Genomic DNA, 288,358 nt, shown 5'->3' on the forward strand with positions numbered 1-288,358 from the left:
TGCGAGTCAAGATGAGATTGACCACTCCAAGTAAAATTGAAGATGATACATCATTGTGTTTCAATTCAGTAAAACTTTAATCAAAATAGTCCTAGTGAGGAGTCATAGAATTTTTGAGATTGAGACACAATGTGGACCACTCTTCTTGGGTTGACAGTTTAACCCAAAGTCATCCTTGAGCATCAAGTGTCAAAGGAATGAATTATACGGTAACTATATCCACATGGGTTCTAGAATGTTGCTAGGCATACATTTGGCCTATCCGGATGTTGGATCCCATTGCTAGATGGTTACATCGATTAGTACAAAAATTATTCTTGTGCTATCGACTTAGTTTCGAACCTATGGGGTCACACACATAGAAGTATCTATTTGATCAAATGGCTGATCGATGATTATGAATCATTGAAGGGTTTAATTATCAATTTGATTGATGATTAATCCTATGTAAATATTATAATAAATTATTTATTAATGATTAGTAAATTAAAAAAATAATTAATTGATAATATGATTATTAATTGGCTCAATTTGATTGAGCAATGAGGATTAGATTAGTTCTAATTGAATTGGATTCAATTAGATTGGCTTAGGATTAATTGGATGCCGCCCTATTGAATAATAGGATTTATTCCAATTGATCTCAAGGATGCATGAATTTAAAATTATTCTAAATTGAATATAATTCAATTAGTTTTATATAGACTTGGATTGGATCTAACCCTATGAAATAATAGGCTTGATTGGATCAAGCCCTAATATCAAATGAAGCACCTGATCTCCATTTAGAATCAATCCCTAGATCAATGGAGTTTTTTAATCTAACTAATTCTCAATTGGATTGGGGCCTAATTAGTTTTATAATTGGATTAAGATCCAATTAGTTAGTTTGTTATAACTAATTCCTAAATTGATTAGAATTGGATCCAAGGGTTAGTTAGAGTTGGAACAGGATCATGAGTCCTATGTGGAATAGGACTTAACCAACTAAAACACCCCATGTGATATATTCTCCACGCCCCAGTTTTTATCATGAGAATTCCTCACGCCCCATAGCCACACCTCCTCTCTTCCTCCCATGGAAAACAAAGAGGCATCCCTTCTCCCTTTCTTTTCTGGTCACCCAAAAATAAGGAGGAGGCATCCAAGAGTTGGAGGCCCCAAGATCCCTCTCGCAACATCCATTTTCTCCTCTTCTTCTTGGTATGTTTTCTTGATCTATTCTTACTAATTCTTGTGCAACAAAAGGAGGCTTCTCTATTGGTTATACAATAAAAAATTTAAGAAGAAAAGTTCTTCCCAAGGAGAGAGAGAGATAAAGGAAAAAGAAGGATCTTTTTTCTTGCATGCAGCCTTGAAGAAGAAGGAGTTCTTCTTTCAGATTTTTTTTTATTTTTTTAAGATAAAAATAAGATTAGATTTAATTTTTAATATATAATTTATAGAAAAAATATAAAAAAAATCTGATTTGAGTTTGGAGATTCTTGAAGTTTTAGATCAAGGAAGAAGATGGATCTTCTTTCTTGTGCATAGCTTCGAAGAAGGAGTTTTTTTTTAGAATTTTTTTTTTAATTTTTTTCTAAGATAAAAATCAAATTAGATTTAATTTTTAATATGAGAATTTGGAGAAGAAATATAAAAAAAATCTGGTTGGGTGTTTGGGGCTTCCTTAAGTTCTAAATCAAGAAGAAAAAGGGAGAAGAAGAGAGAAGAACGGTTCTTCTCTTGGATCCCCCTTTTGAGTTTTTTTAGATCTCAAGATTTTACATAATTTTTAGCATGAAAAATTAGATTAGATCTGATTTTCATCATGAAGAATTAGAGAAGAAAAATTTTTCTCAAAGGCATGAAAGAAAGAGAGAACGGTTCTCTCTATGCGTGAAAATTGAGAAGAAAGGATTCTTCTCTTGATCTCTATTGTAGAGATCAGATGCATGGATTCAGGAAGAAAAAGGAGAGGGTCTCCTTATTCTTTAATTTTATCATGTTCCTCTCAGATCATCCAAAAGATGGTGTCCTTGCGAGCTAGCACTCTTGGAGAGATCAATCAGCACAAGGACTTTGTGTGGATACCTGTAGAGATCGGACGCGTGTGCGACTGTCATGCATCATCAAGAACCATCTTCATGAATTTTGGATGAGGTGATCTACTACCTATGCTCAGATATGAGATTTTGATATCAATTAATTTTTAGATATAATTCAGATATGATCTAATTATACTTAGATATATTCTGTACTTGCTGAATTTTAGATTTAGATGTGTATACATGCATATTAGTTCACGTCATAGATCTTGTATAGTGATTTAGATTTGATCTATACATGCATTATAGATTAAATTATTTAATCTATATATATTTTGGTGTAAAATTTTTGAAAATGCATGTGCATCACCCACCATGCTTCCCAGCAAATGGTATCAGAGCAAGATTTATTATGACATGAACATATATGCAGTAGAGTTGAAATCTAGATTTAGCAATGCATGAGATGTGTTATGATTTGATTTTAGATATGATCTAATGTAAAATTAGATCTAATACAATTAAGATTTGATCTAAATTTTTACATATATGATATATAAATAAGATTAGATATTCTGAGTAGCAAAGTACTCGGATTAGGTAATCACCAGGCTGTCTGGTCATAGGAGCAAGTAGGGTTACATGACCCTCTCTTTCCATTGAATGGGGTACTCTTCATGGTGTGTAGGGGTGCGCCACTATGAGGTCTCATGAAGAAAAAAGTGAAAAGAAAAAATTACTTTCTTGCAAAATCTTAGATCTTGAAATTCTAGGTGTTATTGTATGTGATACAAGTTGCGAAGAAACTAGTTACATCTAATCTTGATTAATCAAAATTGCTTTGATTGAAAATCATAAAAATTTAGATTTGATCTAAAATATTTTATGATTTAATGTAAAAAGCTTACATAAGAAATTATTTCATAACCTTAACCCATGTTGATGCTATACTTAATTAAGAATTTAAAAATATATTTTAGATCTAGAATTGTGATTAAAGATTTAATGATATTGCATAAAATATGGGGCATAGGTTAGCTCAAATCAGGTCTTTTTAATTGGATTAGATCTAAGGTTAGAATCAAAAACTTAATGGACTAAAAAGAGTAGTTGATCCAATCTAACCAATAGTTAATTTAAATTAGATTAAGGATACTCTAGATCAAAAATAATAGTTGTTGTTGATCGAGTCCATATCTTTGATCAAACCAAATGGACCTTGATTTAGGCTCAAAGATTGAGCCTGAGTCATTAGGCTAATTAGATCGTCAGGTGACTCGAGTTGACCCATGTTGTTAAGGTTAATCAGTATGACTGATTTAGGTACCCTAGATCGACTTGTCTCTAATCTTCTCATGACTTGATAAAGTCAGTGGGAGGATCTACGACATGTCGGTTGGATCCACTAGTCACTAATCCTTCTCATGACTTAGTGAAGTCAGTGGGAGGATTATGACTTGTAGGTCGACTAATGTCCTTTAAGATATATTAATCAAATCTTCTAAATTATTAGGTCCATAAAATGAGCTAGTTATGGGGATGACTAGATCATAGCCTCCCATTAAGGTGCGTGATAATGAGTTCAATATTCTAAATAGGCATTGGAGGTGCCACAGACCTGGTGTCTATTACGTATTGAAATTATCATCCATTATATAACCATCTTATTATACCTTCAAATCAATGCTCAGGTTGGTTAAGCCACACTCGGGCCTGGACATCCATTTTGTTGGATGCACTTGATGTTGTCATGTTAATGGTTGGACCTAATCAGGATTTTCAGTGGAGGCACCACACGTCTACTGAAGGAATGCCTGGGGCAAAATCTGATTGCTAGAAATTGTTTGGAGAAATAATTGATTGTGAACCTACCCATGGATGCACTAGGGTTGGCCGAACCACACTCGGACCTAAATGTAGTCCGTGTGGATTCTAGCACCCACTAAGGAATTAAAGTAATTCCTCAGATTGGAGGTAGAGGCTACCAATTCATATAAAATAGTGAGAGAACCTTTAGACTAAAGTTCAAATCTTTAGGCTTAAAATAATTCATATACTAATAGGTTAATTATTCTCTTTTCAAAAATAGTAGAAAAATAGTCGCTCTCTTCACTGCTAGATAGTGAAAATGTTATCAGACCTAACTTTGATAGCCAATATCGAAAGTTGAATATAATTTTTGAGAGAATTAATCAAGAAGTCTCAGGCTAACTTAAATAGGCTTAAAAGAAAAATCAGCAAATTATTGCTGGTCAAGATGTTATGTGATAACTCCTTGAAGTTTCTCTATTTGTAATCCTACTATCAGGGTATAGGATACTGACAGTATAAATCATATTTGTAAATAGTTACAAAAGACTTCAGGATAGTATAAGGTTTACAAATGGTAAGAGAGTCCTGAATGTAAGATATGGAAGTCTGTTCCAGTCTTAACATTAGAAATCATTGAGCTTATTCTCAATCCTAAAGATGTCATTTTAAGTGATTGTCACTATTGTCCAATCTTATTGATGGTGTCAATAAGTATAATTATTGTAATATCATTATGAATGATACTACAATAATGAGTAGAAATTAAAAATGATATAAACTCATTACTATAGCCTGTTAGTGTAAAGTATACATCTAACTAGCATCCTAGATTAGATAATATCATCGAAGCCTGCTTTTGGTATAGTTGACTTATTCATCTTTTATTGGAAAGGATGAATGAGCCAGTGATGTTCTGAGTTTGATACATATTGATGTATTTGCACTCATGAATATAAGTGCCAGAAGAGGGCTTTACTACTTCATTAAATCTCTGACGACCTATCTTAACATGGGTGCGTCTTGTTTATGAAACATAAATTCGAATCAATTAAAATGTTCAAATGATTCTGTAATGAGGTAGGACAATGAATTGCAAAGAGTATTAGAATTTATCGGTTTGACTGATGAAGTGAATAACTTTACAGTAAGTTTTGACATGTCTTGGAGAAAATTAAATTCTTTCTTAATAGACCTCTCCTGAGATATCACTATTTAAAAAAATATCTGAAAAGGAGAATTGAATCTTATTAGACATGGTTCGGTTCATTATGGAGTTTGCTGGTCTGCATGAGGTCATATTTTAGAGACTACTTGATATGTGCTCAAGAATATTTTGAGTAAATCGATCACCAAAATTTCACATGAGATATAGACTTGGATAACTCGATACTCTCTTATCTTAGGGTTTGGGGTGTTGAATTTGTGTGAAATATTCACAAATCGATTAGCTTGGATTTTGATTTGATAAATATTATTTAAGGATATTTCTTCTACCTTTTTAATGGGTATGAGATGTTCATGAATCTTAAGGTATTTTTTTTGAAAAAGAAGTTTCTTCGTGAAGGAACTGAGGCCATTAAGAGCAAGCTTGATGAAGCTTGATAGGTAGAAGAACCAACTCTGACACAAACCAACAGAACTGAAGTTGATTAGATCAAATCTGAAACCCGATGTAAAGGCATCCTTGAATAGATATATTAGAGTACCGTATCAGTTGAACAGATACTTTGGTTTCTAGATTCGAGATAGAGATTTGATCTCCCATATGGATGCAATACAGGGATCTAACATTGAGAAGTAGCTTGGAGCCATTAAATCTGAAATGAAGTCCATAAAAATCAACGATGTATGGACATTCATTGGTTCATCTGCAGGGGTAAGATCCATAAGGTGTGAGTGGATTTGAAATGGATAAGAGGCACAGATGGAAAGGTGGATACCTATTAATTTTGTTTGATTGCCAAATGATTTCACCAAAATTATAGTGTTGACTATGACGAGATGATTTTCTTGTGGCAATCCTCAAGTCCATTCAGATTGAATCAAGCTTCTCAGAGTTAGAATATATATTTTGAATATATGGCTTCATTAAGAATGAAGTAGAATTCTGTATATACAAATGGACTAATAGTTCTATAAAATCATTCTTTGTACTATTTGAATGAAATTTTTTTAATCGAAAATGACATCCCTACATTACAGAGAATAAAAGCTTGGTTATCATCTCTATTCTCTATAAAAATTTGGAAGGTTATGAGAATCATCCTTAAATATTTATGAAATACTAAGGACCAATGGCTCGTTTATGAAGAATCTGACTTCAAACCTGTGGAATATTGATTCTAGTTTTTAGTCAGATGGGAATGACAAAGTTATGTCAAATTATGTTTTTATCCGAAAAAGATGAGCGACATGTTGGAAAAGTTCTATGCAATAGTTAGTAGCCAATTTTATTTGCGATATGGAGTTCTTTGCAGCATTGGATGCTGGTAAAGAAGTTGTTTGGTTATGGAAGTTCATTAGCGAGCTTGGAGAGGCACTCTCCATTGATGGTCCAGTTCTTCTGTATTAACAGCACTATTGGAGCCATAGCTTAAGCTGAAGAACTGATGTTCCATCTGTGAACCAAACACTTTCTGCATTGTAATCACTTTGTTCGATAAGATCAAAATAAAGTCGACCTCAGAAAGATCGATTGAAAGGAGAACTTGACCAACCTATTGACTATAGCAATCAGATCTAATGAGTTCGATGATCTAAAATGAAAGATGGGTATTTGATACCAATCTGATTGGCTTTAGTCTAAATGGGAGTTGTTGGAAAATATGTCCTAAAGCCAATCATCAAGGTTATAGATGATTGTGCTTTATATAAGTATATAAATTATAAAATAATAAATATTATCTGATAGATTCATCATAAGGAATACATCTTCCAAAATAAAACTCATATGTTTGAAGGAACCAGATCTAGGGTTTCAGGGTTAGATCTTGAAACTTTTTCAAGATCAGGCAGTGGAAGACTAAAATAAATTAAAATTTATCTTATAAAATCAGAGAATCTCTAGATCTAAGATCCTATTACATGATTATTACATAGCATTAAATCAAAAATTAAAATATAAAGAGCAAGAACTACATGTTGATCATATCAACATGTTTCTATACTACATCTAATATATGTAAAATATAAAAGATCAGATCTATTACCTTGCAAGTTTGATATTCTAACTTTATTGATCCGAGCTTGAGGATAATATTGCAAGCCACACATACATCCGACCTCTAGGAGTCATCCACACGAGCCCACAAATCATGATCAAAAGTTTTGATCCAGGAAATCAGCACAGTATGCTAGTACTGTGCTGATCCTTCTTCGATGGTCGATCAGATGCCTCCTTCTTTTTGATTTGGACTCTTCAAAAGATAAAAAGTAGGAGGAGTTTTAGATGTGAGACACTCTTAGAAAACTCACAGAAGGAGGAAAAGAAGAGATGAACTCAGCAACCCTAGAAGAAGACCCTCTTCTTCTTCTCTTTGCTTAACCTAGACACTTGGTTTTGTGTCTATTATACCTTCATGCTCCAACATTCTTTCTCTCTAATTTTCATAGGCCCCAAAGGACTCTAAATATTCTATAATCCACAAAAATCTCAAGAAAATATTCATCTTAAATAAAAAGATATGAAGAATCCTTGTCTAGGTCAAATACCTAGTTAAGAAAAATCCAAACGGGACAAGACAAGGGGTGCCCAACTCTTGGGCACCCCCTCCTTCTTTCTCTGCCATGAACTATTAGCAAAGGGTGCACAATATGTACCAAAAAATCCATGAAAATCTTAAAAAAAATCTGAATAAAATCAGTGCCATAAGCAAAGAGTTTTGGTTTCCTAAAATTCTATCTCATAGAATTTGAAATCCAAATAAATTCCTACTTTGACTTGGTCCACAACCACATTTCATGTAAGAGAGAAAGAGTGAAAAGCTTTGGGCATATGTGAAGGCCTGGGAGAGAAGGTTTTGTCACACAAAATAAGAGAAAGTGGGCGTGGGGGGCTAAGGTGGCGCAAGGTGGAATCCTAGTCTTACTAGGATTCAATCTATGACTTGTTCTAATTTGGTTTCTCAAACCAAATCAAATCAAAACCAAATTAACCCAATTAAAATAGATCTTAACCCAATTAAGAATATAATTTAATCAGATTAAATTAGACTTAAATTTAATTTAATTTTTTAATCGAATTAGAAATTAGGTTAACCCAAGTCCTAATTGAACTAGGACTAGTTTTTTCTTACACTTGGTTTATCCAATAAACCAATTGGACTTGATCCAATCAAGCCCAAACCAAACCTAATTAAATTATATTTAATTAAACTTAATCACAACCCATTGGCTTAATCAAATTAAGCCAATTAGCAATCAAATTACTAATCGATCCTCCTGCAACACTTGCGCTAGGTTAATATCAATCGTATTGATCGTTTAACCCTAGAATGATTCTTAATCGTTGATCAACCATCTGATCGGATCATGAACTCTAATGTATATGACCTCATAGGTCTGAACCTAAGCTGGTAGTATAAAAATAAATTTTTATACCAATCATAGAGACCATCTAATAATGGTATCCAACGGTCGGATAGGTCGAATGTGTAGAACAACATCCTTAGAATCCATGTGGATATAGTTTTCATATAATTCATCCCCTTGACCAAAATACTCATAGGATACCTCAGAGTTTAACTATCAACTCTGATCAGGTTATCCACATTATATTTTAAAATATCAAATCCATCTGATGAATTATCCTGGCCAAGATTTTGCTAAATTAAAATACAGCGACTCATTCTTCTCCAACTCTTAAAGTGGTCAATCCCATCTTGATCACACTCTAACTTTGCAAGTACTTGATTGTGCCCAGAAGTCTTCCGTCATTGAATTAGAAATTCAGTTAGTCCAGTACCAAAGCATAGTGAGTTGCTTGCAAGTCATTGAGGTGATCTCAGATCTAAGGGATACTTATATCTATGTCCCATCAGAGACATTCTCGACAGCAGAATACTCTAGAGTTGGTCATGTTCAATAATGATGTATCTTTATATCTCATCTGTATGCCATACCAGTGTCTCCACACTCCTTGGTTAAGGAGACAACCAAGCCATATGGCCTACAGCGACCTATGCTCGATAGAAGCTGTCGTCCTTATTAACAGCCTATCATTTGGTCATGAACAGTTTTAAGAACTAATCGATAAATCCTCTCTTTATCGAACCTAAATAGTTCTAAGGACTTCATCATAACAATGGAGTTCATTAGAAGATGAAAACTTATGACAAAATACCAAAAATATATTTTATTTATTAACAAATTAATTACAATACAAGGTTACTCAACCGTCAACAGGTTGACGATTAGCTTTTGGGACATATTTTCCAACAACTTCCACTTGTCCTAAAGCCACTCGGCATAGTATCTAACACCCATCTTTGACTTGTGATTGTCGAACTTCTTTATCGTCAGGACTTTAGTGAAGGGGTCGGTCAAGTTCTTCTTTTCATCGATCTTCTGAAGGTCGACATCACCTCGATCCATGATCTCCCAGATCAGGTGGAAGCGGCACAAAATATGCTTCATCCGCTAGTGTGCTTTGGATTCCTTCACCTGAGCAATGGCACCAGTGCTGTCGCAATAGAGCAAGATCGGACCATTGAGGGAGGGTGCTACTCCGAGCTCAGTGATGAATTTTCTCAGCCACACAGCTTTCTTCGCGGCATCCGATGCTGCAATGTACTCCACCTCACAAACAAAGTCTGCCACAATATGCTGCTTGGAACTCTTCCAGTAGATGGCTTCCCCATTCAGAGTAAAAATATAATCCGACACGCTTCTGCTGTCATCATAATCAAATTGAAAGCTGGAGTCTGTGAACCCCACAAGTTTTAGATCTGACTCGTCATAAACTAACCATTGGTCCTCAGTATTTCTCAAATACTTAAGGATGGCTTTAACCATTTTCTAGTGATTTTCTCTAGGATCAGATTGGTATCTACTCACTACTCCTAGTGAGTATGCCACATCTAGCTTTGTACATGTCATGGTGTACATGATAGATCCCACGGCTGAGGCATATGAGACTCTACTCATACGCTCTCTCTCTTCAGGAGTTGTCGGATAATCCTTTTTAGAGAGAGAAATTTTATGGCCTATCGATAGATAGCCCTTCTTGAAATTCTCCATGCTGAACCTCTTCAGCACAGTATCTATGTACATGGACTGGGATAACCCAAGCATCCTTTTAGATCTATCCCTATAGATCTTCATCCCTAGGATGTAGGATGCTTCACCCAAGTCCTTCATGGAGAACTGCGATGACAACCAAACTTTTATTCCCTGTAGTGCAGGGATGTCATTTTTGATTAAGAGAATGTCATCTACGTACAGGATAAGGAATAACATAACTGAACCATTTACCCATTTATAGATGCAGGGCTCTTCTCCGTTCTTAATGAAGTCATATGTTTTGATCACCTTATCAAAACACATGTTCCAACTTCGAGAAACTTGCTTCAATCCATAAATGGATTTTTAAAGCTTGCACACCTTGGACCCATCCATGGATGTAAACCCCTCAGGTTGTATCATATACACCTCTTCGATCAGCTCTCCATTCAGGAAAGCTATCTTTACATCCATCTGCCAGATCTCATAATCCAGATGGGCAGCTATTGCAAGTATTATCCGAATAGATTTGAGCATTGCCACAGGAGAGAAGTTTCGTTATAGTCAATATCATAATGTTGACAATACCCTTTGACAACCAGATGGGCTTTATAGGTCTCCACCTTTCCGTCTGCGCCCCTCTTCCTTTTGAAGACCCATTTACACCCAATGGATTTAACCCCTTCAGGTGGGTCAACCAATGTCCATACATCGTTGACCTTCATGGACTCTATTTTGGATTTTATGACTTCAAGTCATTTCTCAAAGTCAGGTCTCTGTATTGTATCTATATAGGTGATCGGATCCTCATCGTTCTCATCGAGTTGGATGGGATCACCGTCTCAGACAAAGAAATCGTAGTATCTATTCGACTGACGTGATACTCTATCGGATCGCTTAATGTTGCAGGTACATTGGGCTCTAGATCTGATCTAATCAAATCTGACTCAGGTTCAACTATTGGTGTCGGTTATTCTACCTATTGAACTTTATCAAGTTCAATCTTAAAGACAACGATTCCTTCACCAAAGAACTCTTTTTCTAAAAAGATTACCTTAAGGCTGATGAACATCTTTTGTTCATCAGCATGGTAGAAAAAATATCTTTTGATCTCTTTGGGGTACCCTATGAATGTGCATTTGTCAGATCTAGGTCCAAGTTTATCTGTAACTAACTATTTGACATAGGTCGGGCACCCCCAGACCGTAAGGTGTGAAAGTGCTGGTTTATGCCCTGTCCATATCTCATATGGAGTCTTAATTATAGACTTACTTGGAACCCTACTTAACAGATAACAGGCCGATTCGAGTGCATATCCCCAGAAGGATATCGACAAGCAGGCAAAACCAATCATGGATCGGACCATGTCTAACAGAGTCTGATTTCTCCTTTCAGACACACCATTATGCTGTGGTGTTCCTGGAGGAGTCCATTGGGAGAGAATCTCATTCTCTCTTAGATATATAAGAAACTCACCAAAAAGGTATTCCCCTCCTCGATCAAACCGAAGAGTTTTAATACTCTTTTCAGTTTGTTTTTCTACTTCACTTCCGACTTATATTTCATCAGATAGACATATCCATATCTGGATAGATCATCCGTAAAAGTGAAGTAGAAATATCCACCTCTAGCACTTGTGCTCATGGGCCCGCATACATCAGTATGTACTAGGCTCAAGAGCTCAGTAGCTCTTCCATCTTTTTCAGTAAAAGGTAACTTGATCATTTTACCAAGGATACAGAACTCACAGGTTGAAAGTGATTCACAATCACTTACTTCGAGGATTTTCTCTTGAGTCGACCTGTTTATCCTGTTCTTGTTTATATGACCTAGCCTACAGTGCCATAAGTAGATATCTGATACACTATCTAATCTAGGATGCTTGCCAGTAGAATAGACTACGTTAACAGGTTGTGATAACATATACACACCATTGTTCAGATGTCCACAAAAAATAGTAACACCATTCATAATGATATCATAAACTTATTTCTTTATTGAAATTTTATAATCATTGTTGGTCAGAAGGCCTACAAAAATAATATTTAAAAAAAAACTGAGATAGAAATGATAATCATTAAGAATAATGGTATGAAACTCAAATACAAGTTTCAAGATTTCTAATGCTAGAACTGGAACTGGTCTTCCATCTCCAACATTCAGGAACCTCTCGCGTGCTCGAATCTCCTACTAACCTGCAACCCCTGCAACGAATTGCAAATATGGTAAGGGCTACTGGCAACCAATACCTAGTTAGTTATATGACAAATAGAGAAATTGCAAGGAGTTATCATATAAATACCTTGCCCAGCAACAGCTTGCTTCTTTCTCTCCCTGTTTGGATCTAAGGCGGCAATGTACTGAGGATAGTTCCTCTTCCAGTGCCTCTACTTCTTGCAAAAGAAGCATTCAGCTTGACTCTTATCGGGCTTGATCTTTTTGGTCTAGCCCTGCACTGATGTCCCAGCCTGAACTTGTACCTTCTTCACTTTCTTCTTCTTGTTCTTCTTCTCTTTCTCAAAGGGTCGAGAACCAGAAGACGAACCTCTCACTAAGTTCACCGACTCCTTGTGGAGTTGGTGATCTTTTTCAAAGTTCTGAAGCAACCCCAATAACCTGTGGTAGTTTACTTCAGGCTTTGTCATTCTATAATGAGTGAGGAATGGGAGATAAGACTTGGACAGCGAGTTCAGTATTGCATCTTTCCTAAGCTACTCATGCAAGAAAAAGCCGAGCTTGCTTAAACGCTCCATCAGTTCGATCATGTACAATACATGATTAGTGACAGAGGCACCATCCCGTATTTTGACGTTGAAGATGGCATAACTAGTCTTGTGCCTCCACATCATCGGGTATACTAAAGGCATCCTCCAACACTTCAAGCATGTCCTTTGGCTGAGCCATCTTAAATCTGTAACTGAACTCGTTGCTCATGGTAGCCAACATGATGCAGCACACCGTGGTTCGATCATTGAGTCACTTCTGATCAGTATCTCTGACTATTCCACGTGCATTGGCAGCTGGCTCCTTAGGAGCAAGATCTATTATTACATATAGGATCCGTTCATACTCGAGGACTATCTTCAACTTTCGGTACCAGCTACAGAAGTTGGGTCCCATCAAAATTTTATTGTCCAACAATGATCGGAGCGATAGGAAAGTGACCATATCTATACAAAGAAAAATCATAACCTAATTAGTAATTGATTCATTAAACCTAAAGATTTGGACTTTAATCAAAAAGTTTCTCTCACTATTTTATTTGAATTGGTAGCCTCTATCTCCAATTCGAGGAATTACCATAATTTCTTAGTGGATACTAGAATCCACTTAGACTGCACACAAGCCCAACTTTGGTTGGCCAACCCATGTACATCTAGGGGTAGGTTCATAATCAATTATTTCTCTAAATAATTTTTAGTAATTTTAATTTTGCCCCAGTCCCTAATCAGTAGGCTTTGTCCTCCACTGAAAAGGTCTGGTTAGGTCCAACCATTAACATGACCATACTTGGCCCATCTAGGCAATGAATGATTAGACCCAACTTTGGTTGGCTAACCTAACCACTATTTAGAAAGATGCAGTCAAAAAATCATATTATGAATGATAATTTCACCAGTCGATAAGCACCAGACTTTTGGGCCTCCAATGATTATCCAACTGATGGACCCATTATCATCTACTTAATGGGAGGCTATGATCTAGTTATCACCATAACTATTTCATTTTAAGGACCTAATAATTTTAGAAAATTTAATTGATTTAGAGGAGAAGATCAAATAAACCAGCTTATCATGATCCTCCCACTAGCTTCACCAAGTCAGCTTAAGGGAGACCATTAAAAGGGTTGGTCTAGGAGCACCTAAATCAGTCACACTGATTTACCTAGCTGACATGGGTCAGCTCGAATAGTCAAGTGATCTGATCAAAATATAATTTCATCAAGAGGCCAGGTAAGATCGATCGGTGGGAGGGTCTGCCAAATCTTGCCTTAGACACCATCAGAAATGGCCAGGTAAGTGGGCTGCCAATTAAAAACTACTGGTCTGATTTACCTTAAATACCAACTGGTTTAATTAGTTTCGATTAGATCAACCTAACAGTTTGTGCTACACTGCTTAGCCAAGAATCAAGTCTATTTGATTCTCGTTAAAGACATGGACTTGACCAACTACAACTATTGTAATTGATCTAGAGAATCCTTGACCTAATCTAAGACAACAATTGATTAGATTTAGTCAATTCTCTAATTAAGTCCATCTTTAATCTAACCTTAGGTCTAACCCAATTAATGGACCTAATTCTCACTAATCCATTAACTCAATGTATTATGGTTTGTGTCTTAGGTTCTTCAATTCACAATCCTAGAACCTAATCAAACAACTTCTTAATTCTTAATTAAGTTTTGGGCTGAGGGTTGGGGTTCGGCTTTTGAAAAATAATTTTCATATTTATAAAATATTTTTACAACATGGTTCTTACCAATCAAGTTGCATGTTTGATTCATAATCAAAATGCTAGTGAAATAAGTATGAAACTACTTTAGATCTAATCTAAATAGGTTCATGTAATTGAAATAATTTCAACATTAAACTGCGTAAATTTTTCAGACAAATATATGATGGTCGAGCCGGCTCTTCATTGAAGTCGAGCTGGCTCAACGATGTTTCACCCGAGCATCAGTTTTGTCTGCCTGAGAGAGCTGGCTCGAATCAGCATCGAGCCGGCTCGATTAATCCCCAAGCCAGCTCAGTTGTGTGCCCGAGCCGGCCCAACTAGTTTCAACAGAACTGTTAATGGTTCTTTGCATGAAAATTATTAACAAAGAGATTTTATTTTAGATTTAAATATTTTTTAAATCTAATAAATCATAAATTTAATCTAGATCACATCTAACAAATTTATGATTAAAGATAGATCTACACAAACTAGGACAACCTTTGCACTGTAAGGGATAAACCTTACAGCAGGACAACCTACAGTTTGTGATTGATCTAAAAATTTTAATTTTAGATTTAACAATCAGATTATAAATTAGATCTAATTTAAAAAATAATCTGAGCATATATAAATAATCATGTAATAAACAACCTAGGCTCTGATACCAATTGAAGGAACCAGATCTAGGGTTTCAGGATTAGATCTTGAAATTTTTTCAAGATCAGGCAGCAAAAGACTAAAATAAATAAAAATTTATCTTATAAAATTAGAAAATTCCTAGATCTAAAATTCTATTACATAATTATTATATAGTATTAAATTAAAAATTAAAATATAAAGAGCAAGAACTATATGTTGATCAAATCAACATGTTTCTATACTACATCTAATGTATGTAAAATATAATAGATTAGATCTAATTCCTTGCAAGTTAGATGTTCTAACTTTGCTGATCTAGGCTTGAGGATGATGTTGTGAGCCACACATGCATCTGACCTCTAAGAGTCATCCACACGAGCCCATGAATCACGATCAGAAGTTCTGATCCAGAAAATCAGCACAGTATGCTAGTACTGTGCTGATCCTTCTTCGATGGTCGTTCAGATACCTCCTTCTTTCTGATTTGGACTCTTTCAAAGATGAAAAGTAAGAGAAAGAGTTTTAGATATTACATACTCTCAGAAAACTCATAGATGGAGGAAGGAAAGGGATGAACTCAGCAACCCTAGAAGAAGACCCTCTTCTTCTTCTCTTTGCTTAACCCAAACACTTGATTTTGTGTCTATTATATCTCCATGCCCCAACACTCTTTCTCCTTAATTTTCACATGTCCCAAAGGACTCTCAATGCTATATAATTCATAAAAATTTTAAGAAGAAATTTATCTTAAATAAAGAGATATGAAGAATCTTTATCTAGGTCAAATACCTAGTCAAGAAAAATCCAAACGGAGCAAGACAAGGGGTGCCCAACTCTTAGGTGCCCCCTCCTTCTTTTTCTGCCATGGATTACTAGCAAAGGGTGCACAATATATGCTATAAAAGTTACAAAAATCTCAAAAAAAATCAGAATAAAATTAGTACCATAAGGAAAGAGTTTTGGTTTCCTAAAATTCTATCTCACAGAATTTGAAATCCAAACAAATTCCTACTTTGACTTGGTCTACAACCACATTCCATACAAGAGAGAAAGAGTGGAAAGCTTTGGGCATGCGTGAAGGCCTGGGAGAGAAGGTTTTATCATACAAAATAAGAGAGAGTGGGTGTGGGGGCTAAGGTGGCGCAAGGTGGAATACTAGTTTTACTAGGATTCAATCTATGACTAGTTCAAATTTGGTTTCTCAAACCAAATCAAATCAAAACTAAATCAACTAAATTAAGAATCTAATTTAATCAAATTAAATTAGATTTAAATCTGACATAATATTTTAATCGAATTAGAAATTAGGTTGACCCAAGTCCTAATTGAACTAGGACTAGTTTTTTCTTGCACTTGGTTTATCTAATAAACTAATTAGACTTGATCCAATCAAGCTCAAACTAAATCTAATTAAATTATATTCAATTAGACTTAATCTCAACCCATTGGTTTAATCAAATTAAGTCAATTAGCAATCAAATTGCTAATCGATCCTCCTGCAATACTTGTACTAGGTTAAATGTAAATCATATTGATCGTTTAACCCTGAACAATTCTTAATCGTTGATCAACCATCCAATCAGATCAAGAACTCTAATGTATGTGACCTCATAGGTCCGAACCTAAGTTGGTAGCTGATGCGATCGCGATGATGTCGTTAGGACACCATGATTATCAATCAAATTTTGACTTCAATAAAAATTAAAAATATATAGAAAGTAGTGAGTCGGGTCGAATCCATAGAGAAGGTAGGATTTTGACTTGAAATCTTTAATTTTATAAAAAAAAATAAAATTTTAGAAAAAGTAATTTAAGTCAAAAAATAAAAAATAAAAATATAAAAAATAAATCAAGTACTAAGATCTACTAACTAGATCCTAACATCTACTTGCAATAAAAATAAATAATAGAAATTTAAAAAAAATATATAAAATAAATCAGATACTAAGATCTACTAACTATATCCTAGCATCTATTTATAAAAAAAATAAATAATAAAAATTTAAAAAGTATAAAAATAAATTAGTACTAAGATCTACTAATTAGATCCTGGCATCTACATGCAAAAAATAAAAGATAGGAATTAAAGTGCAGGAAACTAAATTTTGCATTAATTGAAATTAAAATTCAAGTACAAAGAATTTAAAAGAAATAATAAAATTATATAAAAATAAAACTATAACAAGGATCTGAAGTTGATCAGTCAAACCTCATCGGGAAGATGGTTGATGACCTCTCCATCTTCCATTGTACTCCATAGAGCGAACCGATTTCTCTCCTTCTTTTCTTTGGGTCCCTAAAGTTATTTTATTTTATTTTTTTTTCTATATTTTTTACTCAATTTTTTTGCTCCCAAAGCTTATTCTCGAACCTCCTATTTATAGATAAATTTTTCATAATTTTTTGGTAGGAAAAGGAGTCCTAAAACCCTTAGAAATCGTATTAATCTCCTTAGAAATATTTCTGGCCGTCGGATGGAGCTTGAACCGCCCAGATCTGATCAAAAATAATAGTTTTAATCCTTATGAAAGTTGGATCAAATGTCAACCATTGGATTTAGATTCTGATGAAGTTCTGACTGTCAAATCATGCAATTTAAATCCTTAACACAGTCGGGAGCGTTCTCAGCCATCCGATCACTTGATGGATTGCTTCTGGACTGTCGGATCGTACAAAAACCCCTCTCTCACTGTGAGCTGTGCCTATGGACCATGTGAAGTTTTTTGTGGACCACACCCTGGCTCTGTGGACTGACCGACCGGTCCATCGTACATCGAAGGCTATTTTTTTTATTTTTTAGGATATTTTGGCTCCATTTTTGCTCTGATTTTTTGCCTGAAAAATAAAAAAAAATATGTATTAAATTATTTAAAAATTTCTTTCATTTTGGTGCTTAAATTACTCAATTAAATTAACATCTATTTTTTTATAAATATATCTAATTTCATATTTTTTTCAAAATCACTTATTTTTTAAGAAAATTTAATAAATTTAATAAATTAGGATTTTTAAGAAGATGTTAGTACCACAAATTATAAAAAATACCTTCAATAAATATAAAAATATATTACTTATCAGTAGCATAAGAATAAATTTTTGTACCAATCGAAGTGACCATCTAGCAATGGTACCCGACGACCGGATAAGTCGAATGTGTAGAACAACATCCTTAGAACCCATGCGGATATAGTTTCCATATAATTCATCATCTTGACCAAAATACTGATAGGACATCTCAGAGTTCAACTGTTAATTCTGATCAGGTTGTCCACATTGTATTTCAAAATATCAAATCCATATGATGGATTATTCTTGTCAAGGTTTTGCTAAATTGAAATACAACGACTCATTCTTCACCAACTCTTGGAGTGGTCAATCCCATCTTGATCACACTCTGACTTTGCAAGTATTTGACTGTGCCCAGAAACCTTCCATCACTGAATGAGAAATTCAGTTAGTCCAGTACCAAAGTACAGTGAGTTGCTTGTAAGTCATTGAGGCGATCTCAGGTCTAAGAGACACTTATACCTATATCCCATCATGGATATTTTCGACAGCAGAATGCTTTGGAGTTGGTCACGTTTAATGATGATGTATCCTTAGATCTCACCTATATGCCATACTAGTGTCTCCACACTCCTTGGTTAAGAGGACAACCAACCTATATGGCCTACAGCGACCTATGCTCGATAGAAGCTGTCATCCTTATTAATAGTCTATCATTTGGTTGTGAATAATTTTAAGGACTAATCGATAAATCCTCTCTTTATCGAACCTAAATAGTCCTAAGGACTTCATCACAACAACAGAGTTTATTAGAAGATGAAAACTTATGATAAAAATACCAAAAGTAAATTTTATTTATTAACAAATTAATTACAATACAAGATTGCTCAACCATCAATAGATTGATGATTGACTTTCGGAACATATTTTTCAACAACTCCCACTTGTCCTAAAGCCACTCGGCACAGTATTTAATACCCATCTTCGACTTGTGATTGTCGAACTCTTTTATCGTCAGGGCTTTAGTGAAGGGGTCGATCAGGTTCTCCTTTCCATCGATCTTCTGAAGGTTGATGTCTCCTCGATCCACGATCTCCTAAATCAGGTGGAAGCGGTACAAAATGTGCTTCGTTCTCTGGTGTGCTTTGGGTTCCTTCTCCTGAGCAATGGCACCAGTGCTGTCGTAATAGAGCAGGATCGGACCATCAAGGGAGGATGCTACTCTGAGCTCAGTAAAGAGTTTTCTCAGCCACACAGCTTCTTTCGTGACATCCGATGCTGCGATGTACTCTGCCTCACAAACAGAGTCTGCCATAGTATGCTGTTTGAAACTCTTCCAGTAGATGGCTCCACCATTCAGAGTAAAGATATAACCCAACACGCTTCTACTATCATCGTGGTCAGATTGAAAGCTGGAGTCTATGAATCCCATAAGTTTCAGATCTGACTCGCCATAAACCAACCATTGATCCTTAGTATTTCTCAAATACTTAAGGATGGCTTTAACCACTTTCCAGTGGTTTTCTTCAGGATCAGATTAGTATCTACTCACTCACTACTCCTAGTGAGTATGCCATATCTGGCCTTGTACATGTCATGACGTACATGATAGATCCCACAGTCGAAGCATATGGGACTCTACTCATACGCTCTCTCTTTTCAGGAGTTGTCGGACAATCCTTCTTAGAGTGAAAATTTCATAGTCTATCAGTAGATAGCCCTTCTTGGAATTCTCCATACTGAACCTCTTTAGCACTGTGTTTATGTACGTGGACTGGGATAACCCAAGCATCCTTTTAGATCTATCCTTATAGATTTTCATCCCTAGGATGTTAGATGCTTCACCCAAGTCCTTAATGGAGAACTGCGATGACAATCAAATTTTTATTCCTTGTAGTGCGGGGATGTCATTCCCGATTAAGAGAATATCATCCACGTACAGGATAAGGAATACTACAACTAGACCATTTGCTCATTTATAGATGCAGGGCTCTTCTCTGTTCTTAACGAAGTCATATATTTTGATCACCTTATTAAAATGCATGTTCCAACTCCGAGAAACTTGCTTCAATCCATAAATAGATCTCTGAAGCATGCACACCTTGGACTCATCTGTGGATGTAAACCTCTTAGATTGTATCATATACACCTCTTCGGCTAGCTCTCCATTCAGGAAAGCTGTCTTTACATCCATCTGTCAGATCTCATAATCCAGATGGGTAGCTATTGCAAGCATTATCCGAATGTATTTGAGCATTACTGCGGGGGAGAACATCTCATTATAGTGAATACCATAATGTTGACGATACCCCTTGGCAACCAGACGGGCTTTATAGGTCTCCACCTTTTCGTCTGCGCCCTTCTTCCTTTTGAAGACCCATTTACACTCAATGGGTTTAATCCCTTCAGGTGGGTCAACCAATGTCCATACATCATTGACCTTCATGGACTCCATTTTGGATTTTATGGCTTCAAGCCATTTCTCAGAATCAGATCTCTACATTGCATCCATATAGGTGATCGGATCCTCATCATTCTCATCGAGTTCGATGGGATCACCATCCCAGACCAAAAAATCATAGTATCTATCCGACTGACATGGTACTCTACCAGATCGCCTTAATGTTGCAGGTATATTAGGCTTCGGATCTGATCTAATCAAATCTGACTCAGGTTCAGCTATTGGTGTCGGTTCTTTTATTTATTGAACTTCATCAAGTTCAACCTTAGAGGCAATGGTTCCTTCACCAAAGAACTCTTTTTCTAAAAAAGTTGCCTTAAGGCTGACAAACACCTTTTGTTCATCAGCATGGTAGAAAAAATATCCTTTGGTCTATTTGGGGTACCCTATAAATGTGCATTTGTCAGACCTAGATCCAAGTTTATCCGTAACTAACCATTTGACATATGTCAGACACTCCCAAACCCTAAGGTGTGAAAGTGCTGGCTTACGCCCTATCCATATCTCATATAGAGTCTTAATTACAGACTTACTTGGAACCCTATTTAACAGATAACAGGCTGATTCAAGTGTATATCCCTAGAAGGATATCGGCAAGCAGGCAAAATCCATCATGGATCAGATCATGTCTAACAGAGTTCGATTTTTCTTTTTAGACACACTATTATGCTGTGGTGTTCCTGGAGGAATCCATTGGAAGAGAATCCCATTCTCTCCTAGATATGTGAGAAACTCACCAGAAAGATATTTTCCTCCTCAATCAGACCGAAGAGTTTTAATACTCTTCTCAGTTTATTTTTCTACTTCACTTCTGACTTATGTTTCATCAGATAGATATATCCATATCTGGATAGATCATCCGTGAAAGTGATGAAGTAGAAAAATCTACCTCTAGCACTTGTGCTCATGGGCCCACATAGCTCAGTAGCTCTCTCATCTTTTTCAGTAAAAGATGACTTGGTCATTTTACCAAGAAGACAGGACTCACAGGTTGGAAGTGATTTACAATCACTGACTTAGAGGATTCCTCTTGAGTCGACCTGTTTATCCTGTTCTTGTTTATATGACCTAGCCTATAGTTTCATAAGTAGATATCTGATACACTATCTAATCTAGGGTGCTTGCCAGTAGAATAGACTACATTAACAGGTTGTGATAACATATACACACCATTATTCAGATGTCCACAAAAAATAGTAACACCATTCATAATGATATTACAAACTTATTTCTTTATTGAAATTTCATAATCATTTTTGGCCAGAAGGCCTACAGAAATAATATTTAAAAAGAAACTGGGACAGAAATGACAATGATTAAGAACAACGGTATGGGACTCAAATACAAGTTTCAAGATTCCTAATGCTAGAACTGGAACTGATCTTCCATCTCTAACGTTCAAGAACCTCTCACCTTGCTCGAATCTCCTACTGACCTGCAACCCCTACAACGAATTATAAATATGGTAAGGGCTATCGGTATCCAATACCCAGTCAGTTATATCACAAATATAAAAATTGTAAGGAGTTATCTTATAAATACCTTGCCCAGCAATAGCTTGCTTCTTTCTCTGCCTGTTTGGATCAAGGGAGGCAATGTACTGAGGACAGTTCCTCTTTCAGTGCCCCCACTTCTTGCAAAAGAAGCATTCAGCTTGACTCTTATCGGACTTGATCTTTCTGGTCTGGCCCTGCACTGATGTCCCAGCCTGAACTTGCACCTTTTTCACTTTTTTCTTTTTGTTCTTCTTTCCTTTCTCAAAGGGTCAAGAACCAGAAGATGAACCTCCCACTAAGTTCATCGACTCCTTGTGGAGTTGGTGATCCTTCTCAAAGTTCTGAAGCAACCCTAGTAACACATGGTAGTATACTTCAGGCTTTGTCATTCTATAATGAGTGAGGAATGGGAGATAAGACTTGGGCAGTGAGTTCAGTATTGTATCTTTCTTAAGCTGCTCATGCAAGAAAAGTCGAGCTTGCTTAAACGCTCCATCAGCTCGATCATGTATAATACATGATCAGTGATAGAGGCACCATCCCACATTTTGGCGTTGAAGATGGCACAACTAGTCTTGTGCCTCTCCACGTCATCGAGTATACCAAAGGCATCCTCCAACACTTGAAGCATGTCTTTTGGCTGAGTCATCTCAAATCTACGACTGAACTCGTTGCTTATGGCAGCCAGCATGATGCAGCGCATTGTGGTCCGATCACTAAACCACTTCTGATAAGTGTCTCTGACTGTTCTACGTGCATTGACAGTTGGCTTCTCAGGTGCAGGATCCGTTATTATATATAGGATCCGTTCATGCTCCAGGACTCTCTTCAACTTTTGGTATCAGCTACCGAATTTGGGTCCCACCAAAATTTCATTATCCAACAATGATCAGAGCGATAGGGAAGTGGCCATATCGCATAAAGAAAAACTATAACCTAATTAGTAATTGATTCATTAAACCTAAAGATTTAGACTTTAATCAAAAAGTTTCTTCTGCTATTTTATTCGAATTGGTAGCCTCTACCTCCAATTGGAGGAATTATCCTAATTTCTTAGTGGATACTAGAATCCACTTAGACTACACACAAGCCCAACTTTGGTTGGCCAACCCATATACATCTAAGGGTAGGTTCATAACTAATTATTTTTCTAAATAATTTTTAGTAATTTTAATTTTGCCCCAGTTCTTAATCAGTAGGCTTTGGCCTCCACTGAAAAGGTCTGGTTAGATCCAACCATTAACATGACCATACTTGGCCCATCTAGCCAATGAATGATTAGGCCCAACTTTGATTGGCTAACCTAACCACCATTTAAAAAGATGCAGTCAAGAAATCATATATATGAATGACAATTCCATCAGTCGATAAGCACCAGACCTTTGAGTCTCCAATGATTATCCAACTGATGGACCCATTATCATCCACTTAATGAGAGGCTATGATCTAGTTATCACCATAACTATTTCATTTTAAGAACCTAATAATTTTAGAAGATTTAATTGATTTAGAAGAGGAGGTCAGATGAACCAGCTTATCATGATCCTCCCACTGGCTTCACCAAGTCAGCTTAAGGGAGACCATTTAAAGGGCTGGTCTAAGAGCACCTAAATTAGTCACACTGATTTACCTAGCTGATATGGGTTAGCTCGAATAGTCAAGTGATCCAATCAAAATATAATTTCACGAAGAGGCCAGGTAAGATCGATCGGTGGGAGGGTCTGCCAAAGCTTGCCTTAGACACCATCAGAAATGGCCAGATAGGCGGGCTGTCAATTAAAAACCATTGATCTGATTTACCTTAGACACCAACTGGTTTAATTAGTTTCGATTAGATTAACCTAACAGTTCGTGCTAGACCACTTAGTCAAGAATCAAGTTCATTTGGTTCTCGTTAAAGACATGGACTTGACCAACTACAACTATTGTAATTGATCTAGAGAATCCTTGACCTAATCTAAGACAACAATTGATTAGATTTAGTCAATTCTCTAATTAAGTCCATCTTTAATCTAACCTTAAGTCTAACCCAATTAATGGACCTAATTCTCACTAACCCATTAACCCAATGTGTTATGGTTTGTGTCTTAGGTTCTTCAATTCATAATCCTAGAACCTAATCAAACAACTTCTTAATTCTTAATTAAGTTTTGGGCTGGGGGTTGGGGTTCGGCTTTTCAAAAATAATTTTCATATTTGTAAAATATTTTTACAACATGATCCTTACCAACCAAGTTGCATATTTGATTCATAATCAAAATGCAAGTGAAATAAGTATGAAACTATTTTAGATCTAATCTAAATAGGTTCATATAATTGAAATAATTTCAACATTAAACTACACAAATTTTTTAGATAAATATATGATGGTCGAGCCGGCTCTTCATTGAAGTTGAGCTGGCTCGATGATGTTTCACCCGAGCATCAGTTTTGTCTGCCTGAGAGAGCCGGCTCGAATCAGCATCGAGCCGGCTCAATTAATCCTCAAGCCAGCTCAGCTGTGTGCCCGAGCCGGCCCGACTGGTTGAAGAAACCAGATCTAGGGTTTCAGGGTTAGATCTTGAAACTTTTTCAAGATCATACAGCGGAAGACTAAAATAAATCAAAATTTATTTTTTAAAATTAGAGAATCCCTAGATCTAAGATCTTATTACATGATTATTACATAGCATTAAATCAAAAATTAAAATATATAAATATAGCATGAACTACATGTTGATCATATCAACATGTTTCTATACCACATCTAATGTATGTATTAAACAATAGATCAGATCTATTACCTTGCAAGTTAGATGCTCTAACCTCGCTGATCCGGGCTTAAGGATGATGTTGCAAGCCGCACACGCATCCGGCCTCTAGGAGTCATCCACACGAGCCCACGAATCTCGATCAGAAGTCCTGCTTCAGGAAATCAGCACAGTATGCCAGTACTGTGTTGATCCTTCTTTGATGGTTGATCAGGTGCCTCCTTCTTCATGATTTAGACTCTTCCAAAGATGGAAAGTAAAAGGAGGAGTTTTATATCTGAGACACTCTCAGAAAACTCAAGATGGAGGGAGGAAAGATATGAAAACAAATAACCCTAGAAGAAGACCCTCTTCTTCTTCACGTTTTTCTCTCTAGACACCCTAACTTGCGTCTTTTATATCTCCATGATCCAAAGGTCTTTCTCTCTGATTTTTGGATGAAACAAAGGTCTCTCAAATATCTATCTTCTTTAGAAAGTTCATGAAGAAACTTGTTTTATACAGAAAGATATGATAGAGTCCTTGTCTAGGTCAAATACCTAGTCAAGGCTTATCCAAACATGGCAAGTTAAGGGGCGCCCAACTCTTGAGAACCTCCTCCATATTTTCATACATGGATCACTAGCAAAGGGTGTATAATGTATACCCTAAAAGCTATAAAAATTTCAAAAAAAATTTGGATAAATTCGGTGCAAAATTGAAAGAGTTTTGGATTTCTAAAACTCTATCTCATAGAATTCGAAATCCAAACTTATTCCTTTTTTATTTGATCCAAACCACCTTCCATGTAAGAAAGAAGAGAGGAGACCTTTTGTGAACATGGGAGAGACCTGGGAGAGGGCTTTTGTCACACAAAATAAGTGGAGATTGACGTTGAATAAGAGAGAGGGCGTGGGGAAGGCTTATATGGCGCAAGGTGGAATCCTAGTCTTACTAGGATTCTATCTTATGACTTATTTTAATTTGATTTCCCAAACCAAATCAAACCAAAATTAGATCAACCTAATTAAAATAGGTCTTAACCCAATTAATAACTTAATTTAATCAGATTAAATTAGATTTAAATTAGATTTAATTTTCTAATCAAATTAGAAATTAGATTGACCCAAGTCCTAGTTGAACTAGGACTAGTTTTTTCTTGCACTTAGCTTATCCAATAAATCAATTGGACTTGATCCAATCAAGCCCAAACTAAATCTAATTAAATCATATTTAATTGGACTTAATCTCAACCCATTGGCTTAATCAAATTAAATCAATTAGCAATCAAATTGCTAATCGATCCTCCTGCAACACTTACACTGGGTTAAATGTCAATCGTATTGATCATTTAACCCTAGAACGATTCTTAATCGTTGATCAACCATCCGATCGGATCATGAACTCTAATGTGTGTGACCTCATAGGTCCAAACCTAAGCTGATAGTACAAAAATAAATTTTTGTACCAATCGAAGTGATCATCTAGCAATGGTACCCGACGACCGGATAGGTCGAATGTATAGAACAACATCCTTAGAACCCATGTGGATATAGTTTTCATATAATTCATCCCCTTGACCAAAATAATCATAGGACACCCCAGAGTTCAACTGTCAACTCTGATCAGGTTGTCCACATTGTATTTCAAAATATCAAATCCATCTGATGGATTACCCTAGCCAAGATTTTGCTAAATTGAAATACAGTGACTCATTCTTCTCCAACTCTTGGAGTGGTCAATCCCATCTCGATCACACTCTGACTTCGCAAGTACTTGACTGTGCCCAGAAGCCTTCCATCCCTGAATTAGAAATTTAGTTAGTCCAGTACCAAAGCACAGTGAGTTGCTTGCAAGTCACTGAGGCGATCTCAAGTCTAAGGGACACTTATACCTATATCCCATCAAAGACATTCTCGACAGCAGAATACTCTGGAGTTGGTCATGTTCAATGATGATGTACCCTTACATCTCACCTGTATGCCATACCAGTGTCTCCACACTCTTTGGTTAAGAGGACAATCAACCCATATGGCCTACAGCGACCTATGCTCGATAGAAGCTGTCGTCCTTATTAACAGCTTATCATTTGGTCGTGAACAGTTTTAAGGACTAATCGATAAATCCTCTTTTTATCGAACTTAAATAGTCCTAAGGACTTCATCATAACAACGGAGTTCATTAGAAGATAAAAGCTTATGATGAAGATGTCAAATATATTTTATTTATTAACAAATCAATTACAATACTTGGTTGCTCAACCATCAACAGCTTGATGATTGGCTTTTTGGGACACATTTTCCAACACTGGTTTCAGCAGAACTGTCAATGGTTCTTTGCATGGGAATTATTAATAAAAAGATTTTATTTTAGAGTTAAACACCATTTAAATCTAATAAATCATAAATTTAATCTAAATCACATCTAACAAATTTATGATTAAAGATAGATCTACACGAGGTAGGACAACTTTTGCACTGTAAGGGGTAAACCTTATAGCAGGATAACCTACAGTTCGTGATTGATCTAAAAATTTTAATTTCAGATTTAACAATCAAATTATAAATTAGATCTAATCTAAGAAATAATCTAAGCATGTATAAATAATCATGTAATAAACAATCTAGGCTCTGATACCAATTGAAAAAACCAGATCTAGGATTTCAGGATTAGATCTTGAAACTTTTTCAAGATCAGGTAGCGGAAGACTAAAATAAATCAAAATTTATCTTATAAAATCAAAAAATCCTTAGACCTAAGAATATATTACATAATTATTACATGGCATTAAATCAAAAATTAAAATATAAAGAGCAAGAGCTACATGTTGATCATATCAACATGTTTCTATACTACATCTAATGTATGTAAAATATAATAGATCAGATATATTACCTTGCAAGTCAGACATTTTAACTTTGCTGATCCGAGCTTGAGGATGATGTTGAGAGCTGCACATACATCAAATTTTTAGGAGTCATCGACACGAGCCCACGAATCATGATCAGAAGTCCTGATCCAGGAAATCAGCACAGTATGCTAGTACTGTGCTGATCCTTCTTCGATGGTCGATCAGATGCCTCCTTCTTTTTGATTTAGATTCTTCCAAAGATGAGAAATAGGAGAAAGAGTTTTAGATATGAGACACTCTCAGAAAACTCACAGATGGAGGAAGGGAAGAGATGAACTCGGCAACCATAGAAGAAGACCCTCTTCTTCTTCTTTTTGCTTAACCCAGACACTTGGTTTTGTGTCTATTATATCTCCACACCCCAATAGTCTTTCTCTCTGATTTTCACACACCCCAAAGTTATCTCAATTTTATATAATCTAGAAAAATCTCAAGAAGAAATTCTTCTTAAATAAAGAGATATAAGGAATCCTTGTCTAGGTCAAATACCCAGTCAAGAAAAATCCAAACGGGGCAAGACAAGGGGTACCCAACTCTTGGGCACCCCCTTCTTCTTTTTCTACCATGGAATACTAGAAAAGGGCACACAATATGTGCCATAAAAGCCACAAAAATTTCAAAAAAAATTTGGATAAAATCAGTGCCATAAGGAAAGAGTTTTGGTTTCCTTAAATTCTATGTCATGGAATTTGAAATCCAAACAAATTCCTACTTTGACTTGGTTCACAACCACATTCCATATAAGAGAGAAAGAGTGGAAAGCTTTGGACATGTGTGAAGGCCTAGGAGAGAAGGTTTTGTCACACAAAATAAGTGAGAGTGGGCTTGGGGGGCTAATGTGGTACAAGGTGGAATCCTAGTCTTACTAGGATTCAATCTATGACTTGTTCAAATTTGGTTTCTCAAACCAAATCAAACCAAAACTAAATCAACCTAATTAAAATAGATCTTAACCCAATTAAAAATCTAGTTTAATCAAATTAAATTAGATTTAAATTTAATTTAATTTTTTAATCGAATTAAAAATTAGGTTGACCCAAGTCCTAATTGAACTAGGACTAGTTTATCCTTGCACTTGGTTTATCCAATAAACCAATTGGACTTGATCCAATCAAGCCCAAACCAAATCTAATTAAATCATATTCAATTAGACTTAATCTCAGCCCATTGATTTAATCAAATTAAGCTAATTAGCAATCAAATTGCTAATCGATCCTCCTGCAATACTTGCACTAGGTTAAATATCAATCGTATTGATCGTTTAACCCTAGAATGATTCTTAATCGTTGATCAACCATCCGATCAGATCGTAAACTCTAATGTGTGTGATCTCGTAGATTTGAACTTAAGCTGGTAGTATAAGAATAAATTTTTATACCAATCGAAGTGATCATCTAGCAATGATACCCGACGGCTGGATAGATCGAATGTGTAGAACAACATCCTTAGAATCCATATGGATATAGTTTTCATATAATTTATCCTCTTGACCAAAATGCTTATAGGGCACCTCAGAGTTTAACTATCAACTCTGATCAGGTTATCCATATTGTATTTCAAAATATCAAATCCATCTGATGGATTACCCTGGCCAAAGTTTTGCTAAATTGAAATACAGCGATTCATTCTTCTCCAACTCTTGGAGTGGTCAATCCCATCTTGATCACACTCTGACTTTGAAGTACTTGACTATGCCCAGAAGCCTTCCATCACTGAATTAAAAATTTAGTTAGTCCAGTACCAAAGCACAGTGAGTTGCTTGCAAGTCACTAAGGCGATCTTAGGTCTAAGGGATACTTATACCTATATCCCATCAGAAATATTCTCGATAGTAGAATGCTCTGTAGTTGGTCATGTTCAATGATGATGTACCCTTATATCTCATCTGTATGTCATACTAGTATCTTCACACTTTTTGATTACGAGGACAACCAACCCATATGGCCTACAGTGACCTATGCTCGATAGAAGCTGTCGTCCTTATTAACAACCTATCATTTGGTCATAAATAGTTTTAAGGACTAATCGATAAATTCTCTCTTTATCGAATCTAAATAGTCCTAAGGACTTCATCACAACAATGGAGTTCATTAGAAAATGAAAACTTATGATGAAAATATCAAAAATATATTTTATTTATTAACAAATCAATTACAATACAAGGTTGCTCAACCGTCAACAGGTTGATGATTGGCTTTTGAGACATATTTCTCAATAATGTTATAATGAAGTCCTTAGAACTACTACCAAAATGATAAAGGAAGATTTATCATCTGGTTCTTAAATCCTGCTCGTGATCAAATGATACAAGTATCACAAGGATGATAATTGTATCGAGTATAGGTCGTTGTATGCTATATTAGTTGGTTGTTCTCTTAACCAAGATGTGTGGTGACACGAGTATGACATACGGGTGATATATTGGAGTATATTTTATTGAGCGTGACCACTTCTGAAGCACTCTACTGTCAAGGGTTGCTCTGATGGGATATGGATATATGTGTCCCTCGGACCTGAGGCTGTCTTGGTGACTTGCAAGCAACTCATAGTGCTTTGGTGTCGGACTATCCAAATTTTTAATTTGATGACAGAAAGTTTTTAGGTATAGTCAAGTACTTGTCAAGTCTGAGTGCGAGTCAAGATGGGATTGACTGCTCCAAGTAAAATTAAAGATGATGCATCATTGTGTTTCAATTCAGCAAAACTTTAGTCAAAGTAGTCATAGTGAGGAGTCACAAAATTTTTGAGATTGAGACACAATGTGTATCACTCTTCTTAGGTTGATAGTTTAACTCAAAGTCATCCTTGAGCATCAAGTGTCAAAGGGATGAATTATACGGTAACTATATCCACATGGGTTATAGAGTATTGCTAGGCATACATTCGACCTATCCGGACGTCGGATCTCATTGTTAGATGGTTACATCAATTAAGACAAGAATTATTCTTGTGTTACTGACTTAGGTTTGAATCTATGGGGTCACATATATAGAAGTACCAGTCTGATCAAATGGCTGATCGATGATTATGAATTGTTGAAGGATTTAATCATCAATTTAATTGATGATTAATCCTATGTAAATATTATAATAAATTATTTACTAATGGTTAGTAAATTAAAAAAATAATTAATTGATAATATGATTATTAATTGACTCAATTTGATTGAGCAATAGAGATTGGATTAGATCTAATTGAATTGGATTCAATTAGATTGGCTTTGGATTAATTGGATGCAGCCCTATTGAATAATAAGACTTATTCCAATTGATCTCAGGGATGTATGAATTTAAAATTATTCTAAATTAAATATAATTTAATTAGTTTTATATAGGCTTGGATTGGATCTAACCCTATAGAATAATAGGTTTGATTGGATCAAGTCCTAATATCAAATGAAGCACCTGATCTCCATTTAGAATCAATCCCTGGATCAATGGAATTTTTTAATCTAACTAATTCTCAATTACATTGGAGCCTAATTGGTTTTATAATTGAACTAGGATCCAATTAGTTAGTTTATTATAACTAATTTCTAAATTGGTTAGGATTAGATCTAAGGGTTAGTTAGAGTTGGAACAGAATCTTGAGTCTTATGTGGAATAGGACTTAACCAACTAAAATAGATATATTCTCCATGCCCTACTTTTCACCGTGAGAATTCCACATGCCCCATAGGATGCCATGCCTCCTCTCTTCCTCCCATGGAAAACAAAGAGACATCCCTTCTCCCCTTCTTTTCTGGTCGCCCAAAAACAAGGAGGGGGCGTCCAAGAGTTGGACGCCCCAAGATCCCTCTCACAACATCCATTTTCTCCTCTTCTTCTTGGTATGTTTTATTAATCTATTCTTGCTGATCTTTGGGCATCAAAAGAAGACTTCTCTGCTGGTTATACAGTAAAAAATTAGAGAAGAAAAGTTCTTCCCAAAGAGAGAAAGATCAAGGAAGAAGAAGGATCTTCTTTCTTGCGTGCAACCTTGAAAAAATAAGAGTTTTTCTTTCAAATTTTTTTTATTTTTTTAAAATAAAAATTAAATTAGATATAATTTTTAACATAAGATTTAGAGGAGAAATATCAAAAAAAATTTGATTTAAATTTGGAGATTCTTGAAGTTTTAGATCAAGGAAGAAGATGGATCTTCTTTCTTACGCTCAGCCTTGAAGAAGAAGGAGTTCTTCTTCTAGATTTTTTTTATTTTTTTTAAGATAAAAATTAGATTAGATCTAATTTTTAATATAAAAATTTAGAAAAAAAATACTAAAAAAAATCTGGTTGGGCATTTGGGGCTTTCTTGAATTTTAGATCAAGAAGAAAATGGGAGAAGAAGAGAGAAGATTGGTTCTTCTCTTGGATCCCTCTTTTGGATTTTTCTAGATCTCAAAATTTTATATGATTTTTAGTATGAAAAATTAGATTAGATCTGATTTTCATCATGAAGAATCAGGAAAAAAAAAAGTTCTTCTCAAAGGTGTGAAAGAAAGAGAGAAAGATTTTCTCTTATGCATGAAAATTGAGAAGAAAGGGTTCTTCTCTTGATCTCTGTTGTAGAGATTAGATACATGGATTCAGAAAGAAAAAAGAGAGGGTCTTCTTATTTTTCAATTTTATCATGTTTCTCTCAGATTAGCCAAAGGATGGTGTCCTTACGAGCTAGCACTTTCGGAGAGATCGATCAGCATAAGGGCTTTGTGTGGATACCTGTAGAGGCCAGATGCGTGTGCGGCTGTCAAACATCATCAAGAACCATCTTCATGAATTTCGGATGAGATGTCTACTACCCGTGCTCAGGTATGAGATTTTGATTTCAATTAATTTTTAGATGTAATTTAGATATGAATTAGATATGATCTAATTACACTTAGATATATTCTGTACTTGCTGAATTTTAGATTTTAGATGTGTATACATGCATATTAGTTCATGTCATAGATTCTGTATGATGATTTAGATTTGATCTATACATATATTATAGATTAAATTATTTAATCTATATATATTTCACTGTAAAATTTTTGAAAATGTATGCACATCACCCACCATGCTTCCTAGCACTCATCTCCATCTCCTCCAATAATGCCCCTAAGGGCCTAACTCAACATCTTAAAACACGAACCAAGTCTAAGCAATACTTGAACTTAATAGTGGTAAGTAGCTTGGTCATTATATCTGCTGGATTATTTGCCATAGGAATCTTTTTTAATACAATAATCTCTTGTGATACAACATCCTGAATAAAGTGTTATCTAATATCAATATATTTGATTCTTTCATGATACATCTAATTTTGGTCTGATGTATGACACTCTGATGGTCACAATAAACAGTAGTCATATCCTATTGTAAGCCAAGATCAACAACCAAACCTCACAACCTAATGGCCTCCTTTATTGCTTCTACCACTATCATATACTCTGCCTCTATAGTGCACAAAGCAATAGTAGATTGTAAAGTCATTTTCCAACTGATGACACAACCTGAGAGAGTGAAGAGATAGCTTGTCAGAGACCTCCTTTTATTCAAATCACCTATATAATTAGAGTTTGTATAACCAACAACACTGTTACAAATATCTAAACTTTGATCATATACCAAACCAATATCTGTAGTGTCTCTCAAATGACGTAAGATCCATTTCACAACCTGTCTATGGATCTTTTTTGGATGCCCCATGTACCTACTAGTGTCATCGATGGCTTGCAAGATATCTGGACGTATGCAAATCATGACATACATGATCCTCTCAACTGCACTAACATATAAAATACATGATATATATTCCTCCTCATCTGACTATGGAGACAAAGAAGCTGAAGGTCTGAAGTGTGCTGCAAATGGAGTACTCATTGCCTTGCAATCCTGCATACCAAAATGCTTAAGCACTTTCATAATATAATTTTTCATGATAAAAATAATTTGTCTGTGCATCAATTTTAGTGAATCTCCATATCTAAAATCTTCTTTGCTGCACCCAAGACCCTCATCTTAAATTCACTGCTAAGCTAAGTTTTTAATTTCTTAATCTCACACATATTTTTCTACAATAAGCATATCAACACAGAGCAATAAATAAATAAATAAACTATTTAGATGTCTCCTGCGATAAACATAACTATCATAGTCACTCTAAGACTAACCATGCCTAAGCATAAATACATCAAACCACTTATATTGCTGCCTTAGAGATTGCTTCAAACCATACCATGATTTTCTCAATAAGCAAACATGGTCCTCCTTATCCGAAATAACAAATCTCTCTGACTGCTATATATAGATCTATTTCTTAAGCTCACCATAAAAGAAAGCTATCTTGACATCAAGTTGCTTCAGCTCTAAATCAAACAACACAATAATAGTAAGCAATACACAAATAGAGTTATATATGTTTCATAATAAGAGAGAAAAACTTCATTAAATTCTATACCTTTCCTCTAACTGCAGCCTTTTGCAACAAGTGTGCTTTGAACCTTGTTGCTTCAATATTTGAGATTCCTTATTTCTTTTAAAGATCCATTTACACTCAACAATCTTTTAGGCAATATCTGATTTTTGTAAAATGACTCAATCTCCTCACTCTTAACATTAGACCACTATGCAGACTCACTGCTAATAATGGCCTCATGATAACTTACAAAATCTTGAACCTCAGTAGACTTTATCCAAAATAATGCAAAAAAGATCATATCTACATATCCATATCTTTGAGAGGGTCTAATCTACCTCCTCGAACTATTAGTGGCTATGGTGTACTGCTACTCCTATAAAGTATCTCTTTTTTTAACAATCTCAAACTCATCACCTTGAATTGACTGAACTAAAATATCATCCTATGATGGATGAACTGAAGGTCTAACCTCAAGCTCCACCTGTTCATCAACATCATGATCTTTATCTATAGCAACTAACTCTTTTCTCGAACGAAGCACAGCTTAGTCATCAAAGATAATATCTCTAATGACTTTGAATTTTTGAGAACCAGGCTTAACACATCATAATCTATAGCTTTTCATCCTAGACTGATGACCAATTAAGATACTGTTAGGAAATCTGGTTGCATGCATCATAAAAATTTAAACATAGTGGAAAGAAGATAAATTAAAACTATTTTTGTTCAAGCATGCACGCATGAGATTGCATCTCAAAACATCAAGATCCCTCATAGTTTAAGATTAAGATAAAAATAAAATAGAGAGGAAGATCAAATCATTACCTTGCATGGATAGATCTTCACCATGATTTGATGATCCATGGATGTCTTAAAGATTTCTTTGAAGCCGCATATGTATCCGACCTCTATAGATATCCACACAAGACTAATCTGATTAGAAGATCCTAATCTCATCAGGATGTTAGCTCTCTTATAGAGATCGCTCCTTGGATGTTGAATCTTTTTTCTTCTTAAGAGAAGAATAGAGAAACTAGAGGAGGAGGAGGATGGGAAGGAGAGACATGTAGGCTAGAACATCCAACTCTTGGATGTGTCAAGAAGAAAGAGGAGGGTTGAAACTTAGAACGTCCAATACTTTGGATGTGCAAGAGAAAGAGGAAGAGAAGGGAGGCGTCCCAAACTATTTCAGCACCCCACCTTTTTTTTTCAGATTTTATGTGCCTCAAGTCTTTTCTTGCCGTGCCTCTCTCTTTTTCATGGTAACAACCAAGAGGAGGCACCCACACCTAAATCCCAATGCTAATCCTAATCCTATTAGGGTTTAGTTGAGAGTCTTAATAGAGGACTTTCTTTAAGGGGCACCTCTCTTATTTCTTGTGCCAACTAGCTCACACACACCCCCTTTCTTTTCACACTGTTCACCCTCTTATCTAATAAGAGGAGGTGCTACCAATAAGCCATGATGATTCCATGAGGCGTGAGATGTAGAGGAGAGTCCTTTTGCATGTAAATCACCTTTACAGATAGTCCAATGTAGTTTTAATTCTTAATAAGTCAACTACTTATTGAGTCTAAATCTTTTAGACTTATGAAATTCAATTTGAGTCAAACTCAATGTTGGGAATAGTGTCCCAAAGCCAATCGTCAGTCTGTTGACGGTTGTGCTCATTTTTATATTTGTACATGAATTATGAATTAATAAAAATTATTTTGGTATTTTTTATCATAAAATATTTCATCTTCTAATGAACTCCTATGTTGTGGTGAAGTCCTTAAGACTATTTAGACTCGACAAAGAAGGATTTGTCGTTTAGTCCTTAAATCTGTTCGCAATCAAATGATACATTGTTACTAAGGACGACAATGTTTATCAAGCATAGGTCGTTGTGTGCCATATAGGTTGGTTGTCCTCTTAACCAATAAGTGTAGAGACACTGGTATGGCATACAGGTGAGATGTAAGGGTACATCTGCACTGAACGTGATCGACTCTGGAGCTATTTCTGCTGTCAAGATTTACTCCGATGGAATATGGGTATAAATATCCCTCCGACCTGAGACCACCACGGTGACTTGCAAGCAACTCACTGCACTTAGGCACTGGACTACCTGAATTTTTAATTCAGTGACGGAAGGCTGCTGGGTGTAGTCAAGTACTTGACTTGTCGGTGCGTGTGTCAAGATGAGATTAACCACTCCAGTTTAGGAGCTATGTACAGTCATATTTCAATTTAGCAAAACCTTGGTCAGGGTAGTCCTTGTGAGGAGTCACAGGACTATTTGAGTTGAGCATGACTCAGATGATCTGATCAGGGTTGACAGTTTAGCCCTGAGTCGTCCTAAACACAAGGGTCAAAAGGATGAATTATACAGTAATCATATTCATGTAGGTTCTGAGTGTTGCGATTGTGACTCTTCGACCTATCCAAACGTCGGATACCATTGCTAGATGGTCACTTCGATTAGTACAGAAATTGGTTCCTATGCTACTGGCTTAGGTTCAAACCTGCGGGGTCACACACATTAGAGGTTCCTATATGATCTGATGGCTGATGTAGAATCCTACATGTTTGGAACTCGATGATCGAGAATCAAGATTCTCTGATCACGAGTTTCACACATTAAGGGTACCGGGGTCAAGAGTCTCACTGGTTGGGACTTTTCGATCAGGGTTACATATCGATGAATTCTGATGCCTGATTGCCCATCGGATTTAAACTCAGTATTTATGAGAGATTTAATTAGTGATTTGATCACTAATTAACTCAATTTGATTGAGTAATTATTTTTGGATCAAGTCCAATTGAATTGGATTCTGTTGAGTTTGACCCGATTAGGTTAAGAGTTGACCTAATCGTCAAGATGGTTTGGTCTCTGATTTGATCAGGGGTTGGGCTTAGTCAATTTATGATTTGATTAGGATTTTATTGAGCCTAATTAAGTCTAATTAAGTTGGGTTTAAATTAGTCTAATTGGACCTAACTTATTTGGTTCAATTAGGTTGGTTTAAATAATTAAACCACCTTGACCCAATCTCCATGCGCCACCTCACTTCCATTGCACCCATTTGAATTCATGAGAAGGAACTTCTCATGAATTTTTTTCTCATGCCAAGCCTTCTCCACACCCCACTTTAATGTGCCATATGAATGGATAAGGATGATTGGTTGGCCATTCAAATTCAAAATAAAATTTGAATTTGAATGGGCAATCAATCTTTGCGCCTTATCCCTTTTTTTTTACGCCCCATTTATTATATGAGAAAAGATTTCTCATGAAATCACTCCATGCACAATTTAAGCATCACCTCATACCTTTAGTGGATAAGGGATGAGTTGGTATCCATTTGAATTCAAAATTTGATTTGAATTCAAATGTGCAATTACTCATCTTTATCATTTCTTTTGGATAAGACGTTTGACGTTGTTATAAAAGGAGGAGGAGTGGGACGTGCAAGAAGAAAATTTTTGGAGAAAAATTATGGGGCATGAGAAGTCTTGTGCATGAGAAGGAAGTCCATATCCTTCCAAGAGAAAAAGAAAGAAAAGAAAGAAAAGTGGGTGCAAGGTTTTCGATGAGTTCCCTAGAGTTTTAGCCTGGGGTTCGGGAAGTGAGAAAGTGAGCTACGAGTGTCGTGAGCCCATAAAATCTCAGAAAGATCTTCAACATCCTCTCAAGCACATCTGTTAACAATCTGGAGCATCTAAAAAATCGACAGATATCGATCGAAGGAGTTCGATCAGCATCGGCCGTCAAAAGGACTCTACAATGAGCTAGCACTCGTGAGGAGTCGATCAGACTGGGAGCTTCGTGTGGATGATCCACAAAGATTAGACATGCTATATGACTGCATCATGATGATCAAACTCTTCCGACGGTGATCAGATTACGGCGATCTACTACCCGCACAAAGGTATTGTGTTCTGAACACATTACAATAAAGTATTTATTGTTCAAATTTGAATTTCAAATTTAAATGCATGCATGCTATATATCATATTTAGATCCTAGTGTAGGATAAATTTATGTTAATTAATTAGATTATTTAATATTTTCCTTATAAAATCATGATTTTAAAAAAGTTTTAAAATTATCATTTTATCCCTGCACTGAACTTCCTCACAAATGGTATGAGAGCGGGTTCTTAGATATGATATATATATTTGCATACGTAGATTAAGTTATCATCTAAAAGTTTAAATTTAAAATTTAAAATTCAAAAATTTGAAATTTGAATTTTGAAAGTTGTTCAAAAATCAAAATTCAAAAATTTGAAATTCAAAATTTAAAATTTGAATTTTGAAATTTGAAATTTAAAATTCAAAATTCAAAAATTTGAAATTTAAAATTTAAAATTTAAAATTTATTTGAAATTTCAAATTAAAATTCAAAATTTAAAATTTAAAATTTGAAATTCAAAATTTAAAATTCAAAATTTTGAAATTTGAAATTTGAAATTTGAAATTTGTTTGAAATTTGAAATTCAAAATTTAAAATTTGAAAATTGAAATTTAAATTTTGAAATTGGTATATTTAGATATACTTGATCCAAGTAGCAAGTCATCGAATTGGGTTGGTTGCCATGGCCATCCGGTCATAGGAGAAAAGTAGGGTTTAAAGGCCCTCTCCTCTCATTCGATGGGGTCTCCTATGGCGGTAGGGGTGCCGCTGCAATTATATCTCATGCAGATGAAGCAGTGAAAGAAATTAATTGTAAAGGTTCAATTGTGAAATTTATCATGAATGTGTTAGATTAGATCTAAAGGAATATTCATGATTTATTTTGATTGAGTTATTTTCTGTTATGTAATTAGCAATAGGATTGCTATTTATGAAATGTGCTGATCTATTTGTGAAATGAGTCAACATATTTGGTGAACAAAAAATAAAACTTTTTAAATTTAAAAATTATTTTCAAAATGCCAAACCCTGACCCATCTGCCCAAATACTTAATTAAAAAAATTAAGTATTGTCTAGTAGGTCTAGAATTGTGAATTAAGACCTAAGACAATTGCATAAACTTGTGGGTCAATAGGTTAGATGGATTAGATCCATAATTGGGTTAGACCTAAGGTTAGCTTAAAGAAATAGACTAAATTAGAGTAATTGGTCAAATCTAATCAAAAGTTGAATTAGATTAGGTCAAGGATACTCTAGACTCAACTCCAATAGTTGTAGTTGAATGGGTCCATATCTTTAACTAGACCAAGATAGACTTAATTCATGGCTATACGGTGGAACCCTATTTACTAAGTTGATCAAATTAAAACTAATGAACCGATTGGTGTCTAAGGTAAGTTTGGCAGTTTGACCAGTGGTTTCTAAGCGGGAGCTACTCGCAGTGATTTGATCTCTGACGAGTTAATGGCTTATCCCCACCACTGATCTCATTTACCTGGCCAACCTGGTGAATTAAGTTTTGATTAGATCACTTGGTGATTAGGGCTCACCCATGTCATTAGGTAAATTAGTTTGACTGATTTAGGTGCTCCTAATGCCAGCTTTAATTAAATCCTTTTTAATCTGACTTGATGAAGTCAGTGGGAGGATTGAAATTGGCTGGATATTTTCTTCTCATCTATCCTTTAATAAAATCCTCAAAAAAAATTATTAGGTCCCTAAAAATGATTAAGTTATATTGATAACTAAGTCATAGCCTCCCATTGAGTGAGTGATAATGAGTCCATTAGTTTAATAATCATTGGAGGCCCAAAGGCCTGGTGCTTATTGACTAATGAAATTATCATTCATAATATGATAATTTGGTTTGAGTCTTTCTGATGGTGATCAGGTTGGCCGGTCAAAGTCGGGCCTGATCATTTATTGGTCCGATTCACCAAATCAAATCATGTTAATGGTTGGACCTAACCAGATCTTTTCAGTGGAGGCCAAAGCCTACTGATTAGGTTCTGGGGCAAAATCAATTACTAGAAGTTGTTTAGAGAAACAACTGGTTATGAACCTATCCATAGATGCACATGGGTTGACCAACCAAAGTTGGGCTCGTGTGTAGTCTGTGTGGATTCTAGTACCCACTAAGGAATTAAAGTAATTCTTCGAATTGGAGGTTGAGGCTACCAGTTCGTAAAAATACTGGGAGAAACTTTAGACTAAAGTTCAACTCTTTAGTATTTATAATTTATGTACTAATAGAGGTCTGGTTTTTCTTTATGCAGCTATGGCCACTACCCTATCCCTCCGGTCATTATTAGATAATGACAAGCTTATGGGACCTAATTTTGATAGCTAGTATCGAAAATTAAAAATCATCCTTGAGCATGAGTAGATCCTTTATGTAGTAATGGATCCGGCACCTGAGAAGCCAGCCCCAATCTTTAGAGGGATGGTCTGAGACACTTATCAGAAGTGGTTCAATGATCGCACCACCGTTCGGTGCATTATGCTGGCGGTAATGAATGATGAGTTCAGTCGCAGGTTCGAGAACGCCCAGCCACAAGAGATGCTTCAAATGTTGAATGACTCCTTTGGCACGTCTGACGATGTTGAAAGGAACAAAACTAGTTGTGTCATTTTTAATACTCGGATGAGGGATGGAGCCTCAGTCACTGATCATGTACTGTACATGATCGAAATGATTGAGCGCCTAAGTAAACTGGGCTTTCCCTTGCACGAGCAGCTCGGTAAGGATGCGATCCTTAATTCATTGCCCAAGTCCTTCCTCTCCTTTCTTACTCATTTTCGGATGACAAAGACTGCAGTGAACTACCACGGCTTGTTGGGATTGCTGCAGAACTTTGAGAAGGATCACCAGCTCCATAAGGAGTCGGTGAATGTAGTGGGAGGGTCTTCTTCTGGTCATCGACCCTTTAAGAAAGGAAAGAAGAAGAACAACAAGAAGAAGAATAAGAAGGTGCAGCTGCATGCTGGAACGTCTGCACAGGGTCAGACCAAGAAATGCAAGCTCCACCAGAGCCAGGCGGAGTGCTTCTTTTGCAAGAAGTAGGGGCACTGAAAGAGGAACTGTCCTCTATACATTGCCTCCCTGGACCCGAACAGGTCGAAGAAGAAGTAAGGTACTTATATGATAACACCTTGCAACTTTTTCATTTGTGATACTACTGCTGGGTATTGGATACCGGAAGCCCTTATCATATTTGCAATTTGATGCAGGGTCTGCAGGTCAGTAGGAGATTTAATGAAGGTGATAGATTCCTGAACGTTGGAGATGGAAGCAAAGTTTCAGTTCTAGCATTAGGAATCATGAATCTTGTAATCAATTCTTGAAATATAATTTTGAGTGAATATCACTATTGTCCAAGCTTTTTATTAAATATTATTTCTGTAGGCCTTTTGACCATGAACGGTTATCAATTTTTAATAAATAAAAATATTTACAATATCATTTTGAATGATGTTACAATGTTTGTTGGATAACTTAATAATGAAATTTACTTTCTATCACAATCTGTTAATGTGGTTCAAACCTTCGGGAAATGCCCTAGAATAGATAATAAGTCAGAAGTCTACCTTCAGCATTGTAGGCTAGGTCATATCAATAAGAACAAGATAAACAGGTTGGCTCAAGAAGGAATTCTTGAAGTAGGTGATTGTGAATCACTTCCAACCTGTGAGTCTATCTTCTTAGTAAAATGACCAAATCACCTTTTACTGGAAAAGGTGAGCGAGCCAGTGAACTCTTGGGTTTGGTACATTCTGATGTATGTGGACCCATGAGCTCAAGTGCAAGAGGTGGATATTTCTACTTCATAACCTTCACAGATGACCTATCGAGGTATGGGTATGTCTATTTAATGAAGCATAAATCAGAGTCGTTTGAAATGTTCAAACTATTTCGAAATGAGGTAGAAAAACAAACTGGAAAGTGTATTAAAACTCTTCGATCTGATCGAGGAGGTGAATACCTTTCTAATGATTTTCTGACATATCTTGGGAAGAATGAGATTCTCTCTCAGTGGACTCCTCCTGGAACACCACAACATAATGGTGTATTTGAAAGGAGGAATCGGACCTTGTTGGACATGGTTCGATCCATGATGGGGTTTGCTGGTCTGCCAATCTTCCTCTGGGGATATGCGCTCAAATTGGCTTGTTACCTTCTAAATAGAGTTTCGAGTAAGTCTGTAACCAAAATACCATATGAGATATGGATAGGACGTAAGCCAGTACTCTCCACCTTAGGGTTTGGGGATGTCCGGCTTATGTTAAACGTTTAATTACGGACAAGCTTGGACCTAGGTCTGACAAGTGTAATTTTATAGGGTACCCAAAAGAGACCAAAGGTTATTACTTCTACCTAGCTGATGAGTAAAAAGTGTTTGTCAACCTTAAGGCAATCTTTTTGAAAAAGGAGTTCCTTGGTGAAGGGACTGTTGCCTCTGAGATTGAACTTGACGAAGTTCGGTAGGTGGAAAAATCGACACAAATTGCTGAACCTGAATCGGATTTGGTTAGATCAGATCCGAAGCCCATTGTTCAAGCACCCTTAAGACGATCAGGTAGAGTACCACGTCAACCGGACAGATACTATGGTTTCTTGGTTCGGGACGGCGATCCTATCGAACTTGATGAAAACGATGAGGATCCGATCACCTACATGGATACAATGTAGAGATCCGACTCTGAGAAATGGCTGGAGGCCATGAAATCCAAAATGGAGTCTATGAAGGTCAACGATGTGTGGACATTGGTTGACCCATCCGAAGGAGTAAAACCCATAGGGTGTAAGTGGGTCTTCAAGAGGAAGAGAGGTGCAGACGGAAAGGTGGAAACCTATAAAGCTCATCTGGTTGCCAAGGGATATCGTCAACGTTATGGTATAGACTATGACGAGATATTTTCTCCTGTGGCAATGCTCAAATCCATTCAGATTATGCTTGCGATAGCTGCCCATCTGGACTACGAAATCTGGCAGATGGATGTGAAGATAGCTTTTCTAAATGGAGAGCTGGATGAAGAGGTGTATATGATACAACCTGAAGGATTCACATCCACAGATGAGTCTAAGGTGTGCAGGCTACAGAGGTCCATTTATGGACTTAAGCAGGCATCACGGAGTTGGAACATACATTTGGATAAGACGATGAAGACGTATGGCTTCGTTAAGAATGGAGAAGAGCCATGCATTTATAAGTGGGCTAATGGTCCAGTAGTAGTATTTCTTGTATTATATGTGGATGACATTCTCTTAATCGGGAATGATGTCCCTGCATTACAGAGAATAAAGAATTGGCTGTCGTCACAGTTCTCCATGAAGGATCTGGGAGGCTTCCTACATCCTAGGGATAAGGATCTATAGGGATAGATCTTAAAGGTTGCTTGGTTTATCTCAGTCCACGTACAGTGATACTATGCTGAAGAGGTTCAGCATGGAGAATTTCAAGAAAGGCTACCTTCCGATAGGCCATGAAATTTCTCTCTCAAAGAGAGATTGTCCGACAACACCTTAAGAGAGAGAGCGTATGGGTAGGATTCCATATGCTTCGACAGTAGGATCTATCATGTACGCCATGACATGTACATGACCAGATGTGGCATACTCACTAGCGGTAGTGAGTAGATACCAATCTGATCCAGAGGAGAATCACTGGAAGGTTGTTAAAACCATCCTGAAGTATTTGAGAAATACTAAGGACCAGTGGCTTGTTTATGGTGAGTCAGACTTGAGACTTATAGGGTTTACAGACTCTAATTTTTAGTCTAATCACGATGACAGCAAAAGTGTGTCGGGATTTATTTTTACCCTTAATGGTGGGGCTATCTGCTGAAAAAGTTCCAAGCAGCACATAGTGGCTGATTCAGTTTGCGAGGCAGAGTATGTCATTGCATCAGATGCTGCCAAAGAAGCAGTGTGGCTGAGAAAATTCATCATCGAGCTCAGAGTAGTACCCTCCCTTGTTGGTCCAGTTCTGCTCTACTGTGACAGCTTTGGAGCCATTGCTCAGGCGGTGGAACCAAAGGCACACTAGCGGACGAAGCATATTCTGTGCCGCTACCATCTCATTAGAGAAATTATGGATCGAGGTGACGTCAATCTTCAGAAGATCGACGGGAAGGAGAACCTGGTTGACCCATTCACTAAAGCCATTGCGGTGAAGGAGTTCGACAACTACTAGTCGAAGATGGGTATTAGATACTGCACCGATTAGCTTTAGGCCAAGTGGGAGATTATTGAGAATAGTGTCCCAAAGCCAATCGTCAGCCTGTTGATGGTTGTGCTCATTTTTGTATTTGTACATGAATTATGAATTAATAAAAATTATTTTGATATTTTTCATCACAAAATATTTCATCTTCTAATGAACTCCTATGTTGTGGTGAAGTCCTTAGGACAATTTAGACTCGACAAAGGAGGATTTATCATTTAGTCCTTAAATCTGTTCGCGACCAAATGATACGTTGTTACCAAGGATGATAATGTTTATCAAGCATAGGTCGTTGTGTGCCATATAGGTTGGTTGTCCTCTTAATCAATGAGTGTGGAGACACTGGTATGGCATACAGGTGAGATGTAAGGGTACATCTGTACTGAACGTGACCGACTCTGGAGCTATTTCTGCTATCAAGATTTGCTCCAATAGAATATGGGTATAAATATCTCTCTGATCTGAGACCACCACGGTGACTTGCAAGCAACTCACTGCACTTAGGCACTGGACTACCTGAATTTTTAATTCAGTGATGAAAGGCTGCTGGGTGTAGTCAAGTACTTGACTTGTCGGTGCGTGTGTCAAGATGGGATTGACCACTCCAGTTTAGGAGCTGTGTACAGTCGTATTTCAATTTAGCAAAATCTTGGCCAGGGTAGTCCTTGTGAGGAGTCACAGGATTGTTTGAGTTGAGCACGATTCGGATGATCTGATCAGGGTTGACAGTTTAACCCTGAGTCATCCTCAACACAGGGGTCAAAAGGATGAATTATACAGTAACCATATTTATGTAGGTTTTGAGTGTTGCGATTGTGACTCTTCGACCTATCTGGATGTCGGGTACCATTGCTAGATGGTCACTTCGATTAGTACAGGAATTGGTTCCTGTGCTACCGACTTAGGTTCGAATCTGCGGGGTCACACACATTAGAGGTTCCTATCTGATCTGATGGCTGATGTAGAATCCTACATGTTTGGGACTCGATGATCGAGAATCAAGATTCTCTGATCATGAGTTCCACACATTATGGGTATCGGGGTCAAGAGTCTCACTGGTTGGGACTTTTCGATTAGGGTTACATATCGATGAATTCTGATACCCGATTGCCCATCGAATTTGGACTCAGTATTTATGAGAGGTTTAATTAGTAATTTGATCACTAATTAATTTAATTTGATTAAGTAATTATTTTTAGATCATGTCCAATTGAATTGGATTCAGTTGGGTTTGACTCGATTAGGTTAAGAGTTGACCTAATCGTCAAGATGGTTTGGTCCCCGATTTGATCAAGGGTTGGGCTTAGTCAATTCCTGATTTGATTAGGATTTTATTGAGCCTAATTAAGTTAATTAAGTTGGGTTTAAATTAGTCTAATTGGACCTAACTTATTTGGTTCAATTAGGTTGGTTTAAATAATTAAACCACCTTGACCCAATCTCCATGCGCCACCTCACTTCATTGCACCCATTTGAATTCATGAGAAGGAACTTCTCATGAATTTTTTTCTCACGCCAAGCCCTCTCCATGCCCCACTTTAATGTGCCATATGAATGGATAAGGATGATTGGTTGGCCATTCAAATTCAAAATAAAGTTTGAATTTGAATGGGCAATCAATCTTTGCGCCTTATCCCTTTTTTTTATGCCCCATTTATTACATGAGAAAAAGTTTCTCATGAAATCACTCCATGCACAATTTAAGCCTCGCCTCACGCCTTTAGTGGATAAGGGATGAGTTGGTGTCCATTTGAATTCAAAATTTAATTTGAATTCAAATGTGCAATTACTCATCTTTATCCTTTCTTTTGGATAAGACGTTTGACGTTGTTATAAAAGGAGGAGAAGAGTGGGGCATGCAAGAAGAAGATTTTTGGAGAAAAATTCTAGGGCGTGAGAAGTCTTGTGCATGAGAAGAAAGTCCATATCCTTCCAAGAGAAAAAGAAAGAAAAGAAAGAAAAGTGGGTGTAAGATTTTCGGTGAGTTTCCTAGAGTTTTAGCTTGAGGTTCGAAAAGTGAGAAAATGAGCTACGAGTGTCGTGAGCCCATAAAATCTCAGAGAGATCTTCAACATCCTCTCAAGTATATCTGTTGATGATCCAGAGTATCCGAAGAATCGACAGACATCGATCGAAGGAGTTCGATCAGCATTGATCGTCAAAAGGGCTCTACAACGAGCTAGCACTCGTGAGGAGTCGATCAGATCGAAAGCTTCGTGTAGACGATCTGCAAAGGCCAGACACGCTGTGTGGCTATATCACAACAATCAGACTCTTTCGACGGTGATCAAATTGTGGCGATCTACTACCTGCACAAAGGTATTGTGTTCTGAACACATTACAATAAAGTGTTTATTGTTCAAATTTGAATTTCAAATTTAAATGCATGCATGCTATATATCATATTTAGATCCTAGTGTAGAGTAAATTTATGTTAATTAATTAGATTAATTAATATTTTTCTGCTGTAAAATCATGATTTTGAAAAAGTTTTAAAATTATCATTTTACCCCTACACTGAATTTTCCCACACTCAGACCATATCCAATCAAATTAAATCCAAATTTAATTTGACTAGAACTCAACCCCAATTATTTGATCAAATCAAATAATATAGTAATAATTATAAATATATCCTTCTATAACTCACTAACTATTAGCGAGTCCTCTCATATAACTTTTACACATCAATCCAATCATCAATCATATTGATAATTGAATCTTTCTATGATTCAAAATCATAATTCAACTATCCGATCAGTCAGGACCTCTTATGTGTGTGATCTCTGAAGTTCTATTCTATTTGGTTATGAGATATATTGTGATCTTTATAACAAATATTATTGAAACTCTTTTCAATGAATTATAATAATTTCAACTCATCAAATAAAAATTATTGATCATCAAAATAATTCTCTTTAGTCTCACAATCCACTAGTGGTGCCTAACAGGATATAGTGGCGACCCAGTAGAATGGAAGAAATAAATCTCTTAGGTGTAGTTATCATGTAATATAGTTCATTTATCATGAGTTCTGACAAAATAGAGATTATGAAAAATTCATCAAATCCCATCATCTATCATATATAAGATTTATTCAACTTAAGTTCATACTGTAAAATTTTATAGAAATCTTTTTTCATTATTCACACTATCATGGTCATGATCTTCAGAACTTAGTCTCATAAATCACATATGACTACTCCTTATTTATCAAGATCGATAGATCTCATCTAGGATACATCCTACTCCTACAATGAACCTACTATAACCAATCTATACCGTAAGGATCTGAATGGTTAGAGATCAAATATATGTATAGTTAAACTATAGCAACCCCATTGTGAATAGCCAAGACATCACAAGTCAAAGAGTTAGTCATACGACTACAGCATTGAGAAAGTCATTGACGAGAGAGTAGATATCTAATGGACTTCTCATGTTGATCATGCTTGGTACCCTTATTCTCTAGCGAGCACCTACACTCTCGCTCAAGTATCCCCATACTGTAGACTTGAGACTCATCTATTTGAAGGAAAGTAATTCATACACCAATCTTACTGGATCAATCACCATCCCCATAACGATCCATCAATCAAGAGCAATTCAGAAATTAATCATCAATGACATATGACTTAAATTTTTAACTCTTGAGAATATGTATCATTATCTTATTAATTTTTTGAATGATTCATAGACACATACACAATATGAATGAAAATAAACTTTTTAATATTATTAATAAATAATAAGATCAAGTATAAAATTATATTCTAGAAAGAATAAATGTGTCAGTCTGATTGACTTGTAGGGCATACATCTAACAATCTTCCATTTATACTAAAGCCAATCTATCATATACCTAATCTCCATCTTCTCAAGATATGCTTTGGTCCTCAGTTGGTTAGGTGGTTTAGTCAGTGAATCTACCACATTATCCATGGGATCTACTCTTTACTCCTTGAAGTATTTTTTCTCGAGATAATCGTGAATAATATAAAATCATCACTCTATGTACTAGGACTCTTGGTGAGATTTGGGCTCCTTAGCTAGAACTATGGCACCATTGTTGTTGTAGTACAGTGCTATAGCATCTGATGGCATTATACTAAGTTTCGTAATAAACCTATTGTACCAGATCACCTCCTTAGCAGTCTCAGAAGCATTCATTTACTCAGCTTCCATGATGAAATCTATAATGATCGATTATTTGGAACTCTTTCAATCATCGAATCTTCATTGTATAAGAAAACACATCCTGATGTAGACCATCTATCATCAACATTAGACATAAAGTTTGAATCTGTGAATCCTTATACCATCAATTCTTTTCTTCTCCAAAGATTATGAACATATCCTATGTCCTCAAGTACTAAAGAATACTTTTTCATAGCTATCCAGTGCTCTTAGCCTGGATTCGATCAATATATGCTTGTGATACTCACAGCAAAGGCTATATCAGGTTATGTACACAGCATAGCATATATGAGGCTCCCTATAGCCAAGCATAGGGGTCTAGCTCATGTGCTGAATCTCTTCAGCACCTCCTCTATTTATATTTTCTATGAGAGACCCAACATCCTTTTAGATCTATCTTATAGACCTTTATTTTCAGAATAGAGAATGCTTCTCCAAGATCTTTCATAGAGAATTTCTTAGATAATAATATTTTAACCGAGTCAGCAGGGAATATCATTTCCAATCAAGGGGAAGTCATCCTCATATAATTTAAAGAATGTGACAGCACTCTGACTGATTTTCTTATAAACACAGGTTTCTCTTCATTCTTGATGAAATCAAACAATTTGATCACGTTGTTGAAATGAGTGTTTCAACTCCAAAATACTTACTTTAGTCCATTGCAGCTTGCACATCCATCTACTAGATCTCATCATGGTATGCCACAATCGCAAGTAGTATTCGGATGGATTTTGGCATAGTCATAGGTGAAAAAATTTTCTAATAGTCAGTCCCTTTGCATTGACTATAACCCTTTGCCATGAGCCTTATCTTATAAGTCTCTACTATCCATCGAAACCTATCTTCCTTTTGTAGATCCATTTGCATCTAATAGGTACTGTACCTACTTGTGGATCTATTAAGGTCTAGACTTGGTTGGAATGCATTGAGTTGACTTTTGACTTCATGGTTTCAAACTACTTCTTAGAGTCAATGTCTGACATCATCTCATTGTAGATTGTTGAGATCATCTCTATGTTTCCTATCTCCTATGAGAAATATTTTCTTTATGCCCTCTGTCAAAATACATAAGTATCTTTCAGTAGGATGAAAGATTCTACTAGATCTATGAGGTAGAGGAGGTACTACATGTACTAGCTCGATATTAATAGATTTTATAGGTTTTATAACTCGTTGCTCTTTAGACTCTCTCTTCGAGCTCAATTTTCTTCCCACTACCTACATCCTAGATAAACTATTTTTTCAAGAATATAGCATGTCGGCTCACAATCATATTATGATCCTCTGAAAAGTAAAAGTAGTATCCCAAAGACTCTTTAGGATACCTAATAAAATGAGCTCTCATAGACCTACCTCTAACTTATCCACCTATTATCGCTTGACATGGGCCGAACACCCCTAAATCTTGAAAAAATTAAGACTTAGTTTCTTACCATACCACATCTCATATGGCATGGTAGGAACTGACTTCAAGAAAACTCTATTCAGTATGTAAATTACAAAAAATAAAGTATGTCCTCAAAAAAATAAAGAAAGATCAGTGAAGCTCATCATAAATCAGACCATATCTAAAAGAGTCCTATTCTTCCTCTCTAACATCCTATTGAGTTGATGTTGCTCCTAGATTGATTTTGATGATTACAAAGCAGATTGAAGGGATACAAATATTTTAAATTGAAAAAGTCTTTATGCTCTTCAGGGGCAAAATCATAATTTTACTAAAATCCTGATTTGATAGTATCATTTGGTAGAACAAATGATTTGTAATCTATTGATGAAAATTTCATTATTTTTGGACTTATATTTTTGAAGTTATGAAGGTTTGAAGTGCATGAGTCGACTTATGAGTCAACTCATGGCACAATGAGCTGATTGGCATGCAAAAATTTCCCTTGGCACGCTGGATTTTTGGCTTGGCACGACCTGTGAGTCGACTCATGAGTCGACCCACAAGGCATGAGTCGACCTCTGCTGATTTGGGCCAAAAAAATCTAGAAACCAAATCTCTGGTCTTTGCAACAGAGGTCGACTCATGAGTCGACCCCTGAAGCATGAGTCGACTCATGAGTCGACCCCTGCGACAGAAATCATCCGCAACGGCTAGTTTTTTGCCCGTTTTAATTGCCTTTTATGCTCCCTAAAAATGCTCTAACGGCTCTTTTTTACCTAATATATTTTCTCTTGTTTCTTAATGCTATAAAAGGTTTCAAAAGGTGAAAATACATGAGAAATACAGAGATCCAAAATATACACGAGGAGATCAACGAAATACACAAAAGAAAAAGAGAGGGGATCCACAATCCACACGAGAGAGACAAGAAATCTACAATATACACGAGAGATTGTGAAAGAGAAAAGCAAGAGTGTTCAAAAGGACATTCAAGAGCATTCAAAGAGAGGGTTTTTTAAGCCAACTGATCAACCTTGATCAAGAGCTCTTTCAAAGCCTTCAAGAAGTCTTCAATCAAGTTCATCTTCTTCTCAAGCGTTCATCCACCTTGAGAAAATCCAAAAGGAGATTCTTCATTTGAGTAAAATATTTTTATTGTTATATTCGCTCATTTAAGGAGCTATTCTTGTACTTATTTATGCTCTAAACTGTCTTACTCTTTGTGAGTAATTGTTCTTATTTTTGGAGGATTTCCAAAACAAGGGAAGGTTGATCCGAATCTGAAATCGGAGTGTTTTGGGTTAGCTTGTACCCGAGAAACAAGTGGACTAGCTTGGGATAGCTAGTGTCAGAGTTTCCGACGTTTGTATTCGGGTTGAATACAAGTATAGTGGATTAGAATTTCCAAGTAGGAGTTTGGGGAGTGGGTGTAGGTGCAAGGTTGGCACCGAACCACTATAAATCTTTGTGTTTGTGGTGTGCTTTATTGTTTCTCTTTATTTCTTTATTATATCCTTGCATTCTTGCTTTAGGTAATTAATCTTGATTTAAAGTCTTTCTTCTCATTCATCAAGCTTTTAACAAATACTTTTCATAAGTAATTAGTTGAGCTTAAAATTTTTAAAAACCCAATTCACCCCCCCCCTCTTGGGTTGCATAGCTGGGCAACAAGTGGTATCAGAGCACGGTGCTCTAGCCCTTCTTTGATCTAACAATCAAAGAGCTAAAGATCTATGGCAACCCATGTCGGTACTTCTCTAGCCGAGGGGCAATCTACAAACCGACCTCCACTTTTCAATGGGTCTAATTACACCTATTGGAAAGCTTGGATGAAGATATTCATACAAGCACTCGACTATGATATGTGGAGTATCATAGTGAACGGTCCTCACACACCCACCAAGATTATAGATGGTGAGGAGTCAACCAAATCCGAGAAAGAATGGGATGAGGTTGATAAGAAATTGGCACAATTAAACGCTAAAGCTATGAATGTTCTTTATTGTGCACTTGATGCAAATGAATTTAATCGCATTTCTACTTGTGCATCTGCTAAAAAAATATGGGATAGGTTAGAAGTAACCCATGAGGGAACAAATCAAGTAAAAGAGTCTAAAATAAACATGCTTGTGCATAAATATGAATTGTTTAAAATGGAGCATGATGAGTCCATAACTGCTATGTTTACTCGTTTTACTGATATAATTAATGGTTTGAAGAGTCTTGGCAAATCTTATACTAACAGTGAGCTTGTAAGGAAGATTCTCAGGTCATTGCCAAGAACTTGGGAAGCCAAGGTGACTGCCATCCAAGAAGCAAAGGACTTGAACACTCTACCTCTAGAAGAGCTTCTTGGATCCTTGATGACTCATGAACTTAACATGAAGCAACATCAAGAGGATGAAGTCAAAAAGAAAAGAACCATTGCCCTCAAATCCACAGCTTCGCCTGATGATGAAACGGATGACACTGAAGATGAAGAACAGGATGAAGAGATGGCACTCATCACCCGGAGATTTAAGAAGTTTCTAAGAAAAAGGAAACAGGGGATGAGAAAGAAGTTCACAAAAGAAGAACAAAGCAAAGAGAAAGAGAAAGATCAACCCCTTATATGCTACGAGTGCAAGAAGCCGGGACATTTCAGATCTGAATGTCCACAACTGAAGAAAGGTTCCAAAAAGTTCAAAAAGAAAGCAATGATGGCGACTTGGAGTGCGAGTGATGACTCAAGCTCCGATGAGGAAACCTCAACAGAACAAGCCAACCTGTGCCTTATGGCACACAAAAATGAGGTAACTTCTGAATCCACTAGTGAATTTACTTTTGAAGAATTGCATGAAGCATTCTATAATTTAATTGATGAATTAAAGAAACTAGGGATGAAAAATAAAGAACTGAAATTGGAAAATCAGTCCTTAGTGAAACAAGCTGAAAATCTTTCAATTGAAAAATCCACCTTGATTCAAGAAAATCAAAGCTTAAAGAATGAAATTAACAAGCTGAAACCTATAGTAGATAAGTTCACCTTAAGTTCAAACAAACTAAATATGATTCTTGATAATCAAAAAGTTGTATATGATAAGGCTGGACTTGGCTATAACCCCTTGAAGAAACAAAAATTTCTGAAGAATATTTATGTAAATTATTCAAGTAACAAGTCTACAAATATTACTTATTTCAAATGTGGTAGAATAGGACATAAATCATACACATGCCTTATTAACAAATATGCAAACACAACTATAAAGAAAATATGAGTTCCAAAAGGAACCATTTTGACTAACCTAAAAGGACCCAAGAAAGCTTGGGTACCTAAAACAGAAACTTGACCTTTGCTTGCAGGTGTGTCTAGCATCCCAAGGAGGAAACAGGAAATGGTATCTTAACAGTGGATGCTCGAGATACATGACTGGTGATGAATCACAATTCATCACGCTTGATGCTAAGGATGGAGGGATGGTCACCTTTGGAGATAATGGCAAAGGAAAGATCATCGGGATAGGTAACATTGGCATCACTCCCTCTAAATACATTGAAAATATTTTGTTAGTTAAAGGTTTAAAGCATAACCTACTTAGCATTAGTCAATTTTGTGATAAAGGGTATAAAGTTGTTTTTGAATCATCTATTTGCATTGTGACTAGTCCTATTAACGATGGCATTAAATTTATAGGACATAGGCATGGCAATGTTTATATGGTAGATTTGAATGATTTAGCCAAATTAGACATGCAATGCCTAGTATCCTTGAATGCTAAAGTTAATGAGACTAGTTGGCTGTGGCATCGTAGACTTGCACATATTAGCATGCATTCTCTTTCAAAATTAATTAAGAAAGAATTAGTTCTTGGTTTGCCAAAATAGAATTTTGAAAAGGATAGAATTTGTGATGCATGCCAATAGGTAAACAAACTAGAGTTTCATTTAAATCCAAAAATACTGTTTCAACTTCTAGACCTTTAGAGCTCTTGCATATGGACTTATTTGGACCAACTAGAACCACTAGTCTAGGAGGAAAATGATATGGCTTTGTAATTATAGATGATTACTCTCATTTTACTTGGGTTTTCTTTTTGGCACACAAAGATGAAACTTTTTATATTTTCACTAAATTTCACCGAAAAGTCACTAATGAAAAAGGGTTTTCAATTCAAAATATTAGAAGTGATCATGGAACTGAATTTGAAAATCAAGATTTTGAAAATTTTTGTGATGAAAATGGAATTGGCCATAACTTCTCTGCTCCTAGGACACCCCAACAGAATGGGGTAGTTGAAAGGAAAAACAGAACCTTAGAAGAAATGGCCCGTACCATGCTTTGTGAAAGCAACCTTCCAAGATATTTTTGGACGGAAGCAATTAACACAGCATGTTACATTTTAAATCGTGCTTTGATTAGACAATTTTTAAAGAAAACTCCCTATGAACTTTGGAAAGGAAGAAAACCAAATATTGCATATTTTCATATTTTTGGTTGCCGATATTTTGTATTAAATAATGGCAAAGAAAAACTTGGTAAATTTGATGCAAAATCAGATGAAGCAATCTTTCTAGGTTACTCCTCCACTAGTAAAGCATTTAGAGTTTTCAACAAAAGAACTTTAGTAGTTGAGGAGTCCATACATGTTGTTTTTTATGAATCTAACGATCTTCCTTCAAGGAAGAATGAGGGTGTTGATGATGCAGATCCACTAATAGAAGGTATGAAGGAGATCACTCTGAAAGATTCAGCAACTCCAGAAGACAAGGATCAAGAAGACAAACAAGATGAGAGAGGTGAAGAAATTCAAGAACAACCTCAAGGTACAAATGACCTATCCAAGGAATGGAGGTTTGTTCACAACCACCCTAAGGAGTTAATTATTGGTGATCCTATGCATGGGGTAAAAACCCGTTCTTCACTTAGAGATGTAGTTAATCATTGTGCTTTTGTATCTCATCTTGAACCTAAAACTTTTGAAGAAGCTGAAAATGATCATAATTGGATTAATGCAATGCAAGAGAAACTTAATCAATTTGAAAGAAATAATGTTTGGACCTTAGTATCAAGACCTAAAAATTATTCAATAATTGGCACAAAATGGGTCTTTAGAAACAAATTAGATGAGCATGGTAATGTAATTAGAAATAAAGTAAGACTGGTTGCTAAGGGATATAATCAAGAAGAAGGAATTGATTTTGATGAAACCTTTGCACCTGTTGCTAGATTAGAAGCTATTAGACTTCTACTTGCATATGCTTGCTTTATGAAATTCAAATTATTTCAAATGGATGTTAAAAGTGCATTTTTAAATGGATATATTGCTGAAGAAGTATATGTAGAACAACTCCCTGGATCTGAAAATCATGCTTTTCCTAATCATGTCTTTAGATTAAATAAAGCTTTATATGGATTAAAACAAGCACCTAGAGCATGGTATGATAGGCTAAGCAAATTTCTACTAAATAATAGTTTTTCAAGAGGTAATGTAGATACAACCCTCTTTATTAAAAGAAATCAAAATGATATGCTAGTTATACAAATTTATGTTGATGACATAATTTTTGGGTCTACTAATGAATCCCTTTGTCAAGACTTTGCTAAGCTTATGCAGGGGGAGTTCGAGATGAGCATGATGGGAGAACTCACCTTCTTCCTCGGACTCCAAATCAAACAATCAAAAGAGGGAATCTGAAGAAAGAACTGAGGAGAGAGCTGAAGAGAGAGCTGAAGACAGAACTGTAGACAGAGCTGAAGAAGAAGATCCATCATCTCCTGTCCATGACTTCAGGGCAGCATCACCAAATATCCAGTTCATTCCTGATACGGAGGCTGGCCCTTCAGAGTTTACTAGGATGCCCACACCAGTGTATCAGCCAGAGAGCAGAGCACCTCAATCAGAGTTCAGACTGGCTGACGATCAGATCGAGCAGATATCACAGCGTGTGGCCTCTTTGCTATCTAGTCAGTGGAGCAGTACTACTTTTGCACCAGGAGCCACTTCTTCTGATCAGACCATGACTCCCCACATATCCACTGTGTTTCAGATGATATCAGATCAGTCCATCCGGATTCAGCAGCTTGAGGACACCGTCTGGAGACTGACTGGCAGAGTTCTTGACTTGCAGGGGCAAGTCCTTGCTTTGGCCCATCCTCAGCCACAGGAGTCCACTATTGAGGTCACAGACCTCACTGCAGAGGCTGGCAGGCTCAGAGGAGCACTGGAGGGTGGATATGAGTTACTGAGGAAAGAGATCCGAGGATCGAGTGAGCATGCATCCACTCAGTTCACTGCTCTACTTCAGTCTGTTTCCAGAGCACTGAATGTACTTGATTCCATCAGACTCACCCTTTCTGTTCAGTCCTTAGCCTCTCAGCGTTCTCAGCCACCCAGTTCATCTTGCTCTCCTGCTCATGCCAGAGGCAGACGGGGTAGAGGATGCATTTCTGATCCATCAGCTTCTCATCCCATATCTGATGACTCCGATCCATGACTTCTCATGATCATTACTAGATCCTAGGTGTTAGTGTCTTGTTCTAGGATCTGTATTTTGGGGCCATGTATTGACAAATTGGCTGGTTGACTTTTATATTAAGAACTATGTATTGAAATAATTATGGTTTTATGGTATCATCTTTTACTTATATTTCTATCTTTTGTAATGATGACGATCATATTTTGGTTATATATATTCTCCTTGTTGAAATATTGTCTTCTCTTTGTTGTTGTTTGCTGTTAATAATTGCTGTATTAAGGGGGAGCAAACATCTGTGATAAACCCTAAAGGGGGAGAAATTAAAGAATGTTTCAGAAAAAGGAGGAGTTAACCATGTTTGATGATGTCAAAAAGGGGGAGAAATTAAACAAATTAAAGAAAAAGCATTAAAGAAAAGAAAAAGCAACCATCCATCAAAAGCAAAACCATAAATTATGAGCAATTAAAAAGCAACCCATCAAAAGCAAAACTACAAATTATGAGAAATTAATGAATGAATTTAAAGAAAAATATCAAAAGTACAATGCTAAGTACAATGCAAATAAGTAACTTTTAAATTACTTCTTTACATATGCTCTGATTTGCTTTAAAAATTTAAATATGCTCTGATATACTTCAAAATTCCAACTTGCTCTGATACATCTTTTGAAATTTTATTTACCTTGATACATCTTAAGAAATTTAACTTACTCTGATACATCTTAAAATTTTTTTTAACTTGCTCTGATACATTATAAAATTTGCTCTGATACATTGTAAAATTTTCTCTGATACATTGTAAAATTTTTTTTGAAAACATTGTAAAATTATTTTTCTTGCTCTGATACATTGCAAAATTTATTTTTCTCTTACTCTGATAACAAAAACAAGTTTTCTGCTCTAACACCAAAATCACATAATCCAATGAGCATATCTTCAAATCTTTAAAGAAAATGGACAAACTATTTTTGCATATGACCATTTACATCACATGCCAAAAGAATCATATTTTTTTTCAAGCATATACACCTATAATGCATTCTTTTGAAATTAATACATTCACATAAATGCTTTTGTTCAAGTGTTTTGTCATCATCAAAAAGGGGGAGATTGTTGCTCCTAGATTAATTTTGATGATTACAAAGCAGATTGAAGGGATACAAATATTTTAAATTGAAAAAGTCTTTATGCTCTTCAGGGGCAAAATCATAATTTTACTAAAATCCTGATTTGATAGTATCATTTGGTAGAACAAATGATTTGTAATCTATTGGTGAAAATTTCATTATTTTTGGACTTATATTTTTGAAGTTATGAAGGTTTGAAGTGCATGAGTCGACTCATGAGTCAACTCATGGCACAATGAGCTGATTGGCACGCAAAAATTTCCCTTGGCACGCTGGATTTTTGGCTTGGCACGACCTGTGAGTCGACTCATGAGTCGACCCACAAGGTATGAGTCGACTCATGAGTCGACCTCTGCTGATTTGGGCCAAAAAAATCCAGAAACCAAATCTCTGGTCTTTGCAACAGAGGTCGACTCATGAGTCGACCCCTGAAGCATGAGTCGACTCATGAGTCGACCCCTGCGACGGAAATCGTCCGCAATGGCTAGTTTTTTGCCCATTTTAATTGCCTTTTATGCTCCCTAAAAATGCTCTAACGGCTCTTTTTCTACCTAATATATTTTCTCTTGTTTCTTAATGCTATAAAAGGTTTCAAAAGGTGAAAATACATGAGAAATACAGAGATCCAAAATATACACGAGGAGATCAACGAAATACACAAAAGAAAAAGAGAGGGGATCCACAATCCACACGAGAGAGACAAGAAATCTACAATATACACGAGAGATTGTGAAAGAGAAAAGCAAGAGTGTTCAAAAGGGCATTCAAGAGCATTCAAAGAGAGGGTTTTTCAAGCCAACTGATCAACCTTGATCAAGAGCTCTTTCAAAGCCTTCAAGAAGTCTTCAATCAAGTTCATCTTCTTCTCAAGCGTTCATCCACCTTGAGAAAATCCAAAAGGGGATTCTTCATTTGAGTAAAGTATTTTTATTGTTATATTCGCTCATTTAAGGAGCTATTCTTGTACTTATTTATGCTCTAAACTGTCTTACTCTTTGTGAGTAATTGTTCTTGTTTTTGGAGGATTTTCAAAACAAGGGAAGGTTGATCCGAACCTGAAATCGGAGTGTTTTGGGTTGGCTTGTACCCGGAAAATAAGTGGACTAGCTTGGGATAGCTGGTGTCGGAGTTTCCGACGTTTGTATTCGGGTTGAATACAAGTATAGTGGATTAGAATTCCCAAGTAGGAGCTTGGGGAGTGGATGTAGGTGCAAGGTTGGCACCGAACCACTATAAATCCTTGTGTTTGTGGTGTGCTTTATTGTTTCTCTTTATTTCTTTATTATATCCTTGCATTCTTGCTTTAGGTAATTAATCTTGATTTAAAGTCTTTCTTGTCATTCATCAAGCTTTTAACAAATACTTTTCATAAGTAATTAGTTGAGCTTAAAATTTTTAAAAACCCAATTCACCCCCCCCTCTTGGGTTGCATAGCTGGGCAACAGTTGAGGTGTACTAGGAGGAGTCCATTGTTAGACTATACATTTTTTTTGAGATAGTTTAAAATTTTTTACTAAGATATATACCTCTTTAATCTGATCGAAAAATCTTAAAGAATTTTTAATTTATTTTTTTCTCATATCTAAATTTTTTAAATTTTTTAAAGACTTCAGATTTGTATCTTACACATATACCCATACCATTAATAGTCATCGGTAAAGATAATAAAGTAAAGATAATCACTCCTGATCTACATATCAATAGGCTACACACTTCAGTATGTATCAGGATAAGTATCTCAGTGGTCCTCTCTTCATGTCCTATAAATGATAGTTTGGCCACCTTTTCTTGAAGACAGGATTTACAAACTAGATATGACATATGAGCGAAGAAGCTTGTCTTTCTCCAATCTATTTATCCTATGCTCTCCAATATGATGAAGCCTAAGGTGCCACATATACTTCTAGTTTATCTCACCTTTAGATCTCTTAGATCTTACAGTACTCACTATCTACTCAGATATGTTCACACATATTTCTATATGTAAATGATAAAGACTATTAATTATAAAATCACATACAATCAATTTATTTTTAAAATAAATCATACAGTAGTCTTTATCAAGTATAATCATCCTATGTTAATATTGAAACATAAATCAATTTTTTTACTAGTAGCAGGTACATAATAATAATTTTTAAGTATCAAACTAAATCTAGATAGTAATCATAGAGAATAGATGCCCACGGCCATAACAACAACTCTTACTCTATTGCCAATCTGAAGGGTCACTTTGTTAGATGTATATCCTAGAAGCCAATCAGGCCGATATATTAATTCTTTCTAGGACATAATTTTGTACTTGATCAAATTAATTAGAATAGTTAATTCTATTCATGTAGTGTATGTGTCCATGAATCATCTAGAGAATTAATAAGATGATAACATATATTTTCAAGAGTTGAGAATTTAAGGTATGTGTCTTTGATAGTTAATTCTCAAATTACTCTCGATCGAAGAATCATCATGGAGATGGTGATTGTTTTGATCAGATTGGTGCATGGATTACTTCTCTTAGAGTAGATGAGTCTTGAGTCTACAGTATAGGGATACTAGAGTGAGAGTGCAGGTGATTGTTAGAGAATAATGATATCCAATGTGACCAACACAAGAAGTCACTGGGATATCTACTCATTCATCAGTGATATTCTCGATGCTATAGTGGTGTGACTAGTTTTTAGACTTACGGTACCTCGACTGTTCATAATGAGGTTGTTGTAGTTTGATTACACCATAACTCAGTCTCCTAGCTATACAGAGTCTTAAGGTGTATATAAGTTACAGTAGATTCATTGTAGGAATAAAATGTGCACCTAGATAGGATCTATCGACCTTAGTAGTTAAGGAATAGTCCTATATGATTTATGAGATTGAGTTCAGAAGATCTTGGCCAGAGCAGTGTAAATGATGGAAAGGAGTTTCCATCAAGTTCATGAATGAACCCAAGTCAAATAAATCTTACATAAGACAGACGATGGAATTTGATGAGTTTTTCATAACCTCCATCTTATCGAAACTCATGATAGAATAACTGAATTATACGAAAACTACACCTAGAGATTTCTTTTTCTATTCTACTAGATTGCTACTACATGCTACTAGGCATCACTGGATTGAAACCTAAATCTAATAGGACTCAAACCAATTTTTGACTTGGACTAGGACTAGATCCTTATTCAAAAGGCCAAACCTAATAGCCTCAATGCCCCACCTAAGAAAGAGGGACACCCCATATGTTTTCATGTTGAGTTTCTTTTTGGTGTGGAGAAAATTAAAGGTGGTGCCTAGTTTTTAGATGGTGTGGGTGGCAACTAAGAAGAGGACTTCTACTCTATCTCAACTTATCCCTAACCTTAAGTTGTTAGGTTTAAATATTGGATAAGAAGGGGTGCCTCCCTAGAGTATTAGATAGAGATTGGCATGAGATATGAGGGCATTATACCTGAACATATGGGCATGATCAAGGATGGCATGCAACTTGTTGGTCGAGTGGAAGATTTTCCATGTGAAAAGAGTGAATAGGTGGGATGCCCTCTTCTGCTATCTCTTCTTTCTTATAACCAAAGGTTGGTTTTTAGAGGTAACTCCTTATCTCTCTTTTTGTCCAAAAGTTGGACATATCCACTTCTCCCTCTCCTCAAAGATATCTAAGAGTTGGATATGAATAAAATCAAATTTGATCTAATTCTTCTCTCTTTATTGGTCTATGAGATGGACACAAAAAGGTTCTCCTCTCCTTTTTCTAGACCTAGTTTAAGGGTTGGCCAAGAAGGAAGAAGAAAGAGATTTGATCTCTTATCTTCTTCCATAGATCTTCATATTTTCTCTTGAGAAGAGAAAAGAGAAAAAGAAATCAGATGTGTCTGATTTTGCCCTCCTCTTTTAGATCTATTTGATTCTCTTGAGAGGAGGATCAAAAGATCAAACTAATTCGACAATCTAAGGAGCGATCTCTGCAAGGGAGCTAGCACCTTGGTGAGATCGAGACCTCCTAATCAAATCAGTCTCGATGGATACCTGTGAAGGTCGGATACTTTTGCTGCTATGACGGGACCTCAAAGATATTGATGGATCATTGGATCATGATGAAGATCTATCCACGCTCAGATCTTACTTCATAAAATTTTAATCTTGTAATTAATGATAATATCTGATTTATTTTGAGATGTGATCTCTTTATGCATGCTAGTTAGATTAGATTTAATTATTGATCTGAATTTTTAAGTCATTCTAATATAAGGTTGTCCTGACATAATGGTTAAAAGTTATGCTGAATGGTTATCCTAGAATGATGTTGAAAATTCAGATATGAAATTTTTATTCTTCTGCGATCTCTGTTAGATTAAATTTTCAAAAATTCTGCATGCATACTTGTCGTCATATGATGTCGACATCCAATAGTGGTATTAGAGCCTTCTCATTAATGCAAGGTTAAGATCTAGATTTTAGATCTAAAAGTTATTTTCAAATCTAAAAATTTGAATTTTGATTAATCATGAAGATTATTTCAAATCTAAAAAATTAATTTCTAGATCTAAAATTAAGAATGTTCATGATCGAAAAGATGAAATTCATGATCTAAAAATTTATTTTTAGATCTAAAATCTGAATGATTGAAATTCATATGATGGATTTTAAAATCTAAAAATTATTTTTAGATCTAAAATTTTGATTGATTTTTATTCATGCAATTGCTTTCGAGATTTGAAAATTATTTTTAGATCTAAAAATTTAATTTCTTATGATTGTAAATATGAAATTAATGATGACTAAAAGTCATGTAATGTCTTGATTAATCAAAAATTTTTAGATTTCAATTTTATCTTAATGTTCATGCATCTAAAATTTTGAATCTAATTTTTATGTGGTGAAAATTTTAATAGATCTGAATTTATCTTTATTATATATTCATACATGAAATATTGTTTATAGATAGAGATCTATCTTGATATGATCAATGATAGTATAGATGTATTCAAATTAGAGTAATTTGATTGAAAATAAGATAAAATTAGTTGAGTCAATTTAAGTTCATCCTGACATAAGGTTGTCCTGATATAATGAGTATCGTTATATTGTAAGATTGTCTTAGGATAAAAATAGATTGATCAAATACCATAAGAAATTTAAGCATGAACATAATGGATTATATGATAATGATGAGAATTATGAGATAATCATAAGGACTATATAATAGTCATGCACGTATTTTCATGGATACATTTAGTGATCATTTTGAATCACTACAAATCTTTGGAGTAGGGTTGTATCATTAATGCACAATTATTTGGTTAGCAATTTGCAATCTATGGTGACATAAACCAATTGGGCTAGACCAATTTGAGCTTGTTGATCGATTAGTGTCTAAAGCGAGAGATAGAATGGTGGTTACTTAATTAGGACCATTGCTTATACACAAGAGCCTCCCACCAATCTTGAACTTACCTATCCAATTTGATCGATTAAGTTTCTTATTAGGTGTCGAGATTTGAGTTCACCACACATGTTGCAGTTGCACCTTGATTCGATCTTGGTGAACCAAGTTTTGATCTCTCTAGTAGATCCATGTTAATTATGGATTTATATCAGATGTAAATAAATAATTCAAATTAAAGAGACTTAAATTAAATCTCCTTGCATATATTAAGTCTAGCGGTCTTCCACCATTGTAGATGTGTGGATCTTTTCTGGTGTTGTTTATTCTTGGCTAGATATAGTAGTTCAATTGTCCCAGAAAAGATGCAACCACTTTATAGGCATGAGATGCTATAAGGTGAAGATGGGGTTGGACCCAATAACAATCAGGTGAGGATTCTAATGATGGCTTCACTTATGCTAGAATGGTGGGTCTGACTTAACTAAAGAATAAAGCCAATAATTGTCAGGTAAGGCTTTAGGACTTAGAGACCAAAGTTTGCTACAACATGCTTAGAGAAGTATTGGACAAGAGTTGTCCACTCATTGATGGATATATTGTCAATAACTGTCAGGTGAGTGGATGTGCAAATTGGTGGAACCACAGTACCCATTGAAAATCTTAGTCATGAAGAGTTTCTATCTTTCTACCTAAGAAGTGTAAGGGATTCAAGAAAATAATGGGAGCTAATTTATTTTAAAAGTCCCTAGAACAAGTTTAAAATCAAGTATATAATTTAACTAGAATCTTTACTCCTTGATAAAATTAAAAATTAGCTTTCAATCCTCACAAATTTAGAACCAATTGACTAATCGATCTAGTTATAAAGGCTAGCTAAAGAATCTAAAATGGTTTTAAGTTTTAAAAACTTGAGCTAATCAGGATATTGTTGGAAAATATATCCCAAAATCAATCATTAGATGATTATGCTTATTTTGTAAAATTTATATGAATTTATATTAATAAAAATTATTTGGTATTTTTTATTACAAATTATCCATCTTTGAACTCCTATATTGTAATGAAGTTTTTGGGACTATAATTAATCGACAAAGAAGGATTTGTCGTTAAGTCCTTAAAAATATTCGCAACCAAATGATATGCTATTACAAGGATGATAGTGATATCAAGTATAGATCGTTGTGCACCATATGAGTTGGTTGTCTTCTTAATCAAGGAGTGTGGAGATATTGTTATGATGTGCAGATGGAATGTAAGGGTATATTCGCATCAAACATGATCATATGTCGGGTACTCTACTGTTAAGAGTAGCTCGAGAAGGGTATGGGTATAAGTGTCTCTCAGACTTGAGACCACCACGATGACTTGTAAGCAACTCACTATATTTTAGTACTGGACCATCTGAGTTTCTAATTCAGTGATGAAAAGATACTGGGTGCAGTCAAGTACTTAACAAGTCGGTGTGTGAGTCAAGATGGAATTGACCCCTCTGAATTAGTAGGAGATACGCATCAGTATATTTCAATTTAATAAAATCTTAGCCAGGATAATCCATGTGATGGATTTAAAAAGTTGAAATACAATGTGGTCAACTTAATTAGTGTTGACAGTTAAATCCTAGGTCACCTTAAGCATTTGGATCAAAGGGATGAATTATACGATAATCATACGCTAGTAGATTCTAGAAGGTTGCTTTGTAATACTTTGACCTATCCGATCGTCAGGTCATCATTACTAGATAGTTATATCGATTAGTATAGAAGGTTGTTCCTATGCTATCGGTTTAGGTTCGAACCTATAAGGTCACATGTATTAAAAGATTTGATCAGATCAGATGGCTGAAGAGTCCAATTGGATTGTGACTCTGGTCAGGAGTCCTACTGGGACTGAAACTCTAGAGTAGAGTCCCACTGAGATTGAGACTCTACTATTTGTGAAGAATTTATTAGTAATTAGATTACTAATTGACTCAATTTGATTGAGTAAAGAGCTTTGGATCAAGTCTAATTGAATGAGATTCACTTCGACTCAGATTAGGTTTGATATGATCAATCCTAATTACAAGAAAAATCTGATCCTGATTCGATCAAGGTTTAGACTTGACTAATTCTTAATTGGGTTAGAAATTTGATGAGATGTCTGAGTTTCTAATTGGATTAAGTTCATTTTCATCAGTGGGTTCAATCCAAATTTGATTTAGATTAGAATCAGAATTAGAAATGAAGAGTCCTTGTCAACTTGGACTCTATCCTTATCTCTTGCGCCACTCCTGAGCCCGTTCCAATTTTTCCATGCCTAATTTGATTTGGGTTGTGATTTTTGACATCATGATAGAGGGTCCAATAAGAGTAGGTAGAAATATTTGATGAGTCATAATTTTATCTCCTACCTAATTCAAATGCGATCCGAATTAAAGATAAGATGCAAACTAGGAAAGGGATTTTTCATACATAGAATATTGTTGGCACCATATTATTATTATTTTTTTCTTGAAGAATCCTTTAGTGTGTGAGACTTTAAAATTATTTTTCACATATTAATAATTTTTTTGAAATTTTTTGGGATGCCAAAAGGTGGTTTTGGTGTGGACTACTGGTGCCCTTTCTTGTGAAAACCCTAATTCCCAATCTATAAAAAGGGATCCTCTCTCTTGGATGTCCAATGATCAATTTTCTTGCTGGTTTTTATTTTTAGAGCCTCTTCTCCTCCTTTTCTCTTCCTTCTCTAGATCCTCTCTTGCTTTGGAATATCCAAGTTGCTTAAAGAAGAAGGAAGAAATCAACTGTCAAAGTTGTTTGCAGGCTAGCCCCTCCAAGTCCCTGATCTGTGCTAGTCTTCGTGTGGATTTTTTTATAGAGGCCAGATGACTTTGTGTGACTGTGAGTGATCTAAAAAATACCCTCTCCAAGTGTTGGACTAGAGAAGATCAAAATTCAATTGGTTTGGTAATCATTTCTAACCTATTTTGATCACATCGTTAGATCTTATTGTTAGATCTAGGATTTCAGCATCGATGAGATCGATGTGTGTTTTTATTTTCAGATATAAAGTGCATCATATTTCATATTTTCTTCATGGTATGGTAGTATAAATTAGATCTTATACATGTAATTTAGATTAAATAGTTTAATCTTATTCTTTCACTGCACAAAAATTTTGAAATTACATGCATAGCACTACCTACGTTTCCTTCCATTGGTATCAGAGCCATGGTTGTTTTGATATGAATTATTATACCTTTAGATCTAATTTTTTATTGTTAGATCTAATTATTTATGATTTAGAGTAGATTTAAATATATTTATTTTTAGATCTAATTATTATTTATTTAGATTAGATGCTCTAAGTAGCAAAGTACTCGAATTGGATAATCATTAGGCTGTCTGATCATAGAAGCAAGTAGAGTTTCATGATCCTCTCTTCTCATTCAATGGGATGCTCTTCATGACATGTAGGGATGCCACTGTGAGGTCTGATGATGAAGAAATTGAAAAGAAAAAATTTACTTTCTTGCAAAATCCTAGATCTTGGAATCCTAGGTGTTATCATATATGATGCAATTTGCGAAGAAGTTAGTTACATCTAATCTTGTTTAATCAAAATTATTTTGATTTAAAATCATAAAAATTTAGATTTGATCTAAAAAATTTTATGATTTAATATAAAAATTTTATATATGAAAATTATTTTCAAAACCTTAATCATGTTGATGCAAAACTTAATTAAAAATTAAGTATTAAACTCAATAGATCTGGAATTCTGATTTAGATCTAATGACATTGCATAAAACATGGGGCATGAGTTAGCTCAAATCAGGTCCTTTTCTTTAATTGGGTTAGACCTAAGGTTAGAATCAAAAAATTGATTGACCTTGTAGAAAAATTGATTAAGTCTAACAAAATATTGAATTAGATTAATCAGAGTTTCTCTAATACAATAGTTGTAGATGGTCAAGTCCATGTCTTTGATTAGATCAAATGGACCTTAATTGTGGCTCAGTGGTTGAACCTAAATCATTAAGTTGGTCAAATCAAAATTAGTTAACCAATTGGTGTCTAAGGTAAGTTTGGCATTTCGACCAATGGTTTTTAATTGGGAGCAGCTTACCTGTTCATTTTGATGGTGTCTAAGGCAAGCTTGGCAGACCCTCCCACCGATCTTATTTACCTGGCCAATTTGGTGAATTAAATTTTGATTAGATCACTAAATGATTTGAGTTAGCCCATGCCATTAAGGTTGATCAATGTGACTGATCTAGGTGCTATTTCAAATAGCATGACCCTGACCCAATTCAGTGACTTGGTGAAGTCAGTGGAAGGATTATAGTCTACTGATTGATCTCTTTTTTTTTTCTTCTCAAAATCAAAATTAAATCTTCTAAATTATTAGGTCTCTTAAATGAGCTGGTTATGGTGATAACTGAATCATAGCCTCCTATTAAGTTGAATGATAATGGGTCCATTAGTATGATGATCATTGGAGGCCCAAAGATCTAGTGCTCATCAGTTATTGAAATTATCATTCATTATATGATGACTTAGTCGAGTCTCTCTGTCAGGTGGTTAGGTTAGCTGACCAAAGTCAGGCCTAATCATTTGATAGTTAGATTTGTAAGTATGATCATATTAACGGTTGAACCTAACCAGAGATTTGCAGAGAAGACCAAAGTCAACAAAAAAGTTATCTGGGGTTAAATCAACTAATAAAAATTATTTGATAAAATAATTGGTTAATGAACCTATTCATGGATGCACATGGGTGAGCTGGTTAAAGTCAGACTTGTATGCAGTCTGTGTGGATTCTAGTACCCACTAAAGAATTAAAGTAATTCTTCGAATTGGAGGTAGAGACTACCGATTCGTATAAAATAGCAGAAGAACCTTTAGACTAAAGTCCATGTCTTTAGGCTTAATAAATTCATATACTAATTAGGTTTTGATTTTTTCTTGTGTGTGTAGATATGGCCTCAAATTTATTGCTCCGATCACTGTTGGATAGTGAAAAGTTAATGGGACCTAATTTTGATAACTGGTATCGAAAGTTAAAGATCATCCTGAAGCACGAGCGGATCCTGTATGTGATTACAGATCCGATACCTGAGGAGCCTACTCCCAATGCCTGAGGCATGGTCTGAGATACTTATTTGAAGTGACTCAACGACCTCACCATGATTCGTTGCATCATACGGGCCTCCATGAACGATGAGTTCAGCCAAAAATTTGAAGAGGCTCAGCTAGAGAAAATGCTCCAAGTATTGTGAGAGTCCTTTGGTACTTCCGATGATATTGAGTGGCATAAGACTAGTTACACCATTTTCAATGCTTGGATGAGGGAGGGTGCATCTATCACCGATCATATATTGTACATGATGGAACAGATCGAGAAACTGAGCAAGCTCGACTTTCTTTTGCATGAATAGCTGGGGAAGGATGTGATCCTGAACTCCCTATCCAAATCCTACCTAACATTTCTCAGTCATTTTAGAATGACAAAGCCTGTAGTCAACTATCATGGTTTGTTAAAATTGCTACAGACTTTTGAGAAAGATCACCAGCTCCACAATGAGACAGTGAATTTAGTGGGGGGATCTTCTTCGGATGGGCGTCGTCCCTTTAAGAAAGGAAAAAAGAAAAAGAATAAAAATGTGCAAAGTGCTGGGAGTCAGACCCAAAAGCCTAAGTACAAGATTGATTAGAGTCAGATAAAGTACTTCTTTTGTAAGAAGCAGGATCACTAGAAGATGAATTATCCTCAGTATAAAGCTTTTCTTGATCCGAACAGGCAAAAGAAGAAGAAGCAATTGGTTGCCGGACAAGGTACTTATGTGATAATACCTTGTAACTTCTCTCTTTTTGATACAATGACTTATTGGATACTAAAAATCCCATTAATATTTGCAATTCATTGTAGGGTCTTTAGGTCAGTGAGAGTTTTGAGATGGTAAGAGATTCCTAAACGTTGGAGATGGAAGATCAGTTCCAATTCTAGCTTTAGGAATCATCAAGCTTGTATTCGAATCTCATTCTATTGTTCTAAATGAATGTCATTACTATCTTAATTTTCTTTTAAATATTATTTTTATAGACCTCTTGGCTAATTCAAATTATGAAATATCAATAAAAAAAAATTATGATATCATTTTAAATGGTGTTACAATTTTGTGTAGATAGTTGAACAATTGGAATCTATATTGTATCTAGGCCTAATATAATGTACATGTCAAATAAGTGCTCTAGGATTATCGATGTCACGGATGCCTACCTTTGGCATTGTAGGCTAGGTCATGTCAACAAGAACAGGATGAACAGGTTAGCTCAAGAAGGGATTCTTATAAAGATGATTATGAATCGTTACCTACATATGAGTCTTGTTTACCTGAAAAGATGATCAAGTCATCTTTTATTGAAAAAGGTGAATGAGCCAGCCAGTGATGTTTTGGATCTAGTACATACTGATGTATGTGGACCCATGAGTACAAGTGCCAGAAGAGGATATTACTATTTCATTATATTCACAGATGACCTATCGAGGTATGGATACATCTACTTGATGAAACACAAGTCTGAATCATTTGAAATGTTCAAACATTTTTGTTATGAAGTAGAGAAACAAACTGGAAAGAGTATTAAAACTCTTTGATCAGATCAAGGAGGTGAATATCTCTTTAGTGAATTTTTGATATACCTTGAGGAGAATGGAATTCTCTCTCAATGAATGCCTCTTGGAACGCCATATTATAATGGTGTGTCAGAAAGGAGGAATCGAATCTTATTGGATATGGTTCGATCCATGATGGACTTTTCTACTCTGTCGATATTCTTTTAGGGATATACACTCGAGTCGGCTTGTTATATGCTTAATAAGATTTCTAGTAAGTCTGTAAGTAAAACACCATATGAGATATGAACTAGACGTAAGCCAGCGCTCACTCATCTTAGGGTTTGGAGATGTCCGGTTTATGTCAAATATTTGAAAACGGACAAACTAGGAGCCAAATCTGATAGATGCAATTTTATTGGGTATTCTAAAGAAATCAAGGGGTATTACTTCTACTTTGCTGATGAACAAAAGATGTTTGTCAGTCTTAGGGCAGTCTTTTCAGAAAAAAAATACCTTTGGGAGGAGATTAATACTTCTAATATTGAACTCGAGGAAGTTCAACATGTAGAACCGACACAATCTAGTGAACCCACAGAATCGAATTTGATGAGAGCAAATCCAAAATTTATTATAGAGGCATCATTAAGGAGATCCAATAGAGTATCGTATCAACCTGACAGATACTACGATTTTTGGATTCGAGATGGGAATCTTATTGAACTCGATGAGAACAATAAGGACCCGATCACCTATATAGATGCAATATAGAGGTCTGACTTTGATAAATGGCTTGAAGTCATAAAATTTGAAATGGAGTCTATGAAGGTCAATGATGTATGGACAGTAGTTGATATTGGGAATAGTGTCCCAAGCCAATCGTCAGCTTGTTGACGGTTGTGCTCTTTTTTGTATTAGTATATGAATTATAAATTAATAAAAATTATTTTAGTATTTTTCATCACAAATTATTTCATCTTCTAATGAACTCCTGTGTTGTGGTGAAGTCCTTAGGACTATTTAGACTTGACAAAGGAGGATTTGTCGTTTAGTCCTTAAACCTGTTCATGACCAAATGATACATTGTTATCAAGGATAACAATATTTATCAAGCATAGGTCGTTGTGTGCCATATGGGTTGGTTGTCCTCTTAATCAAGGAGTGTGGAGACACTGGTATGGCATACAGGTGAGATGTAAGGGTACATCTACACTGAACGTGACCGACTCCGGAGCCTTTTCTGCTGTCAAGATTTGCTCTGATGGGATATGGGTAAACTATCCCTCCGACCTGAGACCGTCACGGTGACTTGCAAGCAACTCACTGCACTTAGGCACTGGACTACCTGAATTTTTAATTTAGTGACAGAAGGCTGCTAGGTGTAGTCAAGTACTTGACTTGTCGGTGCATGTGTCAAGATGGGATTGACCACTCCAGTTCAAGAGCTGTGTATAGTCATGTTTCAATTTAGCAAAACCTTGACCAAGGTAGTCCTAGTGAGGAGTCACAGGACAGATTGAGTTGAGCATGATTCGGATGATCTGATCAGGGTTGACAGTTTAACCCTGAGTCATCCTAAACATAGGGGTCAAAAGGATGAATTATACAGTAACCATATTCACATAGGTTCGGAGTGTTGTGATTGCGACTATTCGACCTATCCGAACATCGGGTAACATTGCTAGATGATCACTTCGATTAGTACAGAAATTGATTTCTGTGCTACTAGCTTAGGATCGAATCTGCGGGGTCACACACATTAGAGGTTCTTATCTGATCTGATGGCTGGTGAAGAGTCCTAAGTGTCTGAGTTTTTGTGATCAAGAATCAAGATTCTTTGATCATGAGTTTCACACATTTTGGGTATCGGGATCAAAAGTCCCACTGGTTTGGGACTTTTCGATCAGGGTTTCATATCGATGAATTCTGATGCCCGATTGCCCATCAAATTTGGATTCAATATTTATGAGAGGTTTAATTAGTGATTTGATCACTAATTAACTCAATTTGATGGAATAATTTTTTTTAGATCAAGTCCAATTGAATTGGATTCAGTTGGGTTTGACCCGATTAGGTTAAGTGTTGACCTAATCGCTAAGGTATTTTGGTCCCTGATCTGATCAGGGGTTGGGCTTAGTTAATTCTTGATTTGATTAAAATTTTATTGAGTCTAAATAAGCCTAATTAAGTTAGATTTAACTTAGTCTAATTGTGCTTAACCTATTTTGATTAGGTTGGTTCAATTATGATCAAACCACCTTTTGAATTCAACTCCCTGCACCACCTCACTTCTCTGCACCCATTTGAATTCACGAGAAGCAACTTCTCATGAATTTTCTCTCACACAGAAGGCATCCCAAACCCACCCTTGTGCACCAATTATCTGGATAAAAATAAGTTAGTTGGCCATTCAAATTCAAAGGATGTTTGAATTTGAATGGGAAACCAACTAATCCATGCGCCACCCACCTTATCTTGTGCGCCCCTTGCTTTACATGAGAAAGTGTTTCTTGTGTAAACTCTCTATGCACAAAGAAGCCACACCTCCTCTCTTCTCACACCCAAAGTGGATAAGGATGAGTTGGTTTTCATTTGAATTCAAATTTGAATTCAAATTTGATTTGAATTCAAGTGTGCAACCACTTATCTTTATCCTTTCACGCGGATAAGACACGTCTTGCACTATTTTAAAAGAGAAAGGAAGGTGGGGTGAGTGTAGAAATTTTTTGAGAGAGAATAGTAGGTGTGAGGAAGCCTTGTGCATGAGTAGGAAGTTCAAAAACTTTCGAGAGAAAAAGAAAAAAAAGAAACAAGAGTGGGCGCAGGGTTTTCAGTGAGTAACCTAGGGTTTTTGCTTGGGGTTCGAAAAGTGAGAAGGTGAGCTACGAGTGTCGTGAGCCCACCAAATTTTAGGGAGAGCTTCATCAACCTCTCTACCATCTTTGCTGATGATCCAGAGCATCTGAGGAGTCAGCAAACATCGATCGAAGGAGTTCGATCAGCATCAGCCATCGAAAGGGCTCTACAACGAACTAGCATTCGTGAGGAGCCGATCAGATCGGGAGCTTCGTGTGGATAATCCGTAGAGGTCAGACATACTATGTGGCTATATTACAATGATCAGACCTTCCAGATGATGATCAGATGGTGGTGATCGACTACCCGCACAAAGGTAATATGTTCTGAACACATAACAGTAAATTGTTTACTGTAGAAGTTTGAATTTCAAATTTAAATGCATGCTATATATATCATAATTAGATCCTTATATAAGGTTTATATATATTAATTAATTAAATTAATTAATAATTTTCACTATAAAATAATAATTTTGAAAAAGTTTTAAAATTATCGTTTTACCCCTGTTCTAAAATTTACTTCAAATGGTATCAGAGTAGGTTCTAAAATATGATATATATTTGCATGCATAGATTAAGTTATAATCTAAAAGTTTAAATTTGAAATTTAAAATTCAAAATTTGAAATTTGAGTTTTGAAATTTGTTCGAAATTCAAAATTCAAAAATTTGAAATTCAAAATTTGAAATTTAAATTTTAAAATTTGAAATTTAAAATTCAAAATTTAAAATTCAAAATTTAAAATTTAAAAATTTAAAATTTAAAATTTGTTTGAAATTTAAAATTCAAAATTTAAAATTTAAAATTTGAAATTTAAAATTTAAATTTTGAAATTGGTATATTTAGATATACTTGATCCAAGAAGCAAGTAGTCTAATTGGGTTGGTTGCCATGGTCATCTGATCATAGGAGAAAAGAAGGGTTTAAAGGCCCTCTCCTTCCATTCGATGGGGTCTCCTATGGTGGTAGGGGTGCCGATGCAATTATATCCCATGAAGATGAAGCAGCGAAAGGACTTAATTGTAAAGGTTCAATTATAAAATTTATCATGAATGTGTTAGATTAGATCTAAAGAAATATTCATGATTTATTTTGATTGAGTTATTTTCTGTTATGTAATTAGCAATAGGATTGCTGTTTATGAAATATGCTGATCCGTTTGTGAAATAAGTCAACACATTTGGTGAACAGAAAATAAAACCTTTCAAATTTGAAAATTATTTTTGAAATGCCAAACCCTGACCCATCAGCTCAAATATTTAATTAAAAGAATTAAGTGTTGGAAATAGTGTCCCAAAGCCAATCGTCAGTCTGTTGACGGTTGTGCTCATTTTTGTATATGTACATGAATTATGAATTAATAAAAATTATTTTGATATTTTTCATCACAAAATATTTCATCTTCTAATGAACTCCTATGTTGTGGTGAAGTCCTTAGGACTATTTAGACTCAACAAAGGAGTATTTGTCGTTTAGTCCTTAAATCTGTTTATGACCAAATGATACGTTGTTACCAAGGACGACAACGTTTATCAAGCATAGGTCGTTGTGTACCATATAGGTTGGTTGTCCTCTTAACCAATGAGTGTGAAGACACTGGTATGGCATATAGGTGAGATATAAGGGTACATCTGCACTGAACGTGACCGACTCTGGAGCTATTTTTGCTGTCAAGATTTACTCCGATGGAATATGGGTATAAATATCCCTCCGACCTGAGACCGCCACGGTGACTTGCAAGCAACTCACTACACTTAGGCACTGGACTACCTAAATTTTTAATTCAGAGATGGAAGGCTACTGGGTGTAGTCAAGTACTTGACTTGTCGATGCGTGTGTCAAGATGGGATTGACCACTCCAGTTTAGGAGCTATGTATAGTCATGTTTCAATTTAGCAAAACCTTGGCCAGGATAGTCCTTGTGAGGAGTCACAGGACTGTTTGAGTTGAGCACGATTCGGATGATCTGATCAGGGTTGATAGTTTAACCCTGAGTCATCTTAAACACAGGGGTCAAAAGGATGAATTATACAATAACCATATTCATGTAGGTTCTGAGTGTTGCGATTGTGACTTTTTGACCTATCCGGACGTCGGATACCATTGCTAGATGGTCACTTCGATTAGTACAGGAATTGGTTCCTGTGCTACCGGCTTAGGTTCGAACCTGCGGAGTCACACACATTAGAGGTTCCTATCTGATCTGATGGCTGATGTAGAATCCTACATGTTTGGGACTCAGTGATCGAGAATCAGAATTCTCTGATCATGAGTTCCACACATTATGGGTACCGGGGTCAAGAGTCCCACTGGTTGGGACTTTTCGATCAGGATTACATATCGATGAATTCTGATGCCCGATTATCCATCAAATTTAGACTCAGTATTTATGAAAGATTTAATTTATGATTTGATCACTAATTAACTCAATTTGATTGAGTAATTATTTTTGGATCAAGTCCAATTGAATTGGATTCAGTTGGGTTTGACCCGATTAGATTTAGAGTTGACCTAATCGTCAAGATGGTTTGGTCCTTGATTTGATCAGGGGTTGGGCTTAGTCAATTTCTGATTTGATTAAGATTTTATTGAGTCTAATTAAGTTGGATTTAAATTAGTCTAATTGGACCTAACTTATTTGGTTCAATTAGGTTGGTTTAAATAATTAAACCATCTTGACCCAATCTCCATGCGCCACCTCACTTCCATTGCACCCATTTGAATTCATGAGAAGGAACTTCTCGTGAATTTTTTCCACATGCCAAGCCCTCTCCACGCCCCACTTTAATGTGCCATATGAATGGATAAGGATGATTGGTTGGCCATTCAAATTCAAAATAAAGTTTGAATTTGAATGGGCAATCAATCTTTGCGCCTTATCCCTTTTTTTACGTCCCATATATTACATGAGAAAAGATTTCTCATAAAATCACTCCATGCACAATTTAAGCTACGCCTCATGCCTTTAGTGGATAAGGGATGAGTTGGTGTCCATTTGAATTCAAAATTTGATTTGAATTCAAATGTGCAATTACTCATCTTTATCCTTTCTTTTGGATAAGATGTTTGACATTGTTATAAAAGGAGGAGAAGAGTGGGGCGTGCAAGAAGAAGATTTTTGAAAAAAAATTTTGGGACGTGAGAAGTCTTGTGCGTGAGAAGGAAGTCCATATCCTTTCAACAGAAAAAGAAAGAAAAGAAAGAAAAGTGGGTGCAAGGTTTCCGGTGAGTTCCCTAGAGTTTTAGCCTGGGATTCGAAAAGTGAGAAAGTGAGCTACGAGTGTCGTAAGCCCACAAAATCTCAGAGAGATCTTCAACATCCTCTCAAGCATATCTGTTGATGATTCGAAGTATCCAAAGAATCGACAGACATCGATCGAAGGAGTTCGATCAGCATCGACCGTCAAAAGGGCTTTACAACGAGCTAGCACTCGTGAGGAGTCGATCAGACTGAGAGCTTCGTGTGGATGATCCACAGAGGCCAGACACACTGTGTAGCTACATTGCGATGATCAGACTCTCCCGATGGTGATCAGATTACAGCGATCTACTACCCGCATAAAGATATTGTGTTCTGAACACATTACAATAAAATATTTATTGTTTAAATTTGAATTTCAAATTTAAATGCATGTATGCTATATATTATATTCAGATCTTAGTGTAGGATAAATTTATATTAATTAATTAGATTAATTAATATTTTTTCACTATAAAATCATGATTTTGAAAAAGTTTTAAAATTACCATTTTACCCCTATACTGAATTTCCCCACAAATGGTATCAGAGCGGGTTCTTAGATATGATATATATATTTGCATGCGTAGATTAAATTATAATCTGAAAGTTAAAATTTAAAATTCAAAATTTAAAAATTTAAAATTCAAAATTTGAAATTTAAAATTTAAAATTTAGTTGAAATTTCAAATTTGAAATTCAAAATTTAAAATTCAAAATTTGAAATTCAAAATTTGAAATTCAAAAATTTGAAATTTGAAATTTGTTTGAAATTTGAAATTCAAAATTTAAAATTTAAAATTTGAAATTTGAAATATAAATTTTGAAATTGGTATATTTAGATATACTTGATCCAAGTATCAAGTAATCGAATTGGGTTGGTTGCCATGGCCGTCCGATCATAGGAGAAAAGTAGGGTTTAAAGGCCCTCTCCTCCCATTCGATGGGGTCTCCTATGGCGGTAGGGGTGCCGTTGTAATTATATCCCATGCAGATGAAGCAGCAAAAGGAATTAATTGTAAAGGTTCAATTATGAAATTTATCATGAATGTGTTAGATTAGATCTAAAGGAATATTCATGATTTATTTTGATTGAGTTATTTTCTGTTATGTAATTAGCAATAGAATTGCTATTTATGAAATGTGCTGATCTATTTGTGAAATGAGTCAACATATTTGGTGAACAAAAAATAAAACCTTTCAAATTAGAAAATTATTTTCAAAATACCAAACCCTGACCCATCAGCCCAAATACTTAATTAAAAAAATTAAGTATTGTCTAGTAGGTCTAGAATTATGAATTAAGACCTAAGACAATTGCATAAACTTGTGGGTCAATGGGTTAGATGGATTAGGTCTATAATTGGGTTAGACCTAAGGTTAGCTTAAAGAAATGGACTAAATGAGAGGAATTGGTCAAATCTAATCAAAAGCTGAATTAGATTAGGTCAAGGATACTCTAGACTCAACTCTAATAGTTGTAGTTGAATGGGTCCATATCTTTAACTAGACCAAGATGGACTTAATTCATGGCTATGCGGTGGAACCCTATTTGCTAAGTTGATCAAATTAAAACTAATGAACCGGTTGGTGTCTAAGGTAAGTTTGGCAGTTTGACCAGTGGTTTTTAAGCGGGAGCTACTCGCAGTGACTTGATCTCTGACGAGTTAATGGCTTATCCCCACCACTGATCTCACTTACCTGGCCAACCTGGTGAATTAGGTTTTGATTAGATCACTTGGTGATTAGGGCTCACCCATGTCATTAGGTAAATCAGTTTGACTGATTTAGGTGCTCCTAATGCCAGCTTAATTAAATCCTTTTTAATCTGACTTGGTGAAGTTAGTGGGAGGATTGAAATTGGTTGGATATTTTCTTCTCATCTATCCTTTAATAAAATCCTCAAAAATTATTAGGTCCCTAAAAATGATTAACTTATATTGATAACTAAGTCGTAGCCTCCCATTAAGTGAGTGATAATGAGTCCATTAGTTTAATAATCATTGGAGGCCCAAAGGCCTGGTGCTTATTGACTAATGAAATTATCATTCATAATATGATAATTTGGTTTGAGTCTTTCTGATGGTGATCAGGTTAGCTGGCCAAAGTCGGGCCTGATCATTTATTGGTCTGATTCACCAAATCAAATCATGTTAATGGTTGGACTTAACCAGATCTTTTTAGTGGAGGCCAAAGCCTACTGATTAGGTTCTGGGGCAAAATCAATTACTAAAAGTTGTTTAGAGAAACAACTGGTTATGAACCTACCCATAGATGCACATGGGTTGACCAACCAAAGTTGGGCTCGTGTGTAGTCTGTGTGGATTCTAGTACCCACTAAGAAATTAAAGTAATTCCTCGAATTGGAGGTTGAGGCTACCAGTTCATAAAAATACTGAAAGAAACTTTAGACTAAAGTCCAAGTCTTTAGTATTTGTAATTTATGTACTAATAGAGGTCTGGTTTTTCTTTATGCAGCTATGGCCACTACTCTATCCCTCCGGTCATTATTAGATAATGACAAGCTCAAGGGATCTAATTTCGATAGCTGGTATCGAAAATTAAAAATCATCTTTGAGCATGAGCGGATCCTTTATGTAGTAACGGATCCGGCATCTGAGGAGCCAGCCCCGAACGTTAGAGGGACGGTCCGAGACACTTATCAGAAGTGGTTCAACGACCGCACCATCGTTCAGTGCATTATGCTGGCGGCAATGAATGATGAGTTCGGCCACAGGTTCGAGAATGCCCAGCCTTAGGAGATGCTTCAAATGTTGAACGACTCCTTTGGCATGCCTGACGATGTTGAAAGGCACAAAACTAGTTGTGCCATTTTCAATGCTCGGATGAGGGATGGGGCCTCAGTCACCGATCATGTACTGTACATGATCGAAATGATTGAGCACCTAAGTAAACTAGGTTTTCCCCTGCACGTGTAGCTCGGTAAGGATGCGATCCTTAATTCTCTACCCAAGTTCTTCCTTCCCTTCCTTACTCATTTTCGAATGACAAAGCCTGCAGTGAACTACCATGGCTTGTTGGGGTTGCTGCAGAACTTTGAGAAGGATCACCAGCTCTATAAGGAGTCAGTGAATGTTGTGGGAGGGTCTTCTTCTGGTCATCGACCCTTTAAGAAAGAGAAGAAGAAGAACAAGAAGAAGAAGAATAAGAAGGTGCAGCTGCATGCTGGGATGTCTGCACAGGGTCAGACCAAGAAATGCAAGCCCGACCAGAGCCAGATGGAGTGCTTCTTTTGCAAGAAGCAGGGGCACTAGAAGAGGAACTGTCCCCTATACATTGCCTCCCTGAAGCCAAACAGGCCAAAGAAGAAGCAAGGTACTTATATGATAACACCTTACAACTTTTTCATTTGTGATACTACTACCTGGGTGTTGGATACCGGAAGCCCTTATCATATTTGCAATTTGATGCAGGGTCTGTAGGTCAGTAGGAGATTTGATGAAGGCGATAGATTCCTAAACGTTGGAGATGGAAGCAATGTTTCAGTTCTAGCATTAGGAATCATGAACCTTGTAATCAATTCTCGAAATATAATTCTGAGTGAATGTCACTATTGTCCAAGCTTTTTATTAAATATTATTTCTGTAGGCTTTTTGGCCATGAACGGTTTTCAATTTTTAATAAAAAAAAATGTTTGCAATATCATTTTGAATGGTGTTACAATATTTGTTGGATAACTTAGTAATGGAATTTACTTTCTATCACAACCTGTTAATGTGGTTCAAACCTTCGGTAAACACCCTAGAATAGATAATGTGTCAGAAGTCTACCTTTGGCACTGTAGGCTAGGTCATATCAATAAGAATAGGATAAACAGGTTGTCTCAAGAAGGAATTTTTGAAGTAGGTTATTGTGAATCACTTCCAACCTGTGAGTCCTATCTTCTTGGTAAAATGATCAAATCACCTTTTACTGGAAAAGGTGAGTGAGCCAGTGAACTCTTGGGTTTGGTACATTCTGATGTATGTGGACCCATGAGCTCAAGTGCAAGAGGTGGATATTTCTACTTCATAACCTTCACAAACGACCTATCGAGGTATAGGTATGTTTATTTAATGAAGCATAAATCGGAGTCATTTGAAATGTTCAAACTATTTTGAAATGAGGTAGAAAAATAAACTGGAAAGTGTATTAAAACTCTTCGATCTTATCGAGGAGGTGAATACCTTTTCAATGATTTTCTGACATATCTTGGGGAGAATGAGATTCTCTCTCAATGGACTCCTCCTGGAACGCCACAACATAATGTGTATCTGAAAGGAGGAATCAGACCTTATTGGACATGATTCAATCCATGATGGGGTTTGCTGGTCTGCCGATCTCCCTCTGGGGATATGCGCTCGAATCGGCTTGTTACCTTCTAAATAGAGTTTCGAGTAAGACTATAACCAAAACGCCATATGAGATATGGATAGGACGTAAGCCAGTACTCTTGCACCTTAGGGTTTGGGGGTGTCCGACTTATGTTAAATATTTAATTACGGACAAGCTTGGACCTAGGTCTGACAAGTGTAATTTTATAGGATACCCAAAAGAGACCAAAGGGTATTACTTCTACCTAACTGATGAGCAAAAAGTGTTTGTCAGCCTTAAGGCAATCTTTTTGGAAAAAGAGTTCCTTGGTGAAGGGACTGTTGCCTCTAAGATCAAACTTGATGAAGTTCTACAGGTGGAAAAACCAACACAAGTTGCTGAACCTGAACTGGATTTGGTTAGATCAGATCCGGAGCCCATCGTTCAAGCACCCTTAAGGTGATCTGGTAGAGTACCACGTCAACCGGACAGATACTATGGTTTCTTGGTCCGAGACGGCGATCCTATCGAACTTGATGAAAATGATGAGGATCCGATCACCTACATGGATGCAATGCAGAGACCCGACTCTAAGAAATGGCTGGAGGCCATGAAATCTGAAATGCAGTCCATGAAGGTCAATGACGTGTGGACATTGGTTGACCCACCCGAAGGAGTAAAATCGATAGGGTGTAAGTGGGTCTTCAAGAGGAAGAGAGGCGCAGACGGAAAGGTGGAAACCTATAAAGCCCATCTGGTTGCCAAGAGATATCATCAATGTTATGGTATAGACTATGACGAGTTGTTTTCTCCTATGGCAATGCTCAAATCCATTCGGATTATGCTTGCGATAGCTGCCCATCTGGACTATAAAATCTGGCAGATGGATGTGAAGATAGCTTTCCTAAACGGAGAGCTAGATGAAGAGATGTATATGATACAACCTGAAGGATTCACATCCACAAATGAGTCTAAGATGTGCAGGCTACAGAAGTCCATTTATGGACTTAAGCAGGCATCACGGAGTTGGAACATACGTTTTGATAAGACGATCAAGACGTATGGCTTTGTTAAGAACGGAGAAGAGCCATGCATTTATAAGTGGGCTAATGGTCCAGTAGTAGTATTTTTTGTATTGTATGTGGATGACATTCTCTTAATCGGGAATGATGTCCCTACATTACAGGGAATAAAGATTTGGCTATTATCACAGTTCTCCATGAAGGATCTGGGAGAAGCTTTCTACGTCCTACGGATGAGGATCTATAGGGATAGATCTAAAAGGTTGCTTGATTTATCTCAGTCCACGTACATTGATACTATGCTGAAGAGGTTCAGCATGGAGAATTTCAAGAAAGGCTATCTTCCGATAGGCCATGAAATTTCTTTCTCAAAGAGAGATTATCCGACAACACCTCAAGAGAGAGAGTGTATGGGTAGGATTCTATATGCTTCGACAGTGGGATCTATCATGTATGCCATGATATGTACATGATCAGATGTGGCATACTCACTAGGGGTAGTGAGTAGATACCAATTTGATCCAGGGGAGAATCACTGGAAGGTTGTTAAAACCATCCTGAAATATTTAAGAAATACTAAGGACCAGTGGCTTGTTTATGGTGAATCGGACTTAAGACTTATAGGGTTTACAGACTCTAGTTTTGAATATGATCACGATGACAGCAAAAGGATGTCAGGATTTATTTTTACCCTTAATGGTGGGGCTATCTGCTGGAAAAGTTCCAAGTAGCACACAGTGGCTGATTCAGTTTGTGAGGCGGAGTATGTCGCCGCATCAGATGCTGTCAAAGAAGCGGTGTGGCTAAGAAAATTCATCATCGAGCTCGGAGTAGCACCCTCCCTTGTTGGTCCAGTTCTGCTCTACTGTGACAGCTCTGGAGTCATTGCTCAGGCGAAGGAACCAAAGGCACACCAACGGATGAAGCATATTCTGCGCCACTACCATCTCATCCAAAAAATTATGGATCGAGGTGACGTCGATCTTCAGAAGATCGACGGAAAGGAGAACCTGACTGACCCATTCACTAAAGCCATTGCAGTGAAGGATTTCGACAACTACAAGTCGAAGATGTGTATTAGATACTGCACCGATTGGCTTTAGGCCAAGTGAAAGATTGTTGGGAATAGTGTTCCAAAGCCAATCGTCAGCCTGTTGATGGTTGTGCTCATTTTTGTATATGTACATGAATTATGAATTAATAAAAATTATTTTAACATTTTTTATCACAAAATATTTCATCTTCTAATGAACTCCTATGTTGTGGTGAAGTCCTTAGAACTATTTAGACTTGACAAAGGAGGATTTGCCGTTTAGTCCTTAAATCTGTTCGTGATCAAATGATATGTTGTTACCAAGGACAATAACGTTTATCAAGCATAGGTCGTTGTGTTCCATATAGGTTGGTTGTCCTCTTAACCAATGAGTGTGGAGACACTGGTATGGTATACAGGTGAGATGTAAGGGTACATCTGCACTGAACATGACCGACTCCAGAGCTGTTTCTGCTGTCAAGATTTGCTCCAATGAAATATGGGTATAAATATCCCTCCGACCTGAGACCGCCACGGTGACTTGCAAGCAACTCACTGCACTTAGGCACTAGACTACCTGAATTTTTAATTCAGTGACAGAAGGCTGCTAGGTGTAGTCAAGTACTTGACTTGTCGGTGCGTGTGTCAAAATGGGATTGACCACTCCAGTTTAGGAGCTGTGTACAGTCGTATTTCAATTTAGCAAAACTTTGGCCAGGGTAGTCCTTGTGAGGAGTCACAGGACTGTTTGAGTTGAGCACGATTCGGATGATCTGATCAGGGTTGACAGTTTAACCCTGAGTCATCCTAAACACAGGGGTCAAAAGGATGAATTATATAGTAATCATATTCATGTAGGTTCTGAGTGTTGTGATTGTGACTCTTCGATCTATCCGGACATCGGGTACCATTGCTAGATGGTCACTTCGATTAGTACAGGAATTGGTTCCTGTGCTACCAGCTTAGGTTCATACCTGCGGGGTCACACACATTAGAGGTTCCTATCTGATCTGATGGCTGATGTAGAATCCTACATGTTTGGGACTCAGTGATCGAGAATCAGGATTCTCTGATCACGAGTTCCACACATTATGGGTACCGGGGTCAAGAGTCCCACTGGTTGGGACTTTTCAATCAGGATTACATATCGATGAATTCTGATGCCCGATTGCCCATCGGATTTGGACTCAGTATTTATGAGAGGTTTAATTAGTGATTTGATCGCTAATTAACTCAATTTGATTGAGTAATTATTTTTGGATCAAGTCCAATTGAATTGGATTCAGTTGGGTTTGACCCGATTAGGTTAAGAGTTGACCTAATCGTCAAGATGGTTTGGTCCCTGATTTGATCAGGGGTTGGGCTTAGTCAATTCTTGATTTGATTAGGATTTTATTGAGCCTAATTAAGCCTAATTAAGTTGGGTTTAAATTAGTCTAATTGGACCTAACTTATTTGGTTCAATTAGGTTGGTTTAAATAATTAAACCACCTTGACCCAATCTCCATGCGCCACCTCACTTCCATTGCACCTATTTGAATTCATGAGAAGAAACTTCTCATGAATTTTTTCCTCACGCCAAGCCCTCTCCACACCCCACTTTAATGTGCCATATGAATGGATAAGGATGATTGGTTGGCCATTCAAATTCAAAATAAAGTTTGAATTTGAATGGGCAATCAATCTTTGCGCCTTATCCCTTTTTTTACGCTCCATTTATTACATAAGAAAAGGTTTCTCATAAAATCACTCCATGCATAATTTAAGCCATGCCTCACATTTTTAGTGGTTAAGGGATGAGTTGGTGTCCATTTGAATTCAAAATTTGATTTGAATTCAAATGTGCAATTACTCATCTTTATCCTTTCTTCTAGATAAGATGTTTGACATTGTTATAAAAGGAGGAGAAGAGTGGGGCATGCAAGAAGAAGATTTTTGAAAAAAAATTTTGGGGCGTGAGAAGTCTTGTGCATGAGAAGGAAGTCCATATTTTTCCAAGAGAAAAAGAAAGAAAAGAAAGAAAAGTGGGTGCAAGATTTTCGGTGAGTTTCCTGGAGTTTTAGCTTGGGGTTCGGGAAGTGAGAAAGTGAGCTACGAGTATTGTGAGCCCACAAAATCTCAGGGAGATCTTCAACATCCTCTCAAACATGTCTGTTGATGATCTGGAGTATCCAAAGAATCGACAGACATCGATCGAAGGAGTTCGATCAGCATCGACCGTCAAAAGAGCTCTACAATGAGCTAGCACTCGTGAGGAATCGATCTGACCGAGAGCTTCGTGTGGATGATCCACAAAGGCCAGACACACTGTGTGGCTACATCATGATGATCAGACTCTCTCGATGGTGATCAGATTTGGTGATCTACTACCCGCACAAAGGTATTGTGTTCTGAACACATTACAATAAAGTGTTTATTGTTCAAATTCGAATTTCAAATTTAAATACATGCATGCTATATATCATATTCAGATTCTAGTGTAGGATAAATTCATGTTAATTAATTAGATTAATTAATATTTTTTCACTGTAAAATCATGATTTTGAAAAAGTTTTAAAATTACCATTTTACCCCTGCACTAAATTTTTCCACAGTAAGTGGGTCTTCAAGAGGAAGAGGGGCGCAGACAGAAAGGTGAAAACCTATAAAACCCATCTGGTTGCCAAGGGATATCGTCAACATTATGGTATAGACTATGACGAGATATTTTCTCCTGTGGCAATGCTCAAATCCATTCAGATTATGCTTGCGATAGCTGCCCATCTGGACTATGAAATCTGGCAGATGGATGTGAAGACAGCTTTCCTAAATAGAAAGCTGGATGAAGAGATGTATATGATACAACCTAAAGGGTTCATATCCACAAATGAGTCTAAGGTGTGTAGGCTACAGAGGTTCATTTATGGACTTAAGCAGGCATCCCGGAGTTGGAACATATATTTTGATAGGACGATCAAGATGTATGGCTTCGTTAAGAATGGAAAAGAGCCCTGCATTTATAAGTGGGCTAATGATCCAGTAGTAGTATTTCTTGTATTGTATGTGGATGATATTCTCTTAATCGAAAATGATGTCCCTGTATTACAAGGAATAAAGATTTGGCTGTCATCACAGTTCTCCATGAAGGATCTGGGAGAAGCTTCCTACATCCTAGGGATGAGGATCTATAGGGATAGATCTAAAAGGTTGCTTGGCTTATCCCAGTCCACGTACATTGATACTATACTGAAGAGGTTCAGCATGGAGAATTTCAGGAAAGGCTATCTACCGATAGACTATGGAATTTCTCTCTCGAAGAGGGATTGTCTGACAATACCTCAAGAGAGAGAGCGTATGGGTAGAATTCCATATGCTTCGGTAGTGGGATCTATCATGTATGCCATGACATGTACACGACCAGATGTGGCATACTCACTAGGGGTAGTGAGTAGATACCAATCTGATCCAGGGAGAATCACTGGAAGGTTGTTAAAACCATCCTAAAGTATTTAAGAAATACTAAGGACCAGTGGTTTGTTTATGGTGAATTGAACTTGAGACTTATAGGGTTTACAGACTCTAGTATCCAGTCTGATCATGATGACATCAAGAGTATGTCGAGATTTATTTTTACCCTTAATGGTAGGGCTGTATGCTGGAAGAGTTCAAAGCAGCACACAGTAGCTGATTCAGTTTGCGAGGCAGAGTATGTCGTTGCATCAGATGCTGCCAAAGAAGCAGTGTGGCTAAAAAAATTCATCACCGAGCTCGGAGTAGCACCCTCCCTTATTGGTCCAGTTCTACTCTACTGTGATAGCTCTGGAGCCATTGCTCAGGCGAAGGAACCAAAGGCACACCAGCGGATGAAGCATATTCTGCACCGCTACCATCTCATTTGGGAAATCGTGGATCGAGGTGACATCGACCTTCAGAAGATCGATAGGAAGGAGAACCTGGCCGACCCATTCACTGAAGCTATTGCGGTGAAGGAGTTTGATGACTTCAAGTCAAAGATGGGTATTAGATACTGCATCGATTGACTTTAGGCCAAGTGGGAGATTGTTGAAAATAGTGTCCCAAAGCCAATCGTTAGTCTATTGACGGTTGTGCTCTTTCTTGTATTAGTAGATGAATTATAAATTAATAAAAGTTATTTTGGTATTTTTCATCACAAATTGTTTCATCTTCTAATTAACTCCTGTGTTGTGGTGAAGTCCTTAGGACTATTTAGACTCGACAAAAGAGGATTTATCGTTTAGTCCTTAAACCTGTTCATGATCAAATGATACGTTGCTACTAAGGACAACAACGTTTATCAAGCATAGGTCATTGTGTGCCATATGAGTTGGTTGTCCTCCTAACCAAGGAGTGTGGAGACACTGGTATGGCATACAAGTGAGATGTAAGGGTACATCTGCACTGAACGTGACCGACTCCGGAGCCTTTTCTACTGTCAAGATTTGCTCTGATGGGATATGAGTATAACTGTTCCTCCAACCTGAGACCGCCACGGTGACTTGCAAGCAACTCACTGCACTTAGGCACTGGACTACCAGAATTTCTAATTCAGTGATGGAAGGCTGCTGAGTGTAGTCAAGTACTTGACTTGTCGGTGCGTGTGTCAAGATGGGATTGACCACTCCAGTTCTAGAGCTGTGCACAGTCGTGTTTCAATTTAGCAAAATCTTGGCCAGGGTAGTCCTAGTGAGGAGTCACAGGACTGTTTGAGTTGAGCACGATTCGGATGATCTGATTAGGGTTGATAGTTTAACCCTGAGTCATCCTAAACACAGTGGTCAAAAGGATGAATTATACAGTAATCATATTCACGTAGGTTCTGAGTGTTGCGATTGCGACTATTCGACCTATCCAAACATCGGGTACCATTGCTAGATGGTCACTTCAATTAGTATAGGAATTGGTTCCTGTGCTACCGGCTTAGGATCGAACCTGCGGGGTCACACACATTAGAGGTTCCTATCTGATCTGATGGCTGGTGAAGAGTCCTAAGTGTCTGAGATTCTATGATCGAGAATCAAGATTCTCAGATCATGAGTTCCACACATTTTGGGTACCGGGGTCAAAAGTCCTACTGGTTTGAGACTTTTCGATCAGGGTTTCATATCAATGAATTCTGATGCCCGATTGCCCATCGAATTTGGACTCAATATTTATGAGAGGTTTAATTAGTGATTTAATCATTAATTAACTTAATTTGATTGAGTAATTATTTTTGGATCAAGTCTAATTTAATTGGATTCAGTTGGGTTTGACCCGATTAGGTTAAGTGTTGACCTAATCGCTAAGGTGTTTTGGTCCCTAATCTGATCAAGGGTTGGGCTTAGTCAATTCTTGATTTGATTAAGATTTTATTGAGTCTAAATAAGCTTAATTAAGTTAGGTTTAACTTAGTCTAATTGTGCTTAACCTATTTTGATTAGGTTGGTTCAATTATGATCAAACCACCTTTTGAATTCAACTCCCTGCGCCACCTCACTTCTCTATGCCCATTTGAATTCACGAGAAGCAACTTCTCATGATTTTTCTCCCACACAGAAGGCATCCCATGCCCACCCTTGTGTGCCAATTATCTAGATAAAAATAAGTTAGTTGGCCATTCAAATTCAAAGGAAGTTTGAATTTGAATGGGCAACCAACTAATCCATGCGCCACCCACCTTATCTTGTGCGCCCCTTGCTTTACACGAGAAAGAGTTTCTCATGTAAACTCTCCATGCACAAATAAGCCACACCTCCTCTCTTCTCACATCCAGAGTGGATAAGGATTAGTTGGTTTGCATTTGAATTCAAATTTGATTTGAATTCAAGTGTGCAACCACTTATCTTTATCCTTTCACGCGGATAAGACACGTCTTGCACTGTTTTAAAAGAGAAAGGGAGGTGGGGCATGCATAGAAATTTTTTGAGAGAGAATAGTGGGTGTGAGGAAGCCTTGTGCATGAGTAGGAATTCAAAAACTTCCGAGAGAAAAAGAAAGAAAAGAAACAAGAGTGAGTGCAGGGTTTTCAGTGAGTAACCTAGGGTTTTTGCCTGGGGTTCGAAAAGTGAGAAGGTGAGCTACGTGTGCTGTGAGCCCACCAAACTTTAGGGAGAGCTTCATCAATCTCTCTACCATCTTTACTGGTGATCCAAAGCATCCGAGGAGTCAACAGACATCGATTGAAGGAGTTCGATCAGCATTGGCCGTCGAAAGGGCTCTACAATGAACTAGCATTTGTGAGGAGCCGATCAGATCGGAAGCTTCATGTGGATGATCCATGGAGGTTAGACACATTGTATGATTATGTTGCAATGATCAGACCTTTCAGACAATGATCAGATTGCGACGATCAACTACCCGCACAAAGGTAATGTGTTCTGAACACATAACAATAAATTGTTTACTATAGAAGTTTGAATTTCAAATTTAAATGCATGCTATGTATATATCATATTTAGATCCTTGTATAGGATTTATATATATTAATCAATTAGATTAATTAATAATTTCCACTATAAAATAGTAATTTAAAAAAAAAATTAAAATTATCATTTTACCCCTGCACTGAAATTCACTTCAAACCTACCTGAAGGGGTTAAACCCATAGGGTGTAAATGGATCTTCTAAAGGAAGAGGGACACAGACAGAAAGATGGAGACTTATAAAGTTCATTTGGTTGTCAAAGATTATCTCAGCGTTATGGTATTGACTATGACGAGATATTTTTTCTTGTGGCAATGCTCAAATTCATTCGGATTATGCTTGCGATAGCGGTATACATGGACTATGAAATCTGATAAATAGATATGAAAAGTCTAAATGAAGAACTGTAAGAAGAGGTATATATGATACAACCTGAGGATTTCACATGTACAGATGAGTCCAAGGTAGGCAAGCTTCAGAGATCCATCTATGGATTGAAGCAAGCATCCAGGAGTTGGAACATGCATTTCGATAAATTTATCAAAATGTATAGCTTCGTTAGGAATGGAGAAATATCTTGCATTTATAAATGGGTAAATAATTCTATGGTTGTATTCCTCATTCTATATATGGATGACATTCTCTTAATCGAGAATAACATCCCTGCATTATAAGGAATAAAAGTCTGGTTATCATCTCAATTCTTTATAAAGGACTTGAAAGAAGCATCCTACATCCTTGGGATGAAGATCTATAGAGATAGATTGAAAAAATTGCTTGGATTGTTTTAGTCCACGTACATTGACACTGTGCTGAAGTGGTTCAACATGGAGAATTCCAAGAAAGGCTGCTTTTCGATAGGTCAAAAAAATTTTCTCTCAAAGAAAGATTGTCCAACAACTCTTCAAGAGAGAGAGCGTATGTGTAGAGTTCTATATGCTTCAGTAGTGGATTCTATAATATACGCCATGACATGTATGAGATTAGATGTGGCATACTCATTAGAAGCAGTGAGCAAATACTAGTTTGATCTAGGAGAGAACTATTGAAAAGTCGTAAAGACCATCCTTAAGTATTTGAGAAATACTAAGGTTCAGTGGCTCATATATGGTGAAACTGACTCGAAGCTAGTCGAGTTCATCGACTCTAACTTTTAGTCAGATCATGATGATAGCAAGAGTATGTCAAGTTATATTTTTATCCTGAATGGTGGAGTAATCTACTGAAAGAGTTCTAAGCAGCACACTATGGCTGATTTTTTTATGAAGTAGAGTATATCATAGCATCCGATGCTATGAAGAAAGCTGTATGGATATGAAAGTTCATCGGTGAGCTCAAAGTGGCACCCTCCATTGATTGCCCTATCTTGTTATACTGCGATAATATTGGAGCCATTACTCAAGCTAAAGAGCTGAAGTCCCATTAACGCACCAAGCATATTCTGCACCGCTGCTACCTAATTCATGAGATTATGGATCAAGGTGACATCGACCTTCAGAAGATCGATGGAAAGGAGAACCTGATTGATCCATTTACTAAAACTTTCAGGATCAAGAAGTTCAATGATTATAAATCAAAGATGGATATACGATACTGTACCGATTGGCTTTAGTCCAAGTGGGAGTTGTTGGAAAATATGTCCCAAAATCAATCGTTAGACGATTGTGCTCATTTTATAAAATATATATGAATTTATATTAATAAAAATTATTTGATATTTTTTATTATAAATTATTCATCTTTGAACTCCTATGTTGTAATGAAGCCCTTAGGATTATAATTAATCGACAAAAGAGGATTTGTCATTAAGTCCTTAAAAATATTTGCCACCAAATGATATGCTATTATAAGGATGATAGAAATATCAAGTGTAGATTATTGCATGCCATATGAGTTGGTAGTTCTCTTAACTAAGAACTGTGGAGATACTGTTATGGCATGTAGATGGGATGTAGGAGTACATTCGTATGGAACGTTATCATGTATCGGGCACTCTGCTATCAAGAGTAGCTCGAGAAGGGTATGGGTATAAGTATCCCTCAGACCTGAGACCACCATGGTGACTTTTAAGTAACTCACTATATTTTAATATCAAACCATCTAAATTTTTAATTCAGTGACAGAAGGATACTGGGTGCAGTCAAGTACTTAACAAGTTGGTGTGTGAGTCAAGATGGAATTGATCTCTTTGAATTAGTAGGAGATATGTATCAGTGTATTTCAATTTAGTAAAACCTTGATCAGGATAATCTATGTGATGGATTTGAAAGGTTGAAATACAGTGTGGTCGACTTAATTAAGGTTAACATTTAAACCCTAGGTCATCTTGAACATTTGGATCAAAGGGATGAATTATACGATAACCATATGCTAGTAGGTTCTAGAAGGTTGCTTTTTAATACTTCGACCTATCCAATCGTCGGGTCACCATTGCTAAATGGTTACATCGATTAGTATAAGAAGTTGTTCCTATGCTACCGACTTAGGTTCGAATCTATGGGGTCACACGTATTAGAAGATTTGGTCAGATCAGATGGCTGAAGAGTCCAATTAGATTGTGACTCTGGTGAGGAGTCCTACTAGGACTGGGACTCTGGAACAGAGTCCTACTGAGATTGAGACTCTACTATTTATGAAGAATTTATTAGTAATTAGATTACTAATTAACTCAATTTGATTGAGTAAAGAGCTTTGGATCAAGTTTAATTGAATGAGATTCAGTTCGACTCAGATTGGGTTTGATATGATCAATCCTGATTACAAGAGAAATTTGATCTTGATTTGATCAGGGTTTGGACTCAGCTAATTTCTAATTAGATTAGAAATTTGATGAGATATCTAAGTTTCTAATTGGATTAGATTTATTTCTATTGGTGGATTCAATCCAAATTTGATTTGGATTAGAATCAAAATTGAAAATGAAGAGTCCTTGTCAACTTAGACTCTATCCTTATCTCTTGCACCACTCCTGAACCCATACCAATTTCTCCATGCCTAATTGGATTTGGGTTGTAATTTTTGGTATCATCATAAAGGGTCTAATAAGAGTGGGTGGCAATATTTGATGAGTCATAATCTTATCTCCTACCTAATTCAAATGCGATCCAAATTAGAGATAAGATGCAAACTAGAAAAGAAAATTTTCATTCATAAAATGTTGTTGGTGTCATATTTTTTTTTTCTTTTTTTTTTCTTGGAGAATCCTTTAGTGTGTGAGACTTTAGAATCCTTCTCCATATCTTAATAATTTTTTTATAATTTTTTGAGATGCCAAAAGGTGGTTTTAGTGTGGACTATTGGTGCCCTTCCTTGTAAAAACTCTAATTCCTAATCTATAAAAAGGGGTCCTCTCTCTTGGACATCCAATGATCAATTCTCTTACTGGTTTTTATTTTCAGAGCCTCTTCTCCTCCTCCTTTCTTCCTCATCTAGATCCTCTTTTGCTTTGGAGTGTCCAAGTTGCTTGAAGAAAAAGAAAGAAACCAGTTGTCAAAGTTGCTTGCAAGCTAGCACCTCCAAGTCTTTGATCTGCGTCAGTCTTCATATAGATTTTTTTGTAGAGGTCAGATGATTTTGTGTGGCTACGAATGATCTGAGGAACACCCTCTCCAAGTGTTGGATTAGAGAAGATCAAAATCCAATTAGTTTGGTAATCATCTTTAACCTATTTTGATCATACCATTTGATCTAATAGTTAGATCTAGGATTTCAGTATCGATGAGATCGATGTGTGTTTTTATTTTTAGATCTAAAGTGTATCATATTTTATATTTTTTTATGGCATGGTAGTCTATATTAGATCTTATGCATGTGATTTAGATTAAATAGTTTAATCTTATTTTTTGCTGCATAAATATTTTAAAATTATATGCATAGCACTACCTACGTTTCCTTCAGATATCCCTATGTTATCAAACTGTCTGACATTGACCAAAGGATAATTAGTCCATAATTATTGTTTGATAATGATTAAGGACTTGGATGAGCTTTAGAAGCTCAGTACATCCAAGCACAAAGAATTGCGAATGGATTTGATTCTACAATCCCTTACTAATTCATATAAAAGTTTATAGTAAATTACCACATGAATAAAATTGATTGCACCTTGGTTGAGTTGGTGACAAAATTGATGAGACCATGAAGAGTTTAAGGAGAAGGATTCCTGTATATCTGGAGAATCTAAAGAAAAAGATAAGGGACATACCTTCAGAAGGTATATTGGATCTACTCGATATTTTTATCTGAGCAGACTATGCGTACCGTAGGATCTAAGTGATCTAGTGATGAGATAAATATAGTATATATGATATATCAGATTTGATCATATTGGAGAGGATAGAATAAATAAATTAAAAAAATATGAGCTTCTCGACTCATCGACTCTCGAGTCGTTTCTGATTTATGGATTCTACCTTCAAGGAAAGATATCCAAACCATCCATTATGGGACATGGGGTGAGGACCACTAATATACTTGTCCTGATATATTCTGATGTATGCAGCCTATTTGATGAGCTGGGCAAGGGGTGATTCTCTTTACTTCATTACTTATATTGGTGACTATTCACAGTATGGATAAATATGTAAGACATAAATTTGAAATCTTCAAAAATTCAAAGAATTCAAATATGTAGTAAAGAAATAAATAAAAAAACTCTTAAAATTTTTTGATGAGATCGAGGAGGTGTATGCCTTAGTGGGAGTTTCTAATCTATCTTAAGAAAATAGTATAGTCTCATAATGGACTCTTCTTGGTGCACCTCAATTTGATGGGGTGTCGAGAGCAGGAATAGGACTCTATTTGATATAGTCCGATTCATGATGTGCATCACTGATCTTCTCTTATTTTTTTTAGAGATATGCTTTACTTAATAAATAAGAGTTCCCTCTATGTCTTTTCTATCATGTCGTATGAGATGTGGCATGTTTAGGATGTTTAGCCCATATCAAGTTTTGACATATGGACCAAGTTAGAGGTTAGGTCTATAAGACTCATTTTTCTAGTATCCTAAAGAGTTTTAGGAATACTAATTTTTTTTTAGAAGATTACGATGTGATTGTAACCTACATACTATGCTCTTGAAAAATAGTTTATCCAAGATGGAAATGGTAGGAGAAAAACTGAGCTCAAAGAAAATTTTTTTTTAGAGCAATGAGTTATAAAACCTATTCATATTGAGCCAGTACATGTAATCTCTTCTTCAGTTCATAATCTCCTATCCTACTGAAAGATACTTAGGTATTTTGACAAAGCACATAGAGAAAATATTCCTCGAAGGAGATAAGGAACATGAATTTGATATGATTAGATGTTCCATGAGGGAAACATGTGTTTATAAAGGTTAGTGAGAGTATTATCACAATCCTCATATTGTATGTGGATGACATCCTCTTGATTAGGAAAGTTGTTCCTATACTGACATTGGTTTAAAATTTGATTGTCTAAACAAATTTTTTATAAAGGATCTCGAGAAGCGTCTAATAAAGATTTATGAGATGGATCTAGGTCTATGAGATAGACCAAGGGGATGTTAAATCTTTCACAAAATATGTGCATAGAAGAGGTGCTGAAAGTGTTCAGCATGGATAACTCCAATAAGAATTTCTATCCTTTAGGCATGAGATTGATCTCTTCAAGAAGATATGTTTCAACATAATTAAGGAGACACAACATATGAGCTAGATCCCTTATGCTTTGGCTAAAGGAAGCCTCATGTATGCCATACTATGTATATCACCTGATATAGTCCTTCCTATGAGTGTCACGAGCAAATATCGATTGCATCTAGGCTGAGAGTGCTGAATAGCTATGAAGAATATTTCCAAGTGCTTGAGAAGCACTTAGGATATGTTCATAGTCTTTGGGAGGAGAAGAAAAATTGAGGATAAAAAGACTTATAATTTAGACTTTATGTCTGATATTGATGGTAGAGAGTCTTGTTAGGATTTAATGCCTCGAGATTCAGCCCATATTGAGCCCACAGCAAAGTTCGTGGCAAAAAATGGAGTCCAACGAGACCAAGATCACCTGAAATGGAGCTCGGATGGAGGAGATACGAGCTTTTGAAATCGGCATGAGATTCGAGGTGATGGAGGACCACCGGCGACCGACGGCAGGTGGCAGCGGTGCGGCCACAGGCGGTGGCGCGCAGGACCGCAACCTAGGCCCGTGCGGGATGTGCGACCCATGCGGGTGGGCGGCCCAGGCGGGCGCGCGGGCCAGGCGGGCGCACGGCCCAGCCGGGCGTGCGGCCCAGGCGCGTGCAGGCCCGCACGTGGGAGCGGGCCGGCCCAGGCCCAGTGGCCTACTGACCCTTTGCCTCGGTCCACCATGGACCGGGCGGTCCACCATGGACCGGGCGGTCCACGGCTGGGCCTGTGGACCGCGTGGGTGTTTCTCATGCATTTCTCACGGTCCATGATACTATTCTGTGGACCAGAGCGCAATCTGAGGGCGTGGGTGGCTCTCGGTCTTGATCCAACGATCCAGGGGTTATCTGGCTTTGTTTAGGACTCCTAATCCATCTCTAATCAAGTTTTAAGCCCTTTAAATATGGCTGATCGGTAATAGAGAGGATGTGTGGTTGATTTTTTTGCGCCGTATGAGAACCCAGAGAAGAGAGACGCAGAAGCGTTGCTGTGAGAGGAGCAGAGCTCCTGGACAGCGGTCGCCAGGCACTTCAGGGGTTCAGGAGGGTCTTCAAGAGAGAGAGAGAGCTTTTGTAAGGGAAACTTCTAGTGAGAGAGAATTGGGTGTACAAGAGTTGAGGGTAAGGTCTCCTCTTATAAAATTTTCTTTTTCATAGTGAAGTTTGCATGTCCCGTGGAGGCGAGCCCTTTTGTGGCTGATCCACGTATTTTGATTGTTTTTCTTTTCTTTTGTTTCTTCTTTCTTCCTGCTGCATCACGTGGTACTGAAAGGATCATGGGAGGTGGTATCCTGGCCAGACATCTACCCAACAAGTGGTATCAGAGCAAGGTGGTATAAGGATGCAGATTGCAGCGGTGGTGAGCAAGACTGAAGATGGAGAAGACAGGAACAATCAAGATGGAGATCAACAAGTTCGATGGTAAGAGCAATTTCTCCTTGTGGCAAGCAAGGGTGAAAGATGTGCTCATCCAACAGGGGTTGATCAAAACTCTCTTGTGCGATGAGAAGCCGACCACCATAGAGGTGCGGGATTGAAAATGGCTACAGATGCAGGCGGTGAGTACCATCTACATGTACCTGGCGATGAGGTGGTGATTCATGTGCTGAGCGAGACTTCCCCGATGGTGCTGTGGTCGAAGCTCGAGGAGTTGTACATCGTGAAGTCTTTCACCAACACTCTTTTTCTCTGGAGGTAGTTTTACCAACTGTGGATGACTGAGGGACAGAGCGTGCAGGAGCATCTAAGCCACTTCCAAAAGATCCTCACCGACCTTCTCAGCATTGGCAAGAAGTTGAGGAGAAGACCAGGGTGCTGGTTTTGCTAGCGTCGCTTCCCCCTTTATACGAGTCCTTGGTGACTGCTCTTCTAGTGGAGAAGAGCACTATCAAGATGGACGAGGTCACCGCGGTTATACTCCAGAATGAGGTTCTCAAGAGGGAGAACCCAGCTTTGAGCTCAGGTGGCGGTAGCTCAGCTTTGGTGGCTTTTGGAGGAGCAGGAGGTGGTAGAGAGAGCGACAGGAGATCGCAACGAGGGTAGTCCAAGTCCAGGAGGGACTTGAGCAAAACTAGGTGTTACCGGTGTGAGGAGTTGGGGCATCTAGCCAGAGATTGCCCTCAACTTAAAAATCGGACGGTGGCTGCTGTAGCGACGGCCGGCAGTGATTTAAATGGAGATGTCCTGGAGATATCTGATGAGGTATCTACTTCTTCCCAGCAGTGGATATTAGATTCTGCATGCCTCTATCATGTATGTTGTAGAGAAGAGCAGCTTGACTCCCTAGAGAATAGTGAAGGCACTGTATATCTGCCGGATGGATCGAGCTGTGCGATCAGAGGCATTGGGACGGTTAGCTGGAGGACACATGACGGTGCAGTGAGGAGATTGGGGGAGGTCCGATACATACCCAATTTCAAGCAGAATCTTATCTCACTTAGTAGACTGGATTCGAGAGGCTACAGGATGGTAGCTGGTGGAGGAATCCTGAGGGTGCTACACGGCAATAGGATTGTGCTGGAGGGGAAGAAAGGAAGCAGAGGATATTATTATCTGGCGGGGAGCCCATGCGAGGTGGAGCTTTGGGAGCCAGGTGGAGCCCAGAGTGAGGTGGAGCTCCAGGAGGCGGATCGGGCATGAGACAGGAGACTCGGGAGGATGAGAGGCGACGTCGCAAGGTGAGATTCCTATTGCCACAGGACGATGCCCCGAGCAGGTCTCAGGTCAGGAGGAGCACAGCATACGATGGAGATGAGATCGAGCAGCCTGGCTCGACTCCCATGTTTGTCCATCCATGATCAGCAGGTGATTGCCCCAGAGCATGGGGGCGAGGAGATCCAGAAGCTCTCAGAGTTTGGAAGAGGCCGAATATCGAGTCGAGGTGGAGATTGTTAAGATTTGACACCTCGAGATTCAACCCACATTGAGCCCACAGTGGGGTTCATGATGAAAAACAAAGTCCAACGAGACCAAGATCACCTGAAACGAAGCTCGGATGGAGGAGATACGAGCTTTTGAAGTCGGCACGAGATTCAAGGCGGTGGAGGACCACCGACGAGCGGCGGTGGGCGGCAGCGGTGCGGCCGTAGGCGGCGGTGTACGGGACTGCGACCCAGGCCCGTGCGGGATGCACGACCCACGCGGGTGGGCGGCGCAGGCGGGCGCGCGGCCCAAGCGCGCACAGGCCCACGCACGGGGGCGGGCCAGCCCAGGCCCAGCGACCTGCTGACCCTTTGCCCCGATCCATCGTGGACCGGGTGGTCTACGGCTGGGTCTGTGGACCGCGTGGACATTTTTCATGCATTTCTCACGGTCCACGGCACTATTCCATGGACCAGAGCGTGATCTGAGGGTGTGGGTGGCTCCCGATCTTGATCCGATGGTCCAGGGGTTATCTGGCTTTGTTTAGGACGCTTAATCCATCTCTAATCAAGTTTTAAGCCCTTTAAATAGGGCTGATCAGTAACAGAGAGGATGTGTGGTTGGTTTTTTTGTGCCGTACGAGAACCCAGAGAAGAGAGAGGCGGAAGCGTTGCTGTGAGAGAAGGAGCAGGGCTCTTGGACAGCGGTCACCAGGCACTTCAGAGGTTCAGGGGGTCTTCAAGAGAGAGAGAGCTTTTGTAAGGAAAACTTCTGGTGAGAGAGAATTGGGTGTACAAGGGTTGAGGGTGAGGTCTGCTCTTGTAAAATTTTCTTTTTCATAGTGAAGTTTGCATGCCCCATGGAGGCGAGCCCTTTTGTGGCTGATCCACATATTTTGATTATTTTTCTTTTCTTTTATTTTTTCTTTCTTTCTGCTGCATCGTGTGGTACTGAAAAGATCTTGAGAGGTGGTGTCCTGGCCAGACATCCACCCAACAAGTCTATATTATGATGTATTTTCTTAAGCAATGGAATTCGATAAATTGGAACAGTTCCTAATAGCCGATCATTGTAAATTTTAGAAGCCGAGTATGTCATTGCTTATGAGGTAGCTAAGAAAGTATTTTGATTTGTTGCAGAACTAGATGTAATGTCATGAGATGGCATAATACTATTTTTCGACAGTGATGGCGCCGTAGCTTTAGCTAAGGAGCCAAGGTCTCACCAGAGTTCTTAGTATATAAGAGCGATGATCTGCGACTATTTTGAGAAGTAAGACTTCAAGAATCAGTGTAGATCACACAAAAATATGACGGACCCACTGACTAAATGATTTAGCCAGTCAGGACTAAAGTACATCTTGAGAAGATGGTACTTAGATTTATGGCAGATTGGCTTTAGTGCAAGTGGGAGATGTTAGATGTATGCCCTAGAAGTCAATCAGACCGACACATTGATTCTTTCTAGAACATAATTTTATACTTGATCAAATTAATTAGTGTAATTAATTTTATTTATGTAGTGTATATGTCCATAAATCATCCAGAGAATTAATAAAATGATGATACATATTCTCAATAGTTAAAAATTTGAGGCATATGTCATTGATGGTCAATTCTCAAATTACTTCCGATCGAAGGATCATCACGAGAACAGTGATTGTTTCAGTAAGATTGGTGCATGGATCACTTTCCTTAGGATAGACGAGTCTTGAGTTTATAGCGTGGGGATACTGAAGTGAGAGTGCAGGTGGTTGTTAGAGAATAATGGTACTGAATGTGACCAATACGAGAAGTCACTTGGATGTCTATTTACTCGTCAGTGACATTCTCGATGCTGTAGTAGTGTGACTAATTCTTAGACCTACGGTGTCTCAACTATTCATAATGAGATTACTGTAGTTTGACTGCACCATACTCGATCTTCTAGCCATACGGAGCTTTGAGGTGTATGTTGGTTACAGTAGGTTCATTGTAGGAATAGGATGTGCACCTAAATGGGATCTATCGATCTTAGTAGTTAAGGAGTAGTCCTATGTGATTTATGAGATTGAGTTTGAAAGATCTTGGCTAGGATAGTGTGAATGATAGAAAAGAATTTTCATTAGATTTCATGAATGACGTTAACTCAAGTCAAATAAATCTTACATATAACAGATGATGGGCTTTGACGAGTTTTTCATAACCTCTATTTTGTCAGGACTCATGATAGAAGAACTAAATCATATGGTAACTAAACCTAGAGGTTCATTCTTTCATTCTACTAGATTGCCACTACATGTTGCTAGACGTCACCGGTAGATTGTGGGATCAACGAAAATTATTTTGATGGTCAATAATTCTCGATTGATGTGTTGAAATTATTTCAATCTATTGAAAAGAGTTTCAATAATATTTTGATGGAGATCAAAATACTTCTCATTACCAGATAGAATAGAACCTATGAGGTCACACATAAAAGAGATTTTGATTGATCAGACTATCGAATCATAATTTTGAATTGCAAATCGTAAATGATTTTAATTATCAATTTGATTGATAATTGGACTAAAATATAAAAATTACATAAGGGACTTGCTAAGAGTTAATAAGTTATAGGAGGACTAAATTATAATTATTCTATATTATTTGATTTGATCAAATATTAGGATTGAGTCCTAGTCAAATTAAATCAAATTTAATTTGATTAGATTTGATTTGAGTTTGACTCAAACTATGTTTCGTAAATCTAATGGGATTAGACTTAAGTGTTTGACATAATGTCAAAACCTAAATCTAATAGGACTCAAACTAATTTTTGACTTGGACTAGGATTAGATCCTGATCCAAATGGCCAACCTAATAGCCCCAATGCCCCACCTAAGAAAGAGGGATGCCCCATATGTTTTCACATTGAGTTTCTTTTTGGCATGGAGAAAATTAAAGGTGGCACCTAGTCTTTAGGAGGTGTGGGCGGCAACTAAGAAGAGGACTTCTACTCTATCTCAACTTATCCCTAACCCTAAGTTGTTAGGCTTAAATAGTGGATAAGAAGAGGCGCCTCCTTAGAGGATTTGATAGAGATTTGCGTGAGAGATGAGGGTTTTGTAGATCAACATGTGGGCATGATCAAGGATGGCGTGCAACTTGTTAGCCGAGTGGAAGATTTTCAATATGAAAAGAGTGAATAGGTGGGACGCTGCCTTCTCCTATCTCTTCTTTCTTATAACCAAAGGTTGGTTGTTAGAGGTAACTCCCTTGTTGCCCAGCTATGCAACCCAAGAGGGGGGGGGGTGAATTGAATTTTTGAAATTTTAAAGTTAATTTAGAACCACAAGGATTAAGTAATAATAAGCAAGTTATATGTAGTAAGTGATTTAAGCAAAGTGTAGAAATGAGATGCAAGAATGCAAGAAAGATAAAGAGATTTAGAAAGAGAGCAAGTAAGTATACCACAAATAATCAAAGTTTATAGTGGTTCAGTGCCAACCTTGCACCTACATCCACTCTCCAAGCTCCTACTTGAAAATTTAAATTCACTAAAATGTATTCAACAAGAGTACAATGTCGGTACCTCCGACTCTAGCTATCCCAAGCTAGAACACTTATTTTTCGAATACAAGCCAATCCAATACAATCCGATTCAAGGTTCGGATCAACCTAACCAAATTTTGGAACTCTTTCAAAACGAAAGATCAAGACAAAAATAGAGTATAAGAGTTAATGACAAAGCAATACAAGTTTAGCTCCTTTAATGAGCAAATAAAACTTTAAGTACACTTTACACAACAAAGAAGAAGCTTTTCTGATGTTTTTCAAGATTGTTGAAGACTTGAATGAGCACTTGAGGGATTAGTGAACTTGAAATGAAAGCTTCTTTTGCTTGAAGAGGGCTTTTTGCTTAGGACTGAAATGAATGCTTGAAAATCTTATTTTTTTCTTCCTTCAAGTATATTTATATCTTCAATAGATGCTAGAGAAAGATCTGGGCAAGTTTAGAGCCATTGGAGAGATTTAAATGAGCATTAAATATGGTTAAAATGAGTTGAAAAACTAACCATTATGGAGATTTTCCATCGCAGGGGTCGAATCAGAATTTGATAAAATTATAATTTTATCTCTGAAATATAATAAATCTTTTTTCAAACCAAAATCATTAGTAACCCTCTCAAATATTTTGTAATCATCAAAATCAATTCATGGAGCAACAATCTCTCCCTTTTTGATGATGACAAAATACTTGAGCAAAAGCAAAATATAACATATATAAAGCATTGATTAAGAATTTTAAATTTATGAAGATGCATCACTTAAATATTATAGCCAATTATTTGAATGAAATACATCATGAGTAGTTTGAAGATTAGTTTGAAAATTGCTTATAAGATTATTTTCTTGATACATTTTGCTTATTGCTCGATTTTATTTCACTACTCCCCTTTTTTGACAACATCAATTAAGATCTTAAGGGGATTTTAAAGAAAAATTAAAATCTCTACTCCCACTCACTATAGCAATCATAAAGGACATGTCAATTTGCTCATATAGAAGATATTACCATTCATAATATTTCATAGCACATATATGACGTATTTTTCATATCACATAATTAAGACAATTCAATTGATGTCATTCATAAAAATCAATCCAAATGACATTCATAGAAGTTAAAAGCATATATCTAAAATATGACTAAAGAGTTATCAGATACATAAGTGTCACAAAACATAAGAGTCAAGTTAAAATACATAGGCTATGCAAAAGTCATGGGTAACAAAAAATACACCTTTCCATGAGTCAATCAGCCAACAAATACAAAGGCCATAAGTTAGATCCTAGATATAAAAGACTAACTATGCTAGATCTAATAAATATCATGGCTAGGGGCATCAGAATCAGAGATATGATGAGGAGTCACAGGATCAAAGCCACGAGCACGTCCTCGACCATGTCTGCCTCAAGCACGGATAGAAGTACTGGCACGAGCAGAAGGGTGAGAAGGTCCTGGAGCCTGGAAAGATATGGACTCTACTAGGAGAACAAGTCTGATGGTGTCCAATTGTTCCAAAGCTTTCAACATAGACTGCATCAAGGTACCAATCTGAGTAGAGACAGCCTCACTGGAGTCCCTGATCTTTCTTTTCAAAAAATCAAAGCCACTCTGCAAAATGCCTCGAAGCCTAGCTACCTCTGCAGATAGGTTGGAGACCTCCGTGATGTTCTCATGCGGCTGGGGATGGGCTAAGGCTAATATCTGTCTCTGCAAATCTAAAACTCTACCCGTCAGTCTCAGAATATATCCCTCAAGCACCTCAAGTCGTGCAGACTGAGCTATAAGCATCTGAAAGATAGTAGAGATATGAGGGATCATAGTTTGGTCTGAAACAGCCTGAGATATCATCCTCTGAGTAAAACCTGAGGTGGCAAACTGCTGGGATAAAATGGAAGCAACATGCTGGGACATCAACTCAATCTGATCATCTGTAAGTCTGATCTCTGAAAGATCTACTCTACTCTCTGACTGTGGTACAGAAGCATCCCTCCTCACTGACTCTGAGGGACCAATCTCATGATCAGACTCGAACTGAATATCAAAAGATGCTCTATGATTACGAGGTGAAGAAGGTCCCTTCTCCTCTGCTCTCACCTCAACACCCTTCAACCAACCGCCATCAGTCTTTGAAAAATCCATGCAGTGCAGTGTGTGACAGTTGATGGTGCCAGAACGTGATAATCTGGTGACTGTCTCTCCCTCAAAATAGACTCCGAACCTCCTAAAGACGAGGGTGAGTGCCATACCATAAGGCAGGTGAGCCTTAGACCTATTTAGAGTCTCTCTCATAGCCTCAAACATTAGAGCAAGAAGGTTCAAGGGGGTCTCATGATCACATGGTACATGATGCATATATCCCTACCAAATAAGAGGTCATGTCTGCCACTCTTAGGGATAAAAGTTTGGTCACCATGTAATGCAAAAGTCTTATCTCTACTGAAAGTATCCTTGCTTCTAATTTATTTAAATTTTCAATAAATACTCTCCCTAAAATAATACTTAATCCCTCTTATTTGATTGGGAGCTTCATATGAGTATAATCTTCACAAGGCAAGTACAAGATTTGTCCCAAAAGCAATGGATCAAGAACAATGTTAACACCTTTCACTGAAGACTTTACTGTTCCATTATAGTAACTTAAATTTAAATAGAATTTTCTGACCAAATCAACATAAGTATTTTCTTTCAATAGATAGTAAAACTCTCATCCTTGACTTTTAATTTTTGATCCAATTGAAAACCCCTCTTTTTCAAAAAACTTAAAATCTATGTTCTTTTCGGGTTCTACTTTTCGATTGGAGAGAGGTACCTTGCTTGGACTGAGTGGAGACTGTGAAGAAGCTGGAGCAGGATCTGGAACTGGGGTTGGAGCAGGAGAGGGCTTGACTGCCATTCTTTTTCTGCGCACTTCCTCTCTAACCCACGAGCAGACATTCTTCTCTGTAGTAGCTTCAATTTGGGAGCCATTTCGGATAAGAGAGACTTGCAAACAGCTTAAGAGACCTAATGAGAGGTAGAGTGAAAAGGATTTTAGAGAAAAAATAAATATTTTGGAGAGATAGACTGTCGATTTGGAGAAGAGGGTTTGAAGCTAGGGTAAGCTTAATTTTCCCAAACGAAGAAGAAAAAGAAAGAGGATTTAGTTCCTAAAAGGATGATTTGAAGGGGGAAACATGGTGGGAAGAGGGATTTTAAGAAAATTTTTGCGGTTGAGAGAGTGGAGAGGGAGGAGATATTTGTTCGGTGGGATGAGGAAGACGAAAGGCAAAGGGTTGGCTCCTTTACAAATGGAGATTTTTCAATAAAATAGAGCACCCGATGGGTTTTAGTGAAAAATACAAGTTTACCCTAGGGTCGACCCTGGGGGTCGACTCATGACTAGGAAAAAAAAAAAAATGATGGAAAAATTTCAAAAAAATTTGAAACTTGAGGGAAGGGTGTCTATTTAAGAGATTGATCATATGAAGGATAGTTTTGAGCTTTTAAGAAAGAGAGATGAGAATTGAGCTCAAAAAATTTGGTTCAATAAATTTTTGGCAAAAAAAAACTTGAAATCAGAAAGATACTTAAGTTGATAGATCAAGGATTCTTAGTTCTCTCCTAATTTCACAAAATCTATTTTCACTTAAGACCTTGGTAAAGATGTCCGCCAATTATTTTTCAGTACAAACATAATCAAGAATTATATCATAGTTTTTGATATGTTCTCTTATGAAATGATGTCTAATTTCAATATGCTTTGATCTAGAATGCTGAATTAGATTTTTAGTTAGATTAATAGCACTAGTGTTATCACATCTTATGGGAGTTTCATTGAGTTTGATGCCAAAGTCCTCAAGTTGTTGCTCAATCCACAAGATTTGAGCACAGTAACTTTCGGCTACAATATATTCGACCTCGATCGTGGATAGTGCCACCAAATTTTACTTCTTGCTAAACTAAGAGATTAAGTTAACTCCTAAAAATTGACAAGTTCCACTAGTACTTTTTCTATCTAATCTATATCCAGCAAAATCGGCATCTGAATATCCTATTAAGTCAATTGATGAGTCTTTAGAATATCATAATCTTAGAGTTTATGTACTTTTCAAATATTTAAGAATTCTTTTAACTGTATTTAAATATGATTCTTTTAAATTTGATTAAAAGCGAGTATATAGATAAACACTAAACATAATATCTAGTCTACTAGTAGTTAAATACAATAAGGAACCAATTATGCCTATATAAAGTTTTGAGTCTATATTTTTATCTCTTTCATTCTTGTCAAGCTTACATGATGGGCTCATGGGGGTACCTAATGCTTTGGAGCCCTCCATTCCAAATCTTTTGAGTAGTTCTTTTGTGTACTTACTTTGGATGATGGAGATCCCTTCCTTTGTTTGTTTGATTTGGAGTCCGAGGAATAATGTAAGTTCTCCCATCATGCTTATCTCGAACTCTCCTTGCATGAGCTTAGTAAAATTTTGACAAAGAGTTTCATTAGTAGACCCAAATATAATGTCATCAACGTATATTTGTATAACTAAGATATCATTATGATTTTTTTTAATGAAAAGGGTTGTATCTATATTTTCTCTTGAAAAATTATTATTAAGCAAGAATTTACTCAACCTTTCATACCAAGCCCTAGGTGCTTATTTTAAACCATATAATGCTTTGTTTAATTTAAAAATATGATTAGAAAAAGCATGATTTTTAAAATCAGAGGGTTATTCTACATATATTTTTTCAGCAATATAACCATTTAGAAAAGTACTTTTGATATCCATTTGGAATAACTTAAAATTCATAAAGCATGCATATGCAGTAAAAGTCTAATTGCTTCTAATCTAGCAACAGATGCAAAGTCTCATCAAAATCAATTCTCTCTTCTTGATTATAAGCCTTTGCAACTAATCTTGCTTTATTCCTAATTACATTTTCATGTTCATCCAATTTATTCCTATATACCCATTTTGTGCCAATTAAATAATCAAGAATAAGGTTCAGGATGAAAAATAAAATCCAACGAGATCAAGATCAGTCCAAATGGAGTCTAGATGGAGGAGATACGTGCGAGGAAGTAGGCCGTGAGTAGCTAGTATGGCCCACGGGCCATCGGAGGGACTCACGAGCCAGTGCAGGCCGACGGCTGCATGGGTCAGCCAAGGCACGTGTGGGCATGCATGGTCTGGCCACGGGCGTGTGACCTAGTGTGCGGCTTTGACCCAGCGGGCATGCATGGGGGAGAGGGCCGTGTGACACGATCCCCTATGGATCGATGGTCCACGATGCAGATGGCACGTCCACACATGATTGAGCATGATCTGACGATCGAAATTAGTGCTAGTGAAAATCTGACAGCCCAAATTGATCTCGAGTTTGATCAGGAGCTTGGGACGCCTGATTGCATGATTGGATGGCTCTGGTTCGAGCCAATCATGATCAGATAGTCCAGAAGGGTTCTAGGATTTGATTTGAGCTCGATATCCTAAAAAAATATAGTTTTAATGATTTTGAAGCCTATATAGCTTCGATTGATGAACCATTTGTTATGTTGGGATAGCTGGTGACGTCCTGATCATACAGAGAGACTTATTGAGAGGTTTTTGAGAGCTTTTGTGAGGGTTTTAGAGCTTCTTGTTGAGAGATCTTTGTACAAATTTGAGTGGTGAGTTCTTCTTATATTTATTTGATTTTCTTTCTCTCATAGTGAAGCTTGCACATCTTGTGGAGGTAGGCTTGAGGCCAATCCACATTATCTTAATTTATTTATAGTATTTTTTCTCTCTCTTTCTTCTTTCTTCCTAACCCAAAAAGTGGATCAAAGCACAACAATTGGCATCAGAGCTTGGTTACCATGGACAAGTGGTACCAGACGATCCAGGCAAAGGTGGTGTTGATTGAGATTGGAGATGGAGAAGACAAGCACAATCAAGGTGGAGATCAATCAATTCGATGGGAAGAGCAATTTATTCTTATGGCAAGTGAGAGTGAAAGATGTGCTCATCCAACATGGATTGATCGATGCTCTCTTGTATGAGAAGAAACTGACCACCATTGAGAAGAAGACTTGAGAGCGGCTACAGATGCAGATGGTGAGTACCATCCACTTGTACCTGATAGATGAGATGGTAATTCATGTACTTGGCAAGAATTTTTCGATGGTGCTGTGGTCGAAACTCGAAGAATTGTACATGGTAAAATCTCTTAATAATCTCTGGAGGTAGTTCTACCAACTATGGATGGACGAGGGATAGAGCGTAAAGGAGCATCTCAGTCACTTTCAAAAAATTCTCATCAATCTTCTCAATATAGGTGAGAAGGTTGAGGAGAAGACTAGGATGTTCGTCATGCTAGAATCGCTTCCCCCTTGGTATGAGTTCTTGATGACTACTCTTCTAGTAGGGAAGAGCACCATCAAGATGGACGAGGTCATTGTGGTGATTCTCCAGAACGAGAATCTCAAGCGAGAGAACTAGGTTGCAAGCTCAGATGGTGGTAGCTCAGTTTGGGCATTTCTAAATGAGTAGGTGGCAGCAAACGAAGCAGCAGAGGATTATGAGGAGGATGATCCAGGTCCAAGATGAGGGATCCCAGTAAGATCAGGTGCTATCGGTGTGATAAATTGGGGCATCATGTTAGAAATTATCTCCAACTCAGAGATTGGATGACGACTACTATGGTGATGGCTAGTAGCAAGTCAAAAGATGATGTTCTAGTGATACCTAATGAGGTATCTATCTATTCTCAGAAGTGGGTTTAGATTCTGTATGCATTCATCATGTATATTATAGAGAGGAGTTGTTTGACTCTCTAGAGAGCAGTGAGGGCACTATTTATCTATCGGATGGATCGAGCCATGCGATCAGAGGCATCGAAATAGTCAGCTGGAGGACATATGATGGTACATTAAGGAGATTGGGTGAAGTCCGATACATATCCAATTTCAGATGGAATCTTATCTCATTGAGCAGGTTGGAATTAAACAGCTACAGGTGGGTAGCTGGTGATGGAATCCTGAAGGTCATGCATGGCGATAAGATGATATTGGAAGAGAAGAAGATCAGAGGAGTACATTGCTACCTGATAGGGAGCCTAGTGTAAGGTGGAGCTTCAGGAGCCAGGGGGAGTCCAGAGTGAGGTGGAGCTCCAAGCAGAGGTGGATCGGGCACAAGATAGGATACTCAAGAGGATAAGAGGTGACATCACAGAGTGAAGTTTCTATTGCTGCAGGCGGCTTCTTCGAGTAGGTCTTTGATCAGAGTGGACATAGCCCATGATGGAGGTGGGATCGAGCGGCCTAGCTTGACTCCTATATTTTTCCATCCATAAGATAGTAGGCGTGCCCTAGGGCATGGAGGCGAGACAGATCACAGGCTCTCAGAGATAATTAAAGGCCGAACATTGAGTCGATGTGGAGATTGTTGAGGAAAATATTCCAAGATTCGATCCACAATAAGTCCAAAATAAGGTTCAGGATGAAAAATGAAATCCAATAAGATCAATATTAATCCAAACGAAGTTCAGACAGTAGAGATACGTGTGAGGAAGTAGGTTGGGAGCAGTTGGTATGGCCCATGGGCCGTCAGAGGGACCCACAGGCTGGTGCAGGCCTGTGGCTACATGGGCCAGCCTAGGCATGCACGGGCCGGTTGCGGGCGCATGTTGGCCGGTCAAGGGCGCATGGCCCAGCACGGGTGAACGCAGGCGCGGCATGCATGGGTTGGCCCAGTAGGCTTGCATGGGGTTGAGGGCCATGTGATGCGGTCCACCATGTACCATGGTCCACGATGTAGATGGCACGATCGATGCACGATTGAGCACGATCCAACGGTCAAAATCAGCATCCGTGAAAATCTAACGGCCCAGATTGATCCCGAGTTTGATTAGGAGCCTAGGATGCCTGATTATGCAATCGGATGGCTCTGATTTGTGCCATCATGATTGGATGGTCCAGAAGGATTTTAGGATTTGATTTGAACTCGGTATCCTAGGAAAACACAATTTTGGTGATTCTAAAGCTTATATGCTTCAATTGACAAGCTGTTTATTGCGTTGGGATAGCTGGTGACGTCCTGGTCATGCAGAGAGGCTTCTTGAGAGGTTGTAGAGAGCTTTTGTAAAGATTTTGGTGCTTCTTATTGAGAGATCTTTGTACAAGAGTTGAGTGATGAGTTCCTCTTGTATTTGTTTGATTTTCTCTCTCATAATGAAGCTTGCACGTCTCATGGAGGTAGGCTTAAGCCAATCCATGTTATCTTGATTTGTTTGTGATATTTCTTTTTCTTTTTATTTTTTCTTTCTATCCCAACAAGTGGTATCAAAGCATAATATGATGAGTCTCGAGTCTACAGTGTAGGAACACTGGAGCGAAAGTATAGATGGATGTTAGAGAACAACGGTACCGAGCATGATGAATACGAAAAGTCATTTGGATGTCTACTATTTCATCAGTGATTTTTTTGATGTTGTAGTTGTTGGATTTTAAGTATTTTGCATGCAGATTTCAAAATAGTTTTGAATACAAGCAGTGGAAGACAAGATTAATTCAAATTTAATCCTAAGTATGCATAGATCTAAATCAAATACCTATGGATATAGTTCACATGATGATAAATAAGATATTAAGCATCTGATTTTAGAGAATAAAAATTAATTTATGATCGAGTCATATATCTGAATTGCCGAACTCCTTCTCGAATTCAGATCTGAGGATGCCTTCAAGTTCTATTGTAGTCGCGCACATGCCCGACCTCTATAGATATTCACATGAGGTCTAATCTGATCAAAGAGACTTTGTTCTCCCCAAGGTGCTAGCTTCCTTGCAAAGAATACTTCTTTGATGGTTGAATAGGATCTTCTTCAATCTCTAAGATAATCTCAAGAAGGAAGAAGATAGGAGGAAGAAGACATAAGAGAGGAAGAACCCTTCTCTCTTCCCTTGCTCTCTATGACTTCACGCCTAAAAGGAATCATGCCCAATCTTTTCCATGCCCCAAAGCATTTATTTTATGCATGAGATCTGATCCCAACTTCTGGTTTCTAATGTCCCATGACCCCTCCTTAAATAGGCCTCCAATTGGTTGGTTTAGACTAGGTTTGAAAGACCATAATTTAACCAAACTACGAATCCTATTTTGGTTCGAAACCAAACCAAATTTAATTCCAAATTAAATCAGATCTTAAAAAAGGAAACAAGGGATGCATGAGGGCTTTTTGGTGTGGAGTTTTGTTGCACAAAAATAAGGGACATGCTCCTTTTAGGTGATCTCCTTTTGGTGCATGAAAGAGAATCCCTATCCAACTGGGATTCCTATTAGGGGCTGTTTTAAATGCAGTTTGATCCTAGCTAATTCTTGATCCAAATCCTAACTAACTTAGGAATTAGTTATAACCAATTAGCTAATTAGGTCTTTGTCCAATTAATCCAATTAGGTCCTAATCCAATTAGGGAATCAATTGAATCAAATCCTCATCAAACTAAGGATTGATTTCTTAGATATAAAATTATCTCATAATCCAATAGGGCTTGATCCAATCAAACTTAAATTAAATTAAATTAAATCTAATTTAGTTAGATTTAATTCTAACTCCATTGCTCAATCAGATTGAGGCCTATTGCAATCTTATTGTAAATTAAATCTTTCAAAAATTTACTAATCCTTAGTGAATTGAATATTGTAACTATTACATTGAATTAATCATCAATCAAATTGATAATTAAATCTTATTATAATTTATAATTATAATTCAACTATTTGATCAGTCAAAAAATTTCTTTTATATGTGATATCATAGGTTTTTATTCTGTCTGATAGTGAGATATACCATGATCTCCATTATAGTATCATTAAATCTCCTTTTGATAGATTAGAACACTTCTAACTCACACTCATCAAGAATCATTGATCCAAAATGATTCTAGTGAGTTCTCATAATCTACTTATGATGCCCAGCAGCATGTGATAGCAATCCAGTAGAATAAAAAATAGAATTTCTAGGTGTAGTTACCATATAATTTAGTTCCTCTATCGTGAGTTCCGACAAGATGGAGGTTATGAAAACTCATCAAACCCCTTCATATATCATATAAAAAATTTAATTAGCTTAAATTCAGATGTGGGACTCATGAAAACTCCTTTCTATCCATTATCTTGCTATGGCCATAGACTTATAGACTTAGCTTCTCAAATCTCATAGGAATACTTTTTATCTATTAAGGTCAATAAATCTCTTCTAAGTGTGCACCCTACTACTATAGTGAATCTACTGCAGCCAATGTTGAAAATTATATCCCAAAGTCAATCGTTAGCCTGATGATGCTTGTGCTCATTTGTACTTATATATGAATTATTTAATAATAATTTTTTTTTTGATATTTTTCATCACAAATATTTACATCTTTAACTAGGTTGTAATGAAGTCCTTAGAACCAATTTAAATAGAAGATTTAGTCCTTAAACTTGTTCATGATCAAATGATATTTTATTACTAAGATGATAACAATATCAAGTATAGGTCATTGTGTGCCATATGGGTTGGTTGTTCTCTTAACCAAAGAGTGCAGAGACATTGGTATGGTATGTAATAGAATATAGGAGTACATTCATACCGAACGTGACCAACTACGGAGCACTCTATAGTCAAGAGTAGCTCGCCAAAGGTATGGGTATAAGTGTTCCTCCGATCTGAGATCATCACAGTGACTTGCAAGCAACTCACTATACTTTGATGCCAGACTACCTGAATTTTTAATTAGTAATGAAAGATTTTTGGATGCAGTCAAGTACTTATCAAGTCAGTATGTAAGTTAAGATGGATTAATCCCTTCGAATAAGTAGGAGTTAATGCATTAGTGTATTTTAATTTAGTAAATTCTTGACTAGGATAATCCATGTGATGGATTTGAAAGGTTGAAATATAATATGATCAACTATTACAGGGTTAATAGTTAAATCCTAGGTCACCTTGAGTATTAGGATTAAAGGAATAAATTATATGGTAACCATACGCTAGTAGATTCTTGAATATTGATTTGCAATCATTCGATCTATCCAGACATCAGATCTTATTGCTAGATGGTTACATCGATTAGTTCAAAAAATTATTTCTGTACTATCAGCTTAGGTTCAAACCTATGGCATCACACTCAAAAGAAGTTACTAACTGATCACATGGCTTATCAATGATTGAGAATCATTCTAAGATTTAATCATCAATTCGATTGATGGTTAGCCTTATGTAAAAGTTACAATCTATTATAGGAGGATTAATTAGTAATTAGACTATTGATAAGCTTAATTTGATTGAGCAAAGTAATTTGGCTCAAGTCTAATTGAATTGGATTCAATTAAGATGACCTAATTATCTAGGGCAAATGGTTCCTGATTTGATCAGGATTTTGGCTTAATTAAATTTTGATTTGATTAGAATTTAATTATATTTGAGACCTAATTGGATTGAATTTAGATTGATCTAATTAGTTTAACCTAATTTGATTAGGTTGGAGACTTATTGGATGAAACCCTAGAGTCCAAAATAAGTTGGACTTTTCTTTACCACCGACCACCCTTGTGCGCATCCCCTTCCCAATGCCAAATTTAGATTGATGTGATGAATCTCCACCCTAAAAAATCTTATCGCCCACTCTTGATAGGGATCAAGATTTTGGATTAATTGGTTGATTCAATCAAATTCAAATCTATTTTGAATTCAAAGTATAGATGAGAAATCTATTCTCATCCAAACACCTCCACACCACATCTATATAAACTTCTAATTTTTGTGGGACAAAAATTAGAATATAGAGATCATTGAGGCTAGGATTTTGGGGTGTGAGGTCTTGGGTTGGGCGGCCATCATTGGCTTGTAAGCATAGAGGAGTTTCTTCTCCTTTTGGGTGAGCGTCCTAAAAATTTGTTCTAAGATTTTTGGGATAAGCAAAAATCAAAGAGAAGAGAGTTCTCCTCCCTCTGTACCAGTGCCAGTTCCTCCATAAGTTTCTTCTCCTGATTCAGAGGAGTTCGGGATGTCTGAAGACAAAAGATATATCAGCCATCAGAAGTCATTATGTGAGCTAGCACTTCTAGGATGATAGATCAGCGCAAGACTTTGAGTGGATTACCTGTAAAGGTCGGACATCTTGTGAAGCTAAAAGCAAACTTCAAGTTCACAAATTTTATATGCAGAATCCTTCTACCCATGCAAAGGTATCGAGTTCTGAATTTGATTGATGTATACATTAGATCTATGATCATATATTTGATATGTCATATGTACAGATTTTATTTTTAGATCATGTTCATGTATTATATCATGTTATATATCCTAGGATAGGTGCTAAGATTAGATCTTAAGCATATAGTATAGATTAAATTATTTAATCTAATTTTTTGCTACATAAAAAAAATTTAAAATACATGCTATGCACCTATTAGTTTTTCTACAATGGTATCAGAGCCTAGGTTCTATTATAATATATATATGTATGCATATAGCATTAAAATTTTGATTTTGATTGTAGCGTGATATAATTATGATAAGATCTAGCAAGATCTAGATTAGATCTAAATTTTTCATATGTGATATGATTAGATTAGAAGCATATTAGCCAAGTAATTGGATTGAGCATTTTTGGCCATCACATCATAAGAGAAAGTAGGGTTTTGTGACCCTCTCCTTCCATTCCATGGGGATCTCTTATGGTATGTAGGGGTGCTATTTCCTCATGAAGATGAAATGTGAAATATTCAAAACTTATTTTTCTGTAAAACCCTAGTTTTTGAAACCCTAGGTTTTGGTTGTATGTGATACAAAATGGATGAAAAATAAAATATCTAATTTAAAGAATTAAAAATTATTTTAATCAATAGAAATAAAATTTGAAATCATAAAAGGTTTGGATATGATCTAAAAACTAGTTTATGGTTAATTTTATTTCAGATTGTGAAAAGTTTTCATATGTTGAAACTCTAAAAAATCTGCTGGCACATGAATTGAGCTGACTCAGTTATAAAGTAGGTCGACCCAATCCCCTGGGGTAGTTGGCTCAGTGCTGACTGAGTCGACCCAGTTGCACGAGCCCGAACAGTAATAGCTACTATTCACCTACAGTTAGCTGACCAAGTATCATACTTGGTCGACCCACTGTTGTTAGCTGACTTAGTCTAAAACTGAGCCAACCCAATTTTTAGAGATGAAAATTTTGCATGAATTCGAGTAAAAATTTACAAAACTGAAGTTATTTTAAAATTTAACCTAAACAGATGTTAAATTGAGACTTAATTGAGAATTAAGTAAAGAACTAATTGGATCTAGAATTGTGAATTAAAGATGTAATGACACTTTCATAAAATATGAGGATGACATGGGTTTGCTTGATCAGATTCTCTTAATTGGATTAGACCTAAGGTTAGAATCAAATAAAATATGGACTAATTAGAGAAATTGATTAAATCTAACTAAAAGTTGAATTAGATTAAATCATGATTTTTCTAGAACCATTACAATAGTTGTAGTTGGTCAAAGTCCATGTCTTTGATTAGACTAATATGGATCTCGATCATGGCTCAGTGGTAGAGCCTGAGTCTTTAGGCAAATCAAATTGAATCTGATGAACCAATTGATGTCTAAGGTAAGTTTGGCAGTTTTGATTGGTGGTCTTTAATTGAGAGCTACTTGCATAGATTGAGTCTATAGTGAGTTAGTGGCATATCTCTCTCATCGATCTTACTTACTTGATCAATATGATCAATCAGCTTTTGATTTAGTTGCTCATTGACTCATGCTGAACCCATGCTACATAGGTTAATTAGTATGACTGATTTAGGTACCAGGATTGGCTTGAATCTAGTCTTCCATGATCTGACTTGATAAAGTCAATGGGAGAATTATGATTAACTGGTCAAGTTCAATTTTTTTTCTTCAATATCTCAATGAAATCCTCTAAATTATTAAGTCCATAAAATGAGCTAGTTATGAGGATGACCAGATTATAGCTGAAGTGAAATTTTAGTGCAGAGGTAAAATGGTAATTTTAAAACTTTTTTAAAATCATTATTTTACAGTGAAAATTATTAATTAATCTAATTAATTAATATATATTTACCCTACATTAGGATCTAAATATGATATATAGCATGCATGCATTTAAATTTAAAATTCAAATTTGAACAGTAAATAATTTACTGTTATGTGTTCAGAACACAATACCTTTGTGCGGATAGTCGATCGTCATAATCTGATCACCATCGGGAGGATCTGATTATTACAATACAGCCACATAGTGTGTCTAGCCTCTGCGGATCATCCACACGAAGCTCCCGATCTGATCGGCTCCTCACGAGTGCTAGCTCGTTGTAGAGCCCTTTCGATGGTCGATGCTGATCGAACTCCTTCGATCGATGTCTGTCGATTTCTCAGATGCTCTGGATCATCAGCAAACATGCTTGAGAGGTTGATGATATTCTCTCTTAAATTTGGTGGGCTCACGACACTCATAGCTCACTTTCTCACTTCCCGAACCCCAGGCTGAAACCCTAAGGTGCTCACAGAAGACCCTACGCCCACTCTCTTTCTTTCTTTCCTCTCAGAATGTTTTGAACTTTTCAAAAATATACAGAAACCTTCCTCACACCCTCTTTTCTTTTTCAGATCAGATTATCTGCATGCCCCACCTTTCTCCTCTTTTTAAAACAATGCAAGACGTGTCTTATCCGCATGAGAGGATAAAGATAAGTGGTTGTATATTTGAATTCAAATCGAATTTGAATTCAAATGCAAACCAACTCATCCCTATCCACTTGGGCATGAGAAGAGAAGGGGCATGGCTTCACTTGTGTATGAAGAAAATTCATGAGAAACACTTTCTCGTGTATGATAAGTGGCGCACAAGATGGATAAGCATGAAGGTGCAAGGGATAAGTTATCCATTCAAATTCAAACACCCTTTGAATTTGAATGGCTAACAAATCAAGTTTATCCAAAAATTGGAGCACAAGAGTGGGCGTGAGATGCCTTCTGTGTGAGAGAAAATTTATGAGAAGTTGCTTCTCGTGAATTCAAATGGGCACTGAAGAAGTGAGGTGGCGCAGGAAGAAAAGTCAAGGTGGTTTGAACCTAATTGAGCCAACCTAATTAAAATAGGTTAAGCACAATTAGACTAAATTAAACCCAACTTAATTAGGCTTAATTAGACTTAATAAAATTCTAATCAAATTAGGAATTGACTAAGCCAACCCCTGATCAAATCAGGGACCAAACCACTTCGACGATTAGGTCAACACTTAACCTAATCGGGTCAAACCCAACTGAATCCAATTCAATTAGACTTGATCCAAAAATAATTACTCAATTAAATTGAGTTAATTAGTGATCAAATTACTAATTAAGTCTTTCATAAATACTGAGTCCAAATCTGATGGACAATCGGGTATCAAAGTCCATCGATATGAAACCATGATCAAATAGTCCCAAACCAGTGAGACTCTTGACTCCGGTACCCAAAATGTGTGGGACTCATGATCAGAGAATCCTGATTCTCGATCACAGAGTCCTAAACACGTAGGACTCATTGTCCACAAATATTAGAACTCTTTATCAGCCATCAGATCAGATAGGAACCTCTAATGTGTGTGACCCCGCAGGTTCGAACCTAAGCTGGTAGCACAGGAACCAATTCCTATACTAATCGAAGTGACCATCTAGCAATGGTACCCGACATCTAGATAGATTGAATAGTCACAATCGCAACACTCAGAACCAACGTGAATATGGTTACTGTATAATTCATCTTTCTTGACCCCTGTGTTTAGGATGACTCAGGGTTAAACTGTCAACCCTGATTAGATCATCCGAATCGTGCTCAACTCAAACAGTCCTGTGACTCCTCACTAGGACTATCCTGACCAAATTTTTCTAAATTGAAACACGACTGTACACAGCTCCTGAACTGGAGTGGTCAATTCATTCTTGACACACGCACTGACAAGTCAAGTACTTGACTACACCCAGCATCCTTCCGTCACTGAATTAGAAATTCAGATAGTCCAGTGCCTAAGTGCAGTGAGTTACTTGCAAGTCATCGTGACGGTCTCAGGTCGGAGGGACAGTTATACCCATATCCCATCGGAGCAAATCTTGACAGCAAAAATAGCTCCGGAGTCGGTCATGTTCAGTGCAGATGTACCCTTACATCTCACCTGTATGCCATACTAGTGTCTCCACACTCCTTGATTAAGAGGACAACCAACTTATATAGCACACAACGACCTATGCTTGATAAACATTGTTGTCCTTGGTAACAATGTATCATTTGGTCGCAAACAGGTTTAAGGACTAAATGACAAATCCTCCTTTGTCGAGTCTAAATAGTCCTAAGAACTTTACCACAACACAGGAGTTCATTAGAAGATGAAACAATTTGTGATGAAAATGCCAAAATAACTTTTGTTTATTTATAATTTATATACTAATACAAAAAGAGCACAACCATCAACAGGCTGATGTTTGGCTTTAGGACACTATTTCCAACAATCTCCCACTTGGCCTAAAGTCAATCGGTGCAGTATCTAATACCCATCTTCAACTTGAAGTCATCGAACTCCTTCACCGCAATGGCTTTAGTGAACGGGTCGGCCAGGTTCTCCTTTCTGTCGATCTTCTGAAGGTCGACATCACCTCGATCCACGATTTTTCAGATGAGATGGTAGCGATGCAGAATATGCTTCGTTCGCTGGTGTACCTTCGGTTCCTTTGCCTGAGCAATGGACCAGAGCTATCACAGTAGAGCAAAACTGGACCAATAAGGGAGGGTGCTACTCTGAGCTCGATGATGAATTTTCTCAGCCACACCACTTCTTTGGCAGCATCTGATGCAGTGACATACTCTGCCTCGCAAACTGAATCAGCCACAGTGTGCTGCTTGAAACTTTTCCAGCAGATAGCCCCACCATTAAGGGTAAAAATAAATCCCGACACACTCTTGCTGTCATCATGATCAGACTGGAAACTAGAATCTGTAAACCCTATAAGTCTCAAGTCTGATTCACCATAAACAAGCCACTGGTCCTTAGTATTTCTTAAATACTTCAGGATGGTTTTAACAACCTTCCAGTGATTCTCCCCTAGATCAGATTGGTATCTACTCACTACCCCTAGTGAGTATGCCACATCTGGTCATGTACATGTCATGACGTACATGATAGATCCCACTGCCGAAGCATATGGAATTCTATCCATACGCTCTCTCTCTTGAGATGTTGTCGGATAATCTCTCTTTGAGAGAGAAATTTTATGGCCTATCGGTAGATAGCCTTTCTTGGAATTCTCCATGCTGAACCTTTTCAACATAGTATCAATGTACGTGGACTGGGATAAGCTAAGCAACCTTTTAGATCTATCCCTATAGATCCTCATCCCTAGAATGTAGGAAGCTTCTCCCAGATCCTTCATGGAGAATTGTGAGGACAGCCAAATCTTTATTCCCTGTAATGCAGGGACATCATTTTCGATTAAGAGAATGTCATCCAAATACAATACAAGAAATACCACTACTGGACCATTGGCCCACTTAAAAATTCAGGGCTCTTCTCCGTTCTTAACGAAGCCATACGTCTTGATCGTCTTATCAAAACATATGTTCCAACTTCGGGATGCCTGCTTAAGTCCATAAATAGACCTCTGTAGCCTGCACACCTTAGACTCATCTGTGGATGTGAACCCTTCAGGTTGTATCATATATACCTCTTCATCCAGCTCTCCATTTAGGAAAGTTATCTTCACATCCATCTGTCAGATTTTATAGTCCAGATGGGCAGCTATCGTAAGCATAATCCGAATGGATTTGAGCATTGCCACAGGAGAAAATGTCTCGACATAGTCTATACCATAACGTTGACGATATCTCTTGGCAACCAGACGAGCTTTATAGGTTTCCACCTTTCTGTCTGTGCCCCTCTTCCTCTTGAAGACCCACTTACACCCTATGGGTTTTACTCCTTCGGGTGGGTCAACCAATGTCCACACATCGTTGACCTTCATGGACTCCATTTCGGATTTCATGGCCTCTAGCCATTTCTCAGAGTCAGGTCTCTGCATTGCATCCATGTAGGTGATCGGATCCTTATCATTTTCATCAAGTTCGACAGGATCGCCATCCCAGACCAAGAAACCATAGTATCTATCCAGTTGACGTGGTACTCTATCAGATCGCCTTAAGGGTGCAGGAACAATGGGCTCCGGATCTGATCTAACCAAATCCGGTTCAGGTTCAGCTACTTGTGTCAATTTTTCCACCTGCCGAGCTTCCTCAAGTCCGACCTTAGAGGCAACAGTCCCTTCACCAAGGAACTCCTTTTCCAAAAAGATTGCCTTAAGGCTGACAAACACCTTTTGCTCATCAGCTAGGTAGAAATAATATTCTTTGGTCTCTTTTGGGTATCCTATAAAATTACACTTGTCAGACCTAGGTCCAAGCTTGTCCGTAATTAAATGTTTAACATAAGCCGGACACCCCCAAACCCTAAGGTGCGAGAGTACTGGCTTACGTTCTATCCATATCTCATATGGCATTTTGGTTACAGACTTACTCGAAACCCTATTTAGAAGGTAACAAGCCGATTCGAGCGCATATCCCTAGAGGGAGATCGGCAGACCAGCAAATCCCATCATGGATCGAACCATGTCCAACAAGGTCCGATTCCTCCTTTCAGATACACCATTATGCTGTGGTGTTCTAGAAGGAGTCCACTGAGAGAGAATCCCATTCTCCCCAAGACATGTCAGAAACTCATTGAAAGGTATTCACCTCCTCGATCAGATCGAAGAGTTTTAATACACTTTCTAGTTTATTTTTCTACCTCATTTCAGAATAGTTTGAACATTTCAAACGACTCCGACTTATGCTTCATTAAGTAGACATACCCATACCTCGATAGGTCATTTATGAAGGTTATGAAGTAGAAATATTCACCTCTTGCACTTGAGCTCATGGATCCACATACATCAGAATGTACCAGATCTAAGAGTTCACTGGCTCTCTCACCTTTTTCAGTAAAAGATGACTTGGTCATCTTCTCAAGAAGACAGGACTCACAGGTTGGAAGTGATTCACAATCACCAACTTCAAGAATTCCTTCTTGAGCCAACCTGTTTATCTTGTTCTTATTGATATGACCTAGCCTACAGTGCCAAAGGTAGACTTCTGACACATTATCTATTCTAGAACATTTATCGGAGGTTTGAACCACATTAACAGGCTATGATAGTAAGTATATTCCATTATTTAGTTATCCAACAAACATTGTAACACCATTCAAAATGATATTGCAAATATTTTTTTTTATTAAAAATTCATAACCGTACATGGCCAAAAGGCCTATAGAAATAATATTTAATAAAAAGCTTAGACAATAGTGACATTCACTCAGAATTACATTACGAGAATTGATTACAAGATTCATGATTCCTAAAGCTAGAACTAGAACTTTGCTTCCATCTCCAATGTTCAGGAACCTTCGTCGTCATCAAATCTCCTACTGACCTGCAGACCCTGCATCGAATTGCAAATATGATAAGGGCTTCCAGTATCCAATACCCAAGCAGTAGTATCACAAATGAAAAAGTTGCAAGGTATTATCATATAATTACCTTGCTTCTTCTTCGGCCTGTTCGGATCCAGGGAGGCAATGTATAGAGGACAGTTCCTCTTCCAGTGCCCCTGCTTCTTGCAAAAGAAGTACTCCGCCTGGCTCTAGTCGGGCTTGTGCTTCTTGGTCTAACCCTGTGCAGACTTCCCAGCATGCGACTGCACCTTCTTATTCTTCTTCTTCTTGTTCTTCTTCCCTTTCTTAAAGGGTCGATGACCAGAGGAAGACCCTCCCATAACATTCACTGACTCCTTATGGAGCTGGTGGTCCTTCTCAAAGTTCTGCAGCAACCCCAACAAGCCATGGTAGTTCACTGCAGGCTTTGTCATTCGAAAATGAGTAAGGAAGGGGAGGAAGGACTTGGGCAAAGAATTAAGGATCGCATCCTTACCGAGCTGCTCATTCAAGGAAAAACCCAGTTTACTTAGGCGCTCAATCATTTCGATCATGTACAGTACATGATCGATGACTAAGGCCCCATCCCTCATCCGAGCATTGAAAATGGCACAACTAGTTTTGTGCCTTTCAACATCATCAGGCGTGCCAAAGGAGTCGTTCAACATTTGAAGCATCTCCTACGGCTGGGCGTTCTCGAACCTATGGCTAAACTCATCATTCATTGCCACCAGCATTATGCATCGAACGGTGGTGCGATCGTTGAGCCACTTCTGGTAAGTGTCTCGGACTGTCCCTCTAGCATTCGGAGCTGGCTCCTCGGGTGCCGGATCCGTTACTACATAAAGGATCCGCTCATGCTCAAGGATGATTTTTAATTTTTGATACCAGCTATCGAAATTAAGTCCCATGAGCTTGTCATTATCTAATAATGACCGGAGCGACAGGGTAGTGGCCATAGCTGCATAAAGGAAAATCAGACCTCTATTAGTATATAAATTATTAATACTAAAGACTTGAACTTTAGTCTAAAGTTTCTCCCAATATTTTTATGAACTGGTAGCCTCAACCTCCAATTCGAAGAATTACTTTAATTCCTTAGTGGGTACTAGAATCCACACAGACTACACACGAGCCCAACTTTGGTTGGTCAACCCACGTGCATCTATGGGTAGGTTCATAACCAGTTATTTCTTTAAACAACTTCTAGTAATTAATTTTACCTCAGAACCTAATCAGTAGGCTTTGGCCTCCACTAAAAAGATCTGGTTAGGTCCAACCATTAACATGACTTGATATGGTGAATCGGACCAATAAATAATCAGGCCCGACTTTGGCCGGCCAACCTGACCACCATCAAAAAGACTCAATCAAATTATCATACTATGAATGATAATTCCATTAGTCAATAAGCACCAGGCCTTTGAGCCTCCAATGATTATTAAACTAATGGACTCATTATCACTCACTTAATGGGAGGCTATGACTTAGTTATCACTATAACTTAATCATTTTAGAGACCTAATAATTTTTGAGGATTTTATTAAAAGATAGAAGAGAAGAAATTAACCAGCCAATTTCAATCCTCCCACTGACTTTACCAAGTCAGATTAAAAAAGATTTAATTAAAGCCGATATTAGGAGCACCTAAATCAGTCACACTGATTTACCTAATGACATGGGTGAGCCCTAATCATCAAGTGATCTAATCAAAACCTAACTCACCAGGTTGGCCAGGTAAGTGAGATCAGTGGTGGGGATATGCCATTAACTCGTTAGAGATCGAATCAATGCGAGTAGCTCCCACTTAAGAACCGCTGGTCAAACTATCGAACTTACCTTAGACACCAACTGGTTCATTAGTTTTAATTTGATCAACTTAGTAAATAGGATTCCACCGCATAGCCATGAATTAAGTCCATCTTGGTCTAGTTAAAGACATGGACCCATTCAACTACAACTATTGGAGTTGAGTCTAGAGTGTCCTTGACCTAATCTAATTCAACTTTTGATTAGATTTGACCAATTACTATAATTTAATCTATTTCTTTAAGCTAACCTTAGATCTAACCCAATTATGGACCTAATCCATCTAACCCATTGACCCACAAGTTTATGCAATTGTCTTAGGTCTTAATTCACAATTCTAGACCAACTAGACAACACTTAATTCTTTTAATTAAGTATTTGGGCTGATGGGTCAGGATTTGGTATTTGAAAATAATTTTCAAATTTGAAAGGTTTTATTTTCTGTTCACCAAATATGTTGACTCATTTCATAAATAGATCAACATATTTCATAAATAGCAATCCTATTGCTAATTACATAACAGAAATAACTCAATCAAAATAAATCATGAACATTTTTTTAGATCTAATCTCACACATTCATGATAAATTTTATAATGAAACCTTTATAATTAAGTCCTTTCACTACTTCATCTGCATGGGATATAATTATAGTGGCACCCCTACTGCCATATGAGAACCCCATCGAATGGGAGGAGAGGACCTTTAAACCCTACTTTTCTCCTATGACCGGACGACCATGGCAAACAACCCAATTAGATTACTTGCTACTTGGATCAAGTATATCTAAATATATCAATTTTAAAATTTAAATTTTAAATTTCAAATTTCAAATTTTAAATTTTGAATTTCAAATTTCAAATAAATTTCAAATTTCAAATTTTTGAATTTCAAATTTTAAATTTCAAATTTGAAATTTCAACCAAATTTTAAATTTTAAATTTTAAATTTTAAATTTTAAAATTTTAAATTTTGAATTTTAAATTTTAAAATTTAAATTTTAAATTTTTGAATTTCAAATTTTTAAATTTTAAATTTCGAACAACTTTCAAAATTCAAATTTTAAATTTTGAATTTCAAATTTTAAATTTAAACTTTTAGATTACAACTTAATTTATGCATGCAAATACATATATCATATCTTAGAACTTGCTCTGATACCATTTGAAGTGAAATTTTAGTGCAAGGGTAAAATGATAATTTTAAAACTTTTTCAAAATCACTATTTTACAGCAAAAATTATTAATTAATCTAATTAATTAATATATATTTATCCTATATTAAGATCTAAATATGATATATAGCATGCATGCATTTAAATTTGAAATTCAAATTTGAATAGTAAATAATTTACTGTTGTGTGTTCAGAACACAATACCTTTGTGTGGATAGTCGATCACCACAATCTGATCATCATCGAGAGGATCTAATCATCGTAACATAGCCACACAGTATGTCTGGCCTCTGTGGATTATCCACACGAAGCTTTTGATCTGATCGGCTCCTCACGAGTGCTAGCTCGTTGTAGAGCCCTTTTGACGGCTGATGCTGATCAAACTCCTTCGACGATGTTTGTCGATTCTTCAAATGCTTCAGACCATCAGCAAATATGCTTGAGAGGTTGATGATGCTCTCCTTGAATTTGGTGGGCTCACGACACTCATAGCTCACTTTCTCACTTCCCGAACCCCGGGCTGAAACCCTAGGGTGCTCACAGAAGACCTTGCGCCCACTCTCTTTCTTTCTTTCCTCTCGAAATATTTTGAACTTTTAAAAAATATGCAGAAACCTTCCTCACACCCTCTTTTCTTTTTTAGATCAGACTATCCACACGCCCCACCTTTTTGTTCTTTTTAAAACAACGCAAGACGTGTCTTATCCGCGTGAGAGGATAAAGATAAGTGGTTGCACATTTAAATTCAAATCAAATTTGAATTCAAATGCAAACCAACTCATCCCTATCCACTTGGGCATGAGAAGAGAAGGGGCATGGCTTCATTTGTGCATGGAGAAAATTCATGAGAAACTCTTTCTCATATGATAAGTGGCGCACAAGATGGATAAGCATGAAGACGCAAGGGATAAGTTATCCATTCAAATTCAAACACCCTTTGAATTTGAATGGCTAACAAATCAAGTTTATCCAAAAATTGGTGCACAAGAGTGGGCATGAGATTCCTTCTACATGAGAGAAAATTCATGAGAAGTTGCTTCTCATGAATTCAAATGGGTGCTGAAGAAGTGAGGTGGCGCAGGGAGAAAAGTCAAGGTGGTTTGAACGTAATTGAGCCAATCTAATTAAAATAAGTTAAGCACAATTAGACTAAATTAAATCCAACTTAATTATGCTTAATTAGGCTCAATAAAATTCTAATCAAATCAGGAGTTGACTAAACCTAACCCCTGATCAAATCAGGGATCAAACCACTTCGACGATTAGGTCAACACTTAACCTAATCGGGTCAAACCCAACTGAATCCAATTCAATTGAGCTTGATCCAAAAATAATTATTCAATCAAATTGAGTTAATTAGTGATCAAATTATTAATTAAACCTCTCATAAATACTGAGTCCAAATTCGATGGACAATCGGGTATCAAAGTCCATCGATATGAAACCTTGATCGAAGAGTCCCAAACCAGTAGGCTCTTGACCCCGGTACCCAAAATGTGTGGGACTCATGATCAGAGAATCCTAATTCTCGATCACAGAGTCTCAGACATATAGGACTCATAGTCTATGAATATTAAGATTCTTCATCAGCCATCAGATCAGATAGGAATCTCTAATGTGTGTGACCCCGCAGGTTCGAACCTAAGCCGGTAGCACAGGAACCAATTTCTGTGCTAATCGAAGTGACCATCTAGTAATGGTACCCGACATCAGGATAGGTCGAATAGTCACAATCGCAACACTCAGAACCTACGTGAATATGGTTACTGTATAACTCATCCCTTTTGACCCCTGTGTTTAGGATGACTCAGGGTTAAACTGTCAACCCTGATAGATCATCCGAATCGTGCTCAACTCAAACAGTCCTGTGACTCCTCACTAGGACTATCCTGGTCAAAGTTTTTCTAAATTGAAATATGACTGTACACAGCTCCTGAACTAGAGTGATCAATCTCTTCTTGACATACGCACCGACAAGTCAAGTACTTGACTACACCCAGCATCCTTCCGTCACTGAATTAGAAATTTAGGTAGTCCAGTGCCTAAGTGCAGTGAGTTGCTTGCAAGTCACCATGGCGGTCTCAGGTTGGAGGGATAATTATACGCATATCCCATCAGAGCAAATCTTGACAGCAGAAATAGCTCCGAAGTCAGTCACGTGCAGTGCAGATGTACCCTTACATCTCACCTGTATGCCATATCAGTGTCTCCACACTCCTTGGTTAAGAAGACAACCAACTTATATGGCATACAACGATTATGCTTGATAAACATTGTTGTCCTTGGTAATAATGTATCATTTGGTCACGAACAGGTTTAAGGACTAAACGATAAATCCTCCTTTGTCAGTCACGTGCAGTGCAGATGTACCCTTACATCTCACCTGTATGCCATATCAGTGTCTCCACACTCCTTGGTTAAGAGGACAACCAACTTATATGGCATACAACGACCTATGCTTGATAAATGTTGTTGTCCTTGGTAATAATGTATCATTTGGTCACGAACAGGTTTAAGGACTAAACGATAAATCCTCCTTTGTCGAGTCTAAATAGTCCTAAGGACTTCACCACAACACAGGAGTTCATTAAAAGATGAAATAATTTATGATAAAAATATCAAAATAATTTTTATTTATTTATAATTTATATACTAATGCAAAAAGAGTACAACCATCAACAGGCTGACGATTGGCTTTAGGACACTATTTTCAATAATAGCCTCCCATTAAGTTAGGTGATAATGGATCCATTAGTTGGATGATTATTGGATGGCCCAAAGGCCTGGTGCTCATCTACTATTAAAATTATCATTCATAATATGATGTCTCAATCGAGTCTTTTTTATGGGTGGTCAGGATGATCGATCAAAGTCAGATCTGATTATTTATTAGTTAGATTTTTGAGTATGATCATGTTAATGATTGGACCTAACCAGATCTTTCAGTAGAGGCCAAAGCCTACTGTTAGAAATCTGGAGCAAATTTAATTGCTAAAAATTATTTGGTGAAACAATTGATTAAGAACCTACCCATAGATGCACATGGGTGAGCCGACCAAAATCAGACTTATGTACAATCTGTGTGGATTCCAGCACCCGCTAAGGAATTAGGATAATTGCTCAAATTGGAGGTAGAGGATTTCAATTCATACAAAATAGTGAGAGAATCTTTAGATTAAAGTCCATGTCTTTAGGCTTAATTAATTTATATACTAATTAGGTTTATGATATTTCTTTCATGCAGTTATGGCCACCAACTTATCACTCCGATCACTATTGGATAGTGATAACTTGATGGGATCCAATTTTGATAGCTGGTGTCAAAAAATGAAGATAGTCCTGAAGCATGAGCAGATCTTGTATGTGCCGATAAATCTGGCACCTGAGGAGCCCGCTCCTAATGCTCGTAGTGTGGTTCGAGATACTTACTTGAAGTAGCTCAATGATCCCACCACGATGCATTGTATTATGGGGGTAGCCATGAATGACGAGTTCAGTCGTAAATTTGAGAAAGCTGAGCTAGAAGACATGCTCAAGGTATTGAATGAGTCTTTTGAAACCCCTGATGATATTAAACGGCACAAGACCAATTGTGTCATTTTCAACACTTGGATAAGGGAGGGCGCATCGATCATCGATCACATATTGTACATGATTGAACAGATCGAGCGTCTGAGCAAGCTCAACTTTTTCTTGCATGAGTAATTTGAAAAAAATGCGATTCTAAATTTTCTACCAAAGTTCTATCTACCATTTCTTAGTCATTGCTGAATGATGAAGCATATAGTGAATTACCACAATTTGTTGGGGTTACTGCAAACTTTTGAGCAGGATCACCAGCTCCACAAGGAGATGGTGAATGTAGTGGGAGGATCTTATCTGGACTGGCATTGTCTCTTTAAGAAAGGGAAGAAGAAAAAGAATAAAAAGGTGCCATGCTGGGGGTCAGACCAAGAAGTCTAAGTTCAAGTCTGATCAGAGTCAGACAGAATGCTTCTACTATAAAAAAATAGGATCATTAGAAGAGGAACTATCCTCAATACATAGATTTTCTTGACCCGAATAGGCCAAAGAAGAAGAAACAATCGGTTGCTGGGCAAGATAATTATATGATAACACCTTACAACTTCTCTATTTGTGATACAATAATTTGGGTATTAGATACTGGTAGTCCTATTAACATTTGCAATTCATTATAGAGACTTCAGGTCAGTTGAAGATTTGAAGATGGTGAGAGATTTCTGAACATTAGAGATGGAAGATCAGTTCCAGTTCTAGCTTTAGAAATCATCAAACTTGTTTTCAATTCTCATATCATTGTTCTTAGTGATTGTCATTTTTGTCCTAATTTTTTATTGAATGTAATTTCTATAGATCTTCTGGCCAAAGAAAATTATGAGATTTCAATAAAAAAATTTTTGTGATATCATTTTGAATGGTGTTACTATAATGCATGAATAATTGAACAATGAAATTTATGTTGCATCGTGGCCTAGTGTAATGTACACATTGAGAAAATGCCATAGGATAGATGATGTCTCGGATTGCTATCTTTGTTATTGTAGGCTAGATCATATTAATAAGAGCAGGATGAACAAGTTAATCCCAGAGGGAACCCTTTAGGATAATGATTATGAATCATTGCCAACCTGTGAGTCATGTCTACTTGAAAAGATGACCAAGTCATCTTTTACTGAAAAAGATGATAAGCCAATGAAATTCTAGGTCTTGTACATACTGATGTATGTGGACCTATGAGTACAAGTGTCAGAGATAGATATCACTACTTTATTATATTCACAGATGATCTATCTAAGTATGGGTATATCTACTTGATAAAATACAAGTCTGAATCATTTGAAATATTCAAACGGTTCCATAATGAGAGAGAGAAATAAATTGGAAAGAGCATTAAAACTCTTCGATCTGATCGAGGGGGTGAATATTTTTTCAGTGAGTTTCTGACACATCTAGAAGAGAATGAGATTCTCTCTTAATGGATCCCTCCTGGAATGCCACAGCACAATGACGTCTCAAAAAGGAGGAATCAAATCCTGTTTGACATAGTTCGATCCATGATGGATTTTTTAAGTCTATCGATCTCTTTTTGGGGTTATGCACTTGAGTTAGCTTGCTATATACTTAATAAAATTTTGAATAAATCTGTAAATAAAATACCATATGAGATATGGACTGGGTATAAATCAGCACTCTCATACCTTAGGATTTGGGAGTGTCCGGCTTACGTCAGACATTTGAAAACAGACAAACTCAAACCTAGGTCTGAGAAGTGTATCTTCATAAGGTACTCAAAAGAAACTAAGGGATATTACTTCTATCTTATTGATGAATAGAAAGTGTTCGTTAGCAATAAAGCATATAAAAATTTCTTAGTGAAGTAATTAGTGCCTCTAAAGTCGAGCTTGATGAAGTTCAATGCGTAGAAGAACTGACACAATCTAGTGAATCCATAGAATAGGATTTGATTGGATCAAACCCGAAGCTTGTTGTAGATGCACCATTAAGGAGATCTGATAGAGTATCACGTCAATAGGATAGATCTATTATTTGTTGGTTTGGGATGGGAATCCTATTGAACTCAATGAAAATAATGAGACTTCGATCACCTATATGGATGCAATACAGAGATCTAACTCCAATAAATGGTTTGAAGCCATGAAATCTGAAATGAAGTCCATGAAGGTCAATGATGTATGGACATTAGTTGACCTACCTAAAGAGGTAAAATTCATAGGGTGTAAGTAGATCTTCAAGAGGAAAAGAGACGCAGACAGAAAGGTGAAGATCTATAAAGCCCATCTAGTTACCAAGGGGTATCATCAACATTATGATATTAACTATGATGAAATTTTTTTCTCTATAGCAATACTCAAGTCCATTCGGATTATGCTTGCAATAGCAGCACATCTCAACTATAAAATCTGATAAATGAATATGAAAATAGCTTTCCTAAATGGTGACCTAAAAGAAGATGTGTATATGATACAATCTGAAGATTTCACATCCACAGATGAGTCTAAGGTATGCAAGCTTTAGAGATCTATTTATGGATTAAAGCAAGCAAGCAGGAGTTAGAACATGCATTTTGATAAAGTGATTAGAAGTATGGCTTCATTAGGAATGGAGAAGAACCCTGTATCTGAAAGAAGAGTACCCTACAAGTCAATCACATGTATGTTGTGATGAAATTTTTTTAATAAATTTTTAACTCATGTAATGATATTTATTATTTGATAATAAAATGAGGCATTGATTCATTATTTTAGCTGCATCTTATTATATCTAAGATTATGATGAACCTCAAAAATTAAGATAATGGTTTTAGGAGACATGAATGGGTCATGTTAGTAAGACCTAAAATTTTAAAATTTTAATCTTAAATATTTTTTATTATGGCAGCATTGAGATGGAAATCAGTATTCCAAAAAGACTGGCACATCCGATGTATGCTCGATGGAGAGGATGGTTGATCTCACTAGCCACTTGTGTAGGGACACTAATACAAGGATGTGCATGCTCATTTGGATATGAGTCTACTGAATTGACTCGATGACAGAGAACATCTTATGGAAGCCTTACTTGCATAATAAAGATAGTTCTTTAAGCAAGAGTTGTGCAAGTGATCCTTAGACCTGAGATCACCATAGAATCTTATGCATATGAACCCATATTTTGGTTCATACCTAGGCATGGCATTAAGACATGTACAAGATATTCTGGATATGGTAGAGTGTGTATAAAGGTTATGAGTTGGTCAATATGAAATCGATCACTCCTAGTAAGAGGAGATCGTATCCTGTGAATTTTCATCGCTAAATGACTCGAAAAAAATCTTATGGCTAAAAGAAGGATGGAGATTAGAAAGAGTTTTTAATACTTCATTATCAAAGTTATCATTGATTGATAGAGAATCAATATGAATATACGTTTGAGTTTGACATTATTCCATACTCATAAATATATTCAGGATGCAGGGATGATCGAAGGATTGAATTACATGATAACTTATCACTAAAGGATATATTTGATATTTTCATCAAATTTTATATTTTTTGAATAGTCATGATACATTAATAGATATCAATCTTGACTTGTAGGTTGGATCAAATTAAAGAGTTTAATTCGACTTTAATTCAATCACCAATTAAAAAAGATTCTAATTGTTGAACTCGGGTTAGCTCGATTGGACCTAAATCGGTTAGATTGAAGTTTAATCAAATTAGATCAACTTGCATCTGGATCTACTACTGGCTAGATGTGAAACTCAATGGGTCACACACATAAAAAAATTAGCCAAGGGCCCTTTTGATAAGGTTGATTAAAATTTTGGATCCAATAAGAGTTTCTGGTAAGTATGCTAGCACGTGTGGAAACCTTAGCCCCTTAGGAGATCAATTTGGTCTCAATCCTTACTAATTTGCTAACCCAATTTGATGTGTATTTGGGTTAGGTGGTGCCACCTAGAGGCAGTCCAAAGAGAGGTGCCTCAACTCATCTTAATGCCAAAAACCAAGAGTTTTTTTTGTTAAGGACTCTTGGCACAAATGTAAGAAGAGCTCATGCACTCTTTGGTTTTGGCATGCAGAAGGATCTAACTCATATGGCAATAGATCAGAACCTTAACCACCTTGCATGCTTTTTATAGTATGAAGAATCCTTTGGATTGGGCATGGAAATTCTCCTGGAACCATGCTGCGCGCGTGAGAAGTTTTTGGATGCATGAAGAGATGCGAAGACTCCTTCAATTTTAAGGAGTCTTAGGTGACACTACTATCTGATATTTTCCCTGATAAGGATCAGATTTAAATGTTGATTCCATGTGATAAGTATGGAAAATTATTAGGTAATGGAGCAGTGCTTTTGACACCCTTTTATTGGGCATGCGTGCATGCGATAGTGGAAGGACTCTCGCATCTCTTCGTGTTGAGAGTCCTTTTGTTATTTAAATTCCTATCCAAATAGGTGTCCCTTGCTAATTACCTTCTCATTTGAATCAAGGAATACATGGCAAAGTTTCACATAAATCTGGAAGCAAAAGAGATGCCAATTGCATCTCTTTCTGGGCACACGCATGTGATAGGGAAGTACTTGATGTATCACACGTTGATGAGTCTTTCTGTTTGAAGACTCTTAAATAAGTGAGATGAGAACTTGATATGGCTTTCCAGATAAGCCGTGTCTTCTCTATTGGTGCCCCTTCTGTTGCTATAAATAGGGGGTGGCAGATGAATTGATCATTCAATTCTTACATCCCTTATCCACTCCCTTTCTCCCTCTCTTACAACTCTAGGTTTTAGGACAAAGACTTGTTCTTTTAAGACAAGCCTACTCCTAATAGCTCTATGGGTTTAAGAGGTTCAGAAGAAGGTGGTCAGATCTAATGGGTAGTTCTGAGAGGTTCAAACTCAGGTCTGAAGGAAGGTCTGATCGACTGATCGCTAGTCAAGTTCTAAGAGCTAAAACTCTTGAAGCAAGATGAAGAAGGAGCGCTGTTCTTGGGCCGATTTTTATGTGGATCATCGTTGGAGGGTAAACACTTGAGCATCTAGTAGAAGCTCTACCAAAATTAGGATTAGTGCTATAGGTATTCTTCTTATTTTAAGTTTAATTTAATTATGCTTTGATTGTTATAGTCAAGGATTCTTGGGCATTAGGGTTTTAGTGCGTCAGATGTTTTGAATGAAAATTTAAACACCTAATCCTTCTACTGTAGGAATCAGATCTAGGGTTTCAGGGTTAGATCTTGAAACTTTTTTAAGATCATACAGCAGAAGACTAAAATAAATTAAAATTTATTTTTTAAAATCAAAAAATCCATAGATCTAAGATCCTATTACATGATTATTACATAACATTAAATTAGAAATTAAAAAATATATATATATACAGCATGAACTACATATTGATCATATCAACATGTTTCTATACTACATCTAATGTATGTATTAAACAATAGATCAGATCTATTATCTTGCAGGTTAGATGTTCTAACCTTGCTGATCTGGGCTTGAGGATGATGTTGCAAGCCGCACACATGTCCGGCCTCTAGGAGTCATCCACATGAGTCCACGAATCTCAATCAGAAGTCCTGCTTCAGGAAATCAGCACAGTATGCTAGTACTGCGCTGATCCTTCTTTGATGGTTGATCAGGTGCCTCCTTCTTCTTGATTTGGACTCTTCCAAAGATGGAAAGTAAAAGGAGGAGTTTCAGATTTGAGACGCTCTTAGAAAACTCAAGATGGAGGGAGGAAAGATATGAAAACAAAAAACCCTAAAAGAAGACCCTCTTCTTCTTCACATTTTTTTCTCTAGACACCCTAACTTGCATCTTTTATATATCCACGACCCAAAGGTTTTTCTCTCTGATTTATGGAAGACACAAAGGTCTCTCAAACCTCTATCTGCTCATAAAATTTCATAAAGAAACTCATTTTATACAGAGAGATATAATAGAGTCTTTATCTAGGTCAAATACCTAGTCAAGGCTTATCCAAACATGGCAAGTTCAGGGGCGCCCAACTCTTGAGCACCTCCTCCATATTTTTATACATGGATCACTAGAAAAGGATGCACAATATGTACCCTAAAATCCACAAAAATTCTAAAAAAAATTTGGATAAATTCAGTGCAAAATTGAAAGAGTTTTGGATTTCTAAAACTCTATCTCATAGAATTCGAAATCCAAACTTATTCCTTTTTGATTTGATCCAAACCACCTTCCATGTATGAAAGAAGAGAAGAAACCTTTTGTGAACATGGGAGAGACCTGGGAGAGGGCTTTTGTCACACAAAATAAGTGGAGATTGGCGTTGAATAAGAGAGAGGGCATGGGGAAGGCTTATGTGGCGCAAGGTGGAATCCTAGTCTTACTAGGATTCTATCTTATGTCTTGTTTTAATTTGGTTTCCCAAACTAAATCAAACCAAAATTAGATCAACCTAATTAAAATAGGTCTTAACCCAATTAAGAACCTAATTTAATCAGATTAAATTAGATTTAAATCTTATTTAATTTTCTAATCAAATTAGAAATTAGATTGACCCAAGTCCTAGTTGAACTAGGATTAGTTTTTTCTTGCACTTGGCTTATCCAATAAACCAATTGGACTTGATCCAATCAAGCCCAAAATAAATCTAATTAAATCATATTTAATTAGACTTAATCTCAGCCCATTGGCTTAATCAAATTAAGCCAATTAGCAATCGAATTGCTAATCGATCCTCCTGCAATACTTGCACTGGGTTAAATGTCAATCGTATTGATCATTTAACCCTAGAACGATTCTTAATCATTGATCAACCATCCGATCAGATCATGAACTCTAATGTGTGTGACTTCATAGGTCCGAATCTAAGCCGATAGCACAGAAATAAATTTTTATACCAATCGAAGTGACCATCTAGCAATGGTACCTGACGACCGGATAGGTTGAATGTGTAGAACAACATCCTTAGAACCCATGCGGATATAGTTTTCATATAATTCATCCCCTTGACCAAAATGATCATAGGATACCCCAGAGTTTAACTGTTAACTCTGATCAGGTTGTCCACATTGTATTTCAAAATATCAAATCCATCTGATGGATTACCCTGGCCAAGATTTTGCTAAATTGAAATACAGCGACTCATTCTTCTCCAACTCTTGGAGTGGCCAATCCCATCTCGATCACACTCTGACTTTGCAAGTACTTGACTGTGCCTAGAAGCCTTCCATCTCTGAATTAGAAATTCAGTTAGTCCAGTACCAAAGCACAGTGAGTTGCTTGCAAGTCACTGAGGCGATCTCAAGTCTAAGGGACACTTATACCTATATCCCATCAGAGACATTCTCGACAGCAGAATGCTCTGGAGTTGGTCACGTTCAATGATGATGTACCCTTACATCTCACCTGTATGCCATACCAGTATCTCCACACTCCTTGGTTAAGAGGACAACCAACCCATATGGCCTACAGCGACCTATGCTCGATAGAAGCTATCGTCCTTATTAACAGCTTATCATTTGGTCGTGAACAGTTTTAAGGACTAATCGATAAATCTTCTCTTTATCGAACTTAAATAGTCCTAAGGACTTCATCATAACAACGGAGTTCATTAGAAGATGAAAGCTTATGATGAAGATGCCAAATATATTTTATTTATTAACAAATCAATTACAATACTTGGTTGCTCAACCGTCAACAGCTTGACGATTGGCTTTTGGGACATATTTCTCAACAACTCTCACTTGTCCTAAAGCCACTCGGCACAGTATCTAATACCCATCTTCGACTTGTGGTTATCGAACTCCTTTATCGCCAGGGCTTTAGTGAAGGGGTCGGCCAGGTTCTCCTTTCCATCGATCTTCTGAAGGTCGACATCACCTCGATCCATGATCTCCCGGACTAGGTGGAAGCGGTGCAAGATGTGCTCTGTCCGCTGATGTGCTTTGGGTTCCTTCACCTGAGCTATGGCACCAGTGCTGTCGCAGTAGAGCAGAACCGGACCATCGAGGGAGGGTGCTACTCTGAGCTCATTGATGAATTTCCTCAGCCACACAGCTTCCTTCGCGGCATCTGATGCTGCGATGTACTCCGCTTCACAAACAGAGTCTGCCACAGTATGCTGCTTGAAACTCTTCCAGCATATGGCTCTACCATTCAGAGTAAAGATATAACCCGACACGCTCCTACTGTCATCATGGTCAGATTGAAAGCTAGAGTCTGTGAACCCCACAAGTTTCAGATCTGACTCGCCATAAACCAACCTTTGGTCCTTAGTATTTCTCAAATACTTAAGGATGGCTTTAACCATTTTTCAGTGATTTTCTCCAGAATCAGATTGGTATCTACTCACTACTCCTAGTGAGTATACCACATCTGGTCTTGTACATGTCATGGCGTACATGATAGATCCCACGACTGAAGCATATGGGACTCTACTTATATGCTCTCTCTCTTCAGGAGTTGTCGGACAATCCTTCTTAGAGAAAGAAATTCCTTGGCCTATCGGTAGATAGCCCTTCTTGGAATTCTCCATGCTGAACCTCTTCAGCACAGTGTCATGTACATGGACTGGGATAACCCAAGCATCCTTTTAGATCTATCCCTATAGATCTTCATCCCTAGGATGTAGGATGCTTCACCCAAGTCCTTCATGGAGAACTGTGATGACAACCAAACTTTTATTCCCTGTAGTGCGGGGATGTCATTCTCGATTAAGAGAATGTCATCCACATACAAGACAAAGAATACCACAACTGGACCATTTGCCCATTTATAGATGCAGGGCTCTTCTCCATTCTTAATGAAGCCATACGTTTTGATCATCTTATCAAAACACATGTTCCAACTCCGAGAAGCTTGCTTCAATCCATAAATGGATCTCTGAAGCTTGCATACCTTGGACTCATCTGTGGATATAAACCCCTCAGGTTGTATCATATACACCTCTTCGATCAGCTCTCCATTCAGAAAAGCTGTCTTTACATCCATCTGCCAGATCTCATAATCCAGATGGATAGCTATTGCAAGTATTATCCGAATGGATTTGAGTATTGCCACAAGAGAAAACATCTCGTTATAGTCAATACCATAACGTTGACGATACTCCTTGGCAACCAGAGGGGCTTTATAGGTCTCCACCTTTTCGTCTGCGCCCCTCTTCCTTTTGAAGACCCATTTACACCCAATGGGTTTAACCCCTTCAGGTGGGTCAACCAATGTCCATACATCGTTGACCTTCATGGACTCCATTTCGAATTTCATGGCTTCAAGCCATTTTTCGGAATCAAGTCTCTGCATTGCATCCATATAGGTGATCGGATCCTCATTATTCTCATCAAGTTCGATGGGATCACCGTCCCGGACTAAGAAACCATAGTATCTGTCCGGTTGATGCGGTACTCTACTGGATCGCCTTAATAGTGCAGGTATATTGGGCTCCGGATCTGATCTAATCATATCCGACTCAAGTTTAGCTATTGGTGTCGGTCCTTCTACCTGTTGAACTTCATCAAGTTCAACCTTAGAGGCAACGGTTCCTTCACCAAGGAACTCCTTTTCTAAAAAGATTGCCTTAAGGCTGACGAACACCTTTTGTTTATCAGCGTGGTAGAAAAAATATCCTTTTGTCTCTTTGGGGTACTTTATGAATGAGCATTTGTCAGACCTAAGTCCAAGTTTGTCTGTGACTAATCGTTTGACATAGGTCGTGCACCCCCAGACCCTAAGGTGTAAAAGTACTGGCTTACGTCCCGTCCATATCTCATATGGAGTCTTAATTACAGACTTACTTAGAACTTTATTTAACAGATAACAGACCGATTCGAGTGCATATCCCCAGAAAGATATCAGCAAGCTAGCAAAAACCCATCATGGATCGGACCATGTCTAACAGAGTCTGATTCCTCCTTTCAAACACACCATTATGCTGTGGTGTTCCTGGAGGAGTCCATTGTGAGAGAATCCCATTCTCTCTTAGATATGTGAGAAACTCACTAGAAAGGTATTCTCCTCCTCGATTAGATCGAAAAGTTTTAATACTCTTCCTAGTTTGTTTTTCTACTTCACTTCGAAATCGTTTGAACATTTCAAATGAATCCGACTTATGTTTCATCAGATAGACATATCCATATCGGGATAGGTCATCCGTAAAAATTATGAAGTAGAAATATCCACCTCTAGCACTGGTGCTCATGGGCCCGCATACATCAGTATGTACTAGGCCCAAGAGCTTAGTAGCTCTCTCACCTTTTCTAGTAAAAGGTGACTTGGTCATTTTACCAAGAAAACAGGACTCACAGGTTGGAAGTGATTCACAATCACTGACTTCGAGGATTTTCTCTTGACTCAACCTGTTTATTCTGTTCTTGTTTATATGACCTAGCCTCTAATGCCATAAGTAGATATCTGACACACTATCTAATCTAGGGTGCTTGCCAGTAGAATAGACTCTTATCGGGCTTGATCTTTCTGGTCTGGCTCTACACTGATGTCCCAGCTTGAACTTGCACCTTCTTCACTTTCTTCTTCTTGTTCTTCTTCCCTTTCTTAAAAGGTCGAGAACCAGAAGACGAACCTCCCACTAAGTTCATCGACTCCTTGTGAAGTTGGTGATTCTTCTCAAAGTTCTGAAGCAATCCTAGTAACCCGTGGTAGTTCTCTTCAGGCTTTGTCATTCTATAATGAGTGAGGAATGGGAGATAAGACTTGGGCAGTGAGTTCAGTATTGCATCTTTCCCAAGCTACTCATGCAAGGGAAAGCCAAGCTTGCTCAATCGTTCCATCAGCTCGATCATGTATAATACATGATCAGTGATAGAGGCATCATCCCGCATTTTGGCGTTGAAGATGGCACAACTAGTCTTGTGCCTCTCTACGTCATCGGGTGTGCCAAAGGCATCCTCCAACACTTGAAGCATGTCCTTTGGCTGAGTCATCTCGAATCTGCGACTGAACTCATCGCTCATGGCAGCCAGCATGATACAGCGCACTGTGGTCCGGTCACTGAGCCACTTCTGGTAAGTGTCTCTGACTGTTCCACGTGCATTGACAGCTGGCTCCTCAGGTGCAGGATCCATTATCACAAATAGGATCCGTTCATGCTCCAGGACTATCTTCAACTTTCAATACCAGCTACCGAAGTTGGGTCCCACCAACTTATCATTGTCCAACAATGATCGGAACGATAGGGAAGTGGCCATATTTGCACAAAGGAAAACCATAACCTAATTAGTAATTGATTCATTAAACCTAAGGATTTGGACTTTAATCAAAAGGTTTCTCCCACTATTTTATTCGAATTGGTAGCCTCTACCTCCAACTCGAGAAATTACTCTAATTCCTTAGCGGGTACTAGAATCCACTTAGACTGCACACAAGCCCAACTTTGGTTGGTCAACCCATGTACATCTAAGGGTAGGTTCATAACCAATTGTTTCTCTAAATAATTTCTAGTAATTTTAATTTTTGCCCCAGAAACCTAATCAGTAGGCTTTGGCCTCCACTGTAAGGATCCAGTTAGGTCCAACCATTAACATGATCATACTTGGTGTATCTAACCAACGAATGATTAAGCCCAACTTTGGTTGGCTCACCTAACCACCATTAGAGAGACACTTCCAAGTCATCATATGATGAGTGATAATTCCATTAGTCAACAAGCACCAGGCCTTTGGGTCTGCAATGATTATTGAGTTAATGGACTCATTATCAAACACCTTAATGGGAGGCTATGACTCAGTTATCTCCATAACTTTGTCATTTTAAGGACCTAATAATTTTAGAGGATTTAAATAATTTAGAGGATGAAGTCAGATGAACTAGCTTATCATGATCCTCCCACTGACTTCACCAAGTCAGCTTAAGGGAGACCAGGGCTGGTCTAGGAGCACCTAAATCAGTCACACTGATTTACCTAGCTGATATGGGTCAGCTCGAATGTCAAGTGATCCGATCAAAATATAATTTCACCAAGAGGCCAGGTAAGTTTGATCAGTGGGAGGGTCTGCCAAAGCTTGCCTTAGACACCATCAGAAATGGCCAGGTAAGCGGGCTCCCAATTAAAAACCACCGGTCTGGTTTACCTTAGACACCAATTGGTTTAATTAGTTTTGATTAGATCAACCTAACAGTTCGTGTTAGACCGCTTAGCCAAGAATCAAGTCCATTTGGTTCTCATTAAAGACATGGACTTGACCAACTACAACTATTGTAATTGATCTAGAGAATCCTTGACCTAATCTAAGACAATAATTGATTAGATTTAGTCAATTCTCTAATTAAGTCCATCTTTAATCTAACCATAGGTCTAACCCAATTAATGGACCTAATTCCCACTAACCCATTAACCCAATGTGTTATGATTTGTGTCTTAGGTTCTTCAATTCACAATCCTAGAACCTAATCAAACAACTTCTTAATTCTTAATTAAGTTTTGGGCTGAGGGTTGGGTTCGGCTTTTCAAAAAATAATTTTCATATTTGTAAAAAATTTTATAATATGATTTTACCAACCATATTGTATGTTTGATTCATAATCAAGATACAAGTGAAATAAACATGAAACTACTTTAGATCTAATCTAAACAGGTTCATGTAATTGAAATAATTTCAACTTTAAACAATTTCTTTGCACAAAAATTATTAACAAAGAGATTTTATTTCAGATTTAAACATCTTTTAAATCTAATAAATTATAAATTTAATCTAGATCATATCTAACAAATTTATGATTAAAGATAGATCTACACAAACTAGGATAACCTTTGCACTGTAAGGGATAAACCTTACAGCAGGACAACCTTGCAGTTTGTGATTGATGTAAAATTTTAATTTTAATTTTAATAATAAGATTTTAAATTAGATCTAATCTAAGAAATAATCTAAGCATATATAAATAATCATGTAATAAAGAATCTAGGCTCTGATACCAATTGTTGGAATCAGATCTAGGGTTTCAGGGTTAGATCTTGAAACTTTTTCAAGATCATACAGCGGAAGACTAAAATAAATCAAAATTTATTTTTTAAAATCAAAAAATCTCTAGATCTAAGATTCTATTATATGATTATTACATAGAATTAAATTAAAAATTAAAATATATATATATATATACAGCATGAACTACATGTTGATCATATCAACATGTTTCTATACTACATCTAATGTATGTATTAAACAATAGATCAGATCTATTACCTTGCAGGTTAGATGTTCTAACCTCACTGATCCGGGCTTGAGGATGATGTTGCAAGCTGCACACACGTCCGGCCTCTAGGAGTCATCCACACGAGCCCACGAATCTCGATCAGAAGTCCTGCTTCAGGAAATCAGCACAGTATGCTAGTACTGCGCTGATCCTTCTTTGATGGTTGATCAGGTACCTCCTTCTTCTTGATTTGGACTCTTCCAAAGATAGAAAGTAAAAGGAGGAGTTTCAAATCTGAGACGCTCTCAGAAAACTCAAGATGGAGGGAGGAAAGATATGAAAACAAAAAACCCTAGAAGAAGACCCTCTTCTTCTTCACATTTTTCTCTCTAGACACCCTAACTTACATCTTTTATATCTCCATGAACCAAAGGTTTTTCTCTTTGATTTTTAGATGGAACAATGGTCTCTCCAATCTATATCTTCTCATAAAATTTTATAAAGAAACTCATTTCATACAGAGAGATATGATAGAGTCCTTGTCTAGGTCAAATACCTAGTCAAGGCTTATCCAAACATGGCAAGTTAAGAGGCGCCCAACTCTTGAGCACCTCCTCCATATTTTCATGCATGGATCACTAGAAAAGATGCACAATGTGTACCCTAAAATTTATAAAAATTCTAAAAAAAATTTGGATAAATTCGGTGCAAAATTGAAAGAGTTTTGGATTTCTAAAACTCTATCTCATAGAATTCAAAATCCAAACTTATTCCTTTTTGATTTGATCCAAACCACCTTCCATGTAAGAAAGAAGAGAGGAAACCTTTTGTGAACATGGGAGAGACCTGGGAGAGGGCTTTTGTCACACAAAATAAGTGGAGATTGGCATTGAATAAGAGAGAGGGCGTGGGGAAGGCTTATGTGGCGCAAGGTGGAATCCTAGTCTTACTAGGATTCTATCTTATGTCTTGTTTTAATTTGGTTTCCCAAACCAAATCAAACCAAAATTAGATCAACCTAATTAAAATAGGTGTTAACCCAATTAAGAACCTAATTTAATCAGATTAAATTAGATTTAAATCTGATTTAATTTTCTAATCAAATTAGAAATTAGATTGACCCAAGTCCTAGTTGAACTAGGACTAGTTTTTTCTTGCACTTGGCTTATCCAATAGACCAATTGGACTTGATCCAATCAAGTCCAAAATAAATCTAATTAAATTATATTTAATTAGACTTAATCTCAGCCCATTGGCTTAATCAAATTAAGCCAATTAGCAATCGAATTGCTAATCGATCCTCCTGCAATACTTGCACTGGGTTAAATGTCAATCGTATTGATCATTTAACCCTAGAACGATTCTTAATCATTGATCAACCATCCGATCGGATCATGAACTCTAATGTGTGTGACCTCATAGGTCCGAACCTAAGTTGGTAGCACAAAAATAAATTTCTGTACCAATCGAAGTGACCATCTAGCAATGGTACCCGACGATCGGATAGGTCGAATGTGTAGAACAACATCCTTAGAACCCATGCGGATATAGTTTTCATATAATTCATCTCCTTGACCAAAATGATCATAGGACACCCCAGAGTTTAACTGTCAACTTTGATCAGGTTGTCCACATTGTATTTCAAAATATCAAATCCATCTGATGGATTATCCTGGCCAAGGTTTTGCTAAATTGAAATACATTGACTCATTCTTCTCCAACTCTTGGAGTGGTCAATCCCATCTCGATCACACTCTGACTTCGCAAGTACTTGACTGTGCCCAGAAGCCTTCCATCCTTGAATTAGAAATTCAGTTAGTCCAGTATCAAAGCACAGTGAGTTGCTTGCAAGTCACTGAGGCGATCTCAAGTCTAAGGGACACTTATACCTATATCCCATCAGAGACATTCTCGATAGCAGAATGCTCTGGAGTTGGTCACGTTCAATGATGATGTACCCTTACATCTCACCTGTATGCCATACCAGTGTCTCCACACTCCTTGGTTAAGAGGACAACCAACCCATATGGCCTACAGCGACCTATGCTCGATAGAAGCTATCGTCCTTATTAACAGCTTATCATTTGGTCGTGAACAGTTTTAAGGACTAATCGATAAATCCTCTCTTTATCAAATTTAAATAGTCCTAAGGACTTCATCATAACAACGGAGTTCATTAGAAGATGAAAGCTTATGATGAAGATGTCAAATATATTTTATTTATTAACAAATCAAATACAATACTTGGTTGCTCAACCGTCAACAGCTTGACGATTGGCTTTTGGGACATATTTCCCAACATCTACTACACCACCAAAATTTAAAAGTAGTATCAGAGCCTACCTTGATTTATATAATCAAAGGTTAGAATATTATCTTGATTGTGATCATGCTTGGGTTTTTGGTTTGGTTCAAGTCGGGTCAATGGTTGAACCCAATTGAACATCCAAACCCTAGTATGTCTTAGAGATATGTTTTAGATACATAATATTATATTTAAATGCATGATGTATGGATTCTATATGCATATGTAGATATAAATTTTTTTTTAGTAGTCTAGTACTCGAATTGGGGTTCATCATCAGGCCATCCGGTCATAAGAGCAAGTAGGGTTCAAAAATCCTCTCTTCCCATTCTATGGGGTACTCTTATGGCGTGTAGGGGCGCGACTGTGATGTCTTAAGAAAAAGAATCACAATAAGAGTATTTTATGTTGATGCATGCTATTAGTACTTCATGCATATGATATGCTTAAATTGCTATGTTATAATCATATTGTATGATTATGATTTCATATCTTAAAGATATGATTAGATATCATGATTAGTTGTTATGTTTATGAAGATACAACTATAATAGTAAATCATTATGATTGGTTTAAATTAGGATGTGCATGAGATCATTAAAGCCCTTATAAAAATCATATTAAGTCATAGTGTTGTGAACCAGTACCTGAACAATTTCTTGAATCGATTAATCAATTGATATCTAAGGAGTATTTCAAGTATGGTGGTTCTTTAATTAGTTCCGTTTGCTGATCTGATCAATTTATTGGTGTCTAAGAAAAGCAATGAGGGGATCCCCACCAATCTTAATACTTTTTTGATCAATTAGATTAATTCAAATCTTGAATGAAGGTTGCTCAGTGTTTTGAACACTACATGTGCTTTCCTTCATGCCTAGTCAATACCTTGTCAAAGATTATAGTAGGTTTGTTGTGATATCCGCAAGACTTGATATGGGATGGATGTAGGGTTGTCTTGGTGCATATTAGATACTTTATGGTATATTTTGGATATGTTGCTTTATTGTGATATCCACAAGGATAGTATTCTTTTGATATGGCTGTATGGAAATGAAGGATCTGACTTAACTAGAAAACATTATAGTTTGTTGTGATATCCACAAGGCTTTGTATATTTTTAGAGGTAAGGATTATATTGAGAATTGCATGAGATACAATTGGATAGATTTTCTTATCTTTGAACTCATTGAGATTTGTTGTGATATCCACAAGGCTTTATTGAGGAATTGGGTCTTAACCCTACCAAGAAAAAAATTTAGGATTTTCTCATCCACCATAGAGAGGGCTATAGTATCTAATAAAATAGTGAGAGATATAACTAGTCGAAAGATCTCATCTAGTTATACATGTCAAATACAAGTGGTCTATTTATATTATTATTTTTTATTTATGTAGATTTCATTCCAAATTATGGCTTCTTTATTTTTGTTGCATAACATCATAGATGATAATAAGTTGATCGATCCAAACTATGTGGATTGGTTGAGAAACTTAAAAATTAGATTCATACCAGAGAAGATATCCACTTTGATATTATTTGTACATTTTATGGTAAATTTGGAAATGAGAAGAATAATTGCAAGAATTATATTGCAAGATTGAAGCAGGGTGAGAGTATAGCATCAAAAGGTGTGTGCATGATACAGACCTATTTTTTATTGAGTGCATTAGACTCTGATACTTGGGTATTAGATATCATTTATGGATCGTATATATGTAATTCATTATAGCGACTATAGAATATTAAAAGTCTGAAAAGAGGTGACCTTGAGCTTTATGGTGCAAGTGGAGAGTCCATTAGCGCAGAGGCTGTGGGAACCTGTATGCTTGATTTATCTTTGAATAAAATTTTAAAATTAAAAGACTATTGTTACATACCAAAGGTCATTAAAAATATTATTCCTATACCTTTGTTATTAAAATAAGGTTATGAAATAAGGCTAATGGGAAATGGATGCTTCATTTTTTTTTCTAATGAATTTTATGGCAATGGTTATATTGATAATAATCTTTTAATTCTTACACTCAATAAAAATATTTTTTATGTTGAAAGTAATATGAAAAAAAAGAAAGAAGATATGAATATTACATATCTCTAGTATTGCCACCTTGGTCATATTAGTGAGACTAGAATAAATAAGTTATACAAAGAAGAATTCTTTGACCCGTATGATTATGAATCATTAAGAACTTATAAATTTTGTCTCATGGATAAGATGACCAAGACTCCATTCTCTGGACATGGAGAGAGGGCAAAGGAGCTGTTAGCCCTAGTACATTTAGATATATATGGGTCGATGATAACTCAGGCTAGAGGAGGATACTCTTATTTTATCACCTTTAAGGATGATCTATCAAGATTCGGATATGTGTATCTTATGAAATATAAATTTGAAGCCTTTGATAAGTTCATAGAGTATCAAAGTATGGTTGAGAAACAAACTAAAAAAAATATCAAAGTTCTTCGATCTGATCAAGGAGAAAAATACTTATCCAATGAATTTCTTGATCATCTAAAGGATAAAGATATTCTTTCTGAATAGATCCCTCCTTATACACCACAGCTAAATGATACAGTAGAAAGGAGGAATCACACTTTGATGGATATGGTGCAGTCCATGATGTGCTTCATTGATCTCTCAATATCATTCTGGAGATATGTCCTAGGGACTGCTGTATATATTTTAAATAGGATGCCTTCAAAGTCTATTGTAAGTACTCCATATGAAATATGAAAGGAAAGAAAGTCTAATCTTAAATATTTTAAGATTTGGGGCTGTCCTGCTTATGTCAGAAATATTTTTGGACATAAGCTTAGTGCTAGATCAGACAAATATAGGTTTGTAGGATATTCTAAAGAAACTAATGGATACTACTTCTACCATCCTACTGAACAAAAGGTATTTGTTAGTAGGCATGCCACTTTCTTGAAAAATGAATTCATTCAAGAAGGAAATAGTAGAAAAAATATTGAACTTATGAAAGTTCAGAATCTACAAATCAATCCAGAAATATCTATGGTTGAACCACAAGAAGATCCTCAACCAAAAGTATCCAAGGATGAGATACATCCACAATACACATCTCCTCTTCAAAGGTCAGATAGAGTGTGTCAAGCACCTCTGAGATATGATTTTATCATTGAGAGCAATAATTCGATCAACATCATTCAAGATGATGATCCACTGATCTATTCGGAAGCTATCACGAGTAGAGACTTAGATAGATTGTTGGAAGCCATGAAATTAAAGATGGACTCGATGTATACCAACCAAGTATGGACCTTGGTTGATGCGCCTGAGGGTGTAACCCCAATAGGATGCAAGTAGATCTTTAAGAAGAAGATCAGAGTAGATGGTCAAGTAGAAACCTACAAAGCTAAGTTGGTGGCAAAGTGTTTCAGATAAAGGTAAGAAATTGACTATGATGAAACCTTCTCACAAGTGGCTATACTCAAGTCTATCTGAATTTTACTTGCTATAGCTGTATATTACGACTATAAAATTTGATAGATGGATGTCAAGACCACTTTTCTCAATGGTAATCTTGAGGAAGAGATCTATATGACTTAGTCAGAGAAATTTATCTCAAGTGGGAGGGCAAATCAAGTATGCAAGTTAAAAAAATCTATCTATAGATTGAAGCAGGCTTTGAGGGGCTAGAACATCTAATTTGATATGACAATCAAAGAGTTTGGCTTTATCAAAAATAAGAATGAACCATGTGTGTATAAGAAGACAAGTGGGAGTGCTATTATCTTCTTGATTCTATATGTCGATGATATACTACTCATTGGGAATGATATCTCAATATTACAATCAGTCAAGACTTGGCTATCAAATAATTTTTTCATAAAAGACTTGAGTGAAGCATCCTATATACTGGGTATAAAGATCTACAGAGATAGATCTAAGAGGATGCTAGGCTTATCCCAATCATGGTACATAGATCTCGTGTTAAAGAGATTTAATATGAAGGCAAGTAAGAGAGATTACCTACCTGCAAGTCATGGTATATGTCTCTCCAAGAAAATGTATCCTAAGACACAAGAGGAGAGGAAAAGGATGAATGAAGTCTCTTATGCTTCGACTGTGGGATCAATTATGTATTCCATGCTATATACGAGGCCTGATGTAGCCTATGCTTTAGACATAGCTAGCAGATTTCAAACTGATCTAGGAGAGGATCATTGAAAAGCTGTGAAAAGTATTTTAAAATATATAAGAAGGACTAAAGATATTTTTCTCATATGTGAAGGAGGATCAGAGTTGAAACTAGAGGGATATAAAGATTCTAGTTTTCAATCTATCCCCGATGATAGCAAGTCGATTTCAGGATATGTGTTTATCCTAAATGATGGAGTAGTGAGTTGGAAGAGTTTCAAGCAGCAGATAGTAGGTGACTCAACCACTGAGGCAGAGTACATCACTGCTAGTTAAGTTGCTAAGGAAGCTGTCTGGATGAAGAAGTTCATCATAGAATTAGGAGTCGTTCCTGAGATTGAAGGACCAATGCCACTCTATTGTTATAACACTGAGGCCATTATTCAAGCTAAAGAACCTAGGTCTTATCAAAGATCCAAGCACATCCTCAGATGCTTCCACCTTGTTTGAGAAATTATTGAGCGACAAGAAGTTATCCTTGAACGAGTAGACACTAAGAATAATATAGCAAATCCATTCACTAAGACCTTACCACAGTAGCTATTTGATGGAACTTTTCTTTGTATGGGATTGAAATATAAAGGCGATTAGATTTAGTGCAAGTGGGAGATTAAAAGAAGAGTGCCCTACAAGCCAATCGTATGTATGTTGTGATAAAACTTTACTTTGTAATTTTGTAACTTATGTAATGATATTTATTATTTGATAATAAAATGAGGTATTAATTTATCATTTTAGTTACATCTTATTATATCTAAGATTATGATGAACTCCAAAAATTAGGATAATAATTTTAGGAGATATGAATGGGTCATACCAGTGAGACTTAAAATTCAAAAATTTTAATCTTAAATATTTCTGATCGTGGGAGTATTGAGTTGGAGATTGGTGTTCTGAAAAGACTGGCACATCCTATGTGTTGGTGCAAAAATCCGCTTGTGCCGGAGAAGCTGGAGTCGGGGAAGTCGCGGTCGCCGCCGGGACCTGCAAGGGAAGTCTAAACCGGAGGTGGGGTTGCTCCGGCAAGACCCTCCGATGCTCAAGTCAGTTCTCTGCCTCAACAAGAATGGAGTGCTCGAACAGAGAATTTAGCAGAGTTTTTGAGATAAGAAATGAGCTTATAGAATAACGTATCTGGGTCCCCCTTTTATAGACGGAGGAGGCAACGGATTGATGGCGACGTTTGTAACCGTCTGGCAGTAGGCTGCCCAGGGTCAGGCGGAGTTTGTTGCGAAGAGTAGTGGAACGGACCCGTGGCTATCGCTGGGGCGTGCCACGTGGAGTCTGCCGCGTGAAGTGGGGCGGCGTTTGTCGTCGTGACTTGCCAGTGGATGGGAGAATCGCGTGGTATCTGTTGCAGGAGGTGGAGCAGGATCACGGCCATTTATCGTGGCCTGTCAGGTAGTAATGGAGCCGCGTGGGATCCGTCGTAGGGAGTGGAGCAGTGCTGCGATCGTTACTGCGGCCTGTCAGGGAGTGGTGGAGCTGTGCGGAATCCGCCGCAGGAAGTGTAGCAGAATCGTGGCCGTGATTGTGGCCTGGGAGTGCAGATCTGTCGGCTGAAGTTCGGCAGTGGTCGGAGTCTGCCCCCACATAGGGGTCCGGGCGGAGTCCTCCTGGCGGTTGGGGTGGTGGGTGGAGCCCGGCTCCCGTGGGAGTCTGGGTGGAATCCCCTGTAATCAAAATTAGATGCCAAGTCCGGCTCCCGTAGGAGTCCGGACAAGGCCTACCGGCAGCTGATGTTGAGGATGGAGCCCGGCTCCCACAGGAGTCCGAGCGGAGTCCGCTTGTGGTTGAAGTTGTCGGCGGAGTCCGGCTCCCGTAGGAGTCCGGACGAAGTCTGTCTGCAGCCATTGGAGTCGAGGACGAAGCCCGGCTCCCATAGGAGTCCGGGCGGAGTCTCCTGCAATTATAGTCAAAGGGGAGGTCCGGCTCCCGTAGGAGTCCGGACGAGGCTTACCAGCGGTTGATGTTGAGGATGGAGCCCGGCTCCCATAGGAGTCCGGGCGGAGTCTACTTGCGGTTGAAGTTGTCGGCGGAGTTCGGCTCCCGTGGGAGTCCGGACGAAGTTGGCTTGTAGCTGTTGGAGTTGAGGACGAAGCCCGGCTCCCGTAGGAGTCCGGGCGGAGTCTTCCTGCAATTAAAGTCAAAGGCGAAGTCCGGCTCCCGTAGGAGTCCGGACGAGGCTTACCAGCGGTTGATGTTGAAGATGGAGCCCGGCTCCCGTAGGAGTCCGGGCGGAGTCTACTTGCGGTTGAAGTTGTCGGCGGAGTCCGGCTCCCGTAGGAGTCCGGACGAAGTCGGCTTGTAGCTGTTGGAGTTGAGGACGAAGCCCGGCTCCCGTAGGAGTCTGGGCGGAGTCTTCCTACAATTAAAGTCAAAGGCGAAGTCCGGCTCCCATAGGAGTCCGGACGAGGCTTACCAGCGGTTGATGTTGAGGACGGAGCCTGGCTCCCGTAGGAGTCCGGGCGGAGTCTACTTGCGGTTGAAGTTGTCGGTGGAGTCCGGCTCCCGTAGGAGTCCGGACGAAGTCGGCTTGTAGCTGTTGGTGTTGAAAATGAAGCCCGGCTCCCGTAGGAGTCTGGGCGGAGTCTGCTCGCTGTTGAAATTGTCGGTGACGGAGCCCGACTCCCGTAGGAGTCCGGGCGGAGTTGTCATGTAGTCGATTCCGCTGAAGACTTCGGCTGTGAGTATTTTATACCCAACACCAGTCCCCCTACTTCCGAGTTTGAATTTCAAACGAAGGAAGTACAGAGAGAGAGATGGGCACAGCCGAAACCGTCCCTTCGAATCCTGCGCACTGCCGCCCCCAGATATTTTGGCATTAAATGTGCGCACGTCAGAGCCCATTTTTCGGTGAAGGCGACATGAAGAGTCTTTTCGGAACCTCCATCGGAATGCGATCCCAAGCATCGTGCTACGGAAATTCGTGAACGGTCAACCCTCGATAGAGGTGAGGGGGACATGCGGGACACGTGGCACGCACCAGTTGGCCCAAGAACACCCGCCGCCATAACTGTGCTAGGATCCGTCGGCTATTTAAACCCCCTAATCTCCCTTTGTAGCTTCATCCTGTCGATAGGACGGTACCTTTCTTTCGCCAGAGAGCCTAGTTACTCAGCTACTTCCCTCGCACCAGTCCTTGTCTTCTTCAGCCCCCCACTTCTTCTCTGAGGGTCCCTACACCATGTCTTCTACCCCGGAGGCCCTCCGTGAAGGGATGTCTAGGGCCCGGAGGAAGGCGAGGAGGAGAACAGTGGCCGATGAGGATCCCCGCCATTTCAAAGGAGGCTCAAGGAAGAATTTTTTCAACAACAGGGGTTTAATAATGGGGGCCGTCGGTAAGGTTATTCTGCCCGAGAATTTCGGGGTAGCAAGGCGGGGTGATACCGGTCAAGAGGGCAGAGCTGTCGTCACAAGCTGTGGCGGGATCCTTGATGCCGTCGGGGCCGAGGGACCAGAAGCGGTCGGCGTCGACGGTGGGGCAGTGGAACTTGTTGCGAGGACGGTGGAAGTAGCGCATGCCGACCTTGCCGAAATATTTTGGGTGGCGGCTGTCGCGGAGCATTCGGAGGTGGAGCATATCCTTGACATCACCAATGCCTCCAATGTGACTCCGGCTCTTCTTGAAACAGGTCTTCGTCACTGCTGCCGTTGCCTTTACCGCCCCCGGGCACCTATCCCACCCTTTTCCTCCTAGGGTTGGGACTTCAGAGATGGAGCGAAGCGAGACGGGACGAGAGTCGATAGGTCCGTTACACGCACTGGAGAACACAGCGGAGAAGGACAGAGATGGGAAGAGGAGTTTGTAGCTCGAAGCGGCCTCCGGTATATCCTTTCCAAGCCGTGCTCGCGAGGCTTGCGATGATGTATATCTCTTTTTTTTTTTTTTTTCGACCCACCGGGTCTTGTAACGTATATCTTATTAAATGAAGAGGAAATTTTGTTTCCTTGCCTGAACCTTGCATCGAGTAGTTGTCTATCGAACTTCTTCATTTTCCTTTTGTCTTTTTCACATTGTCTTAAGGTCATCAACGACCTCTTTTATTCGTGTAGGGTTGTTATTTGCCAAGCTCCTTTTCGACTTTTACGTCGTTCGAAAATATTCGGTTGTCATTCTGCCAATGACTGCAGGTTCGCTTGGGGCCATTCGGGTCCGGGGTCCCTCCCAGGGCATGAATTCGGGGATCCGAGCCTCTCGGGCGCTGTTTGTTTTCCAATCGTCACTGTTGCAATCCATTGTCTTCCTTTTTCGCTTGGAGTTTTTTCTCCGCTGAAGTCGAAGCTAAGTTCGGCTCTCGTGGGAGTCCGGACGAAGTCAGCTTGTAGCTGTTGGAGTTGAGGATGAAGCCCGGCTCCCGTAGGAGTCCGGGCAGAGTTTTCCTGCAATTAAAGTCAAAGGCGAAGTCCGGCTCCCGTAGGAGTCCGGACGAGGCTTACCAGTGGTTGATGTTGAGGACGGAGCCCGGCTCCCATAGGAGTCCGGGCGGAGTCTACTTGCGGTTGAAGTTATCGGCGGAGTTCGGCTCCCGTGGGAGTCCGGATGAAGTCGGCTTGTAGCTGTTGGAGTTGAGGACGAAGCTGGCTCCCGTAGGAGTCCGGGTGGAGTCTTCCTACAATTAAAGTCAAAGGCGAAGTCCGGCTCCCGTAGGAGTCCGGACGAGGCTTACCAGCGGTTGATGTTGAGGACGGAGCCTGGCTCCCGTAGGAGTCCGGGCGGAGTCTACTTGCGGTTGAAGTTATCGGCGGAGTCCGGATGAAGTCAGCTTGTAGCTGTTGGAGTTGAGGACGAAGCCCGACTCCCGTAGGAGTCCGGGCAGAGTCTTCCTGCAATTAAAGTCAAAGGCGAAGTCTGGCTCCCGTAGGAGTCCGGACGAGGCTTACCAGCGGTTGATGTTGAGGACGGAGCCCGACTCCCGTAGGAGTCCGGGCGGAGTCTACTTGCGGTTGAAGTTGTCGGCGGAGTCCGGCTCCTGTAGGAGTCCGGACGAAGTCGGCTTGTAGCTGTTGGAGTTGAGGACGAAGCCCGACTCCCGTAGGAGTCCGGGTGGAGTCTTCCTGCAATTAAAGTCAAAGGCGAAGTCTGGCTCCCGTAGGAGTCCGGACGAGGCTTACCAGTGGTTGATGTTGAGGACGGAGTCTGGCTCCCATAGGAGTCCGGGCGGAGTCTACTTGCGGTTGAAGTTGTCGGTGGAGTTCGGCTCCCGTGGGAGTCCGGACGAAGTCGGCTTGTAGCTGTTGGAGTTGAGGACGAAGCCCGGCTCCCGTAGGAGTCCGGGCGGAGTCTTCCTGCAATTAAAGTCAAAGGCGAAGTCCGGCTCCCGTAGGAGTCCGGACGAGGCTTACCAGTGATTGATGTTGAGGACGGAGCCCGGCTCCCGTAGGAGTCCAGGCGGAGTCTACTTGCGGTTGAAGTTATCGGCGGAGTCCGGCTCCTGTAGGAGTCCGGGTTGGGTTGTCCTGTAGTTGATGTCGGCGATGGAGCCCGGCTCCCGTAGGAGTCCGGCTGGGTTTACTACCGGTCGGAGTTGCTTAAGCTAGGGCAAGGTTTTCCTCCTGGGGGGCGCATATGGGCGTTGCAGGGCCTCTCCCCTTATCCGGTCTAAAAGAATCGGGCCTTCTACTTTGTTCATGTCAGGACGAGGTCCTCCTCCTGCTCCTGACATGGCTGCGGGGGCACATAAGGGCATTGTAAGGCCTCTCCCCTTATCTGGTCTAAAAGGAACCGGGCCTTCGACTTTGCTCAAGTTAGGGCGAGGCTCTCCTCCTGTCCCTAACAGGGCTGTGGGGGCACATACGGGCGTTGTAAGGCCTCTCCCCCCATCCGGTCTAAAAGGAATCGGACCTTCAACTTTGCTCAAGTTAGGACGAGGTTCTCCTCCTGTCCCTAACAGGGCTGTGGGGGCACATACGGGCATTGTAAGGCCTCTCCCCCCATCCGGTCTAAAAGGAACGGGCCTTCGACTTTGCTCAAGTTAGGGCGAGGTTCTCCTCCTGTCCCTAACAGGGCTGTGGGGGCACATATGGGCGTTGTAAGGCCTCTCCCCCTATCCGATCTAAAAGGAACCGGACCTTCGACTTTATAAGGTTGCAATTGTCGGTGACGGAGCCCGGCTCCCGTAGGAGTCCGGACAAGGCTTACCGACAGCTGATGCTGAGGACGGAGCCCGGCTCCCATAGGAGTCCGGGCGGAGTCCACTTGCGGTTGAAGTTGCCGGTGGAGTCCGGCTCCCGTAGGAGTCCGGACGAAGTCTGTCTGCAGCCGTTGGAGTCGAGGACGAAGCTCGACTCCCGTAGGAGTCCGGGCGGAGTCTCCCTGCAATTAAAGTCAAAGGAGAGGTCCGACTCCGTAGGAGTCCGGACGAGGCTTACCAGCGGTTGATATTGAGGACGGAGCCTAGCTCCCGTAGGAGTCCGGGCGGAGTCTACTTGCGACGGACCTCTCCGATCCCCTGGTTGGTGGGGAACTTCAATTTCAAATGGTAGGTTGAAACGACAGCTCTGAGGGCATTGAGGTCGGGTCAGCCAAGGATTGCATTGTAGGCAGATGGCGCCTTTACCACTAGGAAATTCACCAGAGCCCTGGACTGCTTTGGATACTGACCCGCGGTCACAGTCAAAGCTATCATTCCCTCTGTCGGAACGGCGTCACTGGTAAATCCTATAAAGGAGGAGCAAATCGGTCTTAGATGACCGCCAAGAGTGGGCATTCTTGAAAAGGCATCGTAGAACAAGATGTCGGCTGAGCTCCCGTTGTCGACGAGAATGCGACGGACGTCGTAATTCGCTATGTTCAAGGAAACTACGACCGCGTCGTTATGAGGGAATTGGACTCCCTGGTTGTCTTCTTCGACGAAAATTATGGGTTCTTCAACTTTTTGCCGCTTGGGGGATGCAGCTGGTATGTTGGTTGCCTTCTGCCGGGATTCCCCCGAGATGACATTGACGGAATCCGACAGGGGCCGGTCATCCGACCAATCCTTATCGGCGACCATAGCTGGAGGCAGTTGTGCAAAGGCCTCGTGAGAAGGCATCAGATGAGGGAAGGAGGAGTGGATGCCGAAAAAGATGGCCGGAAGTGGATCCGTTGAGTGCTCCTTTAAGAACAAGGGTACTGCGAAGGTTCAGGCCCTTCCTCTAGCGCCAATCCTGTTGGTGCAAAAATCCGCTTGCACCGGAGAAGCTGGAGTCGGGGAAGTCGCTATCGCCGTCGGGACCTTCAAGGGAAGTCTAAACTGGAGGTGGGGTTGCTCCGGCAAGACCCTCCGATGCTCAAGTCAGTTCTCTGCCTCAACAAGAATGGAGTGCTCGAACGGAGAATTTAGCAGAGTTTTTGAGATAAGAAATGAGCTTATAGAATAACGTATCTGGGTCCCCCTTTTATAGGCGGAGGAGGCAACGGATTGATGGCGACGTTTGTAACCGTCTGGCAGTGGGCTGCCCAGGGTCAGACGGAGTTTGTTGCGAAGAGTAGTGGAACGGACCCGTGGCTATCGCTGGGGCGTGCCACGTGGAGTCTGCCGCGTGAAGTGGGGCGGCGTTTGTCGTCGTGACTTGCCAGTGGATAGGAGAATCGCGTGGTATCCGTTGCAGGAGGTGGAGCAGGATCGCAGCCGTTTATCGTGGCCTGTCAATAGTAATGGAGCCACGTGGGATCCGTCGTAGGGAGTGGAGCAGTGTTGCGATCGTTACTGCGGCCTGTCAGGGAGTGGTGGAGCTGCGCGGAATCTGCCGCAGGAAGTGTAGCAGAATCGTGGCCGTGATTGTGGCCTGGGAGTGCAGATCTATCGGCTGAAGTTCGGCAGTGGTCGGAGTCTGCCCCCACATAGGGGTCCGGGCGGAGTCCTCCTTGTGGTTGGGGTGGTGGGTGGAGGCCGGCTCCCGTGGGAGTCTGGGTGGAATCCCCTGTAATCAAAATTAGATGCCAAGTCCGGCTCCCGTAGGAGTCCGGACAAGGCTTACCGGCAGCTGATGTTGAGGATGGAGTCCGGCTCCCATAGGAGTCCGGGCGGAGTCCGCTTGCGGTTGAAGTTATCGACGGAGTCCGGCTCCCATAGGAGTCCGGACGAAGTCTGTCTGCAGCCGTTGGAGTCGAGGACGAAGCCTGGCTCCCGTAGGAGTCCGGGCGGAGTCTCCTGCAATTATAGTCAAAGGGGAGGTCCGGCTCCCGTAGGAGTCCGGACGAGGCTTACCAGCGGTTGATGTTGAGGACGGAGCCCGGCTCCCATAGGAGTTCGGGTGGAGTCTACTTGTGGTTGAAGTTGTCGGTGGAGTTCGGCTCCCGTGGGACTCCGGACGAAGTCGGCTTGTAGCTGTTGGAGTTGAGGATGAAGCCCGACTCCCGTAGGAGTCCGGGCGGAGTCTTCCTGCAATTAAAGTCAAAGGCGAAGTCCGGCTCCCGTAGGAGTCCGGACGAGGCTTACCAGCGGTTGATGTTGAGGACGGAGCCCGGCTCCCGTAGGAGTCCGGGCGGAGTCTACTTGCGGTTGAAGTTGTCGGCGGAGTCCGGCTCCCGTAGGAGTCCGGACGAAGTCGGCTTGTAGCTGTTGGAGTTGAGGATGAAGTCCGACTCCCGTAGGAGTCCGAGCGGAGTCTTCCTGCAATTAAAGTCAAAGGCGAAGTCCGGCTCCCGTAGGAGTCCGGACGAGGCTTACCAGCGGTTGATGTTGAGGATGGAGCCCAGCTCCCGTAGGAGTCCGGGTGGAGTCTACTTGCGGTTGAAGTTGTCGGCGGAGTCCGGCTCCCGTAGGAGTCCGGACGAAGTCGGCTTGTAGCTGTTGGAGTTGAGGACGAAGCCCGGCTCCCGTAGGAGTCCGGGCGGAGTCTGCTCGCTGTTGAAATTGTCAGTGACGGAGCCCGGCTCCCGTAGGAGTCCGGGCGGAGTTGTCATGTAGTCGATTCCGCTGAGGACTTCGGCTGTGAGTATTTTATACCCAACACTATATATGCTCGATGGAGAGGGTGGTTGATCTCACTAGCCACTTATGTAGGGACACTAACATAAGGATGTGGGCATTCATTTGGATATGAGTCCACTAAATTGACTCGATGATAAGAAACATCTTATGGAAGCTTTACTTGCATGTCAAAGATGGTTCTCTAGGTGGGAGTTGTGCAAATGATCCTTAGACCTAAGATCACCATAGAATCTTATGCACATGAACCCATATTTTGGTTCATACTCGGGTATAGCATTAAGACATGTACGGAATGTTCTAGATATGGTGGGGTGTGTATGAAGGTTATGAGCCAGTCAACATGAAATCGATCACTCTTAATAAGAGGAGATCGCATCCTGTGAATTCTTATCTCTAGATGACTCAAAAAAAATTTTTTGATCAAAAGCAAGATGAAGATTAAAAATAATTTCTAATACTTCATCATCAAAATCATCATTGATTGATAGAGAATCAATATGAATATAAGCTTGAGTTTGACATTATTTCATACTCATAACATATTCGGGATGCAGGGATGATCGAAGGATTTAATTACATGATAACATACCACTGAAGGATATATTTGATATTTTTATCAAATTTTACATCTTTTAAATAGTCATGATAAATTGTTAGATATCAATCTTGACTTGTAGGTTAGATCGAATTAAAAACTTTAATTCAATCACCAATTAGAAAGGATCTAATTGTTGAACTCGGGTTAGTTCGATTGGACCTAAATCAATTAGTTTAGAGTCTAATAAAATTAGATCAACTTGCACCTGGACCTACTACTGGCTAAATGTAGAACCCAATGGGTTACATATATAAAAAAATTAGCTAAGTACTCTTTTGATAAGGTTGATTAGAATTTTGAATTCAATCAGCATTCCCGATAAGCATGCTAGCACATGTGAAAACCCTAGCCCCTTGGGAGATCAATTTGGTCTCAATTTTTGATAATTTGCTAACATAATTTGATGTGTATTTAGGTTAGCTCATGCCACCTGGAGGCATTTGAAAGAGAGGCACCTCAACTCACCTTAATGCCAAAAACCAAGAGTCCTTTTTGTTAAGGACTCTTGGTGCAAATTTAAGAAAAGTGCATGTGCTCTTTGGTTTTGGCATGCAGAAAAACCAAGAGTCCTCCTGCTTTTTCTCTCTGACTTATATGGCAATAGATCAGAACCTTAACCACCTTGCACATTTTTTATAGTATGAAAAATCCTTTAGATTGGGCATGGAAATTCTCCTGGAACCATGCCGCATGCGTGAGAAGTTTTTGGATGCATGAAAAGATACGAAGACTCCTTCTATTTTAAGAAGTCTTAGGTGATACTATTATTTGATATTTTTTTTGAAAAAGATCAAATTTAAATGTTGATTTTGTATGATAACTATGAAAATTTATCAGGTAGTAGAGCATTGCTTTTGATGCCCTTTTACTAGGCGTGCGCACGTGTGATAGAGGAAGGACTTGCGCATCTCTCCATGTTGAGAGTCTTACTGTTATTTAAATTTCTATCCAAATAGGGTGTCTCTTGCTAATTACCTTCCCATTTGAATCAGGGAATACATGACAAAGTTTCACGTAAATCTGGAAGCAGAAGAGATGCCAATTGCATCTCTTTCTGGGTGTGTGCGTGAGAGGGAAGTACTTGATGTATCACACCTTAATGAGTCCTTCTGTTTGAAGACTATTAGATAAGTGATATGAGGACCTGATATAGCTTTCTGGATAAGTGGTGTCTTCTCTATTGGTTCCCCCTCTGTTGCTATAAATAGGGGGCGGCAGATAAATTGATCATTCAATTCCTACATCCCTTATCCACTCCCTCTCTCCCTCTCTTACAACTCTAAGGTTTAGGACAAAGGCTTGTTCTTTTAAGACAAACCTATTTTTAATAGCTCTAAGGGTTTAAGAGGTCTAGAAGAAGGTGGTCAGGTCCAATGGATAGTTTTGAGAGGTTCAGACTTAGGTTTGGAAGAAAATCTGATCGACTGATGGCTAGTTGAGTTCTAGGAGCTAGAACTCTTGAAGCAAGGTGAAGAGAAGTGCTGTCCCTGGTTCGATTTTCATGTGGATCATCGTTGGAGGGCGAACACTTGGATACCTAGTAGAAGCTCTATCAAATTTAGATTAGCACTATAGGTATTCTTCTTATTTTAAGTTTAATTTAATTATACTTTGTTTGTTATAGTCAAGGGTTCTTGGGTATTAGGGTTTTGGTACGTCAGGTGTTTTGAATGAAAATTTTAAACATCTAGCCTTTCCTCTACGTCACCATAACTCAAAAATCTACAAATGGGTTAACAATTCTGTGGTAGTATTTCTTATTCTGTATGTGGATGATATTCTCTTAATCGGGAATGACGTCTCCATATTGCAGGGAATAAAGGTTTGGCTATCGTTTCAATTTTTCATGAAGGACTTGAGAGAAGCATCCTACATCCTGGGGATGAAGTTCTATTGAGATAGATCAAAAAAGATACTCAGATTATCTCAGTCCACATACATCGACATCGTGCTAAAATGGTTTAGTATGAAAAATTTCAAGAAAGACTATCTTCCAATGGGCCATGAAATTATACTCTTAAAGAAGGATTGTCTAAGAGAGGGAACGTATGAGTAGAATTTTATATGCTTCGACAGTAGATTTTATAATATACACTATGATATGTACAAAATTAGATGTGGCATACTTACTAGGGTTAGTGAGCAGATTTCAGTCTAATCCAGGAGAGAACCACTGGAAGGTTGTAAAAATCATCCTTAAGTATTTGAGAAATACTAAGAACTAGTAGCTCATTTATGGAGAATCTGATTTGAAACTTATGGAGTTTACAGACTCCAGCTTTCAGTCAGACCATGACGACAATAAGAGTGTGTCAGATTTTGTGTTTACCCTAAACAGTGGAGTATCTGCTAAAAAAATTTCAAGCAGCACACTATGGCCGACTCAGTGTACGAGGTAAAATACATCGCGACATCCGATGCTGTGAAAGAAGCTGTATGGTGGTGAAAGTTTATCGATGAGCTCAGAGTGGCACCCTCCCTAGATGGTTTGGTCCTATTATACTGCGATAGCACTAGTGCTATTGATCAAGCAAAGGAACCGAAGTCTCATTAGTGCACCAAGCACATACTGTACCGCTACCACTTGGTCTGAAAGATTATAGATTGAGATGATGTCGAGCTTCAGAAGATCAATGAAAAAGAGAATCTGACCGATCCATTTACTGAAGTCCTCAGTGTCAAGAAGTTTGAAGACAATAAAATAAAGATGGGTTTATGATACTGTACTGATTGGTTTTTGTCCAAGTGAGAGTTGTTGGAAATTATATCTCAAAGCCAATCGTCAGTCTGATGATGGTTGTGCTCATTTGTACTTGTATATGAATTATTTAATAATAAAAATTATTTAATATTTTTTATCATAAATATTTGCGTCTTTAATATGAACTCCTGGGTTGTGATGAAATCCTTAGGACTAATTTAAATAGAAGATTTAGTCCTTAAACTTGTTCGTGATCAAATGATATGTTATTACTAGAATGATAACAATATCAGGTGTAGGTCATTGTATGCCATATGAGTTGGTTGTCCTCTTAACTAAGGAGTGTAGAGATACTGGTATGGCATGCAGTGGAATATAGGAGTATATTTATACCAAATGTGACCAACTGCGGAGCACTCTAAGCACTCTACTGTCAAAAGTAGCTCATGAAGGGTATGGATATAAGTGTCCCTCCGACCTGAGATCACCATGGTGACTTACAAGCAACTCATTGTACTTTGATGCTGGACTATCCTAAATTTTTAATTCAGTAACAAAAAATTTTTGTGTGCAGTCAAGTACTTGTCAAGTCGATGCGTGAGTCAAGATGGGATTGATCTCTCTGAATACGTAAGAGTTAATGCATCAGTGTATTTTAATTTAGTAAAATTTTGATCAAGATAATCCATGTGATGGCTTTGAAAGGTTGAAATACAATGTGATTTACTATTTCAGGATTGATATTTAAATCCTAGGTCATCTTAAGCATTAGGGTTAAAAGGATGAATTATACGGTAACCATATGTTAGTAGGTTCTTGAATATTGCTTTGCAATTATTCAGCTTATCTGAACATCGGGTCTCATTGCTAGATGGCTATATCAATTAGTTCAAGAAGTTATTCTTATGCTACTGGCTTAGGTTCGAACCTATGGGATCACACTCAAAAGAAGTTACTAACTAACCATATGGCTGATCAACGATAGAGAATCATTCTAAGATTTAATCATCAATTTGATTGATGGTTAGCCTTATACAAAAGTTACAATCTATTATTGAAGGATTAATTAGTAATTAGATTATGATTAGCTTAATTTGATTGAGCAAAGTAATTTGGTTCAAGTGTAATTGAATTGAATTCAATTAAGATAACCTAATTGTTAAGGATGAATGATTCCTGATTTGATCAGGATTTGAGCTTAATTAAATTTTCATTTGATTAGGATTTAATTATTTTTGGGACCTAATTAGATTGGATTCAGATTGATCTAATTGGTTTAACCTAATTTGATTAGGTTGGAGACTTATTGGATGAAATCTTAGAGTCCAAAATAAATTGGACTCTTCACTACCACCAACCACCCTTATGCGCATGCCCTTCCCAATGCCAAATTTAGATTGGCATGATGGATCTCCTGTTGGGAGGCATAGGGGTTTCATACATACATTTCAAAAATTTTATAGTGAAAGAATATTAGATTAAACTATTTAATCTATAAATGCATGTGTAAGATCTAATCTTAAAACTTTTGCAAATAGATCTATGATATGAATTTATATGCATAAAAATTTGAATTTAAAATAAAAAGTATGTGAAACAAAAATCAGTATTCAGTAATAGATCTAATCTACTACTATTAGGATTCTGAATCCAATACCTAAGCATTGGTAGTCAAACTCCATGATTGATAATATGGATTTGAAAGTCTTTTCTGATCACTCATAGTCACACATGCGTCTAGCCTCTACAGATTGTCCACACGAAGCCCTCGGACTGATCAGCCCTCTGTGGGAGTGCTAGCTCGTGCAGTCGACTTCTGATGGTAGATTTGATTTGATTTTCTTCTTCGATCACCTCAGACCTTTTTGATATCGAAGATAAATTAGAGGAAGATGCTGGATGGTGGAGAAAAATTAGATGAAGACTCTCTTCTCTTTTGATTTTTCTCTCACTCAAAAACTCTAGAACAGTTCTAGGTCTCTCATTCGAGAGGAGATCGATCTCCTCCTTTGCACATGCCAAGATGGTATGAACGCACCCCAAACCTCATACCCCAAGAAGGATATTTGGCCCCTTTTTTCTTTTGATATCTCATGGTAAAAATCTTAGAGTCATTGGCACACAAAAATCAAGCATTTTTATGGTTACCAGCATCATCAGATTAGATAGGATAAGAGCCAGAGTTTGTTGCAATTCAAATCATTTTGAATTTCAATTTAACTCTAATATTTTCTCATCCTTATCTGACTTAAAGAGAGACCTACTAGAGAATTTTGGTGTGAAAAACATATGGGTGCTCTTCCTTTTTGTCGCACAAATCAGGGTCTTTCACAAGGTGCCGACATGTGGGAGGATAAGGATAAAGTATTAGGTTTAAATTCAAACCTTTTGAATCCAACTTAAAACAAACCTAATCCAATCCAAAGAGGGTGACAAAAAGCATGTTAGCTTCTAATTTTTTCATGCACAAACTAATTTTATGCAATGAGAAAAGGCATGGGTCTTTCTGGGTGGTGCAAGGGAGAGAATCCCATTCATTTGAGACTCTAGGGTTTAGCCAATTGGGTTTCTATCAAATCCAATTCAATTAAATTTAAATAAAATATAATAAATTTAATCTAATTAGACTCTCATAATCTTAATTAAATCTTAGTAAATTATTTGAGCCATAGATCCGATTAAATCAGGATCAATTCTTCCTTACCGATTAGGTCATCTCATAACCTAATCAGACTTAACCTGATTGAATCCAATTCAATGAGACTTGATCTAGACTTTAATACTCAATCAAATTAAGCTAATTAGTGATCTAATCACTAACTAATCCTTCATTAATGATAGAGTTCCAATCTAGTGGGACTCTTCACCAGAGTCCCAGTCCAGTGGGACTCTTTAGTAGAGTCTCCGTTTAGTGAGACTCTTTAGATTAGCCATTTGATCAGAGAAAAACTTCTAATATGTGTGACTCTATAGGTTCAAACCTAAACTAGTAGCACAAAAATAGATTTTTGTATCAATCGAAATAACTATCTAGTAATGGTACCTGATATCCGTATAGGCCGAATGTATGCAAAGCAACACTCAAGAACCTACTTGGATATAGTTATCGTATAATTCATCCCTTTGACCTTTGATTCTAGGATGACTTAGAGTTTAAACTATCAACTCTTGACAGTACATCATTATGTGTCTCAACCTAATAAATCTTGTGACTTCCTACAAAAACTGTTTTGGCCAAGATCTTACTAAATTGAAATATAAAGCATTCTCTCCAATCCTTTGGAGTGGTCAATTCCATCTTGACTCACTCACCGACTTCACAAATATTTGACTGTGCCTAGAAACCTTCCGATCCTGAATTAGAAATTCAGATAATCTAGCACCAAAGCATAGTGAGTTACTTACAAGTCACAGTGGTAATCTCAGGTTGGAGGGATACTTATACTCATATCCCTTCGGGGAGACTCTTGATAGTAGAGTGCTCCGGAGTAGGTTATGTTCAGTGAAATATACTCCTATATTTCATCTGCATGCCATACTAGCGTCTCCACATTCCTTGCTTAAGCGGACAACCAACTTATATGGCACCCAATGACCTACACTTAATATGTCTATCACCCTAGTAATAGCATATGATTTAGTCATAAACTTATTTAAGGATTAAATGATAAATCCTCTTTTATAGATTTAAAATAGTCCTAAAGATTTTCATCATAACACAGAAGTTCGATATAGAAGATGTACAAGCTTATGATGAAAATTATCAAATAAATATTTTATTAATCAATTTATATACAATTATATCAATTAGCATAATCGTTAACAGACTAACGATTGGCTTTAGGATATATTTTTCAACAACTCTCGCTTGTACTAAAGCCAATTGGTACAGTATCGTATACCCATCTTCATTTTGTGATCTTTGAACTCTTTTATTGTAAGGGCTTTAGTGAATGGGTGGGTCAAGTTCTCCTTTTCGTCAATCTTCTGAAGGTCGGTATCACCTCGATCTATGATCCCTCAAATAAGATGATAGCGATGTAGAATATGCTTCGTTCACTGATGTGCCTTCAGCTCCTTTGCCTGAGCTATGGCTTCAGTACTGTCGCAATAAAGCAGAACTGGACCATCGATGGAGGGTGTTACTCCAAGCTCGATGATAAACTTCCTCAACTACATAGCTTCCTTTGCAGCATCGGATGCCACGATATATTTCGCCTCGCATACTGAATCGACTATGGTGTACTGCTTGAAATTTTTTCAGTAGATAGCCCCACCATTTAGGATAAAGATATATCCTGACATACTTTTGCTATCATCATAATTTGATTAAAAATTGAAATTAGTGTATCCTGTGAGTTTCATGTCACATTCTCCATAAACGAGCCACTTGTCCTTAGTATTTCTCAAATACTTAAGGATGATTTTTGCAACCTTCCAATGGTTCTCATCTGGATCTAATTGGTATTTGCTCACTACTTTTAGTGAGTATGCCACATCCGATCTTGTACATATCATGACGTACATTATAGAACCCACTACTGAGGTATATGAAATTCTACTCATACACTCTCTCTCTTGAGAGGTTGTCAGATAATTTTTTTTCGAGAGAGAAATTTTATGGCCTATCGAAAGATAGCCTTTCTTGAAATTCTCCATGCTAAACTATTTCAATATGGTATCTATGTACGTAGATTAGAAGAGTCCGAGCAGCCTCTTAGATCTATCCCTATAGACCCTTATCCCTAGGATGTAGGTTGCTTCTCCTAGATCCTTTATAGAGAACTGTGACGACAGCCATACTTTTATTTCTTGTAATGTAGGGACATCATTTTTGATTAAGAGAATATCATCCACATATAAAATAAAAAATATAATTACGAAACCATTAGCACACTTATATATGCAGGATTCATCTCCGTTCTTAATAAAGCCATAAGTTCTGATCACCTTATTAAAATGTATGTTCCAACTCCTGGATGCCTGCTTCAATCCATAAATGGATCTCTGAAGCTTGCACATCTTGGACTCATCTGTGGATGTGAACCCTTCAGATTGTATCATACACACCTCTTCGTTTAGCTCTCCATTTAGAAAAGTTGTCTTCACATCTATTTGCTAGACTTCATAGTCCAGGTATACCGCTATCGCAAGCATAATCCGAATAAACTTGAGCATTACCATAGAAGATAACGTCTCATCATAGTCAACACCATAATGTTGACGATACCCCTTGGCAACCAGATGAGCTTTATAGGTCTCTACCTTTCCGTCTGCATACCTTTTCTTTTTGAAGATCTACTTACACCCTTTGAATTTTTTTTCTTTCAAGTGGATCAACCAATGTGCACACATTGTTGATCTTCATGGACTCTATTTTGAATTTCATGGCTTCTAGCCATTTTTCAGAGTCGGACCTCTACGTTGCATCCATATAGGTGACTGGATCTTCATTGTTCTCATTGAGCTCAACAGGATCTCCAACCCAGATCAAAAAATTTAAGTATCTATCTAGCTGACATGGTACTCTATCGGATCGCCCTAAGGATATTTGCATATTGGGCTTCAGGTTTGATTTTATCAAATTCGATTTAGATTCAGTCACTGGTGTTGGTTCTTCTACTTGTCGAACTTCATCAAGCTCGACTTTAGAGGCACTTATTTATTCATTAAATAATTTTTCCAAAAAATGTGCCTTACTACTGACAAATACCTTTTATTCAATAGGGAGGTAAAAGTAATATCTCCTCATTTCTTTGGGGTACCCTACAAAATTATACTTATCGGATCTAGATCCAAGCTTATCGGTTTGTAATCATTTGACATAAGTCGGACACCCCCAGACCTTAAGGTAAGTGAGACTCGGCCTACGCCCTGACCATATCTCATATGATATTTTACTATCTGACTTGCTCGAAATATTATTGAGCACAAAACAAGCTGTCTCAAGTGCAGATCACCAAAAAGAGATCGGCAGACTTGCAAACCCCATCATGGACTGAACCATATCCAACAAGGATCGATTCCTCTTTTCTGAAATACATTATGCTGTGGTGTCCCTGGTGGAGTTCGTTGTGAGAGAATCTCATTCTCTCCAAGATATATCAAAAATTCACTGGAAAGGTATTCACTCCCTCAATCAGACTGAAGAGTCTTATACTTTTTTCAGTTTGTTTCTCTACTTCATTACGAAATCATTTGAATATTTTAAATGATTCGGACTTGTGTTTCATCAAGTTGACATACCTATACGTAGATAGATCATCTGTGAATGTAATGAAATAGCTATACCCTCTTCTGACACTAATGTTCATAGATCCATATACATCACTATGTATTAGACCTAAAACTTTACTAGCTTGTTCACCTTTTCTAGTAAAAGGTGACTTAGTCATCTTTCCAAGAAGATAAGACTCACAGATCGGCAATGATTCACAATCATTGATATTGAGGATACCCTCTTGTGCTAACCTATTTATCCTGCTCTTGTTAATATGATCGAGCCTGCAATGCTAATGGTAGGTATCTGTGATATTATTTAACTTTGGACGTTTAGTTGGAGTGTACATTACACTCACAGGCTGTGACAAAATATAAATGTCATTTCTTAATTATCCTCACATTATTGTAATATCATTCATAATAATATCACAATAATCATTCTTTATTGATAAATCTTCCACTTGAAGAGACTGACTTGCGGCATAAGTACTAGACTTTGATAAAGGAATGGGGAGGCAGAGATATTTCATACTTGAATGGTAATCATAAAAAGATAAGAAAATCCTGCTATCAGAAAGTGCCTATTAAAGAAGAGGGACTCGATTAGAGGACTCATACAAGACTTATTCCAGACCTATCCCTTTGCATGCTTCTAAGGCTCATCTCTTCGATTGCTTTCTAGCTTGCTTGACTCTCGATCCCCTCTTTGCTTTCTGGCATATTCTACTGAGCTACCCCTTTCCACTCTAGCGAAAGGGCAGCTAAGTATCAAAAGATAGGAATAGAATAGCTGATCTTGACTCCTCTAGGTGCTCTACCTCTTCTTGTCTTGAAGGGAATTCACACACTGGATGAAGGCATTTCAGATCAAAAACTAATAACTAATTTTTGGCTAAACCTCGTGTTCCAACCAAGTCTTACAACCAATCGTATCGTCCTGATCACTGATCAACGGGATTAGATCCCGGGTACAGAAAAGACCCTGAGTAGCTTAGCTAAAGGCATCTTTCCACCTTTTCTTCTCTCTTCGATTTCAAACCTTGTAACTAAGGGCTCAGTCAGTCTGAAAGGATATGGCTCCTAGTGGTTCTGTTGTCAGGAAAGAGCCAAGAAGAAAGCCAGACCGGCATTATGCTTCTTTATTAGATGAGGAAGTCGATACAATCAAAAAGAAAGTGCTGGAAGGTATATTTTTTCTTTCTCCTTTTACAGTAGCTTTCTTGGATAGAGGAGAAAATGATGGAAAACTTTTTGTGATGGATCTTCCCTGAACCTTGTGAGGTCTTGGTCCTGGATGCGCTTTCTGCCTTCAAACAAACTATAACCATTTTTGGCCAAAAGGCCAACAGAGATTATATTCATCAAGAAAGATAGACAATAGTGACAATAACTTAAAATGACACTGTTGGGTATAAAATACCCACAGCCGAAGTCCTCAGCGGAATCAACTACATGACAACTCCGCCCGGACTCCTACGGGAGCCGGGCTCCGTCACTGATAATTTCAACAGCGAGTAGACTCCGCCCGGACTCCTACGGGAGCCGGGCTCCGTCCTCAGCAGAAACAGCTACAAGCAGACTTCATCCGGACTCCTACGGGAGCCGGACTCCGCCAACAAGGTCAACCACAAGCGGACTCCGCTCGGACTCCTACGGGAGCTGGGCTCCGTCCTCAACTCCAACCGCTGGTAAGCCCCTGTCCGGACTCCTACGGGAGCCAGACTTCTCCTTTGACTTTGATTGCAGAGAGACTCCACCCGGACTCCTACGGGAGCCGGGCTTCATCCTCAACTCCAACAGCTGCAAGCAGACTCTGTCCGGACTCCTACGGGAGCCGAACTCCGTCAACAACGTCAACCGCAAGCGGACTCCGCCTGGACTCCTACGGGAGCCGGGCTCCGTCCTCAACTCCAACCACTGGTAAGCCCCTGTCCGGACTCCTACGGGAGCCGGACCTCTCCTTTGACTTTAATTGTAGAGAGACTCCACCCAGACTCCTACGGGAGTCGGGCTTCGTCCTCAACTCTAACAGCTGCAAGCAGACTCCGTCCGGACTCCTACGGGAGCCAGACTCCGCCAACAACGTCAACCGCAAGCGGACTCCGCCCGGACTCCTACGGGAGCTGGGCTCCGTCCTCAACTCCAACCACTGGTAAGCCCCTGTCCGGACTCCGACCGCTGCCGAACTTCAGCCAGCAGATCTGCACTCCCAGGCCACAATCACGGCCACGATCCTGCTCCACTTCCTGCGGTGGATTCCGTGCAGCTCTATCACCCCTGTTGCCCAGCTATGCAACCCAAGAGGGGGGGTGAATTGGGTTTCTAAAAATTTTAAGCCCAACTGATTACTTATGAAGAACAAAACAAAGACTTTAATTCAATATTAATTACCTAAAGCAGGAATGCAAAAATATAATAAAGAAATAAAGTGAAGCGATAAAGCACACCACAAACACAAGAATTTATAGTGGTTCGGTGCTAACCTTGCACCTACATCCACTCCCCAAGATCCTACTTGAGAATTTCAATCCACTATACTTTGTATTCAACCCGAATACAAAACGTCGGAAACTCCGACACTAGCTATCTCAAGCTAGATCACTTATTTCCCGGGTACAAGTAAACCCAAAATACTCTGATTTCAGGTTCGGATCAACCTTTCCTTGTTTTGGAAATCCTCCAAAAACAAGAACAATTACTTACAAGAGTAAGAGAATTTAAAGCACAAATTAATACAATAACAGCTCCTTAAATGAGCGAATATAACAATAAAAACTTTACTCAAATGAAGAAACCCTTTTTGAATTTTCTCAAGATGGATGAACGCTTGAACGAATGCTTAAGAAGAGGTTGATCGTTGATTGAAGATCTCTTGAAAGCTTTGAAAGATCTCTTGATCAAGATTGAACAATAGGCTTGAAAGATCCTTTCTTTGAATGCTCTTGCTTTTCTCTTTCACAATCTCTCTTGTATATTGTGGATCCTCTCTCTTTTTCTTTTTGGATATTTCGTTGATCTCAGACTTTTTCGTGCAGATTTCGGATCCTCTCTATTCTCTTTGATCTCACGTTTGATCTCTATTTAATCTGCAATTTCTTTCACCATTTTAAGCATTTTACAGCATTAGAAGCAAGAGAAAATAATTTAGGCAGATAAAGAGCCGTTAGAGCAATTTTAGGAAGCATAAAAGGCAATTAAAACGGGCAAAAAAATAGCCGTTGCTGACATTTTCCGTCGCAGGGATCGACTCATGAGTCGACTCATGCATCAGGAGTCGACTCATGAGTCGACTTTTGTTGCATTTACCAGAGAATGCGTTTCTGGAAATTCTTGGCTCAAATCAGCAGGGTCGACTCATGAGTCGACTCATGCCTTGTGGGTCGACTCATGAGTCGACTCACAGGTCGTGCCAAGCCAGAAAACTAGCGTGCCAAAGAGAATTTTTGCATGCCAATCAGCTCACAGTGCCATGAGTTGACTCATGAGTCGACTCATGCACTTCAAACCTTCATAACTTCAAAAATATAAGTCCAAAAAAATGAAATTTTCACCAATAGTTTTTAAATCATTTGTTTTATCAAATGATACTATCAAATCAGAATTTTAGTGAAATTATGATTTTAAAATTATTTGTACCCCTTCAATCTGCTTTGTAATCATCAAAATTAATCTAGGAACAACAATCTCCCCCTTTTTGATGATGACAAAATATTTGAACAAAAATATTTATGTGAATGCATTAATTTCAAAAGAATACATTATAGGTGTATATGCTTGAAAAGAGTACGATTCTTTTGGCATGTAATATAAATAGTCATATGCAAAAATAATTTATCCATTTGCTTAAGGGTTTGAAGATATGCTCATTTGATTATGTGATTTTGGTGTTAGAGCAGAAAACTTTTTTTGTTATCAGATTGAGCTCTATTTTGAAAATTCCATTCTCATTTGATTTTAGTTTTAGCATCAGAGCAAAAAAAAAATACTTATGTGCTTAAAAAAATTATGTGTGCCAAAGTATGTTTAAGAGTTGATTTTGAGCTTAAGTGTATTAACTCATTTTGAGCTTAAGATATATCAGAGCAAGAGAAAAGAAATAAATTTTGCAATGTATCAGAGCAAGAAAAATAATTTTTACAATGTTATCAGAAAAGATTTTACAATGTATCAGAGTAAATGTTATAATATATCAGAAAAAATTCCACACTGTATCAGAGCAAATGTTATAATATATCAGAGAAAATTTCACACTATATCAGATTAAATTTTATTATGTATCAGAGCAAGTTAAAAGAAATTTTAGGGTGTATCAGAATAAATCAAATTTCTTAAGATGTATCAAGGTAAATTTCAAAAGATATATCAGAGCAAGTTTGAATTTTGAAATATATCAGAGCATATAAAAAATTACTTATTTGCATTGTACTTATGATTTTGCTTTTGATGGATGGCTTTTTGTTTAATTTCTGTCTGATATCAAATTTCTCAAATTTTTGTTTAATTTCTCTCCCTTTTTGATTAATTTATCAAATTTTTGTTTAATTTCTCCAATATTTGTTTAATCTTCCAATTCTTGTTTTTGTTTAATTTCTCCAATATTTGTTTAATCTTCCAATTCTTGTTTTTGTTTAATTTCTCCAATTTTTGTTTAATTTTAATTTTTGTTTTTGTTTAATTTCTCCCCCTTTTTGACATCATCAAACATGGTTAACTCTTCCTTTTTCAGAAACATTCTTTAATTTCTTCCCCTTTAGAGTTTTTCACAGATGTTTGCTCCCCCTTAATATAGCAATTATCAACAGCAAACAACAACAAAGAGAAGACAATATTTCAACAAGAAGAAAATATATAACCAAAATATGATCGATATCATTACAAAAAGGTAAAAATATAAGTAAAAGATGATTCCATTAAAATCATAATTGTTTCAATACATAGTTCATATTATAAAAATCAACCAGCTAATTGTCAATACATGGCCCCAAGGTACAGATCCTAGAACAAGATACTAACTCCTAGGACCTAGTAATGATCAAGACAAATCATGGATCGGAGTCATCAGATATGGTATGAGAAGCTGATGGATCAGAAGTGCGTCCTCTACCCCGTCTGCCTCTGGCATGAGCAGGAGAACGAGATGAACTGGGAGGCTGAGAACGCTGAGATGCTAAGGACTGAACAGAAAGGGTGAGTCTGATAGAATCAAGTACGTTCAGTGCTCTGAAAACAGATTGAAGTAGAGCAGTGAACTGAGTGATAGCATGCTCACTCGATCCTCGGATCTCTTTCCTCAGTAGCTCATATCCACCTTCTAGTGCTCCTCTGAGTCTGCCAGCCTCTGCAGTGAGGTCTGTGACCTCAATAGTTGACTCCTGTGGCTTGGGATGGGCCAAAGCAAGGACTTGCCCCTGCAAGTCAAGAACTCTGCCAGTCAGTCTCCAGACTGTGTCCTCAAGCTGCTGTATCCTGATGGACTGATCTGAAATCATCTGAAATACAGTGGAGATGTGGGGAGTAATGGTCTGATCAGAAGAGGTGGCTCCAGGTGCAAAAGAAGTACTACCCCACTGACTAGACAGCAAAGAAGACACACGCTGTGAAATATGCTCGATCTGATCGTCAGCCAGTCTGAACTCTGAATGAGGTGCTCTGCTCTCTGGCTGATACACTGGTGTGGGCATCCTAGTAAACTCTGAAGGGCCAGCCTCTGTATCAGGAAAGAACTGGGTATCTGGTGATGCTGCCCTGAAGTCATGTACAGGAGAAGATGGACCTTCTTCTTCTACTCTGCCTTCAGTTCTGTCCTCAGCTCTTATTTCAGCTTTATCCTCAGCTCTTTCTTCAGAGCCCTTGATCCAACCACCATCAGTCTTTGTAATTCCCATTCGGTGCAGGCTGTGTTGGTTGAAAGTGTCCACATGTGAGAGCTTGGTAGGTGCCTCCCCCTCACAGCTAACTCCAAACCTCCTAAATACTCTAGTAAGGGCCATACCATAAGGCAAGTGTGCCTTGGATCTGTTCAAAGTTTCTCTCATGGCCTCTATCATAAGTGCAGGGAGGTTTAGGGGGGTCTGAGTGATGACATGAAACATGACACATACATCTCTGCTGGAAAGTAAGTCATGTCTACCACTCCTAGGAAAGAAGAGCTTTGTTACCATCTGATGCAGGACCCTCATCTCAATGGACAAAATCTTTGCTTCCAATTTGTTTAAACTTCCTGAATAGGTTTCTCCTAAGATAATTCTGATCCCCTCTTCTTTTACTGGGTGTTCCATATATGAGTATCCTTCACTAGGCAACTGAAGTATTTCTCCCAATATCCTAGAATCCAAGCATATATCAATTCCCTTGACAGTTGAAGTCACTGACCCACTTCCATAATGTAGGTTCTGGTAGAATTCTCTAACTAGGTCAACATAGGTGACTTCCTTAAGGGAGCAGTAGAGTTCCCATCCTTGGTTTTTAATTTTACTTGCAAAAGTAAAACCTTCTTTCTCAAAGAACCGAAAATCTATATTTTTCCCGGTTTCTACTTTTCTATCAGAAAGAGGATTTACACTGGGGCTTATGGAGGATTGAGAGGGACCTTGAGCAGGTACTGAAACTGGAGTGGGAGCAGTTGAAGACTGAGCATGCCTTTTCTTTCGAACAATTTTTTCAGGCTCACGGATTGATTTTCTTCTTTGGGGAAGCTTCATCTTTGAAGCCATATCCACTATAGTAGCAGGCAAGGAGACTTGAATTCAGTGGAGGAGGGATCACAAGAGAGAAAGGAGGGATTTTGGTGGAGAAAAGAAGTGGATTTTGGAAGATTGGTGAAGTGCTAGGGCACGTTCCAACCGCGCCAAGCAATGCGAGAAAGCCCGAAAAGTTCCTTTCTAAGGTGACGATTTTTGGTGGAGTGGAGGAGGGAGAATTGTCTCGAAATTAATCCTTGGATTTGGAGCAAAAAGAGTTGGAGAAGATGGCTTTTGGAAGAAGGACGATGGGAAGATGAGTCGTCTCACAAACAGTAACCCTTATAAAAACAATGAACCCGTTGAAAGTTGGTGGGATTTACAAGTTTGCCATTGAGTCGACTCATGGGGGTCGACTCATGAAGTTTAGAAATTCAGAAAAAATGCAAATAAATTTCAAAAAATTCAAAATTTTGGGTGGAGGAATTTTGCTTAATGATAAGTTTTTAGAATGATAAATTTGAGCTTTTGGGACCAGGATAGTTGTTGAAAATTGGGCTCTAAGAATATTTGATATCAATTAAGAGAAGTTTAGGCATATGGATCTAGAATTCTTAGATTTCTCCTAATTTCACAGAATCTATCCTCACTAAGGGCCTTTGTAAAGATATCAGCTAATTGATTTTCAGTGCAAACATATTCAAAAATTACATTTTTGTTTTGAACATGTTCTCTTATGAAATGATGTCTTATTTCAATATGTTTAGATCTTGAGTGTTGAATTAGATTTTTAGATAGATTTATGGCACTTGTGTTGTCACATCTTATTGGTGTTTCATTAAGTTTGATTCCAAAATCTTCGAGTTGTTGCTTAATCCATAAGATTTGAGCACAACAACTTTCGGCTGCAATGTATTCGGCCTCAGCCGTAGACAGTGCCACCGAATTTTATTTCTTGCTAAACCATGAGATTAGGTTAACTCCAAGAAATTGGCAAGTTCCACTTGTGCTTTTTCTATCTAATTTACATCCAGCAAAATCAGCATCTGAATATCCTAATAAATTAATTTGTGAGTCCTTAGAGTATCATAACCCTAGAGTTTGAGTACCATTTAAGTATCTAAGGATTCTTTTAACAGCATTCAAATGAGATTCCTTAGGATTAGATTGATATCTAGCACATAAACAAATACTAAACATGATATCAGGCCTGCTTGCAGTTAAATATAGTAATGAACCAATTATACCTCTATAGTATTTTAAGTCTACGCTTTTACCTTCATCATCCTTGTCAAGCTTACATGAGGGACTCATTGGTGTGCCAATTGGTTTGCAGTTCTCCATTCCAAATCTTTTGAGTAGTTCCTTGGTGTACTTGCTTTGGGTGATGGAGATTCCCTCTTTTGATTGTTTGATTTGGAGTCCGAGGAAGAAGGTGAGTTCTCCCATCATGCTCATTTCGAACTCTCCTTGCATAAGCTTAGCAAAGTCTTGACAAAGGGATTCATTAGTAGACCCAAAAACTATGTCATCAACATAAATTTGTATAATTAGCATATCATTTTGATTTCTTTTAATAAAAAGGGTTGTATCTACATTACCTCTTGTAAAACCATTATTTAGTAAAAATTTACTTAGCCTTTCATACCATGCTCTAGGTGCTTGTTTTAATCCATATAAAGCTTTATTTAATCTAAAGACATGATTAAGAAAAGCATGATTTTCAAATCCACGGGGTTGTTCTACATATACTTCTTCAGAGATATATCCATTTAAAAATACACTTTTAACATCCATTTGAAATAATTTGAATTTCATAAAGCAAGCATATGCAAGTAGAAGTCTAATAGCTTCTAATCTAGCAACAGGTGCAAAGGTTTCATCAAAATCAATTTCTTCTTCTTGATTATATCCCTTAGCAACCAGTCTTGCTTTATTTCTAATTACATTTTCATGCTCATCTAATTTGTTTCTAAAGACCCATTTTGTGCCAATTATTGAATAATCTTTAGGTCTTGTCACTAAGGTCCAAACATTATTTCTTTCAAATTGATTAAGTTCTTCTTGCATAGCATTAATCCAGTTATGATCATTTTCAGCTTCTTCAAAAGTTTTAGGTTCAAGTTGAGATACAAAAGCACAATGATTAAGTACATCTCTAAGTGAAGAACGTGTTTTTACCCCATGCATAGGATCACCGATAATTAACTCCTTAGGGTGGTTGTGAACATACCTCCATTCCTTGGGTAGGTCATTTGTACCTTGAGGTTGTTCTTGAATTTCTTCACTTCTCTCATCTTGTTTATCTTCTTGATCCTTGTCTTCTGGAGTTGCTGAGTCTTTCAGAGTGATCTCCTTCATACCTTCTGTTGGGTATAAAATACCCACAGCCGGAACCCACGGCGGAACCGCCATCAGCAAGTGCAGCTCCGCCCGGACTCCTACGGGAGCCGGGCTCCACCGCTATCAGCAAGTGCAGCTCCGCCCGGACTCCTACGGGAGCCGGGCTCCACCGCCATCAGCAAGTGCAGCTCCGCCCGGACTCCTACGGGAGCCGGGCTCCACCGCCATCAGCAAGTGCAGCTCCGCCCGGACTCCTACGGGAGCCGGGCTCCACCGCTATCAGCAAGTGCAGCTCAGCCCGGACTCCTACGGGAGCCGGGCTCCACCGTCATCAGCAAGTACAGCTCCACCCGGACTCCTACGGGAGCCGAGCTCCACTGTCGACATCAGCGCAGCTCCGCCCGGACTCCCACAGGAGCCGGACTCCGCTCTCAGTATCAGCGGCTGGTAAGCTCAATCTGGACTCCTATCAGAGCCGGATTTCACCCTTAACTTTGTTTGCAGTGCAGCTCAGCCCGGACTCCTACGGGAGCCGGGCTCCACCGCCATCAGCAAGTGCAGCTCCGCCCGGACTCCTACGGGAGCCGGGCTCCACCGCCATCAGCAAGTGCAGCTCTGCCCGGACTCCTACGGGAGCCGGGCTCCACCGCTATCAGCAAGTGCAGCTCAGCCCGGACTCCTACGGGAGCCGGGCTCCACCGCCATCAGCAAGTACAGCTCCGCCCAGACTCCTACGGGAGCCGAGCTCCACTGTCGACATCAGCGCAGCTCCGCCCGGACTCCCGCGGGAGCCGGACTCCGCTCTCAGTATCAGCGGCTGGTAAGCTCAATCTGGACTCCTATCAGAGCCGGATTTCACCCTTAACTTTGTTTGCAGTGCAGCTCAGCCCGGACTCCTACGGGAGTCGGGCTCCACCGCCATCAGCAAGTGCAGCTCCGCCCGGACTCCTACGGGAGCCGGGCTCCACCGCCATCAGCAAGACAGCTCCGCCCGGACTCCTACGGGAGCCGAGCTCCACTGTCGACATCAGCGCAGTTCCGCCCGGACTCCCACGGGAGCCGGCTCCGCTCTCGGTATCAACTGCTGCTCCGTCAGGACTCCTACAGAAACCAGGCTCCGGCCGTTACCGAGCTCCAATCGACAGATCCGCGCCTCCTGACAGGCCCTCAAAATGGCCACGACCCTGCTCCACTTCCTGTGGCGGACTCCACGCAGTACCATCATTCCCTGACAAGCCGCAGTGGCCATAGCCGCCCTGCTCCACTTCCTGTGGCGGACTCCGCACAGCTCCACTATCCCCTGGCAAGCCACAGTGACCGCCACGAACCTGCTCCACCTCCTGCGACGGATACCATGCGATTCTCTTGACAACGGACGCTGCTCCACCCCTCGTAACAGACTCCACGTGGCGGGTCGAGGTGATGCCCACGTATCTGCTCCATTATATTTTGCAATCAATTCCCCTGACCATGGGCGGCCCACTACCAGGCGGTTACAAACGTCGCCATCAGTCCGTTGCCTCCCCCGCCTATAAAAGGGGGACTCAGATACGTTATTCTTTAAGCTCTTTTTCCTTATCTCAAAACTCTGCTAAACTCTCCATTCGAGCACTCCATTCTTGTTGAGGCAGAGAACTGACTTGAGCGTCGGAGGGTCTTGCCGGAGCAACCCCACCTCCGGTTTAGACTTCCCTTGCAGGTCCCGACGGCGACCGCGGCTTCCTCAACTCCAGCTTCTCCGGCGCAGGCGGATTTTTGCACCAACAGGATTGGCGCTAGAGGAAGGGGCCTGTGTCTTCGCAGCACCCTTGTTCTTGAAGGAGCGCTCAACGGAGCCGTCTCCGGCCATCTCTCCGTCATCTACTCCTAATCCTCCCCCACGAGATCGACACCCGATGCCTCCGCGCAGGGCATCCACCGGCGGTCCATGGCCTCCGCGCCAGATCTCAGGCTCCGGCCTCCCCTCCCGTTTCTCAGCCAGCTCCTCCTCCCCCTCCGGCGACGGCGGTCGGCGCGGAGCAGTTTGACTTGCTGGCACAGCAGGTCAAAGGCCTCGTCGAGGCCGTACAGGCCATGCAGCAGCAGCCGCCGCAGGCGTCGGCGCATCCGGAAGGGGCATCTCCGGAATGCCAGAACCCGGCGGTGGGGCAGGCCACCTGGGCCAGCCGCCCCGTCCTTCCCGGGAAGGCGAATCCAAGGGTGGAGAGCCCTCAATCGGACCACGACTCCACCCCTGGGAGATCCCTGCCCCCGTTCTGCCAAAGGACCCTCGAGACTCGAAGTCGAGAGGATTTCCTGGACCGGAGGCTCCAAGAGATGAACCGGTGGATCGAAGAACTCCGCCATGCGCCTCCCACTTACGGTGAGGATATCTGTACTGACCCTCCCTTCTCCCAAATGATTATGCAGGAACCGATCCCGCCGAATTTCAAGCTTCCTCAGTTCGAAAGCTACGACGGGACGTCGGACCCGGTCGATCATCTGGAGGCCTTTCGAACGATGATGCTGCTCCACGGTGCTCCTGACGCCATCTTGTGCCGGGCTTTCCCGTCTACCTTGAAGGGAGCAGCAAGAAACTGGTACTCAGCTCTGAAGCCGGGTACCGTATTCTCCTTTGACCAAATGAGCCATCAATTCGTGGCCCATTTTGTCAGCAGCCGACGTCCCCGAAAAGGTTCGGAGTCCCTCATCAACATCAAGCAGAGGGAAGGGGAGTCCATACGGGCCTACATCAACCGCTTCAACATCGCGGCATTGGAAGTCCGGAACTTGGACCAGTCGGTTGCCATGGCCGCCCTGAAAGGCGGCCTTCAGAAGAATGATCTCTTATACTCCCTGGAGAAGAAGTACCCCAGGGATTTCGCTGATCTGCTGGCTCGGGCTGAAGGATACGCCCAAGCTGAAGAGGCCTTCAGAATGAAAGATGAAGAGACTACGAGGGAGCGCCAGGCGGGAAATTCTGGTAAGCTCGCAGTTGAGAAGAGGCCAAAGGAAGCCCGGCCTCGCTCCCGATCCCCTCCTGGGCATAAGCGCGCCTATACTCCCCCGGGCACGCAGGCGAGGAGCCCGGACAACAGGTTTCGACGGGGTTCCCCTCCAGGGAAGTTCCGCAGCTACGTCCCCCTCAACGCCTCGAAGGCCCAGGTACTGATGGAGGTCAGGGAGCTGCTTCCTAGGCCAGAGAGGATGCGCACGCACCCCGGGAAGTGCAACCCCAACAAGTTCTGCCTCTACCACCGGACCACGATCACGACACCGAAGAGTGTATCCAGCTCCAGGACGAGATCGAGGAACTCATCCGGCGAGGTCGGCTTGACAGATTCATCCGCCGCCGGCCTAAGGGTAGAGGAGACCGGCCAAGAGCCCTCCCACCGCCCGAACCGCAGAAAAGGGAGGAGCAGCCCGGGGACCAGCCTCCTATCGGGACCATCGACTCCATCGCCGGAGGGCCTCAAGGAGGAGCGGGAGAACTGTAAATGTATTGCTTACTATTTCGTTTTGAATCTACTTTTCTTTCTAGCTAACGCGCTCCTCCTACTTAACGCGGATGTATTATGACTGGATATGACCCCTCCAAAAACAACGGCCATGTCGGGAACAGGAGGAGAACCTCGTCCTGACATGAGCAAAGTCAAAGGCCCGGTTCTTTTAGATCGGATGGGGGGAGAGGCCCTACAACGCCCTAATGTGCCCCCACAGCCCTGTTAGAGACAGGAGGAGAACCTCGCCCTAACTTGAGCAAAGTCGAAGGCCCGGTTCTTTTAGACCGGATGGGGGGAGAGGCCCTACAAAGTCCTAATGTGCCCCCACAGCCCTATTAGGGACAGGAGGAGAACCTTGCCCTAACTTGAGCAAAGTCGAAGGCCCGGTTCTTTTAGACCGGATGGGGGGAGAGGCCTTACAACGCCCTAATGTGCCCCCACAGCCCTGTTAGGGACAGGAGGAGAACCTCGCCCTAACTTGAGCAAAGTCGAAGGCCCAATTCTTTTAGACCGGATGGGGGGAGAGGCCTTGCAACGCCCTAATGTGCCCCCACAGCCATGTCAGGAACAGGAGGAGAACCTCGTCCTGACATGAGCAAAGTTGAAGACCCGGTTCTTTTAGACCGGAGGGGGGAGAGGCCTTACAGCGCCCTAACGCGCCCCCACAAGCTAGGCTGATAACGAGAACCTCGTGCCAGCTCAAGCAAAATGGAAGACCCGGACTCCTACGAGAGCCGGGTTCCGCCACCAAGGTAAGCTTCGCCCGGACTCCTACGGGAGCCGGGTTCTGCCACCAAGGTAAGCTTTGCCCGGACTCCTACGGGAGCCGGGTTCCGCCGCCAGGAAAGCTTCGCCCGGACTCCTACGGGAGCCGGGTTCCGCCACCAAGGTAAGCTTCGCCCGGACTCCTATGGGAGCCGGGTTCCGCCGCCAGGAAAGCTTCGCCCGGACTCCTACGGGAGCCGGGTTCCGCCGCCAGGAAAGCTTCGCCCGGACTCCTACGGGAGCCGGGTTCCATCGCCAGGAAAGCTTCGCCCGGACTCCTACGGGAGCCGGGTTCCGCCGCCAGGAAAGCTTCGCCCGGACTCCTACGGGAGCCGGGTTCAGCCGCCAGGAAAACTTCGCCCAGACTCCTACGGAAGCCGGGTTCAGCCGCCAAGAAAGACTTCGCCCGGGCTCCCAAGAAAGCCGGGTTCCATCCGCTACTTCGCCAGCAAGGGTTAAGAATGGTGGCGAGGCTTGGCCATATGACGAGATCGGATGGAAGGGAAGAGCCCCTTCCCACGACGACCTCTAAGCCAAACAGGCCAAACGACGAGAAAGGGTCAACGAACGACAATATTGGTGCAACGCGCGGACAAGGTAACACAAAGTGCTTTTTCCTCATTTCCGATATATGTACTACAGGGCCAAGACGGCCAGAGAAAGAGGGACAAAACGACAAGAGAAAAAGGGGCAGCTACAAAAAGGGGGTGACTACAAAAGAACTCTAAGGAGGTCCTGCTCCCTCTAACCTAGGGTGATCACCTCCATCCCTCGACCAGGACTGCCTCAGGCTCTCCACCGTTTCCTCTAGTTCTTCCTTCTTTTGCAGCATATCCTGGAGCGCCTGACGAAGTCGCCGGCTCTCAGCCTCCGCTTCCCGATGCCACTTCCGCAAAACTTCGGACTCCGCCTCTGCGTCCGCGACGGCCTTCCGCTCAAGCCCCAGTTGGATTTTTACTTGTTGGAGCTCGGCTGTCTTCTCCCCAAGGGAGACAGAAATTCCTTCGACGGTGCCTCTCAAGGCTTGGAGCTCTTCGGCATCTTGGGCGTTAGCAAGCTGCACCCTAGTAACCAACTGCCCCTGGAGACGAACAACCTCGTCCGCCGCCCGACGGAATCTCCCTTTGTACTCCTCTACCTGCCGTCGCCAGCTGGCCCGCTGCACATCGTGGCTCACCTCAGCATCTTGAAGCTGCGTCTGGAGGTCGGAAACTTTTTGTGACCATATCTGCTCGTCCCGCGCTGTGAGCCGGGATGAGTTCCCTTCCAGTTGGCCGATCCTCCTCTTCGCAGCTGACAGCTCCACCTTAAGGGCGCTGATCCTGGCTTCTTGAGCCCAAGTTCGGTCGCTGGCGCTCTTCGTGCATTCCTCGAGCTCCTTTGCGAAGTTCGCCTTCCTCCGGCTGTAGTCCATGATTGCTTTCACTTGGAGACTCCTGAAGTGGGCGGCCTCAGCGGCGGCCTCGGAATAGCATTTTTTCGACTTACGGAGCTCGTCCTCCGACTTTTTCAACTTCTTCGACAGGTGAAGGACCTCCTTTTTTAGCTGTTGGATAGTTGACTTCAGCGGGATACCCAGGGGCAAGGGGAGTGCTTCGGCGGGACACTGCCATCGGAAGAAGCAAACGTCAAAGACCAACTTATTACAAGAAGAAAGGCAGAAAAGAAGGAGCGGGGGGAAGGAAAGGCCATCCAATAAGAAATTCAACTTTATTGATTAATTTTGAAGACAAGCGGAAAGGAAATATGGCGACAAAAGAAAGATACAAGATCGGAGGTCTCAGACCTCGGGGGCAGGGGGTGGAGAGCTCGGCACGGGGGGCGCGACTGCGGCAACAGCAGACGAAGGGGCGGCCTCGTCGTCAGACTCCTCCAAAAAACCGAGATCAAGGTCGGGGTATCTGCTGGCCACCCTCTCTCGACAGAGCTCGAACCCCTTGGTGAACGCCTCCAGGCCGAACTGGACGTTCAGCTCCCTCATCTCCGCGGAGGCCTTGAACTCCTCCACCGCAAGGGTCCTGGCCTTCGAGACCAGAACCGGAGTTTGCTCGGCCAGATGGGCGACCTCGGCCTCCGCCTTCCTTGCCGACTCCTCCAAGCTTCGCCTCTCCTCCTCCCGGACTCGTCTTTCCTCTTCCCGGTCTTGTCTCTCTCTCTCCAGGGCCTCCCGGAGGGCGGCCACCTCGGCCGTCTTCGCTTGAAGACGAGCAACCTCGTCTTGGCAGCGCTCCTCCGCCCGAAGAAGATCCCTTCTCATGCGGCCCGACACCTCGACATAGGCGAAGAGCTGGTGCCCGATCTGCAGGGACAGATAGAGAATCACAACGAAGACCGAGCAACTGTGCCAGTAAAAATCCGCTTACCTCAAGAAAGGACCCCAAGGTGTCCCAGGCCCGCTGCTCGGGATCGGCACGGTCAATCCTCTCCACGACATCGGACAGAATGCAACCATCGAGCAGCCGACGGATCAGAGCCTTGTCGTTGAAGGGGTTCTCCGATCCCCCCTCGGAGCAGACGGACTCATCTGCAGCGGTTCGGTGACTGCTCGGCCGGTGGGCCACCGATTTTCTCCTCCTCCCCGCGGCGGGCGCCTCCACGGGGCGGACCTCCGGAATGGGGACCCCGTCGGCGGGCTCCTTGAGGGAGCCCGGGGGGCCGCTGGCTCGGCATCCGAAGGAATGTCGATTACCGGGGTCGCCTGGGCGGGGGCAGCCAAGCTCGTCTCCTCCACCCTGGCCCTCTTCGCCGAGCCAGAGGTCGTCGCGCCCTTCCTTTTCTGGGCTCTCATGGCCTTGGCGAGCATCCGTGTGGCTTCGGCGTCCATTGCTAAAAAAAAAAAAAAAAAAAAAAGAAAAGGAAAAGAAGAAGGAAAAAGCGGCATCGATCAGTCCAGAGTCAAAAAAAAAAAAAAAAAAAAAAGAGAAGAAGAAAGGAAAAAGAGAAAGAGAAAAGAGGAGAGAAAGAAAGAGAGAGAAGAAGAAGACAAGAAAAGGAAAGATATATACTTGCTGGATCCTGAGGGCTCAGGCCGATGTTGAAAAGAAGCTGCTCCCTCAGTAGGTTCGGAAGGGAAGGAGCGGGGTAACTCAGGAGCTTCTGGGCGGCCTGAAGGTCATCCTCTCCCAGGCTAGGAGCCCGGCGGACGGAATCCCTCAGAGACCCCCAAGGGGGCAGGCCCAGTTCCAGGGTCGGACAGTAAATGAAGAGAAATTTCCCCTTCCAGTTGTGAATCGAAGAAGGGGCGCCCTTCAGCAACCCCTTTTTACCGAACTGGGGGGAGAAGTACCACCAGTCCTTCGCTGAAGGATGGCGTTTGAAGGTGTAGAAATGTCTGAACAGGGAGAGGGAAGGCTGGACCTCGGCTATGTGAGAGAGAGAGAGAAATCCTATCAAAAACCTAAAGGAATTCGGGGCGACAGAGGCAAGAGAAATGTCTAAGAAACGAAAGAAGGCGGCAACAAAAGCAGGAAGCGGAAGCCGGAGTCCGGCACGGAATGCCTCCTGGTACAAACAAAAGCGACCAAGAGGGGGAGCGCTGGCCCGGTCAGAGGGGCCAGGAAGCTCCAGGTCGTACTCTGAAGGGACCCCGTACCGAGCCCTTATCAGGAGAAGTTCGTCCGGAGTCGACGAACAAGGAATGGCGCCCGATGCAAAAACCGGGCGAGGCCCTGCTCCGAATGCGGGTTCATCCGCAGAGACAGGGGCCTGGGGGTTTGAAGCAGAAGAACTCCCAGAACTTGCGGGGGCAGAAGAATCGGAAGACATTTTTCTTTGGGGAGAACCTAAAGGACCCTAGAAAAGCAAGACGAGAGGGGAGGGAGACACCGGAGGTCAACTCAGGAGAAAATACAAAAGAAGTGAAAGGAAGAGAGGACCCTAGGCGGTAAGAAGAAGAAGGTGGGCACTAACCTATCTTGCTCTGGAGGCCTGGGGCGCGAGAAACGGAAGGCGCCTACGGCTCGAGAGGGCGTTCGTTAGAGCGGACTCTCGGGGAGATGACAGACGCAGCAAGAAATCAGAAACGGAGTGGGGCGCCTGAAGGGGGAGGACGGGTTTAAATAGGCCCTGGGATCCGGCGCCATAATGATCTCGAATCCCCCCGGGCCAGTCCGCATCCGACGCGTGTCCCACTCCCCGTGGCAGACGGCTGAAGGCGGCTGGCGGTTGGCAGGGTCATAATTGCACTGTACCTAGGCCAGCGTACCTGCGGGGTCTTCGAAGCATCCTCTCGTACCGCCCCAATTCGAAAAGACTCCGGCACGCGCTCATTTAATGCCAAAATATCTGGGAGCGGCGGGGCGCGGGATTCGAAGGGATGGTTCTGGCTGTACTTCTGTGTACTTTTTTCATTTGAAATTCAAAACTCGGATGTAGGGGGACTGGTGTTGGGTATAAAATACCCACAGCCAGAACCCACGGCGGAACCGCCATCAGCAAGTGCAGCTCCGCCCGGACTCCTACGGGAGCCGGGCTCCACCGCTATCAGCAAGTGCAGCTCCGCCCGGACTCCTACGGGAGCCGGGCTCCACCGCCATCAGCAAGTGTAGCTCCGCCCGGACTCCTACGGGAGCCGGGCTCCACCGCCATCAGCAAGTGCAGCTCCACCCGGACTCCTACGGGAGCCGGGCTCCACCGCTATCAGCAAGTGCAGCTCAGCCCGGACTCCTACGGGAGCTGGGCTCCACCGCCATCAGCAAGTACAGCTCCGCCCGGACTCCCGCGGGAGCCGGACTCCGCTCTCAGTATCAGCGGCTGGTAAACTCAATCCGGACTCCTATCAGAGCCGGATTTCACCCTTAACTTTGTTTGCAGTGCAGCTCAGCCCGGACTCCTACGGGAGCCGGGCTCCACCGCCATCAGCAAGTGCAGCTCCGCCCGGACTCCTACGGGAGCCGGGCTCCACCGCCATCAGCAAGTGCAGCTCTGCCCGGACTCCTACGGGAGCCGGGCTCCACCGCTATCAGCAAGTGCAGCTCAGCCCGGACTCCTACGGAAGCCGGGCTCCACCGCCATCAGCAAGTACAGCTTCGCCCGGACTCCTACGGGAGCCGAGCTCCACTGTCGACATCAGCACAGCTCCGCCCGGACTCCCGCGGGAGCCGGACTCCGCTCTCAGTATCAGCGGCTGGTAAGCTCAATCCGGACTCCTATCAGAGCCGGATTTCACCCTTAACTTTGTTTGCAGTGCAGCTCAGCCCGGACTCCTACGGGAGCCGGGCTCCACCGCCATCAGCAAGTGCAGCTCCGCCCGGACTCCTACGGGAGCCGGGCTCCACCGCCATCAGCAAGTACAGCTCCGCCCGGACTCCTACGGGAGCCGAGCTCCACTGTCAACATCAGCGCAGTTCCGCCGGACTCCCACGGGAGTCGGGCTCCGCTCTCGGTATCAACTGCTGCTCCGTCAGGACTCCTACATAAACCAGGCTCCGGCCGTTACCGAGCTCCAATCGACAGATCCGTGCCTCCTGACAGGCCCTCAAAATGGCCACGACCCTACTCCACTTCCTGTGGCGGACTCCACGCAGTACCATCATTCCCTGACAAGCCGCAGTGGCCATAGCCGCCCTGCTCCACTTCCTGTGGCGGACTCCGCACAGCTCCACTATCCCCTGGCAAGCCACAGTGACGGCCACGAACCTGCTCCACCTCCTGCGACGGATACCATGCGATTCTCCTGACAACGGATGCTGCTCCACCCCTCGTAACAGACTCCACGTGGCGGGTCGAGGTGATGCCCACGTATCTGCTCCATTATATTTTGCAATCAATTCTCCTGACCATGGGCGGCCCACTACCAGGCGGTTACAAACGTCGCCATCAGTCCGTTGCCTCCCCCGCCTATAAAAGGGGGACTCAGATACGTTATTCTTTAAGCTCTTTTGCCTTATCTCAAAACTCTGCTAAACTCTCCGTTCGAGCACTCCATTCTTGTTGAGGCAGAGAACTGACTTGAGCGTTGGAGGGTCTTGCCGGAGCAACCCCACCTCCGGTTTAGACTTCCCTTGCAGGTCCCGGCGGCGACCGCGGCTTCCTCAACTCCAGCTTCTCCGGCGCAGGTGGATTTTTGCACCAACACCTTCTATTAGTGGCTCTGCATCATCAACACCCTCATTCTTCCTTGAAGGAAGATCGTTAGATTCATCAAAAACAACATGTATGGACTCCTCAACTACTAAAGTTCTTTTGTTGAAAACTCTAAATGCTTTACTAGTAGAGGAGTAACCTAGAAAGATTGCTTCATCTGATTTTGCATCAAATTTACTAAGTTTTTCTTTGCCATTAATTAATATGAAACATCGGCAACCAAAAATATGAAAATATGCAATATTTGGTTTTCTTCCTTTCCAAAGTTCATAGGGGGTTTCTTTAAAAATTGTCTAATTAAAGCACGATTTAAAATGTAGCATGCTGTGTTAATAGCTTCCGCCCAAAAATATCTTGGAAGGTTGCTTTCACAAAGCATGGTACGGGCCATTTCTTCTAAGGTTCTGTTTTTCCTTTCAACTACCCCATTCTGTTGGGGTGTCCTAGGAGCAGAGAAGTTATGGCCTATTCTATTTTCATCACAAAAATTTTCAAAGTCATGATTTTCAAATTCAGTTCCATGATCACTTCTAATATTTTGAATTGAAAACCCTTTTTTATTAGTGACTTTTCGATGAAATTTAGTGAAAATATGAAAAGTTTCATTTTTGTGAGCTAAAAAGAAAATTCAAGTAAAACGAGAGTAATCATCTATTATTACAAAGCCATATCGTTTTCCTCCTAGACTAGTGGTTCTTGTTAGTCCAAATAAGTCCATATGTAAGAGCTCTAAAGGTCTAGAAGTTGAAACAGTGTTTTTGGATTTAAATGATACTCTAGTTTGTTTACCTAATTGGCATGCATCACAAATTCTATCCTTTTCAAAATTCAGTTTTGGCAAACCGAGAACTAAATCTTTCTTAATTAATTTTGAAAGAGAATGCATGCTTATATGTGCAAGTCTACGATGCCACAGCCAACTAGTCTCATTGATTTTAGCATTCAAGGATACTAGGCATTGCATGTCTAATTTGACTAAGTCATTCAAATCTATCATATAAACATTGCCATGCCTATGTCCTATAAATTTAATGCCATCGTTAATAGGACTAGTCACAATGCAAACAGATGATTCAAAAACTACTTTATACCCTTTATCACAGAATTGACTAATGCTAAGTAAGTTATGCTTTAAACCTTTAACTAGTAAAACATTCTCAATGTATTTGGAGGGAGTGATACCAATGTTACCTATCCCGATGATCTTTCCTTTGCCATTATCTCCAAAGGTGACCATCCCTCCATCCTTAGCATCAAGCGTGATGAATTGTGATTCATCACCAGTCATGTGTCTCGAGCATCCGCTGTCAAGATACCATTTCCTGTTTCCTTCTTGGGATGCTAGACACACCTGCAAGCAAAGGTCAAGTTTCTGTCTTAGGTACCCAAGCTTTCTTGGATCCTTTCAGGTTAGTCAGAATGGTTCTTTTTGGAACCCATATTTTCTTTGTGTTTGCATATTTGTTAATAAGACATGTGTATGATTTATGTCCTATCCTACCACAGTTGAAACAAGTAATATTTATAGACTTGTTACTTGAATAGTTTACATAAATATCCTTCAGAAATTTTTGTTTCTTCAGGGGTTTATAGCCAAGTCCAGCCTTATCATATATAGCTTTCTGATTATCAAGAATCATATTTAGTTTGTTTGAACTTAAGGTGAACTTATCTACTATAGATTTCAGCTTGTTAATTTCATCCTTAAAGTTTTGATTTTCTTGAATCAATGTGAATTTTTCAATTGAAAGGTTTTCAGCTTGTTTTACTAAGGACTGATTTTCCAATTTCAGTTCTTTGTTTTTCTTTCCTAGTTTCTTTAATTCATCAATTGAATCATAGAATGCTTCATGCAATTCTTCAAAAGTAAATTCACTAGTGGATTCAGAAGTTACCTCATCTTCGTGTGCCATCAGGCACAGATTGGCTTGTTCTATTGAGGTTTCCTCGTCGGAGCTTGAGTCATCACTCGCACTCCAGGTCGCCATCATTGCCTTCTTTTTGAACTTCTTTGGACCTTTCTTCAATTGTGGACATTCGGATCTGAAATGTCCTGGCTTCTTGCACTCGTAGCATATAAGGGGTTGATCTTTCTCCTTTTCTTTGCTTTGATTCCCTTTTGTGAATTTCTTTCTCATCCCCTGTTTTCTTTTTCTTAGAAACTTCTTAAATTTCTGGGTGATGAGTGCCATCTCTTCATCCTGTTCTTCATCTTCAGAGTCATCCGTTTCATAATCAGGTGAAGTTGTGGATTTGAGGGCAATGGTTCTTTTCTTTTTGACTTCATCCTCTTGATGTTGCTTCATGCTAAGTTCATGAGTCATCAAGGATCCAAGAAGCTCTTCTAGAGGTAGAGTGTTCAAGTCCTTTGCTTCTTGGATGGCAGTCACCTTGGCTTCCCAAGTTCTTGGCAGTGACCTGAGAATCTTCCTTACAAGTTCACTGTTAGTATAAGATTTGCCAAGACTCTTTAAACATTTGATTATATCAGTAAAATGAGTAAACATAGCAGTTATGGACTCATCATGCTCTATTTTGAACAATTCATATTTATGTACAAGCATGTTTATTTTAGACTCTTTTACTTGATTTGTTCCCTCATGGGTTACTTCTAACTTATCCCATATTTCTTTAGCAGATGCACAAGTAGAAATACGATTAAATTCACTTGCATCAAGTGCACAATAAAGGACATTCATGGCTTTGGCATTTAATTGTGTCAATTTCTTGTCAACCTCATCCCATTCTTTTTGGGTTTGGTTGACTCCTCACCATCTATAATCTTGGTGGGTGTGTGAGGACCGTTCACTATGATACTCCACATATCATAGTCGAGTGCTTGTATGAATATCTTCATCCGAGCTTTCCAATAGGTGTAATTAGACCCATTGAAAAGTGGAGGTCGGTTTGTAGATTGCCCCTCGACTAGAGAAGTACTGACATGGGTTGCCATAGATCTTTGGCTCTTTGATTGTTAGATCAAAGAAGGGCTAGAGCACCGGCTCTGATACCACTTGTTGCCCAGCTATGCAACCTAAGAGGGGGGGTGAATTGGGTTTCTAAAAATTTTAAGCCCAACTGATTACTTATGAAGAACAAAACAAAGACTTTAATTCAATATTAATTACCTAAAGCAGGAATGCAAAAATATAATAAAGAAATAAAGTGAAGCGATAAAGCACACCACAAACACAAGGATTTATAGTGGTTCGGTGCTAACCTTGCACCTACATCCACTCCCCAAGATCCTACTTGAGAATTTCAATCCACTATACTTTGTATTCAACCCGAATACAAAATGTCGGAAACTCCGACACTAGCTATCCCAAGCTAGATCACTTGTTTCCGGGTACAAGTAAACCCAAAACATTCCGATTTCAGGTTCGGATCAACCTTTCCTTGTTTTGGAAATCCTCCAAAAACAAGAACAATTACTTACAAAAGTAAGAGAATTTAAAGCACAAATTAATACAATAACAGCTCCTTAAATGAGCGAATATAACAATAAAAACTTTACTCAAATGAAGAAACCCTTTTTGAATTTTTTCAAGATGGATGAACGCTTGAACGAATGCTTAAGAAGAGGTTGATCATTGATTGAAGATCTCTTGAAAGCTTTGAAAGATCTCTTGATCAAGATTGAACAATAGGCTTGAAAGATCCTTTCTTTGAATGCTCTTGCTTTTCTCTTTCACAATCTCTCTTGTATATTGTGGATCCTCTCTCTTTTTCTTTTTGGATATTTCGTTGATCTCAGGCTTTTTCGTGCAGATTTCGGATCCTCTCTATTCTCTTTGATCTCACGTTTGATCTCTATTTAATCTGCAATTTTTTTCACCATTTTAAGCATTCTACAGCATTAGAAGCAAGAGAAAATAATTTAGGCAGATAAAGAGCCGTTAGAGCAATTTTAGGAAGCATAAAAGGTAATTAAAACGGACAAAAAAATAGCCGTTGCTGACATTTTCCGTCGCAGGGGTCGACTCATGAGTCGACTCATGCATCAGGAGTCGACTCATGAGTCGACTTCTGTTGCATTTACCAGAGAATGCGTTTCTGGAAATTCTTGGCTCAAATCAGCAGGGGTCGACTCATGAGTCGACTCATGCCTTGTGGGTCGACTCATGAGTCGACTCACAGGTCGTGCCAAGCCAGAAAACTAGCGTGCCAAGGAGAATTTTTGCATGCCAATCAGCTCACAGTGCCATGAGTTGACTCATGAGTCGACTCATGCACTTCAAACCTTCATAACTTCAAAAATATAAGTCCAAAAATAATGAAATTTTTACCAATAGTTTTCAAATCATTTGTTTTATCAAATGATACTATCAAATTAGGATTTTAGTGAAATTACGATTTTGTCCTTGAAGAGCATAAGGATTTTTTTATTTTAAAATTATTTGTACCCCTTCAATCTGCTTTGTAATCATCAAAATCAATCTAGGAACAACAACCCCCTGACAGGCCGTAGTAACGGTCGCAACACTGCTCCACTCCCTACGACGGATCCCATGTGGCTCCATTACTACCTGACAGGCCACGATAAACGGCCACGATCTTGCTCCACCTCCTGCAACAGATACCGCACGATTCTCCCATCCGCTGGCAAGATGCGACAGCAAACGCTGCTCCACTTCCCGCGGCAGATTCCACGTGACACGCCCCAGTGATGGCCACGGGTCTACTCCACTACTCTTCGCAGCAAATTCTGCCTGACCCTGGGCAGCCCACTACCAGGCGGTTACAAACGTCGCCATCAATCCGTTACCTCCTCCGCCTATAAAAAGGAGGACCCAGATACGTTATTCTCTAAGCTCATTTCTTATCTCAAAACTCTGCTAAATTCTCCGTTCGAGCGCTCCATTCTTGTTGAGGCAGAGAACTGACTTGAGCGTCGGAGGGTCTTGCCGGAGCAACCCCACCTCCGGTTTAGACTTTCCTTGCAGGTCCCGGCGGTGACCGCGACTTCCCTGACTCCAGCTTCTCCGGCGCAAGCAGATTTTTGCACCAACACCTCTTAACCAAAAAGTGTGTAGACACTGACATGGCATGCAAATGAGATGTAGAAGTACATCTCACTGAACGAGATCAATTGCTGAGCACTCTGCTGTCAAGAGTAGCTCGTAAAGGATATGGGTATAAGTGTCCCTCTGACTTGAGATCACCACAATGACTTACAAGCAACTCACTATACTTTGATGCCAGACTATCTGAATTTTTAATTTAGTGATGAAAAATTTTTGGGCATAGTCAAGTACTTGCAAAGTCAGTGTGTGAGTTAAGATGGAATTGACCCCTTCAAATAAGTAGAAGTTAATGTATCAGTGTGTTTCAATTTCATAAAACCTTACCCGGGATAATCCATGTGATGGATTTTAAAAATTAAAATACAATGTGGATGACCATATCAAGGTTGGCATTTAAATCCTAGGTCACCTTGAGTATTTGGATCAAAGGGATGAATTATACGGTAACCATATGCGATGGTTCTTGAATGATGCTTTGCAATCTTTCGACCTATCCGGATATCGGATATCATTGCTAGATGGTCACTTTGATTGGTATAGAAAGATTATTTTTATACTACCAGCTTAGATTTGAACCTATGGGGTCACACTCAAAAGAAGTTTCTTACTGATCATATGGCTAATCAACGATTAAGAATCATTCTAGGATAAAACAGTCAATTTGATTGATGATTAACCCTATGCAAAAGTTGTAATAAATTAATTCACTAATTATTGATAAATTATGAGAAGATTGATTAGTAATTAGATTGTTAATTAATTTAATTTGATTGAACATTGAGGTTTGGATCGAATCTAATTGAATTGGATTCAATTTGGTTTGACCCGATTAGGTTATGAGATGATCTAATCGCTAAGGGTGTTTGACTCCTGATATGATCAAGATTTGAGCTTGATTAATTTTTGATTTGATTAAGATTTAATCAAAACTATTTATTACTTAATTAAATTAGGTTTAATGGTCCAATTGGGTTTAACCTAATTTGGTTGGGTTAAGAATCTAATTGGATGAGAAAAATAATTTGAATTCAAATTCTTTGCACCTCCTTTATCTGTGCCCTCTTATTCTTAACATAAAAAATATTTTATGTGATTTTTTCTCATACTCAAAAACCTTTCTCATGTCCTCATCTGAGTCTTTTTGAATTAAAATTGGTTGGTTTAAATTTGAGTTCAAATTGGTTTGAATTTGAATGAAAATCTAGAGTCCAAATTGAGTTGGATTCTCCTCTTCATGCCACCACATTTCTCCATGCATAAAGTATTTTTGCATGAGATTTTTTGTACCATTCTAATATTGGTTGACCCTTCTCTGAGTTTATAAGATAAGAATAAAGTTTGATTCAAAATTTAATTCAAATTTGATTTGAATTGGTGATAAGGATCAACCAACACTTGAATTTGAACCGAAACTACCTTATTCTTATCCTTATCTTTCATGGGATGCTAACCTTAAAAGGTGATGAGTTTTGAACTCTATCGATATAATCTAAAAGTTAGATCAGATTCAAGACATCGATGTGATCGATACAATTTTTTTTTATCAGATTTTATATATAAATTTTTTATGTCATAGATTTTTAATAGTAGTTTAGATCTAATCTAAGGTATGTTTAGAAAATTAAAATATTTAATCTTTTATTATTTTATTGTAAAATTTTAAAAAAATATACTTTGAACTACCTAATATTTCTTCAGATGGTATCAGAGTAAGGTTTCTTATGACATAAATTTTTTACATATAATTTAATTTTAATTATTTAGATTAGATTTAAATAGTTAATTTTAAATCTAAGTAGTATAGTAATCTGATTGTATTGATCCTCATAGTCGTCTGGTTATAGAAGAAATCAAGATTTCATTATCTGATTTACCCATTCGATGGGATCTCCTATGGCGTGTAGGGGTGCTGTGCGGTTTTTTTCATAATGATGAACAACAAAAAAATTTTTAAAATTTTATTTTAGATCTAAAATAATATATATTAAATCTAAAATTAAAGTCTTGATCATTAGATGATTGATTGTAAAAATATTTTATAAAATTAAAAACTATTTTCAAATATCAAATCCGAATCCATATCAGCCCAAAACTTAATTGAGAATTAAGTGATTTGGATTTGAGAATCAAAGATCTAAGGCATTAATTTCATAACTCATGGATTGATGGGTTAGCTCGAGTCAAGTCCATTTAACTGGGTTAGACCTAGGGTTAGAAATCATTGATAATGTATCATGGTAGTAATTAAACAAATCTAATTAAAAGTTAATTCTGATTGGGTCAATTTCTTCTCTTGATCAATTTCAATAGATGTAGTTGGTCAAGTCAATGTCTTTGATTAGATCAATATAAACTTTGATCATAGCTCCGTGGTCGAATCCAAGTCTATAAGTTGATCAAATTGAAAATGACTAACCAGTTGGTGTCTAAGGTAAGTATGGCAGCTTTGATCGGTGGTCATTAATTGGGAGCTACTCGCATAGATTGAGTCTATGTCGAGTTAATGGCATATCCCTCCCATCGATCTCACTTACCTGACCAACATGGTGAATCATGTTTTGATTAGATCACTTAATGATTGGAGTTGACCCACGCTAACTAGAAAATCAGTGTGATTGATTTAGGTGCCCCTAGTTCGACTTGTCTTGAGTCCTCTTCATGACTTGGTGAAGTCAGTGGAAGGATTTATGATTGGTTGGCTGGACTAACTTTTACCTAATCTTCTTTAATCTAACTTGGTGAAGTCAGTGGGAGGATTAAGATTAACTGGTCAAATCTTTTCTTATCTCTCATTTCAACTAAATTTCTAAAATTATTAGATCCCTAAAAATGAAATAGTTATGGTGATAACTAGATCATAGCCTCCCATTAAGTTGGACGATAATGAGTCCAATAATTTAGATGATTATTGAAGGTGCCATACGTCTGGTGCTCATCTGGCTGTCGGAATTATCATTCATAATATGTTGTTTTAGTTGTATCTTTCTGATGATGATTAGGTTGGTCAAGCCATACTCAGACTTGATCACTCGTTTGATAGATACACTAAATTTTGGTATGTTAATGATTGGACCTATCCAGAACTTTCAGTGGAGATGCCACATGCCTGCTGAAGAGGTGTCTGGGGCAAAATTGAATACTAAAAATTGTTTGATGAAATAATTAGTTAAGAACCTATCCATGGGTACACAAGGGTTGATCGAGCCATACTTGGGCCCATATGTAGTCCATGTGGATTCTAATACCCACAAAAGAATTAGTATAATTTTTTGAATTGAAGGTAGAGACTATCAATTCGAATAAAATAGTGGAAGAACTTTTAGACTAAAATCCATATCTTTAGGCTTAATCAATTCATATACTAATTAGGTTCTGATTTTTTTTTTGCAGTTATGGCCACCACCTTGTCACTCTGATCACTATTAGATAGTGATAAATTGATGGGATCAAATTTTGATAGCTGGTATCGAAAGCTCAAAATTATCCTAGAGCATGAATGGATCTTGTATGTGTTAACTGATTTAGCACCCGAGGAGCGAGCTCCAAATGCACGTAGCTCGATCAGAGACACTTATCAGAAGTGGCTCAATGATCAGACTATGATTCATTGTATTATGCTGATGGTGATGAATGATGAGTTTAGCCATCGTTTCGAGAATGCTCAGCCACAGGATATATTATAAATATTGAACAAGTCTTTTGGCACACCTGAAGACGTTGAGAGGCACAAGACTAGTTGTGCCATCTTCAACGCTCAAATAAGGGAAGGAGCATCAGTCACTGATCATGTATTATATATGATCGAGATGATTGAGTGCCTAAGCAAGCTCGACTTTTCCCTGCATAAGTAGTTGGGGAAAGATACTATTCTAAAGTCTCTGCCCAAGTCTTACCTCCCTTTTCTTACTCATTTTCGAATGACAAATCCTGCAGTTAACTATCACAGTTTGCTAGGGTTGCTGCAAAACTTTGAGAAGGATCACCAGCTCTAAAAGGAATCGGTGAATATTGTAGGAGGATTTTCTTCTGGACGTCAATCCTTTAAGAAAGGAAAGAAGAACAAGAAAAGGGTGCAAAGTGCTAGGGCACCCAAGTCCAGTTAGATCAAGAAATTCAAGTCCGATCAGAGTCAGGCAGAATGCTTCTATTGCAAGAAGAAGGGGTACTGAAAAAGAAATTATTTTAAATACATTGCCTCCCTGAATTTGAACAGGTCGAGAAAGAAGCAAGTTGTTGCTGGACAAGGTAATTATATGATAACACCTTATAATTTCTCAATTTGTGATTCTACTACATGGATATTAGATATCGAAAGACTTTTTCATATTTGTAATTCGTTACAGGGTCTGCAGGTCAGTAAGAGATTTGAAGAAGGCAAAATGTTCCTTATTGTTGGAGATGGAAGATCAATTCCAGTTCTAGCGTTAGGGACTATTAAACTTATATTCAAGTCTAATGTAATTGTTCTAAGTGAATGTCACTTTTATCTTTTCTTTTTATTGAATATTATTTCTGTAGGCCTTTTGATTATATACGGTTATAAAATTTTAATAAAAAAAAATAATTTTAATATCATTATGAATTGTGTTAATGTGATGAATAGATAGTTAAACAATGGTATTTTCATATTATCACAATCTGTTAGTTTAATGTACATGTCCAATAGATACCCTAAAATTAGTGATGTCTTCGATATCTACCTTTGGTATTGTAGGTTAGGTCATATTAACAAGAATAAAATAAATAGATTGACGCAAGAGAAAATCTTCGAAGTCAGTGATTGTGAATCACTCTTAACCTGTGAGTTCTGTCTTCTTAAAAAAATGACCAAATCACCTTTTACTGAAAAAGGTGAGCGAGCCAGTGAAGTTTTAGGTCTGATACATACTGATGTATGTGGACCGATGAACACTAGTGCTAGAGGTAGATATTATTATTTCATTATATTTATAGATGATCTATCAAGGTATGGGCATGTCTACTTAATGACACATAAGTCAGAATCATTTAAAATATTTAAATAATTTCATAATAAAGTAAAGAAACAAACTAGAAAGAGTATTAAAACTCTTCAATCCGATTGAGAAAAATACCTCTTCAGTGAGTCTCTGACATACCTAGAAGAGAATGGAATTCTCTCACAATGGACCCCTCCTGAAATATCATAGCATAATAGTGTATCAAAAAGAAGAAATCAAACCCTATTAGATGTGGTTCGATCCATGATGGGCTTTGCAAGTCTGTCGATTTTTTTTTGGGATAGGCACTCGAGTCGGCTTGTTATATTTTAAATAAAATTTTGAGTAAGTCTACAAATAAAACACCACATGAGATGTGGACAGAGCGTAAGCCAGCACTCTCTCACCTTAGGGTTTGGGAATGTCCAGCTTATGTCAAACATTTAAAAACTGATAAGCTTGGACCTAGGTCGGACAAATATCTATTTGTAGGATACCCAAAAGAGACTAAAAGATATTACTTCTACCTTGCTGATGAACAGAAGATGTTCGTTAGCAATAGGATAGTCTTTTTAGAAAAGAAGTTCCTTGGTGAAGGAACTAATGCCTCAAAGATTGAACTTGATAAAGTTTGATCGGTACAAGAACTGATATAATTTAGAAAACCCATAGAGTCAGACTTGATTAGATCAAATTCAAAATCTATTATAGAAATATCTTTAAGGAGATCAGTAGAGTACCGCATCAACTGGATAGATACTACAGTTTCTTAGTCTGGGATAGAGATCCAGTTGAACCCGATGAGAACAATGAGGATCTGATCACCTATATGGATGCGATGCAGAGGTCTGATTTTGATAAGTGGCTGAAAGCCATAAAATTCAAAATGGAGTCCATAAAAATCAATAATGTATGGATATTGGTTGACCCACCTAAAGAGGTAAAACCCATAGGATGTAAGTGGATCTTCAAAAAGAAGAGGGGTGCAAACAGGAAGGTGGAGATCTATAAAATCTGTTTGGTTGTTAAGGGTTACCATCAGTATTATGGTATTGACTATGATGAGATATTTTCTCCTGTGACAATGCTCAAGTCTATTTGGATTATGCTTGCGATAGCAGCACATCTGGACTATGAAATCTGGCAAATGGATGTGAAAACAGTCTTTGTAAATGGACAGCTAGAATAACAGGTGTATATGATACAACCTGAAGATTTTATATCCATAATGAATCTAAGATGTGCAAGCTTCAAAGGTCCATCTATAGACTTAAGCAGGCATCTCTGAGTTGGAACGTGTATTTTGATAAAGTGATCAGAACGTATGGCTTCACTAAGAATAGAGAGAAATCTTACATATACAAATGGGTTAATAACTCTATGGTAGTATTTTTTATTTTGTATGTCGATAACATTCTCTTAATTAAAAATGATATCCCTGCATTACAGAGAATAAAAGTTTGGTTGTCATCATAGTTCTTCATGAAAGACTTGGGAGAAACATCCTTCATTCTTGGGATGAAGATCTATAGAGATAGATCTAAAAAGTTACTTGGATTATCCCAGTTGACGTACATTGATACTGTGCTGAAAAGGTTCAGCATGGAGAATTTCAAGAAAAGCTATCTTCTGATAGGCCAAGAAATTTCTCTCTCGAAGAGTGATTGTCCGACAACTCCTTAAGAGAGAGAGCATATGAGTAGAATTCCATATGCTTCGGTAGTGAGATCTATTATGTACATCGTGACATGTACGCGATCGGGCGTGACATACTCATTAGGAGTAGTGAGCAGATATCAGTCCGATCTAGGTGAGAATCACTGGAAGGTCGTAAAGACCATTCTTAAATTTTTGAGAAATACTAAGGATCAATGGCTTATCTATGGAGAATCCGACTTAAAACTTGTGGGATTTATAGACTTCAATTTTTAGTCAGATCATGATGAAGCAAGAGCATGTCAGGATATATTTATATCCTGAATGGTGGAGCAATCTGCTAGAAAAATTTCAAGCAGCACACTGTGGCCGACTTTACTTGTGAGGTGGAATACATCACGGTATTTGATCCTGCAAAGGAAGCTGTGTGATTACGAAAGTTCATCAACAAGTTCAGAGTGACACCCTCCCTTGATGTCCCCATCTTGTTGTACTACGATAGTACTGGTGCCATTGCTCAAGTGAAGAAATCAAAGTCACATCAGCAGACCAAGCATATTTTGCGTCGCTACCATCTGGTCTAAGAGATCGTGGATCGAGGTGACGTTGAGCTTCAGAAGATCGATGGAAAGAAGAACCTGATCGATTCATTTACTAAAGTCCTCAGCGTCAAGGAGTTCAAAGACTACAAATCAAAGATGGGTATACAATACTGTATCGATTGGCTTTAGTCCAAGTGGAAGTTATTGAAAATTATGTTCCAAAGTCAATCATCAGCCTGTTGATGGTTGTGCTTATCATTGTAATTGTATATGAATTATTAAATTAATAAATAATATTTGGTTTACTCATCACTATGTACATCTCATTTTGAACTCCTATTATGTGATGAAGTCTTTAGGACTATTTGATTCGATATGTCGTTTAGTCCTTAAACCTTAGGTTCATGACCAAATGATATACTATTATTAAGATGATAGCTATATCAAGTATAGGTCGTTGGATGCCATGTATATACGTTGGTTGTCCTCTTAACCAAGGAGTGTGGAGATACTGACATGGCATGCAAGTGAGACGTAGGAGTACATCTCATTGAACATGATCAATTGCTGAGCACTCTGCTGTCAAGAGTAGCTCGCGAAGGATATGGGTATAAGTATCCCTCCGACCTGAGATCACCATGGTGACTTACAAGCAACTCATTATACTTTGGTGCCAGACTACCTGAATTTTTAATTTAGTGATGACAGGTTTCTAGACATAGTCAAGTACTTGTGAAGTCGATGTGTGAATCAAGATGTAATTGACCCCTCCGAATAAGTAGGAGTTAATGTATCAGTGTGTTTCAATTTAGTAAAACTTTAGCCGGGATAATCTATGTGATGGATTTTAAAAATTGAAATACAATGTGGATGACCATATCAGGATTGATAGTTAAACCCTAGGTCACCTTGAGCATTTGGGTCAAAGGGATGAATTATACAGTAACCATATGCCAATAGGTTCTTGAATGATGCTTTGCAATCTTTCAACCTATCCGGACGTCAGGTATCATTATTAGATAGTCACTTTGATTGGTATAGAAAGATTGTTCCTATACTATTGACTTAGGTTCGAACCTATGGGGTCAGACTCAAAAAAATTTCTGACTGATCATATGACTGACAAACGATTAAGAATCATTCTAGGATAAAATAGTCAATTCGATTGATGATTAACCCTATGCAAAAGTTACAATAAATCAATTTGCTAATTGTTGGTGCTAATTATTGATGAATTATGGAAGGATTGATTAGTAATTAGATTTTTAATTAATTCAATTTGATTGAATATTGAGATTTGGATCGAATCTAATTGAATTGGATTCAATTTGGTTTGAGCCGATTAGTTTATGAGATGACCTAATTGCTAAAGATATTTGATTCTTGATATGATCAGGATTTGAGCTTGATTAATTTTTAATTTGATTAAGATTCGATCAAAGCTATTTGCTACCTAATTAGATTAGATTTAATGATCTAATTGGATTTAACCTAATTTGGTTGGATTAAAAATCTAATTGGATGAGAAAAATAATTTGAATTCGAATCTCTTGCACCTCCTTTATCTGCACCCTCTTATTCTTCACATGAAAAATATTTTATATGATTTTTTCTCATACCCAGAAGCCTTTCCTATATCCTCATCTGAGTCCTTTTGAATTAAAAATTGGTTGGTTTAAATTTGAGTTTAAATTGGTTTGAATTTGAATGAAAACCTAGAGTCCAAATTGAGTTGGACTCTCCTCTTCACGCCATCATATTTCTCCACACATAAAGTATTTTTGTATGAGATTTTTTGCACCATTCTGATATTGGTCAACTTTTTTCTAAGTTTATAAGATAAAGATAAAGTTTGATTCAAAATTTAATTCAAATTTGATTTGAATTGGTGATAAGGATCAACCAACACTTGAATTTGAACCGAAACTATCTTATTCTTATCTTTATCTTTCATGGGATGCCAACCTTAAAAGGTGATGAGTTCTGAACTCTACTGACATAATCTAAAAGTTAGATCAAATTTAGAATATCGATGTGATTGATGTAGTTTTTTTTTTTATCAAATTTTATATGTAAATTTTTCATGTCATAGATCCTTAATGGTAGTTTAGATCTAAGGCACATTTAGAAGATTAAAATATTTAATTTTTTATTATTCTACTATTAAATTTTAAAAATATATACTTTGAACTATCCATTTTTTTTTTACATTAATGATAGAATCTCAGTCCAGTGGGACTCTTCACTAGAGTCCAAGTCCAATGGGACTCTTCCACAAAGTCTCTGTCCAGTGAGACTCTTCAGATTAGCCATCTGATTAGAGAGAAACTTCTAATGTATGTGACCCCATAGGTTCGAACCTAAGCCGATAGCATAGGAATAGATTTCTGTGTCAATCATTTTAACCATGTAGTAATGGTTTCTGACATCCGGATAGACCGAATGTATGTAAAACAACACTCAAGAACCTACTTGGATATAGTTACCGTATAATTCATCCCTTTGATGTTTGATGCTTGGATGACTTTGAGTTTAAACTATCAACTCTTAATAGTACATCTATTATGTATCTCAACCGAATAAATCTTTTGACTCCTCACAAGGATTGCCCTGATCAAGGTCTTAATAAATTAAAGCACAAAGCATTCTCTCCAATCTTTTGGAGTGATCAATTCTATCTTATCTCATGCACCGACTTCACAAGTACTTGATTGTACCTAGAAATCTTTTGATTCTTAATTAGAATTCAGATAGTCTGATGCCAAAGCACAATGAGTTGCTTGCAAGTCACCATGGTAATCTCAGATTAAAGGGACACTTATACTCATATCCCTTGGAGTGACTCTTGACAGCAGAGTGCTCCGGAGTTGATCATGTCCAGTGAAATATACTTTTATATTTCACCTGCATGCCATACCAACATCTCCATGCTCCTTGGTTAAGAGGATAACCAACCTATATGGCACACAACGACCTACACTTGATATGTCTATCATCCTCGTAATAGCATATCATTTGATCGTGAACTCATTTAAGGACTAAACGATAAATCCTCTTTTATCGATTTAAAAGTCTGAAAAATTTTTATCATAACACAGAAGTTTGATATAGATGATGTATATGCTTATGATAAAAATTATCAAATAAATATTTTATTAATTAATTCATACAAATTATATCAATTAGCACAAGCATCATGATTAATTTTGGGACACATTTTCCAACATCTCCATCCTAAGAAGCCTTGTCACCCACTCTTAATAGGGATCAAGAGTTTGGATCCATTGGTTGATTTAATAAAATTTAAATCTGATTTGAATTCAAAGTGCAGATGAGAATTCTATTCTCATACAAACACCTCCACTCCACATCTATATAAACCTCTGATTTTTATGGGACAAAAATTAGAATATAGAGATCATCGAGAGATCATTGAGGCTAGAGTTTTGGGGCATGAGGTCTTGGGTTAGGTGGCCATCATGGACTTGTGAGCATAGAGGAGTTTCTTCTCCTCTTGGGTGAGCATTCTAGAAATCTGTTTTAGGGCTTTTGGGGTGAGAGAAAACCAAAGAGAGGAGAGTTCTCCTCCCTCTATACTAGCGCCAAATTCTCCATAAGTTTCTTCTCCAGATCTGAAGGAGTTTGAGACATCTGAAGATAGAAGATAGATCAGCCATCAGAAGTTGGTACATAAGCTAGCACTTCCAGGATGATAGATCAACATAGGACATCGAGTGGATCATTTGTAGGGGCTAGACATCCTATGTGGCTGTGAGCAAACTTCAAGTCCATGAATTTCAGATGCGGAGTCCTTCTACTTATGCAAAGGTATCGAGTTCTAAACTTGGTTGATGCATAGATTAGATTTGTGATCATATATTTGATATGTCATATGTACAGATTTCATTTTCAGATCATGTACATTCATTTTATCATGTTATAGATCCTAGGATAGGCATTAAGATTAGGTCTTAAGAATATAGTATAAATTAAATTGTTTAATCTAATTTTTCACTGCATAAAAAATTTTTAAAATACATGCTATGTGCCTATCAATTTTTTAACAGCAATATACACGACAAGGATCCAAATGGCTAGGAGACTATGTTTATATACAGTCAAACTATAGTAAGCCCACTATGAGCAGTCGAGGCACCGTAGATCAAGAAATCACTCATACTATTATAGCATTGAAACGATCACCGATAAGTACGTAGACATCCATGTGATCTCTCATATGGTCATGTTCTGTACCGATGTTCTCTAACAGCCACCCGCACTCTCGCTCAATGTCTTCACAGATAGACTTGAGACTCGCCTATCCCGAAGGAAGCAATCCATATACTGATCTATCTGGATCAATCGCCATCCCCATGATGATCCATCGATCGAAAGTAATTTAAGAATTAATTATACATATCTCAAATCTACACTCTTTAGAATATGTATTTTTAGGTTATTAATTTTTTAGATGATTCTTGGACACATAACACAAGAGTAGATAAAATTATCCACTTTATTGATAAATCAATAATTTAAGTACAAAAATATATCTCAAGATAATTACAATGTGTTTGCCATATTGACTTCTAGGACATACATCTAACAATCTCCCACTTGACCTAAAGTCAATTGGTCACTAACTTTAGTCCTATCTTCTTAAGATGGACTTTAGTCTTTGATTGGCTTAACTGTTTTATTAGTAGATCTGTAATGTTGTTCGTAGAGTCTACTTTCCACACCTCGGCATATTTTCTTTCGAGATAGTCGCGTATAATATGGAACCACCACTCAATGTGTTTGGACTTTTGATGAGAGCTTGGCTCTTTAGCTAGTGCTATGGCACCGTTGTTGTCGCAGTAGAGCGGGATGGCATTTGATATCATGACTCTAAGTTTTACGATAAACTTCTTGTATTAGAAGGTTTCCTTTACAGCATTAGAGGTAGCGACATACTCAGCTTCCATCATCGAGTCTATAATGATAGGTTGCTTGGAACTCTTCTAGCTTGTGACTCCTCTATTGCATACGAACACACGACCAGATAGAGATTTTCTATCATCAGGATCAACATAAAGTCTGAATCGGTATATCCTTCAACTCATAACTCCGATCCTCCTCCATAGGCCAAGAACAGATCCTTAGTTCTTCTCAAGTACTTAAGGATGTTCTTCACAGCTATCTAACATTCTTTTTCTAAATTCGACTGATACTTGCTCGTGACATTCACAGCAAAGACAATATCAGGTCGAGTCCAAAGCATGGTATACATGAGGCTCCCTATAGCTGAAGCATAAGGAATCCTACTCATGCACTCTACTTCCTCAGATGTGTATGGATACATCTTCATGGAGAGAGTAATGCCATACCTAAGAGGTAGAAGTCCTCTTTTAGAGTTTTCCATGCTGAACCTCTTCAGTATGTTATGTATATTTTTTATGACAGGCCAAGCATCCATCTAGATATATCTTTATAGATCTTTATTCCTAGAATATAAGATGCTTTCCCTAGATCTTTCATGGAGAATTTTTAGACAACCATCTTTTAACCAAGATTAGTATAGGAATGTCATTTCCAATAAAGAGGATGTCATCCACGTACAGTACGAAGAATGTGACAACACTCCCATTGATCTTCTTATATACACAAAGTTTCTTCTCATTTTTAGCTAAATCAAATGATTTGATCGCATCATTGAAATGGTGTTTCAGCTCTGAGAAGCTTGCTTTAATCCATAAATAGATCTTTACAGCTTGTAGACTTTGTAATCTCTATTAGTGGATGTGAAACCTAAAAACTACTCCATATAGATATCTTCCTCAAGATATCTATTCATGAATGCAGTTTTTACATCCACTTGCCATATCTTATAATCGTAGAAAGCTACAATGGCAAGCAGTGTATGGATGAATTTAAGTATGGCCACAGGTGAAAAAGTATCCTGATAGTCAATACCCTCATACTGACTATAGCCCTTCACCACAAGCTTAGCTTTATAGGTCTCTATCTTACCATCTGCACCTATTTTTTTTTTGTAGATCTATTTACAATCAATAGATATTATACCCTCTGGTGGATCCACTAAGTCCATACTCGATTTGAATGCATTAAGCTAATTTTTGACTTCATAGCACTCAACCATTTCTCGAAGTAGATGTCTGACATCACTTCATCATAAGTTTTAGGATCATCTCCATGATCTTTATCTCCTATTAGAAATATTTTTTCTATATCCTTTGCAAGTATATCCAAGTACCTTTTAGGAGGATGGGAGATCCTACTTGATCTACAAGGTGGAAGTAGAACTACTGGCTCATTATCAATAGGTTCATCCAGTTCATTATCTCGTTGCTCTTCAGAGACTTTTTCTTCGAGCTCAATCAACCTTCCATTGCCACCATCTTGAATAAACTATTTTTTTAAGAACATGGCATGTTGACTCACAATCACATTATGATCTCTTGAAAAGTAGTAGTATCCTAACTATTAGAAAATATGTCTTAAAGTCAATCATCTTGGTTGTAGATAATTGTGCTCCATATAAGTATATGAATTATAAAATGATAAATATTATCTAGCAAGATTCATTATAAGAAATATATCTTCCTAAATAAAACTCATATGCTATGATGAAGTCCTTAGAACTACTTCTAAAATAATAAAAGAGGATTTATCATGTGGTTCTTAAATTCTGCTCACGATCAAATGATACAATTGTTACAAAGATGATAATTGTATCGAGTGTAGGTTGTTGTGTGCCATATTAGTTGGTTGTCCTCTTAACCAAGATGTGTGGTGACATAGGTATGGCATACGGATGATATGTAGGAGTACATTTCACTAAGCGTGACCACTTTTAGAGTACTCTACTGTCAAGGGTTGCTCTGATGGGATATGGGTATAAGTATCCCTCTGATCTGAAGCTGTCTTGGTGACTTGCAAGCAACTTACTATGCTTTGGTACTGGACTATCTGAGTTTCTAATTCAGTGATGGAAGGTTTCTGAATACAGTCAAGTACTTGTAAAGTCTGAGTGCGAGTCAAGATGGGATTGATCGCTCCAAGTAAAATTGAAGATGATACATCACTGTGTTTTAATTTAGCAAAACTTTGGCCAAAGTAGTCTTAATGAGGAGTTACAAAATTTTTAAGATTGAGACACAATATGGATCACTCATTCTAAGTTGACAATTTAACCTTTAGTCATCCTTGAGCATCAAGTGTCAAAGGGATGAATTATATGGTAACTATATCCACATGGGTTCTAGAGTGTAGCTAGGCATACATTCAGTCTATCCAGACATCAAAAATCATTGCTAGATGGTTACATCGATTAGTATAAAAATTATTCTTATTCTATCGGTTTAGGTTCGAACCTATGGAGTCACATACATAGAAGTACCTGTCTGATCAAATAGCTAATTGATGATTATAAATCATTGAAGGATTTAATTATCAATTTGATTGATGATTAATCCTATACAAAGATTGTAATAAATTATTTACTAATGATTGATAAATTAAAAAAATAATTAATTAATAATATGATTGTTAATTAGCTTGATTTGATTGAGCAATAGGAATTTGATCAGATCTAATTGAATTGGATTCAATTAGATTGACTTTGGATTGATTGGATGCATCCCTATTAGATTACAGGACTTGTTCTAATTGATCTTAAGGATGAAAAAGATTTAATTTATGATTTAGATTTGATTGGATCAAATCTTATTGGATAATAGGCTTGATTGGATCAAGCCCTATTATCAAAAACTTCCCTGATATCCATCAAGAATCAATCCATGGATCAATGGGATTTTAATCTAACTAATTCTTCAATTGGATTGGGGTCTAATTGGATTCATAATTATGCTAGGACCTAATTAGTTAGTTTATTATAACTAATTTTTAAATTAGTTAGGACTGGGTCCAAGGGTTAGTTAGAGTTGGAACAAGATCTTGAATCCTATTTGGAATAGGACTTAATCAACTTGAAACACTCCATGCGATATAAATCCTCCACGCCACACCTTTACCGTGAGAAATCTCCATGCCACAAAAGTACCATGCCCCCTTCTCATGTTCCATGAAAAAGAAAGGTGTCCTCCCTTCTCTCTTGGCGCAAAAAGAAAAAAGGGTTGGGGCATCCAAGAGTTGGACGCCCCAAACTCCACATGTTCACCCCTACTCTCCTTCCCATCTTGGAGTATTTTTAGGAGTTTCATTGCTATTTTTTGAGCATCAAAGATAGGCTCCTTTGGTGGTTATACAGCAAAAATTGGAGAAGAAAAGTTCTTCCCAAAAAGAGAAACAGAAGGAAGAAGATGGGTCTTCTTTCTTGTGTGCAGCCTTGAAGAAGGAGTTCTTCTTCCAGATTTTTTTTTTAATTTTTTCTAAGATAAAAATTAGACTAGATCTAATTTTTAATATGAAGATTTAAAGAAAAAATATCAAAAAAAATTGATTGGATGTTTGGGGCTTCCTAGAGTTCTAGATCAAGGAGAAAAAAGGAGAAGAAGAGAGAAGAATGGTTCTTCTCTTGGGTCTCTCTTTTGGGTTCTTCTAGAGCTCAAAATTTTATATAATTTTTAGTATGAGAAATCAGATTAGATCTAATTTTTATCATAAAAAATCAAAGAAGAAAAGTTCTTCTTAAAGGCATGAAAGGAGGAGAGAAAGGTTCTCTCTTGTGCGTGGGAGAATTGAGAAGAAAGGGTTCTTCTTATGATCTCTGTTGGTGCAAAAATCTGCTTGCGCCGGAGAAGCTGGAGTCGGGGGAGTCGCGGTCGCTGCCGGGACCTACAAGGGAAGTCTAAACCGGAGGTGGGGTTGCTCCGGCAAGACCCTCCGACGCTCAAGTCAGTTCTCTGCCTCAACAAGAATGGAGCGCTCGAACGGAGAATTTAGCAGAGTTTTGAGATAAGAAATGAGCTTATAGAATAACGTATCTGGGTCCCCCTTTTATAGGCAGAGGAGGTAACGGATTGATGGCGATGTTCGTAACCGTCTGGTAGTGGGCCGCCCGTAGTCAGGGGGACTTTATTGCGAAGGGTAGTGGAGCGGGATCGTGGCTATCGCCGTAGCTCGCCACGTGGAACCAGTTGCGAGGAGTGGAGCAGGATCGCGACCGTTATTGCATCCTGCCATGAAGTAGTGGAGTCACGCAGCACCTGCCGCAGGGAGCGGAGCAGAATCATGGCCGTTGATACAGCCTGTCAGAGAGTAATGGGGTTGCGCAGGGTCCACCGCGGAGAGTGGAGCAGGGCTGCGACCGTTACTGTGGCCTATCAGGGGTGATGGAGCAGTGCGGGGTCCGTTGTAGGAAGTGGAGCAAGGCCGCCAAGGGGTGCAGATCTATCGGCTGAAGCTCGGCAGCGATCGGAGTCCGACCTCTGTAGGAATCCGGGCGGAGTCTTCCTGTAATCAAAATTAAAGGTGAGGCCCGGCTCCCGTAGGAGTCTGAACGGGGTTTACCGGTAGTTGACGTTGAGGACGGAGCCCGACTCCCGTAGGAGTCCGGGCGGAGTCTGCTTGCGGTCGGAGTTGTCGGCGGAGTCCGGCTCCCGTAGGAGTCCGGACGCAGTCTGTTTTGCAGCCGTTGGAGTCGAGGACGAAGCCCGGCTCCCGTAGGAGTCCGGACGATGCTTGCCAGCAGTTGACGTTGAGGGCGGAGCCCGACTCCCGTAGGAGTCCAGGCGGAGTCAACTTGAGGTCGGAGTTGTCGGCGGAGTCTGGCTCCCGTAGGAGTCTGGACGAAGTCTGCCTTGCAGCCGTTGGAGTCGAGGGCGAAGTCCGGCTCTGGGCTCCCGTAGGAGTCTGGACAAAGCTTGCCTTAAAGGTCGGCCTTGTTGTCGGAGTTGTCAGCGGAGTCTAGCTTTCGTAGGAGTCCGGACGAAGTCTGTCTGCAGCCGCTGGAGTTGGGGACGAAGTCCGGCTCCCGTAGGAGTCCGGGCGGAGTCTTCCTGCAATCAAGGTTAAAAGTCAAGTTCGGCTCCTGTAGGAGTCCAGACGGGGCTTACCAGCAGTTGATGTTGAGGGCGGAGCCCGGCTCCCGTAGGAGTCCAGGCGGAGTCAACTTGAGGTCGGAGTTGTCGGCGGAGTCCGGCTCCCGTAGGAGTCCGGACGAAGTCTGCCTTGCAGCCGTTGGAGTCGAGGGCGAAGTCCGGCTCCGGGCTCCCGTAGGAGTCCGGACGAAGCTTGCCTTAAAGGTCGGCCTTGCTGTCAGAGTTGTCGGTAGAGTCCGGCTCCCGTAGGAGTCCGGACGAAGTCTGTCTGCAGCCGCTGGAGTTGGGGACGAAGTCCGACTCCCGTAGGAGTCCGGGCGGAGTCTTCCTGCAATCAAGGTTAAAAGTCAAGTCCGACTCCTGTAGGAGTCCGGACGGGGCTTACCAGCAGTTGATGTTGAGGGCGGAGCCCGGCTCCCGTAGGAGTCCAGGCGGAGTCAACTTGAGGTCGGAGTTGTCGGCAGAGTCCGGCTCCCGTAGGAGTCCGGACGAAGTCTGCCTTGCAGCCGTTGGAGTCGAGGGCGAAGTCTGGCTCCGCGCTCCTGTAGGAGTCCGGACGAAGCTTGCCTTAAAGGTCGGCCTTGCTATCGGAGTTGTCGACGGAGTCTGGCTCTCGTAGGAGTCCGGACGAAGTCTGTCTGCAGCCGCTGGAGTTGGGGTCGAAGTCTGGCTCCCGTAGGAGTCCGGGCGGAGTCTTCCTGCAATCAAGGTTAAAAGTCAAGTCCGGCTCCTGTAGGAGTCCGGACGGGGCTTACCAGCAGTTGATGTTGAGGGCGGAGCCCGGCTTTCGTAGGAGTCCGGGCGGAGTCAACTTGAGGTCGGAGTTGTCGGCGGAGTCCGGCTCCCGTAGGAGTCCGGATGAAGTCTGCTCGCGTTTGTAGTTGTTGGCGGAGTCTGGCTCCCGTAGGAGCCCGGACGAAGTCTTCTTGCGGTTGTCATGTAGTCGATTCCGCTGAGGACTTCGGCTGTGGGTATTTTATATCCAACACCAGTCCCCCCACTTCCGAGTTTGAATTTCAAACGAAGGAAGTACAGAGAGAGAGATGGGCACAGCCGAAGCCGTCCCTTCGAATCCTGCGCCCTGCCGCCCCCAGATATTTCGGCATTAAATGTGCGCACGTCAGAGCCCGCTTTCCGATGAAGGTGACCTGAAGAGTCTTTTCGGAACCCCTATCGAAACACGATCCCAAGCGTCGTGCTACGGAAATTCGTGAATGGTCAACCCTCGATAGCGGTGGAGGGGACATGCGGGGCACGTGGCACGCACCAGTTGGCCCAGGAACACCTGCCGCCATAACTGCGCTAGGATCCGTCGGCTATTTAAACCCCCTAATCTCTTTTCAAGGCTTCATCCTGTTGATAGGATGGTACCTTTCTTTCACCTGAGAGCCTAGCTACTCAGCTACTTCCCTTGCACCAGTCCCTGCCTTCTTCAGCCCCCCACTTCTTCTCTGAGGGTTCCCACACCATGTCTTCTACCCCGGAGGCCCTCCTTGAGGGGATATCTAGGGCTTGTAGGAAGGCGAGGAGGAGAATAGGGGCCGGTGAGGATCCCCGTCGTTTCAAAGGAGGCTCAAGAAAGAATTTCTTCAACAACAGGGGTTTAATAACGGGGGTCGCCGGTAAAGTTATTCTGCCCGAGAATTTCAGAGTAGCAAGGTGGGGTGATACCGGTCGAGAGGGCAGAGCCACCGCCGCAAGCTGTGGCGGGATCCTTTATGCCGTCGGGGCCGAGGGACCAGAAGCGGTCGGCGTCGATGGTGGGGCAGTGGAACTTTTTGCGGGGACGAAGGAAGTAGCGCATGCCGACCTTGCCGGAACATTTTGGGTGGCGGCTGTCGCGGAGCATTTGGAGGCGGAGCATATCCTTGACATCACCGCTGCCTCCAAAGCGACTCTGGCTCTTCTTGAAATAGGTCTTCGTCACTGCCGCCGTTGCCTTTACAGCCCTCGGGAATCTATCCCACCCTTTTCCCCCTAGGATTGGGACTTCGGAGATGGAGTGAGGTGAGATGGGACGAGAGCCGATAGGTCTGCTACACGCACTGGAGAACATGGCTGAGGAGGACAGAGATGGGAAGAGGAGTTCGTAGCTTGGAGCGACCTCCGGTATATCCTTGCCAAGCCGTATTCGCGAGGCTCGCAATGATGCATATCTTTTTTTTTCCCGACCCACCGGGTCTTGTAACGTATATCTTATTAAATGAAGAGGAAATTTTGTTTCCTTGCCTGTACCTTGCATCAAGTAGTTGTCTGTCGAACTTCTTCATTTTCCTTTTGTCTTTTTCACGTTGTCTTAAGGTCATCAATGACCTCTTTTATTCATGCAGGGTTGCTATTTACCGAGCTCCTTTTCGACTTTTACACCGTTCGAAGATACGTGATTGTCATTCCGTCAACGGCTGCAGGTTCGCTAGGGGTCATTCGGGTCTGGGGTCCCTCCCAAGGTTTGAATTCGAGGATTCGAGCCTCTGTCACCCTCGGGCGCTGTTTGTTTTCCAATCGTCACTATTGCGATCCATTGCCTTCTTTTTTCGCTTGGAGTCTTTCTCCGCTAAAGCCGAGGCGAAGTTCGGCTCTCGTGGAAGTCCGAACGGAGAATCCCTCTCGAAGTTGGAGTTATGGGCGGAGCTCGGCTCCTGTAGGAGTCTGGGCGGAGCCTTTCTCGGTGTCGTGGACAGAGCCCGGCTCCCGTAGGAGTCGGGGCGAAGTCTCCCTGTAATCAAAGTCATAGGCGAAGTCTGGCTCCCGTAGGAGTCCGGACAAGGCTTACCGGCAGTCGCTGTTGTCGGCGGAGTCTGGCTCCCGTAGGAGTCCGGGCGGAGTTATCCTGTAGTCGATGTCGGTAATGGAACCCAGCTCCCGTAGGAGTCCGGGCGGAGCCGTCATGTAGTCAAAGTCGGTGACGAAGCCCGGCTCCCGTAGGAGTCCGGGCTGGGCTTACCTCCGGTCGAAGTTTCTTAAGCTAGGGCAAGGCTTTCCTCTTGGGGGGGCGCATATGGGCGTTACAGGGCCTCTCCCCCCATCCGGTCTAAAAGAGCCGGGCCTTTAACTTTGTTCATGTCAGGACGAGGTCCTCCTCCTGTTCCTGACAGGGCTGTGGGGGCACATATGGGCGTTGTAAGGCCTCTCCCCCCATCCGGTCTAAATGGAACCGGGCCTTCGACTTTGCTCAAGTTAGGACGAGGTTCTCCTCCTGTCCCTAACAGGGCTGTGGGGGCACATATGGGCGTTGTAAGGCCTCTCCCCCCATCCGGTCTAAATGGAACCGGGCCTTCGACTTTGCTCAAGTTAGGGCGAGGTTCTCCTCCTGTCCCTAACAGGACTGTGGGGGCACATATGGGCGTTGTAAGGCCTCTCCCCCCATCCGGTCTAAAAGAACTGGGCCTTCGACTTTGCTCATGTCAGGATGAGGTTCTCCTCCTGTTCCTGACATGGCTGTGGGGGCACATACGGGCGTTGTAAGGCCTCTCCCTCCATCCGGTCTAAAAGAACCGGGCCTTCGACTTTGCTCATGTCAGGACGAGGTTCTCCTCCTGTTCCTGACATGGCTGTGGGGGCACATTAGGGCGTTGTAAGGCCTCTCCCCCCATCCGGTCTAAATGGAACCGGGCCTTCAACTTTATGAGGTTGCCCTTTTATTTTTGATACAGTTTGTTTGAATTGTCCAAAGACATATGGGTATGCGATCATTGATTAAAATGAAGCTACTGGTAGTACATCCGCAAGTTTTCTGAGCTCCACGGTCACGGGAGGTCGGCCCCTCCGAGCTCCTTAAGATAATAAGCTCCGGGCCGGACTACTTCTTTGACCTCATAAGGTCCCTCCCAGTTTGGGACGAGCTTCCCCGATCCTGAGGTTGCGAGACAGCAGATCATCGAAGCACTAGATCTCCCACTTTAAAGGCTTTGTTCTTGACCCGGGCATTGTAATATCGAGCAACTTTTTGTCTGTAGGCTGCCATTCGAATCTGAGCGATCTCCCATCTTTCTTCCAGCAGGTCGAGGTTGGCTCTAAGACTTTGTGAATTTTGGTGTTCGTTGAATGCCACGACTCGTGCCGACAGAAGTTTAAGCTCGATCGGGATGACGGCTTTCGTTCCGAAGGCTAAAGCAAAGGGGGTCTCCCCCGTAGGTATCCTCTGGGTAGTTCGATACGCCCATAGCATGTGATAAAGCTCGTCCGTCCAAGTTCCTTTTGCTTTTTCAAGCCTTGTCTTAATCCCCTGCAAAAGGGTTCTGTTAGCCACCTCGGCTTCGCCGTTCGCCTGAGGATGGGCTACTGAAGTGAAGTGGTGGGAGATGTTTAGATCTTCATAAAATTCGGCAAATCTTGCTCCCACGAATTGCCGTCCATTATCAGTGATTAGGGTTCTAGGCAAACCGAACCTGCACACAATTGACTTCCAGACGAAATCTTGCACTTTTGCTTCTATGATTTTTGCTAGTGGTTCGGCTTCAACCCATTTGGTGAAGTAGTCGATCGCTACAAGGAGGAACTTCCTTTGTCCGGACGCCATGGGAAAGGGGCCAAGGATGTCCATCCCCCACTGTGCAAAAGGCCATGGGGCACTCAAAGGTGTGAGCTCAGTGGGGGTTGTCTCTGGACGTTGGCGTATCTCTGGCATCGATCGCACTTTTTGACATACTCAATCGAATCATGATGCATCGTTGGCCAGTAGTATCCTTGACGGAGTAGCTTGTGGGATAAAGACCTGGCTCCCAAATGGTTTCTGCAAACTCCCTCGTGTACTTCCCATAAGGCGTAGTCAGCTTCCGAGGGCTGGAGGCATTTCAAGAGGGGCAAGGAGTATGATCTCTTGTACAGTTTACCCTCATAAAGGAGGTATCTCGAGGCTTGATTTCGGAGTTTTCGAGCTTCTTTCGCATCCTGGGGGAGGACTCCATCTCTGAGATAGATTATCAGCGGGTCGACTAAGTTGGGCTCGTGGTCGATCTCCATTACGGGCCGCGATTCTTCTGTACTCGGGTGTTTTAGAACTTCAAAGAGGATGCCTTTGGGCAATTCGGCCGGAGTCGATGTTGCCAGTTTGGAGAGAAGATCGGCTCTGGTATTCTCCAGCCTTGGAATCTGTTTAATGCTGAAGTTGTTGAAGGTGGGGGTGAGCTCCTTTACCTTCTCAAGGTATCTGGTCATACTGTCCTCCCGCACTTCGAAACTCCCGCTGACCTGTCCCACCACTAGTTGGGAGTCGCTGTGTACCCGGAGTTGACCTATTCCCAGCTCTTTGGTGATCCTTAATCCTGCGATTAGAGCTTCATATTCCGCTCCATTGTTTGTTGCGGGAAACTCGAAATGCAGAGCGTACTCCGTGATGACTCCCTCCGGGCTGACCAAGATTAGGCCTGCACCCGCGCCTGCCATGTTGGAAGATCCGTCCACATAGAGGGTCCAAAAGCAATCGAAGGGATTGGCCTCTTCGTTGGGGGAGTTCGGGTGAGACTTCAGGTCGTCAACTTCGCCTTACTCAGGCTCGGCCTCCTCTGAGATGGTGCACTCTACTACGAAATCTGCCAATATTTGGGCCTTTATTGCTGGTCTAGGTCTGTAGTTGATGTCGAATTCTGTGAGCTCAATCGCCCATTTTGCCATTCTTCCAGAGGTGTCAGCCCGGTGCAAAACCGCCTTGATTGGTTGATCAGTGAGTAGCGTCACGGTGTGCCCTTGAAAGTAGGGTCGGAGCCTCCGAGCTGCAATCAACAAGGCGTAGGTCAGTTTTTCTAATTTGGTGTACCTGGTCTCGGCATCCCTCAACACGCGGCTAATAAAGTAGACTGGTCGCTGGACTTTCGTTTCTTCTTTGACAAGGACGGCCGCGAGGGCCGTGGGAGAGACCGTCAGGTACAAAAATAGTTCCTCTCCAGGTTCAGGCTTCGCCAGCAGCGGGGGTGAGCTAAGGTAGCTTTTTAATTCTTCAAATGCCTGTTGGCATTCAGAGGTCCAACAGAAGTTCTTCGGCTGCTTGAGGGTTTGAAAGAAGGGCAAGCATCGTTCGGCCGACCTCGCGACAAAGCGATTAAGAGCCGCTATCCTCCTTGTGAGGTGCTGAACCTCCTTGATCGACTTTGGGGCGGTCATCTCTTGGATAGCACGAATTTTCTCTGGATTGGCCTCAATCCCGCACCCTGATACCATGAAGCCCAGAAATTTCCCTGAGGTTACCCCAAAAGCGCATTTAGTTGGGTTCAGCTTCATTCCGTACTTTCGAAGAGCACCAAAGGTTTCCTCGAGGTCGGCGACATGATCTCCAGAGGACTTGCTTTTTACAAGCATATCGTCCACGTAGACCTCCATGTTTCGGCCGATCTGCTCTTTGAAAATTTTGTTCACCAGCTGTTGGTAGGTTGCGCCCGCATTCTTGAGGCCGAATGGCATGACCCTGTAGCAGTAAAGGCCGCGATTAGTGATGAAAGCTGTCTTTTCTTCATCTTCTGACGTCATTCTAATTTGATTATAGCCAGAGAATGCGTCCATAAAAGTGAGGAGCTCATGGCCTGAGGTAGCATCAACCAGTTGGTCGATTCTGGACAGGGGGTAGCTGTCCTTTGGACAAGCCTTATTCAGCTTTTTGAAGTCTATACACATCCTCCACTTGCCGTTTGCTTTTTTGACCAAGACAACGTTGGAAATCCAATCAGGATAATTGACTTCCTTAATGAATCTGACCTTGAGAAGCTTATCCACTTCCTCAGCTATCACCCTCTGCCTCTCCGGGGCATGATTCTGAATTTTTTCTTTTGTCGGTCGATGCTTAGGATCGACCGCTAGACGATGTTCCATGACTTCCGCATCAATTTCTGGCATGTCCACCGGAACCCAAGCGAAAACGTCCACATTCCTTCGGAGGAAATCAATAAGATGCGTCCGCACCTCCTCCCCCAGGCTGGAGCCAATTAACACCACATGCTCCGTGTTCCCATCATTCAAGGGGACTAGTACCAGATCTTCGATTGGGCCGCCCCTTTCTTCGGTGAGGTCATCGTGAGCATCCAATCTATCGACGGGATAGGGGTCAGCCCGGTCGCTTCTTTGCAAGGCGATGTTGTAGCAATGTCTGGCCAGGGCTTGGTCTCCCCGGACCTCTCCGATCCCCTGGTTGGTGGGGAACTTCAATTTCAAATGGTAGGTTGAAACGATAGCTCTGAGAGCATTGAGGCCGGGTCGGCCAAGGATTGCATTGTAAGCGGATGGCGCCTTTACCACCAAGAAATTCACTAGAGCCCTGGACTGCTTTGGATACTGACCTGCGGCCACAGTCAGAGCTATCATTCCCTCCATCGGAACGGCGTCATCGGTAAACCCTATCAAGGGGGAGCAAATCGGTCTCAGATGACCGCCAAGAGCGGACATCCTTGAAAAGGCATCGTAGAACAAGATGTCGGTCGAACTTCCATTGTCGATGAGAATGCGACGGATGTCGTAATTTGCTATATTCAGGGAAACTACGACCGCATCATTATGAGGGAATTGGACTCCCTGGGTGTCTTCTTCGGTAAAAATTATGGGTTCTTCAACTTTTTGCCGCTTGGGGGATGCAGCTGGTATGTTGGTTGCCTCCTGCCGGGATTCCCCCGAGATGACATTGACGGAATCCGGCAGGGGCCAGTCATCCGACCACTCCTTATCGGCGACCATAGCTGGAGGCAGTTGTGCAAAGGCCTCGTGAGAAGGCATCAGATGAGGGAAGGGGGAGTGGATGCCGGAAAAGATGGCCGGAAGTGGATCCGTTGAGCGCTCCTTTAAGAACAAGGGTACTGCGAAGGTTCGCGCCCTTCTTCTAGCGCCAATCCTGTTGGTGCAAAAATCCACTTACGCCGGAGAAGCTGGAGTCGGGGAGTCGCGGTCACCGTCGGGACCTGCAAGGAAAGTCTAAACCGGAGGTGGGGTTGCTCCGGCAAGACCCTCCGACGCTCAAGTCAATTTTCTGCCTCAACAAGAATGGAGCGCTCGAACGAAGAATTTAGCAGAGTTTTGAGATAAGAAATGAGCTTATAGAATAACATATCTGGGTCCCCCTTTTATAGGAGGAGGAGGTAATGGATTGATGGCGACATTCGTAACCATCTGGTAGTGGGCCGCCCGTAGTCAGGGGGACTTTATTGCGAAGGGTAGTGGAGCGGGATCGTGGCTATCGCCGTAGCTCGCCACGTGGAGCCAGTTGCGAGGAGTGGAGCAGGATCGCGGCCGTTATTGCATCCTGCCATGAAGTAGTGGAGTCACGCAGCACCTGCCGCAGGGAGCGGAGCAGAATCATGGCCGTTGATATAGCCTGTCAGAGAGTAATGGGGTCGCGCAGGGTCCGCCGCGGAGAGTGGAGCAGGGCTGCGATCGTTACTGTGGCCTGTCAGGGGTGATGGAGCAGTGCGGGGTCCGTTGTAGGAAGTGGAGCAAGGCCGCCAAGGGGCGCAGATCTATCGGCTGAAGCTCGGCAGCGGTCGGAGTCCGGCCTCTGTAGGAATCCGGGCAGAGTCTTCCTGTAATCAAAATTAAAGGTGAGGCCCGGCTCCCGTAGGAGTCCGGACGGGGTTTACCGGAAGTTGACGTTGAGGACGGAGCCCGGCTCCCGTAGGAGTCCGGGCGGAGTCTGCTTGCGGTCGGAGTTGTCGGCGGAGTCCGACTCCCGTAGGAGTCCGGACGCAGTCTGTTTTGCAGCCGTTGGAGTCGAGGATGAAGCCTGGCTCTCGTAGGAGTCCGGATGAAGCTTGCCAGCAGTTGACGTTGAGGGTGGAGCCCGACTCCCGTAGGAGTCCAGGCGGAGTCAACTTGAGGTCAGAGTTGTCAGCGGAGTCTGGCTCCCGTAGGAGTCCGGACGAAGTCTGCCTTGCAGCCGTTGGAGTCGAGGGCGAAGTCTGGCTCCGGGCTCCCGTAGGAGTCCGGACGAAGCTTGCCTTGAAGGTCGGCCTTGCTGTCGGAGTTGTCGGTGGAGTCCGGCTCCCGTAGGAGTCCAGATGAAGTCTGTCTGCAGCCGCTGGAGTTGGGGACGAAGTCCAGCTCCCATAGGAGTCCGGGCGGAATCTTCCTGCAATCAAGGTTAAAAGTCAAGTCTGGCTCCTGTAGGAGTCCGGACGGAGCTTACCAGTAGTTGATGTTGAGGGTGGAGCCCGGCTCCCGTAGGAGTCCAGGCGGAGTCAACTTGAGGTCGGAGTTGTCGGCGGAGTCCGGCTCCTGTAGGAGTCCGGACGAAGTCTGCCTTGCAGCCGTTGGAGTCGAGGGCGAAGTCCAGCTCCGGGCTCCCGTAGGAGTCCGGATGAAGCTTGCCTTAAAGGTCGGCCTTGCTGTCAGAATTGTCGGTGGAGTCCGGCTCCCGTAGGAGTCCGGACGAAGTCTGTCTGCAGCCGCTGGAGTTGGGGACGAAGTCCGACTCCCGTAGGAGTCCGGGCGGAGTCTTCCTGCAATCAAGGTTAAAAGTCAAGTCTGGCTCCTGTAGGAGTCCGGACGGGGCTTACCAGCAGTTGATGTTGAGGGCGGAGCCCGGCTCCCGTAGGAGTCCAGGCGGAGTCAACTTGAGGTCGGAGTTGTCGGCGGAGTCCGGCTCCCGTAGGAGTCCGGACGAAGTCTGCCTTGCAGTCGTTGGAGTCGAGGGCGAAGTCCGGCTCCGAGCTCCCGTAGGAGTCCGGACGAAGCTTGCCTTAAAGGTCGGCCTTGCTGTTGGAGTTGTCGGCGGAGTCCGACTCCCGTAGGAGTCCGGACGAAGTCTGTCTGCAGTCGCTGGAGTTGGGGACGAAGTCCGGCTCCCGTAGGAGTCCGGGCGGAGTCTTCCTGCAATCAAGGTTAAAAGTCAAGTCCGGCTCCTGTAGGAGTCCGGACGGGGCTTACCAGCAGTTGATGTTTAGGGCGGAGCCCGGCTCCCGTAGGAGTCCAGGCGGAGTCAACTTGAGGTCGGAGTTGTCGGCGGAGTCTGGCTCCTGTAGGAGTCTGGACGAAGTCTGCTCGCGTTTGTAGTTGTTGGCGGAGTCCGGCTCCCATAGGAGCCCGGACGAAGTCTTCTTGCGGTTGTCATGTAGTCGATTCCGCTGAGGACTTCGACTGTGGGTATTTTATATCCAACACTAATCTCTATTGTAGAGATCTGATGCGTGGATCCAGGAAAAAAAGGAGAAGATCTTTTTATTTTTCGTCTTCATCATATTTTTCTTAAATCAGCCAAAAGATGGTGTCTTCGCGAGCTAGCACTCCTAGGGAAATCGATCAGCATAAGGGCTTCGTGTGGATATCCGTAGAGGCCGGACCATATGCAGCTGCCAAGCATTATGAAGAACCAACTACTATAAATTTTGGATGTAGTGATTTGCTATCCGCACTCAGGTATAAAGTTTTAAATTTAATTAATATTTAGATATGATCTAAATATAAATTAGATATGATCTAATTACATATAGATATGATCTATACTTGTTGAATTTTAGATTTTAGATTTATATACATGGATATTAGTTCATGTCATGGATCCTATATGATGATTTTAGATTTATTCTATGTATGTATTATAGATTAAATTATTTAATTTATATATATTTTACTATAAAATTTTTAAAAATGTATGTACAAAACAACCACGCTTCCCTACAATTGATATCAGACCGAAGATTCGTTATGACATGAACATATATGCATGTAGAGTTGAAATCTAGGTTTAGCAATGCATGAGATGTGTTATGATCTGATTTTAGATATGATCTAATATAAAATCAAATCTAATATAATTTAGATTATATTTAAATTTTTGCATATATGATATGTGAATTAGATTAGATGTTCTGAGTAGCAAAGTACTCAGATTGGGTAATCATCAAGCCGTCCGATCATAGGAGCAAGTAGGGTTGTATGACCCTCTCTTCCCATTCAATGGGGTGCTCTTCATGGTATATAGGGGTGCCATTATGAGGTCCCATAAAGAAGAAAGCGAAAGGAGAAAACTTACTTTTCTACAAAACCTTGGATGTTGAAACCCTAGAATTTGTTGTATGTGATATAAAGCATGAGTTGTATGAAAAGTAAAACATCTAATCCATATGACTAAAATTATTTTAATCATAAAAATAAAATTTGAAATCATAAAATATTTAGATATAATCTAAAGTTCATTATGATTAATTTTATTTCAGTTTATGCAAGAATTTTCAGATCTGAAACTATGTGATACCTGTTGGCATGCCAACTGAGCTGAATCAGTTTAAACTATATCGACCCAGTCCCTTGATTTAATTGGCTCAGTGATGACTAACCCGACTCAGTTGTCTCAAGCCGAATAGTAATGGTTACTATTCATGATCAGTTAGTCAATCAAGTATCAGACTTAGTCAACCCACTGAAGTGAACCAACTCAGCTCAAGGGTAAGCCGATCTAATTTTCAGAGCAAAAAATTTTGCATAAAATGATGTAAAATTATTTTACAAAATTGAAATGATTTTATATAATAGTCTTAACCCTTGTTAATTCTATACTTAATTAAGAATTAAGAAATATATTTTAGATCTAGAATTGTGATTAAAGATCTAATGACATTGCATAAAACATGGGGCATGGATTAGCTCAAATCAGGTCCTTTTAATTGGGTTAGACCTAATATTAGAATTAAAGACCTAATGGATCAAAAAGAATAGTTGATCAAATCTAACCAGTAGTTGATTTAGATTAGGTCAAGAGTACTCTAAATCAAAAATAATAGTTATAATTGATCGAGTCCATATCTTTGATTAAACTAAATGGATCTTGATTATGGCTCAAAGATTGAGCCTGAGTCATTAGGCTGATTAGATCGCTAGGTGACTCGAGTTGACCCATATTGTTAAGGTTAATCAATATGACTGATTTAGGTGCCCTGGACTGACTTGTCTCTAGTCTTTCTTGTTTCTAGTCCTTCTCATGACTTGGTGAAGTCAGTGAAAGAATTTATGACATGTCGGTTGCACCCGCTAGTCACTAGTCCTTTTCATGACTTGGTAAAGTCAGTGGAAGGATTTATGACTTGTAGGTCGACTGATATCTTCTAAAAGATTTAAATAAATCTTTTAAATTATTAGATCTATGAAATGAGCTAGTTATGGGGATAACTATATCATAGCCTCCAATTAAAATGAATGATAATGGATCCATTATTTTTGATTGACATTGCAGGTGCCATCTGTTTGGTGTTCTCTCTGAATGATGGAATTATCATTCATCATATGCTGACTCTGTTGAACTATCTGATGAATGGTTGGGTTGGCTAAGCCATCCTCGGGCCGGACCATTCTTTGGCTAGAATCACTAAGTTCATATTAATGGTTGGACCTAACCGAGACTTTCAGTGGAGGCCCATCACCTACTGAAATAAAATTTGGGGCTAAATTAAATACTAGAAGTTGTTTGGAGAAATAATTGATTGAGAATCTATCCATAGGTGTATTTGGATTGATCGAGCCATCCTCAGATTTATATACAGTCTGTGTGGATTCTAGTACCCACTAAAAAATTAAGATAATTTTTTGAATTGAAGATAGAAGCTACCAATTCGCATAAAATAGTGGGAGAACCTTTAGACTAAAGTCTAAATCTTTAGGATTAAAATAGTTCATATATTAATAAGTCAATTATTCTCTTTTCAGAAATGGCTAAAAAATTATCGCTCTATTTGCTGTTAGACAGTGACAACGTTATCAGACCTAACTTCGATAGTCAGTATCAGAAGTTGAGTATAGTTTTTAGATAAATTGATCAAGAAGTCTCAGGCTAATCCAAATAGGCTTAAAAGAAAAATCAGTAAATGATTGCTGGTCAAGATAGTTATATGAAACTATTTGAAGTTTCTCTATTGGTAATACTACTATCTGGGTATAGGATACCGACAGTATAGGATATGTTTACAAATAGTTGCAAAAGATTTCAGGATAGTAGAAGATTTGAAAATGGCAAGAGACTCCTAAATATAAGATATGAAAGTCTGTTCTAGTCTTAACATTAGGAATCGTCGAGCTTGTTTTCAATTATGAAGATGTCATTTAGTAATTATCATTATTGTCTAATCTTATTGATGGTATTAATAAGAATGATTATTGTGATATCATTATAAATGATACTGCAATAATGAGTGGATAATTGAAAATGATATAAACTCAGTACCATAGCCTGTTAGTATAAAGTACACTTCTAACTAGCATCCTAGATTAGATAATGTCATTGAAGTCTGCCTTTGGTATTGTTGACTTAGTCACCTTTTATAGAAAAGGATGAATGAGCCAGCGATGTTCTGAGTTTAGTACATATTGATATATTTACACTCATGAACATGAGTGCCAGACGACTTATTTTGGCATAGGTGCATTTTGCTTATTAAGCACAAATTTAAGTCGGTTGAAATGTTCAAACGATTTTATAATGAGATAGAAAATCAAACTGCAAAGAGTATTAAAATTTATCGATTTGATTGATGAAGTGAATATCTTTACAGTAAGTTTTGACATATCTTGAAGAGAATTAGATTCTCTTAATGGACCTCTCCTGATACATCACTTTTTTGAAAAAGATGTCTGAAAGGAGGAATTAAACTTTGTTAGACATGATTCGATTCACTATGGGGTTTGTTGGTCTGTCTGAGGTTATATTTTAGAGATTACTTGATATGTGCTTAAGAACGTTCTGAGCAAATCGATTACCAAAACTTCATATGAGATATGGACCTGATTAATTTGATGCTCTCTTACCTTAGGGTTTGGGGTATCAAACTTATGTGAAATATTCACAAACCGACTAGCTTAGATTTTGATCTGATAAATATTATATTAGAGATATTTCTTCTATTTTCTTGATGGATATGAGATGTTCATGAATCTTAAGGCATTCTTTTTGGAAAAAAAATTTCTTGATGAAAGAACTGATGCTGTTAAGAGCAAGCTTGGTGAAGCTTGATAGGTAGAGAAACTGACTCTGATACAAACCAACAAAACCAGAGTTGATTAGATTAATTTTAGAGCATGATGTAAATGTTTTTCTATATAGATATGGTAGAGTACCATATCAACCGAACAGATACTTCAATTTCTAGGTTTGGGATGGAGATTTGATCTCCAATATGGATGCAATACAGGGATCTAACTTTGAGAAGTGGCTTGGAGCCATTAAATCTGAAATGAAACCTATGAAGATCGATGATATATGGACATTCGTTGATTCACCTGAAGGGGTAGGACACATTGGATATAAGTGGATTTTAGATGGATAAAAGGCACAGACAGAGAGGTGTAGACCTATTAATTCTATCCGATTGCCAAAGGATTTCATCAAAGTTATAGTGTTGACTATGATGAGATGATTTCTGTGTGGCAATTCTCAAGTCCATTCAGATTGAAGTAAGCTTCTCGAAGTTGGAACATATATTTTGAACATATGGCTTTATTGAGAATGAAGCAGAATTCTGTATGAGCTAATAGTTCTGTAAAAGTACTCTTTGTGCTGTTTAGATAAAATTTTTTTAATCGAGATGACATCCGTACATTACAAAGAATAAAAGTTTGGTTGTCATCTATGTTCTCCATAAAGGTTTGGAAGGTTATGAGAACCATCCTTAAGTATTTATGAAATACTAAGGACCAATGGCTCATTTATGAAGAGTCTGACTTAAAATCTGTAGAATATTAATTTCAGTTTCTAGTCAGATGAAATGACAAAGTTATGTCAGGTTATGTTTTTATCCTAAAAGAAGAGTGACATGTTGGAAAGATTCCATGCAGTATTTAGTAGCCAATTTTATTTGTAATACGGAGTTCTTTGCGGTATTTGATGCTGGTAAAAAAGTTGTTTGATTATGAAAATTCATCAGCGAGCATGGAGTGGCAGTCTCCATTGATGGTCCAGTCCTTCTGTATTGACAGCAATACTGGAGCCATAGCTCAAGTTGAAGAACTAATGTTCCATTTGAGAATCAAATACTTTCTGTATTGCAATTATCTTGTTCGATAAAATTGAAATAAAGTCGACCTTAGGAAGATCAACTAAAAAGAGAACTTGGCTGACCTATTGACTAAAGCAATCGGATCTAATGAGTTTGATGATCTCAAATGAAAGATGGGTATTTGATACCAATCTGACTGGCTTTAATCCAAGTGAGAGTTATTGGAAAATATGTTCTAAAATCAATCATCTAGGTTGTAGATAATTATGCTCCATATAAGTATATGAATTATAAAATATTAAATATTATCTGATAAGATTCATCATAAGAAATACATCTTCCTAAATAGAACTCATATGTTATGATGAAGTCCTTATAACTACTTTCAAAATGATAAAAGAGAATTTATCATATGATTCTTAAATCTTGCTCATGACCAAATGATATAATTGTTATAAGGATGATAATTGTATCGAGTGTAGGTTGTTGTATGCCATATTAGTTGGTTGTCCTCTTAACCAAGGTGTGTGGTGACACAGGTATAGCATATGGGTGATATATAGGAGTATATTTTACTGAGCGTGATCACTTCTGGAGCATTTTGCTGTCAAAAATTATTCTGATGGGATATGGGTATAAGTGTCCCTCTGACCTGAGGCTGTCTCAGTGACTTGTAAGCAACTCACTGTGCTTTGGTGCCAGTCTATCTGAGTTTTTAATTCGATGATGGAAGATTTTTGAGTACAGTCAAGTACTTGTAAAGTCTGAGTTTGAGTCAAAATGAGATTGACCGCTCCAAGTAAAATTGAAGTTGATGCATCACTGTATTTTAATTTAGCAAAATTTTGACCAAAGTAGTCCTAGTGAGGAGTCACAGGATTTTTAAGATTGAGACACAATGTGGACCACTCATTCTGGGTTAACAATTTAATCCATAGTCATCCTTGAGCATCAAGTGTCAAAGAGATGAATTATACGATAACTATATCCACATAGGTTCTTGAGTGTTGTTAGGCATACATTCGGCCTATCCGGACGTCGGAAACCATTACTTGATGGTTACATCGATTAGTATAAAAAATTTTCTTATGCTACCGGCTTAAATTCGAACCTATGGGATCATATATATAGAAGTACTTGTCTGATCAAATAGCTGATCGATGATTATGAATCATTGAAGGATTTATTTATCAATTTGATTGATGATTAATCCTATGCAAAGATTACAATAAATTATTTACTAATGGTCGATAAATTAGAGAAATAATTAATTAACAATATGATTATTAATTAGCTTGATTTGATTGAGAAATGAAGATTGAATTAGATCTAATTGAATTGGATTCAATTAGATTGGCTTTGGATTGATTGGATGCATCTCTATTAGATAACAGAGCTTGTTCCAATTGATCTTGAGGATGAAAAGGATTTAATTTATGATTTAGGTTAATTGGATCAAACCCTATTGGATAATAGGCTTGATTGGATCAAGCCCTATTATCAAAAGCTTCTTTGATATCCATCAAGAATCAATCCTTGGATTAATGAGGTTTTAATCTAACTAATTCTTCAATTGGATTGGGGTCTAATTGGATTCATAATTAGGCTAGGACCTAATTAGTTAGGTTGTTATAACTAAATCCTAAATTAGTTAGGATTAGATCTAAGGGTTAGTGTTGCCCAGTTATGCAACCCAAGAGGGGGGGTGAATTGGGTTTCTAAAAATTTTAAGCCCAACAAATAACTTATGAAGAACAAAACAATGGCTTTAAATCAATATTAATTACCTAAAGTAGTATTGCAAGGATATAATAAAGAAATAAGATAAAGCGATAAAGCACACCACAAACACAAGGATTTATAGTGGTTCGGTGCTAACCTTGCACCTACATCCACTCCCCAAGATCCCACTTGGGAATTTCAATCCACTATCCTTTGTATTCAACCCGAATACAAAACGTTGGAAACTCCGACACTAGCTATCCAAGCTAGAATACAAGACGTCGGAAACTCCGACCCTAGCTATCCCAAGCTAGAACACTTGTTTCCCAGGTACAAGCAAACCCAAAACACTCTGATTTCAGGTTCGGATCAACCTTTTCTTGTTTTGAAAATCCTCCAAAAACAAGAGCAAAAACTCACAAAGAGTAAGAATATTTAGAGTACAGATGAATACAATAACAGCTCCTTAAATGAGCAAATATAACAATAAAAGCTTTACTCAAATGAAGAACCCCTTTTTCAGATTTTCTCAAGATGAATGAACGGTTGAATGCTTGAAAAGAGGTTGATTGTTGATTGAAGATCTCTTGAAAGCTTTGAACGATCTCTAGATCAAGGTTGAAACGATAGGCGTGAAGAATTCTCTCCTTGAAAGATCTTCCTTTTCTCTTTCACAATCTCTCTGGTATATTGTGGATCCTCTCTCTTTTTCTCTATGGATATTTCGTTGATCTCAGGCTTTTTCTTGCAAATTTCGGATCCTCTCTTCTGTTCTTCTCTTTTTCTTCTTTTTCTCTTCTTCTCTTCACATTTGATTTCACGTTTGATCCGCTATTTAATCTGCAATTTCTTTCATCAAATTAAGCATTTTGTAGCATTAGAAGCAAGAGAAAACAATTTAGGCAGATAAAGAGCCGTTAGAGGATTTTTAGGACGCATAAATGGCAATTAAAACGGGCAAAAAAATAGCCGTTGCTGACATTTCCCGTCGCAGGGGTCGACTCATGAGTCGACTCATGCTTCAGGGGTCGACTCATGAGTCGACCTCTGTTGCAAAAACCAAAGAATGCTTTTCTGGAATTTCTTGGCTCAAATTAGCAGGGGTCGACTCATGAGTCGACTCATGCCTTGTGGGTCGACTCATGAGTCGACTCACAGGTTGTGCCAAGCCAGAAAACTAGCGTGCCAAGGAGAATTTTTGCGTGCCAATCAGCTCACAGTGCCATGAGTTGACTCATGAGTCGACTCATGCACTTCAAACCTTCATAACTTCAAAAATATAAGTCCAAACACAATGAAATTTTCACCAATAGATTTCAAATCATTTGTTCTACCAAATGATACTATCAAATCAGGATTTTAGTAAAATTATGATTTTGCCCTTGAAGAGCATAAGGACTTTTTATTTTAAAATATTGTATCCCTTCAATCTGCTTTGTAATCATCAAAATCAATCTAGGAGCAACAATCTCCCCCTTTTTGATGATGACAAAACATATGAACAAAAATATTTATGTTAATGCATTAATTTCAAAAGAATCCATTATAGGTGTATATGCTTGAAAGGAGTATGATTCTTTTGGCATGTAATATAAATGCAAAAATAGTTTGTCCATTTTCTTAAAGATTTGAAAAGGGTATTAGATCATTTTGAGTTCAAGATATATCAGAGCAAGAGAAGATAAATAACTTTTTCTATGTATCAGAGCAAAAATAATTTTTACAATGATATCAGAAAAGATTTTATAATGTATCAGAGCAAGAAAATTTTTAATGTATCAGAGAAAATTTCATACAGTATCAGAGCAAATGTTATAATATATTAGAGAAACCTTCACACTGTATCGGATCAAATGTTATCATGTATCAGATCAAGTTGAAAGAAATTGTAGGATGTATCAGAGTAAAACAAATTTCTTATTGATGTATCAAGGTGAGTAAGCAAGTTTGAATATCAGAGCTTATATATAAAAAATACTTATTTGCATTGTACTCATGATTTTGCTTTTGATGGATAATTTTTTTTGTTAAAGTTCTGTCTGATACCAAATTTTGATACCAAAATTTCTCAAAGTTTTATTTAATCTTTCAATCCTTGTTTTTGTCTAATTTCTCCAATATTTGTTTAATTTCTTCAATATTTGTTTTAATTTAATTTCTCCCCCTTTTTCTCATAATTTAGGGTTTTGCTTTTTGTCTAATTTCAATTTTTGTTTAATTTTAATTTCTCCCCCTTTTTGACATCATCAAACATAGTTAACTCTTTCTTTTCTTTTTCTGAAATATTCTTTAATTTCTTCCTCTTTAGAGTTTTTCACAGATGTTTGCTCCCCCTTAATATAGCAATTATCAATAGCAAACAACAACAAGGAGAAGATAATATTTCAATAGATGTATCAGAGATTGAAATATAACCAAAATATAATCATTACAAAGAGGTAGAAATATAGGTAAAAGATGATTCCATTAATATTATAATTATTTCAATACATAAAATTCAACCAGCTAAATGTCAATACATGGCCCCAAGGTATAGATCCTAGAACAAGATACTAACTCCTAGAACCTAGTAAAGATCAAGATAAGTCAATGATCAAGACAAATCATGGATCGGAGTCATCAGATATAGGGTGAGGAGATGATGGATCAGAAGTGCGTCCTCTACCCCGTCTGCCTCTGCCATGAGTAGGAGGGCGAGATGAACTGGGTGGCTGAGAATGCTGAGATGCTAGGGCTGATACCATGAGTCTGATAGAATCAAGGACGTTCAGTGCTCTGGAAATAGATTGAAGTAGAGCAGTGAACTGGGTGGTAGCATGCTCACTCGATCCTCTGATCTCTTTCCTCAGTAGCTCATATCCACCTTCTAATGCTCCTCTGAGCCTTCCAGCCTCTGCAGTGAGGTCTGTGACCTCAATAGTAGACTCCTGTGGCTGGGGATGGGCCAATGCAAGAACTTGCCCCTGCAAGTCAAGAACTCTGCCAGTATGTCTCCAGACTGTATCCTCAAGCTGCTGTATCCTGACGGACTGATCTGAAATCATCTGAAATACAGTGGAGATGTGGGGAGTAATGGTCTGATCAGAAGAAGTAGCTCCAGGTGCAAAAGAAGTACTACTCCACTGGCTAGACAACAAAGAAGCCACACGCTGTGAAATATGCTCGATCTGATCATCAGCCAGTCTGAACTCTGATGGAGGTGCTCTGCTCTCTGGCTGATACACTGGTGTGGGCATCCTAGTAAACTCAGAAGGGCCAGCCTCAGTATCAGGAATGAACTGGGTATCTGGTGAAGCTGCCCTGAAGTCATGTACAGGAGAAGATGGACCTTCTTCTTCTACTCTGCCTTGTCTTCAGCTCTTTCCTCAGCTCTCTCCTCAGCTCTTTCTTCAGAGCCCTTGATCCAACCACCAACAGTCTTTGTAATTCCCATTCGGTGCAGGCTGTGTTGGTTGAAAGTGTCCACATGTGAGAGCTTGGTAGGTGTCTCCCCCTCACAGCTAACTCCAAACCTCCTAAATACTCTAGTAAGGGCCATACCATAAGGCAAGTGTGCCTTGGATCTGTTCAAAGTTTCTCTCATGGCCTCTATCATAAGTGCAGGGAGATTTAGGGGGGTCTGAGTGATGATATGAAACATGACACATACATCTCTGCCAGATAGTAAGTCATGTCTACCACTCCTAGGAAAGAATAGTTTTGTCACAATCTGATGTAGGACCCTCATCTTAATGGATAATAGCTTTGCTTCCAATCTGTTTAGACTTCCTGAAAAATCTTCTCCTAAGATAATTCTGATCCCTTCTTCTTTAATTGGGAGTTCCATATATGAGTATCCTTCACTAGGCAACTGAAGTATCTCTCCCAATATCCTAGAATCCAAACAGATGTCAATCCCCTTTACAGTTGAAGTCACAGACCCGTTTCCATAATTTAGGTTCTGGTAGAACTCTCTGACTAGATCAACATAGGTGACTTCCTTAAGAGAGCAATAAAGTTCCCATCCTTGATTTTTGATCTTGGTAGCAAAAGTAAAGCCTTCTTTCTCAAAGAACCGAAAATCTATATTTTTCCCGGTTTCTACTTTTCTATCAGAAAGAAGATTTACACTGGGGCTTATGGAGGATTGAGAGGGACCTTGAGCAGGTACTGAAACTGGATTGGGAACAGTGGAAGACTGAGCATGCCTTTTCTTTCGGACAATTTCCTCAGGCTCTCGGATTGATTTCCTCCTTTGGGGAAGTTTCATCTTTGGAGCCATATCCAATAAAGTAGCAGACAAGAAGACTTGAATTCAGTGGAGGAGGGATCACAAAAGAGTAAAGAAGAATTTTGGTGGAGAAAAGAAGTGGATTTTGAATGAACGGTGAAGTTCTAGGGCACGTTCCACCCGCGCCTATCACTGCGAGAAAGCACAGAAAAATCCTTTTCAAGGAGGCAATTTTTGGTGGAGAGAAGGAGGGAGAATTGCCTCAAAATTGATCCTTGGATTTGGAGCAAAACAAAAGTTTGAGAGGACGGCTTTCGGAAGGAAGACGACGAGAAGATGAGTCATCTCATAAACAAGGTTTCCCGTTTTAAAAAATGAACCCGATGGAAGTTGGTGGGATTTACAAGTTTGCCATTGAGTCGACTCATGGGGGTCGACTCATGAAGTTCAGAAATTCAAAAAAAATGCAAATAAATTCCAGAAAAATTTGAAATTTTGGGAGAAGGAATTTTGCTCAATGATAAGTTTTTAGAGAGATAAACCTAAGCTTTTGGGACCAGGATAGATGTTGAAAATTGAGCTCTAAGAGTTTTTGACATCTATTCTTTGGAAATTGAGAAATTTCAGACAAATGGATCTAGAATTCCTAGATTTCTCCTAATTTCACAGAATCTTTCCTCACTAAGGGCCTTTGTAAAGATATCAGCTAATTGATTTTCAGTGCAAACATATTCAAGAATTATATTTTTGTTTTGAACATGTTCTCTTATAAAATGATGTCTTATTTCAATATGTTTGGATCTTGAATGTTGTATTGGATTTTTAGATAGATTTATGGCACTTGTATTGTCACATTTTATTGGAGTTTCATTAAGTTTGATTCCAAAATCTTCGAGTTGTTGCTTAATCCACAAGATTTGAGCACAACAACTTCCGGCTGCAATGTATTCGGCCTCAGCCGTAGACAGTGCCACCGAATTTTGTTTCTTGCTAAACTATGAGATTAGGTTAACTCCAAGAAATTGGCAAGTTCCACTTGTGCTTTTTCTATCTAATTTACATCCAGCAAAATCAGCATCAGAATATCCTAACAAATTAATTTGTGAGTCCTTAGAGTACCATAACCCTATAGTTTGTGTACCATTTAAGTATCTAAGGATTCTTTTAACAGCATTCAAATGAGATTCCTTAGGATTAGATTGATATCTTGCACATAAGCAAACACTAAACATGATATCAGGCCTACTTACAGTTAGATATAATAATGAACCAATCATACCTCTGTAGTATTTTAAGTCTACGCTTTTACCTTCATCATCCTTGTCAAGCTTACTTGAGGGACTCATTGGTGTGCCAATAGGTTTGCAGTTCTCCATTCCAAATCTTTTGAGTAGTTCCTTGGTGTACTTGCTTTGGGTGATGGAGATTCCCTCTTTTGATTGTTTGATTTGGAGTCCGAGAAAGAAAGTGAGTTCTCCCATCATGCTCATCTCGAACTCTCCCTGCATAAGCTTAGCAAAGTCTTGACAAAGGGATTCATTAGTAGACCCAAAAATTATGTCATCAACATAAATTTGTATAATTAGCATATCATTTTGGTTTCTTCTAATAAATAGGGTTGTGTCTACATTGCCTCTTGAGAAACCATTATTTAGTAGAAATTTGCTTAGCCTTTCATACCATGCTCTAGGTGCTTGTTTTAGACCATATAAAGCTTTATTTAATCTAAAGACATAATTGGGAAAAGCATGATTTTCAAATCCAGGAGGTTGTTCTACATATACTTCTTCAGAAATATATCCATTTAAAAATGCACTTTTAACATCCATTTGAAATAGTTTGAATTTCATAAAGCAAGCATAAGCAAGTAGAAGTCTAATGGCTTCTAATCTAGCAACAGGTGCAAAGGTTTCATCAAAATCAATTCCTTCTTCTTGATTATATCCCTTAGCAACCAGTCTTGCTTTATTTCTAATTACATTTCCATGCTCATCTAACTTGTTTCTAAAGACCCATTTTGTGCCAATTATTGAATAATCTTTAGGTCTTTTCACTAAGGTCCAAACATTATTTCTTTCAAATTGATTGAGTTCTTCTTGCATAGCATTAATCCAGTTATGATCATTTTCAGCTTCTTCAAAAGTTTTAGGTTCAAGTTGAGATACAAAAGCACAATGATTAAGTACATCTCTAAGTGAAGAACGTGTTTTTACCCCATGCATAGGATCACCGATAATTAATTCCTTAGGGTGGTTGTGAACATACCTCCATTCCTTGGGTAAGTCATTTGTACCTTGAGGTTGTTCTTGAATTTCTTCACCTTTCTCATTTTGTTCATCTTCTTGATCCTTATCTTCTGGAGTTGCTGAATCTTTCAGAGTGATCTCCTTCATACCTTCTATTAGTGGATCTGCATCATCAACACCCTCATTCTTCCTTGAAGGAGGATCGTTAGATTCATCAAAGACAACATGTATGGACTCCTCAACTACTAAGGTTCTTTTGTTGAACACTCTAAATGCTTTACTAGTGGAGGAGTAACCTAGAAGGATTGCTTCATCTGATTTTGCATCAAATTTACCAAGTTTTTCTTTGCCATTATTTAATACAAAACATCGGCAACCAAAAACATGAAAATAGGCAATATTTGGTTTTCTTCCTTTCCAAAGTTCATAGGGGTTTTCTTTAAAAATTATCTTATTAAAGCACGATTTAAAATGTAACAAGCTGTGTTAATAGCTTCCGCCCAAAAATATTTTGGAAGGTTGCTTTCACAGAGCATGGTACGGGCCATTTCTTCTAAGGTTCTATTTTTCCTTTCAACTACCCCATTCTGTTGGGGTGTCCTAGGAGCAGAGAAGTTGTGGCCAATTCCATTTTCATCACAAAAATTTTCAAAGTCATGATTTTCAAATTCTGTTCCATGATCACTTCTAATATTTTGAATTGAAAACCCTTTTTTCATTAGTGACTTTTCGATGAAATTTCGTGAAAATTTGAAAAGTTTCATTTTTGTGAGCTAAAAAGAAAACCCAAGTAAAACGAGAGTAATCATCAATTATTACAAATCCATATCGTTTTCCTCCTAGACTAGTGGTTTTAGTTGGTCCAAATAAATCCATATGTAAGAGCTCTAAAGGTCTAGAAGTTGAAATAGTGTTTTTGGATTTAAATGATACTCTAGTTTGTTTACCTAATTGGCATGCATCACAAATTCTATCCTTTTCAAAATTCAATTTTGGCAAACCGAGAACTAAATCCTTTTTGATTAATTTTGAAAGAGAATGCATGCTAATATGTGCAAGTCTACGATGCCACAGCCAACTAGTCTCATTTATTTTAGCATTTAAGGAAACTAGGCATTGCATGTCTAATTTAGTTAAATCATTCAAGTCTACCATATAAACATTGCCATGCCTATGTCCTATAAATTTAATGCCATCGTTAATAGGACTTGTCACAATGCATACAGATGATTCAAAACTTACTTTATACCCTTTATCACAGAATTGACTAATGCTAAGTAAGTTATGCTTTAAACCTTTAACAAGTAAAACATTCTCAATGTATTTGGAGGGAGTGATACCAATGTTACCTATCCTGATGATCTTTCCTTTGCCATTATCTCCAAAGGTGACCATCCCTCCATCCTTAGCATCAAGCGTGATGAATTGTGATTCATCACCAGTCATGTGTCTCGAGCATCCGCTGTCAAGATACCATTTCCTGTTTCCTTCTTGGGATGCTAGACACACCTGCAAGCACAGATCAAGTTTCTGTCTTAGGTACCCAAGCTTTCTTGGGTCCTTTCAGGTTAGTCAGAATGGTTCCTTTTGGAACCCATATTTTCTTTGTGTTTGCATATTTGTTAATAAGACATGTGTATGATTTATGTCCTATTCTTCCACATTTAAAACAAGTAATATTTGTAGGCTTTTTACTTGAATAATTTGCATAAATATCCTTCAAAAATTTTTGTTTCTTTAGGGGTTTATAACCAAGTCCAGCCTTATCATATATAGCTTTCTGATTATCAAGGATCATATTTAGCTTGTTTGAACTTAAGGTGAACTTATCTACCATAGATTTCAGCCTGTTAATTTCATCCTTAAAGTTTTGATTTTCTTGAATCAATGTGAATTTTTCAATTGAAAGAATTTCAGCTTGTTTCACTAAGGACTGATTCTCCAATTTCAGCACTTTGTTTTTCTTCCCTAGTTTCTTTAATTCATCAATTGAATCATAGAATGCTTCATGCAATTCTTCAAAAGTAAATTCACTAGTGGATTCAGAAGTTACCTCATTTTCATGTGCCATCAGGCACAGATTGGCTTGTTCGGTTGAGGTTTCCTCGTCGGAGCTTGAGTCATCACTCGCACTCCAGGTCGCCATCATTGCCTTCTTTTTGAATTTCTTTGGACCTTTCTTCAATTGAGGATATTCGGATCTGAAATGTCCTGGCTTCTTGCACTCGTAGCATATAGGAGTTTGATCTTTCTCCTTTTCTATGCTTTGATCCCCTTTAGTGAATTTCTTTCTCATCCCCTGTTTCCTTTTTCTTAGAAACTTCTTGAATTTCCGGGTGATGAGAGCCATCTCCTCATCCTGATCTTCATCTTCAGAGTCATCTGTTTCATAATCAGGTGAAGTTGTGGATTTGAGGGCAATGGTTCTTTTCTTTTTGATTTCATCCTCTTGATGTTGCATCATGCTAAGTTCATGAGTCATCAAGGATCCAAGAAGCTCTTCTAGAGGTAGAGTGTTCAAGTCCTTTGCTTCTTGGATGGCAGTCACCTTGGCTTCCCAAGTTCTTGGCAGTGACCTGAGAATCTTCCTTACAAGTTCACTGTTAGTATAAGATTTGCCAAGACTCTTTAAACCATTGATTATATCAGTAAAATGAGTAAACATAGCAGTTATGGACTCATCATGCTCTATTTTGAACAATTCATATTTATGTACAAGCATGTTTATTTTAGACTCTTTTACTTGATTTGTTCCCTCATGGGTGACTTCTAACCTATTCCATATTTCTTTAGCAGATGCACAGGTAGAAATGCGATTAAATTCACTAGCATCTAGTGCACAATAAAGAACATTCATAGCTTTGGCATTTAATTGTGCCAATTTCTTGTCAACCTCATCCCATTCTTTCTCGGGTTTGGTTGACTCCTCACCATCTATAATCTTGGTGGGTGTGTGAGGACCATTCACTATGATACTCCACATATCATAGTCGAGTGCTTGTATGAAAATCTTCATCCGAGCTTTCCAATAGGTGTAATTAGACCCATTGAAAAGTGGAGGTCGGTTTGTTGATTGCCCCTCGGCTAGAGAAGTTCCAACATGGGTTGCCATAGATCTTTGGCTCTTTGATTGTTAGATCAAAGAAGGGCTAGAGCACTGGCTCTGATACCACTTGTTGCCCAGCTATGCAACCCAAGAGGGGGGGTGAATTGGGTTTCTAAAAATTTTAAGCCCAACAAATAACTTATGAAGAACAAAACAATGCTTTAAATCAATATTAATTACCTAAAGTAGTATTGCAAGGATATAATAAAGAAATAAGATAAAGCGATAAAGCACACCACAAACACAAGGATTTATAGTGGTTCGGTGCTAACCTTGCACCTACATCCACTCCCCAAGATCCCACTTGGGAATTTCAATCCACTATCCTTTGTATTCAACCCGAATACAAAACGTCGGAAACTCCGACACTAGCTATCCCAAGCTAGAATACAAGACGTCGGAAACTCCGACCCTAGCTATCCCAAGCTAGAACACTTGTTTTCCGGGTACAAGCAAACCCAAAACACTCCGATTTTAGGTTCGGATCAACCTTTCCTTGTTTTGGAAATCCTCCAAAAATAAGAGCAAAAACTCACAAAGAGTAAGAATATTTAGAGCACAGATGAATACAATAACAGCTCCTTAAATGAGCAAATATAACAATAAAAGCTTTACTCAAATGAAGAACCCCTTTTTCAGATTTTCTCAAGATGAATGAACGGTTGAACGCTTGAGAAGAGGTTGATTGTTGATTGAAGATCTCTTGAAAGCTTTGAACGATCTCTAGATCAAGGTTGAAACGATAGGCGTGAAGAATTCTCTCCTTGAAAGATCTTCCTTTTCTCTTTCACAATCTCTCTGGTATATTGTGGATCCTCTCTCTTTTTCTCTATGGATATTTCGTTGATCTCCGGCTTTTTCTTGCAAATTTTGGATCCTCTCTTCTGTTCTTCTCTTTTTCTTCTTTTTCTCTTCTTCTCTTCACATTTGATTTCACGTTTGATCCGCTATTTAATCTGCAATTTCTTTCATCAAATTAAGCATTTTGTAGCATTAGAAGCAAGAGAAAACAATTTAGGCAAATAAAGAGCCGTTAGAGGATTTTTAGGACGCATAAATGGCAATTAAAACGGGCAAAAAAATAGCCGTTGCTGACATTTTCCGTCGCAGGGGTCAACTCATGAGTCGACTTATGCTTCAGGGGTCGACTCATGAGTCGACCTCTGTTGCAAAAACCAGAGAATGCTTTTCTGGAATTTTTTGGCTCAAATTAGCAGGGGTCGACTCATGAGTCGACTCATGCCTTGTGGGTCGACTCATGAGTCGACTCACAGGTCGTGCCAAGCCAGAAAACTAGCGTGCCAAGGAGAATTTTTGCGTGCCAATCAGCTCACAGTGCCATGAGTTGACTCATGAGTCGACTCATGCACTTCAAACCTTCATAACTTCAAAAATATAAGTCCAAACACAATGAAATTTTCACCAATAGATTTCAAATCATTTGTTCTACCAAATGGTACTATCAAATCAGGATTTTAGTGAAATTACGATTTTGCCCTTGAAGAGCATAAGGACTTTTTCATTTTAAAATATTGTATCCCTTCAATCTGCTTTGTAATCATCAAAATCAATCTAGGAGCAACAGTTAGTTAGAGTTGGAACAAGATCTTGAATCCTATTTGGAATAGGACTTAACCAACTTGAAACAGCCCATATGATATAAATCTTCCATGCCACACCTTTACCATAAGAAATCTCCATGCTGCAAAAGTACCATGCCCCCTTCTCATGTTTCATGAAAAAGAAAGGCGTCCTTTCTTCTCTCTTGTCACAAAAAGAAAAAAGCGTTGGGGCGTCCAAGAGTTGGATGCCCCAAACTCCACACACCCACTCCTACTCTCCTTCCCATCTTGGAATGTTTTTGTGGGAGTTTTATTGCTAATTTTTGGATATCAAAGAGAGGCTCCTCTACTGGTTATACAGTAAAAAATTAAAAAAAAAAGTTCTTCCCAAAGAGAGAAAGAGAAGGAAGAAGATGGATCTTCTTTCTTATGCGCAGCCTTGAAGAAAGAGTTCTTCTTTCAAATTTTTTTTTTAAATTTTTTTTAAGATAAAAATTAGATTAGATTTAATTTTTAATATAAAGATTTAGAGAAAAAATATCAAAAAAATTTGGTTAGGTGTTTGGAGCTTCCTAGAGTTCTAGATCAAAAAGAAAAAGGGAGAAGAAGAGAAAAGAATGGTTCTTTTCTTGGGTCTCTCTTTTGAGTTCTTCTAGAGCTCAAGATTTCATATGATTTTTAGTATGAGAAATCAGATTAGATCTAATCTTTATCATAGAAAATCAGAGAAGAAAAGTTCTTCTTAAAGGTATGAAAGATCTAATCTTTATCATAGAAAATCAGAGAAGAAAAGTTCTTCTTAAAGGTATGAAAGGAAGAGAGAAAAGTTCTCTCTTGTGCATGGGAGAATTGAGAAGAAAGGGTTCTTCTCATAATCTCTATTGTAGAGATCTGATGCGTGGATCCAGAAAAAAAAAAAGAGAGGATCTCCTTATTCTTCATCTTCATTGTATTTCTCTTAGATCAGCCAAAAAATAGTGTCTTCACGAGCTAGCACTTTCGGGGAGATCAAACAGTATAAGGGCTTTGTGTGGATATCCATAGAGGTCGGATATGTGTGCGGCTGTCAAGCATCATAAAGAACCAACTACTATAAATTTTGGATGCGGTGATCTACTACCCGCACTGAAGTATGAAATTTTAAATTCAATTAATATTTAGATACGATCTAAATATAAATTAGATATGATCTAATTACATATAAATATGATCTATACTTGCTGAATTTTATATTTTAGATTTACATACATGCATATTGTTCATGTCATGGATCCTGTATGGTGATTTTAGTTTTGATCTATGCATGTATTGTAGATTAAATTATTTAATCTATGTATGTTTTACTGTAAAATTTTTAAAAATACATGCACAAAACCACCACACTTTTTAGCACTAACAATACCTTAAGATACCCTATAAAATGGGCTTTCATGGATCTAACCTCTAACTTGTCTGCCATTTATCTTTTGACATAAGCTGGATATTCTCAAATCTTGAGATAATCAAGATTCAATTTCTTACTATCCCATATCTCATATGGTATAGGATGAATGGATTTAGAGGGGATCCTATTCAATAAGTAAATCACGGTTAGTAGGGCGTATCCCCAAAGATTTAAGGGTAAGTCAGTAAAACTCATCATGAACCGAACCATATCCAATAGGATTCTATTCCTCTTCTCTGACATCCCATTGAGTTGAGAAATACCAGAACAAGTCTATTATGAGAGTATGCCATTTTTTTTGAGATAACTCAAAAATTTTTCACTAAGGTATCTCCTCTTCGATCTAATCGAAAAACCTTAAGAGATTTTTCTATTTATTTCTCTATTTTATTTCTAAATTTTTTGAACTTTTCAAAGATTTCAGACTTGTACTTCATAAGAAACACATACTCATACCATGAAAGATCATCGATAAAGATGATAAAATAGCTGTAACCATCCCTAGCTTGCACATCAAATGAGCTATATACATCAGTGTGTACCAAGGCAAATATCTCAGTAGCCCTTTCCCCATGTCCTACAAAGGATAACTTAGCCATCTTTCCTTGAAGACAAGATTTACATACTGGATATGATTTGCAATTAAATGAGCCTATGAGACAATCTCTTTCCTGTTTGTTTATCCTATCTTCTATAATATGGCCAAGCCTAAGGTGCCATATATACTTGTGGTTAATATTATCTCTAGGTCATTTATGACCTACAGCACTACTGACTATCTGTTCGTTTACGTTTACATTCATATCAATATGCAAGTGATAAAGACTGTCAATCAAAAGATAATGTGCAACCAATTTATTTCTCAAATAAATCAAACAGAAGTCTTTATTAAAATTAAAAACAAAATCATCCTATACTAGTACAGAAATAAAAATCAAATTTCGGCTAGCTACAAGCACATAATTATAGTCTTTTAAAACTAATCTAAAATCAGATAATAATCGAAGAGGGTAGGTACTGACGGCTTTTGCAATAACTCTTGTTCCATTATCGACCTATAGGATCATCTCACCATCTCTCAACCCTCCACTTTTCACTAGATCCTGCGTTAAAGTACATATATGAGCACTCAAATCAAAGTCTAATACTCAATTAGAAGTAGAGAAAATTATAAGATTAGATTCTATAACGAGCATTGCAGACATACCTTCCAAAAGTTTGTTTCCTTTTTTGATCTTTAGACTCTCCAAGTATAGTGGACAATTTCTCTTCCAATGGCTAGCTTTCTGATAGTGAAAACACTTTTTCTTGTTTGCACCCTTCTTCAGAGTGTCCTTCTTTAGCTTTTTCTCTTTCTTCTACTTTTTTGCAAGCTTATTCCTTTTCTTTCCTAAAGATTTTTTTTGAAAGAATGTGCCTGCTCCACAATAAAAATAGAGCTCCTTGAACTCTTCAAAGTTTTCTCTGTAGTAACCAACATATTGACAAGCTTAAGTAAAGCACAGTCTAACTTGTTCATATGGTAATTTATAATAAATTGCCCGTATGAACTAGTCAAGAATTGCAGGATCAAATCCACTTGCAATTTCTTCTGTATTGTAAGGTCGAGCTTCTCAAGCTCCTCCAGATCCTTGATCATTGTCAGACATGCTCATGGATCGACTGTCTCTCATGCATCTTAGAGTTGAAGAGCCTCTTTGAAACTTCAAAATACGTGGTTTGACTCTACTTACCATACAACTCTTACAGGTGAATGATCATAGCCTTAGTAGTTGGCATGTGCTCATGTTGGCTTTACAACTCATTTGACATAGAAGCCAACACATAACACTTTATCTGGTTGTCATCATCCATCTACTTATCTTGTGCAGCTCTGTTCTGCAGTAGGATGGTTTGGCAAAGGAGGGGGAGGGTTTTGGTCGAGAATATATCTTAACTTTTTGGATATCAAGACAATCTTAAGATTTTGAGCCGGTCCTTGAAATTGATTTTAGTCAATCGATTAGACTCTATGATACAGGCTAAAGGATTTGAAGCTGACATGGTTAAACTATGAAGAGTAAAGATTCTTGTTAGATATTTATACTTAGGTGTAAAATTTATTCTAGGAACTTTTAGAAACAAATAGGCTCCCACTATTTTTTCGGATCTCTCACACTCCCCCATGGAGATGCGAAAATCCCTGCGCGACTAGGATTTCTAATGGGTACTGTGGTCCCATTGATATATACGCTTCTTACCATTTTTGATTATTAGATCATGCTATATTGATAAGTGGATAACTATTGTCCAATACTTCTCAGGCATGTTACAGTGCTTGGTCTCTAAGTCATGAACCTCACTATGCCTGATTATTGATCCACTTCTTAGTTAAGTCTGATCCACTGTTCAATACTTCGATAAAACGTCATTAGGTCCCTCACCATACCTGATTATTGGACCCAACCCCATCATTACCTAGCAACATCTCATGCTAATAGGGAGTTGCATCTTTCTGGTGTAACTGAACCACTATAACCAATTGAGAACAATCAACACTAGTAGGACACCCGCACTCCTACAACGATGGAAGATCTAAGGCTTAATATTTTATGGAGAGATTTGGATTAGTCTAATCTAATTAGTCATCACCATGACTAGTCCTATTAGCATGGGCTAAACTGAACGATCAAGCAGTCTGATTTTTGACATAATCTACCACATTGGCCAGATAAGTAAAGATGAGTGGGAGGCTCCCCCTTGATAATTCAAGGATCCTAATTAAGTAACCACCATTTAGTACTTGCCTTAGACACCAATTGGTCAATTAATTTCAAATAGGTCAGCTTAAGTAATTGAGACTCAAGCCACTGAGCCAATTTAGGTTCTTGGGTCAATTGATTAAACAAATAAATTTCAATCGATTCGACCAACTATAACTATTGGTTTGATCATGAGCATTCTTGACTTAAACCTAATCAACTCTTAAATGGGTTCAATTAATCGCTCAAATCGATTGGGTTCCATTAAGTTCAAATCAATTTCTCTAGGGGTAATCAAATTACTTGACCTAATTTATTTAGCCATGTCCAATTTGTTAATCCAATTAATATAAAATTCAGATCTTAATTCTAATTTTTAGATCTAAATTATTTGAATGATTTAACATATTATAATCTCAAAACATCTTTCAGATTTTAGATCTAAATATCAAAATTCAGATCTAAACATGTTATGGTATCGAAATTAGTTTTCAATTTTTAAATCTATGAAATAATTTTTAGCAATCATTTATACATGATAAGTTTAGGTCTAAAACTATTTTTTATATCTAAATTACTACTAATATATCTCATACATGAATAAATATCAGATCTAAAATAATCTTTTAGATCAATAAAAATCAGATCTAGACAATTAAAAATATTTTTCAAAAGATCTAACATCGATTTGGGTTTTAATCCTTTACTACATATTGATATCAGATCATTAATCTAATTAATTTTAGATCTGACTAAAAATCAGATTATATTTTATTTTCATGCATATGAACATGTGGCTCTGATACCACTATTAGATTTTAGATATTTTATATATAGATTTCAAAATAATTTTGAATGCAAGCAGTAGAAAATAAGATTAAATTAGATTTAATCCTACGCATGCATAGATATAAATTGAATACCTATGAATCTAGTTCATATGATGATAAATAAGATATTAAGTATTTAATTTTAGAGAATAAAATTAATTTATGATCAAACCATATATCTGAATCATAGAACTTCTTCTCGAATCTGTATCTGTAGATGCCTTTAAGTTTTGTTGTAGCCACGTACGTGTCCAACCTCTATGGGTATCCACACGAGGTCTGATCTAATTGTTCAATGTATGTCTTAAAAACTAATATGGCTGACATATTGTAATTACTCTAAGATAATTTTATACTTAGTACATTGATATGATCAATAAAAGGGTAAGTTTATTTTTCATTCAAGTGTGATGTATCCTTGAATCATCCATAAAATTAACTTTCGATATATATTCTCAAGGTGTTAAGAATTAGAGACATATATTTAATTTTTAAATACTTCTGATCATAGGATTATCATGAGGATGATGATCGATCTGCATAGACTGACGTACAAATCACTTCTTTTGAGATAGATGGATCTCTAGTCTATAGTATAGAGATACTGGATGACGAGTGCAGATAGTTGTTAGAGAACAACTAGTACTGAGCATGACCATATGAGAGATCACTTGGATTTATATTCAATCATCAGTGATTGTCTCGATGCTGTAGTTGTATGAATGATCTTTTGACTTGAGATTATACTACTGCTCGCAGTGAGGTTACTGGAGTTTGACTGACACATAAACATAAGTCTTAATGAGCTCTTATAGTGGAGTTGGTAATAGTTGATCCATTATAGGAGTAGGGTGCGCATCAAGATGGGATCTATCAACTTTGATAGAGAAGAGTAGCCCTATGAAATTTGAAAGGCTAAGTCCAAGAATCTATGACCATAGTAGTGTGAGTGATGGAAAATTTTTTTATAGAAATCACATTTGGACTTGAGCCAATTGAATCTATCATATGACTGATGTTGAGGTTTGATAATTTATTCATAACTTGCTATCAAGTCGGGACTCATGATAGAGCGACTGAATCACACGTTAACTATACTTAGAGGTTCATTTTAGTTCTACTGGATTGTCACTACATACTGCTAGATGTCACTGGTAGATTGTGAGAGCTCACTAGGATTGTTTTGGATCGACAATCCTTAATGAGTTAGAATCAAATTGTTCCGATTCATTGAAAAGAGTTTCAATGATACTTTGATAGAGATCATTATATATCTCACTAATAGATAGAATTGAACCTATGGGGTCACACAATAAAGGGATTAGATCTAAAATTAGTAATTGAGCTTATGAAGTATCAATTAGGTTTAGAAAAATTTGATTGGGTTTAAGATAACCTTGCTAGTACATGGTTGGACCTAATTCTTCTTTCTGTTTAGATTTTTTATTTGATAAGATAATTTAAATTTAATTATCTGTTAATAATCTAAATGAATGAGATTCATTAGACTCCAATTGTTGGATGCCTAAGGTTTTGGATCAATTGAATTAGGGTGCAAGTCCTTAATTAATAATCCTTGATAGTTATTATGGGGTGCCACCTTGATTGGATCAAGTTGGGTGTGTCCTATGATTAGAGGACCTTTTGATTTCATATGAGGCATCCCTTGGGTGCAAAAGATGGTGTGAAATAATAAGTGCAAGGGCTCCAAGAGTTGGCACCTAATAGGATTTCTAATGTAAGTTGAATAACTTAAGTTATTAGGAAACTCAATGCAAGTAGGACTTATATTATGAGATTGAATAGGATTCAATCTTCATGCTTATTTAAAAGAATCTCTCCTAAGATCCATAGAGCATCCAAACTAGCAGCCCTCCACACCTCTTAGACCCCCCCATGCCCTCTCTTCCTCTCCCTTCTCCTTCTCCCTTGGGTGTCCCACACGCCCCATCTTTGGGCATCCTCCCTTTTCCTCCATGCCAAGGCTTGTTGGGAACCCCTCCTTGCTAGTTTCCACCTACTAGTAGTAGTATAATTCAAGGGGAGAAAAGCAAGAGAAGAAGAGAAGAAGAAAATCAATGAAAGAGATCGAGTATTGATCACGATCCAGGCTTCATTCAGATTTAGCAGACTAAATTTTTTTTTAAAAAAAATTAAAATTGAATAGGACTATTTTAGGCTGATCTCGAGTGGATATCCGTAGAGATTGGATACTTATGCAGCTAGAAAAATTTTTTTTCTCTTTCAGATCCAGATTTGAAGAAAGGGATTGCGAAACAGGTATGCAATTTGATCACAATCTGAATTTCGGCATATGTCAATTTCAACATATGAACTAGATCCTTATGATTTTATATTTTTATGCATATATAATTTAGATTAAAAATATTTTAATCTTGTAGTTTGCTGTGATATTTAGAAAAAAAAATTAAAATACATATGCATGTCCCAAATCTCGAATTTCAATAGTGGTATCAGAGCCACGGATTTCATATTGCTGAAATTGTCATGCATGTTTTGAAAAAGATTTCAAAATTTGATTTTTTCTTGATACATGAGATGTATAGATAAATCTTTGAATCTGAAATTTAATTTTAGATTTGATTTTAGAATATATAGTTAATATGTGAAAGCATGTATAGATCTGAATTTTAATCTAGAACGATTTCTAGTTCATATTCATATGATATGTAGATGCATGCACAAATCTAAAATCTTATATAATTTAATTTATGATTCATATATGAGATATGTGATTGCATATTTAAGTCATAAAATTACTTTCAATATGATCCATGATTAGTATATGAGATATATGATATCATGTTGTCAATCTAAATTTTACATACATATATGTGATGTATATTTGTATGTTGAATCTGAAAATTATCTTCATGATTTAAAACTTACTTTCATGCAAAGAATTTTGATATAAAATTTGATTTTGAAATCTGAAATTAGTGTTTGTGAATTAGGGTTTTGGTTACGAAAAAATCAAAAATTAGATCATGTAATAAGATTGCAACTAAGATTTTTGATTTGAATCATATGGATCTAATTCAATTAAATAATTGATCGAACTGAGTCAATTATTGATTAGGATTAGATCAATTAAGTTAAATAATCATACAATTATTGTTGATTGAATCGATTGTGTCTCATATGTAGAATTGATTAACCTAAAGATCTAATTTGGCTTGATGGTTTGAGCCTGATTCATTTGAGCTAACCTGTTTGGACCAATTGATCTATTGGTGTCTAAGGTAAGTAATTGAGATGTGGTTATTTAATTGATTTCATTCATTGTTTTGATCAATTTATTGGTGTCTAAAGAAAGCAACAGGGGGACCCCCGCTGATCTTTACTTACCTGATCAATTTGGAAGATTGGATCTTGAACAAGGTTGCTTAGCAGTTTGGTTTAACCCATGCCAATTAGATCGGTCATATAATGACTGATTAGATGAGACTTAAACCTAAACTTCTCCATAAATATTAAGCCCATAGGTCTTCCACCATTGTAGATGTGCGGATGTACTACCGACATTGATTATTCTCGACTAGTCACATTGGTTCAGTTACATCGAGAACATGCAACCACTCTATTAGCAAAGAGTTGCTCTAGGGTAAGGATGGGGTTGGGCCCAATGACTGTTAGGTGAGGGACCCAATGACGGCCTTGCACCTACTTGTGAATGGTGGGTCGGGCTTAATTAAGAAGTGTGAGTAATAATTGTTAGGTGAGCCTGCATGACTTAGAGACCAGTCACTGCAATATGCTTAGAGAAGCATCTGGGCAAAAAGTTACCTACACATCGGGTATATATTACTAATAACTGTTAGGTGAGATGCATGGCATCGATGGAACCGCAGCATCTACTAGGAATCCTTTATCACGTTAGAATTTTTGTTTTCCATCTGGAGAGTGGAGGGATCAAAAAAATTAGTGAAAATCATTGTTTGCATCTTAAAATCTCTAGAAGCAAATATAATATTAAGTACAAAAGTCTACTTTGAATCTCTACTCTCACAGTTAAACCATGTCAGTCTTAAACTCTCTAGCCTGCATCCTTGAAACCAATCGTTTAATCAGAACTAATTACAAAGACTGGCTTAAAAATCTCAGGATTATCCTGATCTCAAAAAAATAGGTCATGTATTTGACCAGGAACCTATAGTATTACCAAACCGTCCTACTGCTGAGCAAAGAGTTGCTTATGAAAAGTGGATGGATGAAGACAGTCGGATCAAGTGCTATATGCTGGCATCTATATCAAACGAGTTGCAAAGCCAGCATGAGCATATGCCCACTGCCAGGGAAATGATAACTCACCTGCAAGAGTTGTATGGTGAGCAGAGCCATACAGCATGCTTCAAAGTATCCAAGAGACTCTTCAACTTGAAGATGTGCGAAGGGCAATCTATCCATGAGCACTGTATGATAGTGATCAAGGACATTGAGGAGCTTGGAAAGCTCGAACTCAAAATACAAAAGGAATTGCTGATGGATCTAATCCTTCAATATCTTATGAGTTCATATAGTCAATTTATTATAAATTTTCATATGAACAAGCTTGATTGCACTATACCCGACCTAGTCAATATGTTGGTCACTATAGAGGAAATCTTGAAGAGTTCAAGGGATACTGTTCTCACTGTGGAGCAGACTTCTTTCAAGAAAAAGTCTACTAGGAAGAAAAAGGTTAAATCTGCTAAGAAGTAGATGATGGAGAATAGGCTAAAGAAGGAAGTTCCTAAGAAGGCCGAAGCAAAGGAAAAATATTTTCACTATCATACTGAAGGCCACTGAAGGAGGAACTGTCCAACATATCTGGAGAGCCTAAAGACTAAAAAGGATAATAAACCTTCTGAAAGTATGCTCATAATTGAATCTAACCTTATAGTTTCTTCTATTTCTAGTTGGGTATTAGACTCTGGCTCGAGTGCTCATATATGTACCTCAATGTAGGATCTGATAGAAAGTAAGAGGTTGAGGAAAGATGACATGATCCTTCGGGTCGGTAATGGAGTAAAAGTTACTGCAGAGACTGTTGGCACTTATCCGATTAAGCCCATGCCAATTAGATCGATCATATAGTGGCTGATTAGATGAGACTTAAACCTAAACCTCTCCATAAATATTATGTCCATAGGTCTTCCATCGTTGTAGATGTGCGGGTGTGCTACCGGTGTTTATTGTTCTCAACTGGTCACAGTGGTTCAGTTGTATCAAGAACACGCAACCACTCTATTAACAAAGAGTTGCTCTAGAGTAAGGATGGGGTTGGACCCAATGACTGTTAGGTGAGGGACCCAATGATGGCCTTTCACCTGCTTGTGAATGATGGGTCAGGCTTAATTAAGAAGTGTGGACAATAACTATTAAGTGAGCTCGCATGACTTAGAGATCAAGTCGCTGCAATATGTTGAGAGAAGCATCTGCGCAAAAAGTTACCTATGTATCAGTGTATATATTGCCAATAACTGTTAGGTGAGGTGTATGGCATCGGTGGGACCATAGCACCCACTAAGAATCTTTTGTCACGTTAGGATTTTTGTTTTTTATCCCAAGAGTGGAGGGATCAAAAAAATTAGTGAGAGTCATTATTTGCATCTTAAACTCTCTAGAAGTAAATATAACATTAAGTATAAAAGTTTAATTTGAATCTCTACTCTCAGAGTTAAACCATGTCAGCCTTAAACCCTTTAGCCTACATCTTTGAAACCAATCGTTTGATCAGAACTCATTATAAAGACTAGCTCAAAAATCTCAAGATTGTCCTGACCTCAGAAAAATTAGGTCATGTACTCGATCAGAAACCTATAGTGTTATCAAACCATCCTACTGCTTAGCAAAGAGTTGCTTATCAAAAGTGGATGGATGAAGACAATCGGGTCAAGTACTATGTGCTGGCATCTATATCAAATGAGTTGCAAAGCCAGCATGAGCATATGACCACTGTCAGGGCTATGATAACTCACTAGTAAGAGTTGTATGGTGAGCAGAGCCATACAGTGCACTTCGAAGTATCCAAGAGATTCTTCAATTTGAAGATATGTGAAGGGCAGTCTGTCTATGAGCACTGTATGACAGTGATCAAGGACATTGAGAAGCTTGGGAAGCTCGAACTAGAAATACAAAAAGAATTGCAGATGGATCTGATCCTTCAATCTCTTATGAGTTCATATAGTCAATTTATTATAAATTTTCATATGAACAAGCTCGATTACACTATACCTAAACTGGTCAACATGTTGGTCACTATGGAGGGAGAGTTCAAGGGGCACTGTTCTCACTGTGGAGCAGACTTCTTTGAAAAGAAAGTCTACTGGGAAGAAGAAGGTTAAATCTACAAAAAAGTAGAGGAAGAAGAACAGGCCAAAGAAGGAAGTTCCTAAGAAGGCCGAAGCAGAGAAAAAATATTTTCACTATCATGCCGAAGGCTACTGAAGGAGGAATTATCCAACATACCTGGAGAGCCTAATGATCAAAAAGGGTGATAAACCTTTCGAAGGTATGCTTGTAATTGAATCTAATCTTATGGTTTCTTCTACTTCTAGTTGAATATTAGACTCTGACTCGAGTGTTCATATATGTACCTCAATGCAAGGTCTGATAGAAAGTAAGAGGTTGAGGGAAGATGACATGATCCTTCGGGTCGGTAATTGAGCAAAAATTACTGTAGATGTCATTGGCACTTATTCTCTTCAATTACCATCAGAGTTTAGATTAGATTTAAAGGATTGTTATTATATTTCTATAGCTAGTCAGAATATGACTTTCATGTTTGTGCTAGCACAAGAAGGTTTTGAAATTAGTTTCAACAAAAATTTTTATTTCATTTATTTATGAAATAAATTAGTTGCACGAGGTATTTTAATTGACAGTCTTTATCACTTGCATGTTGATGCAAATGTAAACTTAAATGAGCAAATAGTGATCCTTGGCTCTCTTAATCTAAAGATGTATCCAGCTCACGAATCTTGTCTTCGAGAAAAAATGGCCAAGTTACCCTTTGTTGGAAATGGGAAAAGGGCCACCGAGTTACTTGCCCTAGTACACACCAATGTGTGTGGGCCATTTAATTAGTAGGCCAGGGGAGGTTATAGCTACTTCATTACCTTTACTGATGATTTGTCTAGGTATCGGTATGTGTATCTAATGAAACACAAGTCTGAGACCTTTGAAAGGTTTAAAGAATTCAGACATGAGGTAGAAAAATAAATTGGTAAACCCATTAAGATTCTTCGATTTGATCGAGGAGGTGAACACCTTAGTTAAAAATTTTTAAGATATCTTAAGGACAATGGCATAATCTCTCAATGGACGCCTCTCGAAACATCTCAGCTCAATGAGGTATTCGAAAGGAAGAACAGGACCTTATTGGATATGGTTAGGTCCATGATGAGCTTCACTGATCTACCCTTATATCTTTGGGGATATGCTTTATTAACTACAATTCACCTATTGAATAGGATTCCATCGAAGTCCGTTCCTACCACACGTATGAGATATGGTTTGGTAAGAAGCCGAGTCTTGGTTATTTTAAGACTTGGGGATGTTAGGTCTATGTCAAGAGATAGATGGCTGACAAGTTAGAGGATAGATCTATTATAGCTCGTTTCATAGGGTATCCAAAAGAATCCATGGGATACTACTACTTTTCATAAGATCACAATATGATTGTGAGTCGAAATACTATATTCTTAAAAAAATAATTTATCTAGGATGGTGGCAGTGGGAGGTTAGTTGAGCTCGAAGAGAAGATCTCTGAAGAGCAAAGAGCTATAGATCTTTAGAAACCCATTATCCATGAGCCAGTAGTAGATATTTCTCAACCACCTCATAGATCTAGCAGGGTCTCCCGACCTCCTGAAAGGTACATGGGTATGCTTATGGAGGAAGTAAAAGAAATATTTCTTATGCGAGATAGGGGTCATAGTGATGATCCTAATACTTTTGATGAGGTGATGTCTGACATCGATTTCGAGACATAGTTAGATATGATGAAATCAAAAATTGACTCAATACACTCGAACCAAGTCTGGACCTTAGTAGATCCATTTAAGGATATCATACCCATTGGATGTAAATTGATCTACAAAAGAAACATAGGTACCGATGTTAAGGTAGAGACCTATAAAGCTAGGGTTGTGGGTAAAGGTTATAGTTAGCGCGAGAGCATTGACTATCAGAAAACCTTCTCGTCTATAGCCATGCTAAAATCCATCCATACTTTGCTTGCTGTTGTAGCTTACTATGATTATGAAATCTGACAGGTGGATGTGAAAACTACTTTTCTGAATGGATATCTTGAAAAAGATATCTATATGGAGCAGCCTATGGGTTTCACATCTAGTGATGGTGATCACAAAGTCTGCAAGCTACAAAGATCCATATATGGATTAAAGCAAGCTTCTCGAAGTACGTCTACTTGATGAAACACAAGTCTATATCATTTGAAATGTTCAAATATTTTCGTAATGAAGTAGAGAAACAAGCTAGAAAGAGTATTAAAACTCTTCGATCAAATCGAAGAGGATTTCACATTTGGTGATGGTGATCACAAAGTCTGCAAGCTACAAAGATCCATATATGGATTAAAGCAAGCTTCTCAGAGTACGACTACTTGATAAAACATAAGTCTAAATTATTTGAAATGTTCAAACATTTTTATAATGAAGTAGAGAAACAAGCTAGAAAGAGTATTAAAACTCTTCGATCAAATCGAAGAGGTGAATATCTCTCTAGTGAATTTCTGACATACCTTGAGGAGATGAGATTCTCTCTCAATGGATGCCTCCTGAAATGCCACAGCATAAGAGTGTGTTGGAAAAGAGGAATCAAATCTTGTTGGACATGGTTCGATCCATGATGAACTTTTCTACTCTATCGATATATTTTTGGAGATATGCACTCGAGTCGGCTTGCTATGTGCTTAATAGGGTTCCTAGTAAGTCTGTAAGTAAAACACTATATGAGATATGAATTGGACGTAAGCCAGCTCTCACTCATCTTAGGATTTGGGGATGTCTGGCTTATATCAAATATTTGAAAATGGACAAAATAGGAGCTAGGTCTGATAGATGTAATTTTATTGGGTATCCCAAAGAAATCAAGGAGTATTACTTCTACTTTGCTGATGAACAAAAGGTGTTTGTTAGTCTTAGGACAGTCTTTGTAGAAAAAGAATTTTTTGGGGAAGGGATTAATGCTTCTAAGATTGAACTTGAGGAAGTTCAATAGGTAGAACCGACACAGTCTAGTGAGCCCACAAAATCGAATTTGATGAGATCAAACCTAAAACCCATTGTAGAGAGACCATTAAGGAGATTCAATAGAGTACTGCATCAATCAGATAGATACTATAGTTTCTGAGTCCAGGATAGGGTTTCTGTTGAACTCAATGAGAACAATAAGGACACGATCACCTATATGAATGCAATACAGAGGTCCAACTCTGATAAATGGCTTGAAGCCATAAAATTCAAAATGGAATCCATGAAGGTCAATGATGTATGGATATTAATTGACCCATCTGAAGGGGTTAAACCCATAGGGTGTAAGTGGATCTTCAAAAGGAAGAGGGGCACAGTCGGAAAGGTGGAGATCTATAAAGTCTATTTGGTTGTTAAGGGTAATCGTCAACGTTATGATATTAACTATGATGAGATATTTTCTCTTGTGGTAATGCTCAAATCCATTCAGTTATGCTTGCGATAGTGGCATACATGGACTATAAAATCTGACAGATGGACGTGAAAATAGCTTTTCTAAATGGAGAGCTGCAAAAAGAGGTGTATATGATACAACCTGAAGGTTTCATATCCACAATGAGTTCAAGGTGTGCAAGCTTCAGAGATCCATCTATGGATTGAAGCAAGCATCCAGGAGTTAGAATATGTATTTTGACAAAGTTATCAGAACATATGGCTTCGTTAAAAATGGAGAAGAACCCTGCATTTATAAATGGGTCAATGATTCTGTGGTTGTATTTTTCAATCTGTATGTGGATGATATTCTCTTAATCAAGAATGACATCCCTGCATTACAAAAAATAAAAATCTAGTTATCGTCTCAGTTCTCTATGGACTTGGGAGAAGCATCCTACATCCTTGGGATAAAGATCTATAGAGATATATCGAAAAAATTGCTTGGATTGTCTCAATCCACGTACATTGACACTATACTGAAGCGGTTCAGCATGGAGAATTTTAAGAAAAGCTATTTTCGATAGGCCAAAATATTTTTCTCTCGAAGAAGAATTGTCCGACAACTCCTCAAGAGAGAGAGCATATGAGTAGAGTTTCATATACTTCAGCAGTGGGTTCTATAATGTACATCATGACATGTATGAGACCAGACGTGGCATATTCACTAGGAGTAGTAAGCAGATACCAGTATGATCTAGGAGAGAATTACTGAAAGGTCGTAAAGACTATCCTTAAGTATTTGAGAAATACTAAGGACCAGTGGCTTGTATATGGTGAAACTGACTTGAAACTAGTGGGGTTCACCGACTTCAGCTTTCAGTCAGACCATGATGATAGCAAAAATATGTCAGATTATGTTTTTATCCTGAATGGTAGAGTAATCTGCTGGAAGAGTTTCAAGCAAAGTATATCGCGACATCTGATACTGCAAAGAAAGCTGTATGGTTGCGAAAGTTCATTGATGAGCTCGGAGTGGCACCCTCCATTGATGGTTCTATCTTGTTATACTACGATAACACTGGAGCCATTGCTCAAGCTAAGGAGCCAAAGTCCCATCAGCGCACCAAGCATATTCTGCATCACTACCACCTGATCCATGAGATTATGGATCGAGTTGACGTCGACCTTCAGAAGATCGACAGGAAGGAGAACTTCACTGACCCATTTACAAAAGCTCTCAAGATCAAAGAGTTTGATGATCACAAATCGAAGATAGATATATGATACTGTACCAATTGACTTTATTTCAAGTGAGAGTTGTTGAAAAATATGTCTCAAAGTCAATCATTAGATGATTGTGGTCGTTTTATAAATTATATATAAATTTTTATTAATAAAAATTATTTATCTTTTCATTACAAATTGACCATCTTGGGACTCTTGTGTTGTAATGAAGTCCTTAAAACTATAATTAATCGACAAAGATAGATTTGTCGTTTACTCCTTAAAAATATTCGTGACCAAATGATATACTATTACAAGGATGATAGCGATATCAAGAGTAGGTCATTACGCACCATATGAGTTGGTTGTTCTCTTAACCAAGGAGTGTGGAGATACTATTATAACATGTAGATGGAATGTAGGAGTACATTCGCATCTAACGTGATCATATGCCGTGCACTCTGCTGTCAAGAGTAGCTCGAGAAGGGTATGGGTATAAGTGTCCCTCAAACTTGAGACCACCATGGTGACATATAAGTAACTTACTATATTTTAGTACCAGATCATCTGAGTTTTTAATTCAGTGATAGAAGGATACTGGGTGCAGTCAAGTACTTAACAAGTCAGTGTGTGAGTCAGGATGGAATTGACTCCTCTGAATTAGTAGGAGATATGCATCAGTGTATTTCAATTTAGTAAAATCTTGATCAGGATAATCTATATGATAGATTTGAAAGGTTGAAATATAATATGATCGACTTAATTAGGGTTGACAATTAAATCCTAGGTTACCTTAAGCATTTGGGTCAAAAGGATGAATTATATGATAACCATATGCAGTAGGTTCTAGAAGGTTGTTTTGCAATACTTCGACCTATCCAATCGTCGGGTCACCATTGCTAGATGGTTACACTGATTGGTATAGAAAGTTATTCCTATGCTACCAGCTTAAGTTTGAGCCTATGGGGTCACACGTATTAGAAGATTTGATCAGATCAGATAGCTAAAGAGTCCAATTGGATTGTGACTCTGGTGAAGAGTCCTACTCGGACTAGGACTCTATAGAGGAGTCCCACTAGGACTGAGACTCTACTATTAATAGAGAATTAATTAGTAATTAGATTACTAATTGACTCAATTTGATTGAGTAAAGAGCTTTGGATCATGTCTAAGTGAATTGAATTCAGTTCGACTCTGATTGGGTTTGATATGATCGAGCCCGATTACAAGAAAATTTTGATCTTGATTCGATCAGGATTTGGACTCGGCTAATTTCTAATTGGGTTAAAAATTTGATAAGATATTTAAATTTCTAATTAAATTAAATTTATTTCTATCAGTGGGTTCAATTCAAATTTGATTTGGATTAGAATTGAATTAGAAATGAAGTGTCCTTGTCAACTAGGACTCTATCCTTATCTCTTTGCACCATACTTGGACTCTTGCTAATTTCTCCATGCCTAATTGGATTTGGGTTGTGATTTTTGGTGTCATGATAGAGGGTCCAATAAGAGTGGGTGAAAATATTTGATAAGTCATAATCTTATCTCCTACTTAATTTGAATGCGATCTAAATTAGAGAGAAGATGTAAACTAGGAAAAAAATTTTTCATACATAAAATATTGATGGTATCATATTATTTTTTATCTTATTTTTTTTGAAGAATTATTAGGTGTGTGAGACTCTAAAATCTTTCTCCACATCCTAATGATTTTTATAAATTTTTTTGGAATGCCAAATGGTGGTTTTGGCATGGACTATTGGTGCCCTTCCTTGTAAAAACCCAAATTCCTAGTCTATAAAAAGGGATCCTTTCTCTTGGATGTCCCATGATCAATTCTCTTACTGATTTTTATTTTCAGAGCCTCTTCTCCTCCTCCTCTCTTCCTCCTCTAGATTCTCTCTTGCTTTGGAGTGTCTAAGTTGCTTGTAGAAGAAAGAAACCAGCTGTCAAAGTTGCTTGCAGGCTAGCACCTCAAAGTCCCTGACCTGCACCAGTCTTCGTGTGGATTTTTTTGTAGAGGCTAGATGACTTCATGTGGCTACAACTGACCTGAGGAACACCCTCTCAAAGTGTTGGACTAGAGAAGATAAAAATTCAATTGATTTAATAATCATCTCTAATCTATTTTGATCATACCGTTAGATCTAATAGTTAGATCTAGGATTTCAGCATCGATAAGATCAATGTGTGTTTTTATTTTTAGATCTAAAGTGCATCATATTTTATATTTTCTTCATGACATGGTAGTCTAGATTAGATTTTATGCATGTAATTTTAATTAAATAATTTAATCTTATTCTTCCGCTGTACAAAAAATTTTAAAATTGCATGGATAGCACTACATATGTTTCTTTCAACAGCTTCTCTTAGAAACTCATAAGACATAAGACATTCTTCATCTAATTTAAAAGGAATATTCTTAGCAAGTAGATTACACAAAGGACGGGATGTTTTAAAAAAGTCTTTGATGAAGCGATGGTAGAATCCTACATAGCCAAGAAAAGATCATATTTGTTTGACAGAATTGGATGGAGGAAGTTTACAAATTAGTTCAACCTTTGCTTTATCAATCTCAATCCCCCTCTTTGATATAATATGCCCTAAGATGATCTCCTATTGAACCATGAAATGCCTCTTTTTCCAGCTTAAAACTAGATTGGTCTCAATGCATCGTTTTAATATTCTTTTCAAATTATTGAGGCAACTTTCAAAGGATTCTCCAAAGACTAAAAAATCATCTATGAATATCTCTAAGAAATCTCTTACCATATCCGAAAATATTGACATCATGCACCTTTGAAAGGTCCCGAGTGCATTACACAGTCTGAAAGGCATTCTACAAAAAGCAAAGATTCTATAGGGGCATGTGAAGGTGGTCTTTTCCTGATCTCTTGGGTAGATTGCTACCTGATTGTATCCAAGTATCCGTCTGAAAAGCAGAAATATTGTTGGCCAGCTAGTCTCTATAGGATTTGATCAATAATTGATAAGGAAAAATAATTTTTATGAGTAGCTGCATTAAATTTTCTATAATCTACATAGACATGCCATCCAGTGAAAAATCATGTTGGCATTAGATCCCTGTGGTTGGTGTGACCCGTTAGTCTAGATTTTTTTGGAACAACTTGCATGGGACTCATCCAATTGCTGTCAGAAAAAGATAAATGATACCAGGATCTAACCATTTAGTTACCTCCTTCTTGACTATATCCTGCATATTTAGGTTGAGCCGTCTTTGTATTTCTCGGATGGATTTGGCATTGTCCTTTATGTAAATATGGTGTATGCATATTGACAGACTAATACCTTTTAAATCAGCAACGGTCCAACCTATGGCTTCTTTATGTGTTTTTAACACATTCAGCAATTGATCTTTCTGCTCAGGAGTTAGGTCAAAAGCAATGATTACAAACAGAATTTTCTCAGATCCTAGAAATATGTACTTAAGTAATTCTGGCAAAGATTTCAGTTCAAGTTGTGGTGGGGCCTGAATTGAAGAACATAATGGTTCAGTTTCTAGCTTAGGTAAGGGCTCAATTCTCATTGACCATGGTAGTGAATGTGATGGGTGAGGTGAATCAAGCTAGGCATTCACCCTTTAATTTTGAGTTTCTTCAATGGGCTTGTCTAGAAAATCATCTTCCATCAAATCTAAGGAGGAATCAGTTTCAACTATCTCATCTATCAGATCAATTATCGAATAGCTTTTTTTCTTTTGAGCATACTTCAAAGCATTAAAAAAATTAATTCTCACCTTTTGATCTCCAAAAGAAATATCCATGGCTCCTATTTTATAATTGATATTGGCATTGACAGTGGCTAGGAATGGACGCCCTAAAATTATGAGATTTTGATTCAGCTCTTAGGATGATTCCATATCAAGTATGAGGAAGTTTATTAGAAAATAGCATGTGTTTACCTTGACTATGATATCCTCGATCAGACCACATGGCGTCTTTACAGATCTATTAGCTAGTTGCAAAATAACTGACGTGGGTTTTAGTTCTCCTATCCCAAATTTTTCGTAGACTAAGGTTGGAAGTAGGTTGACACTAGCTCCCAAGTCTAACAAGGCTCGATCAAAAGTGATACTTCCTATAACACATGAAATCAAAGGAGCACCAGAATCTTTCATTTTTTGAGGTAATGGGTTCAGCAGGACTGCACTAACATTCTTAGACAGCACAATTCTTTTTGTGGTTCGTGACTCATGTTTTTGGGTGCAAAATTACTTAAAAAATTTAGTGTACGTCTGAACATGTTGAATCACATGGAGGAGGGATAGATTAATATGAACTTGCTTAAACAACTTCATTAGCTCTTTGTTGTGTGCTCCTTGCTTTTTGCAGGAAGAATCGACTTTTGGGATTGAAGAAAATGGGACTCTTGGTTTATATGTCTCATGTAACTCATCCACTCTCTTCTTTTCTTTATCTTTTTCACTCAGATTAGAACTAGCATCAGTACCAATTCTGAACTCAAGTTCTTCTATTGTGTTAGTCTCAGTACTAACCTCTTCTTCTAAGTTCTCATTTTGGCTAGCATCAGTACTAGCCTCTCTCACCTGGTCTTGATATGGATCCTTAAGAATCCTACCACTTCTAAACTTAGAAATTACTTTGGCATTCTCAAATTGAGGAATCTTTGGTGGGACATTAGATTGATGACTAGATCCAGGTGGTTGGTGGGTGGATGGGTTGTTCCTGAGATTTGATATCGGTTGACTTGGCAATTGATTTGGTTCTCTCCTCATGGTAGACTCAGCTAACTATCCTATTTGTGCTTCTAATCTAATGATAAATTATTGTTGGATCATGATCAATTATTGGAGTTGATTAAATCTATCATCGACTAGATTAATCTGTTGTGGAGGTGGGTATGATAGCTGATTGTGATATGGTAGCTAGGTAGGCTAACTAGGCCGACCTCTATTATAGGCATAATTTTGATATTGGGGCCTATTTTGAAAGTTTTGTACAGAAGGAATTTAGGTCTGAGCCTGAGTCTATTGAGATCTTCAATAAAAATTTGGGTGGTTCCTCCAACCTGGATTATATGTATTTGAGAATGGCTCATTGGCAGGCTTGGAGTAATCTTGGGTAGCTTGAACTTGCTGTTGGATGAAAGGTAAAAACTGTGCAGCTGTGAGACATTCACTCATATGATGGACTGGGCTAGCAAAGATAGAATAAATCTGCTGATAATTGAAAGGTGGTGTGTATTGCGTAGGAGATTATTGAGCTAGGATTAGGAACTGATCTAACTTCTGGATAAGAAGGTCAACTTTATCTAATTTTTGAGCTATTAGGTTCAAGTCATGAAGGAAATATGCAGTAGTGCTATGCATGTAATTTTAAAATTTTTATGTAGTAAAAATAAAAAATTAAAAATTTTAATCTCAATCACATGTATAAGATCTAATCTTAGACTACTACATCATGATCTATGATATAAAAAATATGTACTTTTGATCTGAAAATAAAAACACATTGATCTCATCGATGCTGAAATTTTAGATCTAACTATTAGATCTAATATTACAATTAGGATAAAATATATTACCAAATAATTTTAATATTTATTTTTTCTAATCTAATAATTAGAGAAGGTATTCCTTAGGTTGCTCATAGCTACACAAAATCATCTGACCTCTATAAGAAAATTCACACGAAGACTGACGTAGATCAGAGTCTTGGAGGTGCTAGCCTGCAAGCAACATTGACGGCTGATCTCTTTCTTTTTCTTCAAGCACCTTGGACACTCCAAAGAATGAAAGGATCTAGAGGAGGAAGAGAGAGGGAGGAGAAGAGCTCTTAGAAAAGTAAAAACTAGTAAGGGAAGGGATGTATGATGCCAAGAAGAGGTGATCCTTTTTTATAGGCAAAGATTGGGGTTTTTCATCCAAGGGAAGAGAGCCATAATCACCATGCCACAAACTAGTTTTGGGCATCCAAAAAATTTCAGAAAAAGCTCTACAATATGGAGAAGGATTCTGATATCTCACACACCCAAGAACTCTTCAGGAAAAATAAAAGAAAAATCATTATGGCACTAACAACCTTCTTTGTATAATTTTTTTTTTCCTGTTTTCATCTTATCTCTAATTCTGACTGCATTCGAATTTGACAAAAGATAAGATTATGAGTCATCAATCATTGCCACCCACCCTTATTGGATCTACTTGTTAGAATTTGTATGTCAGGGCATGCATGTATGCTTCAAAAAATTTATTTTCTAAATATCGTAGTGGAATAGAAGATTATAACTCCTTTTAATCTAAATCATGCATGCATAAAACATAAAACCACAAAAATCTAATTCATATGCTGAAATTGAACATACACTGAAATTTAACATATGATCGAATCACATACTTATTTTATAATTTTTTTTTCAAATCTGAATTTGGAAGATAAGAGGCTCTCTCTTAGCCATGCAAGAGTCCAGCCTTTATGGGTATCCACTCAGGATCACCCTGGAATAGCCCTCTTAAGATTGAATTTTCTTCTCTAAAAAAATTCAGCCTGTGAATCTGAATGAAGCCTGGATCGCGATCAACTCTTTGATCCTTTCCTTGATCTTCTTCTTCTCTTACTTTTTTTCTCTTGATTTATGCTACTACCATGCAGTGAAAACCAGCAAACAAGAGATGCCCAACAACCTTGGGTGTGGAAGAAGATGGGACGCCCAAGTGATGGGGCATGTGGATGCCCAAGGGAGAAAAGAAAGAGAGGAGAAGAGAGGATGCGGGGGCACTCCTATGGGGCATGTGGGCTGCTGGTTGTGATGCCTAGGGACCTTAGGGGAGACCTCTTTAAATAGACATAAGGATTGAATCCTATTCAATCTCATAATACAAGTCCTACTTGTATTAGATTTCTTAATAACTTAAGTTATTCAACTTTCATTAGGAGACCTATTAGGTGCCAACTCTTAAAGCCCTTGCACCCACTAAATCACACCCCAAAATACACCCAAGGGATGCCCCAATAGGGATTCATAAGCCCTCTAAAGGTGGGACACACCCAACTTGATCCAATCAAGGTAGCGCCCCAACTTAACTATCAAGAAAAATAATTAGGAACTTGCATCCTAAATTTATTTGATCCAAAATTTTAGACACCCAACAATTGGAGTCCAATGAATTTAATTCATTTAGATTATTAGCAAGTAATTTAGTTTGAATTATCTTATCAAATAAGAAATCCAAATATAAAGAGAAAGTTGGATCCAACCATGTGCTAGCAATGTTACCTTGAACCCAATCAGATTTTTCTAAACCCAATTGACACTTCATAAGTTCAATTGCTTATTACAGATCTAATCTCTTTATTGTGTGACCCCCTAGGTTCAATTATATCTGGTAGTGAGATAAACAATGATCTCTATCAAAATATCAATGAAATTCTTTTCAATGGATCAGAACAATTTCACTCTAACTCATCAAGGATTGTCGATCCTAAACAATCCTAGTGAGCTCTCACAATCCGTCAGTGACACCTAGCAGTATGTAGTTGCAACCCAGTAGAACCAAAAATAAATCTCAAGGTGTAGTAAACATGTGATTCAGTCCCTCCATCGTGAGTCCCGACTGGTGGCAAGTCATAGATAAATCATCAAATCTCAACATCAGTCATATGTTAGATCTGATCAGCTCAAGTTCAATTATGATTTCTGTGAAAATTTTTTTCTATCAATCACACTGCTGTGGCCACAGAATCTCAGACTTAGCCTCTCAAATCTCGTAGGACTACTCTTCTCTATCAAGATCGATAGATCCCATCTTGATATGCAGCCTACTCCGATAGTGGACCAACTATCGCTAACATCCATTATAAGGGCTTATTGAGATCCATATTTATGTGTCAGTCAAACTCTAGTAGCCTCACTACAAGCAATCATACCATCTCAAGTCAAAAGATCATTTACATAACTACAGTATCGAGACAATCATTGACGATCGAATAGAAATCCAAGTGATCTCTCATATGATCACGCTCAGTACTAGTTGTTCTCTAACAACTATCTGCACTCACCGTCCAGTATCTCTACACTGTAAACTAGAGACTCATCTATCCTGAAAGAAGCGATCTGTACGTCGGTCTATCCAGATCAATCACTGTCCTCATGAAGATTCTATGATTGAAAGCAGTTAAAAATTAAATATATGTCTCTAATTTTTAACTCTTTGAGAATGTATATTGAAAGTTAATTTCATGGATGATTCAAAAATACATCAAACTTGAATGAAAAATAAACTTGCCCTTTTATTGATTAAATCAATGTATTAAATATAAAATTATTCTAGATTTATTACAATGTGTCAGCCATATTGGCTTCTAGGACATACATCTAACACTACTACTTTGATGCCAAAAAGGTCCATGTGTGGCACAAAGAGATAAGGATAGAGTCCAAGTTGATAAGGACTCTTCATTCTAAATTTGATTCTCATTCAAATTAAATTTGGATTGAACCCACTGATAGAAATGAATCTAATCCAATTAGAAATCTAAATATCTCATTAAATTTCTAACTCATTTAAGAATGAGCTGATTTTAAATCCTGATCGAATCAGAATCAAAATTTTTTTTGTAATCAAGATTGATCATATCAAACCCAATCTAAGTCAAACTGAATCTAATTCAATTAAACTTGATCCAAAGCTCTTTACTCAATCAAATTGAGTCAATTACTAATTAATTATTTATTAAAAGTAGAGTCTCAATCTCGATGGGACTCTCCTCTAGAGTCCTAGTCCCAGTAGGACTCATCACTAGAGTCACAATCCAATTGGACTCTTCAGGCATCAGATCTGATCAAATCTTTTAATGTGTGTGACCTCATAGGTTCGAACTTAGACCAGTAGCATAGGAACAACTTCCTATACCAATCGATGTAACTATCTAGCAATAGTGACCCGATGATCGGATAGATCGAATTATTGCAATGCAACCTTCTAGAATCTACTGGTGTATGGTTACCGTATAATTCATCTCTTTGACCCAAATGCTCAAGGTGACTTAGGGTTTAACTGTCAATCCTAATTTAGTCGACCATATTATATTTTAATTTTTCAAATGCATCTTGTGGATTATCCTGATCAAGATTTTGCTAAATTAAAATACACTGATGCATATCTCTTACTAATTCAGAGGGGTCAATTCCATCTTGACTCACATATCAACTTGATAAGTACTTGACTACACCCAGTATCCTTCCATCATTGAATTAAAAACTTAAATGATATTATACAAAAGTATAGTGAGTTGCTTATAAGTTATCATGGTGGTCTCAGGTCTGAGATATACTTATATCCATATCCTTCATGAGCTACTCTTGACAGTAGAGTGCTCGGCACATGGTCACGTTTGATGCGAATGTACTCCTACATTCTATCTGTGTGCTATAACAGTATCTTCATACTTCTTGATTAAGAGAATAACCAACTTATATGGCACACAATGACCTATACCCAATATTGCTATCGTCCTTTAATATCATATCATTTGATCGTGAATATTTTTAAGGACTTAACGATAAATCTTCCTTTGTCGATTAATTCTAGTCCTAAGGACTCTATTACAATACAGAAGTTCAAAGATGGAAAATTTATAATAAAAATACTAAATAATTTTTATTAATAAAAATTTATATATAATTTATATGATGAGCACAATTATCTAAGGATTGACTTTAAGACACATTTCTCAATAACTCCCACTTGGACTAAAGTCAATTGGTACAGTATCGTATACCCTTCCACGATTTGTGATCATAGAACTCTTTAATCTTGAAAGCTTTAGTAAAGAGGTCGGCCAGATTTTTCTTTCCATTGATCTTCTAAAGATCGACGTCACCTCGATCCACGATCTCCCAGATAAGGTGATAGTGGCACAAAATATGCTTGGTGCGCTAATGGAACTTCGGCTCTTTGGCTTGAGCAATGGCTCCAGTATTGTCACAATATAATAAAATAGGGCCATCAATGGAGGGTGCCACTCTGAGCTTGTTGATGAACTTTTGCAACCATACAGCTTCCTTCGTAGCATCGGATGCTACGATATACTCTGCTTTGCAAATAGAGTCTGCCATAGTATGCGGTTTGAAATTTTTTCAGCAGATTGCTCCACTATTTAGGATAAAAATATAACCCGACATACTTTTACTATCATCATGGTCTGACTAAAAGCTGGAGTCAGTAAATCCCACTAGTTTCAAGTCAGTTTCACTATATACAAGCCATTGGTCCTTAGTATTTCTCAAATACTTAAGAATGATCTTTACGACCTTCTAATGATTCTCTCCTAGATCAGACTGATATCTATTCACTATCCTTAGTGAGTATGCCACATCTGATCTCATACATGTCATGGCATACATAATAGAATCCACTGTCGAAGCATATGGAATTCTACTCATACGCTCTCTCTCTTGAGGAATTATTGGATAATCTCCTTTCGAAAAAAAAAGTTCATGACCTATCGGAAGATAGCCTTTCTTGAAATTTTTCATGCTGAATCGTTTCAATATGGTATCTATGTATGTGGATTGGGAGAGCCCGAGCAACCTCTTAGATCTATCTCTATAGATCTTTATCCTTAGGATGTAGGCTCCTTCTCCCAAATCTTTCATGAAGAATTGTCAAAACAGCCACACTTTTATTTTCTGTAATGCAGGGATATCATTCCTGATTAAGAGAATATCATCTACATACAAAATAAGAAATATAATTATTGAACCATTAGCCCACTTATATATGTAGGGTTACTCTCTGTTCCTAACGAAGCCATACATTCTGATTACCTTATCAAAACATATATTCCAACTCCAAGATGCTTGCTTCAATCCATAAATAGATCTCTGAAGGTTACACACTTTGGACTCATCTGTGGATATGAACCCTTCAGGTTGTATCATATACACCTCTTCATTCAGCTCTCCATTTAGAAAAGTTATCTTCATATCCATTTGCTAGACTTCATAGTCTAGGTATGCTGCTATCGTAAGCATAATCTGAATGGACTTGAGCATTGCCACAAGAAAAAATATTTTATCATAGTCAATACCATAATACTGATGATAACCATTGGCAACCAAATGGGCTTTATAAACCCACCTTCCTGTCTACATCCCTTTTCCTTTTAAAGACCCACTTACACCCTATGGGTTTTACCCCTTCAGTTGGGTCAACCAATGTCTATATATTGTGGACCTTCATGGACTCCATCTCGAATTTTATAGCTTCAAGCCATTTATCAAAGTTGGATCTCTGCATCGCATCCATATAGGTGATCAGATCCTTATTGTTCTCATCGAGTTCAACAGGATCTCCATCCCGAATCAAGAAATCTAAGTATCTGTCCAATTGATGCAGATAAGTCCATGGTGTGAACAATTTGCTCATGAATGCACCTCTATAAGATACATCAACCATCTGTCTATACTGGTCACCTAAACCCTCATAGAAAGCTTGAACAATTTGCCACTTAGATAGACCATGGTGTGAGCATTTTCTAAAAAGTTTCTTAAGTCTTTTCCATGATTCATAAATTTATTCCTCTAAAAGTTGAGTAAATCCAGTGATGGCTCGTCTCATGGTATTGGTTCGACCTATGGGATAAATTTTTTTAAGAAACTCATGTTGTATTTTAGCCCAAGTTTGGATTGGTCTCCCTATTGTGCCAAGCCAGTACTTGGCTTTATCCTCAAGTGAGAAGGAGAATAGGATCAGTCTAAGTACATCATCAGTAAAATTTTAGATCTTTATCATGGAATATATTTCTAAAAATTTATCTAGATGCTTGTAAGGATCTTCGTTGGTGTTTTTATAGAAAGATGGAAGCATCTGGATTGTAGTCGATTTGATCTCATAATGGCTTGCAGGAATATCAAGTAAATAGATATAAGTTGATGGGTTATAGATGGAAGCAATAAAATATTTTTTTATCTGCCTAGGTGGTTCTCTAGGATTTCTAGCCATTTAATTTTCAAATTTAATGTGAATCAGCCATTCAATCTCAGGATTGAATTTAATTAGGTCAGGATAAAAAGATCTCCTACCGTGCATGTACTAATGCAAATCCTAATGTGTGTGATTCAGATTTATTTTTTTTTAAAGAAAAGAGGGAAAGAAAAGAGAAGAGAAAGAAAGAGAGAAGTTCTAAAGGTGAGAACCTTAAGAAAGTCCTAGACCTAGAGATGATAGATGAGAAGAATTAGTGGTGGTTAAGCATTAATTGTAATCAAATTAGTAAGCTATTTAAACCTAGGACACCTACAGGTTTCTTATGAAGGGAGGCGTGGTGAGTGACGAGCATGCATTTTTAAAAATTTATAGTGAAACATATATAGATTAAATAATTTAATCTACAATGTATGCATAGATTTAATCTAAAATTATCATACAGGATCTATGACAGGAACTAATATGCATGTATCCAAAACTAAAATCTAAAATTCAGCAAGTATAGATCATATCTATGTGTAATTAGATCATATTTAATTCATATTTAGATTATATATAAAAATTAATTGAGATCAAACCTCATACTTGAGTGCAGATAGTAGATCATCGCATTCAAAATCTATGGTAGTTGGTTCTTCATGATGCTTGGCAGCGCACATGCGTCCGGCCTCTATGAGTATCCACACGAAGGCCTTGTGCCGATCGATCTCCTTGAGAGTGCTAGCTTGCGAAGACACCATCCTTTGGCTGATCTAAGAGGAATATGATAAAGATGAAGAATAAAGAGATCCTCTCTTTTTTTTTTTTGGATCCATGCATCTGATCTTTACAATAGAGATCAAGAGAAGAATCCTTTCTTCTCAATTTTTTCATGCATAAGAGAGAACCTTTCTCTCTTCCTTTCATGCCCTTAAGAAGAACTTTTCTTCTCTAATTTTTGATGATGAAAATCAGATTTAATCTGATTTTTCATACTAAAAATCATAGGAGATCTTGAGCCCTAGAAGAATCCAATGGAGAGACTCAAGAGAAGAACCGTTCTTTTTCTCTTCTTCTCCCTTTTTGTCCTTGATCTAGAACTCTAGGAAGCCCCAAACATCCAACCAGATTTTTTTGATATTTTCTCTCTAAATATTTATATTATAAAATTAGATATAATCATATTTAAATCTTGAAAAAAAATAGAAAAAAAATCTGGAAGAAGAACTCCTTCTTCTTCAAGGCTGCGCACAAGAAAGAAGACCCTTCTTCTTCTTTGATCTTTCTCTTTTTGGGAAGAACTTTTCTTCTCTAATTTTTTACTGTAAAACTAGTAGAGAAGCCTCTCTTTGATGCCCAAAAACTAGCAATAAACTCTCATAAAAATCCTTTCAAGAAGGGTGGAGAAGAGGAGAGACAAGATGCATGAGATATGGGGCATCCAACTCTTGGACGCCCCCTTCTTCCTTTTTTTCTTTTGGGCGACAAGAAAAAAGGAGAAGGGATGCCTCTTTCTTTTTCATGGGAGGAAGAGAGGGGGCACACTTAGGTGTGAGAAATTTTTTTCACGGTAAAAGGTGGGGCATGAAAAATATATCACATGGGGTGTTTTAGTTGGTTAAGTCCTAATCTAAATAGGATTCAAGATCTTAGTTAAATTCTAACTAATACTTGGACCCAATCTTAACTAACTTAAGAATTAATTATAACAAACTAACTAATTAGATCCTAGCCCAATTATGAAATAAATTAGGCTCCGATCGATTTTGGAATTAGTTAAATTAAAATTCCATTAATCCAGAGATTGATTCTTGATGGATATCAGAGAAGTTATTTGATAATAGGGCTTGATCCAATCAAGCCTATTATCTAATAGGATTTGATCCAATCAAAACATATATAAAATAATTGAATCTTATTCAACTTAGAATTTGATTTGCATCCTTGAGATCAATTAGAACAAGCCTTATTATTTAATAGGGATGCATCCAATCAATCCAAAACCAATCTAATTAAATTCAATTCAATTAGATCTAATATAATCTCCATTGCTCAATCAAATTAAACCAATTAACAATCATATTATTAATTAATTATTTATCTAATTTATCAATCATTAGTAAATAATTTATTGTATCCTTTATAAAGGATTAATCATCAATCAAATTGATAATTAAACCCTTCAATGATTCGTAATCGTCGATCAGCCATTTGATCAGATAGGTACTTCTATGTGTGTGATCCCATAGGTTCAAAGCTAAATTAGTAGCATAAGAATAATTTTTATACTAATCAATGTAATCATTTAGTAATGAGATCCGACATCCAGATAGACCGAATGTATGCCCAACAATACTCTAGAATCCATATGGATATAGTTACCATATTATTCATCCCTTTGACACTTGATGCTCAAGGATGAGTAAGGGTTAAACTGTCAACCCAGGAAGAGTGATCCATATTGTATCTCAACCTTAAAAATCCTATGACTCCTCACTAGGACTACTTTGGTCAAAATTTTGCTGAATTGAAATGCAATGACGCATCATTTCTAATTTTACTTGGAGCGGTCAATCCTATCTTGACTCGCACTTAGACTTCACAAGTACTTGACTGTACCCAAAAACCTTCTATCATCGAATTAAAAATTTGGATAGTCCAGCACCAAAGCATAGTGAGTTGCTTGCAAGTCACCGAGGCAGTCTCAGATCTGAGGGACACTTATACCCATATCCTATCAGAGTAGCCCTTGACAGCAGAGTGCTCTAAAGTAGTCACACTCAGTAAAATGTACTCTTACATATCACCCGTATGTCATAACTGTGTCACTACACGTCTTGGTTAAGAGGACAACCAACCAATATGGCATACAATAACTGACACTCGATACAATTATCATCCTTGTAACAATTGTATCATTTGATCGCAAGCAGGATTTAAGAACCACATGATAAAAATTCTCCTTTATCATTTTGATATTAGTTCTAAGGACTTCATCATAATATATGAGTTTTATTTTGAAAGATGTACTCTTTATGATAAATCTGTCATATAATATTTATCATTTTATAATTCATATACCTGTATGGAGCACAATTATCTACATCCTAGATGATTGACTTTAGGACATATTTTTCAACAGCTTCCACTTGGGTTAAAGCCAATCAGATCGATATCAAATACCTATCTTTCTATTTAGATCATTGAACTCTTTAGATCCGATTGCTCTTGTCAAAGGGTCAGTCAAGTTCTCCTTTCAGTTGATCTTCCTAAGGTCGATTTTATTTCAATCTTATCGAACAAGTTGATTGCAATGCATAAAGTATTTGATTCTTAGATGGAACATCAATTCTTTGGGTTGAGCTATGGCTCCAGTATTGCTGTTGATACAGAAAGATTGGACCATCAATGGAGGGTGCCACTCCATGCTTGTTGATGAACTTTCATAATCAAATAACTTCTTTATCAGCATCAAATACCGTAAAGAACTCCGTATCGTAAATAAAATTGGCTACTGAATACTGCATGAAACCTTTCCAACACGTCGCTCCTTTTTTTAGGATAAAAATATAACCTGATACAACTTTGTCATTCCAATCTGATTAGAAACTGAATCAATATTTCACAGATTTTAAGTCAGATTCTCTATAAATGAGCCATTAGTCATTAATATTTCATAAATACTTAAGGATAGTTCTCATAAACTTTCAAACTTTTATGGAGAACAGAGATGACAACCAAACTTTTATTCTCTATAATGTAAGGATGTCATTCTCAACATAAAGAATACTTTTACAGAACTATTATCCCATTTATATATATAGGATTCTTCTTAGTTCTCAATGAAGCCATACATTCAAAATGTATATTCCAATTTCGAGAAGCTTGATGCAATCCGAATGGACTTGAGGATTGCCACAAGAAAAATATTTCATCATAGTCAATACTATAACTTTGATGAAATTATTTGGCAATCGGACAAAATTAATAGGTCTCCACCTTTCCATCTGTGCCTCTTATCCATCTGAAATCCATTCACACCCTATAGGTCTTACTGCTTCAGGTGAATCAACGAATGTCCATACATCATCAATCTTGATGGACTTTATTTCAGATTTAATAACTTCAAGCCACTTCTCAAAGTTAGATCACTGTACAGCATCTGTATGGAAGATCAAATCTCCTTCCTGAACTTAGAAATCAAAGTATATGTTTGGCTAACATGGTACTCTATCGTATCTACTCAGAGATGCCTTTACATCGAGCTCTAAATTTAATCTAATCAACTCTGGTTCTGTTGGTTTGTGTCAAAGTCGGTTCCTCTACCTATCAAGCTTCACCAGGCTTGCTCTTAACGGCATCAATCCCTTCATCAAGAAACTTTTTTTTAAAAAAGAATGCCATAAGATTCATGAACATCTCATGTCCATCAGGAAGATAGAAAAAATATCCTTAAAGTAATATTTTTCAAACCAAGATCCAAGCTAGTCAATTTGTGAATATTTCATGTAAGTTCGACACCCTAAACCTAAGGTGAGTATCAAATTACCCAAGTCCATATCTCATATGGAGTTTTGGTGATCGATTTGCTCGGACATTCTTGAGCACATATCAAATAGTCTCTATAGCATAACCTTCGACTGACTAGCAAACTCACAGTGGACCGAACCATGTCTAACAAAGTTCAATTCCTCCTTTCAAATAGTGGTATCCCAGGAGAGGTCTATTGAGAGAGAATCTAATTCTCTTCAAGACATATCAAAAACTTACTGTAAAGATATTCACTTTATCAGTCTAAATTATGAGTTATAATACTCTTTGCAGTTTATTTTCTACCTCATTACGAAATCATTTGAACATTTCAATCGATTCAATTTTATGCTTCATAAGCAAGACGCACCCATGCCAAGATAAGTCGTCAGAGATTTTAATGAAGTAGTAAAGGTCTCTTCTGGCACTTATGTTTATGAGTGCAAATACATCAATATGTACCAAACTCAGAACATCACTGGCTCATTCACTTTTTCCAATAAAAGATGAATTAGTCAATTATACCAAAAGCAGGCTTCAATGACATTGTCTAATCTAGGATACTAGTTAAATATGTACTTTACACTAACAGGCTATAGTACTGAGTTTATGTCATTTTTAATGGTCCACTCATTATTACAGTATCATTTACAATGATATCACAATAATCATTCTTATTGAGACCATCAATAAGATTGGATAATAGTGATAATCACTTAAAATAATATCTTTAGGATTGAAAATAAGCTCAACGATTTCTGGTGTTAAGACTGGAATAGACTTCCATATCTTACATTCAGAAGTCTCTTGCCCTTTTCAAATCTTCTACTATCCTGAAGTCTCTTGCAACTATTTACAAACATGATTTGCACTATTGGTATTCTATATCTAGATAGTAGTATTACCAATAGAGAAACTTCAAAAAGTTATCACATAACATCTTGACCAGCAATGATTTGCTAATTTCTCTTTTAAACCTGTTTGGGTTAGTCTGAGACTTCTTAATCAATTTGCTTAAAAACTATATTCAACTTTTGATACTAGCTATTAAAGTTAGATTTCATAATATTTTCATTATCTAACAGTGAATAGAGCGATAATATTCTAGCCATTTTTGAAAAGAAAATAGTTGACCTATTAGTATATGAACTATTCTAAGCCTAAAGACTTAGATTTTAGTCTAAAAGTTCTCCCACTATTTTATATGAATTGATAGCCTCTACCTCCAATCTAAAAAATTACTTTAATTTTTTAGCAGGTACTAGAATCCATACAGACTGCATTCAGGCTTGAGTGTGGCTCGACCAACCCTAGTGCATCCATGGGTAGGTTCATAACCAATTATTTCTTCAAACAATTTCTAACAATTAGATTTTGCCCTAAGAATCCCTTCAGCAGACGTGTGGTGCCTCCACTGAAAATTCTGGTTAGGTCCAACCATTAATATGACAACATCAAGTGCATCCAACAAATGGATGTCTAGGCCTGAGTGTGGCTCGACTAACCGAAGTATTGATCTGAAGGTACAATAAGATGATCTTATAATAGATGATAATTTTAATACGTAATAGACACCAAGCGTGTGGTGCCTCCAATGTCTATTTGAAATATTAGACTCATTATCATGCACTTTAATGGGAGGCTATGATCTAGTTATCCCCATAACTAGCTCATTTTATGGACCTAATAATTTAAAAGATTTGATTAATTTATTTTATAAAATATCAATTGATCTACAAGTCATAAATCATCCCACTGACTTCATCAAGTTATAAAAAAAAAATTAGTGACTAGCTTGTACAACCAATACATCATAAATCCTCCCACTGAATTTACCAAGTCATGAGAAGGACTAGAGACAAGTCGATCCAATCGACAAGTCAGTCTAAAGTACCTAAATCAGTCATACTGATTAACCTTAATGATATGAGTCAACTTAAGTCACCTAGTGATCTAATCAGCCCAATAACTTGGGCTCAACCATTGAGCCCCAATCAAGATCCATTTGGTTTAATCAAAGATATGGACTTGATCAACTACAACTATTGTGTTTGATCTAGAGTACCCTTGATCTAATTTAAATTAACTATTTGTTAGATTTAATCAACTACTCTTTTTAGTCTATTAGGTCTTTGATTCTAACCTTAGGTCTAACCCAATTAAAAGAACCTGATTTTAGCTAACCCATGCCCCATGTTTTATGCAATGTCATTAGATCTTTAATCACAATTCTAGATCTAAAATATATTTCTTAATTCTTAATTAAGTATAGCATTAATATGGGTTAAGGTTATTAATTGAAACTATTTCAATTTTATAAAATAATTTTACATCAATTTTATACAAAATTTTTTGGTCTGAAAATTAGATTGGCTCACCCTTGAACTAAGTTGGATCACTTCAGTGGGTCAACTAAGTTTGATACTTGATTGACTAACTAATCATAAATAGTAATCATTATTATTTGGCCTGAGACAATCAGGTCGAATCAGTCAACACTAAATCGATAAAAATAGGAGACAGGGTTGACTTAGTTCAAAACTAGTTAGCTCAGTTGGTATGTCAATAAGTATCATATAGTTTCAGATCTAAAAATTCTCACATAAACTGAAATAAAATAAATCATAACAAACTTTAGATCATATCTAAATATTTTATGATTTTAAATTTTATTTTTATGATTAAAATAATTTTAATCATATAGATTAGATATTTTACTTTTCATACAACTCATGCTTTGTATCACATACAATAAATTCTAACATTTCAACATCTAGGATTTTACAAAAAAGTAAGTTTTCTCCTTTCATTTTCTTCTTCATGGGACCTCACAATGGCACTCCTACATGTCATGAAGAGCACCCCATTGAATGGGAAGAGATGATCATGTAATCTTACTTGTTCCTATGACCGGACGGCCTGGTGATAACCCAAGCCGAGTACTTTACTACTCAGAACATCTAATCTAATTCACATATCATATATGCAAAAAATTTAGATCTAATCTAAATTATATTAGATCTGATTTTATATTATATCATATCTAAAATCAGATCATAATACATCTCATGAATTGCTAAATCTAGATTTCAACTCTACATGCATATATATTTATGTCATAATGAACCTCACTCTGATACCATTTGAGGGGAAGCGTGGTGGGTGATGCGGACGTATTTTTAAAAATTTATAATAGAATATATATAGATTAAATAATTTTATCTACAATGCATGCATAGATCAAATCTAAAATCACCATACAGGATCTATGATATGAACTAATATGCATGTATCTAAAACTGAAATCTAAAATTCAGCAAGTATAGATCATATCTATGTATAATTAGATCATATCTAATTCATATTTAGATCACATCTAAAAATTAATTAAGATCAAAATCTCATACCTGAGCATAGATAGTAGATCATCACATTCAAAATCCATGGTAGTTAGTTCTTCATGATGCTTGGCAGCCCCACATGCGTCCGACCTCTACGGGTATCCACACGAAGCCCTTATACCGATTGATCTCCTCGGGAGTGCTAGCTCATGAAGACACCATCCTTTGGCTGATCTAAGAGGAATATAATGAAGATGAAGAATAAAGAGATCCTCTCTTTTTCTTTCTGGATCCATGCATCTGATCTCTATAATAGAGATCAAGAGAAGAACCTTTTCTTCTTAATTTTTTCACGCATAAGAGAACCTTTCTCCCTTCCTTTCACGCCCTTAAAAAGAATTTTTCTTCTCTAATTTTTTATGATAAAAATTAGATTTAATCTAATTCTTCATACTAAAAATTATAGGAGATCTTGAGCCTTAGAAGAATCCAAAAGAGAGATCCAAGAGAAGAACCGTTCTTCTCTCTTTTTCTTCCTTTTTCTCCTTGATCTAGAACTCCAAGAAGCTCCAAACATCCAACCATATTTTTTTGATATTTTTTCTCTAAATATTCATATTAAAAATTAGATCTAATTTAATTTTTATTTTAAAAAAAATAAAAAAAAATCTAAAAGAAGAACTCCTTCTTCAAGGTTGCGCACAAAAAAGAAGATCTTTTTTTCCTTGATCTTTCTCTCTTTTGGAAGAACTTTTGTTCTCCAATTTTTCACTGTAAAACTAGCAGAGAAGCCTCTCTTTGATGCCCAAAAACCAATAACAAACTCTCACAAAAATCCTTTCAAGAAGGGAGGAGAAGAGGAGAGACAAGGTGCATGAGACATGGGGCATCCAACTCTTGGACGCCCCCTTCTTCCTTTTTTTCTTTGGGTGACAAGCAAAATGGAGAAGGGATGCCTCTTTCTTTTTCACAGGAGGAAGAGAGGGGGAGCACTTGGGCGTGAAGAATTTTTTTCATGGTAAATGGTGGGGCGTGGAGAATATATTACATGAGGTGTTTTAGTTGGTTAAGTCTTAATCCAAATAGGATGAAAGATCTTAATCAAATTCTAACTAATTCTTGGACCCAATCCTAACTAACTTAGGAATTAGTTATAACAAACTAATAAATTAGATCCTAACCCAATTATGAAATAAATTAGGCTCCAATCGATTTTGAAATTAGTTAGATTAAAACTCCATTGATCCAGAGATTGATTCTTGATGGATATCAGGGAAGCTATTTGATAATAGGGCTTGATCCAATCAAGCCTATTATCTAATAGAATTTGATCCATTCAAAATATATATATAAAATAATTAAATTCTATTCAACTTAGAATTTGATTTGCATCCCTCAGATCAATTGGATCAAGCCCTATTATTCAATATGGATGCATCCAATCAATCCAAAACCAATCTAATTAAATCTAATTCAATTAGATATAATTTAATCCCCATTACTCAATCAAATTGAGCCAATTAAAAATTATATTATTAATTAATTATTTTTTTAATTTATCAATTATTAGTAAATAATTTATTACAATCTTTGCAAAAGATTAATCATTAATCAAATTGATAATTAAATTCTTCAATAATTCATAATCGTCGATCAGTCATTTGATCAAACTGGTACTTCTATGTGTGACTCCATAGATTCAAACTTAAATCGGTAGCATAAAAATAATTTCTGTACTAATCGATGTAACCATCTAGCAATGGGACCTGACGTTCGGATAGGCCGAATGTATGCCCAGTAACACTCTAGAACCCATGTGGATATAGTTACCATATAATTCATCCCTTTGACACTTGATGCTCAAGGATGACTAAGGGTTAAATTGTCAACCCAGAAAGAGTGGTCCACATTATGTCTCAACTTTAAAAATCCTGTGCTCCTCACTAGGACTACTTTGGTCAAAATTTTACTGAATTAAAATACAATGACGCATCATCTTCAATTTTACTTAGAGCAGTCAATTCCATCTTGACTCGCACTCAGACTTCACAAGTACTTGACTGTACTTAGAAATCTTCCATCACTGAATTAAAAATTCAGGTAGTCCAGCACCAAAACACAGTGAGTTGCTTGCAAGTCATCGAGGCAGCCTCAGGTTTGAGGGACACTTATACCCATATCCCATCAGAGCAGCTCTTGACAGTAGAGTGCTTCAAAAGTAGTCATGCTCAGTGAAATATACTCCTACATATCATCCGTATGCCATATCCGTGTCACCATGCATCTTGGTTAAGAGGATAACTAACCAATATGGCATACAACGACCGACACTCAATATAATTATCATCTTTATAATAATTGTATCATTTGGTCGTGAGCAGGATTTAAAAACCACATGATAAAAATCCTTCTTTATCATTTTGATAGTAGTTCTAAAGACTTTATCATAATATATGAGTTCTATTTTGGAAGATGTACTCCTTATGATGAATCTGTCAAATAATATTTATCATTTTATAATTCATATACCTTTATGGAGCACAATCATCTACAACCTAGATGATTGGCTTTAGGACATATTTTCCAACATCTTAGACCTAATAGTTCGATGTAGAATGGCTTAGTCTAGATGCAAGTTGGTTCTGTTCTCACTTTCTTCAACTAGCTAGGTAAGAGGTAGGGTCATGGGGGTCCCCCCGTTGTTTGCCTTAGACACCAATTGAATTGGTCAGGTAAGCTAATGGAACCAATTAAATAACCACGATCCACTTAGGCTTAGCCTTTGTAACCTCTTATCTTAGACACCAGTTTCAGGAGTGAGTCCAAACTTATTTTGCACTTGACTTTACCATAATTTTCTAACTGAACTCAATTGATCGTAAGAGTCAACATTTACTGAATTTTAATTGGACTTGGGTTAATGCGGGATGCTGGTTGGTTGTTTTTGGGCTAAGAAAGAGTGATAAAATCTTCATCTTATCTTGTTAATGGGTGTTGTCCTTAAGTTAATTTGAGATGAATATGCACAATCAATTTCAAATAAGAGATTCTATGCAACTAAATTTATGCATGAAATTAATCAAATTTGAAAGCTTACCTTGTCTCCAGCGATCACCAAAAGTAAATCTAAGATGATGAATGCTTCTAAATAATTAAGTTTCTACTTTTATCATATAATTTTTATTAGATTTATGTGGATGAATTTTATGTTAATTTGAAAAAAAAAGCAGTAATTAATACTAAAAAAAAGAAAGCAGTTTAGGCTTAGGGTTAGGATTGATCTCACCAACTTGAAGCATTTCACCCTTCTTTTCTTCTCCTTTTTTTATAAAATATAAAAAATTAGAAAAGTTAGTAAGCTATATTCATAAAAAAATCAAAGAAATCAAATATTAAAATTGATACCTTTTCCGATAATGATGTTAAAAATTGATAGCTTCGCGATGTTGTTGTTAGGACACCATGATTATCAAATTAATTTTGACTTTTAAAAATATTAAAAATATATAGAAAGTAGCAAGTCATGTCAAATCTATGGAGAAAACAACATTTTGATTTGATAACTTTGATTTTTATAAATAAAATAAAATTTTGAGGAAAGTAATTTAAGTTGAAAAATAAGAATTAAAAAGTATAAAAAATAAATTTGATACTAAGATCTACTATTTAAATCTTAGTTTTTATTTATAATAAAAATAAATAATAAAAATTTAAAGAGTATAAAAATAAATTGGTACTATAATCTACTAATTAGATCTTAGCATCTACTTACAATAAAAATAAAAGATAAGAATTTAAAGTGTAAGAAAATAAATTTTGCATTAATTGAAAGTAAAATTTAATTAAATAAATATAAAATAAATAATAAAATAAAATAAAATTATAACAAAGATCTAAAGTTGATCGGTGCAGCCTCATCAGAAAGATGGTTGATGACCTCTCTTTCTTTTTTCATACTTTGTAGAGCGAACTGGCTTCTCTCCTTTTTCTCCTTGGATCCCTAAGCTTCTCTTAATTTTTCTTCTATTTTTCTCTTGATTTTCTTAAATTTTTTTCTTCCTTTTCTCTTATTCCTAGATCATCTTATTTATAGGTGAATTTTTTATCTTTTTTTGGTAGCAAATGGAGTCCCAAAAGTCTTCAAAATCATGTCAAATCTGCGTCCTTGCTTCTGGCCATTGGATTGTGTTTGGACACATAAGATCACATCAAAAAATCAAAGATCAGGCCTTATTACAGTCAGGATCACTGTCAGCCATCAGATTATTCATCAGATTTGATTTGGGCCATCGAATCATGCTAAAAAATTCTCTTTAGTTTAGTTCTCCCACCGACAATCAACCGCAACTGTCTGATCTCGCTTAGGATTACTTCTAATTGCTGGATTGTGTAGCTGCTATAGGCCACCATCGCTTGATATGGTAAAGCATGTTCTAGACTATCCGATCAAGTGTTTGATGCAATCTCAACCATTCAATCATGCAAAAGCTAGCTGCTCGCCATAAGCCGTGATGTGGATCGGAGGAAATTTTTGTGGACTGCATGGCTGATTCTGTGGACCAAGCAATCGATCCACCATGCACTAAAAGCTTTTTAAAATGGATTTTTGGATATTTTTGCTTGATTTTTGTGCCTAAAAAATAAAAAAAATATATGAATTAAATTTTTTATTAATTTTTTAATTATTTTGATCTTAAATTGCTCAATTAGCTTGACATCTATTTTTCATAAATACACTTTAATTTTATATTTTTTAAAATTATTTATTTTTGTAAGAAAATCTAATTTTTTTATGAAATTAGATTTTTTAGAAGATGTTAGCACCATTAATTACCAAAAATATCTAAAATATATGTAAAAATATGTGACTTATCAAATGTCTAAGGAATAAGAGGGTTAGTAGATTCTCTTGATTGGAAAAGATGTTCCCATGATGATTTGGATGAAAATATGATTGTTTAATGAATTCTCTATGAAAATCCTTGGGAAGCATCCTATATCTTCGAGATAAAGATCTGTAGAGATAGATCTGAAAGGATGCTAAGTCTTTCACAGAAAAAGTACACAAAAGATATGCTAAAGAGGTTCAATATGGAAACTTCAAATAGAGAATTTTTATCCCTTATGCAAGGCATATATCTCTTTAAGAAGATGTGTTGAACACATGAAGGAAAAAATGGATAGTACAAAGCATGTATTTTTTAAATTTTTACAGCAGAATAATAAAAGATTAAATACTTTAATCTTCTAAATATACTTTAGATAAGATCTAAACTACCATAAGGATCTATGACATAAAAAATTTACATATAAAATCTGATATAAAACAGAAAACTGCATCGATCATATCGATGCCCTGAATCTGATCTAACTTTTAGATCACATCGGTTGAGTTCAGAACTCATCATCTTTTTGTGGATCGATGATTTTTATTGCTGGTATGTATGGAATAAAGCTCTCGCTGATACCGAGCAGCCACACAGATTATCCGATCTCTACAGATCATCCACTCAAAGTCCTGATTGAATCTTCCTTCGTGGGAGTGCTAGCTCGCGTCGATGGCTCTGGATAGCTGATCCAAGCTCTTTTCTTCGGATCTCCTAAACTCCTCTAGATTAGAAGATAAAATTTTATGAGAAAGTGGTAGTGTGGAAGATTGAACAAGACTCACTCTTGTATTTTTTTTCTCACAAAATCTAGAGTTGAAACCCTACAACCCACACCTCATGCCCAAGAGAAAGAACACTTCCTTTGTTTTTCATGCACAAAAATCTAACCCACTCAACTTTTCTTGCCCAACTCTCAAATTTCTCATACAAAAAATCACTTCTAATCTTATACAAAATTGATCCCTTCTTAAGGGTGGCATCCCATGGAAGATAAGGATAAGGAAAAGGTAGTTTTGGTTCAATTTCAAATATTGGTTGATCTTTATCATCAATTTAAATCAAATTTAAATTAAATTTTAAAGTAAACTTTATTCTCATCTTATGAACTCAGAGAGGGATCAACCAACATCAGATTGATACAAAAAATCTCATGCAAAAAATACTTTATGCTTGGAGAAAGGTAATGGCATGAAGAGAAGAGTCCAACTCAATTTGGACTCTAGGTTGTCATTCAAATTCAAACCCATTTGAACTTAAATTTAAACCAACTAATTTTTAATTCAAAAAAAATTAGATGTAGATGTGGAAAAGCTTCAGGGTGTGAAAAAAATTCATGACAAAATTTTTTTTTGCATTAAGAATAAGAGGGCGCAGCGAAAGGAGGCGTAAGGGATTTGAATTTGAATTATTTTCTCATCCAATTAAATTTTTAACCCAACCAAATTAGGTTAGACCCAATTGAACCACTAAACCTAATCTAATTAGATAGTAAATAACCTCAATTAAATTTTAATCAAATCAAAAATTAATCGAGTTCAAGTCCTGATCAAATCAAGAATCGAACATCTTTAGCGATTAGGTCACTCATAACCTAATCGAGTCAAACCAAATTGAATCCAATTCAATTAGATTTGATCTAAACCTCAATGCTCAATCAAATTGAGCTAATTATCAATCTAATTACTAATCAATCTTCTTACAATTTCTCAATGATTAGTAAATTGATTTATTGCAACTTCTGCACAAGGTTAATCATCAATCGAATTGACTGTTTTATCCTAAAATGATTCTTAATCATCGATCAGTCATATGATCAGTCAGAAATTTTTTTTGAGTATGACCCCATAGGTTTGAACCTAAGTCGATAATGTATGAACAATCTTTCTATACCAATCAAAGTGACCATCTAGCAATGACACCCGATGTTCGGATAGGTCGAAAGATTGTGAAGCATCATTCAAGAACCTATTGGCATATGGTTACCGTATAATTTATCCTTTTGACCCAAATACTGAAGATGACCTAGGGTTTAACTGTCAACCCTGATATGGTCATCCACATTATATTTTAATTTTTAAAATCCATCACATGGATTACCCCGATCGAGAATTTACTGAATTGAAACACACTGATATATTAACTTCTACTTATTTAGAGGGGTCAATTCCATCTTGACTCACACACCAACTTCTCAAGTACTGAACTGTGTCCAAAAATATTTTATCACTGAATTAAAAATTTAGATAGTCTGACACTAAAGTATAGTGAGTTGCTTGCAAGTCACCATGATGATCGTAGTTCGGAGGGATACTTATACCCATATCCTTCATGAGCAACTCTTGACAGCAGAGTGCTCAGCAGTTGGTCATGTTCAGTGAGATGTACTCCTACATCTCACTTGCATGTCATGTTAGTGTCTCCACACTCTTTGATTAAGAGGACAACCAACGTACATGGCATACAATGACCTATACTTGATATAGCTATCATCCTAATAACAATATATCATTTGGTCGTGAACTTAAGGTTTAAAGACTAAACGATGTATCTTCTTATATCAAATCAAATAGTCCTAAGGACTTCATCACATAATAGGAGTTCAAAATAAGATGTACATAGTGATAAAAAAATAAATAATATTTATTAATTCAATAATTTATATATAATTACAATAATAAGCTCAACCATCAACAGACTGACGATTGACTTTGGGATATAATTTTCAATAACTCCCACATGGACTAAAGTCAATTGGTACAGTATTATATACCCATCTTTGATTTATAGTCTTTGAACTCCTTGACATCGAGAGCTTTAGTAAATGGATCAGTTAGGTTCTCCTTTCCATTGATCTTCTGAAGCTCGACGTCACCTCGATCCATGATCTCTCGAACCAGGTGATAGCAGTGCAGAATGTGCTTGGTCTACTAATGTGACTTTGGTTCCTTCGCTTGAGCAATGGCGCCAGTGCTGTCGCAGTACAACAAGATAGGGCCATCAAGGGAGGGTGCCACTCCAAGCTCGTTGATGAACTTCTATAACCACACAGCTTCTTTCACAACATCAAATACAGTGATATATTTTACTTCGCAAGTAGAGTTGGCTATAGTGTGCTAGTTGAAACTCTTTCAATAGATTGCTCCACCATTCAGCGTATAAATATATCCTGACACATTCTTGCTATCGTTATGATCTGACTGAAAATGGAGTCTGTAAATCCTACAAGTTTTAAGTCAGATTCTTCATAGATAAGTCAATGATCTTTAGTATTTTTTAAATACTTGAGGATAATTTTTACGACCTTCCAGTGGTTCTCACCTGGATCGGACTGGTATCTTTCACTACCCCTAGTGAGTATGCCACGTCCGATCACGTACATATCATGGTGTACATAATAGATCTCACTATCAAAGCATATAAAATTCTACTCATACACTCTCTCTTTTGAAGAGTTGTCAGACAATCACTCTTCGAGAGAAAAATTTTTTGGCCTATCGGAAGATAGCCTTTCTTAAAATTCTCCTTGCTAAACTTTTTTAGCACAGTATCAATGTACATCGACTGGGATAATCTAAGCAATCTTTTAGATCTATCTCTATAGATCTTCATCCCAAGGATGAAGGATATTTCTTCCAAGTCCTTCATAGAGAATTGTGATAACACCCAAATTTTTATTCCTTATAATACAGGGATGTCATTTTCGATTAAAAGAATATCATCCATATATAAAACAAGAAATACTATCACAGAGTTATTAATCTACTTGTATATGCAAGGTTCCTCTCCATTCTTAATAAAGCCATACATTCTGATCACTTTATCAAAACGTATGTTCCAACTCCGAGATGCCTGCCTAAGTCCATCAATGGACCTTTGAAGCTTGCACACCTTAGACTCATCTGTGAATATGAAACCTTTAGGTCGTATCATATACATCTCTTCTTTCAGCTCTCTATTTAAAAAGACTATTTTCACATCCATTTGCCAGATTTCATAATTCAGATGTGCTGCTATCGCAAGCATGATTCGAATGGACTTGAGCATTGCCACCAGAGAAAATATCTCGTCATAGTCAATACCATAATATTGACGTTAATTTTATTGGAATTCGTATGTAGGGACATGCATGTGTGTTTCAAAATTTTATTTTCTAAACACCATAGTGGAATAGTAGATTAAAATACTTTTAATCTATATGATGCTTGCATAAAAAATATAAACCATAAAAATTTACTTCATATGCTGAAATTGAACATATGCTGAAATTTAATATGTGATTGAATCACATACCTATTTCATGATTTTTTTTTTCAAATCTGGATCTGTAAGAGAAGAGATTTTCTTCTAGCCACACAAGTATTCAGCCTCTATGGGTATCCACTTGGGATCAGTCTGGAACAGCCCTCTTCAAGTTGAATTTTTTTCTCTAAGAAAATTCAGCCTGTTGAATTTGAACGAAGTCTGGATCGCGATCAACTCTTTGATATTTTTCTTAATCTTTTTCTTCTTTTATTCTCTTACCTTTCTACCCTTTATTATGCTGCTACCAAGCACCAGGAACCAGCAAAAGAGGGGACACCTAATAGCCCTTTTGGGCATGATGATATGGGACGCCCAAGGTGGGGCATGTGGGACGCCCAAGGGAGAAGAGAAGGGGAGGAGAAGAGGGCGTGGTGGTCTCTCTAAGAGGTATGGGGCTACTTGTTTGATGCTCTAAGGACCTTAGGAGAGGTCTCTTTAAATAGATATAAAGATTGAATCCTATTCAATCTCATAATACAAGTTCTACCTGCATTAGGTTTTCTAATAACTTAAGTTATTCAACTTTCTTTAGGAATTCTTTTAGGCACCAACTCTTGGAGCCCTTGCACCCATATAAACACACCCCAAGATATACCCAAGGGATGCCCCATATGGGATCTATAAGCTCTCTAATCATGGGACACACCCGACTTGATCCAATCAAGGTGGTGCCCTAACTAAACTATCAAGGAATATTAATTAAAGACTTGCACCCTTAATTCATTTGATCCAAAATCTTAGACACCCAATAATTGGAGTCCAATAAATCTAATTCATTTAGATTATTAGTAGATAATTAAGTTTGAATTTTTTTATCAAATAAGAAATCCAAACGTAAAGAAAAAATTGGATCCAACATGTACTAGTAAGGTTACCTTGAACCCAATCAGATTTCTCTAAACTCAATTGACACTTCATAAGCTTAATTGCTAATTCTAGGCCTAATCTCTTTGCTGTGTGACCCCATAGGTTCAATTCTATCTGATAGTGAGATATAAAATGATCTCTATCAAAGTATCATTGAAACTCTTTTCAATGGATCGAAATAATTCTACTCTAACTCATCAAGGATTGTCGATCCAGAATAACCCTTGTGAGCTCTCACAATCTACAATAACATCTAGCAGTATGTAGTGGCAATCCAGTAGAATCGAAATAAATCTCAAGGTATACTTAACGTGTGATTTAGTCCCTCTATTATGAGTTCTGATTAGATGGCAAGTCATGGATAAATTGTCAAACCTCAACATCAGTCATATGCGATCAGCTCAAGTCCAATTGTGATTTCTATGAAAAATTTTTTCCATCAATCACACTAGTGTGACCATAGATTTTTGGACTTAATCTCTTAAATCCCATAAAATGACTCTCTTTAAGATCGATAGATCTCATTTTGATGCACACCATACTCCTATAGTGGATCAACTATCGACAACATTCACTACAAGAGCTCATTGAGATCCATATTTATATGTCAGTCAAACTCTAGCAGTCTCACTGTGAGTAGTCGTACCATCTCAGATCAAAAAACTAGTCACACAACTACAGCATCGAGACAATCACTGATGATCGAATAGAAATTCAAGTGATCTCTCGTATGGTCATGCACAGTACTAGTTGTTCTCTAGCAACTACCCACATTCGTTGCCCAGTGTCTCTATACTGTAGATCAGAGACTCATCTATCTCGAAGAAAGTGATCTGTGCATCGATCTATCCAGATCAATCACTATCCTCATGATGATACTATGATCGAGAGTATTTAAGAATTAAATACATATCTCTAATTATCAATTCTTTGAGAATATATATCGAAAGTTAATTTCATGGACGATTCAAGGATACATCATGCTTGAATGAAAAATAAACTTATCCTTTTATTGATCAAATCAATGTATTAAGTATAAAATTATACCCTAAATTTATTACAATATGTCAGCCATATTGACTTCTAGGACATACATCTAAACATCTTCCACTTGAACTAAAGCCAATTAGCCACTAATCTAAGTCTCATCTTCTCAGGATAGATTTCTATTTTTGGTTGGCTTAATTGCTTTGTTAGCAAATCTGCCACGTTGTCTGCAGAATCTACTCTTCATATCTTGACATGTTTCTTTTCGAGGTAGTCGCGTATAATATGATACCACCACTCAATGTGCTTTGATTTCTGATGAGACCTCGACTCCTTAGCAAATGCTATGGCTTCATTGTTATCACAGTAAAGTGGTATGGCATCCGATATCATAACCTCAAGTTTCGTGATGAACTTTTTGAACTAGAAGTCTTCCTTTGGAGCATCCGAAGCAGCGACATACTCAGCCTCTGTGGTCGAATCTGCTATGATGGGTTGCTTGGAACTCTTTCAGCTGACTGCGCCATCATTGTAAATGAACACATATCCTGACATAGACTTTCTATCATCAGAATCAAACATGAAGTCTGAGTCAGTATATCCCTTAACTAGCAACTCAAAATTTCCTTCAAAAACTAAGAACATATTCTTAGTCCTTCTTAAGTGCTTAAGGATGTTCTTCATAGCTATCCAGTGCTCCTTACCTAGATTTGATTGATACCTGCTCATGACACTCACAGTAAGGATAATATTAGGTCGAGTACACAGCATGGCATACATGAGACCTTTTATGGCCAAGGCATAAGAAATCTTACTCATGTGCTGTACTTCCTCAGATGTGGTCGGACACATCATTTTGAAAAGATTAATACTATACCTAAGAGGCAAAAGTCTTCTTTTAGAGTTTTTCATGCTAAATCTCTTCAGCACCTTCTCTATGTATAGCTTTTATGATAGGCCTAGCATCCATTTAGGTCTATCTCTATAGATCTTTATTCTGAGAATATAGGATGCTTCCCCTAGGTCTTTAATGGAGAATTTCTTGGACAACCATCTTTTGACCATGATCAATATGGAAATATCATTTTCAATGAGGAGAACATCATCTACATATAATACAAGAAATGTTATTGCGCTCCCACTGACCCTTTTGTATACACATGGTTCCTTTTCATTTTTGATGAAATCAAATGATTTGATTACTTCATCAAAATGATGATTCTAACTTCAAAAAGTTTGCTTTAATCCATATATAGACCTTTGTAGCTTGTAGACTCTATGATCACCATCACCAGATGTGAAATCCATAGGCTGTTTCATATAGATATCTTCCTCAAGATATCCATTCAAGAAGGCAATTTTCATATCAATCTGTCAGATTTTATAATCATAGTAAGCTACAATAGCAAGCAGAGTGTGAATGGACTTTAGCATAGCAATGGGCGAGAAGGTTTCTTGATAGTCAATGCCCTCGCACTGACTATAACCTTTAGCCACAAGCCTAGCTTTATGGGTCTCTACCTTACCATCAATACCTATTTTGTTTTTGTAGATTCATTTACACCCAATGGGTATAATACCCTCAGGTGGATCCACTAAGATCCAAACTTGGTTCAAGTGCATCGAGTCAATTTTTGACTTCATCGTATCTAACCATTTTTTAGAATTGATGTCAGACATCACCTCGTCAAAAGTAGGATCATCACTATGACCCTTATCTCCCATAAGAAATATTTTTTTACTTCCTCTGTAAGCATACCCATGTACCTTTCAGGAGGTTGGAAGATCCTGCTAGATCTATGAGGTGGTAGAGGAACGTCAACTACTGACTCATGAATAATGAGTTCTTGAGGATCTATAGCTCTTTGCTCTTCAGAGACTTTCTCTTCGAGCTCAACTGACCTCCCACTGCCACCATCTTGGATAAACTATTTTTCTAGGAATATGGCATTCTGACTCACAATCACATTGTGATCTTGTGAAAAGTAGAAGTAATATCTCATGGATTCTTTTGGATACCCCATAAAATGAGCTATTACAGATCTATCTTCTAGTTTATCAGCCATCTATCTCTGGACATAAGTCGAACATCCTCAAGTTTTAAGATAACCTAGACTCTGCTTCTTACCGTACCATATCTCATGCAGTATGATAGGAACGAACTTCGATGGAACCCTTTTCAATAGGTGAATGGCGGTTAATAAGATATGTCTCCAAAGATATAAGGATAGATCAGTGAAGCTCATCATGGATCTGACCATATCCTATAGGGTTCTATTTCTCCTTTCAGATATCTCATTGAGCTGAGATGTTTCAGAGAGAGTCCATTGAGAGACTATGCCATTGTCCTTAAGATATCTCAAAAATTTCTGACTAAAATATTTACTTTCTCGATCAGATTGAAGAACCTTAATGGGTTTATTAGTTTATTTTTCTACTTCATGTCTGAATTTTTTAAACTTTTCAAAGACTTCAGACTTGTGTTTCATCAGATACATATACCCGTACCTAAACAGATCATCGATAAAGGTAATGAAGTAACTATAACCACCCTTGGCCTACGCATCAAATAGCCCACACACATCGGTGTGTACCAGGGCAAGTAACTCAGTGGCCCTTTCTCCATATCTTACAAAGGGTAACTTGACCATCTTTCCTCAAAGGCAAGTCCTACTTGCATTAGGTTTCCGAATAACTTAAGTTATTCAACTTCCTTTAAGAATTCTTTTAGGCGCCAACTCTTAGAGCCCTTGCACCCACATAAACACACCCCAAAGTATGTTAGATGTATGTCCTAGAAGCCAATATGGCTGACACATTATAATATCTCTAGGACATAATTTTATACTTAATATATTGATATGATCAATAAAAGAGATAAGTTCTTTTTCATTCAAGTGTTATGTGTCCTTGAATCATCCATAAAATTAGCTTCGATACATATTCTCAAAGTGTTGAAAATTAGAGACATGTATTTAATTCTTAAATACTCCTAGTCATAGGATCATCATGAGGATGATGATGGATTTGGACAAACTGGTGCATAAATCGTATCCTTCGAAAAAGATGGGTCCCTAGTTTACTGTGTAGAGACACAGGATGACAAGTGTGGGTGGTTGTTAGAGAACAACTAGTACTGAGCATGACCATACGAGAGATCACTTGGATTTTTATTCAATCATCGTGATTGTCTCGATGCTGTAGTTGTGTGACTAATCTTTTAACTTGAGATGGTACTGCCACTCACAGTGAGATTGCTAGAGTTTGATTGATACATAAACATAGATTTTAATAAGCTCTTATAGTAGATGTTGGTGATAGTTGGTCCACTGTAGAAGTAGGTACACATCAAGATAGGATCTATTAATCTTGATAGAGAGGAGTAGTCCTATGGGATTTAAAAAGCTAAGTCTAAGAGTCTGTGGCCACAGTATTGTGATTAATGGAAAAGAATTTTTATAAAAGTCAAAATTGGACTTGAGATAATCAATCTATCATATGACTGATGTTGAGGTTTAACGATTTATCCATGACCTACCATCTAGTCGGGACTCACGATAGAGGGACTAAATCACACGTTAACTATACCTAGAGGTTTATTTCAGTTTTACTAGATTGTCACTATATACTACTAGGTGTCACTGATGGATTGTGAGAGCTCACTAGGGTTGTTCTGGATCGACAATCCTTGATTGAGTTAGAATAGAATTATTTCGATCCATTGAAAAAAGTTTCAATGATATTATGATAGAGATCATTGTATATCTCACTACCAGATAGAATTGAATCTATGGGATCATACAACAAAGGGATTAGGCTTGGAATAAGAAATTAAGCTTATGAAGTGTCAATTGAGTTTAAAAAAATCTATTAGATCTGTGGTAACCTTGCTAGCACATGGTTGGATCCAATTCCTCTTTCCGTTGGTATTACTTATTTGATAAATTAATTCTAACTTAATTATCTGCTAATAACCTACATGAATAAGATTCATGAGATTTTAATTGTTGGGTGTCTAAGGTTATGGATCATATAAATTAAAGATGCAAGTCCCTTATGAATCTCCTTAATAGTTATTATAGGGCGCCACTTTGATTTGATCAATTTGGATGTGTCCATTAATTAGAGAGCCTTTGATTTTCATATGGGGTGTGTCTTGGGTGCAAAAGAAGGTGTCTAATTATGGGTGCAAGGGCTCCAATAGTTGGCACCTAATAGGCTTCCTAATGTAAGTTGGATAACTTAAGTTAATAGAAATCCTAATGCAAATAGGACTTGTATTATGAGATTGAATAAAATTCAATCTTTATACCTATTTAAAAGGACCTCTCCTAAGATCTCTAGAGCATCAAAACTAGTAGCCCCTCACATCCAAAGGCTCTCCCCATGCCCTCTCTTCCTCTTCCTTTCTCTTCTCTTGGGTGTTCTATACACCCCTTCCTTAGGACACGTGTTCCAAGGAGTTCCATGCCCAAAAGAGTTTGGGTGCCTCTTTCTTGTTGGTTTCTAACATCCAGTAGCAGTACATAGTAAGAAAAAATTTTAGAGAAGAGAAGAAGAAGAAGATCAAAAAGAAAGATCAAGTGTTGATCGCGATCTAGGTTTCATTCAGATTCAACAGGCTGAATTTTGAAGAAATAAAATTTAAATTATAGAGGACTGTTCCAAGCTAATCCTGAGTGGATACTCATAGAGGCCAGATACTTGTGTAGCTAACAGAGAGCCTCATCTCTTTCAGATCTAGTTTTGATGAAAAGAATTGCAAAACAGGTATGTGATTTGATCACAATCTAAATTTTAGCATATATCAATTTCAGCATATGAAAAAAATCCATGTGATTTTATATTTTTATATATATATAATTTAGATAAAAAATATTTTAATCTTATTCTCTACTGTGGTGCTTAAAAAATAAAAGTTTTAAAATACATATGCATGCACCAAACCCAAAATTCCAACAGTGATATCAAAGCCACAAATTTTTATATTCTGAATTTTGATATATATATTTTTGAAAAGGATTCAAAATTAATTTTTTTTTTGATACATAAGATATATGGATGGATCTTCAAATCTGAAATTTAATTTTGAATTTAGTTTTAGAACATATAGTTGATATATTGTGGCATACATAGATCTAAATTTTGATCTAGAAAGAGTTCTAGTTAATGTTCATGTGAAATATAGATGCATACATGAACTCTGAAATTTTTTTATGATTTAAATTTTGATTCATATATGTGATATATGATTGTATATTTTATTTTTAATCTCATGCATGGTTAATATATGAGATATATGATATCATGCTTAGATCAAAAATTTTGTTTAGATCTGATTTTACATGCATATATATGATATATGTTTGTATGCTAAAATTTGAAAATTATTTTTATATTCTAAAACTTACTTTTATGTAATAAATTTAGATCTAAAATATAATTTTAAAATCTAAAATTTATGTTTGTGTATGAAGGTTTTTGTCATGGGAAAACCATAAATTAAGTCTTGTAATAGGATTGCATTTAAGATTTTTGATTTGAGCCATATGGATCTAATTTGATTAAGTAATTGATTAAATCAAGTCAAGTGTTGATAAGAATCAAATCAATTAAGTTAATGATCATATAATTATTGTTGATCAAATTGATTGAGTCCCATATGTAGAATCGATTAACCTAAAGACCTAATTTGGCTTGTTGGTTTGAGTCCGATTCGCTTGAGCTAACCGATTATGATCAATCGATTTATTGGTGTCTAAGGTAAGTTAATGAGATATGATTATTTAATTGATTCTATGAGCCAACCTGATTAATTTATTGGTATCTTAGGAAGGCAACAGGGGGACCTCCACTGATCTCCACTTATCTGGCCAATTTGAAAGATTGGATCTTGAATTAGGTTGCTTAGTGGTTTGGTTTAGCCCATGCCAGTTAGATCAGTCATATGATGACTGATTAGATGAGATCTAAATGCAAACCTCCCCATAAATTTAAGTCCATAGGTCTTCCACCGTTGTAGATGTGCTGGCGTGTTACTGGTGTTGATTGTTCTCGACTGATCACAGTGGTTCAGTTGCATTGAGAATGCACAATCACTCTATTAGAAAGGAGTTGCTCCAAGATAGGAATGGGGTTGGACCCAATACCTATTAGGTGTGGGATCCAATGATGACCTTGCACCTGCTTGTGAATGGTGGGTCGGGCTTAACTAAGAAGTGTGGGCAATAACTGTTAGGTGAGCCCACATGACTTAGAGACCAAGTGGCTGCAACATGCTTAGTGAAGCATCTGGGGAGAGAGTTGCCTACGCATCAGTGTACATGTATCCAATAACTGTTAGGTGAGATGCATGTCATCGGTGGGACCACAGCACCCACTAAGAATCTTTTATCACGTTAGGATTTTCATTTTCTTTCAGGGGAGTGAAGGGATCCAAAAAATTAGTGAAAGTCATTATTTGCATCTTAAAATTTTTAAAAGCAAATAAAAATATTAAGTACAAAAATCTAACTTGAATCTCTATTCTTGCAGTTAAACCATCATGTCAGCCTCAAATCCTCTTGCTCGTATTCTTGAAACCAATCGTTTGATCGATAATAATTTTAAAGATTGGTTTAGAAACCTCAAGATTGTCTTGATCTCGAAAAGGTTAAGCCATGTTCTCGATTAAGATCCCGTTGTGTTGCCAAACCATTCTACTGCTGAGCAGAGAGCTGCTTTTGAGAAGTGGATAGATGAAAATAGTCGGATCAAGTACTATGTGCTGGCATCTATGTTAAACGAGTTGCAAAGCCAATATGAGCATATGCCCACTGCTCAGGCTAGATATACAAAAGAAATTGTAGATGGATCTGATCCTTCAATCTCTTACCAGTTCATATAGTCACTTCGTTATGAATTTTCATATGAACAAATTTGACTGCATTATTCTCGAACTTGTCAACATGTTGGTCACAATGGAGGGTACCTTGAAGAGTTTAAGGGGCACTATTCTCGTTGTGGAGCAGACTTCTTCTTTCAAGAAAAAGTCTACTAGAAGGAAGAAGGTTAAATCCGTAAAGAAGCAAAAGAAAGAGAGCAAACCGAAGAAGGATGGTCTAAAGGTAGCTGAGGCAAAGGAAAAGTATTTCCACTATCATGCTGAAGGCCACTGGAGGAGGAACTGTTCGAAATACCTGGAGAGCCTAAAGACCAAAAAGGATGACAAATCTTCTGAAGGTATGCTTGTAATACAATCTAACCTCACGGTTTCTTCTACTTCTAGTTGGGTATTAGATCCCGGCTCGAGTGCTTAATGTACCTCTATATAAGGTCTGATAGAAAGTAAGAGGTTGAGGGAAGGTGGCATGATCCTTTGCATCGGCAATGGAGCAAAGGTTGCTGCAGAGACCATTGGTACTTACCCTCTTTGATTATCGTCTGATGTTAGATTAGATTTAAAAGACTGTTATTATGTTCTTATAGCTAGTAGAAATTTAATTTTCATATCTATGCTAGCACAGGAAGGTTTTGAAATTTATTTCAATAAAGATTTTTGTTCTATTTATTTATAAAATAAATTAATTGCATGAGATCTTTTAATTGATAGTCTTTATCACTAATATTTGATGCGAATGTGAACCTAAACGAGTAAATAGTGAGTGCTGTAGGTCAAAAGAGACCTAGAGATGTGATTAACTAGAAGTATTTATGGCACCATAGATTAGGCCATATTGGAGAGGATAGGATAAATAGACTGGAAAAGGATAGGATCCTTGGCTTTCTTAACCTAGAGTTATATCCAGCTTGTGAGTCCTATCTTCGAGGAAAGATAGCCAAGTTACCCTTTATAGGACATAGAAAAAGGGCCATAGAGTTACTTGCCCTGGTACACACTGACATGTGTGGGCCATTTGATGTGCAGGTTACGGGTGGTTATACCTACTTCATTACCATTGTCGATGA

Source organism: Elaeis guineensis, chromosome 2 (assembly GCF_000442705.2).
Source record: "Elaeis guineensis isolate ETL-2024a chromosome 2, EG11, whole genome shotgun sequence".
In the NCBI taxonomy this organism is placed as follows: domain Eukaryota; kingdom Viridiplantae; phylum Streptophyta; class Magnoliopsida; order Arecales; family Arecaceae; genus Elaeis; species Elaeis guineensis.